At 40.8% G+C, this 288,358-nt stretch overlaps 1 protein-coding gene and 2 non-coding genes across 3 annotated transcripts; 1 reads left to right on the forward strand and 2 right to left on the reverse strand.

The window, feature by feature from the left end:
* Positions 1-20,214: 20,214 nt before the first annotated feature.
* Positions 20,215-20,321, reverse strand: LOC112999857 (small nucleolar RNA R71). Its single transcript, XR_003265075.1, has one exon. It is a non-coding gene; the product is annotated as a small nucleolar RNA R71 (small nucleolar RNA).
* A 21,672-nt stretch (positions 20,322-41,993) lies between these two features.
* On the forward strand, positions 41,994-46,178 carry LOC100791739 (ER lumen protein-retaining receptor B). The gene is made up of 6 exons (XR_005888977.1): positions 41,994-42,222; positions 43,408-43,582; positions 44,790-44,931; positions 45,029-45,107; positions 45,781-45,907; positions 46,139-46,178. It is a non-coding gene; the product is annotated as an ER lumen protein-retaining receptor B (transcript).
* A 66,758-nt stretch (positions 46,179-112,936) lies between these two features.
* Positions 112,937-199,690, reverse strand: LOC121173677 (uncharacterized). Its single transcript, XM_041010343.1, has 6 exons — positions 199,448-199,690; positions 115,841-115,970; positions 113,458-113,504; positions 113,199-113,276; positions 113,046-113,116; positions 112,937-112,940 (listed from the first exon to the last, which is right to left on the reverse strand). Exons 1-6 carry the CDS (start codon positions 199,688-199,690, stop codon positions 112,937-112,939), a joined length of 573 nt encoding a protein of 190 aa, XP_040866277.1.
* Positions 199,691-288,358: the final 88,668 nt, after the last annotated feature.

Raw genomic sequence — 288,358 nt, forward strand, 5'->3', positions numbered from 1 at the left:
TCTTTGCAGCAATCTGGAGTCAATGAGCAATCTGAAGCTTATGCTGCAAAAATTTATAATAGACCCTCTCAACAGCAAAACCAACAACATCAGAATAATTATGATCTTTCAAGCAACAGATACAATCCAGGTTGGAGGAATCATCCAAATCTGAGATAGGCAAGTCCTCTACAACAACAACAACAACATGTCCCTCCTTTCCAGAATGTTGCTGGTCAAAGCAAGCCATATGTTCCTCCTCCAATGCAGCAACAATAGCAACAACAACAAAGACAACAAGCAACTAAGGCCCCTCCTCAACTTTCCTTAGAAGTGTAGTGAGGCAAATGACCATCCAAAATATGCAATTTCAGCAAGAGACCAGAGTCTTTATTCAGAGTCTAAAAAATCAGATGGGGCAGATGGATACTCAGTTGAACCAAGCTCAGTCCCAAAATTCTGACAAATTGCCTTCACAAACTGTGCAGAATCCGAAAAATGTGAGTGCCATCATCTTGAGGTCCGACAAACAATTTGAAGTGCCTCCATCAGTAGCAGCACCTGCACCTGAACCTGTCAAGCTTCATTCTACACCTGAAAAAGAGGATGAGATAGTTGCACAAAAGAGAAAGCTTCCTGATTATGAGGGAGCTAACAAAAATTTTCATGCAGGTGGACCTTCTTCTAGTAATTCTGACTTGAGGCCATTAAAGGCTGGTCGTTCCTCAAGGAGAGGCAAGTCCAACTAAGAGACAGAGAGTATGCTGAGTTTCAAGAGGAAATTGCCCGAAGGCAACAGACTTATCTTGTGTCACCCCTAGCTAAGTATGACCCAAACATAGTCATGGAGTTCTATGCCAAGGCCTGCCCCATGGAGGAGGGAGTCAGACACAAGTGCTCCTGGGTGAGGGGCCAATGGATCCCCTTCAATGAGGATGTCATTAACAAGTTTCTGGGGCATCCATTGGTCCTAGAGGAAGGCCAACGTTGTGAGTTTAGCCAGATGAGGAGTCAGGCCTTAGGCTTCGACAAGGAGGCCATCAACCAACTGCTGTGCGTTCCGAGGTAGGACTTTTCCCGAAGCGTAGCGGGGAGACGGGTGTGGATCATGCGCACTAGCATGACCACCCTTACACAGATTTGGATGATGTTGCTGCTCAGCAACATTTTCCCTAGCGACCATAATTCAAACCTCCCCCTGTCGAAGTGTCACCTAGTCTATGTCATCCTGACTCATGTGAGTATACATGTTGCCCAGCTGATCTTAGATGCTATGTATTAGTTTGTAGGGATCACACCTCTTAGACACTGAGTGGACCTAGAGAAGTCCAAAAGGGCACTGGGGTTTCCTACTTTGATCATGGGCCTGTGCCAATTCTATGGAGTGCCGGTCACTCCCACCAAGCTCATCTAGCCTCCCATCAACAGAGCCTTCATAGAGAAATACTGCATGCCCAAACAAGCACAACAGTAGAAGGAGGGTTAGCAACAGCTAGCCGCAGGCGCACCGCCGTTGCCTCTACAGGAGACACCATCCTTAGAGTCCATATCCGCTCACCTGAGGAGGATGGGGCTCTAGATGCATACGTACATGCAGCATGTGGCTAGCCAATAGGCGGCTAATCACAGGGGTCAGGTGCAACTAAATGAGAGCTTCTACCGGTACACCCAACACCAACAGATCCAGGACCCTAGTCCTTTCCCATGGCCTACCCTCGAGACGTTTGGGGCCATGGTTGCATGGCCCGGAGATGAGCCCGATTTTGACACAGGGGCAAGACCCGTAGGGGCCCCTGGGGACGACGATGGAGCTCAGGAGGATGATGACATGGCTGATGTGCTGGATTTTTTCACTTGACGAGGCGGCATTGCATGGCTGAGATCACCCAAAAATTGTGATTTCTTTGTTATTTTGTTATTGCTTTATATTTTTATCTGTTATCTCATTTTGATAAAACTGTACTCTATGTTATCGCTTTTAGTTTTTATCCGTTATCTCATTTCGATAAATTTGTACTCTATGTTATCGCTTTTAGTTTTGTGTTATCTCATTGTGATAAACTTTATCGCTTCTAGTGTATTGTCGTACTGTTGCATTGTTATGGTTTGTCTGAATAAAAAAAAAACTAAGTAGAAAAAAAATAGGGCCTTGTGTATTGTTTTCATTTACACGCCTTTTTTTCCTCAGATTACAAACTCTTTCTAAAAATTAAAAAAGAAAACAAAAAAGAAAACTAAAAAGCCAACACACTTTTGAAAAAGAATGACTTTCTGTTTTCTTTGGGAAATTCACGGATCATGACATAAAAAAGGTTTTTGAAAAACAAAATGTGTGCGCCTGAAGGGTGAACGCAATGAAAGATTTTCCCGAATGCCTAAATAGACTTGGATGTATGCGTGACATGATAAAGGAGCATTCTTTTGGAAACACTGGGTTGATTGAATGGGGGAAACAAACACTAAGCCTTAGTGTTTGCATGGCCACAAAAGCTTTATGTTTGAGTGTCCACATGGATGTGTGCTATGATTAGTTTTTCATGAATTTCTAATCGTCATCATCATATGCGTGTCATGTAAATGATTTGGGGCATTCTGTTTATTCTTAAGCCACTTGCTAAACAAACATCCCGACATGTGTCATGTCCCACCATTTGCCGGCCTTTTGAGCCAAACGTTCATTTTTTGGCCAGAACCTTGACCTAGGATGGAAATTTCCAACCTTATCCTTGGAAGAGAGAACATAAGGATCTTCCAAGAGAAGCTTCCTTTACATTGGGTTACAAATGTGTGTCAAGAGAAAAGAAAAGAAAAATCAATCAATCAAAGATTGAAGAAAAGCAAAAGAAAATATAAAAGAAAGAAAGAAAAGGAAAAAAGAGAGGTTCTTTGGACTAGACAATGTCTGAACAATGTGCAAAATTTCCAAAAAGCAAAAAAAAAAAAAGAAAAGAATGGTAACAGTAGCTTGGTTTACAACCTGAGGGATGTGCAAAGCAATCACTTGCTTAGTTATAAAGCAAATCTTTGTGTCCGATTTTGTTCCGCGCTGAACCAAAGAGAAAAGGAAACAAATGGGGAAAAGTCTAAACTACCAAAGCCTAATTTCCCGCCAAGAATCCAACTTCCTAAAAGTCCTATTAATCCATGATTATGCATGTTATCTTTGATTTGATGGGAAATGATTTACAAAGTCAAATAATGCCATATCTATGGTTTGGAATTAGGATGAAACACTTGCCTGTGTGAGGTTTTATACACTTTGAGCGGTTTTCTCTATTCAATTGGACCTAGTGCTTTCTTTTAATGCTTTTTTAGAAGTGAAATGTGAATGTCCCAAATCTCATTTTGTGGTTATGAGAAATTCTATCAGCATGCCTTCATTCCCCAGTAGTCACATTATTTTTCTTCAAAAATATATGTTGTGCTGATCGGTTTGGCGGTTTTATTTCTTTGCTAAGCATGTTCGCATTTTAGTAAATGACATTCAAGACTATCAAAGTCTCCTTTACTTTTCAAAGACTATCAGAGTCTTTTGCCTCGCAATGACAATCATGGTCATCTTCCCCCCCATAGTGACAATCAAGGTCATCTACACCCGCAGTGACAATCATGGTCATTTGCCCCCCGTAGTGACAATCAAGGTCATCTACACCCGCAGTGACAATCATGGTCATCTACCCCCCTATAGTGACAATCAAGGTCATCTACACTCGTTGTGACAATCATGGTCATCTACCCCCTGTAGTGACAATCAAGGTCATTTACACCCGCAGTGACAATCATGGTCATCTACCCCCCGTAGTGACAATCAAGGTCATCTACACTCGTAGTGACAATCAAGGTCATCTACCCCCGCAGTGACAAACATGGTCATCTGCTCCCCGTAGTGACAATCAAGGTCATCTACACCCGCAGTGACAATCATGGTCATCTGCTTCTCGCAAAGACAATCATGGTCATCTGCCTCTTTATTTTTCAAAGACTTCAATGTCTTTTGTCAAGACTATCACAATTTTATTTATGTTTTCAAGACTATCAAAGTCTATTGTCATGTGGAGACAATCATGGTCCTCCCATTTTCTTTATTTTTCCAAGACTACCAAAATCTGTCGTCATGTAGAGACAATCATTGTCATCCATTTTTCTTTACTTTCTCAAGACTATCAGAGTTTATTGTTTTGCGGAGACAATCATCGTCATCTGCTTTTCTTTACTTTTCCAAGACTATCAAAGTCTATTGCCTTGCGGAGACTATCAATGTCTTCTGCTTTTTATCTTTTCAAAGACCATCAGAGTCTTTTGTTTCAAAGTCTATCAGAGTCTTTTGTTTCAAAGACTATCAGAGTCTTTTGTTTCAAAGACTATCAGAGTCTTTTGTTTCAAAGACTATTAGAGTCTTTCATCGAGACTTCAATGTCTCCTTTGCTTTGCAAGACCTCGAGGTCTTTTGTTGATATACCTGATGCCTCTTATGCTCTTTCTTTTGACAGGTTTCACTGCTTGGGCTTCCACTAGTGGTTGGTTGGATGGTAAGATCGCTCGAACAAAATTAGTGTCTTTATCTTTACTTCCCTTTTATCTCCAATAAAATATAAGTAAAGAGGGACAATTGTCATACCCTAATTTCGTCCGAGGACGATCGTTTGCCAACATTTGGATTCTTGCCAGCCGAATTGAGCTGCTTAACACTAATTGTCGCGCAATCAGTAAGATTTTGTGACATTTCAGAAGAAAATGTGCAAAATATTCAAAAGGTGGGCAAAATGGTCACTTTTGTGGCATTTTTCAGTCTTTGGGCCCAATAGGAAGCTTAGGGCTGAAGTAACCAGCTCGCCTGGGTGAGCTGCTGTGCAACCTCCTCCCCTTATTTCCTATAAATAGGCTTAAGAGGGGTTAAGGAAAAGGGCCAGCATCATACATTGAGAGATTTTCACTAAAATTAGTGAGAAGAAGGAGAAAGAAGAAGAAAAAACAAGGTTGAAGCACTTCTGTAACGTTTCCATGATCATTTTTCATCGTTCTTCATCCATTCTTCAACGTTCTTCGTTCATCGACTGATTAGTTTTTAATTGCAGAAGTTGTGAATTCATTTTATGCACCCTTAAGGGTCCACTCTTGTTTTTCGCATCTTCATCTTCATTCTTCTACCATCAGTAATTTTATTTCATTGTAAAGCAAGTTTCGACTGATTAATTGTGCCGTAATCTCCTTTTTATCATTGTAAAGCGAGTTTCCACTGATTAATTGTGTCTCAATCTCACTTAATCAATGTAAAATAAAAGTTCAACCGATCGTTTGTGATATAACCTTGGTTAACCATAGAAAAATAAATTTTCAACTGGTCATTTACTTTGCAAGTCCTCTTTTAATGAGTTCAAAAATAAAGAAGTGAAACCAAAGATAAAATCAACACATAATCAAGCTTTTATCCACAAAAATCACTTGAATCTGTTCAAGGTCTAATGCCTTAACGGTCTCTGTTACTTTTATTGGTCAAAATGAACCTTTCAAAAATCTAAAATCAACCCTACGTGTAACTTTCTTGCTTTCGAAGAACTACATAGGTATGAGTTCCTCATCACAATTGAGGATACATAGGAGCAAAAGCCCCACTCTTGTCGACCCCAAAAAGATAAAAGCATAAAAAAGGGAGAATAAAATAAAGATTGAAGTCATGATTTTGCGCATTTGGATTAAAGGCTGTCGTCCCATGTGACAGACGTGTGGGGTGCTAATACCTTCCCCGCACATAAACAACTCCCGAACCTTTTATCCTCTAAATTCGTAGACCGCTTTTTGGTTTTTCTAACATTTTCCTCAAATAAGCATTGGTGGCGAGTCTGCATGTTTTCCTTCATTGGAAGACGCACACGTGAGTCTCGTGTCGCCCTCCCGCTGAAGGGTAGGTTGCGACACCTGGAAGAAATGCATCAACAATTTTTCATTTTTTGAGTATGCCCCTATTTTCCTGCTGTACATTTTTAGGTGATTCTTGGGGCAAGTAGTCCCCTTGTACTTATCGAAATCCAACACCTTGAACCTTGCAGGGATAACGATGTCGGGCACTGGACATAGTTCTGCCATGTCAGTAAAAGCATAATCTCCGCCTCCTTCAATAGCCCTTAGCCTTTCCTCTATATGATTAAATTTCTCTCTTTCCACTACGGCAGGAGGCAATCTTTCCAACGCAAACGCAAAATGCAACATTGTGGTTGTGGGTGATACTGTGGTCCCCCCCAAAGTGTTTGGCAGGGGTATGCCACCAAATGCTTGCCCTTCAGTGGCACATCCGAGGTGAGGCTCAAAGTCGGCTAGAGTGCAGTCTCGGGGCACTTCATGTGTCCCCCCATGGGTTGAGAGACATGTGCATGATCAAATTGGGGTTGTTGGCTCTCAATGGGTATGGGTACGGAGTTGTCGACATTTTCATTGGGAGCGTGTGCAACATTGGGTGGTGTATAGTTGGGAGGCAAGCCATACGGTGGGAACGAATGCTTGTTCAGAACTTACACAACATGGGGGCCGCCCATACTTCCTAACGCTTCGCCTCCCTTACCTACCATATCTGAGGCTAGACGACTTGCTTGATTGATGCCAGACGAGTGAATCGGGTCCACCTCAGTGGTGGTACATGTAGTAATGACTGTATTCGTGTTGACCTCTATCATTTTTTTCATACTCATCATGGCTTCAATCATTGTGGCCATTTTCTCTTTCATGGCCTCCATGTCGGCCTTCATCTGCTCTTGCACCTCCTCTATCTCACTCCTTACTCTAGCTCTGGCATGCATTCGATAAAGGTGTTGTAGAGTGCATTCTTTCCTTTTGATTACAATGATTACAGTTCTGATTTCATGGAAAAATGCCATGAGCAATGCCACCAATGTGAAAAGAAAAATAAGCATGGTTGTATGTGAATGATGCATTGTTGAAGTATTGCGAATTTTACACAGGACATTGGGTCGAATCAATTTAGATTTTCATTAAAACAACATGGTTCATCATATATTGCCAAGGTGAATCTGGAAATAAAATATGGATGTAAACAGTCCTTAATTTTGTAAATTATTTAGCTCAATCATGTGTTGGCAGTAGACAAAGAAGCGATGTAACTCGATCCATCTTCTGCCCCAACTTTTGCAAGCTGGTTACTTCCATACTTGACCTTGACTTGATGAACCTTTCCTTAAAAACATGTTCTTGGTTCAACCCCATAATCCAAGGAATAGAAATTTTGATTGTCAATACTTCAACAACATATCATAGAGATGAATGACTAGGGCATACTTATGCTATGCATGGCAAATGTAGTTATGAGATTGACATGAGATGCCCGAAGAATCATCATTTCCTAGTTAACCACGCATTAGGTACCATGTTCACATGATTTTAAATCATTTTTTAAGAGAAATGAGTGTATAATCCCAACATGGTTGGTTTATAGCCATCATCATGGTACTCGACACACGTAACTAAGAATGTGGTGTAAACTTTCATGCCTTATTGTGACTTTCTTTTGTTTGTTTTTTTTTTTTTGCAGAGGAAAATGCAAGGATCATGCATGAGTGAACATAACATGCGAACTGTGAAAATAGAATGTATGCAATTGGCAGAACAAAAGCATGCTAAATGAAGATGTATGATAATGCAATGAATTATGCTAAATGCAATGCATGATTATGATAAATGATAAATGCAGGAATGATATGTCCATTATGATGCCATGAAGAGATGCATGATGCAATCAAGGAACATGCCAGAGTGAGTTTGCTATGTGTCCCCTAATTCAGGAACCTAATGGAAACGATCCAAAAGTCCACTTCTAGTGATAATTCCCAAGGGTGGTTTCATGTAACTTTACTAGCTTCTAGAGATATCATCCTCTTAGGTAATACAATGTGGCGATAGGGACTATTAGCGGCAATGTATCACCAAAAGAGGAAACTCTAGATGAGGCTTCACTGTTATCAAGCGAGTCAGAGATGCAACATGACCACAGATCGACCTCCACTCCTTATGGCTCACATAGACCCGGGTATAGGGCCTAATATCTCAATGTGTATGCGAGGTATAGGTGTCATGTGTGCGTTGAAAAGATAAAAGGGAAAAGGGAACATAAATAAAGACGAAGTCATGATAAAAACACATTGCACACTGACTAAATGGCCTAACTCTCTAATAGTCCCCAGTGGAATCGCCAACTGTCGCAACCTACCCTTCAACGGCATTAGGGGTTTTGAAATTTGAATTTAAAAGCTGTAATCGATTACCATTGGTGTGTAATCGATTACCAGTAATGGAACTTCTGAAATTCAAATTTAAAAGTCATGACCCTTCAAATTATAACTGTGTAATTGATTACCAAAAACCTGTAATCGATTACCAGTGAGAAAATTTCAGAAAAAACTTTTTGAAAAGACACATCTCTTCAAACCATTTTGAAAAGGCTTGATGGGCCTATATATATGTGTGTCTGACTCCAAAAAGTAAGAGAGAGATACTCTAAGAGAACTTAATTGCCAAATGCTCTCTCAACAACTCTTGGGCAAACACTTGCAAATCTATTGAGAATTCATCTAGGAACTTCAAATTGTATTATCATCTCTAAAAGAAATAAATTCCTTTAGGAACTTCAATTTGTATCATCCACTCTAAAGGAGAGAAATCTTTATGTTTATCTCAGAAAGTCAGTTGTAATCAAGAGACTGGTTGTCTTTTGGATTGTGAGAATTGTAATCAAGAGACGGGTTGTCTCTTGGATAATCTTTGAACACAAGGGTGAAGGATCCCAAGGTGTGTTCAAAGTTTGTAAAGGATTTACAGAGATAGTGGAAAATCTCAAGTGGGTTGCTTGAGGACTGGACGTAGGCACGAGAAGTGGCCGATTTAAATCTCAAGTGCATTTGACCTTTTAAGTTATCTTTAAAAAAAGATTGAAGGTTAATAAGAAAAACCAAAATAAAATCATCTCATAAATTTCTTCATTTCATCAAATATCGCTTGAGATGTTTCAAGGTCCAATGCCTTAAATGACATTCTCCTCTTTATCAAATATCACTTGAGATTGTTTCAAGGTCCAATGCCATAAACGACTCTTGCTCGCAATTAAAAATCAATCTTTCAAAAAACATAAAATCAATTTAACACATAAACTTTCAGACATAAAGAACTATGTTGGTCTGAATTCCTCATCGCACTTGAGGATACGTAGGAGCAAGGGCAACACCCCTTGTCGACCCCAAAAAGTAAATAAACATAAAAAGGGAAAATAAATAAATATTGAAGTCACGTTCTTGCACACTCGATAAAAGGCTGCCATCCCTCGTGACAGACGCGTGGGGTGCTATTACCTTCCCCGCACGTAAACAACTCCTGAACCCTTATTCTTAAAATTCGCAGATCCCTTTTTGGTTTTTCTAATGTTTTCCTCAAATAAACATTGGTGGAGACTCCACGCGTCTTCTTCATGAGAGGACACACTTTTTTTAGTTCGCCTCACCCTCCTGTTGAAGGGTAGGTTGCGACACCAATGAATATACTGATCATATTCATGAAGCTTCATTAGTTGTTGCATTTTAGTATTACTACCTCTTACGGAAGAGCGGTATGCATTTCTTGCATTATATACTTGCTTGATTGTTGTATAACTATTGCCATTGTGCTCCTTTAATGTTAGAAGAATATTTCTTAGTTTCACCATTGACTTTGTCATATCAACAATAATAATCTTTTCATCCTTAATCAATCGACCAGCATATGGATGTCCAACTAATGACTTGGCCAATTCATGATTGTGGCTCCCACTCATTAACTTCACCATCCATCCTTCGCCTCCAACCACTGGTTTCACATGTGGCTTAAAGGGACACCCACATTTTCTATTGCTAGTAATTGTTCTTACTAAATCTTTCATCCTTCCCATTTATTTGTATATCTAGTGATTTTTTAATTAAATTGATTGACATCATATATTGTCAAAGTAATCCCTATTGTGAAAATTGATTTAATTAAAATTACATAGATTTTTGTATAGAATTATTTATGCAAATTGTGTTTGGCCCAAAGGAAGACGCAATTTGGCTAAATAATATTTTTTACTTGTGATGATAAATGTGTGACAATTATAAGGTGTTTTCATGTGAATAATAGTCGGTCCAAAGAAAGGCTATTATTTGACAAAATTTATTGTCAATATTTGATCATTGTGTTGAGAGTACCAATTGCAAATTAATTTCTCTAGGAATTAATGTTGTGCTAGGTATCTTGTGATGGGTCTGTTCTGCAAAATATTTGCATGTTCTGTTATATATATTTTTATATAACTAAATTATATGTGAAAGTTGTGTAATTTTAAGACCTCCCATTTATTATATTAAATTGTCTTGTATTTTTTGGTTAAATTGATTGAAACAACATGTTGTCAAAGTAACCTCTGTTGCATAAGTTGATTTGATTGGATTTACAATTATGTTGCATGGAATTATTCATGCGAATTATGCTCGGCCCAAAGGCAGACACAATTTGGCAGAATAATTAAATGTTTGCGATGGTAAACCTGTGTAATTATAAATAGTGGGATTTTCCATGTGAAAAATGAAATGTTCAAACACAATCATTATTTGACCAGAGTAATCATCATATAAGTTTTCCATGTGAACAGTGGAGTGTCCAAAGACAACCTTTTTTTAAAGGATTTATTACCAATGCTTGACCAATGCGTTGAGAGTACCCCTTACAGTTAGTCTTTTTCAATCCAAAGATTGAGGATTAATGGTGCGCTAGGTATCTTGTTTGGGTCTTGAAATTTACCATAAAGATTATTTGTGCATTGTGTGTTTATTGTTCTCTTCTTTAATTGTTGTTGTTGTTACTACTATGGTTTAAATTACTCATATTATTGGAATCCCAAATCTGCATGTATAAAATTTAGAGTTTGAAAAGGGAGTGATGTGTCATTATTTTCTCCTATTTCTTAACCATTTTTGCCACCATTTTAATTATTGATTAGCCTTAATTGTCAAATTAATTGTGCAGTTTTATCATTTGGGCCTACTTGACTAATTTTGTTTTTTTAATTAAATTTTAGGAGAATTATAAGCAATTGGGCTTGAATCCAGAATTGGGCTTGGACTTGAAGAGAGCAGACAATTTTATTTTATCAAATCTTATCTCATCCAGATTTTATTTCATCTAGATTTTATTTCGTCCAGATTTTATTTCATCCAATCTTATCTTATGTTGTCCAGATTTTATTTTATTTTATTTATGGGCTTGGACTTAAAACAAATTTGTAAGCTTTGGGGCTGAGGACCTATATAACAGTACCAGGGTTTTAGTTTAGGGGGATTTTTGAGAGGAGAATAATTTTAGGGTTTTACTATTCTAGTTTTTACTGTTCATGCGCACTGTTCACGTAGCAATAGAATTCGTTTTCTGCTATTTTGTTTTATGCTTCAATCTGCAATTTCGTTTTCTGCTTCCAATTGCAATTTCGTTTTCTACTGATTAATTGAAGGCTAAGTCTCCAACGTTGTTTTCTTTTGAGGATCAAGCACAACTCTCTTTGAGGTTTTGTTATTACTATTGAATTCTGATCAGTTTTTCCTCTTCACCAATTGCTCTGTATTTGTTGCTATTAATCCATGCTTGATTAATTGTCTCTGCACTTAATTTACGTTCATGCATAATGATCAGTTTCATTCATGATTAATTGCTGTATGTGTTGCTTAATCTCATAATGACAGCCTTATGTTGATTTTCGCTTAGTAATTTAATTTAGGGTTGGATTAAGTGGTTGAACTGATTAGGGATAAATCCTCGTAACCTAGGGCAAGAGACTTGCTTGTGAATCAAGGGGAAATAACTTGTTTTAATTCTGTTATTTCTTTAATTAGAATTTGCTTGCGGTTTAATTTACAAAAACAAACAACCCCCCCCCAATTCGTTACTGTTTTATTACTACCTGTTATGAACATTTGGTTGACCATTGCTCGTTGAGAGACGACCTAGGATCACTTCCTAGATACTGCATTTTTAATGTTTATTTGATTCGCGTACGACCTCGATCAAATTTGGCGCCATTGCCGAGGAGCAGTTGGCCAAAGTTTCATAATAGTGTTTAGTTTTTTGTGTGTTGCTCTGTTGTTTAGGTTGTGAGTATATGTTGTTTTATTTTGTGTAGCGCTCTGTTTTGCATTTTAGTCGCGTCACTTGTTTAGCGACTATTTCAGCTTTTTGTTTTGGTGTGAACAGTGATTAGCGACTGGGAACTAGCGACTGATTTTGCAATTTAATTAGCGATTTTTGTTTTGATAGTTAGAGTTGTTATTTTTGGCTGATGTTTTGTGTGGTAGTTTCTTTTGATCCATATGTTGTGTGAAAAATACCAAGAGCACTTGGTGTGGCAGTATTTGAGAGAGACAAAAATTTTGGGAACTTGTTTTTAGCAAAACTTAAAACGGCCATAACTTTTGCTACGGGTATCAGAATGACTATTATTATAGATGCATTAGGGGTAGAAAAAAATTTCCCATGTTGTGACAATCCGCTTTAGCTGGTTGGGGTCTCCCAAAATCGAAAAATCATCTGTTTACTAAGTTTTTTTTTTTTCAAGTATTATTGTCCTATTTTTCTAAACTTTTGCTAGGTAGTTTTCATAGTTAGACTTTGAATTTTTTTTTGAAATATTTTGTGCTATCTTTTCATGATTTTAGGGTGTTGCTCACAAAATTTCAACTCATTTGGATTTCATTTAACTATAGCTGTAGTTTTAACCCTCCCCTGGTGCTTGTTTAAGAAACACATGATTTGCTGTATACAGTGCATGACTAGGGGCAATCCAGGTGATTTGCAACCCTTTGATCCTGAAATAGATAGAACCTTTCATAGATTAGTTAGGAATATTGTGCATCCTGGTCATTCTGTGCATCTTGAGCATTTTGAACATTCTGAGTATCCTGGTGCTAGTGATTCTGAATATTCTGATTTTGAGCATTCGACTGTTAATTTTCATACTGAGAACATGGCTCAACCTCCACCTCGTGAGAGAACTCTTAGGGAGATGGCTACACCTGATTTCACTTATGAAAGCTTGAGCATTCAATATCCTGATGAGGGTGTTCCATATGTTCTCATGACTGGACTAATACATTTGCTTCCCAAGTATCATGGTCTTGCAGGTGAAGATCCTCATAAGCATCTTAAGGAGTTCCATATTGTTTGTTCCACCATGAAGCCCCCTTATGTCCAGGAAGATCATATCTTTCTAAAGGCTTTTCCTCATTCTCTAGAGGTAGTGGCAAAAGATTGGTTGTACTACCTTGCTCCCAGATCCATCTCTAGCTGGGATGACCTTAAGAGGGTGTTCATGGAGAAATTCTTTCCTGCATCTAGGACCACTGCCATCAGAAAAGACATTTTAGGCATCAGGCAACTTAGTGGAGAGAGCTTGTATGAGTACTGGGAAAGATTCAAGAAATTGTGTGTAAGCTGTCCTCACCACCAGATTTCTGAGCAACTCCTTCTACAGTATTTCTATGAGGGACTTAGCAACATGGAGAGGAGTTTGATTGATGCTGCCAGTGATGGAGCCCTTGGTGATATGACTCATGCTGAGGCTAGGAATTTGATTGAGAAGATGGCTTCCAACTCCTAACAATTCAGTGCAAGAAATGATGCTATTGTCCTTAGAGGAGTCCATGAGGTGGCCACAGATTCATCTTCATCTGCTGAAAATAAAAAGCTTGAGGGAAAACTTGATGCCTTGGTCAACCTCGTAACTCAACTTGCCGTGAATCAGAAATCTGCATCTGCACCTGTTGCAAGAGTCTGTGGTCTATGTTCTTCTGCAGATCACCATACAGATCTATGTCCTTCTATGCAGCAATCTGAAGCTTATGCTGCAAACATTTATAATAGACCCCCTCAGCAGCAAAATCAACAACAACAGAATAATTATGATCTTTCAAGCAACAAATACAATCCAGGTTGGAGGAATCATCCAAATCTGAGATGGACAAATCCTCCACAACAACAACTATTTGTCCCTCCTTTCCAGAATGATGCTGGTCCAAGCAAGCCATATGTTCCTCCTCCAATGCAGCAAGAGCAGCAGCAACAACAAAGACAACAAGCAACTAAGGCCCCTCCTCAACCTTCCTTAGATGAGTTAGTGAGGCAAATGACCATCCAGAGTATGCAATTTCAGCATGAGACAAGAGCCTCCATTCAGAGTCTAACAAATCAGATGAGGCAGATGGCTACTCAGTTGAACCAAGCTCAGTCCCAAAATTCTGACAAATTGTCTTCACAAACTGTGCAGAATTTGAAAAATGTGAGTGCCATCACCTTGAGGTCCAGCAAGCAATTTGAAGTGCCTCCACCAGTAGCAGCACCTGAACCTGTCAAGCTTCATTCTACACCTAAAAAAGAGGATGAGATAGTTGCACAGAAGAGAAAGCTTCCTAAAAAAAAATTTCATGCGGGTGGACCTTCTTCTAGTAATTCTGACTTACAGCAGCCTTCTATCCCTCTTCCATTCCCACCTAGAGCAATTCCTAACAAAAAGATGGAAGAAGTGGAAAAGGAGATCTTGGAGACCTTCAGGAAAGTAGAGGTGAACATACCTCTGCTAGATGCCATCAAGCAGATTCCAAGATATGCCAAGTTTCTAAAGGAGTTATGCACCCACAAAAGGAAGCTCAAAGGCAATGAAAGGATTAGCATGGGCAGAAACGTGTCAACATTGATAGGTAAATTTGTTCCTCACATTCCTGAGAAATGTAAGGACACAGGTACTTTCTGTATACCTTGCATTATTGGGAACAGTAAATTTGAGAATACCATGTTAGATCTAGGAGCATCAGTTAGTGTCATGCTTCTGTCCATTTTCAATTCTTTATCTCTTGGACCTTTGCAATCTACAGATGAGGTAATTCATTTGGCAAATAGAAGTGTGGCTTACCCCGCAGGTTTCATAGAGGATGTGTTGGTTCGGGTTGGTGAACTTATTTTTCCTGTTGATTTTTATGTTCTTAATATGGAAGAGGGATTTTCCCATGGCTCAGTTCCAATTATTTTAGGTAGGCCATTTATGAAAACAGCCCGAACCAAGATAGATGTTTATGTTGGCACATTGTCTATGGAATTTGGTGATATTGTTGTTCATTTTAACATTCTTGATGCCATGAAACATCCATCTGAGGATCATTTTGTTTTTCGTGCTGAGATAATTGATCAGATTGTTGATGATTATATGTTTGATTTTGATTTTGTTCTTCATGGTAGGAAGCATCCATTTTTATCTGATCTACATACTTGTCATTCCTTATGCATTGAATCTGAATCTGAGTTTGAATTTGATCTTGTATCTGATTTTTATGCGGAGAGTGAATTTGAATTTGAGTCTCGTTCTAATTTTCTAGGTGTTGTACCTTTTGATGTTGATTTTTTAGAGTCAGAATGCACTAACCATGTTGCAGGAAGTACATACAGTCCTGACTTGCTTTATCAGGTACAGGCTGACGAACCTTCTTCTTCTCCTACCCTGGTTCCTCCCACTATTCAGCCACCACCCACACCAAAGTTGAAGCGCTTACCAGCAACCCTCAAGTATGCTTACTTGGAGGACAAGGAAAAATTTCCAGTGATCATCTTTGCCTCCCTTGCTGCTGAGTAAGAGGAGAAGTTGTTGCTAGTTCTCAAGAAGAACAAGAAATCCATTGGATGGATTTTAGCAGACATTCTTGGTATTGGCCCATCTACCTGCATGCATAGGATACTTTTAGAGGATGGAGCTAAGCCAATGAGGCAGCCACAACGATGACTCAACCCCGTCATTCTAGATGTGGTGAAAAAGGAAGTGACCAAGCTCTTACAAGCTGGAATCATCTACCCCATTTCTGACAGTCAGTGGGTGAGTCCAGTCCAAGTGGTTCCAAAGAAGACAGGCCTCACAATGATTAAGAATGAAAGGGATGAGCTTATTCCCACAAGAGTGCAGAACAGCTGGCGAGTCTGCATTGATTATAGGAGGCTGAACCAGGAGACCAAAAAAGATCATTTTCCCCTACCATTCATTGATCAAATGCTTGAGCACTTGGTAGGTAAGTCTCATTACTGTTTTCTTGATGGTTTTTCTGGTTATTTACAAATTCATATTGCTCTTGAGGATCAAGAAAAGACCACATTCACCTGTCCCTTTGGCACTTTTGCCTATAGGAGGATGCCTTTTGGCCTATGCAACGTCCCTGGTACCTTCCAACTGTGTATGCTTAGCATTTTTAGTGAATTTTTAGAGAGTTGCATAGAGGTGTTTTTGGATGATTTTACTGTTTATGGATCCTCTTTTGATGCATGTTTGGATAGTCTGGATAAAGTTCTTAATAGGTGCATTGAGACTAACCTTGTGCTGAATTTTGAAAAATGTCACTTCATGGTAGAACAAGGTATAGTTTCAGGGCATATCATTTCCAATAGGGGCATAGAGGTAGACCCTACAAAAATAGCTGTTATTTCACAATTGCCTTACCCCTCTTGCGTGCGAGAGGTTCGTTCTTTTCTTGGTCATGCAGGGTTTTATAGGCGCTTTATCAAGGATTTTAGCAAAGTGGCACTTCCACTATCCAATCTACTGCAAAAGGAGGTGGATTTTGATTTTGATGACCGGTGCAAAGAGGCTTTTGATTGCCTCAAGCGTGTAGTGACTACCACCCCTATCATTCAGGCACCTGATTGGAGAGCCCCATTTGAGCTACTGTGCGATGCATCCAATTACGCATTGGGGGTTGTCCTTGCTCAAAAGATTGATAAGCTACCTCGGGTGATCTACTACGCTTTAAGAACTTTGGATGTTGCTCAAGAAAATTACACTACCATAGAGAAGGAGCTATTAGCGATAGTTTTTGCTCTTGAGAAATTTCGTTCATATTTACTTGGTACTTGTGTTATTGTTTATACTGAGCATGCAGCTCTGAAGTACCTGTTGAAGAAGGCTGAATCAAAGCCTAGATTGATCAGGTGGGTGCTTTGGCTCCAAAAGTTTGATTTGGAGATCCGTGATCAGAGTGGTGCACAGAACCTCGTGGCTGACCACCTGAGTAGGATTGAGCGTGCGTCTAAGGACTCACCCATTCGGGATGATTTTCTGGATGACCATTTGTACATTCTGTATAGTATTTCTAATTCCATCCCCACTCCTTGGTTTGCTAATATTGTGAATTATTTAGTTGCTTCTGTTTTTCCTCCCTTAGCATCAAAAGCTCAAACTGATAAAATTAAGAGTGATGCTAAGCATTATATTTGGGATAACCCCTATTTATGGAAGTTGTGCAATGACCAAGTTATTAGGAGATGCATTCTAGACCATGAGATCGAGTCGGTCCTGCAATTCTGACATTCTTCCGCACCAGGTGGCCATCTTGGCATACAAAGGATAGCTCGCAAGGTGCTTGATTGTGGTTTCTATTGGCCCACCATCTTCAAGGATGCGTGGAGAATCTGTAGTACTTGTGAGCCTTGTCAGAGAGCAGGCGGCTCACTTTCAAGGAGACAGCAAATGCCTCAACAACCCATGTTGTTCTGTGAGGTGTTTGATGTCTGGGGTATAGATTTTATGGAGCCTTTCCCTGTCTCTTTTGGTTTCGTTTATGATGTGCCATCATTTTCTTCTATTTTCTAAACCCTTTTTGCACCATTTTAATTACTGATTGGTCTTAATTGTCAATTAATCAGGCAGTTTTATTATTTGGGCTCATTTAGCTAATTTGATGTTTTTAATCTAATTTCAGGAATTAATGAAACATTGGGCTTAATCCGAATTTTGGTTATGGACTTGAAGAGGGCAAATAAAGCAGCGCTTACCTTAGTTAATTTCTAATTAGGAAATTTCACAATTTTATTTTATGTTGTTCAGTGTTTATTTCGTTTTGGGCCAGAGTATTGTAATAGGGCCCAGTGACTTTGAGTGACTCTTTTTAAATAGCAGCCTTGGGATTCGTGCAAGGCTATTCTATTATGCTATTTTATTATTCAGAGCTTTTGTTTTAGGTTTTTACGTTTTTCTGTTCTAAGGCTACTGTTTTCGTTCTTAATGCAATTTTCCGTTTTCTGCTTCTAATTACAATTTCGTTCTTGCTTCTTCTTCTACCTTCATTCACGTTTTGTTTCATTTACATTTATGTTCATTTACGTTTCTGCTTCATGTTTCATTTGCGTTTTCTGTTTGAATCTATGGAAGGCTAGTTTTTCTGGTGTTGTCTCCTTTTGAGGATGAAGCCCAACTCTCTTTGAGGTTTCGTTTGTAATGTGGTTTCCTGGCAGTTTTCCCTTCACCAGTTATCCCAAATTCGTGAACATTAATCAGTGCACGCTTCATGTTCGATTAATTGCCTCTGAGCCTAACTTGCGTTCATGCTTAATGGACAAAGGGCTAACTGGTGTATGTGGTGCCTAATCACGTATTGACAACCCTAAGTTGATTTTCGCTTAGTAAATTGAAATAGGCTTGGATTAAGTGGTTGACTGTTAGGGGCGAATTCTCCATAACCTAGGATAAGAGAATGGCTTATGAATCAGAGGAAACAACTCATTTTTAATATTAGTAGTTTTATATTCCAGTTTACTTGTTCTTCTCTTTAATCACAAAACAAACAACCCCCCCAATCGTTACTGTTACTGCGCAAGTATATTATGAACATTTGGTTTGTCATTGCTCGTTGGGAAACGACCTAGGATCACTTCCTAGTTACTGCATTTCCATGTTTATTTGATTCGGGTACGGCCTCAATCAAATTTGGCGTCGTTGCCGGGGAGCAGTGTCCAAAGGTTCATAATAACTAGCTAGTGTTGTGTGTTTAATTCTTTCGTGTTTTAAGTTTAATTGTTAGTATTGTGTTAGTATGTGTGTTAGTGTTGTTTAGTGTCCTGGTATTTTGTTTAGTGTGTGTTCTGTTTCAGTTTTCCTATTAAGCGCTTTCCCTGTTTCAGTTTTGGGTGTTTTGCTGTGAATAGTGTTTTGCGACGGACTTAGCGACCACTTTTGCTTGCGGCAAAACAGAGTAGTGCTAGAAATCAAGTAGAGACGGATTTTAGCGACCACCCATACTGAATTATTTGAGATTTTTTGTTTTAGTAGCTAGGGTTGTTATTTTTGGCTGAATTTGTTTGTGGTAACTTCTTTTAATCTATATTTTGTGGGAAAAATAGCTAGAGCCTTTAGTTTGGTCAGATTTGAAAGTTCCAAAAAAGTAGCAAATTTTGTGTTTGTCGAAACTTCAAAAGACCATAACTTTTGCTCCGGTTATCAGAATCGCAATTATTATATATGTATTTGGGGTAGAAAAAAATTTCCTACGCCTTGGCAGCCCCCGTAGGCCGGTTGAGGTCTCCATCGTCCAAAAATAGTGATTCTGTCAAAAGTTTTTTATTTTTCAAGTTTTATTCACTTATTTTTCTTAACCTACCATTTTTAGCTTCCATAGTTAGACATTGAATTTTTGCCTGAAATTTTTTGTGCAATCTTCTCATCATTTTATAAGGTTGATCACAAAATTTCAAGTCATTTGGATATCATTTGAGGGTAGCTGTAGTTCAAACCTGCACCTTTATTTACATGACAAAGCAACTAGTTGTGCATGCTGAATGTAGTGTATGACTAGAGGCAATCCATCTGACTTACAACCCTTTGATCCTGAGATAGATAGGACATTTCATAGATTAGTTAGGCATCATTTTATACCTTTTGATCATCCTGAGCATTCCATTACTGGTGAATCTGGGCATTCTGTTATTGGTGATTTTGAACATCCTGATTTTGAGCATTACAATTTTGAGCATTCTGATTTTGAACATTCTGAGAACATGGCACAACCTCCACCCTGTGAGAGGACTCTGGGGGAAATGGTTGCACCTGATTTCACCTACGAAAGCTTGTGCATCCCATACCCTGATGAGGATGTCCTATATGTTCTTAAAACTGGACTGATTCATTTGCTTCCAAAGTTTCATGGCCTTGCAGGTGAAGACCCGCACAAACATTTGAAGGAATTTCATATTTTCTGCTCCACCATGAAACCCCCAGATGTCCAAGAGGATCATATATTTCTGAAGGCTTTTCCTCATTCTTTAGAGGGAGTGGCAAAGGACTGGTTGTATTACCTTGCTCCACGGTCCATCACGAGCTGGGATGACCTGAAGAGAGTATTTTTAGAAAAAAAATTCCCTGCTTCCAGGACCACAGCCATCAGGAAGGATATCTCAGGTATTAGACAACTCAGTGGAGAGAGCCTGTATGAATACTGGGAGAGATTTAAAAAACTATATGCCAGTTGCCCTCACCATCAGATTTCAGAGCAGCTGCTTCTCCAATATTTTTATGAAGGACTCAGTAATATGGAGAGAAGTATGATAGATGCTGCCAGTGGTGGAGCCCTTGGAGACATGATTCCTGCTGAAGCCAGAAATTTAATTGAGAAGATGGCTTCCAACTCCCAGCAGTTTTGCACCAGAAATGATGCTATAGTCATTAGAGGAGTGCATGAGGTAGCTACAAACTCAGTTGCATCATCTGAAACTAAGAAGCTTGAAGGAAAATTGGATGCATTGGTCAACTTGGTAACCCAGCTGGCCTTGAACCAGAAATCTGTACCTGTTGCAAGGGTCTGTGGTTTGTGCTCCTCTGATGACCACCATACAAACCTTTGCCCTTCCATGCAGCAACCTGGAGCAATTGAGGAGCCCGAAGCTTATGCTGCTAATATTTACAATAGACTTCCTCAACCTCAGCAGCAAAATCAACCACAGCAGAACAATTATGACCTCTCCAGCAACAAATACAACCCTGGATGGAGGAATCACCCTAATCTCAGATGGTCTAGCCCTCAGCAATAACAACAGCAGCCTGCTCCTTCCTTCCAAAATGTTGCTGGCCCAAGCAGACCATACATTCCTCCACCAATCCAACAACAGCAACAGCCCCTGAAACAGCCAACAGTTGAGGCTCCTCCACAACCTTCCCTCGAAGAACTTGTGAGGCAAATGACTATGCAGAACATGCAGTTTCAACAAGAGACCAGAGCTTCCATTTAGAGCTTGACTAATCAGATGGGACAATTAGCTACACAATTGAATCAACAACAGTCCCAGAATTCTGACAAGCTACCTTCTCAAGCTGTCCAAAATCCCAAAAATGTCAGTGCCATTTCATTGAGGTCGGGAAGGCAGTGTCAAGGACCTCAACCCGTAGCACCTTCCTCATCTGCAAATGAACCTGCCAAACTTCACTCTACTCCAGAAAAAGGTGATGACAAAAATTTACCTAACAATTTCTGTGCAGGTGAATCTTCCACTGGTAATTCTGATTTGTAGAAGCAACACATTCCTCCTCTTCCATTCCCTCCAAGAGCAGTTTCCAACAAAAAAATGGAAGAGGCAGAGAAAGAGATCTTGGAAACATTCAAAAAAGTAGAGGTAAACATACCTCTACTGGATGCAATAAAGAAAATTCCAAGATATGCCAAATTCTTGAAGGAGTTGTGCACTAATAAGAGGAAGCTTAAAGGAAGTGAACGAATTAGCATGGGCAGAAATGTCTCCGCACTAATTGGTAAATCTGTTCCCCAAATTCCTGAAAAATGTAAAGATCCAGGTACATTCAGCATACCTTGTATTATAGGGAATAATAAGTTTGACAATGCCATGCTAGATTTAGGAGCTTCTGTTAGTGTTATGCCTCTGTCTATTTTTAATTCTCTATCTCTAGGTCCCTTGCAGTCAACTGATGTGGTAATTCATTTAGCTAATAGAAGTGTTGCCTACCCTGTTGGTTTCATAGAAGATGTCTTAGTTAGAGTTGGTGAACTGATTTTCCCTGTTGATTTTTATATTTTGAATATGGAAGATGGATTTTCTCAAGGATCAGTTCCCATCATTCTAGGCAGACCCTTTATGAAAACTGCTAGAACTAAGATAGATGTTTGTGCAAGCACACTATCCATGGAGTTTGGTGATATAACTGTTCATTTTAATATTCTGGATGCTATGAAATACCCATCTGAAGATCTTTCTGTATTTCGTGCTGAAATAATTGACCATGTTGTTGATGAATACATGACTGATCTTTACTCTAATCTGCATACCTCTCACTCTTCATGCATTGAGTCTGAAATTGTACTTGATCATATGTCTGAATTTGATGCTGAAAGTGATATTGATTGCATGTCTGGTGGTGGTGTTTAACCTCTTGAGATTGATTTTATAGAGTCAGATAGGACTAACCATGTTTCAGGAAGTACACATACCTCTGACTTTCTTTATGAGGTATAGGCTGAGAAACCATCTCCTTCTACCACTACCCAGCCAACCACACCAGAATTGAAGCCTTTGCCATCAAATTTAAAATATGCTTACTTGGATGATAGCAAAAGTTTTCCAGTGATTATATCTGCCTCCCTTACTGACGAGCAAGAGGAGAAGTTGTTGTCTATTCTCAAGAAGCATAAGAAGGCTATAGGCTGGACCCTGGCGGACATTCCTGGTATTAGCCCATCCACATGTATGCATCGAATAAATTTAGAGGATGGAGCTAAACCAGTAAGACAGCCACAGAGGAGACTCAACCCGGTGATTCTTGATGTAGTGAAGAAGGAGATAACCAAGCTTTTGCAAGCTGGAATCATTTATCCTATCTCCGACAGCCAATGGGTAGTCCCGTCCAGGTAGTCCCGAAGAAGACCGGCCTCACAGTGATCAAAAATGAGAAGGAGGAGTTGATTCCTACTCGGATGCAGAACAGTTGGAGAGTCTGCATTGACTATAGGAGGCTGAACCAGGTTACCAAAAAGGACCATTTTCCCCTGCCATTCATTGACCAGATGCTTGAACGCCTGGCAGGTAAATCCCACTATTGTTTCCTTGATGGTTTTTCTAGTTATATGCAAATTACTATTGCTCCTAAGGATCAGGAAAAGACCATATTCACCTGCCCCTTCAGCACTTTTGCCTATACGAGGATGCCTTTCGGCCTGTGCAATGCCCCTGGTACCTTCCAGCGGTGCATGATTAGTATTTTCAGTGATTTTTTAGAAAATTGCATAGAGGTGTCTATGGATGATTTCACTGTATATGGATCCTCTTTTGATGGTTGCTTGGATAGTTTGGAAAAAGTTTTGAATAGATGCATTGAAACTAACCTTGTTCTAAATTTTGAAAAATGTCATTTTATGGTTGAGCAAGGTATAGTTTTAGGCCACATTATTTCCAATAAGGGTATTGAAGTTGATCCTGCAAAAATTTCTATTATTTCACAATTGCCTTACCCGTCTTGTGTGCGAGAGGTGCGATCTTTTCTTGGTCATGCAGGATTCTACAGGCACTTTATCAGGGATTTTAGCAAAGTAGCCCTTCCACTGTCCAACTTGTTGCAAAAGGAGGTGGAGTTTGACTTTAATGACAGATGCAAAGAGGCTTTTGATTGCCTCAAAAGAGCACTGACTACCACCCCCATCATCCAGGCACCCGATTGGACAGCCCCTTTTGAGCTTATGTGTGATGCATCAAATTATGCATTGGGGGCTGTCCTTACTCAGAAAATTGATAAATTACCCAGGGTGATATACTATGCTTCTAGGACTTTAGATGCTGCCCAAGCTAATTATACTACAACTGAGAAAGAGCTTCTAGCCATAGTTTTTGCTCTTGAAAAATTCCGATCTTATTTGCTCTTATACTGACCATGCAGCTCTAAAGTACTTGTTGAAGAAGGCTGATTCTAAGCCTAGGTTGATCCGATGGATGCTCTGGCTCCAAGAGTTTGACTTGGAGATCCGCGATAGGAGCGGAGCACAAAATCTAGTTGCTGATCATTTGAGTCGGATCGAACGTGTATCAGATGCGGATTCACCCATTCGGGATTATTTCCCGGATGATCATTTGTATATACTGTATAGTATTTCTGACTCTCTTTCTACTCCCTGGTTTGCTAACATTGTCAATTATTTAGTTGCTTCTGTTTTTCCTCCCTTAGCATCTAAAGCCCAAAAAGATAAAATTAAAAGTGATGCTAAGCATTTTATTTGGGATGACCCCTACTTGTGGAAATTGTGCAGTGATCAGGTCATTAGACGATGCATTCCAGATCATGAGACTGACTCAGTCCTGCAATTCTGTCATTCTTCCGCACCGGGAGGTCATCTGGGTGTTCAAAGGACAGGTCGCAAAGTGCTTGATTGTGGTTTTTATTGGCCCACCATCTTTAAACATGCGTGGAAGATCTGCAGCACTTGTGAGCAGTGTCAGAAAGCAGGAAATACACTTACATGGCGACAACAAATGCCTCAGCAACCTATGCTATTCTGTGAGGTGTTTGATGTCTGGGGTATAGATTTCATGGGCCCTTTTCCTGTCTCTTTTGGTTATGTTTACATTCTCCTTGCAGTTGACTATGTTTCAAAATGGGTGGAAGCCAAGGCCACTAGAACTAATGATGCTAAAGTTGTTGCAGATTTTCTCAGGTCTAATCTGTTTTGCAGGTTTGGAGTACCTCAAGCAATTGTTAGTGATCAAGGAACCCATTTTTGCAACAGAACAATGCATGCCCTGCTTAAAATGTACGGGGTGGTACACAGGGTATCCACACCATACCACCCCCAGACCAATGGACAGGCAGAAATTTCTAATAGGGAGATCAAGAGAATTTTAGAGAAGATTGTGCAGCCAAGCAAGAAAGATTGGAGTACCAGGCTTGATGATGCTCTCTGGGCACATCGGACTGCCTACAAAGCACCCATAGGAATGTCTCCTTATCGGGTTGTCTTTGGAAAGGCATGTCATCTTCCAGTGGAAATTGAGCACAAAGCATACTGGGCAGTGAAGACTTGCAACTTCTCTATGGATCAAGCTGGTGAGGAAAGAAAGTTGCAACTGAGTGAGTTAGATGAAATCCGCCTAGAAGCCTACGAGAATGCCAAGTTCTACAAAGAAAAGACCAAGAAGTTCCATGATAGCATGATAGTTAAGAAGGACTTCATGGTGGGGCAAAAAGTGCTATTGTATAATTCTAGGCTTGGACTCATGAGTGGTAAGTTGAGGTCTAAGTGGATTGGTCCTTTTGTTGTTACTAATGTTTTTCCTTATGGTACAGTTGAGATCAAAAGCGACTCCACAAACAAGAGCTTCAAGGTCAACGGACATCGACTTAAGTCATTCCTCACGAACCCTTCTTTAGTGGACGTAGTGGTGGAAGAGACTTCCTTACTCCACCCTACTCTTCCTCCACCATGACTTAGGGAGTTCTTCTTTTCCTATCTCCTTCTTTGCTTTTATTACACTTGTCCAATTCTATTTGATGGTTTAATTGTTTTAATCTCTTAATTGTGCTACATTGAGGACAATGTGTTGTTTAAGTATGGGGGGGGAGTGCTCTTTGGTTTTTGTTAGTTTTGTTGGTTTTGTTAATTTGTTAGTTGTGTTAATTTGTTAATGTTGATTAGTTTCGTCGGATTTCTAGTTTAATATTTTGGGTCAATTCTGTGTGCATGTAGGACTTTGCATGTTTTTCTTTGAATCATAGGATATGTTCAAGAAATGGGTAATTTTTTTTAAAAATAAAAGTTTTTGACATTTCGTGACTTGAAATCCTTGATTCTCCTCTACATGTCATGATAGTTTTGAAAGCTCAATTTGAAAGTGATGAGTTTACCTTTGTGAGAATTTGAGCCATCCATCATCATAATCATTTGGTGTGTTTTGCCCCATTGATTGCTTGCACAATAACCTTGGCTTGATTCTTATTGATGCTTCCTAATTCACATGCATATTTGGAAATGATTGAGGCAATTTTGTTCTTATAAGCTTCTAGCCAAATGGACTTACCTTGACTTAATTCCTTTGATAGCCCTTTTGAGCCTTGTTTCCCTTTCCTTGTTTTGAAGCTCACTACAAGCCTTAAGTGAAAAACCATGATATCACCATATCCTTAAGGAATTTTGGAGCTTTGGAATTGTTTTGGGAATAAGTGTGGGGGTTTTTGTTTCATTGGATAACATATTTTGTTGGCCATGCTTCATGATATATTTTGAGCCATACTTGATGTACATTGCATATTGGTTAAATGTTGGACATGCTGAATATGATGTTGTTTCTCAAAGGCTACAGAGTAAATATATATATATATTATTAAAAAAAATCAAAAAAGAAAAAGAAAAGCAAAGCAGTAAAGTTGTGTGAATAAGATAATAACTGACAAAAGAATGATGAGACTCTTAGTTCTACTCTTTATGTTTAAATTTTATCTTTACTTCTTTTTATTTTCTTATGTTTTCTTAATATGCACTTATTCCCCATTGCTCCTCTATTCCTTTGGGATTCAGCCACTTATTCCATATTTTTCCATACCTTGTCCTTGGCCCCATTACAACCTTAAAAGACCTTTTGATCCTTATGTGCTTGTGTTTATGGGTTGATTGTCAATTTTAGAATCTTGCCAAGTTTATGTGGTGTTTGTTTTCATGGGTGCTTTGAGGGTAAATAGTAGCCTAGACACTTGAGAGATAGAGTGTATATCTTGTGAGGCTTTATCACTTTTCATTCTTGAGCTGATTAACTATTTTGCCATGATTGGGTTGCTTTGATGATTTTCATGAATGTCTTGACTTTCTGGATCTCCTTATGTTAGATGTTACCCATTCCTTTCATTCCTTGATGTTCATTGAGAAATATGTGAATGTTTTTGTTTGTCTCTCTTTGATATCCTTGGATTTTGTTCTTTGTTTCATTTTGCCCAGGAGTGCAAAAGGCTAAGTATGGGGGGTTTTGATGTGCCATCATTTTCTTCTATTTTCTAAACCCTTTTTCCACCATTTTAATTACTGATTGGTCTTAATTGTCAATTAATCAGGCAGTTTTATTATTTGGGCTCATTTAGCTAATTTGATGTTTTTAATCTAATTTCAGGAATTAATGAAACATTGGGCTTAATCCGGATTTTGGTTATGGACTTGAAGAGGGCAAATAAAGCAGCGCTTACCTTAGTTAATTTCTAATTAGGAAATTTCGCAATTTTATTTTATGTTGTTCAGTGTTTATTTCGTTTTGGGCCAGAGTATTGTAATAGGGCCCAGTGACTTTGAGTGACTCTTTTTAAATAGCAGCCTTGGGATTCGTGCAAGGCTATTCTGTTATGCTATTTTATTATTCAGAGCTTTTGTTTTAGGTTTTTACGTTTTTCTGTTCTAAGGCTACTGTTTTCGTTCTTAATGCAATTTTCCGTTTTCTGCTTCTAATTACAATTTCGTTCTTGCTTCTTCTTCTACCTTCATTTACGTTTCTGTCTCATTTACGTTTTTGTTTCATTTACATTTCTGCTTCATGTTTCATTTGCGTTTTCTGTTTGAATCTATGGAAGGCTAGTTTTTCTGGTGTTGTTTCCTTTTGAGGACGAAGCCCAACTCTCTTTGAGGTTTCGCTTGTAATGTGGTTTCCTGGCAGTTTTCCCTTCACCAGTTATCCCAAATTCGTGAACATTAATCAATGCACGCTTCGTGTTCGATTAATTGCCTCTGAGCCTAACTTGCGTTCATGCTTAATGGACGAAGGTGTATGTGGTGCCTAATCACGTATTGACAACCCTAAGTTGATTTTCGCTTAGTAAATTAAAATAGGCTTGGATTAAGTGGTTGACTGTTAGGGGCGAATTCTCCATAACCTAGGATAAGAGAATGGCTTCTAAATCAGAGGAAACAACCCGTTTTTATATTAGTAGTTTCATATTCCAGTTTACTTGTTCTGCTCTTTAATCACAAAACAAACAAACCCCCCCCCCCCCAATTGTTACTGTTACTGCGCAAGTATATTATGAACATCTGGTATGTCATTGCTCGTTGGGAAACGACCTAGGATCACTTCCTAGTTACTGCATTTTCATGTTTATTTGATTCGGGTACGGCCTCGATCAGTTTATATTCTCCTTGCTGTTGATTATATTTCAAAATGGGTGGAAGCCAAACCCACCAGAACTAATGATGCTAAGGTTGTTGTGGATTTTGTTAGATTTAATCTGTTTTGCAGGTTTGGAGTCCCTAGAGCCATCGTTAGTGATCAAGGCACCCATTTTTGTAATAGATCCATGTATGCCTTGCTCAGAAAGTATGGGGTCATGCACAGAATTTCCACACCTTACCACCCCCAAACTAATGGGCAGGCTGAGATTTCAAACAGGGAGATAAAAATGATCTTGGAGAAGATTATGCAGCCGAACAGAAAGGATTGGAACACCAGGCTGGATGATGCTCTTTGGGCGCATAGGACTGTCTAAAAAGCACCCATAGGAATGTCTCCTTATCAGGTTATCTTTGGCAAGGCATGTCATCTTCTTGTAGAGAAAGAGCACAAAACCTACTAGGTTGTAAAGACCTGCAACTTCTCTATTGATCAGGCTGGAGAGGAAAGGAAGTTGCAACTAAGTGAGCTAGATGAGATCCGTTTAGAAGCCTATGAGAATTCCAAATTCTACAAGGAGAAGACCAAGAAGTTCCATGACAGCTTGATAGCTAATAAGGACTTCGTGGTTGGACAGAAAGTTCTATTTTATAACTCTAGGCTCGGACTCATGAGTGGTAAGTTGAGGTCAAAGTGGATTGGTCCTTTTGTGGTGACTAATGTTTTTCCTTATTGTACAGTTGAGATCAAAATGGAATCCACAGATAAGAGCTTCAAGGTCAATGGACACCGGCTAAAACCATTCCTCACAAATCCCTCCTTAATGGATGTAGTGGTGGAGGAGACCTCCTTACTTCACCCTACTTCTCTTCCGTCATGACTTAGGGCGTTTTCTTTTTCTATCTCCTTCTTTACTTTTATTGCACTTGTCCAAATTTATTGATTGTTTTGATTGCTCTTGATCTTATGATTGTGCTACATTGAGGATAATGTGATGCAAGCTCCATTGGAGCTTGTAGGCCTAGGATCTTCTTCATCAATGGATTCCTTTGCTTCTTGGAAGATGAATGGCAATGGAATGGAGAAAGGGAGAGAGAGAGAGGAGACGCCACTTCAAGGAGAAGATGAGTCTAGAAGAAGCTCACCACCATAGGATGCCATGGATAAGAGCTTGGAGGAAGAAGGAGATGAATGAAGGGAGAGGAAGAGAAGAGCACGAAATTTTGTGCTCTAAATGAGCTTTGAAATCTGAAGTTTAATATTCAAATCATCAAAGTTGAAAAAAATGCACACACGTGACCTCTATTTATAGCCTAAGTGTCACACAAAATTGGAGGGAAATTCAAATTTCACTTGAATTTGAAATTGAATTTGTGGAGCCAAACTTTGGAGCCAAAATTTCACTAATTATGATTAGTGAATTTTAGTTATGGTTCAGCCCACTAATCCAAGATCAATTCTAAGATTCTCCACTAAGTGTGCTTAGGTGTCATGAGGCATGAAAAGCATGAAGGACATGCACAAAGTGTGACTATATGATGTGGCAATGGGGTGTAGTAAGCAAATGCTCACCTCCCCCTCTAAAATTTAATTGGATTGGGCTTCTACCAATTCAATTAAATTTATTTCCAACCACACACATCAAATATCCACTTAGTGCATGTGAAATTACAAAACTACCCCTAATACAAAAACTAGTCTAGGTGCCCAAAAATACAAGGGCTAAAAATCCTATATTTCAAGGGTACCCTACCTACAATATGGAGCCCTAAATACAAGGACCAAATATAATGACATCCTAGTCTAATATGTACAAAGATAATTGGACCCAACCTTGGCCCATGGGCTCAGAAATCTACCCTAAGGTTCATGAGAACCCTAGGGCCTTCTTCAGCAGCTCTAGCCCAATCTTCTTGGAGCCTCTTGCTCATGGTTCTAGTGATTGGTCCCTTCCTAGGGAGGATTGCATCATAATGTGTGGTTTACGTGTGAGGGGGGAGATTGTTCTTTATTTGGGGTTTTCTAGGTTAATTTTGTTATTTTGGTTTTATGTTTTGTGTACAACATTGCATGTTTCTCTTTGAATTATAGGTTATGTATAGGTAATGGGTAATTGTTTTTGAAATAGGAGTTTCTTGGCATTTTGTGAATTGAAATCCTTGTTTTTCTCTACATGTCAAGTTAGTTTTGAAAGTTCGAATTGAAAGTGATAGATTTACCCTTGGTGAGAATTTGAGCCATCATCATCTATTTTATTCAGTGTGTTTTGCCCCATTGATTGCTTGCACAATAGCCTTGGCTTGACTCTTGTTGATACTTCTTGCTTCACATGCATGTTGGGAGATGATTTAGGCATTTTGTTCTTATAAGCCTCTAGCCAAATAAGCCTACCTTGAATTAATTCCTTTGATAGCCCCTTTGAGCTTATGTTCCCCTTTCTTTGTTTTGAAGCTCATTACAAGCCTTAAGTGAAAAACCATGATCTCACCCTACCCTTAAGGAATTTTGGAGCTTTGGAATTGTTTTGGGAATAAGTGGGGGGGGGGGGGGGGTATGTTTCATTGGATGATATGTTTTTGTTGGCCATGCTTGATGATGTATTTTGGCCATGCTTGATGTATATACATATATTGCCTAATTGTTGTTTTATTTTAAAATGCTACTATTCACGTTCAAAAAAAAAGAGAAAACAAAAAAAGAATGAAGTGGAATAAATGAGATATTGGATTGAAGATTTTGATTGGTTTGAGGACTTGTTTGATTTTGTTTTAGGCATATGCACATTTGGGGATGTCCAACCGAAGCAATGCCTTATAGGCTACATGAAGGTAAGTTGGACTTAAAGATAATTAGTTACAATTATTTTTGTTACATTTAAAGCTCTCACATGTATAAGTTTTAAAATCCCACTTTAAGATCATGTTTGAGACGTGCAAGACTCCTTGAGGAAATCGAGTTTGGAGGGGAAGGAAACATAAGGAGTGTTGTCTTTAAAGAATAACCTATTATTGACAAAAGAAAATCTTTGTACTTACCATTGTTCAATAAACAGATATAATAATTAAATAATGATGTTACTCCTAACATTATTAAAAGAAAAGACAACACTGAGATTCTCTCTCAAGCACCATCTAAAGTTCAAACTCAATAGCCTCAAGAAGTGTCATTAAGAAGATCCACTAGAGAAAGGGAACATGTAATTTGATATGATTATGCCATATTTCTTGAAGAACATGAATATGACATTAGGTTGGCTGGGAAAGTCTAATTGATCTTAGTCAAGTAATGTTGTGATCTAACTCTCAAGTGGATTGATGCCATAAATGATGTAATAAAATAGATGGTTGCACATGAAATTTGAGATATCATCAAATTACTTGAAAGTGAAACCCATAAGTTGTAAATAAATATCTATAGTTGAAAGGGATTCAATGGGTAATATTGAGATATATAAAGTTTGTCTTGTCGCCAAAAGTTTTACAAGAAGGACGGCATTGATCACAAAGAGACTTTCTCTCTGATTTCTTAGAAAGACTTTGTTAGGACTATAATGACACTGTAGATCATTTTGATAATTGTTTTTCATAAATGGATGTAAAGATTATGCTTGTAAATAGAAACATTGATGAAACACTTTATACGATGCAATCAAAAAACCTTGTTTAAGATGATCTAAAGTATACGGTATGCAAACTAAAGAAATCCATTTATGCTTTTAAACAAGTCTCTCGTTTATGGTATTACAAAATTCATCAAGATTATCTCTTATGGTGTTGAGGTAAATTTTGGTTGATGATTGTGTTTGCTAAAAGTTCAGTCGGAGTAAATTTATTATTTTGGTATTATATGTTGATGACATCCTACTATCATCATACGGTTTATTGTTGCAAAACAATTATATTACAATTTATCATGTATTTTTTATTGTTCTGAAATAATATTTTGTGGGAGTCCTAAGGTGATACATGAGTAATCTTGGTATGCAACACTATAAAGTAGTAAAGTGCATTATGTGTTAATTGAAGAGAACAAGAAACTACATGTTTTTACATCGAAAGTCTAGAAGTTTAGATTAGAGATCATTGGATTTATGACTTCGATTTTTTCGGAATATCTTAATAGCAATCACTCCACATAAGGATCCACTTAACCATGTTGGTGGAGTTAATATTTTGCTTTGAGACATCATACTAGAATTTATGATTGCTAAATTAATGTATCTGGCTTGCCTGTTGTCGCCAACATTAAGTAGCCATCGAGTGTTTATTGGGACAATATCTTAGCGGTCTTATTAAGGATTCAACAAAGTAAACGTTTGTTGACAAAAAGTATTTGGTTGTTAAATAAAGAATTTAGAAAATACATATTTCTATAGAACATATAAGAACTCATTCCATGCTAGCTGATCCACTTACTATAGGTATGACACTTAAAGCTTTTCATGAGCAGACTACTCATATGGGTGTAATTCCTGATAGTACCTTAGTTTAGTGGGAGTCTTACTTATGTTCTATATCTAATGGTTTACAAACATTTTTTTGTTTGGATTTTCTGTAGAAATAAAGTTGAAGTTTATCATTTCATTATCAACTTGTTTTGTTAGCAATATTTATGTTGTGTTTGGATAGATCTTTATAAAGAATAAAGTTTGGATGAGTTGGAAATATGCATGACTAAGATCACATTGCACGTAATTTCCATGTTACTTATCCATATTGACCTATGTCATTGAGTGTATTGATGTGGTGGTCATTGGGGTTTAGTTACATTTGTTGTAGTGATGAAAGCTGCAATGATTCCATTATTGATATATGAGATGGACCAGGTTATTAAGTTAGAAGTCTAAAGGTAAAAAGCATACAGATGTGCGCTTAAGGATTTTTTTATATAATTGTTACAATATGTTGCCCAAGTGGGAGATTTTTGGATTTTTCTATTCCAATAATTAATGTGGGCTAATATTATAAGACAATTATATTAGCTATTTATCATTAGTGGGTTTTAAATTATGTGATCAAATTAAGTGAGCTCGTTAGCTACATCTAATCCTCATCCTTTAAGATTAGATTTCACTAACACAATCATCCATAGTTGGATCAACTACTACTAGATTTCAACAACCTGCCAATACTCCTGCATGACTTCATATCTAGCCACAACTAGAGCAACACCACTGGTTACAACCTTTGCCAGCCACTACTGAACTTTCAACAGTAAAGAGGTTTCTATGTTTTTGGATTTCACATATATAGATATCTTCTTATAAGGGGGTTTCTACTTAGGAAATTATAATCTTTCACTTCTATCTTAGATCTATTACAAATTTCAAGTTTCTTTTATAGAAGTGGGTTACTCTAAAAAAAAGGTTGAAGCAAAAATATAAATTTCTCACACAGAGACTGCTAGAGTAGCTCTTAAGTCAACTTTTAAAGCTCCAAATTAGATTGTTAAAATGGAGACCACAAGACTAGCAAGTTTCTAGAGAAACTAGGCAGACTTGACAACTGTTATGAAATAACAACTAATATGATAATTCTAAGGAGGTCATTGTGAGGTCCCCATTCTAAGGAACCTTTATAATGAGCATTTTGAAGTAACATCAAAATCACCATTCTAATCTTAGCTAAGAAAGGATTCATACTTAAAGTCGATCCTTTTGATGAAGATCAAATGATATGTCTTTCTAAAGTAACACAACTTCATCAACCTTAACACATCTTCACAGCACATAACATTATGAAGTAGATTGCTTCATGAAAACAAAGTGAAGGTATAATTTTTGGTGTACTAGTGTTTTGTCCATAGTTAGGTTAAGTAGTGTCTTTAGTCTTCCGTTTTGATGATCTTCTTAGGTGAATTTTGAACCATTTTGAAGTTTAGTCTTTTGAGTCAAGTTCTTCATCATTCTGATGTTGACTGTTAATACAACTTCATTATGGCGGTGGATGCTCTGTTTGTAGCCATTTATAAGTCTTCTATGTAAGGCCTTCTTGTTTAGTTGTTTGCTAACAACAGGTACTTAGAGGGAAGCATTCATCATCATGCAGATGTGCTTCAAGGAATCTTTTGAGTTCTTCATTCATGGCGAATGTTTTAAGGCAACCTTTCTGAGCATCATTTTGAGCACCTTAGAATGAGAGACCATGTGTGTTTCTTAATAGATATAACACTTTAACACCTGAGTAGAATGTTAGTCATCACATAAACCTATCATTCCTTACAATTTTTTTGCTAATGATTTGTCATAATAAAAACTAGGGATGTGGATTCAACAATCTTCCTCTTTTTTATGATGAAAAACCCTTACAAGAAAATTAAAAGGATGACAGTACCTATCTTAGGTTTTTAATTTTTAACTCCCGTTGGGAGTGTGCATCAGTTCTATTTCATATTAATTAAAAGGAATCTTCCCCTCAATTCATGCATTATTAACCCAAGTTAACATATTTTTCAAAGCACAAAAAAATGTAGAGATACAAATAGAAGACACAAAAAGGAGTAAACATTTAATCAAGATCAGTTTCATTAGTAAATAGGATTATACAAAAGATATCAGTAATAAAAGAAAAGCCATAGATCATGATCCTACAAAAACTAATCTCCTTCATATACCAATCTCTCGTAATCTTCTCCCTCTTTGTCATCAAGCAAAAAATAGAAGGGAGGAACAAAAGGTACAGACAATCATGCTTGTTAGGATAGGAGTTTTCTGAAGATGAAGAAAATGAAGGCATGGTGGTAGCTCATGGTTGTGGTAGAGGCTCATGTTGCATAAAGGAAACTTCAAAGATCAAGGCAGGTTTGCCTTGTTAAAGATTAACTCTTCAAGACAAAGGAATCGCTTAAAGAACTCATTCATAGTCCTTTGAAGTTGTTCAATGCTGGAGAACAACAGCTTCTAACCAGAATGAATCTTCTTAACTTGCTTCTTTGTAGAGTTCAGTCTACTCTCTACTGACCTTGAAGGAGGTTCAGTAGAAAGTGGAGGAGAGGGAATGTGAACAAGTGGAACCTCCTCTTGATCTTAGAAGGTTCAACAGTGGCTAACTCAAAAGGAAAGCCCATAAAGGGAATGAATAAGGTTGAGGGTTCACAAATGTAAGAGGAATTTTAACACAAGTGTTAAAGATAGGAGGGTTGAAGAGATTATGCATATTTTCAGTGTTGAAGAGAGAATCTTTCACATACCTAACAAGGGTTCTCTCGCCAGTTGCAGCTTCTAGTGCATACTAAGAAGTTTATATAGCAACTTCAACCTTTTATGCCTTCTCAACAGGCTCTTATTTTCTTTCTTCTTCTTTCTTAGTTGTTTTCTTTTCAAGCCACAATCAACAGTTCTTAGCTTGGCCAAAACATTAGAATGATCTTCACATTTGCATCCTCTTGTATAGGTTCAGAACCCATAGTCTTATGAGCTTTAACAGCCTTTACACCCTCATAGGGGTGAATGTATTCATTCTAATATCTAGCATTTTAAGCTCTTGTGTTATGATCTTCAACTTCTTAATTCTGAGCAGATTGACCACCTTCATCGACTGATAGTACCTCATTTTGAGGCTCAAAATGGTATTCCTCATCCTTCTTCTCTTTCATAGAAAAGTGTTTTGAGGTTTCATAAAAAGAGCCATAGTCCAGTGGCTTCTTAAAAGGGACCGCTTTCGACACTTGTTCCTCACCTTGAGGGGATTGTTCCTTTTCTTCCTCATCCTGAGCTCCCTCAAAATGGCCTTCAGAAGGTTTTTCTTCTTCAGAGTTTTGAACTTCCTCAAAGCTTACCTTATCTTCATCACCAAATTTTTCATTTTGTTCAGAGACCTCTTTTTCTGGGATGGAAACTTTAGTAGCAAAAACAAGAGAGGAAAATAGCCTTGTCCTCCTCATCTTTTTCTGAGGCCTCATTTACCTCCTCAGAATTGGACTGAGGGCTTATTCTAGCCCTAACCTTCAACCTCTTCCCACTTCTGATAAGCTCAATGAAAAGGGGTGAGGATCTCTTGGTAGACACATTGTCCTTCTTTTCTTTCTTCTCCTTTGCCTTTTTCTTCTTCTTCTTCTCCTTTTCCTTATTTTCAGCATCTTCCTCATCAAAACATGTCTGGGCCTTCTTCATTTCAGGATGAGGGTTCAGCTTCAAAGTTGCAACATTCTTCTCCCCCAAGTCAGTACCTCATCATCCTTGGTCTCATCCTCCAAGAATACACCAAAATGCCTCAAAACTAGGGTCATTAGCATCCTACAAGGTACACTAGAGGTTTCCTTGATCATCTGATTGATGATCAAATGGGATAGGCTAAGAGGAATCTTTCTCCATAGATAGTAAATGACTAAAAAATCATGGTAATTTACTTCTTGATATGTTCCAGCTCAAGGTTGCACATAATGTATAAAAATCCAGTGGGCAATCTTTCCAAAGGATGTTAGAGATGTGGACTTGAAGTCATTGTCCTTATCCTTCAAAAATATCTTTATGATCTTGGTCTTTCTAAGGCCCATGATTTCACACCAACCATCATAGATCCTAGAGCTATCAGTAGGAACTCCCAAAAGATCAGTAAGGAGTTGTTTTGAGATTAGAATCTCAGTTCCTTTCAAGGTGGTCTTCAGTGTGAAGTTGTTGCTATCCACCACAACTGCTACAAAGAAAGCTCTTACCAACCTTGGATAAAAACAACTTCATGCACTTCAAGGAACTTTGTCCATTTTTTATTCTTTACAAACAAGAGAATGTCCCAACAACACTATTTAATCTCTAAAAGATCAATATATCTACCATAAACAACCTTCTTGTTTGTCTAACTCTTGCAAAACTTCTCCTTCAGCTTCCTATTATTGAATAAGGTAGCAACCTCGTATTCTGACTTTCTCCTTTTCTTCCCAAACTAACAACAACACCATTGTAATGAGTGGGTGTGATAGTTGTGGAAGCAATGCCTTCCAAGATTTTTTTGATGTTGCCAAAGGGGGAGGAGAAAAATGGGTATTTTAAGAAATCAAGATGTTATATTTTTCAAGACTTAAAATTAAGCATAAATTCAAAACCAAAGGGGGAGAATATGGAGAATTAGGTGAGTGATCGACTAGGAAAAAGAATGTGTATGTGTTTCTTGATTTCAGGGTTGTCATCATCAAAAAGGGGGAGATTGTGGAAGCAATGCCTTCCAAGGTTATTTTGAGGATGCCAAAGAATCAAGAGTTAAGCAAAGTTTCAAGCAGAGATTCAAGAATCAAGTTTCAAGTTTCAAGATTCAAGATTCAAGATTCAAGAATCAAGTTTCAAGAATCAAGAATCAAGAATAATCAAGATCAAGATTCAAGACTCAAGATTCAAGAATCAAGAGAAGACTCAATCAAGATAAGTATTAAAAAGTTTTTCAAAACATTGAGTAGCACATGAAGTTTTCACAAAATCATTACCGAAGAGTTTTACTCTCTGGTAATCGATTACCAGATTATAGTAATCGATTACCAGTGGTTTTAAATCGTTAAGATTTTCAAAATTCAAAATGAAGAGTCACATCTGTTGATGTGTAATCGATTACACCTTTATGGTAATCGATTACCAGTGACTGTTTTCGAAAAATTCATTTCCAAAAGTCACATTTCTTCAAGTGACTTGTTTCTAAAGATTCTTTCAAAAGTCATAACTTTTTAAGTAATTAGTTTTAAAGGAATTTCCAAGAGTTACAAGTTTTGACTTGAGTCATCAAGAAACTATAAACATGTGACCTTGGCATGAAACATTGTAATTATCTCATTCAGATCTATCTTCTCTTTCAACCATTCTATCTTTCAATCTATCTTTCAGTATCTTCTTTCATTTCTTTTAGAACTTTCTGGTTTCATCTTATCTTCATCTTTCTAAAAGTTTTTGTTCAAAACTTTCTCTTCCAAGAAAAGTTCTTTGTTCAAAAACTTGTGTTATTCATCTTTTCATTCCCTTTTTCCTTTCCCAAAAAGAATTCGCCAAGGACTAACCGCCTGAATTCTTTTTGTGTCTCTCTTCTCCCTTTTCCAAAAGAACGAAGGACTAACCGCCTGAATTCTTTTGTGTCTCCCTTCTCCCTTGTCAAAGAATTCAAAACGACACATTCTGAGAATTCTTTTGATTCTTCCCTTTCCTATATACAAAAGATTTCAAAGGATTAACCGCCTGGGAATTCTTTTGTATCCCCATTCACAAAGTTTCAAAGGTTTAACCGCCTGAGAACTTTGTCTTAACACATTGGAGGGTACATCCTTTGTGGTACAAGTAGACGGTACATCTACTTGGGTTGTTGACTGAGAACAAGAGAGGGTACATCTCTTATGGATCAGTTTTAGTGAAAGGTACATCCACTAGGTTGTTCAAAGAGAACAAGGGAGGGTACATCCCTTATGGATCCTTGCTTGTAAAAGGAGTTTTACAAGGTTGAAAAGAAATATCAAGGACCGCAGGTCGCTTGGGGACTGGATGTAGGCACGGGTTGTTGCCGAACCAGTGTAAAAACTCTTGTGTGTTTGTCTCCTTCTTCCCTACTCTTTTAATTTCTGCTGTGCACTTTAATTCTTGCTTTTACTTTTGGTTAAGTTTCTTTTCTATTCTTTATTTTCTTAACAACATAGTAAAAGCCTAAGAAGGGTAATTTTTAAGTAGTAAAGGTCTAGTAATAATTAGTTCAACCCCCCCCCCCCCTTTTTAATTATTCTGAGACCACTTGATCCAACAATAGTCATAGTGGCCTCTGAATTGGACCCTGAGGATGCTTCTATAGCCTTGCCTTTTCCCTTATCTTGGTGGGTTATAGGAAAGGGTGAGTGAGAAGATTACCATTTAATAACCATGTACCAAGAATCAACAACAACATCCAATATAGTTAATTAAACACAAGGCACATCAAATTCATCAAATATGAACACCAAAACATGGTATTCAAAATATAAACACATATTAACATGCCTAATAAGAGATTGGTCAAACATTTGACATTAATTAAAGATTTAATAAATTTAAACTTGTCTATAGTCAAAGGTTTGGTGAGAATATAAAGAAACTAAAGCTTGGTTTCAATGAATTTCAGCTCAGTATTCCCTTTATGAGCATGATCTCTCTTAAAGTGGCGTTTGATGCCAGTGTACTTGGATCTTAAATGTTGGATAGGATTTTTTAATAGATTTATAGCGCTCGTATTGTCACACTAAATACAAATCTTTGTATATTTCACTGAGCAATCCAACATTTGTTGCTTGATCCAAATGATCTGAGAACAACAAGTAGTTGTTGAGACATACTCAACTTCTGAGGTTGATAAGACAATTGTAATTTGTTTCTTTGAAGACCATGACAAGCTTAAAAGTATTTTTTATTTATAAAATTAGTAGTTATAAGAATACCTACAAGATAAATATATTTAAATGCATTATTTTTATCGACTCAAAATGGAGACATATTCATAAAAATGTTACAACTTTATAACATATATGAGATTTGTTTCATTAGATTTTTGCTTTCAGATATTAATCTAGGCATTATTTAATCATCGCAAAAAAAGAAAGAAATTATAGATGAAATTTTTTCTTCTAAAACTCTTAATATATAAAATTCATAAAAAAGTTAATTTCGAAATATATGTTAATCATTTCTTTAAGAATATATAATTAATATTATATTTAAAAATATTTAAAATTGCTTTTATTATATTTGTTCCTATATATAACGAAAAAATGGTAAATTTTGTTGTTCCTAATTACAAGAAATATTGTGTCAAAAAAATTTTACAATAAAATATGATCACTTACAAATGTATTGATTTTTAATTTCCTTTAATACTACTAATTTATTGTGAAGTCTATTAATGATATGTTGTCTTTTTTTTTATGAAAGTAGATACATTTATTAAACTTTTACAATATAACTCATATTCATTGGTTGAAAAAAATTATTCCTTGAATTATGAGTAGTGAAATTATATCTAACAACTACTTGAACCAATTAATTCTTTGGTTATCTTTGCAATAAAATTTAAATTTATGACAATATTAATTAAAATGAACTAATTTAACTAATTTTATTCGTCTTGATAAATTAAGTATTTATTTCTTTTATATATGCAAATTGGGATAGTATTGTTAATTTCTAATACACATAATATTTAACTTAATCATTTTAATAATATTATTAATGTTATTTGGCTTATTGTCGGCAAGAAGTCTATGTCTATTTATATGATTGCGCAAATCATGCCGGATACTAAAGAAAATTCATATAAACATGCTCACACACTTCGTTTACACTCGTTATCAATTGTCTATGCCTATTTTCACAACCGAGCAAATCACATTGGGTAAATAGTACATGTTAAATACAATGTTTGACATTAATCATAACAGATTTTGCATATTTCAAAAAGTATTCTTAATAAATGTTTCTCAACAATTTATTTCCATTAAATAAAGACAGTAAAATTTAAGAAAAAGTCGTAGTGTTAATTGGATAAAAAAAATCACATTAAAATTTGTCACACTTTTTTATAATTATTTATGCTTATTTTTATGCTTGAGATAATAAAATTGAGTAAATACCAAATGATAAATAAATAGTTTGATCGTATTGTGTGTGTTAATTCACAGGTTAGATACTACATTTGATACATTAATTCGAATACATTTCAAATATTTTCTCAGTAAATATATAGTAGTATTGCTCAATTGCTCAATTTCGTTAACTAAAGATAAATTCATTTAAGATAAAATTGTACCATTAGTTAAATACAAAAATATAAAAAAAATTATTGTATTTTTTGTTAGATGTTTATGCTCATTTTTACAGTTAAGTAAAAAAAAAAATAGAATCTAAATAAAAACACTCAAACCTTTTGTTTACTGATCTGTGCATCATACGGATGAAAAATCTAGTGATAAATAAGAGAGAAAAGAAGGTATCGTATATAATTATTTTCATTTAAATAAATAAGTCATATATTATAATTAAATTCAAATAACATTATATATATTTATTAAATATATATTAAATGTTTTTTAGGGAAAATATTTGTTAAATGTTTGGAAATACTACTAGCTAATATCTGGTATAAGTTTCAATTGATAAAAAACAATTTTAATTAATGGAGAGAGAGTTAATGCCAAACATCATAATAGAGAGAGAAAAAGTTTCTAATATAATAAAGAAATAATAATTTGACGTGTTATAAGAATTTCTTACTAGAATAAACGTTATATTTTGTTCTATAAATTTCTTACCAAACTCCATCTCCCTTTAAAAGAATTCTAATGGTATCTCATCTCCTTCCTTGAATATTAATATTTTTATTATTATTAGCTATATATATAAAGAATTTTTTTAGATAATAATATTTGAAAATTATTATTGGAGTAAATGATTTTCTTTATTATCGAGATTGAGATCATCTCCTTAGTTTTTTGTTATTAAATAAAAATTTTAAATCACATACAATTTATTTTTTTACCTCTAAACACCCTGAATTCGTTTTCCTATTGTCCTTATTCATTAAAAAAATAAACTTTACTTATTACTTTTTTTTCTTAATCGTATGTCATTCAATTTGATTGAGTAAATCATATGCATCATAATTTATTTATTTTTTAAATATTTTTTTTACTTGATTTATATTTTCTATAAATTCAAAAATAATCATATAGGAAGTACAAAGAATTCTCGATATTAAAATAATAAAAATTCGAATTACCATAAAAAAATATATTAGAAAAAGAAGTCAACATATTATTAAACTTTCAAGCATCTGACTGAATCTTTTCCATTGTTTAAAAAATGGAAAATAATAAATTTTCTGCCAAAATAGCACCAATATTGGGATCGTCCTTTTTTGACTCTTTGGACTTTTCCATAACTGCCTAGTGCCATGGTCCCAATTCAACGCAAGAAATTTATTGCCACATATATACCAAACCGCACCATATTGCATACTCTCTTGGTGATTCCTTAATTCGGCTCCGTTATCTACTATTAATCCCTCTATGATCTAAATCACTCTAACAAAAATTGAGTGCACAAAACAAATTAATAGAACATACCTATATCTTGATTTGTGAATTTTTGCTATACATAAATGGGATCAAAGATGGGTAATTCCCCAGTGAATATTTCGTTCGAAAAGTTGAGGAAATTGTCAATGAAAGTGAAGATCTTTTTGGGGGTATTGTTTGCTTTATGTGCTTTGCTGTCCTTAAAGTTAGTCGTCAAAAGGCACTACTATTTCTTCATAGCCTCTGAAGTAGCTCATGCTGCAGGGACAATTGCCCTCGTATACAAGCCTTTCTCCCTGAAGACCTGCGCTGGTAAATTTTATTTTCCTCATTGAGGGGTATATATGTAATTAATTTATAAATTGTCTTAATGGTTAATTGCTATTGTTAATTGTTAGCAAGAAATCGTATACTATCATTTCAATCTTTGGACTTATGAAAAATGTGGGCCTTTTAATGTAAATTGAGGAAGGGACTGGCTGGTTATGGTTTTCTTAATTTACTCTAATTTTCAGGATTTGTCTGTGGTAGTGAATGTGTTTGTATTCTAAAGTATGAAGGTTTGGTATAATGATATCAAAATCTATAATCATTCATTCAGATTCTTTTTCACCTCGTTATCACCTTTTTCTTTTATTTGTCTCTCTCATTTTTATCATATTAATTTATCAATTATTCTATTTGTTTTTCTTTTTCTATTGACACATCCAATCAATCCACTTCATTTTTGTGATGGATATAGTGATATTTGAAGAATAGTCATTCTTCATCAAATATTAGGAAGTTATATGTGTGCCCTGTATGATTCTTTTATTTGTTTGACCAGCATATCTGAACTCAGTTTTGATTTCTCGTTAATGTTTTATTTGTTTGGGCTGGGAAAATGTATTTTTAACCAACATGATCAAAGTTTCTATATATTTAAAAAACATTTGGATTTTATATCTTCTCTCTAAGAATGCATCATGTTTTTTAAAGTTAGGAAAAATTAAATTCTCTTAGTTTTTAGAACATGAGACCTAAGTTTTTTGGCATGAAAGTATAGAAATCTTAATCACATTTTACAGAAAGCATATGCATACTAAAACATATTGTTTCTCTATGTTTTATTATGGATACATAAAAACATGTTGCAGTGGTAGTATTGAAGCTACTAATTAAAATGTGCCGCGAGATGAAAAGCTGGTGAAATTAGAAGTATTAAGACTGTTAACTATTGACAAAGAATATATAATATTGATGTTATATATCCCAATTGCACCGAGATTCCAAAGTTGTTTTGAGCAAAACAAACTAAACCAATAATCCAAATATGTGTGTGTTCTGTTTTATTCTATCTCAAGGAATTGAAAACAAGTATTAAGGAGTTTACAATAATCCAAATACTTTGCTTTATCCAGTCACGTGTTATGTTTTTAAACATACAACAATCACAATCTTTTCTTGATGGAAAGCAAGAGAAGGTTAAAAATAACAAGTTTCTTACTCCATTTTCAGGTGTATCGCTCATAACCCAAGAGATAACAGCTTTATTCCTAGCAGCAAGAATATGTTGTAGCAACTTCGCAGTGGCTAGCATGCACACCTGACTAGATAATATATATGGATGATAAGATTCAAGTTAAAGTCATCCTATATCAAGGAGCTTGATAATATGCGACTATACTTTGTGGTAAAATATACTTGTTCACTCTATTAGTTAATCTAGAGCATAATTTGAAGCCCTGCTTGCTTGCATTCAATGAATATGGTATGTCCAATTTGAATATGTTTCATTTACTTAGAATTAGAAATTCAAAGTTTTATTTATTTTATCTCGAAATTAAAATGTTGGAAAAAGAAGACTCGAGAAGGAGGGATGGATCAATTATCCCTTTAAGCATGCATGAAATTGATAAAGTTGGGAGAGACTATAGCTTGCACAATTAGTTTTATAATAGTTCAATCTCCAATTTGGAGTTTACATCTGTTATCTAGTTATCGGAAAAGCAACCGGAATTTTAAATAGATAAATACGTACACACATAAATTTAACAAGGTTAGGCAAGTGTGGATAGGTCAATTGAGGGTGGAACAATTGTTTCTATTTAATGAGGTTCATTTTACTCATGTGAAAATATGAGAATAATTAATAATAATTATTAAATTAAGATTAAAAATAATAATCAGTTGAGATTAAAATATGTAATATTATATATCATCTAATATGTAAAATATTCACTAAACAAATCACATCCTAAAATTTTTAACTATCGTTAATTCGTCACCATCACCATGACTGCTACCACCTTCATTACCATGACTGTCATTGACATTGTTACCACCACCCTTATGGCTGACGACGATGGTGGTGATGACAACAATGATCATGACGAAAGTTGTGACGGTTGACGATTGTGGTGATGGTAGCAGGATGATCATGATGGTTGCTGTAGTAGTGATCATGGTAATGGTAGCGACAATCATGACAGTGATGGTGATGAGTTAATTTCGATATTTTAGGAAATGATAATTGAGATCTTTAAATATTTATTTGTTATTTGATTAATCTTTTAGAGATTTGATAATATATTATATTTTAATTTAAAATTTTAAATATTTTAATCTTAACCATTTTTTTATTCTTAATCCGATACTTATTATTAATCATTCTCATATTTTGAAAGGAATCGTAATATATATATATATATATATATATATATATATATATATATATATATATTATGATTCTTGTTTATATCCAAATAAGCCAAAAGAAAAATGATCACTTCTTTAGCATTTTGTGTTGATTTTGTCCTATGGTGACATCGTGATTTTCATTTGGCAATGGATATGCATAGACCAATATAAAGCAATAACATCTTCTAATTGTGTGCTAGGTGGTGCCTTCTGCAATCCTTGCGATATTAATCCACCCTTATACAACTCACCGGAGTTTCACTCGAATTGTTTTCGCATTCAGTATGTATTTGGAAGCTGGTTTCTGTTCTCCCTCAACTTCGTTTTTTGCAGAATGCAAAGGTTGGTTCTTTAGACATTAATTTTTCTATTATTGTTGTTAATTACTTTTAGAGTGCATGCATGTTGTAATTCTGCTTTGTTTCTCCTATGTTTCTAGATGATTGAAACATTTACAGGGTATTATGTAATCGCTCTCGGTGTTTCAAGATTCTTGGCAGTGGCTCATTGGATAATTCTGGTGAGGTCATTTTTTACTCGGTTCGGTTAATTTCCTAGAACTTTAATATGAAAGTTTTAATTAGAAACACACATTGCCCAAATATAATAGTCTTTGGTATTTTTGAGGAAAAACTACAACATTCATGTGTATGAATAATTTCATAAAATTTTATTTGTAATGATCGATTAGCCTAATAATTTTTTTATAAGAAATTTTTAAAAAATGATATACGAAATTAACTAAGTAACCTAAAATTTGAGAATGCAATTCGAGGAGTTCTAAAATAATTGACTTATGGTTCTATTCATTGAGATTGCTGAAGAATTATCCATAATTATCAATGTAGCGCAATTCTTGTGATAAGTATGCATTGCAAAAAGTGGATTGATCGACTAGGTTGTCTTTCCATCCCAAATTTACAACCAAACCCTACTCCATATAAGAAATAAAAAGAATGTTGCCCGGTTATTAATATCTTACGAGTAGTTTCAAAATATTATTTGCCATGGTAGTGTAGTGTGTACGTGGCTGTGTATCTTGTGCAAATTTACATATATGTATCTTGTTCTGCAAACTAAACAGTGTACATATCTATCTTCTTTTTTTCGTAAAAACAATGATTGAACATTTTTGGTCAATTTTCTAAGTCTATTTAAATTAAGATACGCATTGTGTGTTTTTAACGCATTAAATAATGCATAATGTCAATTTTCTATTTTTGGCTGGGAGTGGCTATTTCTGGTTCTTGGCAGCTTTTATTGCAGAGATGGTTCAATCGTTCATCTTAGCTGACTTCTGTTACTATTACATAAAGAGGTAGGTCAAGTAATTTCCTCTTCCAGATGTCATTTTCTCTTAAAATTCGGAATTTATATTTGACTTATAATATTGGTTTTGGAATGAAAATTACACACAGAAAATTTTAAAATTCGAGATTGAAACAAAGGAATAACAGTAAATAGTTATGATACGATTTTTAAAAGATGGAAGCAACTTTTTGACTGTGTCATTACTTACGTATATTTTCCCTTCTTATTTTGCTTCCAGCTTCATGCAAGGACAACTTTTGAGGAAAATGCCTGTTTAGGGATCATGAGATTATATTGATGTACAATGTTTTGATTAAGATTTTTTTTAGTTAAGCATACACCATAAAGTAACTTTGTTCGCACTACTAAAAAAAGGACTTTTTACGACACCAAATTTACGTCGATTATGTAGGAACCGCTCTTAAAAGTTGATCGGTGGCATTTTTGTAATTTTTGTGAAATAATTTGCATTTTACGACTTGCAATCTAAGGCGGTTAACCGCCTTAGAATGTTACAGGCTATAACATTTACGCCGGTTTTCATTAAAAACCGTCGTAGAGTTAAACAAAAAAAAAATCAAAATTAAACCGCTTGCCCTCAACGTATTGTCTTTTCTTTGAACCCCTGTAGACAACACTGAGACCTAGCATTGAACCCTTCAGCATTGAACCCTGTAGACAGCCTTGTGACCTTCGATTGAACCCTTCACCATTCTCGCTTGCCCTCAACGTATTTGCTGTTTCAGTTTCAAGCATTGAACCCTGTAGACAGCCTTGTGACCTTGGATTGAACCCTTCACCATTCTCGCTTGCCCTCAACGTATTTGCTGTTTCAATTTCAAGCATTGAACCCTATTGACGAAGAAGCCCTGTACATTGAAGTAGACGAGGTTCAAAGTTCTCGGCTTGAACTGCCAGTTCGTGAAGAAAAACATTGATCTCACTTCGAAGAAACCAGGTTACGTTAATAAGGTTGTTAGGTTAAGCTTCTTTTAGGTTAAGCTTCGAAGATATGGGGTGGTTCGTGAAGCAAGGTCGCGGCTTTGATAAAAAAATTTTAACGTTGATGTTTGCTTATGGTGGTTGCAGGGAAGACGCGTGCAGCTCATCGAGTTGTTGTTGAAGAAGCTGGAACCTTGTTTACTGGGCTGCAAATGGGTCAGTGGCCATTTCTAATTTTTTGTGTGGTTCATGGTTGTTGGAATTATTTTTTATCAGTAAAATATATCTATTGGATCGAGTGGCCTCAGAATAATTAAGAAGGGGGGTTGAATTAATTATTCCTAACCCTTTACTAATTAAAAAATTACTCTTTTAAGGCTTTTACTAAATTGTTAAGAGAATGAGGAGTAGAAGAGAAACTTAACAAAAAGTAAAAGCGAAAATTAAATGCACAACGGAAAGTAAAAGAGTAGGGAAGAAGGAAACAAACACACAAGAGTTTTTATACTGGTTCGGCAACAACCCGTGCCTACCTCCAGTCCCCAAGCGACCTGCGGTCCTTGAGATTTTCTTTCAACCTTGTAAAAAATCTTTTACAAGCAAAGATCCACAAGGGATGTACCCTCCCTTGTTCTCTTTGAACCTAGTGGATGTATCCTCCACTAGAACTGATCCACAAGAGATGTACCCTCTCTTGTTCTCAGTCAAACCCAAGTAGATGTGCCCTCTACTTGTACCACAAAGGATGTACCCTCCAATGTGTTAAGACAAAGATCTCAGGCTGTTAAACCTTTGATACTTTGTGAATGGGGATACAAAAGAATTCTCAGGCAGTTTAACCTTTGAACGCTTTTGTATTAGGGAATGGGAAGAATCAAAAGAATTCTCAGACTGTGTCGTTTTGAATTCTTTGACAAGGGAGAAGGGAGACACAAAAGAATTCAGGCGGTTAATCCTTTGTTCTTTTGGAAAAGGGAGAAGAGAGACACAAAAAGAATTCAGACGATTAGTCCTTGGCGAATTCTTTTTGGCAAAGGGAGAAGAGAATGAAAAGGATGAATAACACAAGTTTTCAAGGTTTAGAAAACCAGAAAACTTCAGAAAGCTTTTGGTACAAAGAAGAAGAAGAAGTTCAAAGAGATTCAAAGAGATTCAAGGCTTTTAAAGGATTGATTAGAAAAGTGTTCAAGATTATTTTTGAAATGCAAAACAAAGCCTTGCTTTTATAGACTCTCCATCTCTGGTCAAGAAGACCATTCAGAAGAGTTATAACTTTTAGAAAAACTTAAAACCCATTTGAAAAAGTCAAAACCTTTTTGAAGAGGTACATCTTTAGATTTTTCAGAAACAAACACTGGTAATCGATTACCAAATAAGTGTAATCGATTACACAAAGCTTTTGAGTGAAACAATGTGACTCTTCACTTTTAAATTTGAATTTCAACGTTCAAGGACACTGGTAATCGATTACCAAAACATTGTAATCGATTACAACCTTTTGAAAATATTTGGAACGTTGTAAATTCAGTTTGAAAACTTTTTCAAACTCATTTTGCTACTGGTAATCGATTACAACAATATAGTAATCGATTACCAGAGAGTAAAAACTCTTTGGTAAAGGTTTTGTCAAAAACTCATGTGCTATTCAAAGTTTTGAAAAAAAAAAATTAATACTTATCTTGATTGAGTCTTTTCTTCATTCTTGAATCTTGAGTCTTGAATCTTGATCTTGATTCTTGAGATCTTGAATCCTGAATCTTGATTATTGATTGTAGACTTTCTTCTTGAGTCTTGAATCTTGAATTCTTCTTGATTCTTGAACTCTTGACTTGTTCTTGATTCACTTGAGATGTTCTTTGATCTTTTGAGCTTTTTGTTCATCACCTTTGTCATCATCTTTTTTTATCATCATTGTTATCATCAAAACACCTTTGAATCATTGTTGATTCATCATGAAGCTTTGCTTCCACAATATCTATATTGATATATTGGTTAGAATGTTAGCTTCACATGATAAAACTTGCACTATCTCCTTCATAGCTGATTTCACCTATTTCATTTAACTTAAAGCTCCCATTGCTGTGCTTTAGTAGTTGGCGGCATTGCCTGTGGAGTTTCTCATACTCTTTTATGCATTTATGGATTTAGCATAAAAGCAACATTATTTAAACTCAACAAACAGAAGAGGGAAGTACACACAAATTAAGTTTTAAATGCTGGAGAAACATGATGAATCGAGCATGAATTTGGGGATCCAGTATATATGTTTACCTATTTTGAGTTCTTATAGCATCTCTTTGTTCTTTTGTACTGTCCAAGTCATAGCTGTATAATTTGAAGCTTTGCAAATTTATGATCAGTTGAGTTTAGTACAAGTTAGAAATAAGAGTGAAAATGTATTCACAAATATAGTGTTTTCCACCAGAAGAACAAACCCTATTAGAGTAAACTAGAACAAATAAAATGTTCAAATTTCAGAATAGAATTAAATATCAAATATTAGAAGCATTAGGCAATAGACATTAAGAACATCTTTTGTATCAGTAATGTATTTGCATTTGAACAAAAAACTGCAAAAATATAATTTATAATGATTTTACTTTTCTATTTTGGCCTTCGAACTACAGTTAAGATATTTACAATCAAACAAGAATCAAACATAACAAAAATATACTCTAATCAAGTAGACCTAGGATCACTGCTTATCTGTAACTACTATATTTACTATATTCATAACTAAAAGTGATGCTAATGCAATGCTTACTGGTGTAGACATAATTTCAAGTTTGTCAGACAACCTCCTCTCCAAATAGGAAGTCTGTTGCTATCTGTTTTCTTCAAGATGCTCATATCCAGTGTTAACACTCTCCTTGTCATCTAAAACTATCGATTGAGAATCATCTTTGACAGGGCTTTCTTTTGCAATCTCAATATTACCAGATGGAACATTCATAGATTCAGTGGTAAGTAGTTTACTCTCATCAAATTTCTTTCCCACAAAAAACTTATCCACATTATTTGAAGAATTCATTTTAGACTCATATTCTAGCTCCAGAACGATTTCCCGGATAACAAAATAACTGCCACCAACTTGTTTCTGGGTATGTGATATTTTTGGGAATTTCCCAGCATTCTCTGCTCTATACCTATGTCATACCCTAATTTCGTTCGGGGACCTTTGCTTGATGACATGCAACTTTTGTTTGGTCCTTGTGAGGTGCTTGGCACCCATCATTAGGCAGTTTGTGAAGTTCCGGGATATGCTGGAAATCAAAAGAAAGTATTGATGCACAATCCGTAAGGTTCCGTGACACACCGGAAATCAAAATGGAAGCATCGTTGCACAATTAGTGAGGTTCCGTAACATTCCGTAAGTCAAAAAGGGGATGATTATGTAATCCGCAAGGTTCCGTAACATTACGGAAAGAAAACAAGTATCGTTACGAAATTCGTAAGTTTCCGTAACTTTACGAAAAAAAGAATCACCAAAAAAAAGGTAGGGGGGTGTACTTAGTAAAAATGGGGGTGCAAATAGCAACCAGGCCAACTTGGGCCCTCCAGAAGATTCCTCCAAAAGGTTGTTGCTTCTGGAGAAAGCAACCCTGCTCGCCTGGGCGAGCTGAGCTCGCCTGGGCGAGCTGGGTGGCAAGCTTCTCCCCCAATTTTCTATAAATAGGGGGAGAAGTGAAGTGAAAAAAGGTTCAGCCCCTTAGGCACTTCTCTCTCTTTCGAATTTGCTTGGAAAAATTGTTTCCGTGAAGAAAATCCAAGCCGAGGCGCTTCTGAAACGTTTCCGTAACGTTTCCGTGAGGAATTTCGCGAAGGTTTCGACCGTTCTTCGACGTTCTTCATTCGTTCTTCATCGTTCTTCGATCTTCAACGGGTAAGTACCTTGAACCAAGCTTTTTCGATTCATTCTATGTACCCATGGTGATCCACATTGTGTTTCGTGTATTTTTATTCTCGTTTCTTTTACTTTTTATACCCCCTTTTGACGTGCTTAAGCCATTTTATTTAAGTCATTTCTCGCTTAACCTAAAAATAAAATAAATTTCCACCGATTGTTTGAATCGTATTATCCGTTAACTTCGGTTAAAATGAATTCCGACCATTCGGTCGTACCGTAACCACGTTGGAAATAAAAAAAGAGGTAAAATAATAATATAATAATCAAAAAACGTCTTTTAGTAAAATAAAGCGAAAAATCAATCGGACGTTTTCTCTTTGGGATTTCTCATTCTTAATTGAATTGACTAATAACTAAAGTGAAACTAAAGCTAAAATCAACTCGCCTAGTCAAGCTCGTCCATAAAAATAGGTTTTTGAAGTTTATCATTTCAATTTCTTACTAAGTAAAATGGATCATTTTCAAGGTCCAACGCCTTAAAATGATCACCTTTTAAGTAAAAAAGAATCACTTGATAAAAAAGAACTACGTAGGTCTGATTTTCTCATCCCAATTGAGGAATACGTAGGAGCAAAGGGAAACACCCTTGTCGACCACAAAAAGAGAAAAAAATATAAAAAGGGTATAAAGGATATAAGGACATAAAAGGGAACGTAAAAATCAAAGTCATGTTTGCACATTCGATTAAAGGCTGCCGTCCCTTGTGACGGACGTGTAGGGTGCTAATACCTTCCCCGCGCGTAAATACAACTCCCGAGCCTTTCACTTAAAAGTTCGTAGATCGCGTCTTTTCCTGTTTTTCCGACGTTTTCCTCAAATAAACGTTGGTTGCGACTCCGCGCGTATTCCTTTCGTGGAACACGCATCCCGCGAGTCACGCGTCGCCCTCCCGCCGAAGGGTAGGTTGCGACAGTTGGCGACTCCACTGGGGAGTGTTTTTAGAGAGTTAGGCCATTTAATCTTGTGCAATGTTTTACCGTGACTTACCCCTTTGTTGGTTTCCCTTCATTACGTTCTTGTGTATATAAACTCTTTATTGCTTTTAGTGCGTTTTAAAATGTATGCATGAGGTAAATATTTATTCATTTGATGCACACAAACACCAACACTATTTGCACACACTGTGAGTTGAAAAAGGGCCATATACCCGGGTTCATAGGAACATAAGGAGTGGAGGTGAATCTGTAATCATGCTAGGTCTCCGACATGCTTGATTACAGTGAACCCTCATCTAGAGTTTTCCTCTTTGAAAACATATTGTTGCTAGTAGTCCCTACTGCTGCTGTATGTTCTTCGAAGGGGATAATACCTCTAGAAACCATCAAGAGAGATATGACTACCTTGGGGGGTTATCACTAAATGCCTAGTTAGTTCTCTCCCTTATAGGTCCCTTAAATAGGGGCACGGAGCAAATACGCTGCGTGCCATTTTTCACACTGCCATGCATAAGTATCATATACCCTTTTGCTTATGTTCAGTGAATATTGTCATACTATGTACATTCCCGCATTGCGTCTTTTGCATATGCATCGCATATGGGTTCTGTCTTGATCCCCTCTGTAAACAAACCAACGGAGGGTCCGTGTCGCCTTCTTAAAAACATACGTTGGGGCACTTTGTTACCCCTAGACGTTGTATCTAAGAAGGAGACAATTCCTCGGGCCCTCGCATTCCTAGATTGCATCTGTGTCATATGCATTCCTTCATGCATTCATCCATTCCACCCATGAGATATCGGAGTTTTGATTTGCACCAGCTTTTTGTCTCACCTTAGTAAGCATGGGAACAAATCAAACCGGCAAGAGGTTTTACCAAGTCAAGGTTAAAGGCCTAGATACCACCAACATCAAGGAATTAGGGTGGTTGATGGAACCTCTCTAAATGCAAGCCTTCCGCAAGACTTACGGAAAGATCTTAGAGTTGACCATAGCAGAGGTATCCATAGAAGCCATTGCATCACTCACCCAATACTACGACCAGCCTTTGAGATGCTTCACGTTCGGAGACTTCCAATTGGTACCAACCATTGAAGAATTTGAGGAAATTCTAGGATGTCCTCTCGGGGGAAGAAAACCATATCTTTCCTCCGGGTGTCTCCCCTCTTTGAGCAGAATTGCAACTATGGTCAAGGATTCAGCAAGAGGTTTGGACCGCATAAAACAGACTCGAAACGGCATAGCGGGCCTACCACGGAAGTACCTAGAAGACAAGGTGAGGGGTATGGCCAATCAAGGAGATTGGGTCCCGTTTATGGATGTGTTAGCTTTGCTAATTTTTGGGGTCGTCCTCTTTCCAAACGTAGATGGTTTGGTGGACCTAGCAGCAATCGACGCTTTCCTTGCATACCAACATAGCAAGGAAAGTCCGGTGGTAGCTGTCTTGGTAGATTTATTTGACACATTTGACCGAAGGTGCGAGAAGAGTAGCGCACGGATTATCTGTTGCTTGCCCGCTCTCTGTGTTTGGTTGGTTTCGCACCTGTTCTTGGAAGACACTAGGCATCCATGTCCGCTCCAGAGCCATCGCTCGTGTACTGAAAAGAGAAGAATAGATTGGGACCAGCTTTTGGCTGGGATAGGAGGTAGAACAATCAATTGGTTCCCCCGATGGAAGGAAGGAAAGGAGGGAGTCTTTTTCTCATGTGGAGGGTACCCAAACATTCTGCTGATAGGAACGAGGGGTTGTATTAACTACAATCCCGCGCTCGCTATAAGACAACTAGGGTACCCCATGAGGGGAGCACCGACGGAAGAAAGCATGTCTCCTTTCCTTGTGAGGGATTTTGGCGCGCAAAATTTCAAGGCTATACAAAGAATCCATAAGGCATGGGAAACCCCATTAAGAAAAGATCAAGAACTTAGGGGCATTCGTAATGGCATCATTGGTGGTTACCATGAATGGCTGAAAGTTCATATACGAGGTTTAGATTGGCTCGCCAAGTTAAAAGTCGTCAGCGAAGAGAGTTTTGAAGCACCGGAAGAGGACGAAGAAGTCCAAGCTCTCAAAAGCGAGTTAGGAAAGGCGAAACTTGCCAAGGAGAAGTTCAAGTTGGCCGCTACACACATCCGGAAGGAGTGTGCCGGATTACGGGAAGAGAATGCAACTACCGCAAGAGCCCTTGAACAAGAGACCAAGAGGGCTCGCAAGGAAGAGTATGGCCGTAACAAATTTCGCGGAGCTCTGTGGGGTAGCAACAGTGAACTCAAGCTGCGAAGGAAAGAGAGGGACCAGTCGCGAGCACATAGCATGGTCTTGAAAGAGGAGTTAGTTGCCTGTTCAAGGTCCAAAAGGAGCTTGTCTCAGCGTTTATGCGAGACGGAGATCAACATGCTAGCTATCATCGCCAAGTACCAAGAAGAGTTAGGTCTAGCCACGGCCCACGAGCATAGGGTCGCGGACGAGTATGCCCAAGTATACGCGGAAAAAGAGGCTAGAGGAAGGGTGATCGACTCTTTACACCAAGAGGCAACCATGTGGATGGATCGGTTTGCTCTTACCTTGAACGGGAGTCAAGAACTTCCCCGATTGTTAGCCAAGGCCAAGACGATGGCGGACACCTACTCCGCCCCCGAAGAAATTCATGGGCTTCTCAGCTATTGTCAGCATATGATAGACTTAATGACCCACATAATTAGAAATTGCTAGGAAACTTGTATGGTCTCTCAGACCTTAACTAGGTACAACTTTTTGAAATAAAATGAGTTGGTCCCATTTTTCTACCCCAAAAAGCTTGTGCGAATCAAATCACTCCCGCATCTTATCTCTAGCATGCATTCTTTCGTTCTTTACCCACTCCTCACGTTTGGTTTTTAGGGAAAAACACCATAACTAAACGCGCCACAAGGCATCCCTATCGCACCAGATCCAAATCTAGAACGATGGGTGATCAAGAGGTGACACAGGAACAGATGAAAGCCGACATGTCGGCTCTGAAAGAACAGATGGCTTCCATGATGGAGGCCATGTTAGGAATGAGGCAGCTCATGGAGAAAAATGTGGCCACCGCTGCCGCTGTCAGTTCGGCTGCCGAAGCAGACCCAACTCTCTTGGCAACTACGCACCATCCTCCCTCAAACATAGTAGGACGGGGAAGGGACACACTGGGGCACGATGGCAACCCTCACCTGGGATACAACCGAGCGGCTTACCCTTATGGATTGCCGCCCAACTACTCACCACCCGTCCTGCAAGACGATCCGGGCCATCTTGCTTCTCCCATCCTTGAAAGAGAACCGCCTCAACAGCCCGACGAGGTCCACAAAGACCCTCAAGACTATGCTCGAAGGGATGTCGAGTTGTATCCCCCGATCCCCGAAGGGCTGGCACCCAGCACGTTGCCTCAGCCCAACATCACGAAACAACCAATAGTTTTGTCCACGGAAGGACCGCCCCCGGCAACTGAAGAAAGGAGGAAGCTCGATCTCCTCGAGGAAAGATTGAGAGCCGTGGAAGGATTTGGGGACTATCCGTTCGCAGACATGACGGATCTTTGCTTAGTACCCGATGTTGTTATCCCCCCGAAGTTCAAAGTGCCGGACTTTGACAAGTATAAAGGGACGACTTGTCCTAAAAACCATCTCAAGATGTACTGTCACAAGATGGGCGCACACTCTAAGGATGAGAAGCTATTAATACACTTCTTTCAAGATAGCTTGGCCGGAGCCGGGGTAGTTTGGTACACTAATTTGGAAGCTTCCCGTATCCGTACTTGGAAGGATCTGATTACTGCCTTCCTAAGGCAATATCAGTATAATTCCGATATGGCTCCCGATCGCACTCAGCTGCAGAATATGTTCAAGAAAGAGGGCGAAACCTTTAAAGAATACGCACAGTGGTGGAGAGACCTGGCGGCACAAGTGGCTCCTCCCATGGTCGAGAGAGAGATGATCACCATGATGGTAGACACTCTGCCAGTGTTCTACTATGAGAAGCTAGTAGGTTACATGCCGTCTAGCTTCGCGGATCTAGTGTTCGCCGGGGAAAGAATCGAGGTAGGGTTGAAAAGAGGAAAGTTCGATTACGTTTCCTCCACGAGTGCGAATGCCAAAAGAATCGGGGCAACAAGGGCAAAAAGGAAAGAACAAGATGCCCATGCCGTCTCTTCAACGCCCCCGTGGGTCAAACCCCCGCAGACACCTCATGGTACCCATCAGTACGCGCAACATCACCCGAGCTTCTCGGCTCATATTGGGAATGCCTCTAGTTCAGCGCCTGTGCAGCCTAAGGCACCCACCCAGAGGGAAGCTCCCCAAGTTCCAACTCCGAACACGACTCGCCCGGCCGGTAATTCCAACGCAACAAGGAACTTCCCTCCGAGGCCATTTCAAGAATTCACCCCACTCCCAATGACGTACGAAGACCTCTTGCCGTCCCTCATCGCCAACCATTTGGCCGTGGTAACTCCCGGAAAGGTCCTCCAACCCCCTTTCCCAAAGTGGTATGACCCTAACGCAACTTGCAAGTACCGTGGGGGTGTCCCGGGGCATTCCATTGAAAAATGCTTGGCCCTTAAATACAAGGTCCAACATTTGATAGATGCTGGATGGCTGACTTTCCAAGAGGATCGGCCCAATGTGAGAACCAACCCGCTCGCCAATCATGGAGGGGGAGCGGTTAACGCCGTTGAGTCCGATAGGCCGCGCAGGTCTAAACCTTTAAAGGATGTGGCAACCCCTAGGAGGTTTATCTTTGAGGCCCTACAAAAGGGAGGTGTGATTCCCCATAGTGGGCGTAAGGAGGATTCCTGTTTGCTGCATTCCGGCGAGCTGCATGACATGGAAACGTGTTTGGGAGTAGAGGAATTGTTACAACGGATGATAGATCAAGGTCGACTGGAAGTTGGCAGTGAAGGAATAGAAGAGTAGCATATATGCATGCAGTCCACGGATGGGAGCAGTGTTGCGAAGCCCAAACCCTTGGTGATATACTTCACCAAGGGCACAGCTTCGCAAAAGCCCGGACACCCCTTAGTAGCTAAACCTATTCCTTTCCCGTACCAAAATAGCCACGCAGTCCCATGGAGATATACACCTCCGAGGGGGAAGGAAGAAGATGCCACCGACGTCAGCTCGTTGTCGGCTAAGGTAACAAATATCACGGGACTGAGTGGTGTGACCCGTAGCGGTCGTGTGTTTGTGCCTCCGGACCTACTAGTCCAACCCGCGAACGTCAAGGGGAAAGGAAAAGTGGTGGAGGAACAAGATGGTGAAGCGCCCCACGCTTCGAATAAAGATATTCCGGCGAAAGGTCTTCCGGAGAAAAAGGATGGTAAAAAGGAGGTGTCGCTAGAGGAAGCCAGCGAGTTCCTCCGTATAATTCAGCAGAGGGAATTCAAGGTTATCGAACAGCTCAACAAAACTCCGGCCAGGGTCTCGCTGTTGGAGTTACTCATGAGCTCCAAGCCTCATCGGGCTCTGCTAGTAAAAGTTCTGAACGAGGCCCATGTGGCCCAAGACATCTCGGTAGAAGGTTTCGGAGGGCTGGTCAATAATATCACTGCCAACAACTATCTTGCCTTCGCTGAAGAAGAAATCCCTGCCGAGGGGAGAGGGCATAATAAAGCTTTGCACGTATCAGTCAAGTGTATGGACCATGTTGTAGCCAAAGTGCTCATCGATAATGGTTCTAGTTTAAACGTGATGCCTAAGAGCACTTTGGAGAAATTACCATTCAATGCTTCCCACTTAAAGCCGAGTTCAATGGTGGTTCGTGCCTTCGACGGCACCCGCCGAGAGGTTAGGGGAGAGATCGATCTCCCAGTACAGATAGGCCCTCACACCTGTCAAGTCACCTTCCAAATAATGGATATTAACCCCCCCTACAACTGTCTGTTGGGGCGCTCGTGGATCCACTCAGTGGGAGTTGTTCCCTCTACACTCCACCAAAAGTTGAAATTCGTAGTGGAGGGGCATTTGGTCATTGTGTCAGGCGAGGAAGACATCTTGGTGAGCTGCCCATCCTCTATGCCTTATGTGGAGGCCGCAGAGGAGTCATTAGAAACCGCTTTCCAGTCTTTTGAGGTGGTAAGCATTTCCTCTGTGGATTTCTTCTCTGGGCAGCCTTGCTTGTCCGATGCAGCAGTAATGATGGCCCGAGTTATGTTGGGGAACGGTTACGAACCTGGAATGGGTTTAGGCAAAGACAACGGCGGCATAACTAGCCTGATAAATGCCAAAGGAAATCGTGGGAAGTATGCTTTAGGCTATAAGCCCACTCAGGCAGATATAAAGAGAAGCATCGCGGGAAGGAAGAGCGGTGGTCAAAGCTCGCGTTTGAGACAAGGAAGTGAAGGAAGCCCGCCCTGCCACATAAGTAGAAGCTTTATAAGCGCGGGTCTGGGAGACGAAGGTCAAGTGGTCGCGATATACGAAGATGATGTTCCGAGTACATTGGATTTGGTACGACCATGCCCTCCTGATTTCTAGCTGGGAAATTGGTGAGTGGAGGAACGCCCTGGCATTTACGCAACGAGCATAATGTAAACCTTTACGGTTTTAAAAGCTCTATAGTTGGGCCTAGGCCTTAGAGTTTTTCTTTTGTTAAAGCTTTGTGTCTTTTGTTTTTGAATTTATAATACAAGGATCTTTCTTCATCTATTCCTACGTCTCTACCCATTCTCATCCATTTGCATGTTTACTTCTTTATTTCTGAAATGGCAGATCCGATGACGAGTCCCCCGAAGGTACTAATACCTGGGACCCGTCTATCAACTTCGAGCAAGAAATGAATCAAACGGAAGATGAAGGAAACGAGGATATGGGACTTCCCCCAGAATTAGAAAGAATGGTCGCCCATGAGGACCAAGAAATGGGGCCTCATCAAGAAGAAACAGAACTAGTAGACTTGGGAATTGGCAGTGGAAAAAGGGAAGTAAAGATAGGCACAGGTATTACCGCACCTATCCGTGAAGAATTAATAATCCTGCTAAGAGACTACCAAGACATCTTTGCTTGGTCATACCAAGATATGCCCGGTTTGAGTTCTGACATTGTACAACACCGATTACCTCTAAATCCCGAGTGTTCCCCGGTAAAGCAGAAACTGAGAAGGATGAAGCCCGAAACATCCTTGAAGATAAAAGAAGAAGTGAAGAAGCAATTTGACGCTGGTTTTCTGGCCGTCGCTCGGTATCCAGAATGGGTTGCCAACATCGTACCGGTCCCTAAGAAAGATGGGAAAGTACGAATGTGTGTGGATTATCGGGACCTGAATCGGGCCAGTCCCAAGGACAATTTTCCTTTACCACACTTCGATATCCTCGTAGATAACACGGCCAATTTCGCTTTATTTTCCTTCATGGACGGTTTCTCCGGTTACAATCAGATAAAGATGGCGCCAGAGGATATGGAAAAGACTACTTTCGTCACCCTGTGGGGGACGTTCTGTTACAAGGTGATGTCCTTTGGACTCAAGAATGCCGGGGCAACTTATCAACGGGCCATGGTAGCTTTGTTCCATGATATGATGCATCAAGAGATCGAGGTCTACGTGGACGACATAATTGCTAAATCTAAATCTGAGGAAGAACACCTTGTCAACCTGCGGAAGTTGTTCGAAAGGCTTAAGAAATATCAATTAAGGTTGAACCCCACCAAGTGTACCTTTGGGGTCAAATCAGGGAAATTGCTTAGTTTCATTGTAAGCCAGAAAGGGATAGAGGTAGACCCCGAAAAGGTGAAGGCTATCCTTGAGATGCCGGAACCCCGTACAGAGAGACAAGTCCGAGGTTTCCTGGGACGCTTGAATTATATTTCCAGATTCATATCGCAGCTCACCGCCATTTGTGAGCCGTTGTTCAAGCTCTTACGCAAAAACCAAACTGATCGTTGGAATGAGGGTTGCCAAGAGGCTTTTGGAAGGATCAAGAAGTGTCTTATGAATCCCCCTGTGCTTATGCCACCAGTACCTGGAAGGCCTCTCATTTTGTACATGACAATCTTGGACGAGTCAATGGGGTGTATGCTGGGGCAACATGACGAATCCGGAAAGAAAGAGCGCACTGTTTACTACCTAAGTAAGAAGTTCACGACCTGTGAAATGAATTACTCCTTGCTCGAAAGAACGTGTTGTGCTTTAGTATGGGCATCCCATCGCCTAAGGCAGTACATGCTGAGCCATACTACCTGGTTGATATCCAAGATGGACCCGGTTAAGTACATCTTTGAAAAGCCAGCTGTCATGGGACGAATCGCCCGGTGGCAAGTCCTGCTATCCGAGTTTGATATAGTTTACGTCACCCAAAAGGCGATAAAAGGAAGCGCCTTAGCAGATTATTTGGCTCAATAGCCTCTTAACGACTATCAGCCCATGCATCCTGAATTCCCGGATGAGGACATCATGGCCTTGTTTGAGGAAAAATTGGACGAAGATCGGGACAAATGGACCGTATGGTTTGACGGAGCGTCAAACATTCTAGGCCATGGCGTTGGGGCAGTATTGGTCTCTCCGGACAATCAATGTGTACCTTTCACAGCCAGGCTAGGATTCGACTGCACCAACAACATGGCCGAATATGAAGCATGTGCCCTGGCCGTCCAGGCAGCGATTGACTCCAATGTCAAACTACTCAAGGTGTACGGCGACTCAGCGTTGGTAATCCATCAGCTGAGAGGGGAATGGGAAACTAGAGATCCCAAGCTGATACCCTACAAAGCCTATATCAAGGAATTGGCTAAAACCTTTGATGAGATCTCTTTCCATCATGTTCCCCGCGAGGAAAATCAAATGGCGGATGCGGTTGCTACTTTGGCGTCTATGTTCCAGCTAACGCCGCACGGGGATCTACCCTACATTGAATTTTGGTGTCGTGGAAAACCCGCGCATTGCTGCCAAGTAGAAGAGGAACGGGACGGTAAGCCTTGGTATTTCGACATCAAGCGATATGTCGTAAGCAAAGAATACCCGCTAGAGATTGCCGACAATGATAAGAGGACATTGAGAAGGTTGGCGGCCGATTTCTTCATGAGCGGAAGCATACTGTATAAGAGAAACCACGACATGAGACTCCTGCGGTGTGTGGATGCCAGGGAGGCAAATCACATGATCGCGGAAGTCCATGAGGGCTCGTTTGGAACGCACGCCAACGAGCATGCTATGGCCAGGAAGATCCTAAGAGCAGGTTATTACTGGCTTACCATGGAAAGTGATTGTTGTGTCCATGTAAGGAAATGCCACAAATGTCAAGCGTTCGCAGATAATGTCAATGCTTCACCGCATCCTCTGAATGTCATGTCCGCCCCTTGGCCTTTCTCCATGTGGGGAATAGATGTCATCGGGGCCATTGAGCCCAAGGCCTCGAATGGTCATCGCTTCATCCTCGTAGCGATAGATTATTTTACCAAGTGGGTCGAGGCGGCCTCCTACACCAATGTCACGAGGGGTGTGGTGGTCAGGTTCATTAAGAAAGAGATCATCTGCCGATATGGTTTGCCAAGGAAGATTATCACGGACAACGACACCAACCTAAATAACAAGATGATGGGGGAAATATGCGAGGAGTTTAAAATCCAGCATCACAATTCCACACCCTACCGGCCAAAGATGAATGGAGCCGTGGAAGCGGCCAATAAGAATATCAAAAAGATTATCCAAAAGATGACCGTGTCATACAGAGATTGGCACGAAATGCTCCCATTCGCGTTACACGGTTATCGAACTTCAGTGCGAACATCAACTGGGGCAACGCCGTTCTCATTGGTATATGGGATGGAGGCTGTGTTACCGTTTGAGGTAGAAGTCCTGTCATTAAGGATCTTGGCAGAATCCGGATTAAAGGAGTCAGAGTGGGCTCAAACGCGCTATGACCAGCTCAACCTCATTGAGGGTAAGCGCTTAACGGCCATGAGTCATGGGCGCTTGTACCAGCAAAGAATGAAGAATGCATTCGACAAGAAGGTACGCTTGCGCAGGTTCCATGAGGGAGACCTTGTGCTAAAGAAAATGTCCCATGCTGTCAAGGACAATCGAGGGAAATGGGCCCCGAACTATGAAGGGCCTTTTGTTGTGAAGAGGGCTTTTTCCGGAGAAGCCCTGGTGCTTACCAACATGGATGGCGAAGAGCTACCTTCACCCGTGAATTCTGATGTCGTCAAGCGATATTATGCTTAGAATCTGGGGCAATTAAGGATGTCACTGCATGTTCTTTATCTTTATGTGTTTTCTGGATTTCCCCCAGGGATTCCCCGTCTACTGTATCTCTCGTTACAATCTTTCAAAGAAATGAACGTGGATTCGAGGCTTTAGTCCTCACGTTGGTTTCAAACCTTGCGTTAATTTGTGATCACCTAAGCCCTTCCACTCAGTTCATGGGATGCCCCAAGCACTTAATTAAAATTGAACCTAAACCAACTTTCGCTAAAATTTGCTGCGTTTGAAAACATTCATGCATACGCATACGCATGCATATTGTTGTGGTAAAACAGGGGCAGGATCATCTTGAGCTACCTTCTGGGGTGGGGACAAAACATGAATAACAGAAACCAATCAAGGTAAGACAACGACACGGTCAAGATTGGCCATACCTGGTTGTTTATTACTTGCAGGTACTTAGGAACGGCTGCAAGTGGGGATGGGGTCACGACCGACTGATCGTTGCCCCTTCTCTACGCTAAACAAGCAGAGAATGTCGCTGCAAGGCAGCCCCGTATCCTTTGTATTTGCGGTTTTCTTTTACTATTTGTTTGTTTTAAAAAAAAATAAAATAAGTAATCGACGCCTAAATTCTAACTTAAGTAAGTTCAAGTTAGGCAAAACGCTAACCCATAAGGAAGGAGGGGACATGGTTAATGTTCCTCTCAAAAAAAAAATGCAGGTTAGCTCGCCTGGGCGAGCAACCCCTGCACCAAAATATAAAAGTGACGAAAGGGGGGACGTTTTTGCATTCAAAAACTTCTTTTCCCCCTTTTCAAAAGCCATACCCACAGAATTTACGAGTTTGCAGCCCTAGGATCTCTACTTTTCGCATTCTTCGATTCCGTTTTGCGCTTTTATTCATCACCAACAAGTAAGTATTCCCTCCTTAAGCTTTCTAGCTTTTCATTGGTGTATTTTGATCTCCTTTTGGTGCTCTAAATTGTGGGAATGTGTTCAAATATGTGGGGCAATTTTGGTTTGTTTTCTTGCTTGATTGGGTTGAATTGGGGGTTTGTATGAGATGGCCCTAGGCCTATAATGCATTTTGAAGCCATGGGACATGCCACATTGTCCCCGTTCTCTTGCTTTTGATGCCTAAACGCGCGCCCACCAAGTGTTCGGTGAAATGCCTCAATGGCATTAGCGCGTGAGTTTCGTAGGGAAACAACCCATGGGGCATTTTTGTTTGCACATATTTTCTATTTTTTGGGACATGCATTCAGTTCCGAAAGGGCTAGAGTAATTGCCCCACATATATCCTAGGCCTAGGAACCAAAGTTTTTATGCAAGAGAACACAAGAGGGGGTGCATATTGGGTAAAGTTACCCTTTTTGGCCAGCAATCAGCTATGAGCCACGCTACAATAATTTCCCTACGCCTAGATGTTTAGGAATTTTGCTCATCATAAATGTGTAGGTTTAGAATAGGTAGTAAAATACCTTTGGCAATTTACACTTTGGGTGTGGTAGCAAAATACTTGGATGTATGTACATGTAATTTTTGGTAGTCAAAATGCCTCACAAAAAATATATATGTTGCATTTTTTTCAGCAAAAGAAAATATACTTGAATTTGCATGCGGCTTTAGGTAGCAAAAACACTTGAGTAAAGCATGAAATGTAGCACCTTATTGTGTAGGTAGCCAAGATTCATCACAAAGTTTGTATATGTATAGGTATTAGAAATACCAGAATGTGCACGTGTGCAATTTTTGGTAGCCAAAATGCTTTGAGTATGCATGTATGTAAATTTAGCAAAGGAAGGGCATGTGATGTAGATAGCAAATACACCTTGGAAGTACATATAAATAATCTAGGTAACGAAGGTGCCTTGATTGTGCATTTCTCTTAGTTAGAAGAATATCTTGTGCGAGTGAATGTTCGTAAAGAAGTATGTGCATGAGTTTGCTCTAAATTTACATTGATGTTTGTGTTTATTGGAGGAGGTTGTATGCCATTTTTGTTTTAAGAGTAGCATTTCTTGGTAAAACTAACTTTCCAAATGTTTGCCTTCGCAGGAAATGGCCCCGAGGAAGCTTGCCTCAAAGAGGTCCAGGAAGGATAAGGCGGCCGAAGGAACTAGTTCCGCTCCTGAGTATGATAGTCACTGCTTTAGGAGTGCTGTACACCAGCAGCGCTTCGAGGCCATCAAGGGATGGTCATTTCTCCGGGAGCGACGCGTCCAGCTCAGGGACGACGAGTATACTGATTTCCAGGAGGAAATAGGTCACCGGCGGTGGGCATCACTGGTTACCCCCATGGCCAAGTTCGATCTAGAAATAGTCCTCGAATTTTATGCCAATGCTTGGCCAACAGAGGAGGGCGTGCGTGACATGAGGTCCTGGGTAAGGGGTCAGTGGATCCCGTTCGATGCAGATGCTATCGGCCAGCTCCTGGGATATCCGTTAGTGCTGGAAGAGGGCCAGGAGTGCGAGTATGGCCAGAGGAGGAACCGGTCTGATGGGTTCGATGAGGAGGCCATCGCCCAGTTGCTATGTATACCGGGGCAGGATTTTGCCCGGACCTCCGCAAGGAGGCGAGTGCGAATTATGCGCACCAACATGACCACCCTGACTCAGATATGGATGACTTTGCTGCTCAGCAACATCCTGCCCACCGACCATAATTCCGACCTCCCCCTGCCGAAGTGTCAGCTGGTGTACGCCATCCTGACGCAGATGAGCATCCATGTGGCTCGGTTAATCGCTGATGCCATTTATATTTTTGCAGGTATGGCGCCTACCAGGCACCCTTTGGATCCAGATAAGTCCAACAGGGCCCTAGGATTTCCCGTGCTGATCACAGGACTCTGCCAGTCGTTCGGAGTCCCCGTGGCACCTACCAAGGTGATTCGGCCGCCCATCACCTGGGCTTTTATTGAAAAGTACTGCACCCAGAGGCAGGCTCAGGGGGATGCTCCACAGGCCGCGGGCGCGCCACCACCACCTCATCAGGCTGGCCCGGCTGGGTCATTTGACATGGAGCAGTATTTACGGCATTTGGTTCACCAGCAGGCGGCCAACCACCGGGCACATGTACAGACCCATGATTGTCTGTACCAGCTGAGCCTCAGCATGCAGAGCCAGGGCTTAGCTTCTTTTTCATGCCCTACTCCAGACCAGTTCAGGGCAGAGGTCGGATGGCCCGGGGATTGGCCTGAGGCCCAAGTAGGAGAGGCACCCCCAGAGGCTCCCGGTGATGGAGAAGAGGCCCACGAGGACGAGGAGATGGCCGATTTGCTTGACTTCTTGGGAGGGAGTGGAGCTACATGACTGGGAGATCCCCAGATTCATGTTTTCTTTCATATTTCTTTTATCATTTTTATGTTGTGTTATTTTTTGACTTGAGAGACTAATGTTTGTTTTTGTTGTTTCGATTGTCATTTGTACAGCGCATACATTTTGGTTTGGATTGTTGCGTTAGTGTTATATCATTACTATCAATGATGTTTGAAATTCTGGAACCGTGTAGAGTTCTTTGTTTAGGAACATCGTCCAAGAAAATGATGATAAAACAAACAAAAAAAAAACAAGAGATAAAAAATAATAATAAAAAAATAATAAGAAAAAAAGAGAGCAAGTAATGAAACAAGAGAGCAAGTAAGAAAGAAAGAGAGGAAAGAAAAGAAAAATAAGTTGTTTAGCTGAAAAACCGACATGCTTTTGAAAAGAGATGACTTCCAACTTTTCTTTGAAAAAAATTCACTGATCATAACTAGTTTTTGAAAAAAATATGTATACACCAGAGGGGTGAATGCTGTGAAAATTTTCCCAGACTCCCAAAATGGACTCGGATGAATGCACAAATTGATAAAAGAACATATTTTGGAAACATTGGGTTGATTTAAAATAGAGGAAATGAATCCTGAGCCCTAGCATCACATGACCATAAAATTTGACACTTGAGTGTCCACATAGGTGCATGCATGACCAGTTTTGCATAAAATTTCCAAATCATCATTTTTGCATTTGTGTCATGGAAATAATGTGGGGCATCCCTTTTATCCTTGAACCAAACCAAACCCTGACATGTATCATGTCTAGCCATTCTACAAGCCTTGAGCCAAAATCCTGACTCACCATAAACCTTGACCCAGGGTGAGAATGTCAATCCTTACCCTCGGAAGCAAAAAAAAGAAAAGAAGGAAAATTTTCAATCAAAGAGAAAGCAAAAAAAAGAAAGAAGGAAAATTTCCAATCAAAGAGAAAGCAAAAAAGAAAAGAAAGGAGATTCCCAATCAAAGAGTGGGAGAAAGCAAAAAGAAAAGAAAGAAAATTCCCAAACAAAGAATGGGAGAAAGTAAAAAAAAAATAAAAAAAAAAAGAAGAAGAAGAAGAAGGAAAGAAAGCTCCTGATCAAGGATCGAAAGAAAAAAGAAGAAATGTGCAGAAAGGTCTTTAGACTGGACAATATCTGAACAATACAGAATTTTCACCAAATGAACAAAAAGAAGGAAGGGAAACCACAACCTAAAGTGGTCTTCTCCCTTTAATTGCCAACCAAAATCTTGTGTGCTAGCGACTTTTTCGCCCCGCACTAAACCAAAACAGAAAAGGAAAAAAGCCAAAAAAGGGCCAAAAAAAAGAAGAGGTCAAAAGCCGAAAAACCCACCAAAAGAACCCGTTTCCAAGGGAAGTCCTATTGATCCATGATCAAGCATGTAATCTTTGATTTGATAGAAAATGATTTGTAAAATCAAGTCATGACATATCTATGGTTCGGAATTAGGATAAAACACTTACCTGTGCGAGATTGATACACTTTGAGTGGATTTCTTCTATTTTTGTCGAACCCAGTGTTTCCTCTAAATGGTCATTTAGAAATGAAATGCTAAACATCCAAAATCTCATTTATGGTTATGAGAAAATTTCATCAGCATACTCTCCTTCCCCGGTAGACACATTGTTTTTCACTCAAAAAAGCATATGCTGCTCTAATCAGTTGGAATATTTGTCTCTTTGCTAAAGCATGTTTGCATTTTAGTTTGCATTTTAGTGGAGAAAATACCGAGACTTTTTTAAGTCTCATAAGTTATCAAGAACTACGTAGGTCTGAGTTCCTCGTTTGAGGATACGTAGGAGCAAAAGTCTCGCTTTTGTCGACCACACTGCTTTTTGTTACCATGACCCAAGAGCTGGTAGCCCGCGGAGACACCTTACGATTATCCGCACCTCGTCATTCAGTGATCCCAAGTGTGATTGATGAGCAGAGGCCAATGTGGTCATCTGTGCCCTTTCCGGAGATGTCAGCATCTTCCGGTGGAGACTTTTTCAAGTCTCACAAGTTATCTAGAACTACGTAGGTCTGAGTTCCTCATTGGAGGATACATAGGAGCAAGAGCCTCGCTTTTGTCGGCCGCCCCACAATCTCTGTCATACTGACCCTGAGGTCATGTGACATGCGGAGACAAAATATGGTCATTCCGCACACCTTTTGCCATTCAGACACAGTCGTGTCCGATGGCACGCAGAGACAAATTATGGTCATTTTGCACCCTTTTGTCATCCAGAGGCGGCGGGCCCGATGACATACGGAGACAAATTATGGTCCTACGTATCAGTAATGTATTTGCATTTGAACAAAAACCTGCAAAAATATAATTTATAATGATTTTACTTTTCTATTTTGGCCTTTGAACTACAGTTAAGATATTTACAATCAAACAAGAATCAAACAAAACAAAAATATACTCTAATCAAGTAGACCTAGGATCACTGCTTATCTGTAACTACTATATTTACTATATTCATAACTAAAAGTGATGCTTATGCAATGCTTACTGGTGTAGACATAATTTCAAGTTTGTCAGACAACCTCCTCTCCAAATAGGAAGTCTGTTGCTATCTGTTTTCTTCAAGATGCTCATATCCAGTGTTAACACTCTCCTTGTCATCTAAAACTACCAATTGAGAATCATCTTTGACAGGGCTTTCTTTTGCAATCTCAATATTACCAGATGGAACATTCATAGATTCAGTGGTAAGTAGTTTACTCTCATCAAATTTCTTTCCCACAAAAAACTTATCCACACTATTTGAAGAATTCATTTTAGACTCATATTCTAGCTCCAGAACGATTTCCCGGATAACATAATAACTGCCACCAACTTGTTTCTGGGTATGTGATATTTTTGGGAATTTCCCAGCATTCTCTGCTCTATACCTGTGTCATACCCTAATTTCGTCCGGGGACCTTTGCTTGATGACATGCAACTTTTGTTTGGTCCTTGTGAGGTGCTTGGCACCCATCATTAGGCAGTTTGTGAAGTTTCGGGATATGCCGGAAATCAAAAGAAAGTATTGATGCACAATCCGTAAGGTTCCGTGACACACCGGAAATCAAAATGGAAACATCGTTGCACAATTAGTGAGGTTCCGTAACATTCCGTAAGTCAAAAAGGGGATGATTATGTAATCCGCAAGGTTCCGTAACATTACGGAAAGAAAACAAGTATCGTTACGAAATTCGTAAGTTTCCGTAACTTTACGAAAAAAGAATCACCAAAAAAAAGGTAGGGGGGTGTACTTAGTAAAAATGGGGGTGCAAATAGCAACCAGGCCCACTTGGGCCCTCCAGAAGATTCCTCCAGAAGGCTGTTGCTTCTGGAGGAAGCAACCCTGCTCGCCTGGGCGAGCTAGGTGGCAAGCTTCTCCCCCAATTTTCTATAAATAGGGGGAGAAGTGAAGTGAAAAAAGGTTCAGCCCCTTAGGCACTTCTCTCTCTTTCGAATTTGTTTGGAAAAATTGTTTCCGTGAAGAAAATCCAAGCCGAGGCGCTTCCGAAACGTTTCCGTAACGTTTCCGTGAGGAATTTCGCGAAGGTTTCGACCGTTCTTCGACGTTCTTCATCGTTCTTCGATCTTCAACGGGTAAGTACCTCGAACCAAGCTTTTTTGATTCATTCTATGTACCCGTGGTGATCCACATTGTGTTTCGTGTATTTTTATTCTCGTTTCGTTTACATTTTATACCCCCTTTTGACGTGCTTAAGCCATTTTATTTAAGTCATTTCTCGCTTAACCTAAAAATAAAACAAATTTCCACCGATCGTTTGAATCGTATTATCCGTTAACTTCGGTTAAAATGAATTCCGACCGTTCGGTCGTGCCGTAACCACGTTGGAAATAAAAAAAGAGGTAAAATAATAATATAATAATCAAAAAACGTCTTTTAGTAAAATAAAGCGGAAAATGAATCGGACGTTTTCTCTTTGGGATTTCTCATTCTTAATTGAATTGACTAATAACTAAAGTGAAACTAAAGCTAAAATCAACTCGCCTAGTCAAGCTCGTCCATAAAAATAGGTTTTTGAAGTTTATCATTTCAATTTCTTACTAAGTAAAATGGATCATTTTCAAGGTCCAACGCCTTAAAATGATCACCTTTTAAGTAAAAAAGAATCACTTGATAAAAAAGAACTACGTAGGTCTGATTTTCTCATCCCAATTGAGGAATACGTAGGAGAAAAGGGAAACACCCTTGTCGACCACAAAAAGAGAAAAAAATATAAAAAGGGTATAAAGGATATAAGGACATAAAAGGGAACGTAAAAATCAAAGTCATGTTTGCACATTCGATTAAAGGCTGCCGTCCCTTGTGACGGACGTGTGGGGTGCTAATACCTTCCCCGCGCGTAAATACAACTCCCGAGCCTTTCACTTAAAAGTTCGTAGATCGCGTCTTTTCCGGTTTTTCCGACGTTTTCCTCAAATAAACGTTGGTGGCGACTCCGCGCGTATTCCTTTCGTGGAACACGCATCCCGCGAGTCATGCGTCGCCCTCCCGCCGAAGGGTAGGTTGCGAAAACCTGCAGAGAGATACGATATATGTTCACTAACAAGTAATAAGACACAGTTATGTGATTGAGAAATAATATTTGCTTTGCACATATCACTTGCTTTATAAATTATAATTAAACTATCTAATTGAATGTGTTTTGTTTCAGCAGATGTAAGTTGTGAGAAGATTTCTTGATTGAATGTAATGATCAGTATATTGTTGAGGCTTTTATTTGAATTAGGAGCTGCTGCAATTTTTCCTTCTCAAGTTGAGGAATATTTCATATTAAAAATTCATGGTGTTATTTATTTGTTATTGCTCTTCGTAAACCACTTATAAAGATAACTCTTTGGTACTTGAGTTCAATTCTTATGAATAAAAAAAGATATTATCACACTATGATTCAAGACAGAATATAATTGAGATACTTGTGTTTAAGATATGTTAAAATTTACTTAAGAAAATGACTTTTGTTGGAAGCTGATGATGGAGAGAATCAATTTTATTGCAAACATTTGCACATACATATTACACACTAGAAACAATAAGCAAAGAGGAGATATTGACAAAGAATAAGAGCTCCTAACTGAACAAAAATAACTATGTATGATTTTGATCTTCATTGAATGAAGCTTGTTTGACCACATATATTAACCTATAACCTATAGGGATTTGTCTAAATATGTATATATAATAACTAAAAAGTATAGAATAAGTCCTGATGATTTTGTAGAAAAATACACCAATCGTTGTATGGTATCTCCCTAGGTGTTTCAACAAATGATGGCTGATGATGCATCACTCTCTTGCTACTCTTAGAAGAGCTAGTTCGACTGTTTCTGTGTTCAGCTTCAACAGTTACATATATAGTGTCTGTGGCGTCCCCAAAATAATGACTGGTTTAATAGTAATAATTTAAATAACATAAACCATGGTAAATTTTTTTTCTTCTTTTTTCTTTTTCATTTCTTTCTCTTTTCACAATAATTAAGTTCAGAAGGAAAATCATCACTATAGAGTCCTGAATGGCTAGTTCACAACTCTATTCGGAGTCATTTCTTTCTTATTCACTCATAACCTCTAGATATTTTGCTTTTTCAAAAAGAAAGGTATGCCAACCATTACTTTAGGTTGTCACGTGAAAATAATAAAATAAAATACGATCGATAAACTCTTTTGCAACTAAGTTTGCTAATGCTTTCTTTTCAAATAACCAGATTAAACATAAGTACATTCATCATTTAAAGCTGTCCAAAATATGGGAGTTTTGCAAAATACATAGTGTCATCCAGAGCAAAGGTGTCCACTGTGGTGGCTTCAGCCACATGTATACAATCATCAAATTTCTATACAATAGGTCTACCCATACAAAAACAAAAGAGTAAACCTAACAGTCAGTCCTAGATACACCCACCCTCAAAAGTATATAAAACTAATCCAATCAGCTGTCTACTATGATGAAGAGCCTCCACTGATCGCCATCTCTCCAGGGGCACTATCCTCCGTAGAGTCTGCCTCAGATGCCGACATGACGTCCTCGGGAGAATCCACCTCAGGGAGTGGGTCCTCATCGCCCTCTAGAAAGTCAAGAGCATCCACAGCAGGCTTAGGAGGTAGCTCCTCAGGATCCTCCTCAGGGTCTTCCTCGGATGACGTCACCTCGATCACTTGGATTGGCTCCACTAGACGGTATGGTGTAGGCGTGGGTAGTATCCACTCCACAGTACGCTGAAGTGTGCGCGCGGGTTCATCTGGATGCACCAATGAAGTAGCCGTGAATCGAATCGTGCCCCGAAATCGGCACCTCGCGTTGCCTTCGAGGGTCTCCCAAGCTCCCTCTAAGCATTCCATCTCCACTCGATCATGGATTAGTTGCGCCGCCATCACGATCTACAATAAATAAAAGAAAGGGGTAGACTCTTTCACGTGACATCTAACTACGGAGCAACACAATGCGTCTCATAACCACTACATGTAAGTAAAAGGGGTATCTCAAGGCTTTTCATCTCTGGTAATCGATTACACAGCCTTGGTAATCGATTACCAGAGGCTAAACTCGAATTATACAGCCTCAGGACATGAAACCTGCAAAAATGCACTATGTAATTGATTACACGTAGTTGGTAATCGATTACTAGTGGCATGTTCCTCTGTGTAATCGATTACACAGCCTGGTAATCGATTACCAGAGGCCTCCAAAACATGCTGCCTTCATTTCTAAACCTGGTAATCGATTACACTCCTTGGTAATCGATTACCAGAAGCCCTCTTAGCTTCCTGATCTCGTTTTTAAGCCTGGTAATCCATCAAGAATTGGTGGTCTGTTCACTGGTCCTCCTTCTTTCTCCATGTTCATCAGAATTTATCTCCCCAGATCTCACTCTGTGATTTCGAGTGTTGGCTCTGATACCAATTGAAATTCTGATACCAGGGGACAGATGTCGTACAGGATGTCACGACATCACGCTTCAGAACATGCAGTTTATGTGTGTCCGTATGAACAGATTAAACAAGTAATAACACAAGAGAATTGTTTACCCAGTTCGGTGCAACCTCACCTACATCTGGGGGCTACCAAGCCAGGGAGGAAATCCACTCTCAATAGTGTTAGTTCAAGGTCTAACAACCCCTGTTTACAACCTTCTCACCTAACCACTACCCGTGCGATCTCTACCTAAGAACCACTTCTTAGATATGAGAACCTCTGCTCACTCCCTCTCACTCACACTCCCGTGTTTACAATTAATTCAAAGACACACCAGAGATCAACTCTGAACAAATGGGATCAACCCTACACAATAGAGATCAACTCTACACACAAGAGATCAACTCTACACACATAGGTCCAACACTTGATGTAAGGGTACCATCAAGGTGGCTCACAAAAGACTCAAGTCCCAAAAACTCACAAATTAACTCTTCAATCCCGGACTTGGTACAGAACTCGTGCAGCCTCCATGATTATATAGCCGTGTACGATTCTGGGCTGCAAGTTCTTGATGCTGGAGGAGATCTATCTTCTTCTGAAAAATCTGCAGTTAAAGAACTAAAAGATAACTTTTGATCTTTTAGTTTGAATCTTTAATCTTTAATCTTTAATCCCTGAACGAACTCTTCTACTTTGAAATTCGAACTTTAATGATCTTTTAATTCGTTCCTAAAGATAGATCTTCTAATCTCTCGCTAACTGCACAATAATCTGTTAAAGATATAACAGATTTATATGTCCAGTATTATCGGGCCAGATGTCAGGACATCGTATCCGACATCTTGGATCCTGCAGCTTCAATGCTTCACTTGACTTTTATCTTGCATTGTACAGCACTTCCAGTATTATCGAGCAAGATGTCAGGACATTGTATCCGACATCGTGGATCCTTCAACTTCAATTCATCACTTGACACTTTATCTTGCCTTGTGCATTATGCAGCCCGATCTTATTCCTTGACATAACGTTGGACATCATGTGCAGCAACTCCAGCTTTCCTTCATTGTCTAAGTGCTTATGTTTTAACAAAATCTTAGCCAACCTTTTTAAACTCAGTAGTGCTAAGCACTAACACATATCACAGATATCACTCAAGATTCACAGCTGGCCAGCCACCACACAAGCCTCCTTGCTTTGTGGTCTTTGTTCCTTTTATCTGTTGACTGTCAGGAGCTTGCCTGCTTAGGTACATCACTGGTTCTCACTGACTGACTATGCCCGGGTTGGGTCGGGATTGGTCAAGCTTGTTTTTGGGCAATAGCACCCCACCTGACGTCCCCAAGGTCTTCTGATCCCCGCAACATATCTCCAGGTACCACTCTGTGGTCAACGAATAAAAGCAGGAAGTTTCACCCTTCTACACTTCTTCATTTCAAGCTTGTAGGATTATGGGGTACCCATCACATGTGGTACTAGGTGGTGGTCGGGCGATGGTGCAAAACAAGATCTCCACATCCACAAATCACGTACAAACCCACCATCCCCTGTTGCCCACCTCCAACTGAGCTCACGTACTCCCACGTAGCCCTTATCCTCGTTCCTCTCAACGCCGAGTCCCCATCACTCCTCCCAAGCTTCCACAACATCCAAGTAATTCAACATCCACTCATCACAAACTAACAAAACCAAGCAAAACAGGGCAAAGGCAGAAAACTCTGCCTAAAACTCAAACCAAACATCACAGCTTTTTCTCACTTAAAGACCCCAGTAACATTTCCTTCGTTCCAATTTGTTCACCGTTGGATCGACTTGAAAATTTTACTGGAAGTCCCTAGTACATAAGTCTACATTTTGACCGTTGGGATCTGCTAGGAAATATCGAGAACCCCATATGTACTACCCTTTTCACAACCAGCCATACACAAGCATTTTTCTGCACTTATACAAAATTCTGCTGCACATTTCAACAACAAAATTCTGCATAAAGTGCAGATTTCGAAAACCTCTCTTGCCTTCATCCAATTTTGGCCAAATCGAATCCTACAAGTCCCAAATCATGTATCAGTCATGTCTAAACCAAGGACAAGCTTCAGACTAAAGCAACACAAAATCTAGGTATCCAAAACCCCTCAATTTGATGGATTTTCAAGGTTTGAGAAGTGAAATTGAGAATGGGGTAAATTTGGAGCAAACTCTCACCTTACACAAGTCTATAACATCAATTTAAACTTGTTCAAACTGGATTTACACCTAAAATTTCACCGAACCAAAATTTGACTCCTCAACACCCAATTTTACCCTAGAAATGGCTCTTTGTTCACTTTGGTCATTTGTTTTTCTCTCTAGCACAACCCAAACTTTCTCATAAGTCCTAAATGACATTTCAAGCTAGGATTAACTCACTTTAACCTCCAAATACCACTAAATCCAGATTTGGCCTTCCAACTCTCAAAACCTCACTCTTTTTCCACTCATAACACCATATTCTCACTTTCTAACCCTAGGTTAACTCTACCCTTCATCTCTAACAGTTTTCCATAAGCAATTTCAGCACATAAACATCACAAGCATCATCATAAAAACCCTAAAACTGAATGGGTAAGCTTAACTCATCCAAACATGGCAAGTTCAACATGCTTTCAACAAATTTCTTCACAAATAACTATCATGAAGCAGAAACCTAGCAAAACTACCCATCATATCTCCCAAAACCCAATACCCACGAAAATCAAGTGAGAAAGAAGTCTACCCAAACCTGAAATTTCGAGGTCCCACACGTAGAGATGCGCTTCACGACTCCGAAAATGCCTTCCTTTCGCGATTTGGAGCAGAAATGATGACCAAAGGTTGGAGCTTTGTTGGAGCTTCAATGGAGGATGAGAGGGGAGAAGAAAGCTACGTGAGAGAGAGGGAGAGAGCTTCTTAAATTTTTGGGGCTGAGTGAGGAGAGAGAGAGTTGCTTTTTTTGGTTTTTTTTTTAAAAAACTTTTCTCTTTTCCTATTATTTTATTTAAGCTATGCCACATGTCTCCATTTGAGTGGAGCAAAAAAGGGCCCACTTTTTCATCTTGATGTGACTCATACTCAGTCACAAAATGGGAAAAATCTGACCTTTGCAACGCTAAAAAAAAATTCCGCCTCAGTTTGCGTGCCATTTCTTTGGTTCCCGTTCCTCGCGTTCCTCTGCGTTCGTCGGGGCTAGTTTTTGAAAGTAGGCAATATATATATATCAAAACGCTCAGAATGAAACCCTGAGCATGGTTCAGAGGTTGGTTTTGTTAAATTTTAAGTTACACGCAAAACGATGATTTTTAGACTAATTAATTGAGAGTTAACCTATAACCTTCCAGTTATGGATTTCTCTTCCTTAATCAGCCTAACCCACGTATCTTGCCCCCACTATTGCTACTTCTACCAGGAAACATATATGCATATACACTGAATAATACTTATATATATATAATCATACGAAATGCACCGTTTACAAAAATTCCGGGTAGAAATTTCCAGGATGTCACAGTGTCTCCTGTGGCTGTGACAAATTTGGAATTGGAACTAGTATGATTGCTAGTGGTAGTAGCAATTTCCTTTCTAGTAGCAATTTTTTGGATATTTGATGCTTATCCGTTGATGCAATATCTCTATTCATGTAGGTTCCTGAGGTTTTTAATCGTGTGATGCAACCAAGTACAACGCAGTTCCCCAGTATTTCAGAAGCATCAAGCAAAGATGTAAGTCACAAACAAAAACATAAATATTTGCCATTTGAAAATTGAACTGAGATAAGTGAATATATTTCCCAACGTGTTAATATCTTACTTTTATATTGGAACAGGGCCTCACTATCATTTGTTCAAAAAGAGGAGGGGATGTGATCAGAATTGAAGTTTTATGTTGGTAATCTTTTTCAACCTTTAATGGAAACCCTTACGATGGGAACAATCCCAAAAGCACCTGAAGAACTTTAACTAATCACAATTGAAGTTTTGTCTTTTTTTCTGGTGAAAGGGGGGACTGAGTTGGGAATATAGCTTTATTTGGTTTAATAAAATGTGACTGGATTTGTATTATTTGAGGGTAGATTTTATGCATTTTAGCTTCTTCGTGTTATATATTTCTTATATGATTTTGTTTTTCAACTTGCATACCATTAGTGACCTTGAGGTGGCCTGAGAATGTATATCAATCATATCATTGCTATGTTGCCACAAGGCATTAACATAACTCTGTTTTCTTTACTAAGGTGTATACTTTTATGTTTTAAGCGCCTATCGCCTCAAGGCATTGAAATCCCTTTGTGATGTTACATTAATTCTAAAAATAAAAGATTATGATGTGTGCAACTCACTGTATGCTAAGTTCCTTGCTGCTAAGAGTCCCAAAAAATAGTTATTCTTTTAATATGATAACTATTATACACCCTTTAGTATCTCAGTGTAAAGTTAGTTGGCTAGGCTTTTTCTAATGTTATGATTTATGAATAAGATGTAAAGGTATTTCTATTTCTCTTTTGAACCAGAAAGATACTCCTATGGTCCCAATAGGCGATGACACCTCTTCAGACACCTTACCTTGGGGCCTTAGGCATTCATTTGGCTACTCTGACTCTTAGATTTAGCCGGATTCATGATGTAGGTATTATGTTATTATATATTTCCAGGTATTAGTATTTTATATCATTGATTTATTTAATGGATCCTGCTAGGTTGGTTTATGATAGGTTCTTGGTGCAATTTTGGCTTTATTAATTCAAAGAATAATAAAGTAAGGAAATCCTGACCATAGGTCCTGAAGTATATGCATAATATTGTAAGGATTATTAAGTGATGATTTGGTGGATGATATGCTAACAAAATATACTTTGGATTATACGGATAGAATGAGACATCACTCCCTCTCAAATTAGGTGCAATTTTGGACTGTAATGTTAATGGTGTATATTTGGAATTATGCTACAAATTATACCTTCTGATCAACAAAATTAATTAATATGAACTTCTTTTATTATTTTTTTAATAACTTTATTTTAATTTGAGTTGCAGGAGATTTAGGGATAAAAAATAGGTTGCAGAACCTAAGGCAGACCCCGAAAGGGATCAGAGAACTGTTTTTGCCTACCAGGTTTATTGGAAGTTCCTATTTTTGTTTGTTTTAAATTATATGAATTCATAAGTTCTACATATTTGGATATTTTGTGTCTTGTTCTGATGATTGGCTATTTGTCCGGTGATGATCTCAGATGCCGCTAAAAGCAACAGAGACAGATGTGTATGAGTTCTTTTCAAAAGCTGGCAAGGTCAGTTGCTTTTAAATTTGATATACTTTTGCCATTGGAACTTTGATGACTTGCCTATTGAACTATTTTTTCTCCATTGGAACTTTATTGACTTATGTTGTCATTTAAACTATTATTTTATGTTTTATCACAAATCACAACTATCAGTTCTATGTCAGTATTTGATTATTAAAGAAAAAGAGAACAAGTGGGCATTCAGGTTACGGAATGCTTTATTTGATATTAAAGCCTAAAACAGATAGATAACTCAATAGGAATTGTTTTTGGACCGAAAAGTTGAACATCATTATTAAGAACAACAAAATGCATCATGATTACTTTGGACAAATTTCAAAGGAAATATAAATAAGCCTCATTCTTCTCTCTAATCCGCCAGCCAGTGTCATTTTCCACCTTAACGTGCCCACATAGAATTGAATACGCAGTTCAGCTCCCGCCACCTCCACATGCACAACATGATGATGTGTCTTCGCTTCGCTAATGCTTCATTTGTCTGAAAAGACAACACTCACTTACATATCTTAAATGATATATACTGGTTTCTGACTAGATTAAAAGACAATTCACTTCCTTCAGGTACTGCCGTACTAGTTTCTTAATGATATATATAAGCTACAAAAACCTGTTATTTGATTTAATTAGTGAAACAAACTGACAGTATCTTCTTGTATGTTTTTAGATCTAGCTTAACACAGTTTATCTTCATTTTTCCACCTAATTTCTTTTGTGCTGCGGGTGGAGATGAGCTCTGTATAACCACTGTGTCAGGCGTGTAGTTGTGCAATGTTCCAAAATGTCGAATGTAAGCTGGGGTTCACAAAGTTCTGTGGAATCAATGCTGTTGGATTAAGCCGTGGTCGTAAAAGCTTGTTGAAGCCGATTATGGCTAAGGAAGATCACAGCGCGTCTTTGATCGATGACGGTAATCCTAAATGCCAGGGACATCAATTCAATAAGCCTAATGGCATCAATCAATCTACTGCATTATCTGGTACTATCTTTTTATTTTATTTTCAGATTCTATCAACATCAGCAATCTGGATTTTCTCTTATTCTCTCTTGATTGAATTGTCAATTTAATGATTAATACATGCTTTAGCTTTTAATGTTTATTATGACAGGCTAACATTTACTTTACAAGTCAGATACATCAAATGAAACTCAGCCTAATCTGTCTGCACTATAGTTTTTGTTTCCTTACATCTCTTTGATGTATGCTTTGTAAGTTTTGATTGTAACTTTGTTTATTAGTTCTGAAAACTTGATGCAAGTTCTTGATGAGGATGCAGGTATATTGAATTTTATGATGCGATGTTAGTGCCAATGGCTATTGCTCTCTCTGGCCAACTTCTTCTTGGACAACCTATAATGGTGAAACCTTCTGAAGCTGAAAAGAACCTTGTTCAATCTAATGCTTCTGGTGGAGCAGCTGGTGTAACTGGCCCCTATGGAGCTGTGGACCGAAAATTGTATGTGGGGAATCTTCACTTCAACATGACTGAGAGTCAGCTGCGGGAGGTATTTTACTTTTGTTGCTATCCTATTGGCTGTTGTGGTGAGGATGCAGAGTTTTGGCATGTTTCTTGGTCTTTGCTACATTTATTAGGAATATGAATGCACATGATTATATTGAATACCAATAACTTGACAAATCATATCTCCTTAGAAATATTCAATTAAGTTTCTCTTATCCGGATCTAGTATAATTTAAAGATAGTATAAAAAGATACTTTGTCCTAAAAAAAACTTCTTTTCGATAAAAAATTAAAAGCAGTCTCTGAGGGCGGAAGACATTTTCAATCTTGTATTTTCTTCAGTTATGTTTGGTTACATTTTATATGATTTGAATTTGACTAGTAACTTACATAATTCTAAATGCCATTATTGTAGATTTTCCTAAATTATACTTTTACGACTTAATATATACTTTTTTGTTTCCTTTCTTGCTCTTTTGGGGTATGAATCATATGATCATGTGTTATCGAGCTATTTGTTGAGTTCGATTTTTTACGTGTTTTGTTCCATTTGTTGGTGGAGTGGAATGAGAGAAAATGGAAAGTTCTATTAGGCAAGGTTCGTCGCTTAGTCTTATCCATTATAATACAAATAAATGAATATATATATATATATATATATATATATATATATATATATATATATATATATATATATGTATGTGTGTGTGTGTGTGTGTGTGTGTGTGTGTGTGTGTGCGTGTTTATTTTACAATTTAACGGAATTAATGCACAAGCGGTGGAATGATACCTTCTTTGCTAATAATTAAATCTCACAAGTGAGAAGAACTTGTGGTCTTGTTTGGATTAACTTTTCTATAATGGAAGTAAGAAGAATATGCATAAGTGAATTTGTAAAACTTTTCTCATTTTAGTTTCTCCAGAAGCTGATTTTTAACTTGTGCATAAACTCGGTTTTTCTTCTTATTTATTTCTCGCATAAGTGCTTATGGAGATTTGTTCACCATTTGATCGTGTTGGTTTTTGGTTTGCATGTTTAACACTCACGATTCTTGGTTTCCAATGATTGAGTTGGTGTTTAATTAATTATTGGTCTGCAATGCGAGATAAATTAATTGCTCCCAACAACGACTTTGTTTTGAGTGCTATTTATCACCTTGTTTTTCATTTGGAAACGTTGTTGTTTGGTCGTTATGACTAATTGTAAGCATTGTTTCATGTATTTGTTTGGGATTCTTTCCTAAGTTTATTAATGATTGATGATCTAAATTATTTATTTAGTTTGGATGATTTATGATTTTTTATTCTTTAGTTGACATCAAAATTAAATTATATCATTCAAGAACATATTAAATCAATTTCCCCCAAAATTGACTTCAATTTCGTGTCATGGCTTTAATAGTGTTAGTTAGGTGTCATTTATTTTATTGTTTGCCAAGTCATGGAGTGATTCCATGGGGAATTCAGATACCGAATTATCTAAAAATAGCAATTATATCATTGAAGACACTGCATTCAAAGTCGGTTATTACATAATAACCGTCTTTGAATGTCGAAGCAGACAAAGAATTTAAAGACTGTTATTATCTAACGACCGTCTTTGAATGTCAAAGTAGACACGACATTCAAAGACGATTATTATGAAATGACCAACTTTGAATGTCGAAGCAGACGCAGCATTCAAAGACGGTTATTATCTAATGACCGTCTTTGAATGTCCAAGCAGATGCAACATTTAAAGACGGTTATTATCTAATAACCGTCTTTGAATGTCAAAGTATACACAACATTCAAAGACGGTTATTATGTAATGACCATCTTTGAATGCCGAAGCAGATGCAACATTCATAGACGGTTATTATCTAATGACCGTCTTTGAATGCCCAAGCAGACGCAGCATTCAAAGACGGTTATTAAGTAATAACCATATTTAAATGTCTAAGCAGACATACTATTCAAAGACGGTTTTTCGATAATAACCGTCTTTGAATTGTTCTAACTTTCAAAGATGGTTATTATAATAACCATCGTAAAAAACACTTTCCTTTCAACGACATTATATACAACGACGGTTTACAACCGTCGTTAAAAACACTTAACAACCGTCGTAAAAAGTCATTTTTCTAGTAGTGTCGAGGCCAGTTATCTTAATTACTCTAGGCTGTTCCTCCTTTTCGTTGATCAACATGTATTCTATACAGTTCAAACGTTACAACAAATTTTAAACATGCATGTAATATCTTCATTATTATAGCTACATTTCTAAATTGAATATTGGCAGTCCTATACTTCTAGCCTTTATTTAAATCTTATATCATTCAAGTTTTTGTGAGTTTGTCTTGCTTTTTTATTTGGATGAATTTTTCGTTAGCAATTTTGATCTAACTTAAAGCTTAACTCATCATTTTGAATGATTCTAGTTACAAAACTTTAAAAATGTTCTCGAGATATATATAGCCAAATAGCACTCTGTTTACGAGAGATATATATATTGATATTTCACTCTTGATTCTAACCAATCACGAATACACTATTAGAAATTACACTTTCAACATCGGTTATTTAGGGCATTTTACATCAGTTCTAAAACCAGTGTTGAAAGTGTCGATGTTGAATGTATCATTGTTAACATCGGTTTTGGAAAACCGATATTAACATAAATATGATAACATCGGTTTTCTAAATATCTGATGTTAAACACAATGAACTACAACAAAAAAAGTGTATGCATGATGAACATTGACATCGATTTTGTAGTAAAACCGATGTTAATATTGTATATTGACATCGGTTTTCTAGAAAAACCGATGTCAATGTAATTTATTAACATCGGTTTTCTACAAAAATCGATGTTAATGTAATTTATTAACATCGGTTTTCTACCAAAATCGATGTTAATGTATTACATTAACATTAGTTTAAGTTGAAAACTGATGTCAACGTTGATGATGCATACACTTATTTGGTGTAGTTCTTTGTATATAACATCGGTTATTTACAAATAACCGATGTTAAGGTGCATGTGGACATCGGTTTTCGTAAATAACCGATGTTGTTTACTATATTAACATCGGTTTTTGTTAATAACCGATGTTGTTTTCAAGTTTTTTTTATATAAACTTTCTATTTTTACAATAAACCCAAAATTGTACCTGTAAAATACAATTTCAAACTCAATTCACAGTAAATAAATATTTTATTCTGCTTTCAAGCAGTTTTAATCATAATAAACATCGAATAATTTATTTATCATAAAGAACAATCAACAAATGAATTCAATGTTCAAATTACATAGGAAATGTCAAAAATGTTAAACCAAAGTAAACTAAGCTAAAGTTAATGTCAGTAAATTCTAGGTCTGATCTCTAACTCGGAGATAATACTGTGCTCACTCGATCCGCAACGCCTTTAATCTCTCTGGCTCCAACGGTCTAGGATCGTTAAAATACTGCATGAAGAAATAAATCATAATAAGTTAATAATGTAATACAAATTATAAAAAAATCGAATTTGTTTGAAATAAATGTACCGCTTCCAGTTATTCCTAAAAGTTCCTAAAATGATGGTGGACATCCAGTGCATGACATAGTAGCCGCACTCAGTACTTCCTTTTTGTCTATTACACTAAATACATAATGAAATTTGGATATTAATTAAACAACTAGTGTACAGACACATAAGAAATATATATAAGTGGAAGTTTTATGTAAATGAAGTACCTTGACGACAATACACCTAGCAGGAGCCTTTGATTTAGGCTGAGGAGCATCATCAAGACCTTTTAAAGCACTGTTCCATGCGAGTAACAATTAAAAACTAGTGTTGTACGTTGAGGTATTTCAATGCAAATGTATTGAAAAGAACACTAACCTGCTAATAATCCCCTTAAGGTAGTTGTCTGGCTTGTTATGCAATGAACAAAACCAGACAACTAGGTGTTCCTTGGGCAGGATGACCACCATCTGCCAGTGTCCGCTGCAGTGGAGACGAATATGGGTTAGTATATTAGTAAACATTAATTAAATTCAGTTATTTTGTGTGACTTACCTATTTAGGTAGGCTCCAAGATAGACATCACATTTTGAATTTTGCATCCAAGTCTTTATGTAACTTTCAGACTCAAACTGCGATTGCCCAGACCTCTGAATGGACTGTGGCTCGAGGAATCCATAGATATCAGAATTCCCCGCTCGCATACTTGTATCAGTGAGATGCCTGTTTATGTTAAGTCAAAGTTAAATATTTATGAATTCAAACCAATAACTTAGGCAATTAAAAGTAATATAAAATGACTTAGAGAATCCACAACTGTAACACTGAAATGCTGAGACATTGTTATGAACAACAGTGGATCCCTTATAAACTCTCCCCAGGGCAACCAGGCGGGCAGGATGTGCTTCGATGTACAAGCCGCACCTATCTAAGTCACCCGTTTTAGGATTGTTTCGTGAGGGATCAACAAAACTCCCCTTTGTGCTTACTCGAGGACCGGAGGGACCAACTAGAGGCTCGGGAGGTAGTGCAAGTCCTTGAGATTGCATCTGGGACTGAATCTGGGACTGCATCTGGCTGAAGGATGCCATGAGCTGCCGTGTCACTTTTTCTGTGATGGACTCCTCTAGCAGGTCCCTGATTTGCTGAGTCAGTTGCAGCAATTCTTCAGGAGGCAGAGAGGAAGAGCTGCGGGACGTCCGTGGAGCCGATCCAAAGTATTGCTTGATCGTGACACCGACTCCAGCAGCACAGACACGTCCAGGGTGCTCTAGACGTCCAGTAGCAGCGGTGAGAACATCCTGACGTCCATGGGGGACGAAGGATCCCTGTGTCATCTGCTCCTCAAAGGAATCCTGCACAGAAAACATAGTTGTACATGGCATTCACAAGATATTGAAATATGTTAGTGCTTAGCTCTACTGAGCTTTAAAAGATTGGCTAAGATTTTGTTAAAACATAAGCACTTAGACAATGTAGGAAAACTGGAGTTGCTGCACATGATGTCCAACGTTATGTCAAGGAATAAGATCGGGCTGCACAATGTACAAGGCAAGATAAAATGGCAAATGAAGAATTGAAGTTGCAGGATCCACGATGTCGGATACAATGTCCTGACATCCTGCCCGAGAATACTGGAGTTGCTGTACAATGCAAGATAAAAGTCAAGTGCAGAAGTGAAGCTGCAGGATCCACGATGTCGGACACGATGTCCTGACATCCGGCCCGAAAATACTGGACATATAAATCTGTTATATCTTTAACAGATTATTGTGCAGTTAGCAAGAGATTAGAAGATCTATCTTTAAGAACGAATTAAAAGATCATTACAGTTCGAATTTCAAAGTAGAAGAGTTCGTTCAGGGATTAAAGATTAAAGATTAAAGATTCAAACTAAAAGATCAAAAGTTATCTTTTAGTTCTTTAACTGCAGATTTTCAGGAAAGAAGATAGATCTCCTCCAGCACAAGCCGTTGCAGCCCAGAAACGCAGAGTGCTATATAATCATGAAGGCTGCACGAGTTCTGTACCAAGTCCGGGATTGAAGAGTTAGTTTGTGAGTTTTTGGGACTTGAGTCTTTTGTGAGCCACCTTGATGGTACCTTAGCATCAAGTGTTGGACCTATGTGTGTAGAGTTGATCTCTTGTGTCTAGAGTTGATCTCTATTGTGTAGGGTTGATCTCTTTTGTACAGAGTTGATCTCTGGAGTGTCTTTGAATTAATTGTAAACACGGGAGTGTGAGTGAGAGGGAGTGAGCAGAGGTTCTCATATCTAAGATTGGGTCTTAGGTAGAGATCGCACGGGTAGTGGTTAGGTGAGAAGGTTGTAAACAGGGGTTGTTAGACCTTGAACTAACACTATTGAGAGTGGATTTCCTCCCTGGCTTGGTAGCCCCCAGATGTAGGTGAGGTGCACCGAACTGGGTTAACAATTCTCTTGTGTTATTTACTTGTTTAATCTGTTCATACGGACACATACAATCTGCATGTTCTGAAGCGTGATGTCGTGACATCCTGTACGACATCTGTCCCCTGGTATCAGAATTTCAATTGGTATCAGAGCAAACACTCGAAATCACAGAGTGAGATCTGGGGAGATAAATTCTGATGAACATGGAGAAAGAAGGAGGACCAGTGAACAGACCACCAATTCTTGATGGAAGCAACTATGAATACTGGAAAGCAAGAATGGTGGCCTTCCTCAAATCACTGGATAGCAGAACCTGGAAAGCTGTCATCAAAGGCTGGGAACATCCCAAGATGCTGGACACAGAAGGAAAGCCCACTGATGAATTGAAGCCAGAAGAAGACTGGACTAAAGAAGAGGACGAATTGGCACTTGGAAACTCCAAAGCTTTGAATGCACTATTCAATGGAGTTGACAAGAACATCTTCAGACTGATCAACACTTGCACAGTGGCCAAAGATGCATGGGAGATCCTGAAAATCACTCATGAAGGAACCTCCAAAGTGAAGATTTCCAGATTGCAACTCTTGGCTACAAAATTCGAAAATCTGAAGATGAAGGAGGAAGAGTGTATTCATGACTTCCACATGAACATTCTTGAAATTGCCAATGCTTGCACTGCCTTGGGAGAGAGGATAACAGATGAAAAGCTGGTGAGAAAGATCCTCAGATCCTTGCCTAAGAGGTTTGACATGAAAGTCACTGCAATAGAGGAGGCCCAAGACATTTGCAACATGAGAGTAGATGAACTCATTGGTTCTCTTCAAACCTTTGAGCTAGGACTCTCGGATAGGGCTGAAAAGAAGAGCAAGAGTCTTGCTTTCGTGTCCAATGATGAAGGAGAAGAAGATGAGTATGACCTGGATACTGATGAAGGTCTGACAAATGCAGTTGTGCTCCTTGGAAAGCAGTTCAACAAAGTGCTGAACAGAATGGACAAGAGGCAGAAACCACATGTCCAGAACATCCCTTTCGACATCAGGAAAGGCAGTAAATACCAGAAAAAATCAGATGTAAAGCCCAGTCACAGCAAAGGAATTCAATGCCATGGGTGTGAAGGCTATGGACACATCATAGCTGAATGTCCCACTCATCTCAAGAAGCACAGGAAAGGACTCTCTGTATGTCAATCTGATACAGAGAGTGAACAAGAAAGTGATTCTGACAGAGATGTGAATGCACTCACTGGGATATTTGAAACTGCTGAAGATTCAAGTGATACAGACAGTGAAATCACTTTTGATGAGCTTGCTACATCCTATAGAGAACTATGCATCAGAAGTGAGAAGATTCTTCAGCAAGAAGCACAACTAAAGAAGGTCATTGCAGATCTGGAGGCTGATAAGGAGGCACATAAAGAGGAGATCTTTGAGCTTAAAGGAGAAGTCGGTTTTCTGAACTCTAAATTGGAAAACATGACCAAATCAATAAAGATGCTGAATAAAGGCTCAGATACGCTTGATGAGGTGCTGCTGCTTGGAAAGAATGCTGGAAACCAGAGAGGACTTGGATTTAATCCTAAGTCTGCTGGCAGAACGACCATGACAGAATTTGTTCCTGCCAAAAACAGGACTGGAGCCACGATGTCACAACATCGGTCTCGACATCATGGAACGCAGCAGAAAAAGAGCAAAAGAAAGAAGTGGAGGTGTCACTACTGTGGCAAGTATGGTCACATAAAGCCCTTTTGCTATCATCTACATCCACATCATGGAACTCAAAGCAGCAACAGCAGAAAGAAGATGATGTGGGTTCCAAAACACAAGGCTGTCAGTCTTGTTGTTCATACTTCACTTAGAGCATCAGCTAAGGAAGATTGGTACCTAGATAGCGGCTGTTCCCGACACATGACAGGAGTCAAAGAATTCCTGCTGAACATTGAGCCCTGCTCCACTAGTTATGTGACATTTGGAGATGGCTCTAAAGGAAAGATCATTGGAATGGGAAAGCTAGTTCATGATGGACTTCCTAGTCTGAACAAAGTACTGCTGGTGAAGGGACTGACTGCAAACTTGATCAGCATCAGTCAGCTGTGTGATGAAGGATTCAATGTAAACTTCACAAAGTCAGAATGCTTGGTGACAAATGAGAAGAGTGAAGTTCTAATGAAGGGCAGCAGGTCAAAGGACAATTGTTACCTATGGACACCCCAAGAAACCAGCTACTCCTCCACATGTCTATCCTCCAAAGAAGATGAAGTCAGAATATGGCATCAAAGGTTTGGACATCTGCACTTAAGAGGCATGAAGAAAATCCTTGACAAAAGTGCTGTTAGAGGCATTCCCAATCTGAAAATAGAAGAAGGCAGAATCTGTGGTGAATGTCAGATTGGAAAGCAAGTCAAGATGTCCCACCAGAAGCTTCAACATCAGACCACTTCCAGGGTGCTGGAACTACTTCACATGGATTTGATGGGGCCTATGCAAGTTGAAAGCCTTGGAGGAAAGAGGTATGCCTATGTTGTTGTGGATGATTTCTCCAGATTTACCTGGGTAAACTTTATCAGAGAGAAATCAGAAACCTTTGAAGTATTCAAAGAGTTGAGTCTAAGACTTCAAAGAGAGAAAGACTGTGTCATCAAGAGAATCAGGAGTGACCATGGCAGAGAATTTGAAAACAGCAGGTTCACTGAATTCTGCACATCTGAAGGCATCACTCATGAGTTCTCTGCAGCCATTACACCACAACAGAATGGGATAGTTGAGAGGAAAAACAGGACCTTGCAAGAGGCTGCTCGGGTCATGCTTCATGCCAAAGAACTTCCCTATAATCTCTGGGCTGAAGCCATGAACACAGCATGTTACATCCACAACAGAGTCACACTGAGAAGAGGGACTCCAACCACCCTGTATGAAATCTGGAAAGGGAGGAAGCCATCTGTCAAGCACTTCCACATCTTTGGAAGTCCATGTTACATCTTGGCAGATAGAGAGCAAAGGAGAAAGATGGATCCCAAGAGTGATGCAGGAATATTCCTGGGATACTCTACAAACAGCAGAGCATATAGAGTATTCAATTCCAGAACCAGAACAGTGATGGAATCCATCAATGTGGTTGTTGATGATCTGTCTCCAGCAAGAAAGAAGGATGTCGAAGAAGATGTCAGAACATCGGGAGACAATGTAGCAGATGCAGCTAAAAGTGGAGAAAATGCAGAAAACTCTGATTCTGCTACAGATGAATCAAACATCAACCAACCTGACAAGAGACCCTCCATTAGAATCCAGAAGATGCACCCCAAGGAGCTGATTATAGGAGATCCAAACAGAGGGGTCACTACAAGATCAAGGGAGGTTGAGATCGTCTCAAACTCATGTTTTGTCTCCAAAATTGAGCCCAAGAATGTGAAAGAGGCACTGACTGATGAGTTCTGGATCAATGCTATGCAAGAAGAATTGGAGCAATTCAAAAGGAATGAAGTCTGGGAGCTAGTTCCGAGGCCCGAGGGAACTAATGTGATTGGCACCAAGTGGATCTTCAAGAACAAAACCAATGAAGAAGGTGTCATAACCAGAAACAAGGCCAGACTGGTTGCTCAAGGCTACACTCAGATTGAAGGTGTAGACTTTGATGAGACTTTTGCCCCAGTTGCTAGACTTGAGTCCATCAGATTATTACTTGGTGTAGCTTGTATCCTCAAATTCAAGCTGTACCAGATGGATGTGAAGAGCGCATTTCTGAATGGATACCTGAATGAAGAAGTCTATGTGGAGCAGCCAAAGGGATTTGCAGACCCGACTCATCCAGATCATGTATACAGGCTCAAGAAGGCTCTCTATGGATTGAAGCAAGCTCCAAGAGCTTGGTATGAAAGGCTAACAGAGTTCCTTACTCAGCAAGGGTATAGGAAGGGAGGAATTGACAAGACTCTCTTTGTCAAGCAAGATGCTGAAAACTTGATGATTGCACAGATATATGTTGATGACATTGTGTTTGGAGGGATGTCGAATGAGATGCTTCGACATTTTGTTCAACAGATGCAATCTGAATTTGAGATGAGTCTTGTTGGAGAGCTGACTTATTTTCTGGGACTTCAAGTGAAGCAGATGGAGGACTCCATATTCCTCTCACAAAGCAGGTATGCAAAGAACATTGTCAAGAAGTTTGGGATGGAGAATGCCAGCCATAAAAGAACACCTGCACCTACTCACTTGAAGCTGTCAAAGGATGAAGCTGGCACCAGTGTTGATCAAAGCCTGTACAGAAGCATGATAGGGAGCTTACTATATTTAACAGCTAGCAGACCCGACATCACCTATGCAGTGGGTGTTTGTGCAAGATATCAAGCCAATCCCAAGATAAGTCACTTGAATCAAGTAAAGAGAATTCTGAAATATGTAAATGGCACTAGTGACTATGGGATTATGTACTGTCATTGTTCAAGTTCAATGCTGGTTGGGTATTGTGATGCTGATTGGGCTGGGAGTGCAGATGACAGAAAAAGCACTTCTGGTGGATGCTTCTATTTGGGAAACAATCTTATTTCATGGTTCAGCAAGAAGCAGAACTGTGTGTCCCTATCTACAGCAGAAGCCGAGTATATTGCAGCAGGAAGCAGCTGTTCACAGCTAGTTTGGATGAGGCAGATGCTGAAGGAGTACAATGTCGAACAAGATGTCATGACATTGTACTGTGACAACATGAGTGCTATTAATATTTCTAAAAATCCTGTTCAACACAGCAGAACCAAGCACATTGACATTAGACATCACTATATCAGAGATCTTGTTGATGATAAAGTGATCACACTGAAGCATGTTGACACTGAGGAAAAAATAGCAGATATTTTCACAAAGGCTTTGGATGCAAATCAGTTTGAAAAACTGAGGGGCAAGCTGGGCATTTGTGTGCTAGAGGAATTATAGCAACTACAGCAATCTGAACGTGCCCAAACGAATCACTTAACATTAATAGCACGTTCACTACTGAACCAAGGAAAATTCGACCGTTGCTTCACACGACCCTCTACATTCCTCATTCAAATCTATATCTGCTTGGCATTCGTGTTTTTACCAGCATTTCCCAATAGCCTTCTGAGATTTACGAAATCATTCCAAACGCTCTGTTTTTCCATGGCTACCTCACCAAAAGAAACTGCAGCTTCTGGTTCACCATCTGTCCCGTCATCTCCACACCAGGAACAACCTGAATTCAACATCCAACCCATCCAAATTATTCCTGGTCAAGCCTCTGTCCCTGAGAAACTGGTTCCCAGAAGACCACAGGGAGTGAAGATTGCTGAAAACCCTAGCCCTGCAACGAGTCCTAGGGAAGTAGACACGGAGATGGACAAGAAAATACGTAGCATTGTGAGTAGCATCTTGAAAGACGCCTCTGTTCCTGAAGCTGATGAAGATGTCCCAACATCGTCCAACCCAAATGTTTCTGTGCCTGATGTCAAGAAAGATGTTCCAACATCTTCCGCTCCAAATGCTGAAGCACTCCCTTCACCCAGTGAAGAGGGATCAACTGAGGAAGATGATCAAGCCGCAGAGGAGACTCCTGCACCAAGGGCACCAGAACCTGCTCCAGGTAACCTCATTGACCTTGAAGAAGTAGAATCTGATGAAGAACCCATTGCCAACAGGTTGGCACCGGGCATTGCAGAAAGGTTACAAAGCAGAAAGGGAAAAACTCCCCTTAAGAGGTCTGGACGAATCAAGACTATGGCCCAGAAGAAGAGTACTCCAATCACTCCTGCCACATCCAGAAGAAGCAAGGTTGCTATCCCCTCCAAGAAGAGGAAAGAAATTTCCTCATCCGATTCTGATGAGGATGTCGAACTAGATGTCTCGACATCTAAGAAGGCCAAGACTTCAGGGAAGAAGGTGCCTGGAAATGTTCCTGATGCACCATTGGACAACATTTCATTCCACTCCATTGGCAATGCTGAAAGGTGGAAATTCGTGTATCAACGAAGACTGGCCTTGGAAAGAGAACTGGGAAGAGCTGCCTTGGATTGCAAGGAGATCATGGACCTCATCAAGGCTGCTGGACTGCTGAAGACTGTCAGCAAGTTGGGAGATTGCTATGAAGGCTTAGTCAGGGAATTCATTGTCAACATTCCCTCTGACATATCAAACAGAAAAAGTGATGATTATCAAAGAGTGTTTGTCAGAGGAAAGTGTGTTAGATTCTCCCCTGCTGTGATTAACAAATATCTGGGCAGACCTACTGATGGAGTGATAGATATTGATGTTTCTGAGCATCAAATTGCCAAGGAAATCACTGCCAAACGAGTCCAGCATTGGCCAAAGAAAGGGAAGCTTTCAGCAGGAAAGCTAAGTGTGAAGTATGCCATTCTGCACAGGATTGGAGCTGCAAACTGGGTTCCCACCAATCATACTTCCACTGTTGCCACAGGTTTGGGTAAATTTCTGTATGCTGTTGGAACCAAATCCAAATTTAACTTTGGAAACTATATCTTTGATCAAACTGTTAAGCATTCAGAATCTTTTGCTATCAAATTACCCATTGCCTTCCCTACTGTATTGTGTGGCATTATGTTGAGTCAGCATCCCAATATGTTAAACTACACTGACTCTGTGATGAAGAGAGAATCTCCTCTATCCCTGCATTACAAACTGTTTGAAGGGACACATGTCCCAGACATTGTCTCGACATCTGTCTCGACATCAGGGAAAGCTGCTGCTTCAGGTGCTGTGTCCAAGGATGCTCTGATTGCTGAACTCAAGGACACATGCAAGGTGCTGGAAGCAACCATCAAAGCCACCACAGAGAAGAAGATGGAGCTAGAACTGCTGATCAAAAGGCTCTCAGAGAGTGGCATTGATGATGAAGAAGCAGCTGAGGAAGAAGGAGAAGCAGCTGAAGAAGAAGAAGAAGCTGCTGAGGAAGAGGAAGATGCAGCAGAAGAGACAGAATCAGATGATGATTCTGAAGCCACCCCATGATCATCAGACCTTTATGTTTGCTTTTACTGTTATTAGTTAAAGGGGCATGTCCCTTTGAACAATTGTTTACTATGGGTCTGTAATATTTGCACATTAATTTCATGCATCCTACTTTTGCCAAATTTATGTCTAAAAAGGGGGAGTAATAGTATTATGCTTGCTATTATGCATGATTATGTTGAATGTATGATGTATGGCAGTAGGATAGTAGGATACGGTGTATGCATGATTCATGATCTTGAGGGGGAGTTGTATGAATATGAGTTTGAGGGGGAGACTGCTGCTGATGATGACAGATGTAAGCTACTAGAAGCTGATAGAAGATGCTGCATGAAGACAGGGGGAGCAGATAGCGGATGTCACATGAGATGTCTCGACATCCTGGAAAAGACTAGTAGCTGATAGAAGATGCTGCAGTAAGCATGGAGACAGGGGGAGCAGAAGCAGAAAGCTGATGTCACGAGAGATGTCTTGACATCCTGGAGAAGACTTGTAGATTTGCAACTTGAAGAATTTCCGCTGTGCTTGATTACTCTGATAATGGAAGTTGCTGATCCTACTTGCATAACTGCTCGTACCTGCTCAGGAAGTGTCTAAGTATGTTTTAGACAAAATTTGCCAAAGGGGGAGATTGTTAGTGCTTAGCTCTACTGAGCTTTAAAAGATTGGCTAAGATTTTGTTAAAACATAAGCACTTAGACAATGTAGGAAAGCTGGAGTTGCTGCACATGATGTCCAACGTTATGTCAAGGAATAAGATCGGGCTGCACAATGTACAAGGCAAGATAAAATGGCAAATGAAGAATTGAAGTTGCAGGATCCACGATGTCGGATACAATGTCCTGACATCCTGCCCGAGAATACTGGAGTTGCTGTACAATGCAAGATAAAAGTCAAGTGCAGAAGTGAAGCTGCAGGATCCACGATGTCGGACACGATGTCCTGACATCCGGCCCGAAAATACTGGACATATAAATCTGTTATATCTTTAACAGATTATTGTGCAGTTAGCAAGAGATTAGAAGATCTATCTTTAAGAACGAATTAAAAGATCATTACAGTTCGAATTTCAAAGTAGAAGAGTTCGTTCAGGGATTAAAGATTAAAGATTAAAGATTCAAACTAAAAGATCAAAAGTTATCTTTTAGTTCTTTAACTGCAGATTTTCAGGAAAGAAGATAGATCTCCTCCAGCACAAGCCGTTGCAGCCCAGAAACGCAGAGTGCTATATAATCATGAAGGCTGCACGAGTTCTGTACCAAGTCCGGGATTGAAGAGTTAGTTTGTGAGTTTTTGGGACTTGAGTCTTTTGTGAGCCACCTTGATGGTACCTTAGCATCAAGTGTTGGACCTATGTGTGTAGAGTTGATCTCTTGTGTCTAGAGTTGATCTCTATTGTGTAGGGTTGATCTCTTTTGTACAGAGTTGATCTCTGGAGTGTCTTTGAATTAATTGTAAACACGGGAGTGTGAGTGAGAGGGAGTGAGCAGAGGTTCTCATATCTAAGATTGGGTCTTAGGTAGAGATCGCACGGGTAGTGGTTAGGTGAGAAGGTTGTAAACAGGGGTTGTTAGACCTTGAACTAACACTATTGAGAGTGGATTTCCTCCCTGGCTTGGTAGCCCCCAGATGTAGGTGAGGTGCACCGAACTGGGTTAACAATTCTCTTGTGTTATTTACTTGTTTAATCTGTTCATACGGACACATACAATCTGCATGTTCTGAAGCGTGATGTCGTGACATCCTGTACGACATCTGTCCCCTGGTATCAGAATTTCAAAATATAATTCTAATGGTTAGTTGAAAATGACTTACGATCTTCTCAGCAATTTCCTTTGCGACCTCGGTCGTCATCTCCCTTGTTTTCTTCGTGCGGGCCATCTTCCACTTCACGTGGCGTCTGACCGGGGATGGAGGGTCGATGATGCCATCAACACTTTCTGACTGTGCAACTTCCTGCAGCTTCTTCTTGGTCTTCTCAGCCAGGAGCTTCTGCTCCAAATAGTCATAACCCCTACGAGACAGAACGTGGGGGGCAATGTTCTGCTTCTGGATGGGCTGTGCCTTTTTGCGCACATCCTGCAAAAAAAAAATAATAATGTTTCAAATTGTTAGAATGAAGTATAACAAGTTAATGTTTTTTGGAAAACAACTTAAATGGCAAGGAACATACCTCCCAAGAAGGGTGTCTGTGAGTCTGGCAAAACTGGGCCCATTTTTCCTTGCTAATGTCATATTTCTCACAGACAGTGTCCTCCACACCGTCCTGATCGGTTGCAAGAGCTCATTTCCTCGTGAGGTCTGGTTTAAACTGCCTCCATCTCTCCCCCATAGTCTGAAGTAACTTCCTTTTCGTCCTACTGTCAGAAGCCTCTAGGATATCAAATTCCGCTTGACAACATCAAATAAAGTTTATTTGTTACAATAATGTATATTTTGGCTTTTAATTAAACAAAATCAAATAAGAAAAGGAAAATACCTGAATATCCTCCCAAATCAGGTCCTTCTGAGCAGTAGGGACCTCCTTCCAGTTCTCGTAGGTGACGTCCACCTTATCACATGCCACAATCCCCAAATATGTTCTTAATTTCTTCTTGTAGGGACCGTCGGCCTTGCCGGTAGCAGGATCTACATGGACCACTGGTCTCTCAGCACCAGGTGGTCTAGTAGATAACGATCATAGACGTGAGGCTTTGCGTGTCCGCTTCACGGCAAATGGCGAAGCCGATGCGTCCGAAGGAGTAGAAGGAGGAGGAGGAGGAGGAGGGGAGGCAGGTGGAGAAGCCATGATCCTTTATACAATAACATACAAAACATACAAAATGTTAATTTTGATTACAGACAATTATCAACATCAACAGTTCTTTATGTAAGTAATCTGGAATAGTGGGGTTTGGGGGTGGTCATGCTTTATTATTGTAGGTGTGTGTATGTGTCTTTCTCTGTGTATGTGTGTGTGTGTGTGTGTGTGCTTTCAAAAAAGGATTAATCAAAAGAGGATAAGTCATAAGTGATTTACTTGTGGTTTTTAATTGTGATTCAAAACAGGGTAAGATGTAATAGTAGTGAAAATGTCTGATAAATGAAAAGTCTGATAAATTCAAGTTGATGATGCGTTGTGATACTTGTGCTTTAAATTTGTTTCAAGACATGAAAGAAAATTACTGTGTAGCACAAATAACAATAATCGTAGACAGGTGAAGATTACATAGTGTGCACTGAAAGCTACATTTCCATGGGATTTAAAGGATGTCAAAGTGGGGTCAATGCCAGCAAACTTTTCTTAGATTTTTGGAATTGAACACAAATCATTCAGAACAGTACTTCAAACTCTCAAGGAAGGAATGACATGAAGACGTTGAATGATGAAGGAATGACATGAAGACCTTAAAAAATACACATGTAGATGGCATCGTTAGGACTTCAAACAGCTCATGTTTGTCGCCAGTTTCATCATCCACCACCCTTACCTTCTCTGGCTTCTCACGTTTATTGTTGTTAAACCCATATTTATGCTCTCCTCACTTCATGTCTTGTTTTATCACAACTTTAGCCGAATCTTATATCTTCAGCACAGTTGAATCTCTTGTCTTATTCTCCAATGGCACACTTTGATGGCCTGTATCTCTTTTCTTCATATGTTCTAGTGCTTCAGCTTCAAAATGCATAGACCAATCTGAACTTTCCAGTGATCACCAAAGGCTTCTGCATCGGCATTGACACTCTCCACCCTCTTTGGTTTATGCTTCTGTGCTGCATTCCCTGCTTCCTCCTTATAAATCTCAGATTTATTAAAGGTTGGACTAGAACAATCAGCACCAATCTGTGGCTCTTCCTTCTCTACTAGTTCAATATCTTTCCTTTCACCTTTGCTATTGTAAACTACACTGTAATTTACAAAACAAAAGTTGAAAGGAAATATATTGAGCTGGTAGACGAGGAAGAACCACAGATTGGTGCTGATTGTTCTAGTGTAACCTCTAATAAATCTGAGATTTATAACGAGGAAGTAGGGAATGCAGCACAGAAGCATAAACCAAAGAGGGTGGAGAGTGTCAATGCTGATGCAGAAGCCTTTGGTGATCACTGGAAAGTTCAGATTGGTCTATGCATTCTGAAGCTGAAGCACTAGAACATATGAAGAAAAGAGATACAGGCCATCAAAGTGTGTCATTGGAGAATAAGACAGGAGATTCAACTATGCTGAAGATAGGAGATTCGGCTAAAGTTGTGATAAAACAAGACATGAAGGGAGAAGAGCATAAATATGGGTTTAACAACGATAAACGTGAGAAGCCAGAGAAGGTAAGGGTGGTGGATGATGAAACTGGCGACAAACATGAGTTGTATGATTGTTCTTACATAGAATTGTACAAGTATTGGGTGTCGGGGTTTCTCTAATCTGATGAACGACTTAATTGTTAATCATAATGTGTCTGTTGTAAAGTCATGCAAATGTGAGTAAAATGGAATTCATTATCAAAAGGATGCAGTTTAAAACTACACACAACAGTCTGTGGAAGTCATGTTCCTTCTATGAGATCTAATCTTCGGAATTAAAATCTATGAGAAGCATAAAAGGAGTATTGTAGGGCTTCTTGGTAAGGTTTTCTCCTTCATAATAGTTTCCACTCCTCACGGAGAGCCTAATAACGTGGCTGAGACAGTGGTAAAGAAGGAGAACAAACACTCATATTGGCTGATAATTTGCAAACAAAAGTCCCACAGTTATGGAAACTTTCTCAACAACAAAAAATATATTGTTAGAAAAGCATCGATATTCCACATAAAAGCTGCAGGGGCACGCACATATAAGAAAGGAGGAACTAAATTTATTTTAGAAAAAGAAATACATGAAAGAACATGGGATTCAAAGTAAGGTTTGAGGTGCCTTTTTGCTAAAATTTGCCATTAAATGGTCTAGGATGTTCCTAATTATGCTCAGCATACCATGCCTATTTTCTGTTTGCCACAAGAGTGGCTATGGTGTGAATCATTGTGTGGTAATGCTACAAAATACAAGGCAAAAACTATTGATCTGTGCAACAATCCCATGACAATAGAACCCAAACTGCAGGTAAATGTTTTGCTATTTTATGTTGTGTTCATGGAAACTTGTTTCACATTGCAGCTTATGTTTTTGCACTCCTCTTTGTCTTCTATGTCCATTTTTTAACTACTTTTACTCTCAGCTTATGTTATATACCAACAATCAACCCCTCACCTTTTTTTTCAGGATAATTGTTTAATACAATGGGGAAGAATGCTGGATTTTGTGAATGTCAAATATTACAGTTCAGATTGGGTTAACTTGTTACAAGTTTTCATTCAGCATCAACATAATTTTTGGTGATTATTCATGTGTCTCTCACACTGTCGGTGCTTCAACTTGCTGGTAATAGACTGGAACATCAGAAAACCACATTACTTTTATGAGAAATTTTGAGAAGTAAATTTTGCTAAGCTGGTGAAACTAATGTGCAAATTAGTGGGTGTTTAATTTTGACTTGCGGCTTCATTTTGTAAAATTTCGCTACCACCAGCAATGCATGGGCCAAATTCGTGCCACTTTGGTGTCAAAATATATATAAAGCACAAAGCCAATAAGGAAAAGCATAAAGCCAACAAACAAGCCATATATTGAGTCCAAAGATCTCTATATATTGAACAATTTTCCTTGCTAGGTGGTCACTCAGAGGTAGCACAGAAAATGAAGAGTTTTTTGTTGTGGCGTGTGGCCATTGTGGAAAAAAATAGACCCTATGTTGCAATGTTGTTCATTCAGTTTGTGTATGCTGGAATGGCCTTGCTTTCCAAGGCTGCAATTTCCAAGGGAATGAGCCCTTATGTGTTTGTTGTTTATAGACAAGCCTTAGCATCAGTTGCTCTATCTCCATTTGCTTTCTTTGACAGGTTCTAAAGAGTTTATATTTTACACTTTACACTCATCCCTTGTTAATCCTTTCCATAAGTATGCTTAAAAAATTATTTTGTTTGTTAATTTTTTGCAATTCATTGATTTTGCAGCAAGCAATCAGCTCCTTTGTCATGCAACATGTTGTGCAAATTGTTTCTAGTTTCCCTTGTTGGGTATGATATGTCCCTTTCCTGACCCCATTACTTGCTTAACATTGTCAATTCAAAGATTTAAGTTGAAATTTCTAAATGATATACTCCTTGATAGTGACGTGATATCCTAAGTTTTTTGTTTTTTGTATGTGCTTTGATGGATAGGTTAACTGCAAGTTCAAACCTTTACTATGTTTCAATCAACTACACCACTGCAACATTTGCTGCAGCCGCCACAAATACTGTCCCTGCCATTACTTTCATCATGGCTGTTTTGATTAGGTAAAATTAAAAATAACCATCCATTTATTTTTCTGAAGCAGGGTCAACACCTATAGAGAGAAATCAAAGTTTTGATATGGTGAAAACTGAAATTGGTTTTGGAAATTTCAGGATGGAAAGCATTTCCATAAAACGTGTGCATGGATTGGCCAAGATTTTGGGGTCCGTTCTAAGCCTTGCTGGGGAAATAACATTTGCTTTAGTTAAAGGACCTCACCTGGGTTTCATGAAATGGTATCATGAAAATCAGAACCATAGTTCTCACTCTTTAACAATTGTGCACTCCAAAGGTGATACTATTAGAGGCTCTCTTTTGATGCTCTCAGCTAACACTGCATGGTCCTTGTGGTTTATCTTGCAGGTAGGTACCTCATTACTCTTTCCCTCATATTATATTAGTATAGAGTAAATTACAGTAATTACTCTTGGGATTTTATGAAATTATACAAGCTTCTCCTATTTTTATCTAATCTTTCGTTGATTTTATGAAATTATACAGTAATATATTTTTCATATTGGTGTTTTCAGGATTCCTAGTGAGGATGCAGAGTCTCAACTCTTAAAAGGCAGAAAAAAGTGCAGTGGAAGCTTTTGAGACAGCCCAGGTTATGGGTGTTATTATGTTTGACTTGCCAAATTGCCCTAAGAAACATTGTCAACTAGAGACATCCACTGTTAATGGAGAAGGATCATCTACCCATACTGTTACTGCATCTTTTGAAACTACCTTGAGGTGGGCAGAGAAGTAGTTGTTGCAGTCAAAACTGCATTTATAAGGCTTGCAAATTGTCCTTCTTTTAGTAACGGTGAATTCAAGGAACTACTAAGAAAAAATAGTGAAAATCCAGATACAGTGGAAGGTAATATGGACTTGTCTGAGTTCTCTTCAGAGTGTGAATCTGAGTCTAGCTCAGAGTTTGATTTAGTCTCTCAGAAGAGTGACTTAAACTGCCTAGACTTGGATTCCAAAATATCATCTCTGGGGGCAAGTCAGAGGAAAAACAGGAGGATAAAGTCTCTTGAGAATAGAATAAAACTTTTGGATATGATGATTGAGAGGTTAAAAAATGTTTGCAAGAAGATGAACTCTCTTCTCTTGCCACTATAATTGCAATTTATGGTTTGAATGCTGCCTTGGCTAAAGTATAGAATTCCAAACCACACACAATCCAGACTCTACTACTGAGAATTTGTCCTCTTTGGCAACTAATTTTCCAGCTAGAAGAATGTCATCTTGGGATTGGGAAAGTCAGCCTTGGATGTGATGAGAAAGAAGCAAGTTGAGCCAGAATTGCCAAGCCTTGATAAGTTCTTAGTTAGGCACATGACAAAACTTGAAAGAGAGGTTTGGTAAGCCAAAAAAAACCCGAAAGAATAAGACAGAATCAGTCAGTGATAGCTCTCATAAATTTGTTGATGAAACTCCGCCGGAGATGGTACATGAATTAGAGAAAGACATCAAGGAGGCAAAAATTAAGTCAGGAAAGGAAACGCCAGCAGAGATAAATTCTGATCAGGTGCATTGGACCCAACTTTCTATTCTGATGAAGCAATGGACAAGAAAGAAAACATAAATTCAAATACAGAGATCAATTCAGGGGAAACAAAGATGGGCTGGAGAAAATACTGATTGGAATGGCTATAAGCCATGTTGAAAACTATAAGCCTTTCTCAAATTTTTTAATATAACTTTATGGGTATTTGTCAGATGAGGCTTATGATGTACTCCTTTTTCTTTTTTGAAAAATCAATCTTGAAAATGCTTTTGGGGATCTCTTTTTTAAAAATTGGGGCACGTTTTTGTTCTGTACTAGACACAAAAAAACCCAGTTGCTCCTTAGAAACCCAACTAGAAAACGAAAAGAGAACCGCTTGCTCCTTAGATTCCAGTAAATTGGACTTCCTGGTGCCATGTTTTTGCATTCTAAGTTAAGGATGAAAAATTATTTGTTCAACATTACATACCTTAATGATGGAATGGCTTTCCTTTATAATTCTCAAGCTTTCTTTATGACAATAGAAATTACCAACAAAGAAAAGGACATGCAAGAAAGAAAAATACATTTCTCTGTACATCATTTATATTTTTTTATATTCTGAAAATGAATAAACACACACTGGAAGGCTTAGAAATTTATCAACTATTTTATTTTATTTTTTCTAATTTATTTCTCAAATTAAACATAGAGTTAGGTTTACATGTTTCATTATGAATTTTAAAATACTTAGAATCTCTCCCCCTCATACACTAGAAGAGTCAATTGAAGTCAAATAAGATCTGGATGGAAATAGAAGATAACTATTCTATCACCACTCTTATTATTCTACCTAAACTAAGAGAGAAGATAAAATCAATTTAGATATTTTCATTGATGATAATAACCAAATGAGGGATACATTTATGTTGAGTAAGATTTGTGTTGAGTAACCTGAGTGCAAAAGCAGTGTGGACAACAAGGTCAATGTTTGGAGCTAACAACAAGATGATTGAGGCAGTAGCTGCTACGAAGAACGAACAGTATCTGAAGAAGGAAGACTACCTGCAACAATTTAAGATGAACTGCCATGAGTTCCATTTTCAAAGGTTTCATCCAATATATGCATGTTTTCAATAATGCAATTAGTAAACCAATGACACAAACCAATGTAGTATTGATTGATTCTAAATAGAAATGTAGTATTGATTTGCTCCATTTTATGGACTCATATTAAATGTCCATTAAATATTAATGAATTTGAATTATCTGAATGAGTTATGTAAATGAATCTAGCAAAATCAAATATATAAATAGAAAATTACATTAGATGATGTTAATTAATTCTCCTTCATCATGATCATTACTATTAGCATGAACGTCGTCAGCTTCTTCTCCGACAACGTTAGGAGTCATTTGTGCGGTCAAAGGACTAACATAGGTGTCCATGTATGAATCATCATCCTCTACATTGACACCAATTGTTTTGCCCTGGAGAACCACACACCACCTTTCATCATAGGGGTCTTGCACGTAAAATACTTGTCTAGCTTGTTCTGCCATGATGAAAGGGTCATTGTGGTAACCAAGTTTCTTTAGGACTACCAATGTAAATCCTATATCATTGGTGCACACACCGGTGTTGCTGTCAACCCACTTACATTTGAAAACACATACAATAAATTTCACATAGTTAAGCTCCCAAATTTCATCAATGAACCCAAAGTAAGGGATGGATGCTACATTGGGATTGGCGTCATTCACACTTGCAAAGTGTTGAGATTCTGCCCTTAGGGTGACCCCGTTGTTCTGCATTGTACTTTTGTCATCTTGTGCTTTTGTGTAAAATGAATACTTGCTTATGTCGTATCCTTGCCAAGTTATAACATTTCTTTTAGGCCCATCTGCTAGCTTTCTTAATGTTTCTGAAGCATTCTCATATGCAAAGATTGTATCTTTAAACCAATCACAGAAAGTCTTGTTATGCTTTTTCAACACCCAATTCTTTGACATTTTTGGATTATTCTATTCGACTAAAGCTTCATGCTTATGTATGTATGGCAAAACTTCATTATTGTTGTTCAAGACATACAAGTGAGCTTGTAAAAAATCTTCTACACTTGAAGTGATCACATGCAATCCTCTTGAACCCTTACCACCCACTCTGTCATCATGCCGAGACTTAGGAAGGCCAACAGGTTTAGCCTTCTCAATTTATTCTGAACAAAATTCAATGGCTTCTTCAGCAATGTACCTCTCAACAATAGATGCTTCTGGATGATAAAGATTCTTTGTATACCCTTTCAAGATCATCATGTATCGCTCAACCGGGTACATCCACCATAGATAAACAGGACCACAACATTTGATTTCTCTGACTAGATGCACAATCAAGTGAATCATGATGTCAAAGAAAGCAGGGGGAAAATACATCTCCAACTGACACAGTATAATTGCGGCCTCATTTTCCAACTCATCAAACTTGACAGGATCAATGACTTTGCTACATATAGCATGGAAGAAAAAGCACAGCCGAGTTATGGCTAACCTGACTTTGTTTGGCAAGATGTCTCGTGACAATCGTGAGACTTTAACCCTACAAGCTTAAGCTCCTTCAACTGCACAAGGCTCTTAATGTTTGAAGAGTATCCTTGTGGAACCTTCACCCGACGAAGACACTGACAAAAACTTATCTTCTCCTTTTTGGACAAGGTATGGCAAGCTAGGGGCAAGTAAATTTTCTTCCCATTAGACCTTGGATGCAACTGTGATCGTATGCCCATATCAGCTAGATCTTGACAGGTATTGAAGCCATCCTTCATCTTGCCTTGAATGTTAAGGAGAGTCCCAATCACACTATCACAAACATTTTTCTCCACATGCATAACATCAATACAATGTCTAACATCAAGATCAGATCAGTACGAAAGATCAAAGAAAATGGACCTCTTCTTCCATATGCAACTCTTACTTTTATCCTTCTTTTGGGTCTTTCCAAATACATTATTCAGGTGTTCAACCCGCTGATATACTTGCTCACCAGTCAACGGTATCGGCACAATATCATGCTCTTGACTTCCATTAAAAGCTTTTTTCAGTCGTCTGTAAGGATGATTGGGTGTTAGAAAGTGGCGATGCCTACTGTAGACTATTTTTCTCCCATGTTTTAGTTGTATGTAGCTTGTGTTTTCTTCACAGATGGGGCATGCATGATGACCCTTAACATTGTAACCGTTGAGATTCCCATATGCTGGAAAGTCATTAATGGTACAAAAAAGCATTGCACACATTTCAAACGTCTCCTTGCGAAACGCATCAAACACTACAACCCCCTCGTCCCACAATTTTCTTAGATCTTCAACCAATGGACTTAGATAAACATCAATTTCATTTCCTAGCTGTCTTGAGCCCGATATCATCATAGACAACATCATGTATTTTCGCTTCATGCACAACCAAGGAGGCAAATTGTAAATTACTAGAAGAACTGGCCATGAACTGTGTTGCGTGCTTAAGGTGCCATATGGATTCATTCCATCACTAGCGAGGCCAAGTTTAAGATTTCTTGGCTCTTTCCCAAAATCCGGATACAAACCATCAATCTTCTTCCACTGTGAGTAATCAGCTGGATGACGGACCAGTCCATCAGAAATCCTTCCATTTGCATGCCATGTAAGGTCTTTTGCGTCATCCTCATTAGCAAAAAGACGCTTAAACCTTGGAATGATTGGATGATACCACAAAACCTTCGCTGGCGGGCCCTTGTTTGAGTTTTCATCATAACTGCTTTCCTCTTCATCCTTGATTTTGTACCATGAAGTCCCACAGATAGGGCATTTGGACATTTCTTAGAATTGATGCTTGTAGAGTATGCAATCATTGGGGCAAGCATGAATCTTTTGATACTCCAAACCCATGGGACATAGTATCTTTTTTGCCTTATAGTAAGTTTTAGGCAGCGTGTTGTCCTCTGGAAGCAGATTGTGCACTACCTCAAGCAGTGAGGTGAAGCTTTTGTCACTCCACCCATACCTAGCCTTCACATTAACCAGACTTAACACCGCAGACAACAGGGTTAAGGAATTTTTGCACCCCATATACAAAGGCTTCTTTGAATCACTCTGCAATCCTTCATACACAGGGGCGTGTGCTTCCTGAAAAGACTCTTGTCCAAGGTCACGAATCATGTCCTCCAAGCGATCTCCCATTTCTACATCAAACGGTTCTGATTGGGACCCACTCTGCATGTCAGTCACTTCACCATGCCATATCCACGTCGTGTAATTCTTCTTGACCCCATCACACAATAGAAGGTCTCGTATGTCGTCCAGTAGTTGTTGTCTTCCGTTCAAACAATTGATGCAAGGACAATAATATTTTCCTTCTTCATTCGGTCGACCTCTTTCTAAAGCAAATTGCAAGAACTGCTCCACGCCATCCTCATATTTTGGGCTCATGCGACTTTGATTGATCCAACTTCGGTCCATCTAAGCAATTCCATGCATGAAAGTCTCATTTTTTTTATTTATAGGTGTGGCCCTATCCCATTTAGGAAGACTGTGTTTTATGTTAGCCTCAAACATCATGGTTAGCATTACTTTGAAGAATTTGACTAAATTTCGGCAGCATTTCGCATTGGTCTCCAAGTACACGACATCACATCGGTGACATTAATTTCCCGATAATCAAGTATGCACTCAGAGAACAACTTGAAATGCATTGTACCGAAATTTCATCAAATTAATCAAAATAATAATAACCTTAATGAATGAATCTAAAATAAAAATAGCAGTCTCCCCAAACTGTCCTAACAGACAATTCAAGAATAAATACAATGACTAATGCAAACTATCCGCAAGAATCATTGTATTCAGTCTCAAACGGGAATCTAAGGTTCACTCAGCATGAACAACAATTATTTATATAGCAAATTACATTGATGACATACAAGAACATACAAAAGGTAAATTTCAATTATAGACAAATATAGACATCACCAGTTCTTTATGTAACTAATTTCAAATTCTAGGTTTGGAGGGTGCTTATGCTTTATTATTGTAGTTGGGTATATGTGTGTGTGTGTGTGTATCATGAGGGTGTAAGTGTGTGTGTATGTGTCTTTGTGTGTGATGAGGGTGTGTGTGTGTGTGTCTTTGTGTGTGATGAGGGTGTGTCTCTGTGTGTGTATCATGAGGGTGTGAGTGTATCTTTAGGATGTCTGTAGTTGTGATGCTAGTAAAATTTTAGGGCAAACTAGTGATCCATGTTGTTTTGTGTGATTACAGATTATGGAAATCTATCCACTATTGCTTTAAGTGTGAAGGACCTTGTTAGTGTGAAAGAGAGAAGGGAACGTTTTCTGCAGGGTTTAGGCTTAGTTGATTCTTCTGCCAAGGTTTGTTCACAAGAAAAAATGAGCTTAGATGAGTCATCTATCAGCTTGGGATTGGAGAGGATCAGGGAGTGCAGTGGGGCATTCTCAAATGCTTGCATTTTGCTTACTGATGAAGTAGTATTTGAGAAGTTGATTCTCTCTGGAGGCAAAGCAGGTTCTAAAGAAAAAATCTCTTTGGATGAATTCAAAGGGTGTCCTCAAGATGAAGCACAAGCAAACATTCAAGGAAAAGAGCATGAGTTGTTTTATACACCTCAAGAGCACAGACCCAGCGAAGGTGTTTCACAAGAAGAATTTCAGGATTTTTATATCAGTAAAAGAAAGAGGAAAAACTGGTGGAAGCGGTTTGTCAACATCAGGAAAATTCGTGATGGAAATGTAAGGTCCAAATTGAATGCAGGGACAAATAAAACTTGAAGAATAAAGGTGAAGCTCAATAAAAAGAGGTGTCTGGAGGGTGTGTGTAAGGGCCGTATTTATTTATTTATTGTAATAATCGTATTAGCAGTTCTTAATTATTTTTTTAATTTTAAATGAAGTTTATCAAAATAATTTATTTATTTGTTTATTTCAATAAATCTTATTATTAAAATTTTATTAAATGATCAATTAATTCTTATTCAAGTACATCCTTAAAAGGTTTTGTTGTAACTTTTTCATATTTTTATTAAATATTGTAATTTTTTTCAAGCATAGAAAGTCAACATCTGTATCATCCAAACATGTATGATATTAAGCTATATCCCATTTTCTCATCTTCATTCCCTCTCAACATCTTCCACAACAACGAAACAAAGCACAATAAAATCAAATGCTATGAAGGATTGTGCAATTGCAGATTTGTGCTACATAAACTCCAGAGATGAAGCTTCACCTATTACAGGACTGCGTGAAACAGGCATATCCCTCAAACTCTTGTTTCTTTAGAGCAAGTGCTTATCAACTTCTAAAAGTAACTTTTTCAACTTAAATTGGCAAATTTAAGCTTTAACTATCACTCGTACTATGGAACATTTCTGTACCATGAGGTCTTTCGAAGTTTTAAAAGTGTGATCAAGGAGGGGGCAATGCTAAAATAACTAATGATATATGAACAAAATATTTTTGAAAACAACAAAAAAGGAACCACTGGGAAAGAAGGGAAACCATGAACCTTAAATTAAAAATTATTAATGATAGCTAAGGCACAAATCATTCACGTTGCAACTACCATTTATCATTAATGATTATTATCCTAAGACACACGAACATATGTATGCAAGGCCAACCAGAACAAATAGTCACTAGATTGATTCTCATATCAATAGACGATGTCCCTCCCCATGCGTAGAAAAATAAAAGATGGGTAATAAGGATTTTTCTTAAGCAATATCCAAGGAAAGAATACAAACAAAATTGGAAATTCAAAAGGGAAAAAAAATTAATACTAACAAGAGGGCTGCCACCAAAAGCCACAGAATTTGAAGCAATAACCAAGGTTGAAGTTAGGCGCCACAAGAAGCTACACAAAGTTGATAGAAGCGAAGAAACATAAGAGAAAACGGGCATTTACTCCTATTTGCTATTTATGGAGGGTGTGTGTGTGTGTGGGTGTGTGGGTGTGTGTGTGTGTGTGTGTGTGTGTCTGTGGTGTATGGGTGTGTGTGTGTGTGTGTGTCTGTGGGTGTATGGGGGTGTGTGTGTGTGTGTGTGTGTGTGTGTGTACGGGTGTGTGTGTGGCTGTGTGTGTGGTTGTGTGTGTGTGTGTGTGTATGGCTGTGTGTGTGTGTGGGTGTGTGTGTGTGTGTGAGAGAGTGTGTGTGTGGCTATGTGGGTGTGTGTGTGTGTGGGGGTGTGTGTGTGTGGGATTTTGTGTGTGTGTGTGTGTGTATGTGGGTGTGTGTGTGTGTGTCTATGTGTGTGTGTGTGGCTGTGTGTGTGTGTGTGTGTGTGTGTGGTTGTGTGTGTGTATGTGTGTGTGTGTGTGTGTGACTGTGTCTGTGTGTGTGTCAATAGCAGTGTGTGTGTATGTGTGTGTGTGTGTGTGTGACTGTGTCTGTGTGTGTGTCAATAGCACAAGCTGGATTTCAAGGATAACAGGTCAGTAGACCCACAGAGATACACTTTCAGCCTAACAGCAACAAAGCCTATTAGTTTGGAAGACAAAAGGAAGCTTGGTGAAGGGTATAGTCCATTGCTGCAAACCTCTATACCAGAGAAAATGGAGACAGTTACATCACATTTTCATTACGATGAAATGAAACTTTAGGGGAGGAGTATTGGCAAATACTCATTAGATGTTAGATAAGTTAGTCAAACAAATACAACAATTTATCTACCAAAGAATGGTATTGGGCTTGCAAATTGATTATTTGTTATTTACTTTCCAAAATATTCAACAAAAACTACTTTCATGGCATTGCAAGTTATCCTGTACTCAGCAACAAGTGGTGCGTATAAATCAAACAGTTCTACAACTATACCAGTAATGCATACAAAAACAATTTCAGAGTAGTTTTCGAATCAAAGATATAAATACCTCAGTTCGAGGCTTCATCACAATTGACTTTCCAGCAATGACCGCAACACTTTTAATTTCGAAACAACAATGACCACAGGATCAACAATGGCTAAAATCGCTCCTGATGGAATCTGAAAATAGTATGGCAGCATAATTTAGTGTTTAGCAAATTTAAAAAAATAAAGGTCATGCAATTACTCAGCATGACATACTACAGATTTACAGACCAAAAACCAAGATAACACTTTACCAAAATGAACTCTAATGGTGCTTATACAGGGCAGGCAATTACTCAGCATGACATGCTACATATTTATAGTAATCTAAAGGTCAGACCATCAATACTTACATTGTGCTAAAAATCTCAGCTAGTTAAAATCATGCACAGGTTTCTCATTAACAATACCACCTAAAAACAGACAAGGACATACATTTGTAAGTACGTTTGGACGAGCCTAAAGTGATTTATACAATTGTAGTAGACATAACTCAATAATAAGTCAGGTTCAAATCAAGCTTTAATTATGTATTGCTAAGGTCACATTAATAACTACATCACCTAGTAAAAAGGATGAAGCAATACAACATCTTGGAGCTGTTTTTTTTTTTTTTTGGACAGCAAAGGTAGATTTTATTAGATAAAAGTACCAGAGGTACTAAACATACATTCAAGTTATACATAGGCTACTGGATATAGGAATCAGGCTATGTATCAGTTTGATCAAATCCAGAATTCTGAACAACAAATACAATACCTTGCCCCACAGGTTTTTTGTCTGTAAATAGGCTACGCATCAGTCTTATACATAGGCTACGCATGAACAACAAATATAATTGAAATGAATGATGATGGATAAATAAAATTAAGAAAAAATTATAAAAATTAATACCAAAATAAATTTTTGAAAAATTACTATAACTCTTTCTTTTATTTACTCGTTTATTTTATAAAAAAAATAGACTATATAAAGAAATTTGGGAAGAAACTTACTGCAGTAGGAAGCATATTAATTTCTTATTTCTCCAGCAATCCTACTAGAGTCTAGAAGTCTAGATTCTATAGTTCCAATTGAAAAAATCTATTAAGTTTCCAATTGAAAAAATCTAGTAAGTGGTGTATAGAGATTGGGTGTGACATAGACATTCGTGTTACTGTTACCTGAACTAACTATACAAGAATTAAATAGGAGAGATAAAGAGTGGTGGGGCCAGGGAAAAGCTGAGAAGCAATGATAGCCGTTGATTATGGTGATGAGAGGGGAATGGAGAAAAGTGAAACATTTTGCGGAAGTCTATAAAGATTGAAAGCGTATGAGAGGGAGACACGTATAGCGCAAAAGTGGGGGTGTCTGTTGTTGTCTCTTAGGTTGGAAAATATTTATTCATTATTATTATTCCCTTGATTAATTTAGAATTATCTGAATTTTCATATTTTGGTAGAAAATTTTAGTACTCAACCAAATTAAGCAAAATATACATGACTAAATCCGCGTTCTGTGGGCATTTAATTTTTTCATTTTTATTAAGCCCGATGCTGACATGGCGTGTTGTCATGTCTTGGAGGCTTACTTGCACTTGGTGGATGGGTTCTTGGCCTCCAATTGTCCTTTCAAATACAATGCTAAGAGAAGCTTGGCTAGGTTAATGCAAGACCAAAGGGCCAATGTAAAGAAGTTGTATACTAGCAAGGCAAAATCCCTCACTGTGAATCTTAGTAGGCAGGGATCTATGTCTATGTCTAATTGTTTGCCAAGTCCATCTTAATCAAAACTCCTATGCTTCCCTTTTACTTTGGTTATTATTTATTTTCTTGCCCATAATTTTGACCTGATATAGAATAGGAAAATAATACTCACACCCGAAATACTTATTAAAACACATGGTAAGAGAGACAAACGAAAAAACGTATAAATATTATAAGTAATATAATGTGATAACAAAAATCACTAAGAAATTATGAGTATCAGATAGATGTTTCAAAAAAATACGTGTCTCCAAATATCATAATTTCACAAGGAAAAAAATATCAAGTTTTGTCTTCCCATACAACTTACGTGAATAGAAAGTTGGATTGTACCAGATGGTTGTGATTGTTCTAGTAATTGTATATAACATTTTTGAATATCACACACAAATCAATTATACTCTACAAAATTACATTAATACCATAAAAAATTATTTATTGTTTACATTCACTTGAAAATTATTAATTATTTCTCACTATAAAAACTAAACTAAACACATTTTAAATGAATAAAAAAATCCAAACACACACTAATAATTGCCAAGTTAAAAACTGATCTAGCATAGTGGCCACATTGAGATACAATTCCCCCCCAACCACTGCATGCCACAGCTTGGCCCTACTGTTTTAAATAGCTCATATCCATTGAAGTAGGTGAATTAGAATATTGATCCCACTTAAAGCGTTCTGCGCATGATCCTGAACTACTACTATTAAAGCCTTTTCAGGTTGTGGACTGGTGGCTCAATCAAAAAGGGTATCAAAGAATGGTGAGGGAGGCTTGGATCAATGATCAACAGGGTGGTTGGGGGGGAATTGCTCTTAAAAACAAACTGAGGAATCTAAAATATACTATAAAACAATGGAGTATAGTCAATGGGGATATTAATGCTAGTAAAATTCAGAATTTGAGGCAGCAACTAAATGACTTGGAAACCATAGCTGGTGATAGAACCTTGTCTGAAGATGAGGTTAAGGCCAAGAAATCCATTCAACAACATTTATGGGATGCTTCAAATGCATATGAATCCCTGTTGAGACAGAAATCTACGGCTAACTGGATCAAGGAAGGTGATAGCAACTCAGCCTATTTTCGCAAAGTTATAAATTTCAGAAGAAACTACAATGCTTTTCAGGGACTCTTCATTGATGGTGTTTGGGTTCAGCAGGCTAGTTTAGTCAAGAATAAAGTTCTGAATTTCTTTTTCCATAGATTTACGGAAGATAACTTGCTTAGACCTTCTCTGGATGGGGTATATTTCCCTTCGATTGATCAGAGACAAAGGGAGGGGATGACTGCCCCTTTTTCAGACCAAGAGCTTTAAGATGCTGTTTGGAGTTGTGGTGGGGACAAATGTCCGGGGCCAGATGACTTTAATTTCAATTTTATTAAGGCTTTTTGGAGGGTTTTGAAACCTGAATTCAGGAGATTTGTGGATGAATTCAATATTCATGGCAGCTTCCCTAGAGGCAACAATGCCTCCTTCTTGGCTCTTATTCCTAAAACAATCCATCCTCAATCTTTAAATGACTATAGACCTATTTCTCTCATTGGATGCATGTATAAAGTAATAGCCAAACTCTTGGCAAATAGGCTGAGGAGTGTGATATCTGGGATAATTGATGAAAGGCAGTCAGCTTTCATAAAGGACAGACATATCCTACATGGAGTTCTGATCCTTAATGAGGTGGTTGAGGAAGCTTTGAAGAGAAAGAAGCCAGTTATGGTTTTCAAAGTGGATTTCAAAAAGGCCTATGATTCTGTATCTTGGTCTTTTTTGGACTACATGTTGATAAGGTTAGGTTTCTATCCTAAATGGAGAAAATGGATTGCTGCTTGCCTCCAATCAGCAACCATTTCAATCCTAGTTAATGGAAGCCCTACAAAGGAATTGGCCCCCACTAGAGGTTTGAGGCAAGGGGACCCTTTAGCTCCTTTGCTTTTTAATATAGTGGGTGAAGGTCTCACTGGTATGATGAGAGAGGCCCTTCATAAAAACCTTTATAGAAGCTATCCGGTTGGGAAGCAAAAGGAGCCTATTAATATCCTCCAATATGTTGATCATATAGTCTTTGTTGGTGAGGCTTCTTGGGAGAATGTTCTTGTCTTGAAGGCCATGCTCAGAGGTTTTGAAATTGCCTCTGGTCTGAAGATTAATTTTGCTAAAAGCCAATTTGGGATTTTTGGGGATGAAGTCAATTGGGCTCATGATGCTGCCCAATTTTTGAATTGTAAGCAGATGGATACACCTTTTCATTACTTGGGTATTCCTATTGGAGTCAAACCTTCAAGTCAGGTGGTTTGGGAGCCTTTGATCAGTAAATTTGAAGCTAAACTTTCTAAATGGAACTAGAAAAATTTATCCATGGGTGGCAAGGTCACTTTCATAAACTCTGTTCTGAAAGCACTATCAATCTATCAAAGGAACTTCATGTGGGAGGGGGGGGGGGATCAAGATCAAAAGAAAATTTCTTGGGTCAAGTGGGATGTCATCTGCCTTCCCAAAAAGGAGGGGGGCCTGGGAATCAAGGATCTGTCCAAATTTAATGCAGCTCTGATGGGTAGATGGATTTGGGACTTATCTTCAAATCAGAATCAACTTTGGGTCAGGGTTCTAAATTCCAAACATGGAGGGTGGTCAGCTTTACAAAATGGTAGAGTCCATTGCTGGGATTCTAAATGGTGGAGGGATCTTAGAAAGTTAAATCAGCACAATGACTTCAGTACTATCCATCAAAATATGGGATGGAAGGTTGGATGTGGGGAAAAAATTAGGTTTTGGAAAGATAATTGGCTGGGGGAGGACTGCAACCTTCAGCAGACATATAATCAGCTTTTTCTGATTAGCAAGCAGCAAAATGATCTTATTTCCAGGATGGGCAGCTTTTCTCAGAATACTTGGAGCTGGGATCTGAAGTGGAGGAGGCACCTATTTGACTATGAGGATGGAGTAGCAGTGGCTTTCATGGAAGAGATTAGTGCTATTCCTATTCAAAGCCATATGAAAGACACATTGCTGTGAAAACAAGCTTATAGAGAAGAACAATGATGACATTGCAGGCCTTTAAGAACAATGGGTTGTAGGCAGACATTCCATACTTTGCTAGAATAAGTGACCCTAAAGAAGGGACAAATAAGAGCAATCACACCTTCCACTGTAAAGTCTAGTAATAGTTTCATGCCAATAGAAAACCAAAAAGTTTTTTCAAGCATTGTGTTTTTACAAATTACAAATAAATTATTAGGGATGAGAGGGGTATTCTATAATACCTGTAACCACTTAATTTTAGACACTGGAAGAAAAAGATATCACAATCTTTTCCAGTGAAAGCAAATCATTCAATTAATATGAACATCACTATATTTTTATAGAAAAAAATGAAGAAAAGTATACTAATTCATTTTCAGTCTATGCTAGAAATCTACCAAAACATGCAGACAAAATTTGGTTCAAAACAAAAATCCAGGCCTCCAAACAAGAAAAACTAGATACAAACTTAAACCAACCCAACACACAGTATCTCACAGCCGCAGTAAGTTCCAAGTTCAACAAGTTAGAGTGAAGAGAATATGTTATTTCCACACAACATTTCTCACATTCTCCCACATAGCTCTCTTATAGTCATACTTCATATCATGAAACGAAAATTTATATAGTAGCAGGATTTGTTTCTTCACATTCCCTATAAAATAAACTATTGTTACTGTAGTTTCTCCCATTAAAAACAAACACAATCCACAATCAACTACAGACACAGCATAATTGAGCAAAAGAGACCAAAATCACACGATAGCAGAACAGTCAATAAACAAATTCTCAGATGGCAAAATAGAAAGAACATTGTACTTACCTAGGATCAGCTCCAGACAAGGATAGATAAACCCACCCAGTTGGCTTCACGAGTTCCACGGTCTTAATCTCCTAAAAATGTTCCCAAAGTCAACACCAAATAATTAACCATAATCATCTCAATCAAACCCAAACCAATAAAATAAAAATTTACCTTCAAGTTGTGAAAACCATCACTGGCACGGATGGAAACTTTGCTTGGCGTGTAACTCTCGTCAAGCTTGAAAACGACCTAAAGCACAATCAACTACCACAACAAAATGAAACCCCACATTACAATTCTTATTGATACTTTTATATGGTTAGCCAAGTGGACAAAATGACCCAATAATTTGATAAGAACCTTCCAACAATCCCACTGCACTGATTAAGAACTTACTAAGAAGAGCAACAAACTAAGGTAGAGCTCATACCTTGTTAACTGGCAGCGTAGAAAGCTTTGACCTTTGAGCACCCACGACTGTTCCAAGAGCAGTGTAGGGTTTTCTTCGACCCACAGTTCCAATAGCAGTCTAGGCTTTTCTTTGACTTTTCTTCAATAGGGGGTTCTGTGGGTTCCAGCGAGCGGTTTCCGACAGTATTGAAATCAATGTGGGGCAATGTGGGTGTCGACCGGGCGGTTTCCGACAGATTTCAGGTGGGAGGAGAAAGAGAAGAGAGAGTGCAGTAGGGTTTTCGAGCGCGCGAGTTGTGAAATTTCAACACATTTTAACTTATTAACATAACAACATCGGTTTCTTAAGGATAACCGATGTTAAGATGAATCTGTTAACATCGGTTTTCTAGAAACCGATGTTAACATCAACAAGGTAACATTGGTTTCTCAAAAAAAGTGAGGTTCACTTCAACTCCTTAACATCGGTTTTGTCAAAACCAATGTTAACACTATGAAGTTAACATCGGTTTTGACAAAATCGATGTTAACATATTCATCTTAACATCATGTTAACATCGGTTATTTAAATAACCGATGCTAACATTAAGTAGTTAACATCGGTTTTTATAAAACCGATGTTAAGTAACTCCAATTATTTACAAAAATGCCACCGCGCTTTCATTAACATCGGTTTTTGCAATAACCGATGTTAATTGAGCGATGTAGAAAACCTTTTTTTAGTAGTGATAATTTATTTTATTCACTAATATCGAATCACAATTATGAGTTCTTTTAGGTTAAACTAGTAATTAATCAATATGACATTCAACTAAAGGAATTATAAGATTAATCAAATTGATATGGAAATTCAACACAGTCACAAATTATCGTATTATCATCGAAAGTATTCATATTGATAATTAAACTTTATAAAATCAATGTTTTTTTTAATAAGTATTGATCAAATACGATGTAATTTGAAAGTATATCTTTATTTGAATTAAATTTATGATCTTCTTATAATTTTGTAGTTTTAATAACAAAACAATATTTATATAGGTCGAAATAGGCAAATTGATTGATGAAATAGAACAAGAAATCAAAGAAAATAATGAACTTATAATGTAATAGAGTTTAACAAAAAAAAAATCAAAAAACAAACAAGGTTTAAATTGATAGAATTGCAAAATGTTCAAAATGTAAACTGAAAGCAAAGTACGAAATAAGATAAAAGTTGCAGAAAAATAAATAACAAAAAAGTAATTGAGTCTAAGTTTAGAGAAGAAATGGAGATTTGAAAGAGTATAAAGTTTGGAGAAGAAATGTAGTAAAAAAGAATTGAGTGAAATGTAAATTGAATCAAAAGAAAGTAATTATAGGAATTGTATATTGCACATAAATGAATGGGTTCGAACATATACATAATCCTTGTAACTAGTAGTAATTTTCCTTGTACGATAAAAGTTGCAAAAAAATAAATAACAAAAAAGTAATTGAGTCTGAGTTTAGAGAAGAAATGGAGATTCGAAAGAGTATAAAGTTTGGAGAAGAAATGTAGTAAAAAATAATTGCATGAAATGTAAATTGAATCAAAAGAAAACAATTACAGGAATTGTAAATTTCATAAATTAATGGGTTCAAACATACACATAATACTTGTAACTAGTAGTAATTTTCCTTGTAGGACGTGTTGGTGTAGAGGTTTTTTCTAATCAAGGAAAAATGACTATTGTGCCTATTAGTAGCCTAATTCGACTCAACGGTTGACTTACATGATTCGTACACGTGTACAACTTATTCAAACCAATTGCCCATGATGTTGACATCTGTATCTTCACCCTTTCTACCAAAAACTATTGATAATTGCCTTCGAGCAATGGACTGAAACAACATACCTTCAATGAATGATTTTCTTCAGCTTTTCGAGCAACATACAACTTCACTAACTTGTCCTTAAAGATAATCTTCATTTTCTAAGTCCTTTGTCTTCAATTCATAATTGAATTGAACCCTTCCAAGTCTTTTTTGATTGCTATCTTGAACATAACCTCAGTATCATATTCTCCCAATCCATTTGATTTCTATACTTAAGAAAATTTTATAACACCCTTAACAAATGCCCCTTAAAAAATGCATGTTCGAACTATTGAGAACATCAATTTTTTGTACCTATTCGAACAACTTTCTTTCAAATATCTTAGTATAAACGAAAAAGTGTTTATTCATGTATAAGAATAACTATGTAAATTGCCTTCACCCACATACCACTAACATTTCAAACATGAAGTAACTGACCAATCATGGGCAGGAATTTCGCTTCCCCAACTGAAATAATATGTTTTAGGTCCAAATACTTGTCAAAAGGCATAATGTCAAGCTCTTGAAAAAATTAAAGAATCTAAGCAATTCATTTTTGCTACCTTGATCCAATTCGACGAGTTGTTCCTGAGGAGGGACTTCCTCTTCCATAGCTTCAACTTCAACTTCTTTTCTTACCTCAATTTCTTCAAGGACAATATCAATAGGGGTCTTGGAAGTCACATTGGGATCCTACATGTAGAAATCAAATTTGAGAAAATGATAGTTATTGAAAACTAGATGTCTCTTTATTTGAAGAATAAGTTATGAACATACCCCATCTTGATCACTATCAACTTCTTGCTCTTGGAAAAATAAGATATCTACTACGCCTGTATCTTGAAAGGAAAAACATCATTAAGGGATGGCAATCGAAAATAAAACTTACTAAGCCAATGTGCCATGCAAAATACATCTAATGGTGATGGGTTTGATGGTTTATCAGGAAATTGAGAATGAGGAAGGTACTTTTGGATTGTGATGCAATCCTATCCCACAAGGGCATTTGATAGAAGACTCCAAGAAGATTGGGCCAGAGATGCAAGAAAAGGCCATAGGGTTCTCATGAGCCTTAGGGTAGATTTCGGGCCCATGGGCTAAGTATGAGCCCACTTATCTTTGTACATATTAGATTAAGGTTTCATTATTTTTGGGCCTTGTATTTTTAGGGAACCTAGACTAGTTTTTTGTATTAGGGGTAGTTTTGTAATTTCACATGCATTAAGTGAATATTTGATGTGTGTGGTTGGAAATAAATTTAATTGAATTGGGAGAAGCCCAATCCAATTAAATTTTAGAGGGGGAGGTGAGCATTTTCTTGCTACACCCATTGCCACATCATATAGTAACACTTTGTGCATGTACTTCATGTTTTACATGCCTCATGACACCTAAGCACACTTGGTGGAGAATCTTGGACATGATCTTGGATTAGTGGGTTGAACCATAGCTAAAATTCACTAATCATAATTAGTGAAATTTTGGCTCCAAAAGTTGTCTCCACAAATTCAATTTCAAATTCAAGTGAAATTTGAATAGAAATTCAAATTTCCCTCCAATTTTGTTTGACACTTAGAGCACAAAATTTCATGCTCTTCTCTTCCTCTCCCTTCATTTATCTCCTTCTTCCTCCAAGCTCTTATCCATGGCCTCATATGGTGGTGAGCTTCTTCTAGACTCATCTTCTCCTTGAAGTGGCGTCTCCTCTCTCTCTTCCTTCTCCATTCCGTTGCCATTCATCTTCTAAGAAGCAAAGGAATCCATTGATGAAGAAGATCCTAGGCCGACAAGCTCCAATGGAGCTTACATCACTATGGTGGTGAACTTGTTCTTGACTCATCTTCTCCTTGAGGTGGCGTCTCCAATCATCTTTCTTCCTTCTCCATTCCACTACCATTGATCTTCAAGAAGCAATGGACTCCATTGATGAAGAAGATCCTAGGCCTTCAAGCTCCAATGGAGCTTACATCAGATTGGGACATACTAATACATAGAAAATATTCATTTGAGAAACCAAGAAGTATGTCAAAAAATATATAGAAGGTAGTGAAGAAATATAACTATTTCCTCTATTTCTTTCTGAAGAACTAGAACCTTGGAGAGACTAGCTACAGTTTCAAAAGCCTTCTCCGTATTGACTTTGATGGTCGAAGCTTTTCGTCTCCTGCTTTGTCTAGACTTTGAAGGAACTTTGCTTACTTGAATGCCACAAATAAATCAGTGTCGATTCACATGTAGAAAAATGAATAATTTGTTGGATCAAGTGGCCTTGGAATGATTAAGAAGGGGGGATTGAATTAATTATGAACGTGTCTTGACTAATTAAAAATTTATCCTTCTTAATATTACTAGATTCAATTAGGCTTTACTACTAAGTTATGAGAAAGTAGAGAACAAAAACAATAACTTAGACAAAAGTAAAGCAGAAATAAAAAGTACACAGCGGAAAGATAAAGAGTGTAGGGAAGAAGAAGACAAACACAAGATTTATACTGGTTCGGCCACATCCCGTGCCTACGTCCAGTCCCCAAGCAACCACCGGTTCTTGAGATTTCCAATAACCTTGTGTCACAACCTACCCTTTTGCGGGCGAGCGAGGCAAGGCTCACGGGTGCGTCTCCCAAAAGAGGAAAATGCGCGGAGTCGCCACCAACGTTTATTTGTGGAAAATGTCAGAAAAACTGAAGGAAACCGGTCATGAAGAATATTCCAGATTCGGGAGTTGTATTTACGTTTGAGGAAGGTATTAGCACCTCTCACGTTTATCCCAAAGGATAACAACCTTAAATTAGAATTGTGTGAAATTATGTATTTAAACTTTTATTTCTTTTTAATTTTTGAGGTCGACAAAAGCAGGGCTCTTGCTCCTACGTAACCTCCATCGAAGAGGAAATCAGACCTACGTAGTTCTTTCAAAAGAGCGAATCAAGCAATTCTTTTTACTTGGAATGAGGTCCTTTTAAGGCGTTGGACCTTAAAATGACCCATTTTCACTTGGTGAGAAAAACTGAGGTATCGAACCTTAAAATCTTTTTTAGTGATTTTTTGCGGATGAGCTTGACTTTGCGAGTTGATTTTAGCCTTAGTTTCACTTTAGTTATTAGTCAATTCAATTAAGAAAGAGAAATCCCAAAGAGAAACGTCCGATTTGATTTTTTTGGTTTATTTTACTAAAATATATTTTTTGATTATTATATTATTATTTTACCTCTTTTTGGTTTCCACCGTGGTTACGGCATGACCAAACGGTCAGATTTCATTTTAACCGAAATTAACGAATATTACAAATCAAATGATCGGTGAAAATTTATTTTATTTTTTTATTAGGCAAGAAAATGACTTAAGTAAATGACTAAAGCACGTCAAAAGGGGGTACGAAAAGTAAATGAAACAAGAATAAAATTACGCGAAACAAATGGGCACCACCAAGGGTACATAGAATGAATTGAAAAGTTCGATTTCGGGAACTTACCGGTTGAAGACCGAAGAACGACGAAGAACGACGAAGAACGGTTGAAAATCATCGCGAAATCACCCACGGAAACGTTATGGAAGCGCCTCGACTTGGATTTTCTTCACGGAAACTATTTTTCTCACTAATTTTAAGTGATCCCAAAGTACCAGAAGGGCTGAACCCCTTTCACCTTCACTCCTCCCTCTATTTATAGGAAAATAGGGGAGGAGCTTGCCACCCAGCTCGCCCAAGCGAGCCAGGTTGCTTTCTCCAGAAGCGTTGCCTTCTGGAGGAACATCCTCGAAGGCCCAAGTTGGCCTGGTTGCTATTTGCACCCTTGTTTTACTAAATACACCCCTTTGCTTTTTTGGTGATTCTTTTTCCGTAACATTACGAAACTTTACGAATTTCGTAACGATACTTGTTTTCTTTCCGTAAGGTTACGGAACCTTACGGGTCATGTAATTACTTCTTTTTTAGCTTTCGGAATGTTACGGAAACTCACGGATTGCGTAACAATACTTCCCTTTGATTTCCGGTATGTTACGGAATTTCACGAATTGCGTAACAATGCTTCCTTTTGATTTCCGGCATGTCTTGGAACTTCACGTATTGTGCAACAAAGGGTGCCAAATACCTCGAAGTGGTCAACAAAAGGTTGCATGCCATCAAACAATAGTCCCCGGACGAAATTAGGGTATGACAGTTGCCCCTCTTTACTTACCTTTTATCGGAGATAAAGCAAAGATAAAACACTGATTTCGTCCGTCTTCGCCCTTTCCGTGATTACTCTATGACGACTTCCGTCTCTCCTTTTCTTTCTCTGCACAACACAAAACAAACACACACAACAAAAACACCAATAACATAATATACACATATACACATGTTTGGCGAAGGAACCAATCGGGAAAATAACAAAAAACCATATTTCCCAGTCACAGGAGGCTTTGTGCTTGATGACGGAGGACGCATGAACAGCGCTAGGCAATCAATTCAAGGGGCTCTGAATAGGATGCTGGAGGATACACAAAATGCGCAAGGCAATCAATTCGTGGGGCTCCAAACTCGATGGTGGAAGATGCATGAATGACAATCAATTCATGGGGCTCCGGTTAAGATTTGAGGGTGGAGCATAGACAAACAGCGCTAGGCAATCAATTCGTGGGGCTCCAGACTCGATGGTGGAGGATGCACGAATGACAATCAATTCATGGGGCTTCGAATAAGATTTGAGGGTGGAGGATAGACGAACAGCGCTAGGCAATCAATTCGTGGGGCTCCAGACTCGATGGTGGAGGATGCATGAACAACGATAGGAAATCAATTCATGGGTCTCCAAATAAGATTTGAGGGTGGAGGATAGACGAAAAGCGCTAGGAAATCAATTCGTGGGAATCCAGACTCGATAGTGGAGGATGCATGAATGACAATAAATTCATGGGGCTCCAAATAAGATTTGAGGGTGGAGCATAAAAGAACAGAGCTAGGCAATCAATTCGTGGGGCTCCAGACTCGATGGTGGAGGATGCATGAATGACAAGCAATTCATGGGGCTCCGGATAAGATTTGAGGGTGGAGGATAGACGAACAACGTTAGGCAATCAATTCGTGGGGCTCCAGACTCGATGGTGGAGGATGCATGAAGAACAATCAATTCATGGGGCTCTGAAAAAGATTTGAGGGTGGATTATAGACGAACATCACTAGGCAATCAATTCGTGGGGCTCCAGACTCGATGGCGGAGGATGCATGAACAACGCTAGGCAATCAATTCATGGGTCTCCAAATAAGATTTGAGGGTGGAGGATAGACGAACTGGGCTAGGCAATCAATCCGTGGGGCTCCAGACTCGATGGTGGAGGATGCATGAATAACAATCAATTCATGGGGCTCTGAAAAAGATTTGAGGGTGGAGTATAGACGAACATCACTAGGCAATCAATTCGTGGGGCTACAGACTCGATGGTGGAGGACGCATGAACAGCGCTAGGCAATCAGTTCATGGGTCTCCGAATAAGATTTGAGGGTGGAGGATAGATGAACAGCGCTAGGCAATCAATTCGTGGGGCTCCAGACTCGATCGTGGAGGATGCATGAATGACAATCAATTCATGGGGCTCCGAATAAGATTTGAGGGTGGCGGATAGACGAAAAGTGATAGGAAATCAATTCGTTGGGCTCCATACTCGATGGTGGAGGATGCATGAACAACGCTAGGCAATCATTTTTGGGTCTCCAAATAAGATTTGAGGGTGGAGGATAGACGAACAGTGCTAGGAAATCAATTCGTGGGGCTGCAGACTCGATGGTGGAGTATGCACGAATGACAATCAATTCATGGGGCTCCGAATAAGATTTGAGGGTGGAGGATAGACGAACAGCGCTAGGCAATCAATTCGTGGGGCTCCAGGTTCGATGGTGGAAGATGCATGAACAACACTAGGCAATCAATTCATTTGTCTCCAAATAAGATTTGAGGGTTGAGGATAGACGAAAAGCGCTAGGAAATCAATTCATGGGAATCCAGACTCGATAGTGGAGGATGCATGAATGACAATAAATTCATGGGGCTCCAAATAAGAATTGAGGGTCGAGGATAAAAGAACAGAGCTAGGTAATCAATTCGTGGGGCTCCAGACTCGATGGTGGAGGACGCATGAACAGCGCTAGGCAATCAATTCATGGGTCTACAAATAAGATTTGAGGGTGGAGGATAGACGAACAGCGCTAGGCAATCAATTCGTGGGGCTCCAAACTCGATAATGGAGGATGCATGAATGACAATCAATTCATGGGGCTCCGAATAAGATTTGAGGGTGGAGGATACACGAACAGTGCCAGGGAATCAATTCGTGGGGCTCCAGACTCGATGGTGGAGGATGCATGAACAACGCTAGGCAATAAATTCATGGGTCTCCGAATAAGATTTGAGGGTGGAGGATAGACAAACAGTGCTAGGCAATCAATTCGTGGGGCTCCAGAATCGATGGTGGAGGATGCATGAATGACAAGCAATTCATGGGGCTACGGATAAGATTTGAGGGTGGAGGATAGACGAACAACGCTAGGCAATCAATTCGTGGGGCTCCCGACTCGATGGTGGAGGATGCATGAATGACAATCAATTCATGGGACTCTGAATAAGATTTGAGGGTGGAGGATAGACGAACAGTGCTAGGCAATCAATTCGTGGGGCTCCAGACTCGATGGCGGAGGATGCATGAACAATGCTAGGCAATCAATTCATGGGTCTCCAAATAAGATTTGAGGGTGGAGGATAGACGAACAGCGCTAGGCAATCAACTCGTGAAGCTCCAGACTCGATGGTGGAGGATGCATGAACGACAATCAATTCATAGGCTTCTGAAAAAGATTTGAGGGTGGAGAATAGACGAATAGCACTAGGCAATCAATTCATGGGTCTCCAGACTCGATGGTGGAGGACGCATGAACAGCGCTAGGCAATCAGCTCGTGGGTCTCCGAATAAGAATTGAGGGTGGAGGATAGACGAACAGCGCTAGGCAATCAATTCGTGGGGCTCCAGACTCGATGGTGGAGGATGCATGAATGACAATCAATTCATGGGGCTCCGAATAAGATTTGAGGGTGGCGGATAGACGAACAGTGATAGGCAATCAATTCGTGGGGCTTCAGACTCGATGGTGGAGGATGCACGAACAACGCTAGGCAATCAATTCATGGGTCTCTAAATAAGATTTGAGGGTGGAGGATAGACGAACAGTGCTAGGAAATCAATTCGGGGGGATCATGACTCGATGGTGGAGGATGCATGAATGACAATCAATTCATGGGGCTCCAAATAAGATTTGAGGGTGGAGGATAGAAGAACAGCGCTAGGCAATGAATTCGTGGGGTTCCAGACTCGATGGTGTAGGACACATGAACAGCGCTAGGCAATCAATTCATGGGTCTCCGAATAAGATTTGAGGGTGGCAGATAAACGAACAGTGCTAGGCAATCAATTCGTGGGGCTCCAGACTCGATGGTGGAGGACGCATGAATAGTGCTAGGCAATCAGTTCATGGGTCTCCGAATAAGATTTGAGGGTGGAGGATAGACGAACAGCGCTAGGCAAACAATTCGTGGGGCTCCTGACTCGATGGTGGAGGATGCATGAACAGCGCTAGGCAATTAATTCATGGGTCTCCAAATTAGATTTGAGGGTGGAGGATAGACGAACAGTGCTAGGAAATCAATTCGTGGGGCTCCAGACTCGATGGTTGAGGATGCATGAATGACAATCAATTCATGGGGCTCCGAATAAGATTTGAGGGTGGAGGATAGACGAACAACGCTAGGCAATCAATTCGTGGGGCTCCAGACCCGATGGTGGAGGATGCATGAACAACGCTAGGCAATCAATTCATGGGTCTCCAAATAAGATTTGGGGGTGGAGGATAGACGAACAGCGCTAGGAAATCAATTCATGGGGATCCAGACTCGATGGTGGAGGATGCATGAATGACAATCAATTCATGGGCTCCAAATAACATTTGAGGGTGGAGGATAGAAGAACAGCGCTAGGCAATCAATTCGTGGGGCTCCAGACTCGATGGTGGAGGACGCATGAACAGCGCTAGGCAATCAGCTCATGGGTCTCCGAATAAGATTTGAGGGTGGAGGATAGACGAACAGCGCTAGGCAAACAATTCGTGGGGCTCCTGACTCGATGGTGGAGGATGCATGAACAGCGCTAGGCAATTAATTCATGGGTCTCCGAATTTGATTTGAGGGTGGAGGATAGACGAACAGTGCTAGGAAATCAATTCGTGGGGCTCCAGACTCGATGGTGGAGGATGCATGAACAACGCTAGGCAATCAATTCGTGGGTCTCCAAATAAGATTTGAGGGTGGAGGATAGACGAACAACGCTAGGAAATCAATTCGTGGGGATCCAGACTCGATGGTGGAGGATGCATGAATGACAATCAATTCATGGGGCTCCAAATAAGATTTGAGGGTGGAGGATAGAAGAACAGCGCTAGGCAATCAAGTCGTGGGGCTCCAGACTCGATGGTGGAGGACGCATGAACAGCGCTAGGCAATCAATTCATGGGTCTCCGAATAAGATTTGAGGGTGGAGGATAGACGAACAGCGCTAGGCAATCAATTCGTGGGGCTCTAGACTCGATGGTGGAGGATGCATGAATGACAATCAATTCATGGGGCTCCGAATAAGATATGATGGTGGAGGATAGACTAACAGTGCTAGGGAATCAATTCGTTGGGCTCCAGACTCAATGGGGGAGGATGCATGAACAGCGCTAGGCAATTAATTCATGGGTCTCCGAATAAGATTTGAGGGTGGAGAATAGACGAACAGTGCTAGCCAATCAATTCGTGGGGCTCCGGATAAGATTTGAGGGTGGATGATAGACGAACAGCGCTAGGCAATCAATTCGTGGGGCTCTAAACTCGATGGTGGAGGATGCATGAACAACGCTAGGTAATCAATTCATGTGTCTCTGTCATACCCTAATTTCGTCCGGGGATTATTACTTGATAATATGCAACCTTTGATCGGCCGCTTTGAGATACTTGGCATCCTTTGTTTCACAATATGTGAAGTCCCGAGACATGCCGGATATCAAAAGGAAGCAGGCTTACGCGATCCGTGAAATTCCGTAATGTGGCGGAAACCAAAAGGAGGTGTTGTTACGCAATCCGTGAGTTTCACTAACTTCTTCGAAAGCTAAAAAAAAGTAAATACATGATCCATAAGGATCCGTAACCTTACGGAAAGAAAATAAGTATCGTTACGAAATTCGTAAAGTTTTGTAACGTTACGGAAAAAGAATCACCAAAATAGGTAAAGGGGGTGAACTTACCAAGATAGGGGTGTAAATAGCAATTCAAATCTAGGCCCTTCCGGAACATTTTGAAAGTTGGGTTGCTTAAGGAGGAAGCAACTGGGCGGCAAGCTCCTCCACGTTTTTGAAAAATGGTTTCCGGGGCTTCCGTGGCTTTCGTAATACTTCGGTAAAATTTCCGAAAACCTTGGGTAAGCATATTCCCCTTAACATTGGTGAAAAGGAAGAGAAAAAAGATGAAAATCAAATTCGAAAACACTTCTGTAAGGCTTCCGTAACTTTTCCGTAAAATACGAAAAGGGGGGTGAACTTAGTAATTCGGGTGCGCTTAGAAATCTTCTTCATTAAGTCTCTGGGCGGCAAGCACCTCCCTTTGTTTCTATAAATAGGGGAGGGGGGGAGCTGTTTCAAAAGGTTCAAGACCCCTTTGGCTATGCATTTCGGCTATTTTGGGATAAAACACGTTTTCGTGAAGAAAAATCGAGTCGAAGTGCTTCCGTAACGCTTCCGTAAGCGATTCTATGGAAATTCTTCATCGTTCTTCGTCGTTCTTCATCGTTCTTCATCCGTTCTTCGTTCGTTCTTCGTTCTTCAACGGGTTAGTTTTCGAATCCGAGACTTTCAATTCATTTCTTGTTTTGTGTACTTTCACTTTAATTTCATTTACTTTCAGTTTTCTTTTCTTTCGTTTTTAACGTGCTTTAACCGTTTATTTAAGCCGTTTTCTCGCCTAATCTAAAAATAAAATAAATTTCCACCGATCGTTTGAATTGTATCATCCGTTAATTTCGGTTAAGATGAATTCCGACCGTTCGGTCGTGCCGTAACCATGTTGGAAATAAAAAAAGAGGTAAAATAAGAATATAATAATCCAAAAAATACCTTTTAGTAAAATGAAGTGAAAAAATCAATCGGACGTTTTCTCTTTGGGATTTTTCATTCTTAATCGAATTGACTAATAACTAAAGTGAAACTAAGGCTAAAATCAACTCGCCTAGTCAAGCTCGTCCACAAAAAAGTCACTAAAAAAGGGTTTGAAAGTTTATCATCTCAGTTTTCCTTATCAAGTAAATGGATCATTTTTTAAGGTCCAACACCTTTAAATGATCACCTTTCAAGTAAAAATAATTTGTGTGATTCACCCTTAAGAAAGAACTACGTAGGTCTGATTTCCTCTTCGATGGAGGGTACGTAGGAGCAAGAGCCCCGCTTTTGTCGACCTCAAAAAATAAAAAGAACTAAAAGTAAAGATAACACAATTTCCACAATTCTGAAAAATAGGCTGTTGTCCTTTGAGACAAATGTAAGAGGTGCTAATACCTTCCTCAAACGTAAATACAACTCCCGAACTTAGAATTTTCATTTTCGACTGGTTTCCTTCGGTTTTCCCGATGTTTTCCACAAATAAACGTTGGTGGCGACTCCGCGCATCTTTCCTCCTTTGGAAAGCGCACCCGTGAGCCTCGCCTTCGCTCGCCTGCGAAGGGCACGTTGCGACAGTTGGCGACTCCACTGGGGACTATTTTTGTGAGTTAGGCCTATTTTAAGGAATTGTGGATTTGTGAAACTTCGTGTGTGCATTTGTTGAACTGTGTAAAATGTAAATAACTGTTGTCTATTTCGCATTCTTTGCACTGCATTCTAAGCACCCACGGGTTTGAGTAAAAAAGGGGCCCTATACCCGGGTTCATGGGAATTTAAGGAGTGGAGGTGAATCTATCATCATGCTAGGTCTCCGACTTGCTTGATAATAGTGAAACTTTGTCTAGAGCTTTCTCTCTTTATAATGTGTTGTCGCTGGTATTCCATACCGCCACAATATTATTATCTTGAGTGATGATACCTCTAGAAAACAGTCGTGTGAGTTATGAATTGTTGGGGAGTAGTTATTAGAGACCCCTAGATATTGTCATATAGGTTCCCAAATAGGGGCAAAGAGCAAACACGCTCCGTGCCATTCGTTCTCATGCATTTTTTGGTAAATAGCACTAGTTTATAGTTTTGCTAGTGATGTTTGGTTTCTTTAGAGTAATACGTAACCTTTTTAATACTACGTTGAGGCGCCATCATGCCCAAAACGTAGCATTAAAGTTGGATCTCTGCAGTCTCGTATGTGTGAATTACCCCTTTGTGTTGTTTTCTTTCCATTTCATGCATGCGCATCTGCATCATACTGTCACACATCCGTTGTATGTGGGTCTCGTCTTTTGTCATGGGAAGCCGGAAGATCCATATCGTCTTCTTAACTGCACACATGGGGCACTGCGCCCCAAAATGCGCAAGTAAGGAGAGATGATTTTTCGGGCTCTCGTGTTCGTAAATGCATTCATATCATGCATCGCATAAGCATCTCTTCATGGCATCATAATGAACATATCGTTCCTACATTTGTTCGTTATCATATTCCAGCGTCACATTTTATGAGTCTTTGCGTCATCATGCATATGTGTTCAACAGACTTTTTTGATCTACAAATTGCATACTAATTGTTTTCATGTTTGCTCATGCGTGACCCTGGCGTTTTCCCTTGCAAGACAAAAACAAAAAGAAAGCGCGAAAATTCACGCTGCATTGCATGTGTTAGGTACCATGAGCCAACCATGTTGGGATCATAAACCCATTTCTAAAATTAAAAAAAAAAACACACAAACAACAAAACAAAATGATTGAGCATGGTACCTAATGCGTGGTTAATTAAGAAAGGATGTCTCTTCGGGCATCTCAATCTCATAATTACATTTTCCATGCGTAGCATGCGTATTCTCGAGTCTTTCATCCCTATGAATTTTTGATGAAGTATTGACGATCAAAATTGCCATTTCCTGGGTTATGGGGTTGAACCAAGCTCGTGCTTTTACGAAAAAGTTCATCAAATGAAGTTGAAGCATGGAAGTAACCATCTTGCAAAAAATTGGGGCAGAAGATGGATCGGGTTCATCGCTGCTTCGTCTACTGCCAAACACATTTAGGACTGTTAATGTCCTTGTTTCTTCCAGTTTCAACTTGACGAAGATGTCATTGGACCATGTTGAAAATCTAAATTGATTCAACCCCATATCCTGCGTAAAATTCGCAATACTTCAACTGTGCATCATTCGCATACATCCATGTTATTCATTGGTTGCATTGCTCATTGCATTCTTTCCTTGAAAAAGAAAAACTTAATCTTTGTTATAAAAAAGAAAATAAAAACATGCTTTATGGTGCCCTCACCGAACCTCAACTGAGCTAGAGTAATGGGTGAAGTAGAGGAGGTACAAGAGAAGATGAAGGCCGACATGGAGGCCATGAAAGAGCAAATGGCCGCAATGATGGAGGCCATGATGAGCATGAAGAAGATAATGGAAGCCAATGCGGTTGCAGTTGCCGCTACCAGCATTGTTGCTAAGGTGAACCCGAAGTCCCTATCGGGCCTCAAGCAAATGAATCATCCAACCTCAGCTATGGTAGGCAAAGATTTGGGAAGTACGGGCGGCCCCCATTATGCGCAAAGTCAAAACAAGCATGCCTTCCCGCCATATGGCTTGCCTATCAACTATACGCCACCCAATGTGGCGTACACTCCCGATAAGAATGTCAATAACTCCACTCCTATACCCATTGAGAGCCAGCAACCCCAAACTGATCATGCACATGTCTCTTAAACCGTGGGGGAGACACATGAAATTCCCCATCACAATCTAGCCGACTTCGAGCCTTGGCTCGGATATGCCACTGAAGGGCAAGCAGTTGGTGGTATACCCCTACAAAACACTTTGGAGGGCCCTCAGTATCACCCACAACTACACCTCTTGCATTCCACGACAAGTAAAAACCCTCATGATATGGCAGAAATGGGAAAGCTGGATCATCTAGAGGAAAGGCTCAGGGCCATTGAAGGAGGTTGTCGCAACCTACCCTTCGGCGGGAGGGCGACGCGTGACTCGCGGGATGCGTGTTCCACGAAAGGAATACGCGCGGAGTCACCACCAACGTTTATTTGAGGAAAACGTCGGAAAAACTGGAAAAGACGCGATCTACAAACTTTTAAGTGAAAGGCTCGGGAGTTGTATTTACGCACGGGGAAGGTGTTAGCACCCCACACGTCCGTCCCAAGGGACGGCAACCTTTAATCGAATGTGCAAACATGACTTTAATTTTTACGTTCCCTTTTTATGTCTTTATATCCTTTATACCCTTTTTATATATTTTTTTCTCTTTTTGTGGTCGACAAGGGTGTTTCCCTTTGCTCCTACGTATTCCTCAATTGGGATGAGAAAATCAGACCTACGTAGTTCTTTCATATCGAGTGATTCTTTTTTTATCTAAAAGGTGATCATTTTAAGGCGTTGGACCTTGAAAATGATCCATTTTACTTAGTAAGAAATTGAAATGATAAACTTCAAAAACCTATTTTTATGGACGAGCTTGACTAGGCGAGTTGATTTTAGCCTTAGTTTCACTTTAGTTATTAGTCAATTCAATCAAGAATGAGAAATCCCAAAGAGAAAACGTCCAATTGATTTTTCGCTTTATTTTACTAAAAGGTATTTTTTTATTATTATTATATCATTTTTTACCTCTTTTTTGATTTCCAACGTGGTTACGGCACGACCGAACGGTCGGAATTCATTTTAACCGAAGTTAACGGATAATACAATTCAAACGATCGGTGGAAATTTATTTTATTTTTAGGTTAAGCGAGAAATGACTTAAATAAAATGGCTTAAGCACGTCAAAAGGGGGTATAAAAAGTAAACGAAACGAGAATAAAAATACACGAAACACAATGTGGACCACCACGGGTACATAGAATGAATCGAAAAAGCTTGGTTCGAGGTACTTACCCGTTGAAGATCGAAGAACGATGAAGAATGAATGAAGAACGTCGAAGAACGGTCGAAACCTTCGTGAAATTCCTTACGGAAACGTTACGAAAACGTTTCGGAAGCGCCTCGGCTTGGATTTTCTTCACGGAAACAATTTTTCCAAGCAAATTCGAAAGAGAGAGAAGTGCCTAAGGGGCTGAACCTTTTTTCACTTCACTTCTCCCCGTATTTATAGAAAATTGGGGGAAAAGCTTGCCACCCAGCTCGCCCAGGCGAGCAGGGTTGCTTCCTCCAGAAGCAACAACCTTCTGGAGGAATCTTCTGAAGGGCCCAAGTGGGCCTGGTTTCTATTTGCACCCCCATTTTTACTAAGTACACCCCTTGCCTTTTTTTTGGTGATTCTTTTTTTCGTAAAGTTACGGAAACTTACAAATTTCGTAACGATACTTGTTTTCTTTCCGTAATGTTGCGGAACCTTGCGGATTACATAATCATCCCCTTTTTGGCTTACGGAATGTTACGGAACCTCACTAATTGTGCAACGATGCTTCCATTTTTATTTCCGGTGTGTCACGGAACCTTACAGATTGTGCATCAATACTTTCTTTTGATTTCCGGCATATCCCGGAACTTCACAAACTGCCTAATGATGGGTGCCAAGCACCTCACAAGGACCAAACAAAAGTAGCATGTCATCAAGCAAAGGTCCCCGGACGAAATTAAGGTATGACAGAGGTGAAGATTATTCCTTTGCTAACCTAAAAGAGTTGTTCCCAATACCCAATATCATCACCCCTCTCAAGTTCAAGGTGCTGGACTTTGACAAGTACAAGGGGATTACTTGCCCCAAGAACCATCTAAAGATGTATTGTCGGAAGATGGGGGCATACGCAAAAGATGAGGAATTGTTGATACAGTCCTTTCGAGAAAGTCTTACTGGGGTAGTTGTTACCTGGTACACTAACTTGGAACCTTCCCGAGTCCATTCCTGGGAGGACCTAATGGTTGCCTTCGTTAGGCAGTGTCGGTATAATGGATTTGGATAGGATGCAACTACAAAATATGTGCAAAAAAGGGGGCATGGATGTTTCAAAGAATGCGCCCAAAGGTGAAGAACCTGGCAGCTCAACTGGCACCTCAATGACGGAGAAAAAATGATAATGATAGTAGACACATTACCAGTATTCTACAATGAAAAGATGGTGGACTACGCACCTTCAAAGCTTTGCGGATTTGGTCTTTGCCAGTGAAAGGATCGATGTGGGTCTGAAAAAAGGCAAATTTAGTCATCCTGCTTGGACGAATGAGAAAACTGGGGCAAATGAAGAGGGTGAGGATGAAGGAGAAGCCTGTGCTGTGACTGCCATTCCAATACAGCCAAGTTTCCCACCAACCCAACAATGTCATTACTCAGCCAATAACAAACCTTCTCCTTACCCACCGCCCAGTTATCCACAAAGGCCATCCCTAAAATCAACCACAAAGCCTACCTACCGCACTTCCAATGACAAACACCACCTTTAGCGTAAACCAAAACACCAACCAAGAAATGAATTTTGCAGCTAGAAAGCCTTAGAATTCACCCCAATTCTAGTGTCCTATGCTGACTTGCTCCCATATCTACTTGATAATTCAATGGTAGCCATAACCCCAACCAAGGTTCATCAACCTTCATTTCTCCGAGAATACGACTCCAACGCAACGTGTGCTTGTCATGGAGAATCCCCGGGGCATTCCATTGAGCATTGTAGGGGCCTGAAGCGTAAGGTGCAAGGTCTAATTGATGCGGGCTGGCTGAAATTTGAGGAGAATCGCGTGTAAATCCCGACATTGACAAGAGATGCCACACATGGGGCAATTTTGAAAGCTGTTGTTAGATGTCTCTAATGACTCATCAGGATTTTCAACTTTCACCGAAATTGGGTGCAAGCCATTGGTCTATTTGCTCAAGCGACCTGTGACCATTCAATCAGAGATTACTCGTCTTGCACGTTGGTGGGGCTGCCATAAAACAACGTGTAAAGTTCAAAACAAATAAGTTTCAAAATAATAAAAAAAAGCGTTTGATTGACTGTGTTTTCAAGACGTTCATGTGACCTCATTTTATCATTCTGGAAAGTCTGTCTTTTAAAGAGAAGTGAGTTATCAAGAATAGGATGTTGGACAAATGGCCTCAGTTACCTTATGAAAAAGGGGGTTGAATTAAGATACAAAGAATATGCCCCAATTAAACTTTCACTCTCTCTTTTCGGATTAACAATGCACACAGGAACAACCCTTCCCTTGTGTTCAGGAATCCTCTACAACAAGAGACCCACGGTCTCTTAATCCCTTTTCAGAAATAAGAAGAAGAGAAGAAGAAATCTCTCTTAAAAGAGATAGATTGTACAATGAAGATCAATCAAAATTCCTTATTGAATATGCAAGTGGTTGACCAAGGAATCTTTTTGAGGGGATAAGACATTTCAGTTCAAAAAAACTCTCTTAATCTTTTGAGAGGATGAAACTTTTTGGGCAATAAAAGCTCTCTTTAAATTCGTGTTTCCAAGTCACATATAAATAGACCTTTGATGGCCATTCATAAACCATTTGAACATATGTGACTCTTGGAAATTATATTCTGAAAATCCCCTCTGGTAATCAATTACAAGACTTATGTAATTGATTACAGGTTTTAAAAATTTGAATTAAAACGTTCAATAAACTGCTGGTAATCAATTACCGTCCATGTGTAATCAATTACACGTTATAAATTTTGAATTCAAATATCTAGTGACTGTTATAAACATTTTTCAGTTGCTGGTAATCAATTACCATAGAGCAAATCTCAATTTGAAATGATAGAATTCTTTGGTCAAACCTTTTGTTTTTTCAATTTGGAAACTTCTTCCTAAAGATTCTAGAAATCAACTTGATCATATATCTTGATTTTCTTGGATTCTTGTCTTGAATAAAACTTAGAAGCACTTGATCCTTTAGCATCATCAAGACATCAAAACATCTTGCTTCTACATAGGAGTCATTTGACTTAAATCCATCAACTGAAAAATCCTTCAACTATTTCTCGTCCTTGGAAAATTCTTTTTGCAAGAATCAATTGCTTCTTTCATTCTTCCTCACTACGAGGTTGTGAAAACAAGACAACAATTGGTACCTCTAAGCCCTACACTGGGGCAATGAAAGGCACCATGCATAAACCTCAAACGAACCTAGGGGCAAATTAGAAGTTCTCACCCAATAGGTTCCCAACTACAAGGTCATGACGAAAGACAACAATTGGTACCTCAAAGCCTTACACTGGGGCAATGAAAGGTACCATGCAAAAACCTCAAGCGAACCTAGGGGTAGATTAGAAGTTTTTACCCAATAGGTTCCCAGCTACAAGGCCATGACGAAAGATAACAATTGGTACCTCAAAGCCTTACACTGGGGCAATGAGTGACATCGTGCAGGAGCCTCAAGTGAACATAGGGGCAGATCAAAAGTTCTCACCCGTCAATGTTTTTAAACAAGAAAAAAAAGGGAGACAAGCCCTGGAATTTAAATAGATTGATTAAATGTCAAACGATTCCATTCCCGTCACTCCAAAATGGTCAAGTGACTAAATCAAACAGAACATACACTCTGAGGGAGTTCCCGGAGAGATTTACAAAAGATAGGATAAGGTTGCATGAATTATCACCTTTTTCAAAAGGATAGTCAATCTGTGTTTTCCAAAAAGATTAAATCAAAATCAAAATCACAAAATAGGGAAAGAATGTCATGAACATTGTACAACTTTCCATTGCATTGCATTGTTTCATATGAGGTCAGCGTTACCAAATTTCACAACAAAGGTTGCATGCGTCTGCATCCCTAAATATCATGTTAACTGCATAGATTTCCTACATCTCGTGTCCAATCTTGTTTGATGACCGGCCCCCTCGATGGGCCGATCGCTTGTTTTCTCATAAAGGTGGACCCTTGGGTACTAGTACCTATCACCTTTAGAGGACCATATGCCCTCGCCATCAGAGTACTGCACATCCTCGCCTGCAGAGGGCTGCACGCCCTGGCCTTTAGAGGGCTATGCGTCCTCATTTTCAGTGTGCTCCATACCCACACCTTAAAAGAATATAAGGTCCTTTGCCCTTAGATGCTTAACCGAGACTTGCGCTCCCGGTTACGGGGGCCACGGTTTCCTTTCAACGGTTCCTGGGCTACCCCCTGATATTGGAGGGCGACCAACTGTGCGAGCACATCCAGAGAGGGAGGCTATCACGCATCTACTATGCATACCGGGGCAAGATTTCACCCGTGCCGCTGCAAAAAGATGAGTGTGGATCATGCGCACCAACATGACCACTTTTACATGGATATGGATGACGTTGCTATTTAGTAACATTCTGCCCGACGACCACAATGCCAATCTCCCCCTGCAGATGTATCGGTTGGTCTGTGCCATCATGACATAGGTAAGTATGCACATGGTTCAATTGATTTTTGATGTCATCTATTGTTTGCAGGGATCGCGCCTACAAGACGCCCAGTGGGCCCGAAGAAGTCCAACAGGGCCCTGGGGTTTCCAGCTCTGGTTACGGGCCTCTGTCAGTCCTATAGGGTGCCCGTTCCCCCAGCGAGGTCATGTCATCGTGACATAGGTAAGTATACATATGGTTCAACTGATTTCTGATACCATCTATTGTTTGCAGGAATCGCACCCACAAAGACACCCAGTGGACCCGGAGAAGTCCAACCGGGCCCTGGGGTTTCCAGCTATGGTTACGGGCCTCTGTAGTCCTACAGGGTGCCCGTTCCCCCCGGCAAGGTCACATCATCATAGGTAAGTATGCACATCGCTCAACTGATTTCTGATTTCATCTATTATTTGCAGGGATCGCGCCTGCAAGACACCCAGTGGACCCGAAGAAGTCCAATAGGGTCTTGGAGTTGTCAAGCTCTAATTACATGTCTCTGTCAGTTCTACAGAGTACCTGTCACCTCCAGCAAGGGCATCAGGCCCCCTACTAATCGAGCTTTCATCAAGAAGTACTGCGTCTCCAGGCAGGCGCAAGGCGAAACACCACAGCAGCCTGGGGATGGCCAGCAGCGGGCAACAGACGCACCGCTATCACCTCTAGAGTTCACCTCAGATCATCCACAAAAAGGTTAGAGCATTGCTTACGACCCATGGCTGAGCAATAGGCGACCAAGTCCAGAGCCAAAGGTAAGCAAAGTACTAGGTCCGTGATCGACAAGCCATCAAGCGTCCAGCTCAAGACGTTAAAGAAGCGCTACTAGGAGGCAACCTAGTAACTTTTAAATCTCTGCTTGTTTGATCACCTTTGTTTCTCAAGTAATAGTAGGACACACCTAGTTGCTCATGATCCTAGGAATTTAAATAAAACAAGAACAAGCTCGGAAGGTAGTCATACCTCACAAAAAAAACTATATATATATATATATATATATGTTTAGGTAGAAAGATACCTTGGATATGCATGTATGTAGCAAAAAATACTTCACAAAATATATATATGTATGTTTAGGTAGAAGGATACCTTGGATATGCATGTATGTAGCAAAAAATACTTCACAAAATATATATATGTATGTTTAGGTAGCAAGATACCTTGGATATGCATGTATATAGCAAAAATATCTCACAAAACATATATATGTATGTTCAGGTAGCAAGATACCTTGGACACGCATGTATGTAGCAAAATACCTCACAAAAATATACGTATGTTTAGGTAGCAAAATACCTCATGAAAAAAGAGAGAGAGCAAGCAAGAAAAGAATAAGAAAAAAATAGAAAGAAAAATAATAATAATAAAAAGTTGTCTAGCTAAAAAACAACATGCTTTTGAAAAGAGACGACTTCCAACTTTTCTTTGAAAAAATTTGCTGATCATAACTAGTTTTTGAAAGAATGTGTATACACCTGAAGGGTGAATGCTGTGAAAATTTTCCCGGACGCCCAAAATGGACTCGAATGAATGCACAAATTGATAAAAGAACGTATTTTGGAAACACCAGGTTTACTTAAATAGGGAAAATGAATCCTGAGCCCTAGTGTCACATGACCATAAAAAACTTGATGCTTGAGTATCCACATAGGTGCATGCATGACCAGTTTTGCATAAAATTTCCTAATCATCATTGTTGCATGTGTATCACGGAAATAATGTGGGACGTCCCCTTTATCCCCGAACTGCAGGCCAAACCCTGACATATATCGTGACCAGCCGTTCTACAAGCCTTGAGCCAAAATCCCAACTTATCATAAACCTTGACCCAGGGTGAGAATGTCAATCCTTGCCCTCGGAAGAAAACACAAAGAGAAGGAAAATTCCCAATCCAAGAAAGGGAGAAGACACAAAAAAAAAGAAAGGAAAATTCTCGATCAAGGATCGGAAGAAAACAGAAGAAATATGCAGAAAGGTCTTTGGACCAGACAATATCTGAACAATACAGAATTGTCACCAAGTAAACCAAAAAGAAAGGAAACCACGACCCAAAGTGGCCCTCTCCCTTTGATTGCCAACCAAAATCCTATGCGCTAGCGACTTTCTCGCCATGCACTAAACAAAAAAGGAAAAGGCAAAAACACTCAAAGCCAAATTCCCCACCTAAAAACCATTCCCAAAATAAGTCCTATTGATCCATGATCACGCATGTAATCTTTGATTTGATAGGAAATGATTTGCAAAATCAAGTCATGACATATCTATGGTTCGGAATTAGGATAAAACACTTACCTGTGTGAGATTGATACACTTTGAGTGATTTTCTCCTATCTTTATTGGACCCAGTGTTTCCTCTAAATGGTCATTTAGAAATGAAATGCTAACATCCAAAATCTCATTTACGGTTATGAGAAAATTTCATCGGCATACTCTCCTTCCCCGATAGACACATTGTTTTTCATCCAAAAAGCATATGTTGCTCTGATCAGTTGGAAGTTTTGTCTCTTTACTAAAGCATGTTCGCATTTTGGTGAAGAAAACACCGAGACTATTTTTAGTCTCACAGTTGTCAAGAACTATGTAGGTCTGAGTTCCTCATCACAAATTGAGGATACGTAGGAACAAAAGCCCTGCTTTTGTCGACCACCCCACCTTTTGTTACCATGACCCAAGAGTCTGGGGGCATGCGGAGCCACATGATCGTGGGATCCCCAAATTCGTATGTTCCATCATTTATCATTTGTATGCTATCTTTTGTTTAGCTGAGGGACTAACGTTTGTTTTGTTTTGACTGACTTTTGTTTTGTACATACATATCATTTGAGTTGTTATGTCAGTACTTGTTTCGTTGTTGTCAATAGTGTTTGTAGAAATTCCGGAATCGCGTAGAATTTTTTTTCATTTAGGAACGTTGTCCTAAAAATAAAATGAACCAAAATCATGATAAAAAAGAGAGAAGTGTAGTGAATAAAATGTCTGCGTATATAAAGAAAAAGGAAAATGTGCATAGAAGGGTTTTTATAAAAAATTCGTGTAGAGGGATTCTTTTGTGTGTGAACGAGTATATATAAAGAAACTTTTGTATGAACCATAAGTGTGCGTTGGAGAAAAATGAAAAAGATCTTTGAATGTAAATAGGGTTTGACCGTGCGACGTAAAGAGAGAGAGTTCCAATGCATATACAGAAAGAGTTTGTTATGTACAAGAGTGTAGATATACAAAGAAAATTTCTTCATAGAGGACCATAGGTGTATAATTTTGTGACAATATAAAAATGAAACAAAAAGGAAAAGGAAAGAAAGACCGCGAAGGTCGACATGTTATAGTTAAGAAGTATAAATCATTCGTAAAGAGCAAACGTATCTTCTGGAAACAAGGGACTAATGCTAAGAGTTTATTTTCCAGAATAACCGAGATAAGAATGGATGAATTCATTGAACTGATAAAAGAACATAATTGGGAAACGTTGGGTCTGTTTGTGTAAATTCCCAACCGTAGTATCACAATGCCATAAACGGGATGCTTGAGTGCCCACCTGGTTGTAGCCATGACTAATTTTGCACGTTGTTTTCAAATCATCATTGTCACGCGTGCCTTATGGAATAATATGGAAGTTCGGCCCAAAATTGACACCTTGACACCCAGATTTGTTTTGCCCCAGATATCAAGATTGGGGTTCCCACGACAAGGTAAGTGACTGCCGGCAAAGGAAAACCCATTTTTGGTGTCTCTTCCTTTCAGATTGCCATTCTCGACTAGTGATATCCCACCCCACATGAACAAAGAGGAAAAGACCGAAACACCCAGCTTCCTCTCCAAAAAACACTACCCTTGAGAAAATCCTATTGGTCCGTGATCGTACGTTTGATCTTTGATTCGATAGGAAGTCGTGTGCAAAATAGAGTCATGGTGCAGTTATGGTTTGGGAATAGGATAAAACACTTGCCTGTGTGAGTTTTATACACTATGAGTGATTTATTTTTAGCTTAGCCCGATGTTTCCCCTGCATGTTCATTTAAAAGCTAAAAGTTGACATCCTGCCCTTCATTCTCGGTTACAAGGAAGATTACCCTTGGCACAAGTATATTGTTTCTCTAAGATATGGTGCTCTCGCGAATGATTTATTTTTCTTTGCAAAAAGCATGTTTGCCTTTTAGGCGGAAAAAACCGGTGGACCGTTCGGTCCTGCCAACAAACTTTTTTCGGAGCCCCATGAATGTCATTGCCTAGCGCTGTTCATGTGTCCTCCACCAACGAGTCTGGAGCCCCGCGAATGTCATTGCCTAGCGCTGTTCGCCAATTCTCCATTCTCCACTTTTATTCGGAGACCCATGAATGTCATTGCCTAGCGCTGTTCATGTGTCCTCCACCTTCGAGTTTGGAGCCCCGCGAATGTCATTGCCTAGCGCTGTTCGCCAATTCTCCATTCTCCCCTTTTTTCGGAGCCCCATGAATTTCATTGCCTAGTGCTGTTCATGTGTCCTCCACCTTCGAGTCTGGAGCCCCGCGAATGTCATTGCCTAGCGCTGTTCGCCAATTCTCCATTCTCCCCTTTTTTTGGAGCCCCATGAATGTCATTGCCTAGCGCTGTTCATGTATCCTCCACCTTCGAGTTTGGAGCTATGCTTCATGATTGCCTATGTGTGGACCCTCAAGTGCAATCCTCCATTCTCCCCTTTTTTTCGGTCCACCTTCGAGTTTGGAGCTATGCTTCATGATTGCCTAAGTGTGGACCCTCAAGTGCAATCCTCCATTCTCCATTTTTTTCGGAGCCCCATGAATGTCATTGCCTAGCGCTGTTCATGTGTCCTCCACCTTCGAGTTTGGAGCAATGCTTCATGATTGCCTAAGTGTGGACCCTCAAGTGCAATCCTCCATTCTCCCCTTTTTTTCAGAGCCCCATGAGTGTCATTGCCTAGCGCTGTTCATGTGTCCTCCACCTTCGAGTTTGGAGCTATGCTTCATGATTGCCTAAGTGTGGACCCTCAAGTGCAATCCTCCATTCTCCCTTTTTTTTCGGAGCCCCATGAATGTTATTGCCTAGCGCTATTCATGTATCCTCCACCTTCGAGTTTGGAGCTATGCTTCATGATTGCCTAAGTGTGGACCCTCAAGTGCAATCCTCCATTCTCCCCTTTTTTTCGGAGCCCCATGAATGTCATTGCCTAGCGCTGTTCATGTGTCCTCCACCTTTGAGTTTGGAGCTATGCTTCGTGATTGCCTAAGTGTGGACCCTCAGGTGCAATCCTCCATTTTCCAGGGTTTTTCATCGTCAAGTGCGGATCCTCTTGACTGGGAAATGTGATCTTTATTATTTTCCCGATTGATTTCTTTGCCAAACGTGTATATGTATATTATGATATTGTTGTTTTTGTTGTTGTTTGTATTTTGTTTTGTGTTGTGCAGAAAAAGAAGGAGTAGAGATGAGAGTCGTCATAGACTAGTCACGGAAAGGGCAAGATGGACGAAATCAGTGTCTTATCTTTGCTTTCCTCTTATCTCCGATAAAAGGTAAGTAAAGAGGGGCAACTGTCATACCCTAATTTCGTCCGGGGATTATTACTTGATAATATGCAACCTTTGATCGGCCGCTTTGAGATACTTGGCATCCTTTGTTTCACAATATGTGAACTCCCGAGACATGCCGGAAATCAAAAGGATGTAGGCTTACGCGATCCGTGAAATTCCGTAATGTGGCGGAAACCAAAAGGAGGTGTTGTTACGCAATCCGTGAGTTTCCGTAACTTCTTCGAAAGCTAAAAAAGAGTAAATACATGATCCGTAAGGATCCGTAACCTTACGAAAAGAAAATAAGTATCGTTACGAAATTCGTAAAGTTTCGTAACGTTACGGAAAAAGAATCACCAAAAAGAATCACCAAAGTAGAAACATGGGACCAACTCATTTTATTTCAGAAAGTCGTATCTAGTCAAGATCTGAGAGACCATACAAGTTTCCTAGCGGTTTCTAATTATATGGGCCATTAAGTCTATCATATGCTGACAATAGCTGAGAAGCCCATGAATTTCTTCGGGGGCGGAGTAGGTGTCCGCCATTGCCTTGGCTTTGGCTAACAATCGGGGAAGTTCTTGACTCCCGTTCAAGGTAAGAGCAAACCGATCCATCCACATGGTTGCCTCTTGGTGTAAAGAGTCGGTCACCCTTCCTCTAGCCTCTTTTTCCGCGTATATTTGGGCATACTCGTCCGCGACCCTATGCTCGTGGGCCGTGGCTAGACTTAACTCTTCTTCGTACTTGGCGATGATAGCTAGCATGTTGGTCTCCGTCTCGCATAAACGCTGAGACAAGCTCCTTTTGGACCTCGAACAGGCAACTAACTCCTCTTTCAAGACCATGCTATGTGCCCGCGACTGGTCCCTCTCTTCCCTTCGCAGCTTGAGTTCACTGTTGCTACCCCACAGAGCTCCGTGAAATTTGTTACAGCCATACTCTTCCTTGCGAGCCCTCTTGGTCTCTTGTTCAAGGGCTTTTGCGGTAGTTGCATTCTCTTCCCGTAATCTGGCACATTCCTTCCGGATGTGTGTAGCGGCTAACTTGAACTTCTCCTTGGAAAGATCCGCCTTTCCTAACTCATTTTTGAGAGCTTGGACTTCTTCGTCTTCTTCCGGTGCTTCGAAACTGTCTTCGCTGACGACTTTTAACTTGGCGAGCCAATCTAAACCTCGTACATGAACTTTCAGCCATTCATGATAACCACCAATGACGCCGTTACGAATGCCCCTAAGTTCTTGATCTTTCCTTAACGGGGTTTCCCATGCCTTATGGATTCTTTGTATAGCCTTGAAATTTTGTGCGCCGAAATCCCTTACAAGGAAATGAGACATGCTTTCTTCCATCGGTGCTCCCCTCATGGGGTACCCTAGTTGTCTTATAGCGAGCGCGGGATTGTAGTTAATACAACCCCTCGTTCCTATCAGCGGAATGTTTGGGTACCCTTTACACGAGAAAAGGACTCCCTCCTTTCCTTCCTTCCATCGGGGGAACCAATTGATTGTTCTACCTCCTACACCAGCCAAAAGTTGGTCCCAATCTATTCTTCTTTTTTCAGAACACGAGCGATGGCTTTGGAGCGGACATGGATGCCTAGTGTGTTGCAGGAACAGGTGCGAAACCAACCAAACACAGAGAGCGGGCAAACAACAGATGATCCGTGCGCTACTCTTCTCGCACCTTCGGTCAAATGTGTCAAATAAATCTGCCAAGACAGCTACCACCGGACTTTCCTTGCTATGGTGGTATGCAAGGAAAGCGTCGATTGCTGCTAGGTCCACCAAACCATCTACGTTTGGAAAGAGGACGACCCCAAATATTAGCAATGCTAACACATCCATAAACGGGACCCAATCTCCTTGACTGGCCATATCCCTCGCCTTGTCTTCTAGGTACTTCCGTGGTAGGCCTGCTATGCCGTTTCGAGTCTGATTTACGCGGTCCAAACCTCTTGCTGAATCCTTGACCACAGTTGCAATTCTGCTCAAAGAGGGGAGACACCCGGAGGAAAGGTATGGTTTTCTTCCCCCGAGAGGACATCCTAGAATCTCCTCAAATTCTTCAATGGTTGGTACCAATTGGAAGTCTCCGAACGTGAAGCATCTCAAAGGCTGGTCGTAGTATTGGGTGAGTGACGCAATGGCCTCTATGGATACCTCTGCTATGGTCAAATCTAAGATCTTTCCGTAAGTCTTGCGGAAGGCTTGCATTTGGAGAGGTTCCATCAACCACCCTAATTCCTTGATGCTGGTGGTATCTAGGCCTTTAACCTTGACTTGGTAAAACCTCTTGCTGGTTTGATTTGTCCCCATGCTTACTAAAGTGAGACAAAAAGTTGGTGCAAATCAAAACTCCGACATCTCATGGGTGGAATGGATGAATGCATGAAGGAATGCATATGACACAGATGTATTTTAGGAATGCGGGAGCCCGGGGAACTGTCCCCTTCTTAGACACAACGTCTAGGGGTAGCAAAGTGCCCCAACGCATGTATTTAAGACGGTGACCTGGACCCTCGGTTGATTTGTCTATAGAGGGGATCAAGACAGAACCCGTGTGCGATGCATATGCAAAAAGGTGCAATACGGGAATGTACACAGTATGACAATACTTACTGAATATAAGCAAAAGGGTATATGATACTTATGCATGGCAGTGAAAAAATGGCACGCAGCGTGTTTGCTCCGTGCCCTTATTTAAGGGACCTATAAGGGAGAGAGCTAACTAGGCTTTTAGTGATAACCCCCAAAGTAGTCATATCTCTCTTGATGGTTTCTAGAGGTATCATCCCCTTCGAAGAACATACAACAGCAATAGGGACTACTAGCAACAGTATGTTTTCAAAGAGAAAAACTCTAGATGAGGGTTCACTGTAATCAAGCAAGTCGGAGACCTAGCATGATCACAGATTCACCTCCACTCCTTATGTTCCCATGAACCCGGGTATAGGGCCCTTTTTCAACTCACAGTGTGTGCAAATAGCATTTGGTGTTTGTGTGCATCAAATGAATAAATATTTACCTCATGCATACATTTAAAAAATGCACTAAAAGCAACAAAGAGTTTATATACACAAGAACATAAGACAAATAAAGGGAAACCAATCAAAGGAGAAAGTCATGATAAAACATTGCACAAGATTAAATGGCCTAACTCTCTAAATATGTCCCCAGTGGAGTCGCCAACTGTCGCAACGTGCCCTCTTGCAGGCGGGCGACGCGTGACTCGCGGGATGCGTGTTCCACGAAAGGAATACGCGCGGAGTCGCCACAACGTTTATTTGAGGAAAACGTCGGAAAAACCGAAGGAAAACCGGTCAAAAAGAAAATTCTAAGTTCGGGAGTTGTATTTACGCTTGAGGAAGGTATTAGCACCTCTCACATTTGTCTCAAAGGACAACAGCCTTTAATCGAATGTGCAAACATGACTTTGATTTTTTATATTCCTTTTTATGTCTTTATACCCTTTATATTTTTTTCTTTTATGTGGTCGACAAGGGTGTTCCCCTTTGCTCCTACGTATTCCTCAATTATGATGGGGAAATCAGACCTACGTAGTTCTTGCTTATGCGTGAATCAAGTGATTCTTTTTTACTTGAAAGGTGATCATTTTAAGGCGTTGGACCTTGAAAATGATCCATTTTACTTAGTAAGAAACAAAAATGATAAACTTTCAAAATCCTATTTTTGTGGACGAGCTTGACTAGGCGAGTCGATTTTAGCCTTAGTTTCACTTTAGTTATTTAGTCAATTCAATTAAGAATGAGAAATCCCCAAAGAGAAAATGTCCGATTGATTTTTCGCTTTATTTTACTAAAAGGTGTTTTTTATTATTATATTATTATTTACCTCTTTTTTTTTATTTCCAACGTGGTTGCGGCACGACCGATCGGTCGGAATTCATTTCAACCAAAGTTAACGGATGGTACAATTCAAACGATCGGTGGAAATTTATTTTATTTTTAGGTTAAGCGAGAAATGACTTAAATAAATGGCTTAAGCACGTCAAAAGGGGGTATAAAAAGTAAATGAAAACGAGAATAAAAATACATGAAACCAAATGTGGACCACCACGGGTACATAGAATGAATTGAAAGGCTTGGTTTGAGGTACTTACCCGTTGAAGACTGAAGAACGATGAAGAACGAATGAAGAACGTCGAAGAACGGTCGAAAACCTTCGCGAAATCACTCACAGAAACGTTACGGAAACATTACGGAAGCGTCTCGGCTTGAATTTTCTTCACGGAAACAATTTTCCTAAGCAAATTCGAAAGAGAGAGAAGTCCCTAAGGTGCTGAACCCTTTTCTACTTCACTTCTCCCCCTATTTATAGAAAATTGGGGGAGAAGCTTGCCACCCAGCTCGCCCAGGCGAGCAAGGTTGCTTCCTCCAGAAGCAACAGCCTTCTGGAGGAATATTTTGGAGGGCCCAAGTGGGCCTGGTTGCTATTTGCACCCCCATTTTATATAAATACACCCCTCTGCCTTTTTTTTGGTGATTCTTTTTTTGTAAAGTTACGGAAACTCACGGATTTCGCAACGATACTTGTTTTCTTTCCGTAATGTTACGGAACCTTACGGAAACTCACGGATTCCCTTTTTTTACTTACGAAATGTTACGGAACCTCACCAATTGTGCAATGATGCTTCCTTTTGAATTCCGGTGTGTCACGGAACCTTATGGATTATGCATCAATACCTTCTTTTGATTTCCGGCATATCCCGGAACTTCACAAATTGCGTAATGATGGGTGCCAAGCACCTCACAAGGACCAAACAAAAGTTGCATGCCAGCAAACAAAGGTCCCCGGACGAAATTAAGGTATGACACTAGGCAATCAATTCGTGGGGCTCCAGACTCGATGGTGGAGGATGCATGAATGACAAGCAATTCATGGGGCTCGGGATAAGATTTGAGGGTGGAGGATAGACGAACAGTGTTAGGCAATCAATTCGTGGGGCTCCAGACTCGATGGTGGAGGATGCATGAATGACAATCTATTCATGGGGCTCCAAATAAGATTTGAGGGTGGAGGATAGACGAACAGCGCTAGGCAATCAATTCGTGGGGTTCCAGACTCGATGGTGGGTGATGCATGAAAAACGCTAGGCAATCAATTCATGGGTCTCCAAATAAGAATTTAGGGTGGAGGATAGACGAACAACGCTAGGCAATCAATTTGTGGGGCTCCAGACTCGATGGTGGAGGATGCATGAATGACAATCAATTCATGGGGCTCCGAATAAGATTTGAGGGTGGAGGATAGACGAACAGCGCTAGGCAATCAATTCGTGGGGCTCCAGACTCGATGGTGAACGATGCATGAAAAACGCTAGGCAATCAATTCATGGGTCACCAAATAAGATTTTAGGGTGGAGGATAGACGAACAGTGCTAGGCAATCAATTCGTGGGGCTCCAGACTCAATGGTGGAGGATGCATGAATGACAAGCAATTCATAGGGCTCTGGATAGGATTTGAGGGTGGAGGATAGACGAGCAGCGCTAAGAAATCAATTCGAGGGGCTCCAGACTCGATGGTGGAGGATTGATGAATGACAATTAATTCATGGGGCTCCGAATAAGATTTGAGGGTGGAGGATAGACGAACAGCGCTAGGCAATCAATTCGTGGGGTTCCAGACTCGATGGTGGACGATGCATGAACAACGCTAGGCAATCAATACATGGGTCACCAAATAAGATTTTAGGGTGGAGGATAGAGGAACAGCGCTAGGCAATCAATTCGAGGGGCTCCAGAGTCGATGGTGGAGGATGGATGAATGACAATCAATTCATGGGGCTCCGAATAAGATTTGAGGGTGGAGGATAGACGAACAGCGCTAGGCAATCAATTCGTGGGGCTCCAGACTCGATGGTGGAGGATGCATGAACAGCGCTAGGCAATTAATTCGTGGGTCTCCGAATGAGATTTGAGGGTTGAGGATAGACGAACAGTGCTAGGCAATCAATTCGTCGGGCTCCAGACTGGGTGGATGATGCATGATGACGCTAGACAATCAATTCATGGGTCTCCAAATAAGATTTGAGGGTGGAGGATAGACGAACAGCGCTAGGCAATCAATTCGAGGGGCTCCAGACTCGATGGTGGAGGATGGATGAATGACAATCAATTCATGGGGCTCCGAATAAGATTTGAGGGTGGAGGATAGACGAACAGCGCTAGGCAATCAATTCGTGGGGCTCCAGACTCGATGGTGGAGGATGCATGAACAACGCTAGGCAATCAATTTATGGGTCACCTAATAAGATTTTAGGGTTGAGGATAGACGAACAGTGCTAGGCAATCAATTCGTCGGGCTCCAGACTCGATGGTGGAGGATGGATGAATGACAATCAATTCATGGGGCTCCGAATAAGATTTGAGGGTGCAGGATAAACGAACAGCGCTAGGCAATCAATTCATGGGGCTCCAGACTCGATGGTGGAGGATGCATGAACAGAGCTAGGCAATTAATTCGTGGGTCTCCGAATAAGATTTGGAGGTTGAGGATAGACGAACAGTGCTAGGGAATCAATTCGTGGGGCTCCAGACTCGATGGTGGAGGATGCATGAATGACAAGCAATTCATGGGGCTCTGGATAAGATTTGAGGGTGCAGGATAAACGAACAGCGCTAGGCAATCAATTCGTGGGGCTCCAGACTCGATGGTGGAGGATGCATGAACAACGCTAGGCAATCAATTCATGGGTCTCCAAATAAGATTTGAGGGTGGAGGATAGACGAACAGCGCTAGGCAATCTATTCGTGGGGCTCCAGACTCGATGGTGGAGGATGCATGAATGACAATCAATTCATGGGGCTCCGAAAAAGATTTGAGGGTGGAGGATAGACGAACAGCACTAGGCAATCAATTCGTGGGGCTCCAGGCTCGATGGTGGAGGATGCATGAATGACAATCAATTCATGGGGCTCCGAATACGATTTGAGGGTGGAGGATAGACGAACAGCGCTAGGCAATCAATTCGTGGGGCTCCAGACTTGATGGTGGAGGATGGATGAATGACAATAATTTCATGGGGCTCCGAATAAGATTTGAGGGTGGAGGATAGACGAACAGCGCTAGGCAATCAATTCGTGGGGTTCCAGACTCGATGGTGGACGATGCATGAACAACACTAGGCAATTAATTCATGGGTCACCAAATAATATTTTAGGGTGGAGGATAGACGAACAGCGCTAGGCAATCAATTCGAGGGGCTCCAGAGTCGATGGTGGAGGATGGATGAATGACAATCAATTCATGGGGCTCCGAATAAGATTTGAGGGTGGAGGATAGACGAACAGCGCTAGGCAATCAATTCGTGGGGTTCCAGACTCGATGGTGGATGATGCATGAACAACGCTAGGCAATCAATTCATGGGTCAGCAAATAAGATTTTAGGGTGGAGGATAGACAAACAGCGCTAGGCAATCAATTCGTGGGGCTCCAGACTCGATGGTGGAGGATGCATCAATGACAATCAATTCATGGGGCTCCGAATAAGATTTCAGGGTGGAGGATAGACAAACAGCACTAGGCAATCAATTCGTGGGGCTCCAGAGTCGATTGTGGAGGACGCATGAACTCGCTAGGCAATCAATTCATGGGTCTCCGTATAAGATTTGAGGGTGGAGGATAGACGAATAGCGCTAGGCAATCAATTCGTGGGGCTCCAGACTCGATGGTAGGGGATGCATGAATGACAAGCAATTCATGGGGCTCCGGATAAGATTTGAGGGTGGAGGAAAGACGAACAACACTAGGCAATCAATTCGTTGGGCTCCAGACTCGATGGTGGAGGATGCAAGACTGACAATAAATTCATGGGGTTCCGAATTAGATTTGAGGGTGGAGGATAGACGAACAGCGCTAGGAAATCAATTAGTTGGGCTCCAGACTCGATTGTGGAGGATGTGTAGATGCAATTGGCTTTGATGTTTTGATGATGATGATGATGATGTGTTGCAATTGATGCAAATGGGGTTTTCAAGATTAAAATTCAAGACAATACTTCAAGATTACAAGTCACAACATCAAGATGATCCCTAGAATATTAGGAAGGGAATTCCTAATTGAATTAGCAAAGGTTTGGCCAAGTGATTTAAATTAAAACGTATTTCTCAAAGGTTTTACTCTCTGGTAATCGATTACCAGAGGATGTAATCGATTACCAGTGGCCAAATACGTTTTATAACAACTACAAAAATTTGAATTCAAAATTTTAGACTGTGTAATCGATTACACAATTTTGGTAATCGATTACCAGTAGTTAGTAAACGTTTTAATTCAAATTTTAAAAGCTGTAATCGATTACACAATTACTGTAATCGATTACCAGACAGGATTTTCAGAAAAATAATTTCAAGAGTCACAACTTTTCAAAGGCTTTATTCATGACCACCAATGGTCTATATATATGTGACTTAAACACGAAATTGCTCAGAGATTTTCAGAACAACAAAGTGTTTATCCTCTCAAAGAGCAAATTCATTTTATCCTCTTAAGAATTCCTTGGCCAATTCAATTGCAATTCATTAAGGAATTATTTGAGTGCTCAATCTGTAAAATCCATCTCTTTCTAGAGAGATTTGTTCTTCTTCTTCTTCTCATTCTCTAAGGGATTAAGAGACTGTGAGTCTCTTGTTGTAAAGGATCTCTAAACACAAAGGAAGGATTGTCCTTGTGTGTTTAGAACTTGTAAAAGGAATTTACAAGATAGTGGAACTCTCAAGCGGGTTGCTTGGGGACTGGACGTAGGCACAAGGGTGTGGCCGAACCAGTATAAAACTGAGTTTAAATTTTCTCTTCCCTTAATCTCCTTTATTTATTATTGCTTTATATTCATATTCAAATTGTTTCATTTGAATTAATATTTAAGAAGATTGTCATTAAGGGAATTCATAACTTGAGTAAAAAGTGAAATAGATTTTTAATTAGGGGAAACAGTTTGGAATATCTTAATTCAACCCCCCCTTCTTAAGATATCTGAGGCCACTTGTCTAACAAGTGGTATCAGAGCTTCATTCTTGTATAAAGTTTAGAAGCTTCAAGAAAAAGATGGCCTCAGCAAATTCCTTATTTCCGAAAGGGAATTCTATCAATAGACCTCCAATCTTTAATGGAGAGGGTTACCACTACTGGAAAACCCGAATGAAAATTTTTATCGAGGCAATAGATCTAAATATCTGGGAAGCCATAGAAATAGGGCCTTATATACCCACCACAGTAGAAAGAGTTTCAATAGATGGTAGTTCATCAAGTGAAAGCATGACCATAGAAAAACCTAGAGATAGATGGTCTGAAGAGGATAGAAAACGAGTACAATACAACTTAAAAGCCAAAAACATAATAACATCTGCCCTAGGAATGGATGAATATTTCAGGGTTTCAAATTGTAAGAGTGCTAAGGAAATGTGGGACACTCTTCGATTAACACATGAAGGAACTACAAATGTTAAAAGATCTAGGATAAATGCACTAACTCATGAGTATGAATTATTTAGAATGAATGCAAATGAAAATATTCAGAGTATGCAAAAGAGATTTACACATATAGTAAATCATCTAGCAGCCTTAGGCAAAGAATTTCAAAATGAGGATCTTATAAACAAGGTGTTAAGATGTTTAAGTAGAGAATGGCAACCCAAAGTAACGGCCATTTCTGAATCAAGAGATTTGTCTAACATGTCTCTTGCCACTTTATTTGGTAAGTTGCAGGAACACGAGATGGAACTATTGAGATTGCACCAAAATGAAGAAAATGACAAGAAAAAGAAAGGAATTGCTCTTAAAGCATCATCCTCAATTCAAGAAGAAAGTGATCAGGATAATGATCCAGATGATGATGATGATGATATAAGTCTCTTTGTAAAAAGATTCAACAAGTTTCTTAAAGTAAGAGGAAATCAGAGGCGACCAAATTTTAAATCAAAGAGAAGGATAGAAAATTCATCCTCTATTCTAAAATGCTTTGAATGCAATCAACCTGGACATCTGAGGGTTGATTGTCCCATCTTCAAGAAAAAGATGGAAAAATCTGAAAAGAAAAATCATAGTGAAAAGAAACTGAAGAAAGCATACATCACATGGGATGAAAATGATTTGAAATCCTCTGAAGATTCTGAAAATGAAGAGATAAATCTCTGCCTTATGGCCAAAAGTTACGAAAGTGATGAAGAGGTAACATCTTCAAACAACTTATCTATTTCTTTTGATGAATTGCAAGATGCATTTGCTGATTTGCATAAAGAATCAATTAAACTTGCAAAATTAGTTTCATCATCAAAGAAAACAATTTCAAATTTAGAAAATGATATTTCGAAATTAAACAAAGAATTAGATCTTCTTAGAAATGAAGTCTCAATCTCTAAAACAAATGAAAAAGTTAATATCTCCACTATTAATGACAAGAAAATAACAGATTCTTGTAGTTGTTGTGATAAATATGTAAAAGAAATTAAAGAGTTCAAAAATTCACTTGCAAAATTTTCATATAGTAGAAATAATTTAGATGTTATATTAAGTAAACAAAGATATGTGTCTAATAAAAATGGACTAGGGTATAAATCTGAAAAACAACAAAAGGTTCATAAAAACTTTTCCACTTCCACACAAAAATGTAATTCTAATTCTATCACTTGTTTTTACTGTGGAAGAAGAGGACATGGCATATCAACTTGCTACTTCAAGAAAAATTACAGTAACATTAAAATGATATGGGTCCCAAAAGGATCCTCAGTTTATACTAACATGCAAGGACCCAATAAAATTTGGGTACCTAAGTCAAAAACTTGATTATGCAGGTGTCTTTGAGAAAGAAGTGGTACATAGATAGCGGATGCTCAAAACATATGACTGGAGATGCATCAAATTTTACATATATATCTCCAAAGAAAAGCGGGCATGTAACATATGGTGACAACAACAAAGGTAGAATTCTTGGAGTGGGTAAAATAGGTACAAATTCTTCAAACTCCATTTAAAATGTTCTACTTGTTGAAGGCCTTAAGCACAGCCTGCTTAGCGTTAGTCAACTATGTGACAAAGGCTATCTAGTATCATTTGATTCTCAGAAATGTCTTATAGAACATAAGCATGACATTAATATAAAGCATGTAGGACATAGAGTCAATAATGTTTACATGATAGACTTAAGCATAAAACAAGAAAACAATCATTGCTTTCTTAGTAAAGATGATGATCCATGGTTATGGCATAAAAGAATTGCTCACATAAACATGGATCACTTAAATAAGTTAATTTCAAAAGATTTAGTAGTTGGTTTGCCTAAATTGAAATTTGAAAAAGATAAACTATGCGATGCATGTCAAAAGGGCAAACAAATAAGAGTCTCATTCAAACCTAAAAATGTTGTTTCAACCACTCGACCATTACAGTTATTGCATATGGATCTATTTGGTCCATCTAGAACCATGAGTTTTGGAGGAAATTACTATGCTCTAGTTATAGTTGATGATTTCTCTAGATATACTTGGACACTATTTATTACACATAAAAGTCATTCATTCCAAGCATTTAGGAAACTTGCTAAGGTCATACAAAACAAGAAAAATCTCAAGATTGCATCCATTAGAAGTGATCATGGGGGTGAATTTGAAAATAAAGATTTTGAATTATTTTGTGATGAACATGGTATTGAACATAATTTTTCTGCACCAAGAACCCCTCAACAAAATGGAGTTGTTGAGAGGAAAAATAGGTCATTGGAAGAAATTGCAAGAACTTTATTAAATGATACTTCTCTTCCAAAGTATTTTTGGGCTGAAGCTGTCAATACTGCATGTTACATCATGAATAGGGCCTTGATAAGACCTATTTTAAAGAAAACCCCATATGAGTTATTTAATGGTAGAAAACCTAATATTTCTCATCTACATGTTTTTGGTTGCAAGTGCTTTGTACTTAATAATGGTAAAGATAATCTAGGAAAATTCGATGCAAAATCTGATGAAGGCATTTTTCTTGGATATTCATTACAAAGCAAAGCATATAGAATATATAATAAGAGAACTATGAATATAGAGGAATCCATTCATGTTACCTTTGATGAATCTAATGCTACATTGTCAAGAAAGAATATGCTAGATGACATTGCAGATTCTTTAGAACATATGAACATTCATGAACAAGATTCCAAAGGAAATGACAAAGGAAACAATGAAGATCCTCCAGAAGAAGTCAAATCCAATGATGCACTCCCAAGAGAATGGAAAACTTCAAGAGATCATCCCCTCGACAACATTATTGGTGATATCTCAAAAGGGGTAACAACTAGACACTCTCTTAAAGATTTATGCAATAATATGGCTTTTGTATCCATGATTGAACCTAAAAATATAAAAGAAGCCGTAATAGATGATAATTGGATCATTGCCATGCAAGAAGAATTAAACCAATTTGAAAGAAATAATGTGTGGAAATTAGTAGAAAAACCTGAAAATTATCCTATCATAGGAACAAAATGGGTTTTTAGAAATAAATTAGATGAACATGGTATAATTATTAGAAATAAAGCCAGGTTAGTAGCAAAAGGGTATAATCAAGAAGAAGGAATAGACTATGAAGAAACATATGCTCCTGTTGCAAGATTATAAGCCATTAGAATGCTATTGGCATATGCATCCATAATGAATTTTAAACTTTATCAAATGGATGTTAAGAGTGCCTTTCTAAATGGCTTAATTCAAGAAGAGGTATATGTTGAACAACCCCCTGGTTTTGAAATTCCTGATAAACCAAACCATGTTTATAAATTACAAAAGGCTCTTTATGGTTTGAAACAAGCCCCAAGGGCATGGTATGAACGATTAAGCAATTTTCTTCTAGAAAAAGATTTCTCCAGAGGTAAAGTGGATACCACATTGTTCATAAAGAGAAAGCATAATGATATTTTGTTGGTTCAAATATATGTTGATGATATAATTTTTGGATCCACTAATGATTCATTGTGCAAGGAGTTTTCCCTTGATATGCAAAGTGAATTTGAAATGTCAATGATGGGAGAACTAAAGTACTTTCTGGGATTACAAATCAAGCAAACTCAAGAAGGTATATTTATCAATCAATCCAAATACTGCAAGGAATTGATCAAAAGATTTGGGATGGATAGTGCAAAACACATGTCTACACCGATGAGCACTAATTGTTACTTAGATAAAGATGAATCTGGTCAGTCTATAGACATAAAACAATATCGAGGTATGATCAGATCTCTTCTTTATTTATCTGCTAGTAGACCTGATATTATGTTTAGTGTATGCATGTGTGCTAGGTTTCAATCCAACCCCAAACAATCACATTTAAGTGCAGTAAAGAGAATCATGAGATATCTATTAGGAACAATCAATTTAGGATTATGGTATCCTAAGAATTCAACATGTAACTTAATAGGATATTCTGATTCTGATTTTGCCGGATCTAAAACTAATAGAAAAAAGTATAAGTGGAACTTGTCAATTTATTGGATCGGCTCTTGTCTCATGGCATAGTAAGAAACAAAACAGTGTTGCTTTATCTACTGCTGAAGCGGAGTATATCTCTGCCGGTAGTTGTTGTGCACAGATTTTATGGATGAAGCAACAATTATCTGACTATGGCATCATTCTTGATCGCATACCTATTAAGTGTGATAATACTAGTGCCATAAATCTATCCAAAAACCCAGTTCAACATTCTAGAACTAAACATATAGAGATTAGACACCACTTTCTTAGAGATCATGTCCTAAAGGGAGATTGTGTATTAGAATTTGTTGATACTAAGAATCAACTTGCTGATATTTTCACTAAACCTCTCCCCAAGGAAGTGTTCTTCTCTATTAGAAGAGAATTAGGTCTCTTAGATGTAAGAGATTTAGAAGAATAGGGATTGATTGGTTGATTGAATGGTTGATTGATTGGTTGATTTACTCTTACCTTTTGATTATAGATGGTTTTGTTTGATCTTGTTTAAATTCTTGTTTTTATGATAGAATTTATGATTTCTTGTGTATATAATAATTGAATGATTGAGTTTAGTGTATTAGTAGTGAAAATTAGTCATATAGGATGTATTTGAGCATAAATATAGATATTCTCTTAAGAAACTAGCCTAGGATAGGCTCTGGTAATCGATTACCATCCAGTGTAATCGATTACACATGAACAGGCAGCCTGTAATCGATTACAACATCCTGTAATCGATTACCAGAAGGCTTATTGGGCCTGTAATCGATTACCAATACCTGTAATCGATTACAATGCGTCATCTTCTATAAATACTCACGAAATCAGAGCTGCTGCGCAGCCAAAGCATCCTCCACGTTTTCCTCCATACCTAGAACTTCAAACCTTCGATTCTCACTCAATTCTTCACCAAATCACGTCCCGTAAAGCCCAATCTTCCTCTTTTTCACTCCTCTTTCACTTCCACCGATCAAAATCCAGAAAAACTTCATCAAATGGCAGAGCCATCAAAGAAGAGAAAGGGATCATCCTCCACCGCTACCGCTGCTGCCCATCGCCGTCACGGCCCATCCGGAGCACCCACAACACCTATTCCTCCTTCTTTGTCATCTCCAATATCATCAACATTGTTTTCATCCGATGATCAACGTCTACGGTACCTTTCTCAGTTTTCTTCTAGAATAATCTTAGATCCTAAGTACCTAGACGTAGAGTTCTTTAATGATGAAACGTTTGATTGCTATCAAGTGTTTCAAAATTCTGGTCTTGTTGATTTCATGTCATTAAAATTGCCATATTATCCTGAACTTGTTAAGGTCTTCTACTGCAATTTAAAAATTCAGGATGGTATTATTATGTCTGAGGTGCATGGTACTTCTATGGTCATTGATCAGTCACTTTTCTTTTATTTGACTCATTTACCCAGTCAAGGTGCACCTTTTGAGGGCACCATTGTTGATGACTGGAAATTCGATTATTCAAGTCATGATGCTCGTCGCATGGTCTGCAATGATCAAGCTGAAATGACCGGTAGATTGCTGGCCGGGTCATTAACTTTTGATAATCGCATCATGCATTATATCATTTAGAATTTTGCTTCCTCGATCTTCAAATTTAGCACAAGCCTCTGAGGAGGATTTGATTCTTATGTGGGCTTTTCTTACCGGTTGTCAGATCGACTGGGCCCATTTGGTTCGGTACCGAATGCATAAGGCATTACGGGCCAATGCACCTCTTCCTTATCCACATTTGATTACTCTGTTTTTGCGTCATTTTCAAATTCCGCTTGATGATGAACCCTTTGTTCAAGTCAAGCGTTCCTTTGCAATTGGTGCTGGTGCAGTGACCTCCTTTGGGTATCGTAAAGATCGGAATGGACAATGGCTGAAGAAGGATGCACTCCCTACTCAAGATGAACGTACTCCTTCACCTCTACCTCAACGTGAAGATTCCGCACTCATGAATGAAGTCCTCTCCGAATTACGGGGTCTTCGTTCTTATGTTGGTGACCGCTTCGACTCATTAGATTCACGCTTTGCCGGTATGGACATTCGCCTTACACAGCTTGAAGAGGATGTCGGATACATTCGTCAGAGTTTTGATCTTCCTCCACCACCTCCATCTTCTTAGATTTTAGTTTCTGACTATATGTCTTTTTATAAGCCGTGCATTTTGGCTTTTCGTTTCTTAGAATTTACATTATTATGCTAAGTACTTTGCTTATTTATCTTTTGGTTTTTAAATTTCAGTCTTGGATGTTTTGTGGTTGTTGACATTTTCAGTTATTTGAATTCTGGTTTGATTATTTCTTGTTTGTGAGTTTGGCTTATTGTGTTTAATACTCTGATATTTATATCTTGCTACTCCATTCTTATATCTGTGTTGATTTCCGAGTTCTTTGGCTTTTTGATGTTGCCAAAGGGGGAGAAAAGGTTGCTTAACAAACTTAGAAATCAAGTGATCATGTATTCCGAAATATAGGGGGAGTAAACGCATGCACATTTTATCTATATACAATTGTTTGTTGCTTGCTTGAATCTTGATTTCAGGTATTGTATTGTCATCATCAAAAAGGGGGAGATTGTAGATGCAATTGGCTTTGATGTTTTGATGATGATCATGATGACGTGTTGCAATTGATGCAAATGGGCTTTTCAAGATTAAAATTCAAGACAATACTTCAAGATTACAAGTCACAACATCAAGATGATCACTAGAATATTAGGAAGGGAATTCCTAATTGAATTAGCAAAGGTTTGGCCAAGTGATTTAAATTAAAAAGTGTTTCTCAAAGGTTTTACTCTCTGGTAATCGATTACCAGAGGATGTAATCGATTACCAGTGGCCAAATACGTTTTATAACAGCTACAAAAATTTGAATTCAAAATTTTAGACTGTGTAATCGATTACACAATTTTGGTAATCGATTACCAGCAGTTAGTAAACGTTTTAATTCAAATTTTAAAAGCTGTAATCGATTACACAATTACTGTAATCGATTACCAGACAGGATTTTCAGAAAAATAATTTCAAGAGTCACAACTTTTCAAAGGCTTTATTCATGACCACCAATGGTCTATATATATGTGACTTAAACACAAAATTGCTCAGAGATTTTCAGAACAACAAAGTGTTTATCCTCTCAAAGAGCAAATTCATTTTATCCTCTTAAGAATTCCTTGGCCAATTCAATTGCAATTCATTAAGGAATTATTTGAGTGCACAATCTGTAAAATCCATCTCTTTCTAGAGAGATTTGTTCTTCTTCTTCTTCTCATTCTCTAAGGGATTAAGAGACTGTGAGTCTCTTGTTGTAAAGGATCTCTAAACACAAAGGAAGGATTGTCCTTGTGTGTTTAGAACTTGTAAAAGGAATTTACAAGATAGTGGAACTCTAGAGCGGGTTGCTTGGGGACTGGACGTAGGCACAAGGGTGTGGCCGAACCAGTATAAAACTGAGTTTGAATTTTCTCTTCCCTTAATCTCCTTTATTTATTATTGCTTTATATTCATATTCAAATTGTTTCATTTGAATTAATATTTAAGAAGATTGTCATTAAGGGAATTCATAACTTGAGTAAAAAGTGAAATAGATTTTTAATTAGGGGAAACAGTTTGGAATATCTTAATTCAACCCCCCCTTCTTAAGATATCTGAGGCCACTTGTCTAACAGGATGGATGAATGACAATCAATTCATGGGGCTCCGAATAAGATTTGAGGGTGGAGGATAGACGAACAGCGCTAGGCAATCAATTCGTGGGGTTCCAGACTCGATGGTGGACGATGCATGAACAACGCTAGGCAATCAATTCATGGGTCACCAAATAAGATTTTAGGGTGGAGGATAGACGAACAGCGATAGGCAATCAATTCGTGGGGCTCCAGACTCGATGGTGGAGGATGCATCAATGACAATCAATTCATGGGGCTCCGAATAAGATTTGAGGGTGGAGGATAGACGAACAGCACTAGGCAATCAATTCGTGGGGCTCCAGACTCGATGGTGGAGGACGCATGATCTCGCTAGGCAATCAATTCATGGGTCTCCGAATAAGATTTGAGGGTGGAGGATAGACGAATAGCACTAGGCAATTAATTCGTGGGGCTCCATACTCGATGGTGGGGAATGCATGAATGACAAGCAATTCATGGGGCTCCGGATAAGATTTGAGGGTGGAGGAAAGACGAACAGCGCTAGGCAATCAATTCGTGGGGCTCCAGACTCGATGGTGGAGGATGCAAGACTGACAATCAATTCATGGGGCTCCGAATTAGATTTGAGGGTGGAGGATAGACGAACAGCGCTAGGAAATCAATTAGTTGGGCTCCAGACTCGATTGTGGAGGATGCATGAACAACGCTAGACAATCAAATCATGGGTCTCCAAATAAGATTTGAGGGTGGAGGATAGACGAGCAGCGCTAGGCAATCAATTCGTGGGGCTCCAAACTCGATGGTGGAGGATGCATGAATGACAATCAATTCATGGGGCTCCGAAAAAGATTTGAGGGTGGAGGATAGACGAACAACACTAGGCAATCAATTCGTGGGGCTCCAGACTCGATGGTTGAGGATGCATGAATGACAATCAATTCATGGGGCTCCGAAAAAGATTTAAGGGTGGAGGATAGACGAACAGCGCTAGGCAATCAATTCGTGGGACTCCAGACTCGATGGTGGAGGATGCATGAACAACGCTAGGCAATCAATTCATGGGTCTCCAAATAAGATTTGAGGGTGGCGGATAGACGAACAGCGCTAGGCAATCTATTCGTGGGGCTCCAGACTCGATGGTGGAGGATGCATGAATGACAATCCATTCATGGGGCTCCGAATAAGATTTGAGGGTGGAGGATAGACGAACAGCGCTAGGCAATCAATTCGTGGGACTCCAGACTCGATGGTGGAGGATGCATGAACAACGCTAGGCAATCATTTCATGGGTCTCCAAATAAGATTTGAGGGTGGAGGATAGATGAACAGCGCTAGGCAATCAATTCGTGGGGCTCCAGACTCGATGGTGGAGGATTCATGAATGACAATCAATTCATGGGGCTCCGAATAAGATTTGAGGGTGGAGGATAGACGAACAGCGCTAGGCAATCAATTCCTGGGGCTCCAGACTCGATGGTGGAGGATTCATGAATGACAATCAATTCATGGGGCTCCGAATAAGATTTGAGGGTGGAGGATAGACGAACAGCACTAGGCAATCAATTCGTGGGGCTCTAGACTCAATGGTGGAGGACGTATGAACAGTGCAAAGCAATCAATTCATGGGTCTCCGAATAATATTTGAGGGTGTAGGATAGACGAACAGCGCTAGGCAATCAATTCGTGGGGCTCCAGACTCGATGGTGGAGGATGCATGAATGACAATCAATTCATGGGGCTCCGAATAAGATTTGAGGGTGGAGGATAGACGAACATCGCTAGGCAATCAATTCATGGGGCTCCAGACTCGATGGTGGAGGGTGCATGAATGACAATCAATTCATGGGTCTCCGAATAAGATTTGAGGGTGGAGGATAGACGAACAGCGCTAGGCAATCAATTCGTGGGGCTCCAGACTTGATGGTGGAGGTCGCATGAATGACAATCAATTCATGGGACTCCGGATAAGATTTGTTGGCAGGACCGAATGGTCCACCTGGTTTTTTCACCTAAAAAGGCGAACATGCTTTAGCAAGGAAAAATAAATCATTCACGAGAGCACCATATTTTAGAGAAACAATATACTCATGCCAAAAGTCATTTTCCTTGTTACCGAAAATGAGGGGCAGGATGTCAACATTTAGCTTTTAAATGAACATTCAGGGGAAACGTCGGGTCAAACTGAAACTGGGAATAAAATCACTCATAGTGTATCAAAACTCCCACAGGTAAGTGTTTTATCCTAATCCCAAACCATAGCTGCACCATGACTTTATTCTGCACATGATTTCCTATCGAACCAAAAGATCACACAAACGATCACGGATCAATAGGATTTTCTCGAGGGTAGTGTTTTTGGAGAGGAAGCTGGGTGTTTCGGTCTTTTCCTCTTTGTTTAGGTGGGGCAGGACATCACTAGTCGAGAGCGACTTCAAATGGCAATCCCAAATGAAGAACCACTTTAAAAATGGGTTTTCCCTTTGCCGGCGGTTATTTACCTCGCCGAAAATTTATCTGGTCCGAAGATCTCCTGTTCTCTTTCTTGCTTTCCATTATTGATTGGGAATTATTCTGTTTTCCTCCAATCTTTTCCTTTTTACTTTCTTCCGATCATCGATCGGGAATCCTTCTTTTCCTTTTCTTTTCTTTCTTTTCATTTCTTCCTTTCCGATCTTTGTTTAGGAATTCGGGTTTTAGCATTCGTTATTCGCTCTCCCTTGAGGAGATTCTGCTGTCCTTTTCTTCTGGGGAAAGGATGAGGATTCTTTTCATGGGCCAAGGTTCAAAGTAGCTTAAGGTTATGTCTCAACATGGTCTTTTCATCGTGTGAGCCCAATTTTGATATCTGGGGAAAAACAAATTCGTGTGTCAAGGTGTCGGTCTCGGGTTGAATTTCCATATTATTTCCACAAGGCACGCATACCAATGATGATTTGGAAACAACGTGCAAAATTAGTCATGGCTACAGCTAGGTGGATACTCAACCATCCAAATTAAGGCATTGTGATACTAAGGCTTGGGATTTACACAAGTAGACCCAATATTTCCAAATTATGTTCTTTCATCGGTTCAATGAATCCATCCATTCTTTTCTCGGTTATTCTGGAAAATAAACTCTTAGCGTTAGTCCCTTGTTTCCAAAAGATATGTTTGCTCTCTATGAATGATTTATGCTTCCTATGACCATAGCATGCCGACCTTCGAGGTCTTTCTTTCTTTTTCTTTTGTTTCATGTTTTATGTTTGCAAAAACTATACATCCATCACCAACTATGAGAAAAGCTTTTCTTTGTACACCTACATTCCTATATGCGACAAACTTTTTCTGTATACACACGCATTAAAAACTCTTTCTCTTCATATCAACACGGTCTATATAAAAACTCTATTCCTGTTCAAAGATTTCTTTTTCGTTTTTCAACATACACTCGTGGTTTATACAAAAATTTCTTTATATACACTCATTACTCACACACAAGAATTTCTTTTCACACCTTATTTGCACACACACACAAAATCTTTCCATACATTTTTTTTCTTTTACATATAAAAAAATCTTTTCTTTTCTTTATATATAGACATGACATTTGTTCACAACGCCTCTTTCTTTTTTCTATTCTTGGTGTTATCATGATTTTTGTTCATTTTATTTTTAGGACAACGTTCCTAAAGGAAAAACTCTACAAGGTTCTGGAATTTCAACAAACATTATCGACGATAACGAAGTAAGCACTAACGCAACAGTCCAAACAAAATGTATACACAAAACAAAAGACGATCGAAAAAAACAAAACAAACATTAGTCCCTCAAGTCATAGAAACAAGATAACATACAAATGATAAATAATGGAACATACAAATTTGGGGATCCCACTGTCATGTGGCTCCGCATGCCACCGGACTCTTGGGTCACGGTAACAAAAGGTGGGGTGGTCGACAAAAGCAGGGCTTTAGCTCCTACGTATCCTCAATTTGTGATGAGGAACTCATACCAACGTAGTTCTTTATAACTGTGAGACTAAAAATAGTCTCAGTGTTTTCTTCACTAAAATGCGAACATGCTTTAGTAAAGAGACAAAACTTCCAACTGATCAGAGCAACATATGCTTTTTGGATGAATAACAATGTGTCTATCGGGGAAGGAGAGTATGCTGATGAAATTTCTCATAACCATAAATGAGATTTTGGATGTTAGCATTTCATTTCTAAACGACCATTTAGAGGAAACACTGGGTCCAACAAAAATAGAAGAAAATCACTCAAAGTGTATCAATCTCACACATATAAGTGTTTTATCCTTATTCCGAACCATAGATATGTTATGACTTGATTTTGCAAATTATTTCCTATCAAATCAAAGATTGCATGCGTGATCAAGGATCGATAGGACATTTTCTTGGGAGTGGTTTGTTTCTTTGTGGGAATTTTGGCTTTGAGTGTTCTTGGCCTTTTCCTTTTCTATTTTTGTTCAGTGTGAGGTGAACAAGCCACCGACGCATAGGATTTTGGTTGGCAATCAAAGGGAGAGGACCACTTTAGGTCGTGGTTTCCTTTCTTTTTTGTTTACTTGGGGACAATTCTGTATTGTTCAGATATTGTCTGGTCCAAAGACCTTTCTGCATATTTCTTCTGTTTTCTTCCGATCTTTGATCGGGAACTTACTTTCTTTTTTGCTTTCTCCCACTCTTTGATTGGGAATTTTCCTTTTTTTTTTTTTCTTCCGAGGGCAGGGATTGACATTCTCACCCTGGGTCAAGGTTTATGGTGAGTTGGGATTTTGGTTCAAGCCTTGTAGAACGGATAAAGGAGATGTCCCACATTATTTCCATGATGCACATGCAACAATGATGATTAGGAAATTTTATGCAAAACTGGTCATGCATGCACCCATGTGGACACTCAAGCATCAAGTTTTTATGGTCATGTGACACTAGGGCTCAGGATTCATTTTCCCTATTTAAGTCAACCCAGTGTTTCCAAAATATGTTCTTTTATCAAATCATGCATTCATCCGATTCCATTTTGGGCGTTAGGGAAAATTTTCACATTATTAACCCTTCAGGTGTATACAAATTTTTTCAAAAACTGGTTATGATCAGTGAAATTTTTTTCAAAGAAAAGCTAGAAGTTATTTCTGTTCAAAAGCATGTTGGCTTTTCATCCAAAAGAGATATTTTTTTGTTCTTTTTCTTGTTTGTTTTTGTTTTTTTTCTCTCTTTTTTCATGAGGTATTTTGCTACCTAAACATATGTATATTTTTGTGAGGTATTTTTGCTATATACATACGTATCCAAGGTATCTTGCTACCTAAACATACATACATATATTTTGTGAGGTATGACTAACCTCCGAGCTTGTGCTTGTTTTATTTAAATTCCTAGGATCATGAGCAACTAGGTGTGTCCTACTATGACTTGAGAAACAAAAGTGATCAAATAGCAAGCAGGGATTTAAAAGGTACTAGGTTGCCTCCTAGTAGCGCTTCTTTAACTTCTTGAGCTGGACGCGTTATGACTTGTCGGTCACGGACCTAGTACTTTGCTTACCTTTGGCTTTGGACTTGGTCGCCTATTGGTCGGCCATGTGTCGTAGGCAACGCTCTAACCTTTTTGTGGATGAGCTGAGGTGAACTCTAGAGGTGGTGGCAGTGCGTTTGTTGCCCGCTGCTGGCCATCCCTAGGATGTTGTGGTGTCTCGCCCTGTGCTTGCCTGGGGGCGGAGTACTTCTTGATGAAAGCCCGATTAATAGGGGACCTGATGAACTTGCTGCGGGCGACAGGCACTTTGTAGAACTGACAGAGGCACGTAATCAGAGCTGGAAATCCTAGGACCCTGTTGGACTTCTTCGGGTCCACTGGGTGTCTTGCGGGCGCGATCCCTCCATACAATAGATGACATCAAAAATCAGTTGAGCGATATGCGTACTTACCTATGTCATGATGGCATGACCTTGCTGGGGGCGACGGGCACTCCGTAAAACTGACAAAGGCCCGTAATCAGAGCTGGAAACCCCAGGGCCCTGTTGGACTTCTTCAGGTCCATTGGGTGTCTTGTGGGCGCGATCCTTGCAAACAATAGATGACATCAGAAATCAATTGAGCCACGTGCATACTTACCTATGTCATGATGGCATGACCTTACTGGGGGGAACGAGCACCCTGTAGGACTAACAAAGGCCCGTAACTAGAGCTGGAAACCCTAGGGCCCTGTTGGACTTCTCCGGGTCCACTAGGTGTCTTGTGGGCATGATCCCTGCAAATAGTGGATGGCATCAGAAATCAGTTTAGCCACATGCATACTTATCTATGTCGGAACGACATAGACCAACTGATACTTCCATAGGGGGAGATCGGCATTGCGGTCGTTGGGCAGAATGTTGCTAAGTAGAAATGTCATCTATATCTGTGTAAGAGTGGTCATGTTGGCGCGCATGATCCGCACTCGTCTCTTTGTAGCGGCACGGATGAAATCTTGCCCTGGTATGCATAGTAGCTGCGTGATAGCCTCCCTCTTTGGTTGTGCTCGCACAGTTGGTCGGCCTCCAATATCAGGGGGTGGCCTAGGAACTAATAAAAGGAAACTACTGGCCCCTTAACTAGGAGCACAAGTCTCGGTTAAGAATTTAAGGGAAGAGGACCTTAAATTCTCTTAAGGTGTGGATATCGAGCACACTGAAAATGAGGACGCATAGCCCTCTAAAGGCGAGGGCGTGCAACCCTCTGAAGTTGAGGACGTCTTGCCCTTTGAAGGCGAGGGCGTGCAGCCCTCTGAAGGTGAAGACGTGCAGTCCTCTGAAGGTGAGGACGTGTAGTATTCTGATGGCGAAGGGGTACAGCCCTTTGAAGGTGAAGGCGTACAGTCCTCTAAAGGTGAGGACATGTAGTCCTTTGAAGGCGAGGACATGTAGTCCTCTGAAGGTGAGGACGTGTAGTCCTCTAAAGGTGAGGACGTGTAGTCCTCTGAAGGTGAGGACATGTAGTCCTCTGACGGTGAGGGCGTGCAACCCTCTGATGGCGAGGACGTGTAGTCCTCTAAAGGTGATAGGTACTAGTACCCAAGGGTCCACCTTTATGAGAAAGCAAGAGATCGACTCATCGAGAGGGCCGGTCATCCCAAATTCAAAAGATTGGACATTAGATATAGGAAATCTATGCAGTTAACATGAATTTTAGGGATGCAGATGCATGCAACCTTTGTCGTGAAATTCGGTAAATGCGAACTTTGAAATTCTGATACCAGGGGACAGATGTCGTACCGGATGTCACGACATCACGCTTCAGAACATGCAGATTATATGTGTCCGTATGAACAGATTAAACAAGTAAATAACACAAGAGAATTGTTTACCCAGTTCGGTGCAACCTCACCTACATCTGGGGGCTACCAAGCCAGGGAGGAAATCCACTCTCAATAGTGTTAGTTCAAGGTCTAACAGCCCCTGTTTACAACCTTCTCACCTAACCACTACCCGTGCGATCTCTACCTAAGAGCCACTCTTAGATATGAGAACCTCCGCTCACTCCCTCTCACTCACACTCCCGTGTTTACAATTAAGTCAAAGACACACCAGAGATCAACTCTGAACAAAAGAGATCAACTCTACACACTAGAGATCAACTCTAGACACATAGGTCCAACACTTGATGTTAGGGTACCATCAAGGTGGCTCACAAAAGACTCAAGTCCCAAAACTCACAAAATAACTCTTCAATCCCGGACTTGGTACAGAACTCGTGCAGCCTCCATGATTATATAGCCGTGTACGATTCTGGGCTGCAAGTTCTTGATGCTGGAGGAGATCTATCTTCTTCTGAAAAATCTGCAGTTAAAGAACTAAAAGATAACTTTTGATCTTTTAGTTTGAATCTTTAATCTTTAATCTTTAATCCCTGAACGAACTCTTCTACTTTGAAATTCGAACTTTAATGATCTTTTAATTCGTTCCTAAAGATAGATCTTCTAATCTCTTGCTAACTGCACAATAATCTGTTAAAGATATAACAGATTTATATGTCCAGTATTATCGGGCCGGATGTCAGGACATCGTGTCCGACATCGTGGATCCTGCAGCTTCACTTCTGCACTTGACTTTTATCTTGCATTGTATAGCAACTCCAGTATTCTCGGGCAGGATGTCAGGACATTGTATCCGACATCGTGGATCCTGCAACTTCACTTCTGCACTTGACTTTTATCTTGCATTGTACATTGTGCAGCCCGATCTTATTCCTTGACATAACGTTGGACATCATGTGCAGCAACTCCAGCTTTCCTTCATTGTCTAAGTGCTTATGTTTTAACAAAATCTTAGCCAATCTTTTAAAGCTCAGTAGAGCTAAACACTAACAATCTCCCCCTTTGGCAAATTTTGTCTAAAACATACTTAGACACTTCCTGTGCAGGTACGAGCAGTTATGCAAGTGGGATCAGCAACTTTCATTATCAGAGTAATCAAGCACAGCGGAAATTCTTCAAGTTGCAAATCTACAAGTCTTCTCCAGGATGTCAAGACATCTCACGTGACATCAGCTTTCTGCTTCTGCTCCCCCTGTCTTCATGCTTACTGCAACATCTTCTATCAGCTACTAGTCTTTTCCAGGATGTCGAGACATCTCATGTGACATCCGCTATCTGCTCCCCCTGTCTTCATGCTCTTACTGCAGCATCTTCTAGTAGCTTACAACAGTCATCATCAGCAGCAGTCTCCCCCTCAAAATCATATTCATACAACTCCCCCTCAAGATCATGAATCATGCATACATCGTATCCTACTATCCTACTGCCATACATCATACATTCAACATAATCATGCATAATAGCAAGCATAATACTATTACTCCCCCTTTTTAGACATAAATTTGGCAAAAGTAGGATGCATGAAATGAATGTGCAAATATTACAGACCCATAGTAAACAATCAATTGTTCAAAGGGACATGCCCCTTTAGCTAATAACAGTAAAAGCAAAAAAACATAAAGGTCTGATGATCATGGGGTGGCTTCAGAATCATCATCTGATTCTGTCTCTTCTGCTGCATCTTCCTCTTCCTCAGCAGCTTCTTCTTCTTCCTCGGCTGCTTCTTCCTCTTCTTCAGCAGCTTCTTCTTCTACTTCAGCTGCTTCACTATCTTCCTCAGCTGCTTCACCATCAATGCCACTTTCTGAGAGCCTTTTGATCAGTCGTTCCAGCTCCATCTTCTTCTCTGTGTTGGCTTTGATGGTTGCTTCCAGCACCTTGCATGTGTCCTTGAGTTCTGCAATCAAGGCATCCTTGGACACAGCACCTGAAGCAGCAGCTTTCCCTGATGTCGAGACAATGTCTGGGACATGTGTCCCCTCAAACAGTTTATAGTGCAGGGATAGAGGAGATTCTCTCTTCATCACAGAGTCAGTGTAGTTTAACATATTGGGATGCTGACTCAACATAATGCCACATAATACAGTAGGGAAGGCAATGGGTAATTTGACAGCAAATGATTCTGAATGCTTAACAGTTTGATCAAAGATATAGTTTCCAAAATTAAATTTGGATTTGGTTCCAACAGCATACAGAAATTTACCCAAACCTGTGGCAACAGTGGAAGTATGATTGGTGGGAACCCAGTTTGCAGCTCCAATCCTGTGCAGAATGGCATACTTCACACTTAGCTTTCCTGCTGAAAGCTTCCCTTTCTTTGGCCAATGCTGGACTCGTTTGGCAGTGATTTCCTTGGCAATTTGATGCTCAGAAACATCAATATCTATCACTCCATCAGTAGGTCTGCCCAGATATTTGTTAATCACAGCAGGGGAGAATTTAACACACTTTCCTCTGACAAACACCTTTTGATACTCATCACTTTTTCTGTTAGATATGTCAGAGGGAATGTTGACAATGAATTCCCTGACTAAGCCTTCATAGCAATCTCCCAACTTGCTGACAGTCTTCAGCAGTCCAGCAGCCTTGATGAGGTCCATGATCTCCTTGCAATCCAAGGCATCTCTTCCCAGTTCTCTCTCAACCGCAAGTCTGCGTTGATACACATATTTCCACTTTTCAACATTGCCAATGGGTGGAAAGAGATGTTGTCCAATGGTGCATCAGGGACATTTCCAGGCACCTTTTTCCCTGAAGTCTTGGCCTTCTTAGATGTCGAGACATCTAGTTCGACATCCTTATCAGAATCGGATGACGAAATTTCTTTCCTCTTCTTGGAGGGGATAGCAACCTTGCTTCTTCTGGATGTGGCAGGAGTGATTGGAGTACTCTTCTTCTGGGCCATTGTTTTGATTCGTCCAGACCTCTTAATGGGGGTCTTCCCTTTTCTGCTTTGTAACCTTTCTGCAATGCCAGGTGCCAACCGGTTGGCAATGGGTTCTTCATCAGATTCGACTTCTTCTAAGTCAATGAGATCACCTGGAGCAGGTTCTGGTGCCCGTGGTGCAGGAGTCTCCTCTGCGGCTTGATCATCTTCCTCAGTTGATCCCTCTTCACTGGGTGAAGGGAGTGCTTCAGCATTTGGAGCGGAAGATGTTGGAACATCTTTCTTGACATCAGGCACAGAAACATTTGGGTTGGACGATGTTGGGACATCTTCATCAGCTTCAGGCACAGAGGCGTCTTTCAAAATGCTACTCACAATGCTGCGTATTTTCTTGTCCATCTCCGTGTCTACTTCCCTAGGACTCGTTGCAGGGCTAGGGTTTTCAGCAATCTTCACTCCCTGTGGTCTTCTGGGAACCAGTTTCTCAGGGACAGAGGCTTGACCAGGAATAATTTGGATGGGTTGGATGTTGAATTCAGGTTGTTCCTGGTGTGGAGATGACGGGACAGATGGTGAACCAGAAGCTGCAGTTTCTTTTGGTGAGGTAGCCATGGAAAAACAGAGCGTTTGGAATGATTTCGTAAATCTCAGAGAATTATTGGAAAATGCTGGTGAAAACACGAATGCCAAGCAGATATAAATTTGAATGAAGAATGTAGAGGGGCGTGTGAGGCAACGGTCGAATTTGCTTCGTGGTGAACGTGCTATTAATGTTAAGTGATTCGTTTGGGCACGTTCAGATTGCTGTAGTTGCTATAATTCTTCTAGCAAACAAATGCCCAGCTTGCCCCTCAGTTTTTCAAACTGATTTGCATCCAAAGCCTTTGTGAAAATATCTGCTATTTGTTCCTCAGTGTCAACATGCTTCAGTGTGATCACTTTATCGTCAACAAGATCTCTGATATAGTGATGTCTAATGTCAATGTGCTTGGTTCTGCTGTGTTGAACAGGATTTTTAGAAATATTAATAGCACTCATGTTGTCACAGTACAATGTCATGACATCTTGTTCGACATTGTACTCCTTCAGCATCTGCTTCATCCAAACTAGCTGTGAACAGCTGCTTCCTGCTGCAATATACTCGGCTTCTGCTGTAGATAGGGACACACAGTTCTGCTTCTTGCTGAACCATGAAATAAGGTTGTTTTCCAAATAGAAGCATCCACCAGAAGTGCTTTTTCTGTCATCTGCACTTCCAGCCCAATCAGCATCACAATACCCAACCAGCATTGGATTTGAACAATGACAGTACATAATCCCATAGTCACTAGTGCCATTTACATATTTCAGAATTCTCTTTACTTGAGTCAAGTGACTTATCTTAGGATTGGCTTGATATCTTGCACAAACACCTACTGCATAGGTGATGTCGGGTCTGCTAGCTGTTAAATATAGTAAGCTCCCAATCATGCTTCTGTACAAACTTTGATCAACACTGGTGCCTGCTTCATCCTTTGACAGCTTCAAGTGAGTAGGTGCAGGTGTCCTTTTATGACTGGCATTCTCCATCCCAAACTTCTTGACAATGTTCTTTGCATACTTGCTTTGAGAGAGGAATATGGAGTCTTCCATCTGCTTCACTTGAAGTCCCAGAAAATAAGTCAGCTCTCCAACAAGACTCATCTCAAATTCAGATTGCATCTGTTGGGCAAAATGTCGAAGCATCTCATTTGACATCCCTCCAAACACAATGTCATCAACATATATCTGTGCAATCATCAAGTTTTCAGCATCTTGTTTGACAAAGAGAGTCTTGTCAATTCCTTCCTTCCTATACCCTTGCTGAGTAAGGAATTCTGTTGGCCTTTCATACCAAGCTCTTGGAGCTTGCTTCAATCCATAGAGAGCCTTCTTGAGCCTGTATACATGATCTGGATGAGTCGGGTCTGCAAATCCCTTTGGCTGCTCCACATAGACTTCTTCATGCATAGCATTGATCCAGAACTCATCAGTCAGTGCCTCTTTCACATTCTTGGGCTCAATTCTGGAGACAAAGCATGAGTTGGAGACAATTTCAATCTCCCTTGATCTTGTAGTGACTCCTCTGTTTGGATCCCCTATAATCAGCTCCTTGGGATGCATTTTCTGGATTCTAATGGAGGGTCTCTTGTCAGGTTGGTTGATGTTTGATTCATCTGTAGCAGAATCAGAGTTTTCTGCATTTTCTCCACTTTTAGCTGCATCTGCTACATTGTCTCCCGATGTTCTGACATCTTCTTCGACATCCTTCTTTCTTGCTGGAGACAGATCATCAACAACCACATTGATGGATTCCATTACTGTTCTGGTTCTGGAATTGAATACTCTATATACTCTGCTGTTTGTAGAGTATCCCAGGAATATTCCTGCATCACTCTTGGGATCCATCTTTCTCCTTTGCTCTCTATCTGCCAAAATGTAACATGGACTTCCAAAGATGTGGAAGTGCTTGACAGTTGGCTTCCTCCCTTTCCAGATTTCATACAGAGTGGTTGGAGTCCCTCTTCTAAGTGTGACTCTGTTGTGGATGACATGCTGTGTTCATGGCTTCAGCCCAGAGATTATAGGCATGGAGCATGACCCTAGCAGCCTCTTGCAAGGTCCAGATCATCAACAACCACATTGATGGATTCCATTACTGTTCTGGTTCTGGAATTGAATACTCTATATACTCTGCTGTTTGTAGAGTATCCCAGGAATATTCCTGCATCACTCTTGGGATCCATCTTTCTCCTTTGCTCTCTATCTGCCAAAATGTAACATGGACTTCCAAAGATGTGGAAGTGCTTGACAGTTGGCTTCCTCCCTTTCCAGATTTCATACAGAGTGGTTGGAGTCCCTCTTCTAAGTGTGACTCTGTTGTGGATGACATAGGCATACCTCTTTCCTCCAAGGCTTTCAACTTGCATAGGCCCCATCAAGTCCATGTGAAGTAGTTCCAGCACCCTGGAGGTGGTCTGATGTTGAAGCTTCTGGTGGGACATCTTGACTTGCTTTCCAATCTGACATTCATCACAAATTCTGCCTTCTTCTATTTTCAGATTGGGAATGCCTCTAACAGCACTTTTGTCAAGGATTTTCTTCATGCCTCTTAAGTGCAGATGTTCGAACCTTTGATGCCATAATTTGACTTCATCTTCTTTGGAGGATAGACATGTGGAGGAGTAGCTGGTTTCTTGGGGTGTCCATAGGTAACAATTGTCCTTTGATCTGCTGCCCTTCATTAGAACTTCACTCTTCTCATTTGTCACCAAGCATTCTGACTTTGTGAAGTTTACATTGAATCCTTCATCACACAGCTGACTGATGCTGATCAAGTTTGCAGTCAGTCCCTTCACCAGCAGTACTTTGTTCAGACTAGGAAGTCCATCATGAACTAGCTTTCCCATTCCAATGATCTTTCCTTTAGAGCCATCTCCAAATGTCACATAACTAGTGGAGCAGGGCTCAATGTTCAGCAGGAATTCTTTGACTCCTGTCATGTGTCGGGAACAGCCGCTATCTAGGTACCAATCTTCCTTAGCTGATGCTCTAAGTGAAGTATGAACAACAAGACTGACAGCCTTGTGTTTTGGAACCCACATCATCTTCTTTCTGCTGTTGCTGCTTTGAGTTCCATGATGTGGATGGCCATGTAGATGATAGCAAAAGGGCTTTATGTGACCATACTTGCCACAGTAGTGACACCTCCACTTCTTTCTTTTGCTCTTTTTCTGCTGCGTTCCATGATGTCGAGACCGATGTTGTGACATCGTGGCTCCAGTCCTGTTTTTGGCAGGAACAAATTCTGTCATGGTCGTTCTGCCAGCAGACTTAGGATTAAATCCAAGTCCTCTCTGGTTTCCAGCATTCTTTCCAAGCAGCAGCACCTCATCAAGCGTATCTGAGCCTTTATTCAGCATCTTTATTGATTTGGTCATGTTTTCCAATTTAGAGTTCAGAAAACCGACTTCTCCTTTAAGCTCAGAGATCTCCTCTTTATGTGCCTCCTTATCAGCCTCCAGATCTGCAATGACCTTCTTCAGTTGTGCTTCTTGCTGAAGAATCTTCTCACTTTTGATGCATAGTTCTCTATAGGATGTAGCAAGCTCATCAAAAGTGATTTCACTGTCTGTATCACTTGAATCTTCAGCAGATTCAAATCTCCCAGTGAGTGCATTCACATCTCTGTCAGAGTCACTTTCTTGTTCACTCTCTGTATCAGAATGACCTACAGAAAGTCCTTTCCTCTGCTTCTTGAGATGAGTGGGACATTCAGCTATGATGTGTCCATAGCCTTCACACCCATGACATTGAATTCCTTTGCTGTGACTGGGCTTTACATCTGATCTTTTCTGGTTTTTACTGCCTTTCCTGATGTCGAAAGGGATGTTCTGGACATGTGGCTTCTGCCTTCTGTCCATTCTGTTCTGCACTTTGTTGAACTGCTTTCCAAGGAGCACAACTGCATTAGTCAGACCTTCATCAGTATCCAGGTCATGCTCATCTTCTTCTCCTTCATCATTGGACACGAACGCCAAGTTCTTGCTCTTCTTTTCAGCCCTATCCGAGAGTCCTAGCTCAAAGGTTTGAAGGGAACCAATGAGTTCATCCACTCTCATGTTGCAAATGTCTTGGGCCTCCTCTATTGCAGTGACTTTCATGTCAAATCTCTTAGGCAAGGATCTGAGGATCTTTCTCACCAGCTTTTCATCTGTCATCTTCTCTCCCAAGGCAGTGCAAGCATTGGCAATTTCAAGAATGTTCATGTGGAAGTCATGAATACACTCTTCCTCCTTCATCTTCAGATTTTCGAATTTTGTAGCCAATAGTTGCAGTCTGGACATCTTTACCTTGGAGGTTCCTTCATGAGTGGTTTTCAGGATCTCCCACGCATCCTTGGCCACTGTGCAAGTGTTGATCAGTCTGAAGATATTCTTGTCAACTCCATTGAATAGAGCATTCAAAGCTTTGGAGTTTCCAAGTGCCAATTCGTCTTCTTCTTTAGTCCAGTCTTCTTCTGGCTTCAATTCTTCAGTGGGCTTTCCTTCTGTGTCCAGCATCTTGGGATGTTCCCAGCCTTTGATTACAGCTTTCCAGGTTCTGCTATCCAGTGATTTGAGGAAGGCCACCATTCTTGCTTTCCAGTATTCATAGTTGGTTCCATCAAGAATTGGTGGTCTGTTCACTGGCCCTCCTTCTTTCTCCATGTTCATCAGAATTTATCTCCCTAGATCTCACTCTGTGATTTCGAGTGTTGGCTCTGATACCAATTGAAATTCTGATACCAGGGGACAGATGTCGTACCGGATGTCACGACATCACGCTTCAGAACATGCAGATTATATGTGTCCGTATGAACAGATTAAACAAGTAAATAACACAAGAGAATTGTTAACCCAGTTCGGTGCAACCTCACCTACATCTGGGGGCTACCAAGCCAGGGAGGAAATCCACTCTCAATAGTGTTAGTTCAAGGTCTAACAGCCCCTGTTTACAACCTTCTCACCTAACCACTACCCGTGCGATCTCTACCTAAGAGCCACTCTTAGATATGAGAACCTCCGCTCACTCCCTCTCACTCACACTCCCGTGTTTACAATTAAGTCAAAGACACACCAGAGATCAACTCTGAACAAAAGAGATCAACTCTACACACTAGAGATCAACTCTAGACACAAGAGATCAACTCTACACACAAGAGATCAACTCTACACACATAGGTCCAACAAGGTGGCTCACAAAAGACTCAAGTCCCAAAACTCACAAAATAACTCTTCAATCCCGGACTTGGTACAGAACTCGTGCAGCCTCCATGATTATATAGCCGTGTACGATTCTGGGCTGCAACTCCTTGATGCTGGAGGAGATCTATCTTCTTCTGAAAAATCTGCAGTTAAAGAACTAAAAGATAACTTTTGATCTTTTAGTTTGAATCTTTAATCTTTAATCTTTAATCCCTGAACGAACTCTTCTACTTTGAAATTCGAACTTTAATGATCTTTTAATTCGTTCCTAAAGATAGATCTTCTAATCTCTTGCTAACTGCACAATAATCTGTTAAAGATATAACAGATTTATATGTCCAGTATTATCGGGCCGGATGTCAGGACATCGTGTCCGACATCGTGGATCCTGCAGCTTCACTTCTGCACTTGACTTTTATCTTGCATTGTATAGCAACTCCAGTATTCTCGGGCAGGATGTCAGGACATTGTATCCGACATCGTGGATCCTGCAACTTCACTTCTGCACTTGACTTTTATCTTGCATTGTACATTGTGCAGCCCGATCTTATTCCTTGACATAACGTTGGACATCATGTGCAGCAACTCCAGCTTTCCTTCATTGTCTAAGTGCTTATGTTTTAACAAAATCTTAGCCAATCTTTTAAAGCTCAGTAGAGCTAAACACTAACAAACTTCATATGAAACAATGCAATGTAATGGAAAGTTGTACAATGTTCATGACATTCTTTCCCTATTTTATGATTTTGATTTTGATTTAATTTTTTTGGAAAACACAGATTGACTGTCCTTTTGAAAAAGGTGATAATTCATGCAACCTTATCCTATCTTTTGCAAATCTCTCTGGGAACTCCCTCTGAGTGTATGTTCTGTTTGATTTAGTCACTTGACCATCTTGGAGCGACGGCGATGGAGCCATTTGACGTTTAATCAATCCATTGAAATTCCAGGGTTTGTCCCCCCCCCCCTTTTTTTTGTTTAAAAACATCGACGGGTGAGAACTTTTGATCTGCCCCTATGTTCACTTGAGGCCCATGCACGATGCCCCTCATAGCCCCAGTGTAAGGCTTTGAGGTACCAATTGTTATCTTTTGTCATGACCTTGTAGCTGGGAACCTATTGGGTGAGAACTTCTAATCTGTCCCTAGGTTCGCTTGAGGTTCATGCACAGTGCCCCTCATTGCCCCAGTGTAAGGCTTTGAGGTACCAATCGTTGTCTTTCGTCATGATCTTATAGCATGGAACCTATTGGATGAGAACTTCTAATCTGCCCCTAGGTTCGCTTGAGGTTTATGCATGGTGCCTTTCATTGGCCCAGTGTAGGGCTATGAGGTAACTATCGTTGTCTTGTTTTCACAACCTCGTAGTGAGGAAGAATGAAAGAAGCAGTTGATTCTTGCAAAAAGAATTTTCCAAGGACAAGAAATAGTTGAAGGATTTTTTTTCAGTTGATGGATTAAGTCAAATGACTCCTATGTAGAAGCAAGATGTTTTGATGTTTAGTTGATGCCAAAGGATCAAGTGCTTCTAAGTTTTATTCAAGACAAGAATCCAAGAATCCAAGAAAATCAAGATATATAATCAAGTTGATCTCTAGAATCTTAGGAAGAAGTTTCCAAATTGAAAAAGCAAAAGGTTTGGCCAAAGAATTCTATCTAAATCATTTCAAATTGAGATTTACTCTCTGGTAATCAATTACCAGCAGCTGAAAATGTTTATAACAGTCACTAGAAATTTGAATTCAAAATTTATAATGTGTAATTGATTACACATGGATGGTAATTGATTACCAGTAGTTTATTGAGCGTTTAATTCAAATTTTAAAGCCTGTAATCGATTACACAAGTCTTATAATCGATTACCAGAGGAGATTTTCAGAAAATAATTTCCAAGTGTCACATCTATTCAAATGGTTTATGAATGGCCATCAAGGGTCTATTTATATGTGACTTGGAAACACGAATTTAAAGAGAGTTTTCATTGCCCAAAAAGTTTTATCCTCTCAAAAGGATTCCTTGGTCAACCACTTGTATATTCAATAAGGAATTTTGATTGATCTTCATTGTACAATCTATCTCTTTTAAGGATTAAGAGACTATGGGTCTCTTGTTGTAGAGGATTCTTGAACACAAGGGAAGGGTTGTCCCTATGTGGTTCAGACTTTGTAGAAGGAGTTTTACAAAGAGAGTGGAAAATCTCAAGTGGGTTGCTTGAGGACTGTACGTAGGCACAAGAAGTGGCCGAACCAATATAAATCAAGTTTGCATTCCTCTCTTCCCTTAAACTTCTTTTATTTATTGCTATTTATCTTTTGCTTTAAAGAAGTTTATTTTGAATTATCTCTTGAGTAATTCATGTTAAGGGTGCATTGTTAATCCAAAAAAAGAGAGTGAAAGTTTAATTGGGGAATAGTCTTTGTATCTTAATTCAACCCCCCCCCCCTTCTTAAGATAACTGAGGCCATTTTTCCCACATCCTATTCTTGATAACTCACTTCTCTCTAAAAAGACAAACTTTCTGGAATGATAAAATGAGGTCACATGAACGTTTTGAAAACACAGTCAATCAAATGCTTTTTTTCTTTTTCTTTTTGAACCCCTTCTTTTTCTTTATTTTGAAACTTATTTGTTTTGAACTTTACTCGTTGTTTTACGGCACCCCCACAAACGTGCAAGACGAGTAATCTCTGATTGAACGGTCTTGGAAGTCAACACTCAGGAGCGCATGTCGCTCGAGCAAACAAACCAATGGCTTGCACCCACATTCCAGTGGAAGCAAAGATGTAATTACGAGAGGATGAGGGACAAAGATGTCAGATTTATCCATTTTATTTAGCATTGTAACTATGGTTTACAATAATGGCATAAACTTGAAGATCCTGATGAGTCATTAGAGACATCTAACAACAGCTTTCAAAATTGCCCCATGTGTGGTGTCGCTTGTTAGTGTTAGGATTCAACAAGCGATTCTCCTCAAATTTCAGCCAGCCCACATCATTTAGACTTTGCACCTTATGCTTTAGGGTCATACAACGCTCAATGGAATGCCCTAGGGCTGCTCCAAGATATGCACATGCTGCGTACAAGTCATATCCTCGGAAAAATGGAGGTTGAGGAAACCTAGCAGGGGTTATGGCTACCATTGAATTATCGAGTAGATATGACACCAGAATTTGGGGTGAATCCTACAGGCTTTTTGCTGCAAAATTCCTTTTTGGTTGGTGTTTTGGTCCATGCTAAAGGTGGTGTTTACATTGGTTGTGTGGTAGACAGGCTTTGTGGTTGATTTAGGGATGGCCTTTGTGGATAACTGGGTGGTGGGTAAGGAGAAGGTTTATTATTGGCTGAGTAATGACATTGTTGGGTTGGTGGGGAACTTGGCTATATAGGAATGGCAGTCACAGCATGGGTTTCTCCCACATTCTCACCCTCTTCACTTGCCCCAGATTTTTCATTTGTCCAAGCAGAATGATTAAATTTGCCTCTTTTCATACCTACTTTGATCCTTTCGTCGGTGAAAACTAAATCAGCGAAGCTTGAAGGTGTGTAACCCACCATTTTCCATAATAGAACACAGTAGTATGTCTACTATCATTGTTATTACTTCTTCCTTCGTCATTGAGAGAAACACTTGGGCTGCCAGTTCCCTCCACCTTAGGGCGTACTTTTTGAAAGATCCGTGCCCCCTTCTTGCACATATTATGTAGTTGCATCCTATCCGAAGCCATTATACTGACGCTGCCTAACGAAGGCAACCATTAGGTCCTTCCAAAAATGGGCTCGGGAAGGCTCCAAGTTAGTGTACCAGGTAACAGCTACCCCAGTAAGACTTTCTTGGAAGAAATGTATCAGCAGTTCCTCATCTTTTGTGTATGCCCCCATCTTCCGACGATACATCTTTAGATGGTTCTTGGGGAAAGTAGTTCCCTTGTACTTGTCAAAGTCCAGCACCTTGAACTTGGGAGAGGTGATGATATTGGGTACTAGGAACAACTAGCAAAGGCATAATCTTCACCTCCTTCAATGGCCCTGAGCCTTTCCTCTAGATGGTCCAACTTTCCCATTTCTGCCATAGCATGAGGGTTTTTACTTGTTGTGAAATGCAAGAGGTGTAGTTGTGGGTGATACTGAGGGCCCTCCAAAGTGTTTTGCAGGGGTATACTACCAACTACTTGCCCTTTAGTGGCATATCCGAGGCAAGGCTCGAGGTCGGCTAGATTGTGGTGGGGAATTTCATGTGTCTCCCCCACGGTTTAAGAGACATGTGCATGATCAGTTTGGGGTTGTTGGCTCTCAATGGGTATAGGAGTGGAGTTATTGACATTCTCATTGGGAGTGTGCGCCACATTGGGTGGCGTATAGTTGGGAGGCAAGCCATATGGCGGGAAGGCATGCTCGTTTTGAATTTTCACATCATGGGGTTGTCCGTACTTCCCAAATCTTTGCCCACCATATCTGAGGTTGGATGGTTCATTTGGTTGAGATCAGATGGGGGCATCGGGTTCACCTTAGCAACAGCCCTGGTAGCGGCAACTGCAACCGTATTATCTTCTTCATGCTCATCATGGCCTCCATCATTGTGGTCATTTGCTCTCTCATGGCCTCCATGTCGGCCTTCATCTGCTCTTGCACCTCCTCTACTTCACCTATTACTCTTGCTCTAGCACAGGTTCGGTAAGGGCGCCGTAAAGCGTGTTCTTTTTCTTTTTTATAACAATGATTAAGTTCCTTTTTTTATCTCAAGGAAAGAATGCACTGAACAATGCAACCAATGAAAAGCATGGATGTATGCGAATGATGCACAGTTGAAGTATTACGAATTTTTACACAGGACATGGGGTTGAATCAATTTAGATTTTTAACATGGTCCATGACATCTTTGTCAAGGTGAAACTGGAAGTAACAAGGACATCAATAGTCCTAAATGTGTTTGGCAGTAGATGAAGTAGCGATGTAACTCGATCCATCTTTTGCCCCAATTTTGCAAGATGGTTACTTCCATGCTTCAGCTTGACTTGATGAACCTTTTCGTAAAAGTATGAGCTTGGTTCAACCCTATAATCCAAGGAATGGCAATTCTGATCGCCAATTCTTCGACAACATTTCATAGAGATGAAAGACTCGGGAATACGTATGCTATGCATGGAAAATGTAATTATGAAATTGAGATGCCCGAAGAAATATCTTTTCTTAGTTAACCACACATTAGGTACCATGCTCAATCATTTTGTTTTGTTGTTTGTTTTTTTATTTATTTTAGAAATGGGTTTATGACCCCAACATGGTTGGCTCATGGTACCGAATATATGCAACTAAGAATGCAACATGAATTTTAATGCTTTTTTTTTTTTTGCAGAGGAAAACGCAAGGATCACGCATGAGCAAACATGAAAACAATTGGTATGCAATTTGTAGATCAAAAAAGTTTGTTGAACGCATATGCATGATGATGCAATGACTCATGCAAAATGTGAGGCTGGAATATGATAACGGACAAATGCAGGAACGATATGTTCATTATGATGCCATGAAGAGATTCTTATGCGATGCATGATATGAATGCATTTACGGACACGAGAGCCCCGAAAACTTATCTCTTCTTACTTGCGCACTTGGGGGTGCAGTGCCCCATGTGTGTAGTTAAGAAGGTGATATGGATCTTTCGACTTCCCATGACAAAAGATGAGACCAACATGAACCGCGTGCGTGACGACATGATGTAGATGCGCAAAAGCATAACACGGGGATGCATAGAGTACGACAATATCCACAAATAATTACAAGCAACGACATACATGACATTTAGGACTACATGCATGGCAGTGTTTAAAACGGCACGCAGCGTGTTTGCTTCGTGCCCCTATTTTAGGGACCTATAGGATAATATCTGGGGGTTTCTAATAACTACTCCCAACGATCCATATCTCACATGGTTGTTTTCTAGAGATATCATCACTCAAGATAATAATATTGCGGCGGTATGGAATACCAGCGACAACACATTATAAAGAGAGAAAGCTCTAGACGAGGTTTCACTATTATCAAGCAAGTCGGAGACCTAGCATGACCATAGATCCACCTCCACTCCTTAGATTTCCATGAACCCGGGTATAGGGCCCCTTTTTTACTTAAACCCGTGGGTGCTTAGAATGCAGTGTAAAAATGTGGAAAAGACAGCATTTATTATTTTTACACAGTTCAAGAAAAAAAATGCACACACAAAAGTTTCACAATTCCACACTTTCCTAAAATAGGCCTAACTCACAAAAACAGTCGCCAACTGTCGCAACCTACCTTTTTGCGGGCGAGCGAGGCAAGGCTCACGGGTGCGTCTCCCAAAGGAGGAAAATGTGTGGAGTCGCCACCAACGTTTATTTGTGGAAAACGTCGAAAAAACCGAAGGAAACCAGTCATGAAGAATATTCCATATTCGGGAGTTGTATTTACGTTTGAGGAAGGTATTAGCGCCTCTCACGTTTATCCCAAAGGATAACAGCCTTAAATTAGAATTGTGTGAAATTATGTATTTAAACTTTTATTTCTTTTTAATTTTTGAGGTCGATAAAAGTGGGGCTCTTGCTCCTACGTACCCTCCATCGAAGAGGAAATCAGACCTACGTAGTTATTCCAAAGGAGCGAATCAAGCGATTCTTTTTACTTGGAAGGAGGTCCTTTCAAGGCGTTGGACCTTAAAATGACCCATTTTCACTTGGTGAGAAAAAACTGAGGTATCGAACCTTAAAATCCTTTTTAGTGATTTTTTGCGGACGAGCTTGACTTTGCGAGTTCATTTTAGCCTTAGTTTCACTTTAGTTATTAGTCAATTCTATTAAGAAAGAGAAATCCCAAAGAGAAACGTCCGATTCGATTTCTTTGGTTTATTTTACTAAAAGATATTTTTTTGATTATTATATTATTATTTTACCTCTTTTTGGTTTCCAACGTGGTTACGGCATGACCGAACGGTCGAATTTCATTTTAACCGAAATTAACGGATATTACAAATCAAATGATCGGTGGAAATTTATTTTATTTTTTGATTAGGCGAGAAAATGACTTAAATAAATGATTAAAGCACGTCAAAAGGGGGTATGGAAAGTAAATGAAACAAGAATAAAAGTACGCGAAACAAATGGGGACCACCAAGGGTACATAGAATGAATTGAAAAGTTCGATTTCAGGAACTTACCGGTTGGAGCCCGAAGAACGATGAAGAACGAACGACGAACGACGAAGAATGGTTGAAAATCTTCGCGAAATCACCCACAGAAACGTTACGGAAGCGCCTCGACTTAGATTTTCTTCACGGAAACAATTTTTCTCACTAATTTTAAGTGATCCCGAAGTACCAGAACGGCTGAACCACTTTCACCTTCACTCCTCCCTCTATTTATAGGAAAATAGGGGAGGAGCTTGCCACCCAGCTCGCCCAGGCGAGCCAGGTTGCTTCCTCCAGAAGCAACCGCCTTCTGGAGGAACATCCTCGAAGGTCCAAGTGGGTCTGGTTGCTATTTGCACCCCCTTTTTACTAAATACACCCCCTTTGCTTTTTTGTGATTCTTTTTCTGTAACGTTATGAAACTTTACGAATTTCGAAACGATACTTGTTTTCTTTCCGTAAGGTTACATAAACTCACAAATTTCGAAACGATACTTGTTTCCTTACAGGTCATGTAATTACTCCTTTTTTAGCTTTCGGAATGTTACGAAAACTCACGGATTGCGTAGCAATACTTCCCTTTGATTTTCGGCATGTTACAAAATTTCACGGAGTGCGTAACAATGCTTCCTTTTGATTCCTGGCATGTCTCGGAACTTCACGTATTGTGCAACAAAGGGTGCCAAGTACCTCGAAGCGGTCAACCAAAGGTTGCATGCCATCAAACAATAGTCCCCAGACGAAATTAGGGTATGACACCTTGTAAAATCCTTTACAAGCAAAGATCCACAAGGGATGTACCCTCCCTTGTTCTCTTTGAACAACCAAGTGGATGTACCCTCCACTTGAACTGATCCACAAGAGATGTACCCTCTCTTGTTCTCAGTGTTACAACCCAAGTAGATGTACCCTCTACTTGTACCGCAAAGGATGTACCCTCCAATGTGTTAAGTCAAAGAATTCTTAGGCGGTTAGTCCCTTGAATCTTTGTAAGGGGAAACAAAAGATATCTCAGGCGGTTAGTCCTTTGAAATCTTTTGTTTATAGGGAAGAGGACTAATCAAAAGAATTCTCAGGCGGTTAGTCCTTTGAATCTTTTGGCAAGAGGGAGAAGGAAGAAAGAAAAGAATTCTCAGGCGGTTAGTCCTTTGAATCTTTTGGCAAGAGGGAGAAGGAATGAAGAAGAAGAATAGCACAAGTTTTTGGCCAATGAACTTTTCTTGAATAAAGAAAGTATTGAACAAAAACTCCTAGAAGAATGCTTTGAATGAAAGAAAGAAATCTGAAAGTTGTCTTCTTTAAAATGAAAGGAATCTCTCTTTTTTAAATTCATGCCATGGTCACATATTTATAATCATTTAATGACTCAAGTTAAAGTTTGTGACTCTTGGCAATTTCTTTAAAACTAGTCACTTTAAAAGTTGTGACTCTTTTGAAAAACTAGTCACTTTCAAAGTTATGACTCTTTTTGAAAACTAGTCACTTAAAGGTTGTGACTTTTGAAAAAATCTTCATAAACAAGTCACTTTAAGAATTGTGACTCTTGGTAATTTATTTTTTCAAAGTAAGTCACTGGTAATCGATTACCATCATAGTGTAATCGATTACACATCAACAAATGTGGCTCTTCATGTTTAAATTTGAAAATCAAAACATTTAGAAACACTGGTAATCGATTACAAGTATAGTGTAATCGATTACAAAAGTTTGAAATGATTTGAACATGTTTTATCACAAGTTGTGACTCTTGAAATTTGAAATCTAACGTTTTAAAACATTGATAATTGATTACATGCTCATGGTAATCAATTACTGCTTTGTAAAACAGTTTGAAAAGATTGTTGGCTACTGGTAATCGATTACTACCTTCTGGTAATCGATTACCAAAGAGTAAAACTCTTGGTAAAATATTTTTCTTTGAAAAATTCTCTTGAACAAAATTATGCTATTCAATATTTTGAAAAACACTTTTAATACTTATCTTAATTGAGTCTTCTCTTGAATCTTCACTTTAATCTTGATTCTTGAAACTTGCTTTGATTGAACAACTCTTTGATTCTTGAAACTTGCTTGACTCTTGATTCTTGACTTGAGTCTTTGGCATCATCAAAATAATCTTGGAAAGCATTGCTTCGACATAAGTGACTTAAAATTCACAACTTACTATTTTTTCAGAAGAAGTTGTTTCCTTTAATTTTTGGGTATCTTTTGATGAAAGATTGGAATCTGAAATGTTTTGTTTTGAACCAAAAACAAAAGAAGCAGATTTTTTGGGCAATGAGGTTTTCTAATCTTAGTCAAAACCTTCTTTGATTTCACCATAGAAGGTGTTGTCTTAGTAGACTGAGTAAAACAAATTGTTGCCTAAGTCAAATGAGTTTGACAAAAATTATTAAAGACATTCACTAAAATAATTGAAAGTTATATGTACCTTATTAGCAGTACCACTTGTGGGTTTGGTGGAAGCTTTCATTTTGGTACCTTTACTTTGGTGAGATTCAACTTCATCATTTTTCTCTTGTTCATCATCCTTTGGAATCTTTCGAGGAACTACTAGAGATAAAGAACAACAAAGATTCAATGAAGTACAAATATAATTGAAAAATAATAAAGAATAATCAAATGAAGGCATCCGATGAACCTTACCCCAAGGAATTTCAATGAGCAATCTTACTTTGTGGATACTAATAAGCCAAGGGGGAAGTTCATCATCATCAAGGTAAAGTTAAGGGTCATAAAAAAGTTTGGTTGAAAATATCTTATGATGCATATGAGGCTTAGGTTTCTTTAAGGCAACAAAGGACCAAGTTTCTTGAACCCACTTAGGTTTTCTAAGAGATTTCATTGGGCCAATTTGGTGGTAGGGAAAATAAGAAGATTATTTGGGTAGTACTTATTGAAATCGTTCAAGGCTTGAGGATTGATTATTTTTTTATTAAGTCTATTTTGCCTAATGTTTTCCTTAAGGGAAAAAGCTGCTAACTTTACTGTTAAACTTATATCCCCAGGACTATGAAACTGCTTGTAAAAGTTCTCCATTTTGTTAATTGGACAACAATGTTTGACTTTACCTTTCTTCTTCTTTGTTGTTTCTTATAAGAAAGATGGACATGAAGTCAAATTTTTGAAGTAGTCTTCAAGTGAAATGGTCCTTTTCGAATAAAAGGTGTTCCAATAATTATTGAATTCCTTGGTGTAGCAAAAACTTCTTTTGAATGAGAAAGGTTGGAATTATAGTTTTCTATTGAGCAAAAGCTTCTTAAGTTCCTTAAGCAATGTCTTTTCAGTAACCACAAAATCCTCAGGATCTGGGAGTTTCTTCACCATCATATATGGTTTCAATTGGATAAAGCCAAATTCACAAGAGAAAAGTTGAGGCTGATAAGGATAAAAGCTACATCTTTGATATTGAGACTGTCGCAACGTGCCCTTCGCAGGCGAGCGAGGGCGAGGCTCACGGGTGCGCTTTCCAAAGGAGGAAAGATGCGCGGAGTCGCCACCAACGTTTATTTGTGGAAAACGTCGGGAAAACCGAAGGAAAGCGGTCAAAATGAAAATTCTAAGTCCGGGAGTTGTATTTACGCTTGAGGAAGGTATTAGCACCTCTCACGTTTGTCTCAAAGGACAACAGCCTATTTTTCAGAATTGTGGAATTGTGTTATCTTAACTTTTATTTCTTTTTATTTTTTGAGGTCGACAAAAGCGGGGCTTTTGCTCCTACGTACCCTCCTTTGGAGAGGAAATCAGACCTACGTAGTTCTTCCTTATGCATGGATCAAGTGATTCTTTTACTTTGAAGGATGATCATTTTAAGGCGTTGGACCTTAAAAATGATCCTTTTTACTTAGTAAGAAACTGACATGGTAAACTTTCAAAAAACCTATTTTTGTGGACGAGCTTGACTAGGCGAGTTGATTTTAGCCTTGGTTTCACTTTAGTTATTAGTCAATTCAATTAAGAATGAGAAATCCCAAAGAGAAAACGTCCGATTGATCTTACGCTTTTATTTTACTAAAAGGTATTTTTTGTTTATTATATTATTATTTTACCTCTTTTTTTATTTCCAACGTGGTTACGGCACGACCGAACGGTCGAAATTCATTTTAACCAAAGTTAACGGATAATACAATTCAAATGTTCGGTGGAAATTTATTTTATTTTTAGGTTAAGCGAGAAATGACTTAAATAAAATGGCTTAAGCACGTCAAAAGGGGGTATAAAAAGTAAATGAAAATGAGAATAAAAATACACGAAACACAATGTGGACCACCACGGGTACATAGAATGAATCGAAAAGCTTGGTTTGAGGTACTTACCCATTGAAGATCGAAGAACAATGAAGAACGAATGAAGAACGTCGAAGAACGGTTGAAACCTTTTGCGAAATTCTTCACGGAAACGTTACGGAAACGTTTCGGAAGCGCCTCAGCTTAGATTTTCTTCACGGAAACAATTTTTCCAAGCAAATTCGAAAGAGAGAGAAGTGCCTAAGGGGCTGAACCCTTTTCTTCTTCACTTCCTCCCCTATTTATAGCAAAATAGGGGAGATGTTTGCCGCCCAACTCGCCCAGGCGAGCTCAGCTCGCCCAGGCGAGTCAGGTTGCTTCCTCCAGAAGCAACAGCCTTCTGGAGGAATCTTCTGGAAGGCCCAAGTGGGCCTGATTGCTATTTACACCCCCCTTTTTACTAAATGCACCCCCCCTTTTTCTATTTTTTTGTAATTCTTTTTCCTTAACGTTATGAAACTTTACGAATTTCGTAACGATACTTATTTTCCTTCCGTAAGGTTACGAATCCTTACGGATTATGTATTTACTCCTTTTTTACCTTTCGAAGAAGTCACGAAAACTTACGGATTGCGCAAAAACACCTCTTTTCGACTTCCGCCACATTACGGAATTTCACGGATTGCGCAAGCCTGCTTCCTTTAGATTTCTGAGACGTCTTGGGACTTCATTTATTGCATGTCATCAAGTAATAATCCCCGGACGAAATTAGGGTATGACAGTTGCCCCTCTTTACTTACCTCTCATCGGAGATAAGAGGAAAGCAAAGATAGGACACTGATTTCGTCCGCCCTGCCCTTTCCATGATGACGACTCTCGTCTCTACTTCTTCTTCTTTCTTTTTCACAAAACAAAATACAAACAACAACCAGAACAACGAATATAATACAGATATACACATATACACATACTTAGCGAAAGAACCGATCTGGAAAACAACAGAATAACGTGCTTCTCAGTCACCAGGAGCTTCGCACTTAATAATGGAGAACACATGAACAGCGCTAGGCAATGACATTCATGGTGCTCTGAACAAAGGGGGAGTATGGAGGATTGCCTTGAGGGTCCGCACTTAGGCAATCATGAAACTCAGCTCCAAACTCGAAAGTGGAGGACACATGAACAGCCTTAAGCAATAACATTCATGTGGCTCCGGAAAAGGACGAGAATGGAGGATTGCCTTGAGGGTCCTCTCTTAGGCAATCATGGAATACAACTCCAGACTCAAAAGTGGAGAACACATGAACAGCCCTAAGCAATAACATTCATGTGGCTCCGGAAAAGGACGAGAATGGAGGATTGCCTTGAGGGTCCTCTCTTAGGCAATCATGGAATACAGCTCCAGACTCCAAAGTGGAGAACACATGAACAGCCCTAAGCAATAACATTCATGTGGCTCCGGAAAAGGACGAGAATGGAGGATTGCCTTGAGGGTCCTCTCTTAGGCAATCATGAAACACAACTCCAAACTCGAAAGTAGAGGACACATGAACAGCCCTAAGCAATAACATTCATGTGGCTCCGGAAAAGGACGAGAATGGAGGATTGCCTTGAGGGTCCTCTCTTAGGCAATCATGGAATACAGCTCCAGACTCATAAGTGGAGAACACATGAACAGCCCTAAGCAATAACATTCATGTGGCTCCGGAAAAGGACGAGAATGGAGGATTGCCTTGAGGGTCCTCTCTTAGGCAATCATGGAATACAGCTCCAAACTCGAAAATGGAGGACACGTGAATGACAACGCAATTCACTCACGTGGCTCCGGAAAAGGATGAGAATGGAGGATTGCCTTGAGGGTCCTCTCTTAGGCAATCATGGAATACAACTCCAAACTCGAAAATGGAGGACACGTGAATGACAGCGCAATTCACTCACGTGGCTCCGGAAAAGGAGGTTTGGCAGGACCGAACGGTCCACCGGGTTTTTCCACCTAAAGGATAACATGCTTTTTGCAAAGAAAAATAAATCATTCGCGAGAGCACCACATCTTAGAGAAACAATATACTTGTGCCAAGGGTAATCTTCCTTGTAACCGAGAATGAAGGGTAGGACGTCAACTTCTAGCTTTCAAACGAACACGCAGGGGAAACATGGGGCTAATCTGAAAATAAATCACTCATGGTGTATAAAACTCACAAGGCAAGTGTCTTGGCCTATCCCTAACCAATAACTGCACCATGACTCTATTTTGCACGCGACTTCCTATCGAATCATAGATCAAACGTATGATCACGGACCAATAGGATTTTCCCGAGATCAGGTTTTTTGAGAGTGGGCTGGGCGTTTCGGTCTTTTCCTCTTCATTCATATGGGGTGGGATATTGCCAGTCAAGAATGATTCTGAGTGGCAATCTGGCTTTTGGAGGCTTTCTATCCTCTTTCTTCATTGATCGAGAATTGCTTCTTTTCTTTTTACTCCCTCTCGCTCTTTGATCGGGAATCCTTCTTTCCTTTCTTTTGTTCTTTTCTTGATTTTCATTTTTCTCTTTTTCTTTCTTTCTTTTCATTTCTTCCTTCTCTTTCTTTTCACTTTTCCTTCCCCATCCCTTTCTTTGGGAAATCGAGTTTAGCATTCTATTTGCTCTCCCTTGAGGAGATTTTACTGTCCTTTGCTTTGGGGGAAAGAATGAGGAATCCCTTTTGATAGGCCAAGGTTCAAAGAGGTCTAAGGTTGTGTCTCAATGGGATCTTTTATCGTGGGAAACCCCAATCTTGATATCTGGGGCGAAACAAATCTGGGTGTCAAGGCATCGATTTCGGGCCGAACTTTCATATTATTCCATAAGGCACGCGTGACAATGATGATTTGAAAACAACGTGCAAAATTAGTCATGGCTACAACCAGGTGGGCACTCAAGCATCCTGTTTATGGCATTGTGATACTACGGTTGGGAATTTACACAGATAGACCCAACGTTTCCAAATTATGTTCTTTCATCAGTTTAATGCATTCATCCATCCTTATCTCGGCTCATTCCGGAAAATAAACTCTTAGCATCAGTCCCTTGTTTCCAGAAGATGCGTTTGCTCTTTACGAATGATTTATACTTCTTAACTAAATCATGTCGATCTTTGTGGTCTTTCCCTTTTTTTTTTTTTTTAAACATGTTCACTAAAACTATACACTTGTGGTCCTTTATGAGGAAAACTTTTCTTTGTACATCTATATGACAAACTGTTTCTGTACACACATTAGAATTCTTCCTTTTCACGTCACACGGTCTATATACAATCCCTATTTACATTCAAAGATTTTTTTATTTCTCACAACACACACTTATACACAAAAGTACACTCGTTGCTCACACGCACAAGAATTCCTTTCCACGCATCATTTACACACAGGAATCCTTCTGTACACATTTTCCTTCTACATACATGTATAGATAAAAACCTTTTTCTTTTCTTTACGATTTTTGTTCACAACGCTTTTTTTTTTCTTTTTATTAGGGTTTTGGTTCATTTTATTTTTTAGAACGACGTTCCTAAATGAAAAATTCTACGCGATTCCGGAATTTTAACAAACATTATTGACAACAACAAAACAAGTACTAACGTAACAGTTCAAATGATATGTATGTGCAAAACAAAAGTCAACACATGAAACAAACGTTAGTCCCTTAGTCGAACAAAAGTAAGATGATATATACCAAGAAAAAATGGAAACAAAAACAAATATGGATCAAAGAATCTCCCAATCATGCGGCTCCGCTCCCTCCTAAGAAATCAAGTAAATCGGTCATCTCTTCGTCCTCTGCTGGTGCCCCTGCTGGTGCCTCTCCTGCCTGGGCCTCAGGCCAATCCCCAGGCCACGCGACCTCTGCCCTGAACTGGTCCGGAGTAGGGCATGGGAAAGAAGTAAAGCCCTGACTCTGCAGGCTGAGACTCATCTAATACAGACAATCATGAGTCTGTACATGTGCCCGATGGTTGGCCGCCTGCTGGCGAACCAAATGCCGCAAATACTGCTCTGTGTCGAACAATCCGGCTGGACCATCCTGATGAGGTGGCGGCGCGTCCGCGGCCTGTGGTGCGTCACCCTGGACCTGTCTCTGCGTGCAGTACTTCTCGATAAAAGCTCGGGTGATGGGCGGCCGAATCACCTTGCTAGGTGTGACGGGGACGCCGAACGACTGGCAGAGTCCTGTGATCAAGGCGGGAAATCCCAGGGCCCTGTTGGACTTATCTGGGTCCAGAAGGTGCCTGGTAGGCGCCATACCTGCAAAAATATAGATGGCATCAGCAATTAACTGAGCCACATGGATGCTCATCCGCATCAGGATGGCGTACACCAGCTGACACTTCGGTAGGGGAAGGTCGGAATTATGATCGGTGGGCAGGATGTTGCTGAGCAGCAAAGTCATCCATATCTGAGTGAGGATGGTCATGTTGGTGCGCATGATCCGCACCCGTCTCCCGGCAGCAGTCCGGGCAAAACCTTGCCCCGGTATACATAGTAACTGGGTGATGGCCTCCTCGTCGAACCCATCAGACCGGTTCCTCCTCTGGCCATACTCGCACTCCTGGCCCTCTTCCAGCACTAAAGGATATCCCAGGAGTTGGCCGATAGCATCTGTATCGAACGGAATCCACTGACTCCTCACCCAGGACCTCATATCACGCACGCCCTCCTCTGTTGGCCAAGCATTGGCATAAAATTCGAGGACTATTTCTGGATCGAACTTGGCCATGGGGGTAACCAGCGATGCCCACCGCCGGCGACCTATCTCCTCCTGGAAATCAGTGTACTCGTCATCCCTGAGCTGGACGCGTCGCTCCCGGAGAAATGACCATCCCTTGATGGCCTCGAAGCGCTGCTGGTGTACAGCGCTCCTAAAACGGTGACTGTCATACTCAGGAGCAGAACTAGTTCCTTCGACCGCCTTATCCTTCCTGGATCTCTTTGAGGGGAGCTTCCTCGGGGCCATTTCCTGCAAGAACAAACATTTAAAAGTTAGTCTTACAAGATAACACTTATCTTAACACAAAAAGGTCGTGCTAATCCTTCTGATGGAGAACGGACTCATGTAATCCATTTATGCACACATGTACGCGTAGAAAATATATCCTATTATCAACATACAAGGATATTCAAAACATTCTATCCACCACACATATACATTTTTTTTTTTTTTTGAAAGAATACTCACATACATGCTCAAGGTATTGTATCAAAATTACATATGTTCATATCCTAACCATTTGCTACCACAAACTACCCATACATGTTTGAAATGTATATCACACAAATTTTTATTGTTTCTCTCATATTCATCTATATGCATGTCAGAAAGCTAATTACATTATGCACACACTTCGCAACACATTTTTATGCCATATATATTTACACATATATCTACACACCATTGAAAAGCATCTTCTACGTCACTTAGGTGTAAAAATAACAATCATGGGGCAGCCCACACTCTTACCAACAAGTCCCTATCCTCATGCTTTTTTACATTCAAAACCAAAATTTAAATCCCTAGGCATAAGTCATGCTTCCTTATATTGAAATTAAAAACTTGGGTTCCTAGGCCTAAGATGACATTTGGACTCTTATTTTAAATCTTTCATGCTGTCCCTATGTATATAAAACAGCCCCATCACCCCAATTTTGCAAAATCATATTCATTCATCATTGGGGCATTTCACCGAGCACTTGGTGGGCGCATGTTTGGACATAAATTGCAAGAGAATGGGAGCAATGTGGCATGCCCCATTGCTTCAGAATACAACCTAGGCCTAAGGCCTTTTCATTCAAATCCTCAATTCAAGAAAACAAGCACCAAAACAAACCAAAAACTGCCTCACAATTATAAGCATGTTCTCACAATTTAAGGCACCAAAAGATGAAGAAAACACATCAATGGGAAGCAAAAATCTCAAGGATGGAACACTTACTTGTTGGAGTGAATTGAAACACCAAAAACGAAAACAAAACGCGATCAAAAGGCTTAGGGGAGCAAGAAACCGCAAGCCTTCGTGTTCTCTCTTTTCTTGAATGAGGGGGGAGGTTTTTGGATGCCCAAAACGTTCCCTCCCTCGTTTTTTATAATTTGGGTGCAGGGGTTGCTCGTCCAGGCGAGCTAAACTTTTTTTTTTTTTTTTGAGGGGAACATTAACCATGTCCCCTCCTCCCTTACGGGCCAGCGTTTACCTAACTTGAACCTACTTAAGTCAGAATTAGGCGTTGATTACTTATTTAAAACAAACAAATAATAAAAGAAAATGCGAACACAAAGGATACTGGGCTGCCTTGCAGCGACGTTCTCTGCTTGTTTCGCGCGGGGAAGGGGCAACGATTGGTTGGTCGTGACCCCATCCCCACTTGCATCCGTCCCTATGTACCTGCAAGTAGGAAACAAAAATACGCGGCCAATCGTGACCGGTCATCGTCTTACCTTGGTTGATTTCTGCCATTGATTGGTCTTGACTTCTGACCATGGCCTGAGACGATTCTACTCTTTGCAATGACAAGGTATGTATGTGTATGTATGAATGTATGAATGTTTCTAATGCGATGATTTTATTTTAGTGAAGACTAGTTAGGTTCAATAAGCATTTAGGGCACCCCATACACCGAGCGAAGAGGGCTCAAGTTATAACAAATCTAAGACACAAAGTTTGAAACACCAAAGGGAGGACTAAAACCTCGCCCATCTTTTCTTTCCAAAGAAACGAGACAAATACAGTGAAAGGGAATCCCTAGAGGAAACCAAAAGGAATGAGAAAAACTCAGAAATAAAAACGTGCAACGGTCCTCTCGATTGCCCCAGACTTTAAGCGTAATATCATTTAACTACATCGGAGTTCACGGGCGCAGGCAATTCCTCGCCATCCATGTGGGTGAGTATCAGAGCACCCCCAAAAAAAGCTCTTTTCACAACGAAAGGTCCTTCATAATTCGGGGCCCACTTGCCTCGATTATCTTTAACAGCGTGGGACATCTTCTTCAACACGAGGTCCCCCTCGTTGAACTTGCGCGGGCGTACCTTCTTGTCGAATGCGTTCTTTATCCTTCGTTGATACAAACGCCCATGGCTCATGGCGGCCAAACGCTTACCTTCAACAAGGTTAAGTTGGTCGTAGCGTGCTTGAGCCCACTCTGACTCTTCTAGGCCCGACTCCGCCATTATCCTCTGAGAAGGAACTTCTACCTCAAATGGGAGTACTGCCTCCATCCCATAAACCAAAGAATACGGCGTTGCCCCAGTAGAAGTTCGTACCGAGGTTCTGTATCCGTGTAGGGCGAAAGGCAACATCTCATGCCAATCTTTGTATGACACCGTCATCTTTTGAACAATCTTCTTAATATTCTTATTTGCAGCCTCTACAACCCCATTCATTTTTGGCCGATAAGGGGTGGAGTTATGATGCTGGATCTTGAAGTCTTCGCACATCTCCTGCATCATCTTATTGTTCAGATTGGTGCCATTATCAGTAATGATCTTCCTGGGGAGTCCGTATCGACAAATCAAATCCTTCTTTATGAATCTAACTACCACATTCCTTGTGACATTAGTATAAGACACTGCTTCAACCCATTTGGTGAAGTAATCTATCACCACAAGAATGAAGCGGTGACCATTCGACACTTTGGGTTCTATGGCCCCAATGACATCTATTCCCCACATAGAAAAAGGCCAAGGGGCGGACATAACATTCAGAGGATGTGGCGGAACATTGACGATGTCCGCGTATGCCTGACATTTATGACATTTCCTGACATGAGCGCAGCAATCGCTTTCCATGGTGAGCCAATAATAGCCGGCCCTGAGGATTTTTCTGGCCATAGCATGCCCATTGACATGTGTCCCAAAGGAACCTTCGTGGATCTCCTCAATCATGAAATTCGCCTCTTTGGCATCTACACATCGTAGGAGGGTCATGTCGTGGTTTCGTTTGTACAGGATGGTACCACTTACAAAGAAACCAGTAGCCAATCTCCTCAACGTCCTCTTGTCATTGTCAGAAATCCCTGGTGGGTATTCCTTATTCTCGACATACTGCTTGATGTCGAAATACCACGGTTTCCCATCCCGCTCTTCCTCTATTGCATAACAATATGTCGGCCTGCCTTGAGATTTGAATTCGATGTATGGCAGATCCCCGTGTGGGGCAAGTTGAAACATGGATGCCAGGGTGGCTAGTGCGTCAGCCATCTGATTCTCTTCCCGAGGTATGTGGTGGAAGGAAATGTCGTCAAAGTACTTGGCTAACCTCAAGATATGAGTTTGATAGGGTATCAACTTCGAATCCCTAGTTTCCCATTCTCCTTTCAACTGGCGTATCACCAAAGCTGAGTCTCCATACACCTTGAGTAGTTTTACATCAAAATCAATGGCCGCCTGAACCCCGAGGGCGCATGCTTCGTACTCGGCCATATTGTTGGTACAATCAAAACCTAGCCTAGCTGTGAAAGGAATGCACTGATCCTCCGGGGATACAAGGACTGCCCCCACTCCGTGGCCCAAAGCATTTGATGCCCCATCGAAGCAAACAATCCATTTGTCTAGGTCTTCATGCGTCCGCTTCTCTTCAAACAGGGCCATGATATCTTCATCTGGGAACTCGGGGTGCATTGGCCGATAATCCTGGAGGGGTTGCTGGGCCAAATTATCCGCTAAGGCACTTCCCTTTACCGCCTTTTGGGTGACGTAAACGATATCGAATTCAGACAATAGTACCTGCCACCTGGCGATTCGTCCCGTGAGGGCCAGTTTTTCAAAGATGTATTTTACGGGATCCATTTTGGAAATAAGCCACGTGGTATGGCTGAGCATGTACTGCCTGAGCCGATGTGATGCCCATACCAGAGCACAACATGTCCTTTCCAGCATTGAGTAATTCATCTCACATGCGGTAAACTTCTTGCTCAGATAGTAGATGGCTTGCTCCTTCTTCCCAGAATCATAATGTTGACCCAATACGCACCCCATAGATTCGTCCAACACGGTCATGTACAGGAAAAGAGGCCTTCCTGTTACAGGTGGCATGAGCACCGGGGGATTTGCGAGACTCTGTTTGATCTTCTCGAAAGCCTCTTGGCAGTCATTGTTCCATAGGACCGCTTGATTCTTACGTAACAGCTTAAAAATGGGCTCACAGGTAGGGGTGAGTTGCGAGATAAATCTCGCGATATAATTCAACCTGCCTAAAAACCCCCGAACCTGCTTCTCTGTGCGTGGCTCCGGCATTTCAAGGATGGCCTTCACTTTCTCGGGATCTATCTCTATCCCTTTCTGACTTACGATAAATCCTAGCAGCTTGCCCAACTTTACCCCAAAGGTGCACTTGGTTGGGTTCAGTTTTAATTGGTATTTCCGCAACCTTCCAAACAGCTTACGCAGATTGACAAGGTGTTCGTCCTCAGTCCGAGACTTAGCAATCATGTCATCTACATAGACCTCTATTTCCTTATGAATCATGTCATGGAACAACGCTACCATGGCACGTTGATAGGTTGCCCCAGCGTTTTTCAAATCGAAGGCCATCACTTTATAGTAGAATGTCCCCCATAGGGTGACAAAAGTGGTCTTCTCTACATCTTCGGGTGCCATCTTTATTTGATTATACCCCGAGAACCCATCCATAAACGAGAAAAGGGCGAACTTGGCTGTATTATCTACCAATATGTCAATGTGTGGCAGGGGAAAGTTGTCTTTAGGACTGGCTCGGTTCAAGTCCCGGTAGTCTACACACATTCGAACCTTGCCGTCCTTTTTCGGGACTGGGACAATATTGGCCACCCACTCCGGGTACCGTGCCACAGCTAAGAAACCTGCATCAAACTGCTTCCTTACTTCTTCTTTAATTTTTAAGGACATCTCGAGTCTCATTCTTCGTAACTTTTGCTTAACCGGAGAAGACCCAGGATTCAAAGGCAACTTATGCTGCACAATGTCGGAATCCAGACCGGGCATGTCTTGATACGACCAAGCAAAGACATCTTGATACTCTTTAAGAAGGGTTATCAAGCCTTGGCGGATAAGCGCGGTCATGCCGGTTCCTACCTTTACTTCCTTCTTTTCCTCCGTGGTCCCCAAGTTTACCAATTCGGTTTCTTCTTGGTGGGGCTTCATTTCACGTTTTTCCTGAGCGACCAACCTCTCCAATTCTGGTGACAGGACGTCCTCTTCCTCTTCCTCGTTTATCGTTTGGCTTATATCTCGATCGAAATCGATTGAGAAACCCTCGTTGTTAGGTTCCTCAAAGAATCGACCCTCACATCTAAACAAGATAAAAGAAACAAAAACATGCAAAATGATATGAGAAAGGGTGGTACTGCAAGAACAGATGAACAAGATCTCTTTGTTTATTTAATAAGGTAGGTTTCACAAAACAAAAGAGAAAGGAAATCTATAGGCTCTAATTACATTGAGTCCGCGGTATAGACTTCTGACTGGCTTATCACGCGCCAGTTCCCTACTTGGGAATCGGGGTGGCATGGTTGCACAAAACTTAGTGGGTCTTGAGGGAACTCCTCTTCTATTGCAGCCACCTCCTCCTCGGACAACATTCCAGCATTGGTGAAACACTGGCTAATACGGCCAGGCCATACCCTATCTGCCCGAAATCTTGACGGCACGTTCCTCCTCCCCGGCACCCCGGGTTCGTACCCTAATCCATACTTGTATGGATTTCCTTTGATATCGACCACGTCGGCATTCCCGAGGCAGTCTTTGCCTAGACCCATTCCGGGCTCAAATCCGTTCCTGAGCATAACACGTGCCACCATTATGGCCGCATTGGAGAGAGAAGGTAGCGATGGACTTGGTTCCACAGAGGCGCAGCTCACAACCTCAAAGGATTGAAAAGCCGTTTCCAACGATTCTTCCGCTGCTTCTACGTATGGTGCGGAGGAAGGGCAGCTCACTAACATGTCCTCTTCACCCGACACTATTACTAAAAGCCCACCTACTGCGAACTTCAATTTTTGGTGAAGCGTTGAGGGGACCACTCCCAAGGCATGAATCCACGGTCTTCCCAAGAGGCAGCTATAGGCGGGGTTTATATCCATTACTTGAAACACCACATTGCAAGTGTGGGGGCCTATCTGAATGGGAATGTCGATTTCCCCCATCACCTCCCGCCGAGTACCATCAAAGGCTTGCACCACCATCGAGCTCGGCTTTAAATGTGACGCACTAAAAGGAAGCTTTTCCAAAGTGGTCTTCGGCATTACATTTAGACTTGATCCATTGTCGATAAGCACCTTTGCGACAACGTGGTCCATACATCTCACCGACACATGTAGAGCCTTGTTGTGTCCTCTCCCCTCAACGGGAATCTCTTCTTCCGCAAACGCGATGTAGTTGTTGGTGGCTATATGATTAACGATGCCTTCGAAACCCTCTACTGAGATATCATGTGCTACATGGGCATTGTTAAGGACCTTCATCAACAGTGCATGATGAGGCTTGGAGTTTATGAGTAGTTCAAGCAAGGAGATCCTTGCCGGAGTTTTATTTAGTTGCTCGACTACCTTAAACTCGCTTTGTTGGATGAGGCGGAGGAACTCATGGGCCTCTTCCAAAGTCACTGTTTTTCCTTGAAGTCCCTCTTTCTTTTCAGTTCCTCTTGACACGGGAGGATCTACTTCTTTCGAGGGGGTGGCTATGTCCATGGGCTCTTGGACCATGGGCGCCTTCCCTTTAGAGGGCAATTCCGCCGGGTGAGGAGAAGCGAACACTCGACCACTGCGGGTCACGCCACTGAGGCCGGTGATGTTGGTTACCTTAGCTGATAGGGAGTCAACTTCGGTTACAACTCTTTCGCTGGACGTGGGAGGGGTATACTTCCACGGAACGGCCTTATTACTTTGATATGCAAATGGCGTCGGCTTGGGTGCCGCCCGTGGGTATGTGGGTGTAGAGCCGGTCCCTTTCCTAGTAAAACATATCACTAGGGCCTTGGGGGTTAGAGGAACCCTCTTCTCTTCCGATTGCATGCAGATTTGTGGTTCTTCCTTCCCTCCTATGAATATTTCAAGCTGCCCGCAATCCATGAGCCGCTGAAGCAATTCTTCGACCATGGGACAGGTTTCCATGTCATGCGACTCCCCGAGGTGAAACAAACATTCATCCCTTTCATCCCCACCTCAGGGGACCATGCACGCCGCTTGCAGTGATTGATAGATGAAACGTCTAGAAGTAGCCACGTCTCCTAACCTCTTTGTCCGTGATGGCCCATCCTCTTTGACGGCGTTCACGCTAGCCCCTCCATGACTAGCTAGCGGGTTGGTTTTGACATTCGGGCCTTCCTCTTGAAACGCTAGCCAGCCGGCACTAAGCAGGAGCTGCACCTTATATTTGAACGGGATGCAGGAGTCAATATTGTGTCCGGGAACTCCACTATGATGCACACACTTGGCACCCGGATCATACCACTTGGGGTAAGGTGGCTGAAGAACCTTCCCTGGTATGGCCACCACCAAGTGATTCTCTAATAGTGAAGGCCATAACTCGGAGTATGCCATGGGAATAGGAGGGAAGTTGTCTTTCGGGTGCTGTGCATATTTATAGGTCGCGCCGGGGGCTGTATTATTAACTGGCCGGGGTGCGATTGGAGCTGTGCGTTGGGCCGGCGCTCTTTCTGCTGCGGGTGGTCCTTTTACTTGAGTCGGGAGGGAATTCCCGGCTCGGATCAAGAAATTTGGGGGATTGGGCTGGTATGAGCTTTGGATATTTTGGGGTGCTGTCATCCATGTTGGGGTGGTGGTGACAGCGTGGGCGTCTCCTTCCTTTTTCCTCGCGCCCACTAGTGGGGCTCTTCTATTGTTGTTGGGGGCCATATTGGCAGCATATTCGAACTTGCCTTTTCGTAGCCCAGATTCAATCCTTTCTCCGGCGATGACGAGGTCCGCAAAGTTAGCTGGCATGTAGCCTATCAGCTTTTCATAGTAGAACGTGGGTAACGTATCTACCATAATTGTGATCATCTCCCTTTCCATCATGGGCGGCACGACTTGGGCTGCGAGATCTCTCCATCTCTGGGCATACTCCTTAATGGACTCATGTTCTCGTTTAGTCATACCCTGAAGCTGGTTCCGATCGGGAGCCATGTCCGTATTGTACTGGTACTGCCTAATGAAGGCAGTTGCCAGGTCCTTCCACGAGCGGATCTGGGAAGCTTCCAGATTGGTATACCATGCTACAGCTGCCCCGGCCAAGCTGTCTTGAAAGAAATGGACCAACAACTTTTCGTCCGCAGAATACGCCCCCATCTTCCGGCAATACATCCGGAGATGCCCTTTTGGACATGTCGTCCCTTTGTACTTATCAAAGTCTGGTACTTTGAATTTGGGAGGGATGACGATGTTGGGCACAAGACATAAATTTGCCAAATCTGAGAATGGGTAATTACCGAGGCCCTCGACTGCTCTTAACCTCTCTTCAAGTGCTTCAATCTTTCCCTTATCTTCCGCAAAGGGAATAGATTCTTTTACGGGTGCGGGTGAGGCCGGGATATGGCGGACTATGTTCGGCTGGGGTAATTCATGCGGGGATGGATCTTTGAGGTGGAGTAGGGGGCCAAGATGGGTATCTCCTTCCCCATCGTCTTGCCCAGGATAGTCTTCATAAGGTGGGAGTTGCCCCTCAAAAGTAGGGGCTTGGCTTAAATCTTCCGGGGTGGCACGGGGGGTGAAGTCCGGAGGCAGGCCATAAGGATAAGCTTGCGGACTATACCTTCGACCGAACACGGCCGTGTTTCTGTCTAGGCCCGGATTCAAGGCGGGCTACAGCATCGGCTCCGCTTCCCTAACTGTACTGGAGGCGGTTGCGGTGGCTTTATCCTCTATGGTTTTCTGGAGTTTTAACATGACCTCCGAGATGGAAGCCATTTGATCTTTCAAGGCCGATAGATCGGCCTTCATCTGTTCCTGCACGCCCTCTTCATTATCCATTTTTCTGGATTGAGTGTTATAGGGGTGCCTTAGTGTTTTCTTAGTTATGATGAAATTCCTAAAGAAATAAACAACGGTGAGTATGCCACCAAAACATGAGTATGCAAATGGATGATCGGAACACTTGGATCCACCCCAAGATTTTTAGATAACGTAATGAGTCCAGAACTTTCTCGTTTTATAAAAAGAACAAAGCTTTCATCTAGCCAAGATTATACAAAGGTGTTACAAAAGAAACTAACGATTCCTAATTATATGGGCCATCAAATCTATCATGTGTTGACAGTAATTGATTAGCCCATGAATCTCCTCGGGGGCAGTACACACTTCGGCCATGGCTTTTGCTTTGGCTAACAGACGCGGGAGGTCTTGACTCCCATTCAAGGTCAAGGCGAATCTATCTATCCACATAGTCGCTTCTTGATGTAGCGCATCAATCACCCTCCCTCTTGCCTCTTTTTCGGCATACACTTGTGCAAAATCCTCCACTAACTTTTGTTCATGGGCCGTGGACTGGTTCAATTCTTCCTTGTATTGCCCTATGATGGCTAGCATGCTTTGCTCCGTAGCTTCCAAGTGTTGAGCCAAACTCCTTTTGGACCTCGCGCAAGCAACTAACTCTTCTTTTAAGATCATGCCATGCACCTGTGACCGATCTCTCTCTTCTCTTCGGAGCTTGAGCTCATTATTGCTACCCCACAATGCTCCTCGGAATTTCTCTCGGCCATGTTCCTCCTTGCGGGCCCTTTTGGTTTCTTGTTCAAGAGCTCTTGCAGTGGCCGCGTTTTCCTCTTGTAACTCGGTGCACTCCTTCCGGATGTGTGTAGCAGCTGATTTGAATTTTTCCTTGGCGAGCCTCGCCTTCCTTAGCTCTACTTTTAGAGCTCGGACTTCTTCATCTTCCTCAGGAGCTTCGAACTTTTCCTCATCGATAACTTTCAATTTGGAGAGCCAACCTAAGCCCCGCGGGTGAATTCTTAGCCATCCATGATAACCTCCAATGATGCCGTTTCGGATGCCCCTAAGCTCCTTGTCTTTCCTCAACGGACTCCTCCACGCCTTGTGGATTCTTTGTATAACCTTGAGACCTTGCACGCCTAGATCCCTCACAAGGAAAAGCGAGAGACTTTCTTCGGTTGGCGCTCCCCTCATGGGATAACCTAACTGTCTTATGGCGAATGCGGGATTATAATTAATACAACCCCTAGTCCCTACCAGTGGAACATTAGGATAGTCCCCACACGAGAAAAGAACTCCTTCCTTGCCTTCCTTCCAACGAGGAAACCAATTGATCGCGCTGCCCCCTATCCCAGCCAAATGTTGGTCCCAAACGACTCTTCCTTTTTCGGCGTACGAGCGATAGCTTTGGAGCGGACACGGGTGTCTCGTGTCTTGTTGGAATAGGTGTGAAACCAACCATACACAGAGAGCAGGTAAACAACAGACAATCCGTGCGCTGTTTTTCTCACACCTCCGATCAAAGGTGTCAAACAAATCTGCCAAGATAGCCACCACTGGACTTTCCTTGCTATGGTGATATGCGAGGAAAGCATCAATGGCGGCTAAGTCTACCAAACCGTCAACATTCGGAAAGAGGACAACCCCAAAAATCAGCAAAGGTAAAACATCGGCAAACGGGCCCCACTTCTCTTGGCTCGCCATATCCCTTGCCTTGTCTTCCAAGTATTTTCGAGGCAGGCCCACTATGTCGTTCCGAACTTGCTTTATGCAATCCAACTCTTTTGCTGAATCTTCAATCACAGCCGCAACCTTGCTCAAAGAAGGAAGAAAGCCGGAGAAAAGATACGGTTTTCTCCCCCCGAGAGGGCATCCCAATATCTCTTCAAACTCCTCAATAGTTGGCACCATTTGGAAGTCCCCAAACGTGAAACACCTCAATGGCTGGTCATAGTATTGGGCGAGGGATACGACAGCTTCCGTAACTACTTCCGCGGCGGTCAAATCTAGAATCTTCCCGTACACATTGCGGAAGGCTTGCTTTTGGAGAGGTCCCATCAATCGTCCCAATTCCTTGAGGCTAGTGACATCTAGACTTTTAACCTTGACTTGATAAAACTTTTTGCCGTTTTGATTTGTCCCCATCATTTACCTAAAAAAGGGGTGGATCAAGACTCCGACATGAATGATGCGATGCGTATGCATGAAACGGTAAAGAAAACAAGACAAAGGGATAATTCATACATACGAGACCGCAGAGACCAAATTTTAATGCTACGTTTTGGGCATGATGGCGCCTCAACGTAGCATTAAAAAGGTTACGTATTACTCTAAAGAGTCCAAACATTACTAGCAAAAACCAAAACATGCATAAGAAAGAATGGTACAGGAGCGTGTTTGCTCTTTGCCCCTATTTGGGAACCTATGGGATAATAACTATGGGTCTCTAATAACTACTTCCCAACCATTTATAACTCACATGGCTGTTTTCTAGAGGTATCATCACTCAAGATAATAATATTGTGGCGGTATGGAATACCAGCGACAACACATTATAAAGAGAGAAAGCTCTAGACGAGGTTTCACTATTATCAAGCAAGTCGGAGTCCTAGCATGATGATAGATTCACCTCCACTCCTTAAATTCCGATGAACCCGGGTGTAGGCCCCCTTTTTACTCAAACCCGTGGGTGCTTAGAATGCAGTGTAAAGAATGCGAAATAGACAACAGTTATTTAAATTTTACACAGTTCAATAAAAGCACACCCAAAGTTCACAATTCCACAATTCCTAAAATAGGCCTAACTCACAAAAATAGTCCCCAGTGGAGTCGCCAACTGTCGCAACGTGCCCTTCGCGGGCGAGCGAGGGCGAGGCTCACGGGTGCGCTTTCCAAAGGAGGAAAGATGCGCGGAGTCGCCACCAACGTTTATTTGTGGAAAACGTCGGGAAAACCGAAGGAAACCAGTCAAAATGAAAATTCTAAGTCCGGGAGTTGTATTTACGCTTGAGGAAGGTATTAGCACCTCTCACGTTTGTCTCAAAGGACAACAGCCTATTTTTCAGAATTGTGGAATTGTGTTATCTTAACTTTTATTTCTTTTTATTTTTTGAGGTCGACAAAAGCGGAGCTTTTGCTCCTACGTACCCTCCTCTGGAGAGGAAATCAGACCTACGTAGTTCTTCCTTATGCATGGATCAAGTGATTCTTTTACTTTGAAGGATGATCATTTTAAGGCGTTGGACCTTAAAAATGATCCTTTTTACTTAGTAAGAAACTGACATGGTAAACTTTCAAAAAACCTATTTTTGTGGACGAGCTTGACTAGGCGAGTTGATTTTAGCCTTGGTTTCACTTTAGTTATTAGTCAATTCAATTAAGAATGAGAAATCCCAAAGAGAAAACGTCTGATTGATCTTACGCTTTTATTTTACTAAAAGGTATTTTTTGTTTATTATATTATTATTTTACCTCTTTTTTTATTTCCAACGTGGTTACGGCACGACCGAACGGTCGGAATTCATTTTAACCAAAGTTAACGGATAATACAATTCAAACGTTCGGTGGAAATTTATTTTATTTTTAGGTTAAGCGAAAAATGACTTAAATAAAATGGCTTAAGCACGTCAAAAGGGGGTATAAAAAGTAAATGAAAATGAGAATAAAAATACACGAAACACAATGTGGACCACCACGGGTACATAGAATGAATCGAAAAGCTTGGTTTGAGGTACTTACCCGTTGAAGATCGAAGAACAATGAAGAACGAATGAAGAACGTCGAAGAACGGTTGAAACCTTTTGCGAAATTCTTCACGGAAACGTTTCGGAAGCGCCTCGGCTTAGATTTTCTTCACGGAAACAATTTTTCCAAGCAAATTCGAAAAAGAGAGAAGTGCCTAAGGGGCTGAACCCTTTTCTTCTTCACTTCCTCCCCTATTTATAGCAAAATAGGGGAGATGCTTGCCGCCCAGCTCGCCCAGGCGAGCCAGGTTGCTTCCTCCAGAAGCAACAGCCTTCTGGAGGAATCTTCTGGAAGGCCCAAGTGGGCCTGATTGCTATTTACACCCCCCTTTTTACTAAATGCACCCCCCTTTTCTATTTTTTTGTAATTCTTTTTCCGTAACGTTACGAAACTTTACGAATTTCGTAAAGATACTTATTTTCCTTTCGTAAGGTTACGAATCCTTACGGATTATGTATTTACTCCTTTTTTACCTTTCGAAGAAGTCACGGAAACTTATGGATTGCGCAAAAACACCTCTTTTCGACTTCCGCCACATTACGGAATTTCATGGATTGCGCAAGCCTGCTTCCTTTAGATTTCTGAGATGTCTCTGGACTTCATTTATTGCATGTCATCAAGTAATAATCCCCGGACGAAATTAGGGTATGACAGAGACCAACAACAAAAATATACAAAGTCAAAAAGCTTGTTGATAAGTGCCATGCTTTAGTTATTTTTGGGATTTGAATGTTAGCACATATCTTTCGATTGCAATAGTTTTCTTATAAACTTCCCTTAATTTTGGTTGTCTTATATATTGTATATTTATTAATGTTTTTGTTTAAATATAGAAGATTCATCCATGCATTCCTTATGTTTTGATGGTTGTTTGTTGGATTTAGACAACATGCAAAGATGAAAGGAAAAAGGGTCATTTTTGAAATATTTCAGAGTACCACTTGTGCATGTCCTTCATGCATCACACTTTGTGCATCTTAAGGTATCATGAGGCATATAAAGTATGAAGGACATGCACAGAGTGTGACTATATGATGCGGCAATGGGGTGTAGCAAGAAAATACTCACCTCCCCCTTAAGATGATCCAAAATTTAATTGGATTGGGCTTCTCCCAATTCAATTAAATTTATCTCCCAACACACACATCAAATAGTGCACTTAATGCATGTGAAATTACAAAACTACCCCTAATACAAATCTTCTTGGAGTCTTATATCCAATGCCCTTGGGGGGTAGGATTGCATCATTCCCTCCCCCTTGAAAAGGATTTGACCTCAAATCCAGAGGTTCTTGAAGCTCTGGGCTTCTTCCCTCAACACCTGTAAAAAGAATAAAAACATATATATTAGTGGTGTTTGGTATGTTGGAGTAGGGTAAGGTCTGAAAACTACTTTCCTGGGCATCTTCCCATAAGGGAACATGGTTCCTCACCAACTCAATGAGTGGTGCTACAAGTACAGAAAAATATGGGACAAACCTTTTGTAAAAGTTTGTTAAGTCATGGAAGCCCTAAATTTTCCTTATACTTGGTAGAGTGGGCCACCCAGGAATGACCTTTATTCTCTTAGGGTCCATGAGTACCCCTTGATCTTTATTTAAAAAATTAAGGAAAGTAATGCAATAAAACATACATTTTTTTTTTATTTTCATGTTGATTATTCCTACCAAAAAGTACGACAAACCTAAGACATCCCATATGAGCACCTAAGTTTGTATTGAAACTAAAAATAAGAACAAACCTACCTAATGAGTCCCTATGTGTGTGAATCATGAAGATGTTGGATGCATGGGTGATTTTACAAAAGAGGGTTGCACCACTCAACACATTCATCATATCACTTATCATAGGGATTTGGTGCCTCATAATACCTATTTTGGGCACCAACAAAGCACAAGGTTTTAAGCTCTTATGAACCAAACCCTCATCCAAAAACTCCTTTGCTTGAGGAATAACCTCAACCTCAAGAGGTATGGCAGTGCTAAGGGATGTTTCCCTTGATAGGAGAAGGTAGAAGGATTGTTTAAGAAGGAGTGCTCTTTTGATATCACCCTTTGTTGCAAAATGATTTTCCTTCTTAACAATCTTCTTGGAGGAATCCTTTTACTCTTTTTTCTTCCCCTTGGCCTTTGAAGACAAGGCCTTACTATCCTTCTTTTTCTTTTGTTTTTCTAGTTTTTCTTCCTCATCCCTCTTATCTTTCATAGTTAGTTGATCTTTGGCCACTCGTGAAGGTGTTTGAGGATGTAACACAAACTTTGTTCCAAGGTGGGTGAGGGTTATCTCATTAGTTAGGCCATTATAGATTATTTTCCTATCATATTTCCATGGCCTACCTAAGAGAAGGTGTCGTGCCTCCATTGGAACTACATCACAAATCCCTTCATCCTTGTATGTTCCAATGAAGAAGGGCACTTTTACTCGTTGATTGACTATCATCTCCCCTTGTTCATTGAGCCATTGAGGTTTGTAAGGCTTTAGATGGGAAGTGATAGCAAGGCTCAACTTAGAGACTAATCTTTTGCTGCAACAATTGCATTGTGAACCACTATCTACAATGAGAGAGCATGTGTTATAACAAGTTTTATACCTTGTGTGAAAAATATTCTCTCTTTGAGATTGGGTCACATTGTTTCCGAATGCCCCACCAAGAAAACCATGATTATGAGAGGCCAAGACATTTATAGTAGCTAAGTTGAGGTTACTACTTTAGCTTCCTCTAGTGAAAGTGAAGAAGCAAAAGGGGAAGAATCTAGTGAAGAAATATACCCCCAATAAGAATGGGACCTTTTAATGGTAGATAGTGGTTGCTTTTCTATTGTCTTCCCCTTATCATCTATGGGCTTAGAAGGTGCAGCCTCTAAAATGCCTTGACCTTGGTCTTTCTTGGGATAAGAGTGAGATCCATAAGATTTTGAAGTAGGCTTCCTTTTAAGTTGTTTCTCTACCCTTATGAAAAGTTGGACTAGGTCATCTAGGTCCCTATATGGAAGGACCTCAACCTTGTCCCTCACTTCCAAATTAAGCCCACTAAGGAACCTAGCAATACTTGTTCTTTCCTCCTCCCTAAGCCCAGCTCTCAAGAGGAGTAGTTCCATTTGTTTCCTATACTCTTCAACACTCATACTCCCTTGTCTAAGCCTTTGGAGCTTGTCCATAAGCTCCTTTTCATAGTAGGAGGGGATGTGCCTCTTCCTAAGGGCACTTTTCTAGTCATTCCAATACTCTACTGGAGAATCCCCATGAATTCTTCTTTCCCTAACAAGAGAAGTCCACCAATAAAATGCATACCCATGGATGCTAAGGGTAGCCAAAGGAACCTTCCTTTCCTCACATGTATGATGGTAAGCAAAGGGTTGCTCAACCTTAATTTCCCAATCTAAATAAGCCTCTACACTGTCATTTGTTGGATCAAGTGGCCTCAAAATAATTAAGAAGGGGGGGTTGAATTAATTATGACCGTGTCTGGACTAATTAAAAAATTTATCCTTTTTAATGTTACAAGAGTCAATTAGGTTTTACTACAAATTTATGTAATTTTAACAAAAGTAAAGCGTAAAAGAAAAGTACACAGCGGAAATTAAAGAGTGTAGGGAAGAAGAAGACAAACACAAGAATTATACTGGTTCAGCCACAAACCGTGCCTACATCCAATCCCGAAGATACCTCCGGTTCTTGAGATTTTTTTCAACCTTGTAAAATCCTTTACAAGCCAAAGATCCACAAGGGATGTGCCCTCCCTTGTTCTCTTTGAAAACCCAAGTGGATGTACCCTCCACTTGAACTGATCCACAAGAGATGTACCCTCTCTTGTTCTCAGTAAACAATCCCCAAGTAGATGTACCCTCTACTTGTACCACAAAGGATATACCCTCCAATGTGTTGGGACAAAGAATTCTCAGGCGGTTAGTCCTTTGAATCTTTGTAAGGGGAAACAAAAGATATCTCAGATGGCTAGTCCTTTGAAATCTTTTGCTTAAGGGAAAGGGAAGAACCAAAAAAATTCTCAGGCGATTAGTCCTTTGTTCTTTTGGCAAAGGGAGAAGAGAATGAAAAAGATGAATAGCACAAGTTTTTGAACAAAATTTATTGGAAGAGAAAGTTTTGAACAAAAACTTTTAGAAAGATGGAAAGAAAAAGAATCAGAAAATTTTGTAGAAAGAGTTGAAAGATATTGAATGATGTTTGAGAGAAGATTGAAAGATAGATGATTGATATCATCTTAAAATTCATTCCATGGTCACATATTTATAATCTTTTGATGACTCATGTCAAAGCTTGTGACTCTTGGCAATTTCTTTAAAAAACTAGTCATTTAAAAAGTTATGAGTTTTGAAAGAATCTTAAGAAACAAGTCACTTGAAGAATTGTGACTTTTGGAAATGTATTTTTCGAAATCAATCACTGGTAATCGATTACCATTAAGGTGTAATCGATTACACATCAACAGATGTGACTCTTCATTTTGAATTTTGAAAGTCTTAACGTTTTAAAACACTGGTAATCGATTACCTGAGAGTAAAACTATGTGGTAATGATTTTGAGAAAACTTCTTGTGCTACTCAATGTTTTGAAAAAAAAATTTAATACTTATCTTGATTGAGTCTTCTCTTGATTCTTGAATCTTGAGTCTTGAATCTTGATCTTGATTATTCTTGAATCATGATTCTTGAATCTTGAATCTTGAATCTTGGAACTTGATTTCTTGAATCTTTGCTTGAAACTTTGCTTAACTCTTGATTCTTTGGCATCATCAAAATAACCTTGGAAGACATTGCTTCCACAATCTCCCCTTTTTTTATGATGACAATCCTGAAATCAAGAGAATGCATACAATTTTTGTTCTACCGTTCACTCATCCCTTTCTCCCCCTTTCTTTTTGAATTTATGCTTGATTTTAAAGTTTTGAAAATATAATATCTTGATTTCTTAAAATGCCCATTTTTCTCTCCCCCTCTGTGATGCAAGCTCCATTGGAGCTTGTAGACCTAGGATCTTCTTCATCAATGGATTCCTTTGCTTTTTGGAAGATGAATGGCAGTGGAATGGAGAAGGAAGAGAGAGAGGAGACGCCACTTCAAGGAGAAGATGAGTCTAGAAGAAGCTCACCACCACAGGAGGCCATGGATAAGAGCTTGGAGGAAGAAGGAGATGAATGAAGGGAGAGGAAGAGAGGAGCATGAAATTTTGTGCTCTAAAAGAGCTTTGAAATCTGAAGTTTAATATTCAAATGATCAAATTTTAAAACAATTCAAATTTTACTTGAATTTGTGGAGCCAAAATTTCACTAATTATGATTAGTGAATTTTAGTTATGGTTCAGCCCACTAATCCAAGATCAATTCCAAGATTCTCCACTAAGTGTGCTTAGGTGTCATGAGGCATGTAAAGCCTGAAGGACATTGATGTGCCATCATTTTCTTCTATTTCTTAATCCCTTTTTGCACCATTTTAATTACTGATTAGTCTTAATTGTCAAATTAATTAGGCAGTTTTATTATTTGGGCTCATTTAGCTAATTTGATGTTTTTAATCTAATTTCAGGAATTAATGAAACATTGGGCTTAATCTGGATTTTGGTTGTGGACTTGAAGAGGGCAAATTAAGCAGCGCTTACCTTAGTTAATTTCTAATTAGGAGATTGCAATTTTATTTTATGTGGTTCAGTGTTTATTTCATTTTGGGCCTGAATATTGTAATAGGGCCCAGTGACTTTGAGTGACTCTTTTTAAATAGCAGCCTTGGGATTTGTGCAAGGCAATTCTGTTAGACTATTATTCAGAGCATAGGGTTTATGGTTTTTACGTTTTTCTGTTCTAATGCTACTGTTCATGTAATACAATTTTCCATTTTCTGCTTCTAATTACAATTTCGTTCTTGTTTCTTCTTCTGCCTTCATTTACGTTTCTGCTTCGTTTACGTCTCTGCTTTTAGTTTCATTTACATTTTCTGTTTGAATCTATGGAAGGCTAAATATTCTGGTGTTGTTTCCTTTTGAGGACGAAGCTCAACTCTCTTTGAGGTTTTGTTTATAATGTGGCTTCCTGGTAGTTTTCCCTTCACCAGTTAACCCAAATTCGTTAACATTAATCTGTGCACGCTTCGTGTTTGATTAATTGCCTCTAAGCCTAACTTGCGTTCATGCTTAATGGACGAAGGGCTAACTGGTGTATGTGTTGCCTAATCACATATTGACAACCCTAAGTTGATTTTTGCTTAGTAAATTGAAATAGGGTTGGATTAAGTGGTTAACTGTTAGGGACAAATTCTCCATAACCCAGGACAAGAGAATGGATTCTGAATCAGAGGAAACAACCCGTTTTTAATATTATTAGTTTCGTATTCCAGTTTACTTGTTCTGTTCTTTAAATCACAAAACAAACAAACCCCCCCTCCCCAATCGTTACTGTTACTGCAACTATATTATGAACATTTAGTTTATCATTGCTCGTTGGAAAACGACCTAGGATCACTTCCTAGTTACTGCATTTTCATGTTTATTTGATTCGGGTACGACCTCGATCAGACATGCACAAAGTGTGACTATATGATGTGGCAATGGGGTGTAGTAAGCAAATGCTCACCTCCCCCTCTAAAATTTAATTGGATTGGGCATCTACCAATTCAATTAAATTTATTTCCAACCACACACATCAAATATTCACTCAGTGCATGTGAAATTACAAAACTACCCCTAATACAAAAACTTGTCTAGGTGCCCTAAAATACAAGGGCTGAAAAATGCTATATTTCTAGGGTACCCTACCTACATTATGGAGCCCTAAATACAAGACCCAAAATTAATGAAACCTTAATCTAATATGTACAAAGATAAGTGGGCTCATACTTAGCCCATGAGCCCGAAATCTACCCTAAGGCTCATGAGAACCCTAGGGCCTTCTCTTGCATCTTTGGCCCAATCTTCTTGGAGTCTTCTATCCAATGCCCTTGGGGGGTAGGATTACATCATTCCCTCCCCCTTGAAAAGGATTTGACCTCAAATCCAGAGGTTCTTGAAACTCATTAATTCTTTCCTCAACGCCTGTAAAAAGAATAAAAACATATGTATTAGTGATGTTGGGTATGTTAGAGTACGGTAAGGACTGAAAACCCCTTTCCTGGCCATCTTCACATAGGAGAATATAGTTCCTCACCAACTCAATGAGTGATGCTACAAGTATTGAAAAATATGGGACAAACCTTTTGTAAAAGTTTGTTAAGATATTGAAGCCCCAAATTTCCCTTATACTTGGTGGAGTAGGCCACTCAGGAATGACCTTTATTCTCTTAGGGTTCATGGGAAGCCCTTGATAACTATTTAAAAAGTTAAGGAAAGTAATGGAATAAAACATACATTTTTCTTTATTTTCATGTTGATTATTCCTACAAAAAATTACGACAAACCTAAGGTGTCCTACATGAGCACCTAGGTTTGCATTGAAACAAAAAATAAGAACAAACCTACCTAATGAGTCCCTATGTACACAAATCATGAAGATGTTAGGTGCATGAGTGATTTTACAAAAGAGTGTTGCACCAGTCAACACATTCATCATACCACCTGTCATAGGGATTTGGTGCCTAATAATACTTATTTAAGCTCTTGTGAACCAAACCCTCATCCAACAACTCCTTTACTTGAGGAATAACCTCAAGCTCAAGAGGTATGGCGGTGCTAAGGGATGTTTCCCTTGATAGGAGAAGGTAGAAAGATTGTTTAAGAAGGAGTTCTCTTTTAATATCACCTTTTGTTGCAAAATGATTTTCCCTCTTAACAATCTTCTTGGAGGAATCCTTTTCCTCCTTTTCCTTCCCCTTGGCCTTTGAAGACAAGGCCTTACTATCCTTCTTTTTCTTTTGTTTTTCTAGTTTTTCTTCCTCATCCCTCTTATCTTTCACAGTTAGTTGATCTTTGGCCTCCTGTGAAGGTGTTTGAGGATGCAACACAAATTTAGTGCCAAGATGGGTGAGGGTAATTTCATTAGTTAGGCCATTGTAAATGATCTTCCTATCAAATTGCCATGGCCTTCCTAAAAGAATATGTCCTGCCTCCATGGGAACTATATCGCAATTAACTTCATCCTTATATGTCCCAATGGAGAAAGGTACCTTCACTTGTTGGTTAACTATCATTTCCCCTTGCTCATTGAGCCATTGAAGTTTATAAGGTTTTGGGTGGGGAATGATAGTGAGGTTCAACTTGGAAACTAATCTTGTGCTAAAACAATTGCAACAAGATCCACTATCCACAATGAGAGAACAAGTTTTATCTAAAATTTTGCATCTTGTATGAAAGATGTTCTCTCTTTGGGATTGAGATAGATCACAAGATTGACCTCCAAGGAGCCTTCTAACCATTAAGAGGTCGCCTTCTTCATGGGTGTAGACTTCCTCACTAGAATCTTCACCCCTTACTTCATCTTCACTTCCACTAGAGGAAGGGCAAGAAGTAGTCTCCTCTTGACTACTATAAATGTCTTGACCCCTCATGATCATGTTTTTCTTTGTGGGGTATTGAGAGGCAATGTGACCTCACCCAAGACATTTGAAGCATTTAATGTTGCTGGTCCTTTCTTGGGAACTAGTCTTAGGCGTGTATTTCTCTATGGTCTTACCCTTATCTTGCTTGGGTTTTGTAGGTGCCCCCCAAAATTCCATGGGCTTGATCCTTCCTTGGATAAGAGTGAGAGCCATAACATTTTGAAGAAGGCTTTCTTTTAAGTTGTTGCTCCACTCTTATACAAAGTTGGACTAGCTCATCTAGGTCCCTATATGGAAGGAGTTCAACCTTGTCCCTTACTTCCATATTAAGCCCCCAAAGGAACCTAGCTATGCTTGTTCTTTCCTCCTCCCTAAGTCCAGCTCTTAAAAGGAGTAGTTCCATTTGTTGTCTATATTCTTCAACACTCATACTCCCTTGTCTAAGCCTTTGGAGCTTATCCATAAGCTCCCTTTCATAGTAGGAGGGAATGTGCCTCTTCCTAAGAGCACTCTTAAGATCATTCCAATACTCTACTGGAGGATCCCCATGAATCATTCATTCCATAACAAGGGAAGTCCACCAATAGAGGGCATACCCTTGAAAGCTAAGGGTAGCCAATGGAACTTTTCTCTCTTCGCTAATATGATGGCAAGCAAAGAGTTGTTCAACCTTCATTTTCCAATCTAAGTAGGCCTCAACATTATCTTTTCCATGGAAATATAGGAGGCTAATGTTAACCTCTTGAGGCCTTCTATCCTTTTCTTTTCTTTGGGAGTGATGTTTAATATGTAAACTATGGCGCCCTCTATAATAGTCACTAATTTCTTCACTTAAACTCTTGCAAGAGTCATGACTACTATAGGAGGCATGTTTTTCTCTTTTCATTTCTTTCATTATTTTTCTTCTTTCTTCCTCTCTTATTTTCTCTCTTTCATCTTGACTTATTTCTTCCACTCTTTTTTTACCTTTTTCTTTTCTCTCTTGTTTTTCTTTCCACAACGTAAGGGATCTCAACTAGATGGAGAACCCTCACCATTTACAAGGGGTCCTTAGGAGTAGAACCCTCACCATTAACACTAGATGAAGAATGAAGACTCATGTTGGTTCCTAAGTTATGGTTCTTTCTTGTTGGGGGTTTGAAAACAAAAGGTAAAAGAAACTATGGTTGAAACTAGCCAAAATAAACACTAAAATAGGTGTGAAAGATAAGGTCAAAACTAATTGGTAAAAGGCAAGCTATCTAGGCGGTTTGACAATGGAGGGTAAAGGAAATAAGCTATGAAAGTAAGCAAGAAATTAAAGTGCAAGAAATGCAAACTAGGCGGATCCTAAGAGTGTTTGGATGACCTCATTTAAGGTTCCCAACAAAACACTAACTATCCTAAGGGAAAATTGCCTAAAATTATTACACACAAATGGAAGTAGGGTGACCTAGCGGAGGCTCCCAACTTACTTCCAATGAAAGGCCTTTTTGTTACAAAATTTGAAAGCAAAGAAAATTGCCAATTACAAAATTACATAGAAAAAAGTCCTCAATTGTGGTGGCTATTCTCTCTTTAGTGTTTCACTCAATTTGGAGTGCTTCTTATTCCAATAGCTCTTAAGGTGGTTGGCCCCTTGCTTCTTGACTTAAATTCTTCAAGATATGGCACCAATCCTCCTTCCCAATTTCTCATATGGCAACTCACAAGCAAGGAAACAAAGAGACAAGCAATAACCAAAGACCAAAAAAAATGAAATGAAAGATAAACCAATAGAGTTTTAACAAGAAAAATTTTGAAGGATTATTCAACAATTAAAGCAATAAAAACCACAAAAAAGCAAGCTAGGACTCAAAGAGAAACCTCTAGTTTTGGCACTTGTTTTCACAATAATTTTCAATTGAAATTTCAGAACTAGGATTGGTATAAAATAGGCACCAATTATAGAACAAATTTTGAGCCAAAACAACAAGCACACTTTCCTTTCACTTTTTTTTTCCTGGACACTGATTTTTCTGCCAACTTGTGTGATTTTTCTTATTTTTCCTTTAATCCAAATCGCTTGGTTCTTTTTTTATAATTTTGGTCCAGATGTCTAGAAAATTCAGTAAACCTTTCAGCTCAAAAAACGTAGTGACCAATTCCCAGTAATTTATACAAGTTCGTATGTTCAAGCTGCCAGCACCAGCGATTTCAACCTAGAAATCAAGAGTAGTGTTTATGTTGCTTAAGGCTTGGATAGTTACAATTTGTGTTTGCTTATGCTCAATTATCTTGAATAACACAATTCAAGAGAGCTTAAGACTTATTTGATTCACAAATCCAACCACAACTCAACTTCATCATAGGCATCATGTAGGAATCTTAGAAAACAAAAAAGAGTTCAACAAGACTACTTCTATGAATTGATTTAGAACATGTTATGAACTAAATAACCTGCATGAATTAGACTCAAAATTCAAAAGATAGGCTAAGAATGACAAGAATACATGAAAAAATGTATCTAGAATTCAATAAACAAAATAAAAATTCAACACAAACTTAGAGCATAATGTGACAATTACTATGACTAAACATGACTCTAAGACAACATGGATTAAGTGATTTACACTTAGATTTTTGTGTTTTTTTTTATAATCAATATTCAGGAAGAAAATTTAGATCTAAAGGTTCAGCACAAAAATATTATGAATGAAAATTGATAGAACCTAAAATCAACACAAAAACAAGATTCAAGAGTAGATCTACAAAATTTGAACCATAGAAATGCAAGAACTAATGTAGATCTAAGATTTAATCGGTTAGTTTTTTTGAATCTACTCTAAACAGCACCAAACCATAAGACAATGGAGGATATACATGGAGAATAAGATGAAGAATAAGGAATTAAAAAGAATTCACCAAACAAAAAGATAGAGGAAGCAAAAGAACATCACCTAGATGAAGATGCTCTTGATACCACATGATGTAAGCTCCATTTGAGCTTGTAGGCCCAGGATGTTCTTCATCAATGGATTTCTTTGCTTCTTGGAAGATGAATGGCAACAGAATGGAGAAGGAAGAGAGAGAGGAGATGCCACTTCATGGAGAAGATGAGTCTAGAAGAAGCTCACAAACATAGGAGGCCATGGATAAGAGCTTTGAGGAAGAAGAAGATGAATGAAGGGAGAGAAAGAGAGGAGCACGAAATTTTGTGCTCTTAAAGAGCTCTGAAATCTGAAGTTTAATATTCAAATGATCAAAGTTAAAAACGTTGGATCAAGTGGCCTCAGAATAATTAAGAAGGGCGGGTTGAATTAATTATTCCTAAACCTTTACAAAATTAAAAATTTACTCTTCTAAGGCTTTTACTATGTTGTTAAGTAAATAAAGAATAGAAAAGAAACTTAACCAAAAGTAAAAGCAGGAATTAAAGTGCACAGTGGAAATTAAAAAAGTAGGGAAGAAGGAGATAAACACACAAGAGTTTTTATACTGATTCGGCAATAACCTGTGCCTACATCCAGTTCCCAAGCGACCTGCGGTCCTTGAGATTTCTTTTCAACCTTGTAAAAATCCTTTTACAAGAAAAGATCCACAAGGGATGTACCCTCCCTTGTTCTCTTTAAACAACCTAGTGGATGTACCCTCCACTAGAACTGATCCACAAGAGATGTACTCTCTCTTGTTCTCTGTCAACAACCCAAGTAGATGTACCCTCTACTTGTACCACAAAGGATGTACCCTCCATTGTGTTAAGACAAAGTTCTCAGGCGGTTAGTCCTTCGAAACTTTGTGAAGGGGGAAACAAAAGAATTCTGAGGCGGTTAGTCCTTTGAAATCTTTTGTTTATGGGAAAGGGAAGAATCAAAAGAATTCTTAGACTGTGTCTTATTGAATTCTTTGACAAGGGAGAAGGGAGACACAAAAGAATTCAGGCGGTTAGTCCTTCGTTCTTTTGGAAAAGGGAGAAGAGAGACACAAAAAGAATTCAGGCGGTTAGTCCTTGGTGAATTCTTTTTGGCAAAGGGAGAAGGGAATGAAAAAGAAGAATAGCACAAGTTTTTGAACAAAGAACTTTTCTTGGAAGAGAAAGTTTTGAACAAAAACTTTTAGAAAGATGAAGAGAAGATGAAACCAGAAAGTTCTGAAAGAAATAAAAGAAGATGTTGAAAGATAGATTGAAAGATAGAATGATTGAAAGAGATGATGGATATGAATGAGATTGTTGTAATGTTTTATGCCAAGGTCATATATTTATAGTTTCTTGATGACTCAAGTCAAAACTTGTAACTCTTAGAAATTCCTTTAAAACTAATCACTTAAAAAGATATGACTTTTGAAAGAATCTTCAGAAACAAGTCACTTGAAGAAATATGACTTTTGGAAATGAATTTTTCGAAAACAGTCACTGGTAATCGATTACCATAAAGGTGTAATCGATTACACATCAACAGATGTGACTCTTCATTTTGAATTTTGAAAATCTTAACATTTTAAAACCACTGGTAATCGATTACTATAATCTGGTAATCGATTACCTGAGAGTAAAACTCTTTGGTAATGATTTTGTGAAAACTTCATGTGCTACTCAATGTTTTGAAAAAATTTTTAATACTTATCTTGATTAAGTATTCTCTTGATTCTTGAATCTTGATCTTGATTATTCTTGAATCTTGAATCTTGATTCTTGAAATCAAATTTACTCTTGATCTTTGAAGTGTTATTGACTCAATCTTAAACTCATTCTTGAATGTCATCATCTTTGTTAGTATAAAGTGATCTTGACTTTTGAGCTTTATGTCATCATCTTTGTTATTATCAAAACTCCTTGAATCAATCTTGATTCATCATGAAGCTTGCTTCTACAAAAAAAATGCACACACATGAACTCTATTTGGAGAGAAATTTGAATTTCAATTCAAATTTTACTTGAATTTTTGGAGCCAAAATTTCACTAATTATGATTAGTGAATTTTAGTTATCGTTTAGCCCACTAATCCAAGATCAATTCCAAGATTCTCCACTAAGTGTGCTTAGGTGTCATGAGGCATGCAAAGCATGAAGGACATGCACAAAGTGTGACTATATGATGTGGCAATGGGGTGTAGTAAGCAAATGCTCACCTCCCCCTTTAAAATTTAATTGGATTGGGCTTCTACCAATTCAATTAAATTTATTTCCAACCACACACATCAAATATTCACTTAGTACATGTGAAATTACAAAACTACCCCTAATACAAAAACTAGTCTAGGTGGCCTTCTTCAACGGACATCGACTTAAGCCATTCCTCACAAACCCTTCTTTAGTGGACGTAGTGGTGGAAGAGACTTCCTTACTCCACCCTACTCTTCCTCCACCATGACTTAGGGAGTTTTTCTTTTCCTATCTCCTTCTTTGCTTTTATTACACTTGTCCGATTCTCTTTGATGATTTAATTGTTTTTAATCTTTTAATTGTGCTACATTGAGGACAATGTGTTGTTTAAGTATGGGGGGGGGAGTGTTCTTTGGTTTTGCTAGTTTTGTTGGTTTTGTTAATTTGTTAGTTGTGTTAATTTGTTAATGTTGTTAGTTTCGTCGGATTTTCAGTTTAATATTTTGGGTCAATTTCGTGTGCACGTACGACTTTGCATGTTTTTCTTTGAATTATAGGATATGTTCAAAAAATGGGAAATTGTTTTGAAAATAAAAGTTCTTGACATTTTGTGACTTGAAATCCTTGATTCTTCTCTACATGTCATGATAGTTTTGAAAGCTCGATTTGAAAGTGATGATTTTACCTTTGTGAGAATTTGAGCCATCCATCATTATAATCATTTGGTATGTTTTGCCCCATTGATTGCTTGCACAATAGCCTTGGCTTGATTCTTGTTGATGCGTCCTAATTCACATGCATATTTGGAAATGATTAAGGCAATTTTGTTCTTATAAGCTTCTAGCCAAATGGACTTACCTTGAATTAATTCCTTTGATAGCCCTTTTGAGCCTTGTTTCCCTTTCCTTGTTTTGAAGCTCACTACAAGCCTTAAGTGAAAAACCATGATATTACCATATCCTTAAGGAATTTTGGAGCTTTGGAATTGTTTTGGGAATAAGTGTGGGGGGTTTTTGTTTCATTGGACAACTTGTTTTGTTGGCTATGCTTCATGATGTATTTTGGGCCATACTTGATGTACATTGTATATTGGTTAAATGTTGGACATGCTGAATGAAATGTTGTTTCTCAAAGGCTAAAGAGTTCAAAAAAAAAAAAACAAAACAAAACAAAAAAAAAATTCAAAAAAAGAAAAAGAAAAGCAATAAAGTTGAGTGAATAAGATCTTAAATGGCACAAGAATGATGAAACTCTTGGTTCTACTCTTCACGTTTAATTTTTATCTTTACTTCTTTTTATTTTCTTATTTTTTTCCTTAATATGCACTTATTCCCCTTTGCTCCTCTATTCCTTTGGGATTTAGCCACTTATTCCATATTTCTCCATACCTTGTCCTTGGCCCCATTACAACCTTAAAAGACCTTTTGATCCTCATGTGCTTGTGTTTATGGGTTGATTGTCAATTTTAGAATCTTGCCAAGTTTATGTGGTGTTTGCTTTCATGGGTGCTTTGAGGTTAAATAGTAGCCTAGACACTTGAGAGATAGAGTGTATATCTTGTGAGGCTTTATCACTTTTCATTCTTGAGCTGATTAACTATTTTGCCATGATTGGGTTGCTTGGATGATTTTCATGAATGTCTTGACTTTTTGGATCTGCTTATGTTAGATGTTACCCATTCCTTTCATTCCTTGATGTTCATTGAGAAATATGTGAATGTTTTTGTTTGTCTCCCTTTGATATCCTTGGATTTTGTTCTTTGTTTCATTTTGCCCAGGAGTGCAAAAGGCTAAGTATGGGGGGTTTTGATGTTCCATCATTTTCTTCTATTTTCTAAACCCTTTTTGCACCATTTTAATTATTGATTGGTCTTAATTGACAATTAATTAGGCAGTTTTATTATTTGGGCCCAATTAGCTAATTTGATGTTTTTAATCTAATTTCAGGAATTAATGAAACATTGGGCTTAATCCGGATTTTGGTTGTGAACTTGAAGAGGGCAAATAAAGCAGTGCTTACCTTAGTTAATTTCTAATTAGGAAATTTCGCAATTTTATTTTATGTTGTTCAGTGTTTATTTCGTTTTGGGCCAGAGTATTGTAATAGGGCCCAGTGACTTTGAGTGACTCTTTTTAAATAGCTGCCTTGGGATTCGTGCAGGGCATTCTATTCTGTTATGCTATTCATTATTCAGAGCTTTGTTTTAGGGTTTTCGTTTTTCTGTTTTGACGTTTCTGAGTTCGTAATGCAATTTTACGTTTTCTGCTTCTAATTACAATTTCGTTCTTGCTTCTTCTTCTACTCTCATTTACGTTTCTATTCCATTTTACATTTCTGTTCGTTTACATTTCTGTTCATTTACGTTTCCGTTCATTTACGTTTCTGCTTCATGTTTCAATTGCGTTTTCTGTTTGAATCCATGGAAGGCTAGATTTTCTGGTGTTGTTTCCTTTTGAGGACGAAGCCCAACTCTCTTTGAGGTTTCGCTTGTAATCTGGTTTCCTGGCAGTTCTCCCTTCACCAGTATCCCAAATTCGTGAATATTAATCAGTGCACGCTTCGTGTTCGATTAATTGCCTCTGAGCCTAACTTGCGTTCATGCTTAATGGACGAAGGGCTAACTGGTGTATGTGGTGCCTAATCACGTATTGAAAACCCTAAGTTGATTTTCGCTTAGTAAATTGAAATAGGGTTGGATTAAGTGGTTGACTGTTAGGGACGAATTCTCTAACCCAGGATAAGAGAATGGCTTCTGAATCAGAGGAAACAACCCATTTTTAATATTAGTAGTTTCGAATTTCAGTTTACTTGTTCTGCTCTTTAATCACAAAACAAACAACCCCCCCCCCCAATCGTTACTGTTACTGCAAGTATATTATGAACATTTGGTTTGTCACTGCTCGTTGGGAAATGACCTAGGATCACTTCCTAGTTACTGCATTTTCATGTTTATTTGATTCGGGTACGGCCTCGATCAAATTTGGCGCCGTTGCCGGGGAGCAGTGTCCAAAGGTTCATAATAGCTAGCTAGTGTTGTGTGTTTAATCCTTTCATGTTTTATGTTTAATTGTTAGTATTGTGTTAGTATGTGTGTTAGTGTTGTTTAGTGTCCTGGTATTTTGTTTAATGTGTGTTATGTTTCAGTTTTTCCATTAAGCGTTTCCCCTGTTTCAATCTTGGTTGTTTTGCTGTGAAGATTGTGCTTGAAAACAGAGTAGTAGTAGAAATCAGCTTGCGGAAAAACAGAGTAGTAGTAGAAATCAATTAGAGACGGATTTTAGCGACCACCCATGCTGAATTATTTGAGATTTTTTGTTTTAGTAGCTAGGGTTGTTATTTTTGGCTGAATTTTTTTGTGGTAACTTCTTTTAATCCATATTGTGTGGGAAAAATAGCTAGAGCCTTTAGTTTGGTCATATTTGAAAGTTCCAAAAAACTAGCAAATTTTGTGTTTGTCAAAACTTCAAACGGCCATAACTTTTGCTCCGGTTATCAGAATCGCAATTATTATATATGCATTTGGGGTAGAAAAAAATTTCCTACGCCATGGCAGCCCGCCTGTGGTTCTTGAGATTTCTTTCAAGGGATGTACCCTCCCTTGTTCTCTTTGAAAACCCAAGTGGATGTACCCTCCACTTGAACTGATCCACAAGAGATGTACCCTCTCTTGTTCTCAGTATAACAATCCCCAAGTAGATGTACCCTCTACTTGTACCACAAAGGATGTACCCTCCAATGTGTTGGGACAAAGAATTCTCAGGCGGTTAGTCCTTTGAATCTTTGTAAGAGGAAACAAAAGATATCTCAGGCGGTTAGTCCTTTGAAATCTTTTGCTTAAGGGAAAGGGAAGAACCAAAAGAATTCTCAGGCGGTTAGTCCTTTGACTCTTTTGTAAGGGAGAAGAGAGACACAAAAGAATTCAGGCGGTTAGTCCTTTGTTCTTTTAGCAAAGGGAGCAGAGAATGAAAAAGATGAATAACACAAGTTTTTGAACAAAGAACTTTTCTTTGAAGAGAAAGTTTTGAACAAAAACTTTTAGAAAGATGGAAAGAAAAAAAATTAGAAATTTCTGTAGAAAGAGTTGAAAGATATTGAATGATGTTTGAGACAAGATTGAAAGATAGATGATTGATCTCATCTTAAAATTCATGCCATGGTCACATATTTATAATCTTTTGATGTCTCAAGTCAAAGCTTGTGACTCTTGGCAATTTCTTTAAAAAACTAGTCAGTTAAAAAGTTATGACTTTTGAAAGAATCTTCGGAAACAAGTCACTTGAAGAATTGTGACTTTTGGAAATGTATTTTTCGAAATCAGTCACTGGTAATCGATTACCATTAAGGTGTAATCGATTACACATCAACAGATGTGACTCTTTGTGATACCCTAATTTCGTCCGGGGATTATTACTTGATGATATGCAACCTTTGATTGGCCGCTTCAAAATACTTGGCACCCTTTGTTGCACGATATGTAAGTCCCGAGACACGCCGGAAATCAAAGGGAAGCAGGTTTACGCGATCCGTGAAATTCCGTAATGAGGCGGAAACCAAAAGGAGGTGTTGTCGCACAATCCGTGAGTTTCCGTAACTTCTTCGAAAGCTAAAAAAGGAGTAAATACATGATCCGTAAGGATTCATAACCTTACGGAAAGAAAATAAGTATCGTTACGAAATTCGTAAAGTTTCGTAACGTTACGGAAAAAGAATTACCAAAAAAGGTAAAAGGGGGTGCATTTAGTAAAAAGGGGGTTACAAATAGCAATCAGTCCCACTTGGGCCTTCCAGATTCTTCCTCCAGAAGGTTGTTGCTTCTGGAGGAAGCAACCTTGCTTACCTGGGCGAGCTGGGTGGCAAGCTCCTCCCCTATTTTGCTATAAATAGGGGGAGGAGTGAAGAGGGAAGGGGTTCAGCCTTCTTGGCACTTCGTATTCTCTTAAATTTGCTGAGGAAAATTGTTTTCGTGAAGAAAATCGAAGCTGAGGCGCTTCCGTAACGTTTCCGTGAGTAATTACACGAATGTTTTCAAGCGTTCTTCGACATCCCTCGTTCGTTCTTCGTTTTCTTCGGTCTTCAACTGGTAAGTACCCCAAACCAAGCTTTTCAATTCATTCTATGTTCCCGTGGTGGTCCCTATTTTGTTTCATGTATTTTTATTCTTGTTTTCATTTACTTTCCGTACCCCTTTTTGACGTTCTTCAGTCATTTATTTAAGTCATTTATCGCCTAATCAAAAAATAAAATAAATTTCCACCGATCATTTGATTTGTAATATCCGTTAATTTCTGTTAAAATAAATTCCGACCGTTCGGTCGTGCCGTAACCACGTTGGAAATAAAAAAATAGGTAAAATAACAATATAATAATAAAAAATACCTTTTAATAAAATGAAGCGAAAAAAAATCAATCGGACGTTTTCTCTTTGGGATTTTTCATTCTTAATCGAATTGACTAATAACTAAAGTGAAACTAAGGCTAAAATCAACTCGCCTAGTCAAGCTCGTCCACAAAAAAGTCACTAAAAAGGGTTTTTGAAAGTTTATCATTTCAGTTTTCCTTATCAAGTAAATGGATCATTTTTAAGGTCCAACGCCTTAAAATAAGCACCTTTCAAGTAAAAAGAATCGCTTGATTCACTCTTAAGAAAGAACTACGTAGGTCTGATTTCCTCTTCGATGGAGGATACGTAGGAGCAAGAGCTCCGCTTTTGTCGACCTCAAGAAATAAAAAGTAAGATAATGCAATTTTACAATTCTGAAAAATAGGCTGTTGTCCTCTGAGACAAACGTGAGAGGTGCTAATACCTTCCTCAAACTTAAATACAACTCCCGAGCTTAGAATTTTCATTTTTGATCTGTTTCCTTCGGTTTTTCTGACATTTTCCACAAATAAACGTTGGTGGCGACTCTGCACATCTTTCCTCCTTTGGAAAGCGCACCCGTGAGCCTCGCCTTCACTCGCCCGTAAAAGGGCATGTTGCGACAGTTGGCGACTCCACTGGGGACTTTTTGTAAGTTAGGCCTATTTTAAAGAATTGTGGAATTGTGAAACTTTGTGTGTGCACTTGTTGAACTGTATAAAATGTAAATAACTGTTGTCTATTTCGCATTTTTTACACTACATTCTAAGCACCCACAGGTTTGAGTAAAAAAGGGGCCCTATACCCGGGTTCATGGGAATCTAAGGAGTGGGGGTGAATCTATCATCATGCTAGGTCTCCGATTTGCTTGATAATAGTGAAACCCCATCTAGAGCTTTCTCTCTTTATAATATGTTGTCGCTGGTATTCCATACCGCCACAATATTATTATTTTGAATGATGATACCTCTAGAAAACAGCCGTGTGAGTTATGAATTGTTGGGGGTAGTGATTAGAGACCCCTAGATATTGTCCTATAGGTTCCCAATTAGGGGCATGGAGCAAACACGCTCTGTGCCATTTGTTCTCATGCATTTCTTTGCAAATAGCACTAAACATAGTTTTGCTAGTTTCTTTAAGTGTAATGTGTAACCTTTTAATACTTACGTTGAGGCGCCGTGATGCCTAAAACGTAGCATTAAAAAGGTGGATCTTTGCGGTCTCGTATATGTAAATTCCCCTTTGTTTTATTTTCTTTCTGTTTCATGCATACGCATTACATCTTTCATATCGAAGTCTTGATCCACCCCTTTTTTAGGTAAATGATGGGGACAAATCAAAACGGCAAAAGGTTTTATCAAGTCAAGGTTAAGGGTCTAGATGTCACCAGCCTCAAGGAATTGGGACGATTGATGGGACATCTCCGAAGGAAAGCCTTCCGCAAAGTGTACGGAAAGATTCAAGATTTGACCGCAGCGGAGGTATTTACAGAAGTTGTCGTATCCCTCACCCAATACTATGATCAGCCGTTGAGGTGCTTCACGTTTGGGGATTTCCAAAATGGTACCAACTGTTGAAGAGTTTGAGGAAATATTAGAATGCCCTCTTGGGGGAAGAAAACCATATCTTTTCTCCGGGTTTCTTCCTTCCTTGAGTAAGATTGCAGCTGTGGTCGGAGATTCGTCAAAAGAGTTGGACCGCATGAAGCAAACTCGAAACGGCGTAGTGGGCCTGCCGCAGAAATACTTGGAAGGCAAGGCAAGGGATATGGCGAGCCAAGAGAAGTGGGGCCCGTTTGCGGATATACTAGCTCTGTTGATCTTTGGGGTTGTCCTCTTTTCGAATGTGGACGGTTTGGTGGACTTGGCCGCAATTGATGCTTTCCTTGCATATCACCATAGCAAGGAGAGTCCAGTGGTGGCTATCTTGGCGGACTTATTTGATACCTTTGGCCGAAGGTGCGAGAAAAATAGCGCACGGATTGTATGTTGCTTACCCGCTCTTTGTGTGTGGTTGGTTTTGCACCTATTCCAACAAGACATAAGACACCCATGTCCGCTTCAAAGTTATCGCTCGTGTGTCGAAAAAAGAAGAGTCGATTGGGACCAACACTTGGCTGGGATAGGAGGCAGCACAATCAATTGGTTTCCTCAATGGAAGGATGGCAAGGAGGGAGTTCTTTTCTCATGTGGGGACTACCCTAATGTTTCGTTGATAGGGACGAGGGGTTGTATCAACTATAATCCCGCACTTGCCATAAGACAGCTAGGGTACCCCATGAGGGGAGCGCCAACAAAAGAAAGTCTCTCGCCTTTCCTTGTGAGGGATTTTGGCGCGCAAAGTCTCAAGGTGATACAAAGAGTCCACAAGGCGTGGAGAAGTCCGTTGAGGAAAGACAAGGAGCTTAGAGGCATCCGTAATGGTGTCGTCGGTGGTTATCATGGATAGCTAAGAGTTCACACGCGAGGGTTAGATTGGCTCTCTAAATTGAAAGTTATCGATGAGGAGAACTTCGAAGCTCCCGAGGAAGATGAGGAAGTCCAAGCTCTAAAATTAGAGCTAGGGAAGGCGAGACTTGCCAAAGAAAAATTCAAATCAGCTGCTACACACATCCGGAATGAGTGCACCGAGTTACGAGAGGAAAACGCAGCCACTGCAAGAGCCCTTGAACAAGAAACCAAAAGGGCCTGCAAGGAGGAACATGGCCGAGAGAAATTCCGAGGGGCTTTGTGGGGTAGCAACAATGAGCTCAAGCTCCGAAGAGAGGAAAAAGACCGGTCACGGGTGCACGACATGATCTTAAAAGAAGAGTTAGTTGCTTGCGCAAGGTCCAAGAGGAGTTTGGCTCAACACTTGGAAGCCATGGAACAAAGCATGCTAGCTATCATAGGGCAGTACAAGGAAGAGTTGAACCAGTCTGTGACCCATGAACAAAAGCTAGTGGAGGATTTTGCACAAGTGTACGCCGAAAAAGAAGCAAGAGGGAGGGTGATTGACGCATTGCATCAAGAAGCGACTATGTGGATGGATAGGTTCGCCTTGACCTTGAATGGAAGTCAAGATCTCCCGCGACTATTAGCCAAAGCAAAAGCCATTGCCGAAGTGTGTACAGCCCCCGAGGAGATTCATGGGCTAATCAATTACTGTCAACACATGATAGATTTGATGGCCCATATAATTAGAAACTGTTAGGTTCTCTTGTAACACTTTTGTATAAATCTTGTCTAGATGAAAGCTTTGTTCTTTTTATAAAACGAAAAGTTCTGAACTCATCATGTTATCTAAAAAACTTTGGGGTGGATCCAAGTGCTCCGATCATTCATTTGCATATTCATGTTTTGGTGGCATACTCACCGTTGTTTGTTTCTTTAGGGAATTCACCATAACTAAGAAAGCACAAAGGCACCCCTATACCACTCGATCCAGAAAAATGGATAATGAAGAGGGCGTGCAAGAGCAGATGAAGGCCGATCTATCGGCCTTAAAAGATCAAATGGCTTCTATCACGGAGGCCATGTTAAAACTCCAGAAAACTCTAGAGGATAATGCCATGGCAACCGCCTCCAATGCAGTTAGGGAAGCGGAACCAGTGTGATCGAGGCCGTACCCGAATCAAATAAACATGAAAATGCAGTAACTAGGAAGTGATCATAGGTCGTTTCCCAACGAGCAGTGACACACCAATTGTTCATAATATACTTGCAGTAACAGTAACGATTGGGGGGGGGGGGTTTGTTTGTTTCGTGATTAAAGAGCAGAACAAGTAAACTGGAATACGAAATTACTAATATTAAAAACGGGTTGTTTCCTTTGATTCAAAAGCCATTCTCTTATCCTGGGTTATGGAGAATTCGTCCCTAACAGTCAACCACTTAATCCAACCCTATTTCAATTTACTAAGCGAAAATCAACTTAGGGTTGTCAATACGTGATTAGGCACCACCTACACCAGTTAGCCCTTCGTCCATTAAGCATGAACGCAAGTTAGGCTCAGAGGCAATTAATCGAACACGAAGCGTGCACTGATTAATATTCACGAATTTGGGATAACTGGTGAAGGGAAAACTGCCAGGGAACCACATTACAAGCGAAACCTCAAAGAGAGTTGGGCTTCATCCTCAAAAGGAAACAACACCAGAAAATCTAGCCTTCCATGGATTCAAACAGAAAACGCAAATGAAACATGAAGCAGAAACGTAAATGAACAGAAATGTAAATGAACAGAAACGTAAATGAGGCGGAAACGTAAATGAAAGTAGAAGAAGAAGCAAGAATGAACTCGTAATTAGAAGCAGAAAACGGAAATTTGCATTAAGAACGAAAACTGTAACAAGGGAACAGAAAAACGCAAAAACCTAAAACCAAAGCTCTAAATAATGAAAATAGCATAACAGAATGCCCTGCACGAATCCCAAGGCAGCTATTTAAAAAGAGATACTCAAAGTCTCTGGGCCCTATTACAATACTCTGGCCCAAAATGAAATAAACACTGAACAACATAAAATAAAATTGCGAAATTTCCTAATTAGAAATTAACTAAGGTAAGCGCTGCTTTATTTGCCCTCTTCAAGTCCACAACCAAAATCCGGATTAAGCCCAATGTTTCATTAATTCCTGAAATTAGATTAAAAACATCAAATTAGCTAAATGAGCCCAAATAATAAAATTGCCTAATTAATTGACAATTAAGACCAATCAATAATTAAAATGGTGTAAAAAGGGTTTAGAAAATAGAAGAAAATGATGGCACATCAAAACCCCCCATACTTAGCCTTTTGCACTCCTGGGCAAAATGAAACAAAGAACAAAATCCAAGGATATCAAAGAGAGACAAACAAAAACATTCATATATTTCTCAATGAACATCAAGGAATGAAAGGAATTGGTAACATCTAACATAAGGAGATCGAAAAGGTCAAGACATTCATGAAAATCATCCAAGCAACCCAATCATGGCAAAATAGTTAATCAGCTCAAGAATAAAAAGTGATAAAGCCTCACAAGATATACACTCTATCTCTCAAGTGTCTAGGCTACTATTTACCCTCAAAGCACCCATGAAAGCAAACACCACATAGACTTGGCAAGATTCTAAAATTGACAATCAACCCACAAACACAAGCACATGAGGATCAAAAGGTGTTTTAAGGTTGTAATGGGGCCAAGGACAAGGTATGGAGAAATATGGAATAAGTGGCTAAATCCCAAAGGAATAGAGGAGCAATAGGGAATAAGTGCATATTAAGAAAAAAAAATAAGAAAATAAAAAGAAGTAAAGATAAAATTTAAACATGAAGAGTAGAACCAAGAGTTTCATCATTCTTGTGCCATTTAAGATCTTATTCACTCAACTTTATTGCTTTTCTTTTTCTTCTTTCGAATTTTTTTTTTCAATTTTTTTTTATTCTTTAGCCTTTGAGAAACAACATTTCATTCAGCATGTCCAACATTTAACCAATATACAATGTACATCAAGTATGGCCCAAAATACGTCATGAAGCATAGCCAACAAAACAAGTTGTCCAATGAAACAAAAACCCCCCACACTTATTCCCAAAACAATTCCAAAGCTCCAAAATTCCTTAAGGATATGGTGATATCATGGTTTTTCACTTAAGGTTTGTAGTGAGCTTCAAAACAAGGAAAGGGAAACAAGGCTCAAAAAGGCTATCAAAGGAATTAATTCAAGGTAAGTCCATTTGGCTAGAAGCTTATAAGAACAAAATTGCCTCAATCATTTCCAAATATGAATGTGAATTAGGACGCATCAACAAGAATCAAGCCAAGGCTATTGTGCAAGCAATCAATGGGGCAAAACACACCAAATGATTATGATGATGGATGGCTCAAATTCTCACAAAGGTAAACTCATCACTTTCAAATTGAGCTTTCAAAACTATCATGACATGTAGAGAAGAATCAAGGATTTCAAGTCACAAAATGTCAAGAACTTTTATTTTCAAAACAATTACCCATTTCTTGAACATATCCTATAATTCAAAGAAAAACATGCAAATTCGAGCGTGCACACTAAATTGACCCAAAATATTAAACTAAAAATCCGACGAAACTAACAACATTAACAAATTAACACAACTAACAAATTAACAAAACCAACAAAACTAGCAAAACCAAAGAACACTCCCCCCCCCCCATACTTAAACAACACATTGTCCTCAATGTAGCACAATTAAAAGATTAAAAACAATTAAATCATCAAAGAAAATCGGACAAGTGTAATAAAAGCAAAGAAGGAGATAGGAAAAGAAAAACTCCCTAAGTCATGGTGGAGGAAGAGTAGGGTGGAGTAAGGAAGTCTCTTCCACCACTACGTCCACTAGAGAAGGGTTTGTGAGGAATGGCTTAAGTCGATGTCCGTTGACCTTGAAGCTCTTGTTTGTGGAGTCGCTTTTGATCTCAACTGTACCATAAGGAAAAACATTAGTAACAACAAAAGGACCAATCCACTTAGACCTCAACTTACCACTCATGAGTCCAAGCCTAGAATTATACAATAACACTTTTTGCCCAACCACGAAGTCTTTTTTAACTATCATGCTATCATGGAACTTCTTAGTCTTTTCTTTGTAGAACTTGGCATTCTCGTAGGCTTCTAGGCGGATTTCATCTAACTCACTCAGTTGCAACTTTCTTTCCTCACCAGCTTGATCCATAGAGAAGTTGCAAGTCTTCACTGCCCAGTAAGCTTTGTGCTCAATTTGCACTGGAAGATGACATGCCTTTCCAAAGACAACCCGATAAAGAGACATTCCTATGGGTGCTTTGTAGGCAGTCCGATGTGCCCAGAGAGCATCATCAAGCCTGGTACTCCAATCTTTTATGCTTGGCTGCACAATCTTCTCTAAAATTCGCTTGATTTCCCGGTTAGAAATTTATGCCTGTCCATTGGTCTGGGGGTGGTATGGTGTGGATACCCTGTGTACCACCCCGTACTTTTTAAGCAGGGCATGCATTGTCCTGTTGCAAAAATGGGTTCCTTGATCACTAACAATTGCTTTAGGTACTCCAAACCTGCAAAACAGATTAGACCTGACAAAGTCTGCAACAACTTTAGCATCATTAGTTCTAGTGGGCTTGGCTTCCACCCATTTTGAAACATAGTCAACTGCAAGGAGAATGTAAACATAACCAAAAGAGACAGGAAAAGGGCCCATGAAATCTATACCCCAAACATCAAACACCTCACAGAATAGCATAGGTTGCTGAGGCATTTGTTGTCGCTATGTAAGTGTATTTCCTGCTCTCTGACACTGTTCACAAGTGCTGCAGATCTTCCACGCATCTTTAAAGATGGTGGGCCAATAAAAACCACAATCAAGCACTTTGCGAGCTGTCCTTTAAACACCTAGATGACCTCCCGGTGCGGAAGAATGACAGAACTGCAGGACTGAGTCAGTCTCATGATCTGGAATGCATCGTCTAATTACCTGATCACTGCACAATTTCCACAAGTAGGGGTCATCCCAAATAAAATGCTTAACATCACTTTTAATTTTATCTTTTTCGGCCTTAGATGCTAAGGGAGGAAAAACAGAGGCAACTAAATAATTGACAATGTTAGCAAACCAGGGAGTAGAAAGAGAGTCAGAAATACTATACAGTATATACAAATGATCATCCAGGAAATCATCCCGAATAGGTGAATCTGCATCAGATACACGTTCGATCCGACTCAAATGATCAGCAACAAGATTTTGTGCTCCGCTCCTATCACGGATCTCCAAGTCAAACTCTTGGAGCTAGAGCATCCATCGGATCAACCTAGGCTTAGAATCAGCCTTCTTCAACAAGTACTTTAGAGCTGCATGGTCAGTATAAACAATAATGTGAGTACCAAGCAAATAAGATCGAAATTTTTCAAGAGCAAAAACTATGGCTAGAAGCTCTTTCTCAGTATAAACAATAATTCGCTTGGGCAGCATCTAAAGTCCTAGAAGCATAATATATCACCCTGGGCAATTTATCAATTTTCTGAGCAAGGACAACCCCCAATGCATAATTTGATGCATCACACATAAGCTCAAAAGGGGCTGTCCAATCGGGTGCTTGGATGATGGGGGTGGTAGTCAACGCTCTTTTGAGGCAATCAAAAGCCTCTTTGCATCTGTCATTAAAATCAAACTCCACCTCCTTTTGCAACAAGTTGGACAGTGGAAGGGCTACTTTGCTAAAATCCCTTATAAAGCGCCTGTAGAATCCTGCATGACCAAGAAAAGATTGCACCTCTCGCACACAAGAGGGGTAAGGCAATTGTGAAATAACAGAAATTTTTGCAGGATCTACTTCAATACCCTTATTGGAAATAATGTGGCCTAAAACTATACCTTGCTCAACCATAAAATGACATTTTTCAAAATTTAGAACAAGGTTAGTTTCAATGCATCTATTCAAAACTTTTTCCAAACTATTCAAACAACCATCAAAAGAGGATCCATATACAGTGAAATCATCCATAAACACCTCTATGCAATTTTCTAAAAAATCACTGAAAATACTAATCATGCACCGCTGGAAGGTACCAGGGGCATTGCATAGGCCAAAAGGCATCCTCCTATAGGCAAAAGTGCCGAAGGGGCAGGTGAATGTGGTCTTTTCCTGATCCTCAGGATCAATAGTAATTTGCATATAACCAGAAAATCCATTAAGGAAACAGTAGTGGGATTTACCTGCCAGGCATTCAAGCATCTGGTCAATGAATGGCAGGGGAAAATGGTCCTTTTTGGTAACCTGGTTCAGCCTCCTATAGTCAATGCAGACTCTCCAACTGTTCTGCACCCGAGTAGGAATTAGCTCCTCCTTCTCATTTTTTATCACTGTGAGGCCGGTCTTCTTCAGGACTACCTGGACGGGACTCACCCATTGGCTATCGGAGATAGGATAAATGATTCCAACTTGCAAAATCTTGGTTATCTTCTTCTTCACTACATCAAGAATCACCGAGTTGAGTCTTCTCTGTGGTTGTCTTACTGGTTTAGCTCCATCCTCTAAATTTATTCGATGCATACATGTGGATGGGCTAATACCAGGAATGTCCGCCAGGGTCCAGCCTATAGCCTTCTTATGCTTCTTGAGAACTGACAACAACTTCTCCTCTTGCTCATCAGCAAGGGAGGCAGATATAATCACTGGAAAACTCTTGCTATCATCCAAGTAAGCGTATTTTAAATTTGATGGCAGAGGCTTCAATTCTGGTGTGGTCGGCTAGACAGTGGTAGAAGGAGATGGTTTCTCAGCCTTTACCTCATAAAGAAAGTCAGAGGTATGTGTACTTCCTGAAACATGGTTAGTCCTATCTGACTCTATAAAATCAATCTCAAGAGGTAAAACACCACCACCAGACATGCAATCAATATCACTCTCAAATTCACTCTCAGATTCACTCTCAGCATCAAATTCAGACATATGATCAAGTACAATTTCAGACTCAATGCATGAAGAGTGAGAGGCATGCATATTAGAATAAAGATCAGTCATGTATTCATCAATAACATGGTCAATTATTTCAGCATGAAATACAGAAAGATCTTCAGATGGGTATTTCATAGCATCCAGAATATTAAAATGAACAGTTATATCACCAAACTCCATGGATAGTGTGTCTGCATAAACATCTATCTTAGTTCTAGCAGTTTTCATAAAGGGTCTGCCTAGAATGATGGGAACTGAACCTTGAGAGAATCCATCTTCCATATTCAAAATATAAAAATCAACAGGGAAAATCAGTTCACCAACTCTAACTAAGACATCTTCTATGAAACCAACAGGGTAGGCAACACTTCTATTAGCTAAATGAATTACCACATCAGTTGACTGCAAGGGACCTAGAGATAGAGAATTAAAAATAGACAGAGGCATAACACTAACAGAAGCTCCTAAATCTAGCATGGCATTGTCAAACTTACTATTCCCTATAATACAAGGTATGCTGAATGTACCTGGATCTTTGCATTTTTTAGGAATTTGAGGAACAAATTTACCAATCAATGCGGAGACATTTCTGCCCATGCTAATCCGTTCACTTCCTTTAAGCGTCCGCTTATTAGTGCACAGCTCCTTCAAGAATTTGGCATATCTTGGAATTTGCTTTATTGCATCCAACAGAGGTATGTTTACCTCTACTTTTCTAAACGTGTCCAAGATCTCTTTCTCTGCCTCTTCCATTTTTTTGTTGGAAACTGCTCTTGGAGGGAATGGAAGAGGGGGAATGTGCTGCTTCTGCAAATCAGAATTACCTGTGGAAGAAGATTCACCTGCACAGAAATTGTTAGGTAAATTTTTGTCATCACCTTTTTTTGGAGTAGAGTGGAGTTTGGCAGGTTCATTTGCAGATGAGGAAGGTGCTACGGGTTGAGGTCCTTGACACTGCTTTCCCGACCTCAATGAAATGGCACTGGCATTTTTGGGATTTTGGACAGCTTGAGAAGGCAACTTGTCAGAATTCTGGGACTGTTGTTGATTCAATTGGGTAGCCAATTGTCCCATCTGATTGGTTAAGCTCTAAATTGAGACTCTGGTCTCTTGCTAAAACTGCATGTTCTGCATAGTCATTTGCCTCACAAGTTCTTCGAGGGAAGTTTGTGGAGGGGCCTCAACTGTTGGCTGTTTTTGGGGTTGTTGTTGTTGTTGGATTGGTGGAGGAATGTATGGTCTGCTTGGGCCAGCAGCATTTTGGAAGGAAGGAGCAGGCTGCTGTTGTTGTTGCTGAGGGCTGGACCATCTGAGGTTAGGGTGATTCCTCCATCCAGGGTTGTATCTGTTGCTGGAGAGGTCATAATTGTTCTGCTGTGGTTGATTTTGCTGCTGAGGTTGAGGAGGTCTATTGTAAATATTTGCAGCATAAGCTTCAGGCTGCTCGATTGCTCCAGGTTGCTGCATGGAAGGGCAAAGGTCTGTGTGGTGGTCAGCAGAGGAGCACAAACCCAAAAATATGTGATCCAGAGAATGAGGAAAAGCCTTCAGAAATATGTGATCCTCCTAGACATTTGGGGGTTTCATGGTAGAGCAGACAATATGAAATTCCTTCAAATTTTTGTGCGGGTCTTCACCTACAAGGCCATGAAACATTGGAAGCAAATGAATCAGTCCAGTTTTAAGAACATATGGGACATCCTCATCAGGGTATTGGATGCACAAGCTATCGTAGGTGAAATCAGGTGCAGCCATTTCCCTTAGAGTCCTCTCACGGGGTGGAGGTTGTGCCATGTTCTCAGAATGTGCAAAATCAGAATGCTCAGAATCAGAATGCTCAAAATTATAATGCTCCAAATCAGGATGTTCAAAATCACCAATAACAGAATACACAGATTCACCAGTGATGGAATGCTCAGGATGATCAAAAGGTATAAAATGATGCCTAACTAATCTATGAAATGTCCTATCTATCTCAGGGTCAAAGGGTTGTAAGTCAGATGGATTGCCTCTAGTCATACACTACATTCAGCATGCACAACTAGTTGCCTTGTCATGTAAATAAAGGTGCAGGTTTGAACTACAGCTACCCTCAAATGATATCCAAATGACTTGAAATTTTGTGAGCAACCTTATAAAATGATGAGAAGATAGCACAAAAAATTTCAGACAAAAATTCAAAGTCTAACTATGAAAGCTAAAATTGGTGGGTTAAGAAAAATAAGTGAATAAAACTTGAAAAATAAAAAACTTTTGACAGAATCGCTTTTTTTGGACGATGGAGACCTCAGCTGGCCAACGGCAGGCTGCCACGGCGTAGGAAATTTTTTTCTACCCAAATGCTTATATAATAATTGCGATTCTGATAACCGGAGCAAAAGTTATGGCCGTTTGAAGTTTTGACAAACACAAAATTTGCTAGTTTTTTAGAACTTTCAAATCTGACCAAACTAAAGGCTCTAGCTATTTTTCCCACAAAATATGGATTAAAAGAAGTTACCACAAAAAAATTCAGCCAAAAATAACAACCCTAGCTACTAAACCAAAAAATCACAAATAATTCAGCATGGGTGGTCGCTAAAATCCGTCTCTAATTGATTTCTACTACTACTCTGTTTTGCCGCAAGCAAAAGTGGTCGCTAAGTCCGTCGCAAAACACTATTCACAGCAAAACACCCAAGACTGAAATAGGGGAAACGCTTAATGGGAAAACTGAAACAGAACACACACTAAACAAAATACCAGGACACTAAACAACACTAACACAATACTAACAATTAAACATAAAACACGAAAGGATTAAACACACAACACTAGCTAGCTATTATGAACCTTTGGACACTGCTCCCTGGCAACGGCGCCAAATTTGATCGAGGCCGTACCCGAATCAAATAAACATGAAAATGCAGTAACTAGGAAGTGATCCTAGGTCGTTTCCCAACGAGCAGTGACACACCAATTGTTCATAATATACTTGCAGTAATAGTAACGATTGGGGGGGGGGGTTTGTTTGTTTCGTGATTAAAGAGCAGAACAAGTAAACTGGAATACGAAATTACTAATATTAAAAACGAGTTGTTTCCTTTGATTCAGAAGCCATTCTCTTATCCTAGGTTATGGAGAATTCGTCCCTAACAGTCAACCACTTAATCCAACCCTATTTCAATTTACTAAGCGAAAATCAACTTAGGGTTATCAATACGTGATTAGGCACCACATACACCAGTTAGCCCTTCGTCCATTAAGCATGAACGCAAGTTAGGCTCAGAGGCAATTAATCGAACATGAAGCGTGCACTGATTAATATTCACGAATTTGGGATAACTGGTGAAGGGAAAACTGCCAGGGAACCACATTACAAGCGAAACCTCAAAGAGAGTTGGGCTTCATCCTCAAAAGGAAACAACACCAGAAAATCTAGCCTTCCATGGATTCAAACAGAAAACGCAAATGAAACATGAAGCATAAACGTAAATGAACAGAAACGTAAATGAGGCGGAAACGTAAATGAAAGTAGAAGAAGAAGCAAGAATGAACTCGTAATTAGAAGCAGAAAACGGAAATTTGCATTAAGAACGAAAACTGTAACAAGGGAACAGAAAAACGTGAAAACCTAAAACCAAAGCTCTGAATAATGAAAATAGCATAACAGAATGCCCTGCATGAATCCCAAGGCAGCTATTTAAAAAGAGATACTCAAAAACTCTGGGCCCTATGACAATACTCTGGCCCAAAACGAAATAAACACTGAACAACATAAAATAAAATTGAGAATGTTTATACGGATAGCAAAAGAATACTCTGGCCCTTCGTCAATCTCTGCATGCTATCAAGCGTTCTGTCTTACAGATAGCAAAAGAATGTTTATACGGATAACCACTCGGGTATTTCCGCCCGTCAGCGTGACTCAAAAGTCAGTATGACAGATCTTGTGAGCGCGGAAGATGATGTAAATCTCTGCGTGTCAACAGACTTGTCGGCCGCGATTGACGAAGGGCGCAAAATGACCATAATTTCTCTCTGCGTGCCATCGGACACGACTGTGTCTGAATGGCAAAAGGTGTGCGGAATGACCATAATTTGTCTCCGCATGTCATCGGGCCCGCCGCCTCTGGATGACAAAAGGGCGCAGAATGACCATAATTTGTCTCTGCGTGCCATCAGACACAAGTGTGTCTGAATGGCAAAAGGGGTGCGGAATGACCATAATTTGTCTCCGCATGTCATCGGGCCCGCCGCCTCTGGATGACAAAAGGGCGCAGAATGACCATAATTTGTCTCTGCGTGCCATCGGACACAACTGTGTCTGAATGGCAAAAGGTGTGCGGAATGACCATAATTTGTCTCTACATGTCATCGGGCCCGCCGCCTCTGGATGATAAAATGGCGAACAATGACCATAATTTGTCTCTGCGTGCCATCGGACACAACTGTGTCTGAATGGAAAAAGGTGTGTGGAATGACCATAATTTGTCTCCGCATGTCATCAGGCCCGCCGCCTCTGGATGACAAAAGGGCGCAGAATGACCATAATTTGTCTCTGCGTGCCATCGGACACAACTGTGTCTGAATGGCAAAAGGTGTGCGGAATGACCATAATTTGTCTCCGCATGTCATCGGGCCCGCCGCCTCTGGATGACAAAAGAGTGTAGAATGACCATAATTTGTCTCTGCGTGCCATCGGACGCGACTGTGGCTGAATGGCAAAAGGGGTGCGGAATGACCATAATTTGTCTCCGCATGTCATCGGGCCCGCCGCCTCTGGATGACAAAAGGGAGCAGAATGACCATAATTTGTCTCTGCGTGCCATCGAACATGACTGTGTCTGAATGGCAAAAGGGCGCAGATGACCACATTGGCCTCTGCTCATCAATCACACTTGGGGTCACTGAATGACGAGGTGCGGATAACCGTAAGGCGTTTCTGCGGGCTACTAGCTCTTGGGTCATGGTAACAAAAAGCGGTGTGGTCGACATAAGCAAGGCTTTTGCTCCTACGTATCCTCAAATGAGGAACTCAGACCTATGTAGTTCTGGATAACTTGTGAGACTTGAAAAAGTCTCGGTGTTTTCTCCACTAAAATGCAAACATGCTTTAGCAAAGAGACAAATATTCCAACTGATTAGAGCAGCATATGCTTTTTTGAGTGAAAAACAATGCGTCTACCGGGGAAGGAGAGTCTGCTGATGAAACCCCCCCATAACCATAAATGAGATTTTGGATGTTAGCATTTCGTTTCTAAATGACCATTTAGAGGAAACACTGGGTTCGACAAAAATAGAAGAAAATCACTCAAAGTGTATCAATCTCGCACAGGTAAGTGTTTCATCCTAATTCCGAACCATAGATATGTCATGACTTGACTTTGCAAATCATTTCCTATCAAATCAAAGATTACATGCGTGATCATGGATCAATAGGACTTCCCTTGGAAATGGGTTCTTTTGGTGGGTTTTTCGGCTTTTTCCTTTTCTGTTTTGGTTTAGTGCGGGGCGAAAAAGTCGCCGACGCACAGGATTTTGGTTGGTAATCAAAGGGAGAAGACCACTTTAGGTCATGGTTTCTTTTCCTTCTTTTTGTTCATTTGGTGACAATTCTGTATTGTTCAGATATTGTCTGGTCAAAAGACCTTTCTGCACATTTCTTCTGCTTTCTTGATCAGGAACTTTCTCTCCTTCCTTTTCCTTCTTCCTTTTTTACTTTCTCCCATTCTTTGGTTGGGAATTTTCTTTCTTTTCTTTTTGCTTTCTCCCACTCTTTGATTGGGAATTTCCTTTCTTATCTTTTTGCTCTCTCCCACTCTTTGATTGGGAATTTCCTTTCTTTTCTTTTTTGCTTCCGAGGGTAAGGATTGACATTCTCAGCCTGGGTCAAGGTTTATGGTGAGTTAGGATTTTGGCTCAAGGCTTGTAGAATAGCTAGACATGATACATGTCAAGGTTTGGTTTGGTTCAAGGATAAAAAGGGATGCCCCACATTATTTCCATGACACAAATGCAAAAATGATGATTTAGAAATTTTATGCAAAACTGGTCATGCATGCACCTATGCGGACACTCAAGTGTCAAATTTTTATGGTCATGTGATGCTAGGGCTCAGGATTCATTTCCTCTATTTTAAATCAACCCAATGTTTCCAAAATATGTTCTTTTATCAATTTGTGCATTCATCCGAGTCCATTTTGGGCGTCCGGGGAAATTTCACAGCGTTCACCCTTCGGGTGTACACACATTTTTTCCAAAAACCAGCTATGATCGGCGAATTTCCCAAAGAAGAGTTGGAAGTCATCTCTTTTCAAAAGCATGTCGGTTTTTCAGCTAAACAACTTATTTTTCCTCTCTCTTTTTTCTTCCTTACTCGCTCTCTTTTTTCTTTACTTGCTCTCTTCTTTTTTTATTTGCTCTCTTTTTCATTTTTTTTTATTTTTATTTTTATCATGATTTTTGTTTGTTTTATTATATTTTTTGGACGATGTTCCTAAACGAAGAACTCTACACGGTTCCAGAATTTCAAACATCATTGATAGTAATGATATAAACACTAACGCAACAATCCAAACAAAAATGTATGCGCTGTACAAATGACAATCGAAACAACAAAAACATACATTAGTCTCTCAAGTCAAAACATAACATAAAAATGATAAAAGAAATATGAAAGAAAACATGAATCTGGGGATCTCCCAGTCATGTAGCTCCACTCCCTCCCAAGAAGTCAAGCAAATCGGCCATCTCCTCGTCCTCGTGGGCCTCCTCTCCATCGCCGGGAACTTCTGGGGGCGCCTCTCCTGCTTGGGCCTCGGACCAATCCCTGGGCCATGCGACCTCTGCCCTGAACTGGTCTGGAGTAGGGCATGAAAAAGAAGCGAAGCCCTGGCTCTGCATGCTGAGGCTCAGCTGGTACAGACAATCATGGGTCTGTACATGTGCCCGGTGGTTGGCTGCCTGCTGGCGAACCAAATGCCGTAAATACTGCTCCATGTCAAATGACCCAGCCGGGCCAGCCTGATGAGGTGGTGGTGGCGCACCCGCGGCCTGTGGAGCATCCCCCTGAGCCTGTCTCTGGGTGCAGTACTTCTCAATAAAAGCCTGAGTGATGGGCGGCCGAATCACCTTGGTAGGTGCCACGGGGACTCCGAACGACTGGCAGAGTCCTGTGATCAGTGCGGGAAATCCCAGGGCCCTGTTGGACTTATCTGGATCCAAAGGGTGCCTGGTAGGCGCCATACCTACAAAAATATAGATGGCATCAGCGATTAACTAAGCCACATGGATGCTCATCCGCGTCAGGATGACATACACCAGCTGACACTTCGGCAGGGGGAGGTCGGAATTATGGTCGGTGCGCAGGATGTTGCTGAGCAGCAAAGTCATCCATATCTGAGTCAGGGTGGTCATGTTGGTGCACATAATTCGCACTCGCCTCCCTGCAGCAGTCCTGGCAAAATCCTGCCCCAGTATACATAGCAACTGGGCGATGGCCTCCTCATCGAACCCATCAGACTGGTTCCTCCTCTGGCCATACTCGCACTCTTGGCCCTCTTCCAGCACCAACGGATATCCCAGGAGCTAGCCGATAGCATCTGCATCAAACGGGATCCACTGACCCCTCACCCAGGACCTCATGTCACGCACGCCCTCCTCTGTTGGCCAAGCATTGGCATAAAATTCGAGGACTATGTCTGGATCAAATTTGGCCATGGGGGTAACTAGTGATGCCCACCGCCGGCGACCTATCTCCTCCTGGAAATCAGTATACTCGTCGTCCCTGAGCTGGACGCGTCGCTCCCAGAGAAATGACCATCCCTTGATGGCTTCGAAGCGCTGCTGATGTACAGCGCTCCTAAAGCGGTGACTGTCATACTCGGGAGCGGAACTAGTTCCTTCGGCCGCCTTATCCTTCCTGGACCTCTTTGAGGCAAGCTTCCTCGAGGCCATTCCCTGCGAAGGCAAACATTTGGAAAGTTAGTTTTACCAAGAAATGCTACTCTTAAAACAAAAATGGCATACAACCTCCTCCAATAAACACAAACATCAATGTAAATTTAGAACAAACTCATGCAATACTTCCTTATGAACATTCACTCGCACAAGATATTCTCCTACCTAAGAAAAATGCACCCATGCACAATCGAGGCACCTTCGTTACCTAGATTATTTATATGTACTTCCAAGGTGTATTTGCTACCTACATCACATGCACTTCCTTGGCTAAATTTACATACATGCATACTCAAAGCATTTTGGCTACCAAAAATTGCACACGTGCACATTCTGGTATTGCATATACCTATGCATATGCAAACTTTGTGATGAATCTTGGCTATCTACACAATAAGGTGCTACATTTCATGCTTTATTCAAGTGTTTTTGCTACCTAAAGCCACATGCAAATTCAAATATATTTTCTTTTGCTGACTAAAATTGTATTCAAATTAAAAGGTATTTTTGTAAGGTATTTTCTTTGCATAACATGCAACATATATATATTTTTTGTGAGACATTTTGACTACCAAAAATTACATGTACATACATCCAAGTATTTTGCTACCACACCCAAAGTGTAAATTGCCAAAGGTATTTTGCTACCTATTCTAAACCTACACATTTATGATGAGCAAAATTCCTATACATCTAGGCGTAGGGAAATTATTGTAGCGTGGCTCATAGCTGATTGCTGGCCAAAAAGGGTAACTTTACCCAATATGCACCTCCTCTTGTGTTCCTTTGCATAAAAACTTTGGTTCCTAGGCCTAGGACATATGTGGGGCAATTACTCTAGCCCTTTCGAAACTGAATGCATGTCCCAAAAAATAGAAAATATGTGCAAACCAAATTGCCCCATGGGTTGTTTCCCTACGAAAATCATGCGCTAATGCCATTAAGGCATTTCACCGAACACTTGGTGGGCGCGCATTTAGGCATCAATAGCAAGAGAACGGGGACAATGTGGCATGTCCCATTGCTTCAAAATGCATTATAGGCCTAGGGCCATCTCATACAAACCCCCAATTCAACCCAATCAAGCAAGAAAACAAACCAAAATTGCCCCACAAATTTGAGCACATTCCCACAATTTAGAGCAACAAAAGGAGATCAAAATACACCAATGAAAAGCTAGAGAGCTTAAGGATGGAATACTTACTTGTTGGTGATGAATAAAAGCGCAAAACGGAATCGAAGAATGCGAAAAGTAGAGATCCTAGGGCTGCAAACTCGTAAATTCCGTGGGTATGGCTTTTGAAAGGGGGAAAAAGAAGTTGTTGAATGCAAAAACGTCCCCCCTTTCGTCACTTTTATATTTTGGTGCAGGGGTTGCTCGCCCAGGCGAGCTAACTTGCACTTTTTTTTTTAAGAGGAACATTAACCATGTCCCCTCTTTCCTTATGGGTTAGCGTTTTGCCTATTTGAGCCTACTTAAGTTAGAATTAGGCGTTAATTACTAAAAAACAAACAATGGTAGTAAAATACTGCGAATTGAAAGGATACTGGGCTGCCTTGCGCGACGTTCTCTGCTTGTTTAGCGCAGAGAAAGGGGCAACGATCGGTCGGTCGTGACCCCATCCCCACTTGCATCCGTTCCTAAGTACCTGCAAGTAATAAACAACCAGGTATGGCCAATCTTGACCGCGTCGTTGTCTTACCTTGATTGGTTTCTGCTGTTCATGTTTTGTCCCTACCCCAGAAGGTAGCTCAAGATGATCCTGCCCTTGTTTTACCACAACAATATGCATGCGTATGCGTATGCATGAATGTTTTCAAACGCAGAAAATTTTAGTGAAAGTTGGTTTAGGTTCAATTTTAATTAAGCGCTTGGGGCATCCCATGCACTGAGCGGAAGGGCTCAGGTGATCACAAATTAACGCAAGGTTTGAAACCAACGTGAGGACTAAAGCCTCAAATCCACGTTCATTTCTTTAAAAGATTGTAACGAAAGATACTGTAGATGGGGAATCCCTGGGGGAAATCCAGAAAACACATAAAGATAAAGAACATGCAACGACATCCTTAATTGCCCCAGATTCTAAGCATAATATCGCTTGACGACATCAGAATTCACGGGTGAAGGTAGCTCTTCGCCATCCATGTTGGTAAGCACCAGGGCTCCTCCGGAAAAAGCCCTCTTCACAACAAAAGGCCCTTCGTAGTTTGGGGCCCGTTTTCCTCGATTGTCCTTGACAGCATGGGACATTTTCTTTAGCACAAGGTCTCCCTCATGGAACTTGCGCAAGCGTACCTTCTTGTCGAATGCACTCTTCATTCTTTGCTAGTACAAGCGCCCATGACTCATGGCCATTAAGCGCTTACCCTCAATGAGGTTGAGCTGGTCATAGCGCGTTTGAGCCCACTCTGATTCCTTTAATCCGGATTCCGCCAAGATACTTAATGACGGGACTTCTACCTCAAACGGTAGCACAGCCTCCATTCCATATACCAATGAGAACGGCGTTGCCCCAGTTGACGTTCGTACTGAAGTTCAGTAACCGTGTAACGCGAATGGGAGCATCTCGTGCCAATCTTTGTACGACACGGTCATCTTTTGGATAATCTTTTTGATATTCTTATTGGCCGCTTCCACGGCTCCATTCATCTTTGGCCGGTAGGGTGTGGAATTGTGATGCTGGATTTTAAACTCCTTGCACATTTCCCCCATCATCTTGTTATTCAGGTTGGTGCCGTTGTCCGTGATAATCTTCCTTGGCAAACGATATCGGCAGATGATCTCTTTCTTAATGAACCTGACCACCACACCCATCGTGACATTGGTATAGGAGGCCGCCTCGACCCACTTGGTAAAATAATCTATCGCTACGAGGATGAAGTGATGACCATTCGAGGCCTTGGGCTCAATGGCCCCGATGACATCTATTCCCCACATGGAGAAAGGCCAAGGGGCGGACATGACATTCAGAGGATGCGGTGGAGCGTTGACATTGTTTGCGAACGCTTGACATTTGTGGCATTTCTTCACATGGACACAAAAATCATTTTTCATGGTAAGCCAGTAATAACCTGCTCTTAGGATCTTCCTGGCCATAGCATGCCCGTTGGCGTGCGTTCCAAACGAGCCCTCATGGACTTCCTCGATCATGAGATTTGCCTCCCTGGCATCCACACACCGCATGAGTGTCATGTCGTGGTTTCTCTTATACAGTATGCTTCCGCTCATGAAGAAACCGGCTGCCAACCTTCTCAATGTCCTCTTGTCATTGTCGGCAATCTCTGGCGGGTATTCTTTGCTTACGACATATCGCTTGATGTCGAAATACCAAGGCTTACCGTCCCGTTCCTCTTCTACTTGGCAACAATGCGCGGGTTTGCCACGACACCAAAATTCAATGTATGGTAGATCCCCGTGCGGCGTTAGCTGGAACATAGACGCCAAAGTAGCAAGCGCATCCGTCATTTGATTTTCCTCGCGGGGAACATGATGGAAGGAGATCTCATCAAAGGTCTTAGCCAATTCCTTGATATAGGCTTCGTAGGGTATCAGCTTGGGATCTCTAGTTTCCAATTCCCCTCTTAGCTGATGGATTACCAACGCTGAGTCGCCGTACACCTTGAGTAGTTTGACATTGGAGTCAATCGCTGCCTGGACGGCCAGGGCACATGCTTCATATTCGGCCATGTTGTTGGTGCAGTCGAATCCTAGCCTGGTTGTGAAAGGTACACATTGATTGTCCGGAGAGACCAATACTGCCCCAACGCCATGGCCTAGAATGTTTGGCGCTCCGTCAAACCATACGGTCCATTTGTCCCGATCTTCGTCCAATTTTTCCTCAAACAAGGCCATGATGTCCTCATCCGGGAATTCAGGATGCATGGGCTGATAGTCGTTAAGAGGCTGTTGAGCCAAATAATCTGCTAAGGCGCTTCCTTTTATCGCCTTTTGGGTGACGTAAACTATATCAAACTCGGATAGCAGGACTTGCCACCGGGCGATTTGTCCCGTGAGAGCTGGCTTTTCAAAGATCTACTTAACCGGGTCCATCTTGGATATCAACCAGGTAGTATGGCTCAGCATGTACTGCCTTAGGCGATGGGATGCCCATACTAAAGCACAACACGTTCTTTCGAGCAAGGAGTAATTCATTTCACAGGTCGTGAACTTCTTACCTAGGTAGTAAACAACGCGCTCTTTCTTTTCGGATTCGTCATGTTGCCCCAGCATACACCCCATTGACTCGTCTAAGATTGTCATGAATAAGATGAGAGGCCTTCCAGGTACTGGTGGCATAAGCACGGGAGGATTCATAAGGCACTTCTTGATCCTTCCAAAAGCCTCTTGGCAATCCTCATATCAGCGATCAGTTTGGTTTTTGCGTAAGAGCTTGAACAACGGCTCACAAATGGCGGTGAGCTGCAATATGAATCTGGCAATATAATTCAAGCGTCCCAGGAAACCTCGGACTTGCCTCTCTGTACGGGGTTCCGGCATCTCAAGGATAGCCTTCACCTTTTCGGGGTCTACCTCTATCCCTTTCTGGCTTACGATGAAACCAAGCAATTTCCCTGATTTGACCCCAAAGGTACACTTGGCGGGGTTCAACCTTAATTGATATTTCTTAAGCCTTCCGAACAACTTCCGCAGGTTGACAAGGTGTTCTTCCTCGGATTTAGATTTAGCAATTATGTCATCCACGTAGACCTCGATCTCTTGATGCATCATATCATGGAACAAAGCTACCATGGCCCGTTGATAAGTTGCCCCGGCATTCTTGAGTCCAAAGGACATCACCTTGTAACAGAACGTCCCCCACAGGGTGACGAAGGTAGTCTTTTCCATATCCTCTGGCGCCATCTTTATCTGATTGTAACCGGAGAAACCGTCCATGAAGGAAAATAAAGCGAAATTGGTCGTGTTATCCACGAGGATATCGATGTGTGGCAAAGGAAAATTGTCCTTGGGACTGGCCCGATTCAGGTCCCGATAATCCACACACATTCGTACTTTCCCATCTTTCTTAGGGACCGATACAATGTTGGCAACCCATTCTGGATACCGAGCGACGGCCAGAAAACCAGCGTCAAATTGCTTCTTCACTTCTTCTTTTATCTTTAAGGATGTTTCGGGCTTCATCCTTCTCAATTTCTGCTTTACCGGGGAACACTCGGGATTTAGAGGTAATCGGTGCTGTACAATGTCAGAACTCAAACCGGGCATATCTTGGTATGACCAAGCAAAGATGTCTTGGTAGTCTCTTAGCAGGATTATTAATTCTTCACGGATAGGTGCGGTAATACCTGTGCCTATCTTTACTTCCCTTTTTCCACTGCCAATTCCCAAGTCTACTAGTTCTGTTTCTTCTTGATGAGACCCCATTTCTTGGTCCTCATGGGCGACCATCCTTTCTAATTTTGGGGGAAGTCCTACATCCTCGTTCCCTTCATCTTCCGTTTGATTCGTTTCTTGCTCGAAGTTGATAGGCGGGTCCCAGGTATTAGTACCTTCGGGGGACTCGTCATCGGATCTGCCGTTTCAGAAATAAAGAAGTAAACATGCAAATGGATGAGAATGGGTAGAGACGTAGGAACAGATGAAGAAAGATCCTTGTATTATAAATTAAAAAAAACAAAATATACAAAGCCTTAACCAAAAGAAAAACTCTAAAGCTTCGTCCCCCAGACCCGCGCTTATAAAGCTTCTACTTATGTGGCAGGGCGGGCTTCCTTCACCTTCTTGTCTCAACCGCGAGCTTTGACTACCGTTCTTCCTTCCCGCGATGCTTCTCTTTATATCTGCCTGAGTGGGCTTATAGCCTAACCCATACTTCCCACGATTTCCTTTGGCATTTACCAGGCTAGTTATGCCGCCGCTGTCTTTGCCTAAACCCATTCCGGGTTCGTAACCGTTCCCCAACATAACTCGGGCCATCATTACGGCTGCATCGGACAGACAAGCTTGCCCCGAGAAGGAATCCACGGAAGAAATGCTTACCACCTCAAAAGACTGGAAAGCGGTTTCTAATGAATCCTCTGCGGCCTCCACATACGGCATAAAGGATGGGCAGCTCACCAAGATGTCTTCCTCGCCTGATATGATGACCAGATGCCCATCCACTACGAATTTCAACTTTTGGTGGAGTGTAGAGGAAACAACTCCCACTGAGTGGATCCACGGACGCCCCAACAGACAGCTGTAGGGGGGGTTAATGTCCATTATTTGGAAGGTAACTTGGCATGTGTGAGGGCCTATCTGTACTGGGAGATCGATCTCTCCCCTAACCTCTCGGCGGGTGCCGTCGAAGGCACGAACCACCATTGAACTCGGCTTTAAGTGGGAGGCATTGAATGGTAATTTCTCCAAAGTGCTCTTAGGCATCACGCTTAAACTGGAACCATTATCGATGAGCACTTTGGCTACGATATGGTCCATACACTTGACTGATACGTGCAAAGCTTTATTATGCCCTCTCCCCTCGGCGGGGATTTCTTCTTCGGCGAAGGCGAGATAGTTATTGGCAGTGATATTATTGACCAGCCCTCCGAAACCTTCTACCGAGATGTCTTGGGCCACATGGGCCTCGTTTAGAACTTTTACTAGCAGAGCCCGATGAGGCTCGGAGCTCATGAGTAACTCCAACAGCGAGACCCTGGCCGGAGTTTTGTTGAGCTGTTCAATAACCTTGAATTCGCTCTGCTGAATTATACGGAGGAACTCACTGGCTTCCTCTAGCGACACCTCCTTTTTACCATCCCTTTTCTCCGGAAGACCTTTCGCCGGAATATCTTTATCCGAAGTGAGGGGTGCTTCGTCATCTTGTTCCTCCACCACTTTTCCTTTCCCCTTGACGTTCGCGGGTTGGACTGGTAGGTCCGGAGGCGCGAACACACGACCGCTACGGGTCACACCACTCAGTCCCGTGATATTTGTTACCTTAGCCGACAACGAGCTGACGTTGGTGGCTTCTTCTTCCTTCTCCCTCGGAGGTGTATATCTCCATGGGACTGCGTGGCTATTTTGGTATGGGAAAGGAACAGGTTTAGCTGCTAAGGGGTGTCCGGGCTTTTGCGAAGCTGTGCCCTTGGTGAAGTATATCACCAAGGGTTTGGGCCTCGCAACACCGCTCCCATCCGTGGACTGCATGCATATATGCTGCTCCTCTCTTCCTTCACTGCTAACTTCCAGTCGACCTTGATCTATCATTTGCTGTAACAATTCCTCCACTCCCAAACACATTTCCATGTCATGCAGCTCGCCGGAATGCAGCAAACAGGAATCCTCCTTACGCCCACTATGAGGAATCACACCTCCCTTTTGTAGGGCCTCAAAGATAAACCTCCTAGGGGTTGCCACATCTCTTAAAGGTTTAGACCTGCGCGGCCTATCGGACTCAACGGCGTTAACCGCTCCCCCTCCATGATTGGCGAGCGGGTTGGTTCTCACATTGGGTCGATCCTCTTGGAAAGTCAGCCATCCAGCATCTATCAAATGTTGGACCATGTATTTAAGGGCCAAGCATTTTTCAATGGAATGCCCCGGGACACCCCCATGGTACTTGCAAGTTGCGTTAGGGTCATACCACTTTGGGAAAGGGGGTTGGAGGACCTTTCCGGGAGTTACCACGGCCAAATGGTTGGCGATGAGGGACGGCAAGAGGTCTTCGTACGTCATTGGGAGTGGGGTGAATTTTTGAAATGGCCTCAGAGGGAAGTTCCTTGTTGTGTTGGAATTACCGGGCGGGCGAATTGTGTTCGGAGTTGGAACTTAGGGAGCTTCCCTCTGGGTGGGTTCCTTAGGCTACACAGGTGCTGAACTAGAGGCGTTCCCGGTATGAGCCGAGAAACTCGGGTGATGTTGCATGTACTGATGGGTACCATGAGGTGTCTGCGGGGGTTTGACCCACGGGGGTGTTGAAGAGACGGCATGGGCATCTCCTTCCTTCCTTTTTGCCCCCGTTGTCCCGATTCTTTTGGCATTCGCACTTGTGGAGGAAACGTAATCGAACTTTCCTCTTTTCAACCCTACCTCAATTCTTTCCCCAGCGAACACTAGGTCCGCGAAGCTGGATGGCATGTAACCTACTAGCTTCTCATAGTAGAACACTGGCAGAGTGTCTACCATCATGGTGATCATCTATCTCTCAACCATGGTGTCGCAACCTACCCTTCGGCGGGAGGGCGACGCGAGACTCGCGGGATGCGTGTTCCACGAAAGGAATACGCGCGGAGTCGCCACCAACGTTTATTTGAGGAAAACGTCGGAAAAACCGGAAAAGACGCGATCTACGAACTTTTTAGTGAAAGGTTCGGGAGTTGTATTTACGCACGGGGAAGGTGTTAGCACCCCACACGCCCGTCTCAAGGGACGGCAGCCTTTAATCGAATGTGCAAACATGACTTTGATTTTTATGTTCCCTTTTATGTTCTTATATCCTTTATACCCTTTTTTATATTTTTCCTTTTTTGGAGGTCGACAAGGGTGTTTCCCTTTGCTCCTACGTATTCCTCAATTTGGGATGAGAAAATCAGACCTACGTAGTTCTTTTTTATCAAGTGATTCTTTTTTACTTTAAGAGGTGATCATTTTAAGGTGTTGGACCTTAAAAATGATCCATTTTACTTAGTGAGAAAATGAAATGACAAACTTCAAAAGCCTATTTTTATGGACGAGCTTGACTAGGCGAATTGATTTTAGCCTTTAGTTTCACTTTAGTTATTAATCAATTCGATTAAGAATGAGAAATCCCAAAGAGAAAACGTCCGATTGATTTTCCGCTTTATTTTACTAAAAGATGTCTTTTTGATTATTATATTATTTTTTACCTCTTTTTGATTTCCAACGTGGTTACGGCATGACCGAACGGTCGGAATTTATTTTGACCGAAGTTAATGGATAATGCAATTCAAACGTTCGGTGGAAATTTATTTTATTTTTAAGTTAAGCGAGAAATGACTTAAGTAAAATGGCTTAAGCACGTCAACAGGGGGTATAAAAAGTAAACAAAACGAGAATAAAAATGCACGAAACACAATGTGGACCACTACGGGTACATAGAATGAATCGAAAAGCCTTGGTTCGAGGTACTTACCCGTTGAAGATCGAAGAACGATGAAGAACGAATGAAGAACGGTCGAAGAACGATCGAAACCTTTGCGAGATTCCTCACGAAAAACGTTACGGAAACGTTTCGGAAGCGCCTCGGCTTAGATTTTCTTCACGGAAACGATTTTTCCAAGCAAATTCGAAAGAGAGAGAAGTGCCAAAGGGGGCTGAACCCCTTCCTTCTTGCCTTCCTCCCCTATTTATAGCAAAATAGGGGAGGTGGTTGCCGCCCAGCTCGCCCAGGCGAGCAGGGTTGCTTCCTCCAGAAGCAACCGCCTTCTGGAGGAATATTCCAGAGGGCCCAAGTGGGCCTGGGTGCTATTTGCACCCCCATTTTTACTAAGTACACCCCCCTCTGTTGTTTTTTGGTGATTCTTTTTTCGTAAAGTTACGGAAACTTACGAATTTCGTAACGATACTTGTTTTCTTTCCGTAATGTTACGGAACCTTGCGGATTACATAATCATCCCCTTTTTGACTTACGGAATGTTACGGAACCTCACTTAATTATGCAACGATGCTTCCATTTGATTTCCGGTGTGTCACGGAAACTTACGGATTGTGCATCAATATTTTTTTGGTTTTTCGGCATGTCCTGGAATTTCACAAATTGCCTAATGATGGGTGCCAAGCACCTCACGAGGACCAAAGAATGGTCGCACGTCATCGAGCAAAGGTCCCCGGACGAAATTAGGGTATGACAGTTGCCCCTCTTTACTTGTCTTTTATTGGAGATAAAAGGAAAGTAAAGATAAGACACTAATTTCGTTCCTCTCGATTTGGCGAGAGTCGCGGGTGACCATAAAATCTCCACATGCAAATGACTTGTTGTTCCCAAAATTTCACAAATTGCCTAATGATGGGTGCCAAGCACCTCACAAGGACCAAAGAATGGTCGCATGTCATCAAGCAAAGGTCCCCGAAAATCAGTGTATGACACTAATTTCGTTCCTCTCGGTTGACGAGAGTCGCGGGCGACCATGAAATTTCCGCATGTATGACTTGTTGTTCCCAAAATTTCACAAATTGCCTAATGATGGGTGCCAAGCACCTCACAAGGACCAAAGAATGGTCGCATGTCATCAACAAAGGTCCCCGAAAATCAGTGTATGACACTAATTTCGTTCCTCTCGGTTGACGAGAGTCGCGGGCGACCATGAAATTTCCGCATGTATGACTTGTTGTTCCCGGAGGAACAAAAGGTGCAGAAGACTATGTCAGCCTCTGCATGCTATCAAGCGTTCTGTCTTACAGATAGCAAAAGAATGTTTATACGGATAACCACTCGGGTATTTCCGCGTATCATCGGGCCCGCCGCCTCTGGATGATACAAGGGTGCAGAATGACCAAACTTGGTCTCTGCTTGTCATCGGGCCCGCCGCCTCTGGATGACAAAAAGGGTGCGGATAACCGTAAGGTATCTCCGCGTATCATGGGTGCAGAATGACCAAACTTGGTCTCTGCTTGTCATCGGGCCCGCCGCCTCTGGATGACAAAAGGGTGCGGATAACCGTAAGGTATCTCCGCGTATCATGGGTGCAGAATGACCAAACTTGGTCTCTGCTTGTCATCGGGCCCGCCGCCTCTGGATGACAAAAGGGTGCGGATAACCGTAAGGTATCTCCGCGTATCATGGGTGCAGAATGACCAAACTTGGTCTCTGCTTGTCATCGGGCCCGCCGCCTCTGGATGACAAAAAGGTGCGGATAACCGTAAGGTATCTCCGCGTATCATGGGTGCAGAATGACCAAACTTGGTCTCTGCTTGTCATCGGGCCCGCCGCCTCTGGATGACAAAAGGGTGCGGATAACCGTAAGGTATCTCCGCGTATCATGGGTGCAGAATGACCAAACTTGGTCTCTGCTTGTCATCGGGCCCGCCGCCTCTGGATGACAAAAGGGTGCGAATAACCATAAGGTATCTCCGCGTATCATGGGTGCAGAATGACCAAACTTGGTCTCTGCTTGTCATCGGGCCCGCCGCCTCTGGATGACAAAAAGGTGCGGATAACCGTAAGGTATCTCCGCGTATCATGGGTGCAGAATGACCAAACTTGGTCTCTGCTTGTCATCGGGCCCGCCGCCTCTGGATGACAAAAAGGGTGCGGATAACCGTAAGGTATCTCCGCGGGCTACCAGCTCTTGAGTCATGGCAACAAAAGGCGGTGTGGTCGACAAAAGCGAGGCTCTTGCTCCTACGTATCCTCCCATGAGGAATTCAGACCTACGTAGTTCTGGATAACTTGTAAGACTTGAAAAAGTCTCGGTGTTTTCTCCACTAAAATGCAAACATGCTTTAGCAAAGAGACAAATATTCCAACCGATTTAGAGCAGCATATGCTTTCTTTGAGTGAAAAACAATGCGTCTACCGGGGAAGGAGAGTCTGCTGATGAAATCTCCAATAACCATAAATGAGATTTTGGATGTTAGCATTTCATTTCTAAATGACCATTTAGAGGAAACACTGGGTTCGACAAAAATAGAAGAAATCCACTCAAAGTGTATCAATCTCGCACAGGTAAGTGTTTCATCCTAATTCCGAACCATAGATATGTCATGACTTGACTTTGCAAATTATTTCCTATCAAATCAAAAATTACATGCGTGATCATGGATCAAATAGGACTTCCCTTGGGAATGGGTTCTTTTGGTGGTTTCTTCTTTCGGCTTTTGTGTATTTTTGGCTTTTGATCTTCCTGGCTTTTTCTTTTTCTGTTTTTTTTTGTTTAGTGCGGGGCGAGAAAAAAAAGGGTCGCTAGCGCACGGGATTTTGGTTGGTAATTAAAGGGAGAAGACCATTTTAGGTCGTGGTTTCCTTTCCTTCCTTTTTTGTTCATTTGGTGACAATTCTGTATTGTTCAGATATTGTCCGGTCCAAAGACCTCTCTGCACATTTCTTCTGTTTTCTTTCGATCCTTGATCAGGAGCTTTCTTTCCTTCTTTTCTCTTTTTTCTTTCTCCCATTCTTTGATTGGGAATTTTCTTTCTTTTCTTTTTGCTTTCTCCCACTCTTTGATTGGGGAATTTTCCTTCTTTTCTTTTTGCTTTCTCTTTGATTGGAAATTTTCCTTCTTTTCCTTCTAGCTTTCTCTTTGATTGGAAATTTTCCTTCTTTTCCTTTTTGCTTCCGAGGGTAAGGATTATGGTGAGTCAGGATTTTGGCTCAAGGTTTGTAGAATGGCCAGACATGATACATGTCGGGGTTTGGTTTGGCTCAAGGATAAAAGGGATGCCCCACATTATTTCCATGACACAAATGCAAAAATGATGATTTGGAAACTTTATGCAAAACTGGTCATGCATGCATCTACGCGGACACTCAAATGTCAACTTTTTATGGCCATGTGATGCTAGGGCTCAGGATTCATTTCCTCTATATTTAATCAACCCAATGTTTCCAAAATATATTCTTTTATCAATTTGTGCATTCATCCGAGTCCATTTCGGGCGTCCGGGAAATTTCACAGCATTCACCCTTCAGGCGTAGACACATTTCCCAAAAAATTGGTTATGATCAATGAATTTTTCAAAGAAAGGTTGGAAGTCATCTCTTTTCAAAAACATGTTGGTTTTTCAGCTTAACAACTTATATATCTCTTTTTCCACCTTTTTCCTTACTTGCCTTCTTCTTTTTTCTTATTTGCTCTCTTTTCCATTTCATTTTCTTTTCTTTTCTATTTTTATTTTTATCATGATTTTTTTGTTTATTTTACATATATACTTTTGGACGATGTTCCTAAACGAAGAACTCTACACGGTTCCAGAATTTCCAACATCATCGGTAGTAATGATATATAAATACTAACGCAACCATCTAAACAAAAATGTATGCGCTGTACAAATGACAATCGAAACAACAAAAACAAACATTAGTCTCTCGAGTCAAAACAATAACATAGAATAAAAATGACAAAAGAAACATGAAAGAAAACATGAATCTGGGGATCTCCCAGTCACGTGTCTCCACTCCCTCCCAAGAAGTCAAGCAAATCGGCCATCTCCTCATCCTCGTGGGCTTCTTCTCCATCGCCGGGAGCTTCTGGGGGTGCCTCTCCTGCTTGGGCCTCGGGCCAATCTCCGGGCCATGCTACCTCTGCCCTGAACTGGTCTGGAGTAGGGCATGAAAAAGAAGCGAAGCCCTGGCTCTGCATGCTAAGGCTCATCTGGTACAGACAGTCATGGGTCCGTACATGCGCTCGGTGGTTGGCCGCCTGCTGGCGAACCAAATGCCGTAAATACTGCTCCATGTCAAATGCCCCAGCCTGGCCAGCCTGATGAGGTGGTGGGGGCGCGCCTGCGGCCTGTGGAGCATCACCCTGAGCCTGTCTCTGGGTACAGTACTTCTCAATAAAAGCCCGGGTGATGGGCGGCCGAATCACCTTGGTAGGTGCAACGGGGACTCCGAACGACTGGCAGAGTCCTGTGATCAGTGCGGGGAATCCCAGAGCCCTGTTGGACTTATCTGGGTCCAAAGGGTGCCTAGTGGGCGTCATACCTGCAAAGATATAGATGGCATCAGCGATCAACTGAGCCACATGGATGCTCATCCGTGTCAGGATGGCGTACACCAGCTGGCACTTAGGCATGGGGAGGTCGGAATTATGATCGGTGGGCAGGATGTTGCTGAGGAGCAACGTCATCCATATCTAGGTCAGGGTGGTCATGTTGGTGCGCATGATTCGCACTCGCCTCCCTGCAGCAGTCCGGGCAAAATCCTGCCCCGGTATACACAGCAGCTGGGCGATGGCCTCCTCATCGAACCCATCAGACCGGTTCCTCCTCTGGCCATACTCGCATTCCTGGCCCTCTTCCAACACCATCGGATATCCCAGGAACTGGCTGATAGCGTCGGCATCGAACGGGATCCACTGACCCCTAACCCAGGACCTCATGTCACGCACGCCCTCCTCTGTTGGCCAAGCATTGGCATAAAACTCAAGGACTATTTCTGGATCAAACTTGGCCATAGGAGTAACCAGTGGTGCCCACCGCCGGCGCCCTATTTCCTCCTGAAAATCAGTATACTCGTCGTCCCTGAGCTGGACGCGTCGCTCCCGGAGAAACGACCATCCCTTGATGGCTTCGAAGCGCTGCTGGTGTACAGCGCTCCTAAAGCGGTGACTGTCGTACTCCGGGGCGGAACTAGTTCCTTCGGCCGCCTTGTCCTTCCTGGACCTCTTTGAGGCAAGCTTCCTCGGGGCCATTCCTGCGAAGGCAAACATTTGGAAAGTTAGTTTTAGTGGGACATTACTCTTAAAGCAAAAATGGCATATAACCTCCTCCCATAAATACAAACATCAATGTAAATTTAGAGCAAGCTTATGCGCATATTTCCTTACAAACGTTCTCTTGCACAAGACATTTAACCGAAAAAAAATGCACCCATATACAATCAAGGGAGCTTCGTTACCTAGATTATTTACACGTACCTCCAAGGTGTATTTGTTACTTACATCACACACATCTCCTTGGCTAAATTCACATACATGCATACTCAAAGCATTTTGGGGTACCAAAAATTGCACACGTGCACATCTTAGCATTTCTAATACCTATACATACGCAAACTTCATGATGAATCTTGACTATCTACACAATAAGGTGCTACATTTCATGCTCTTTTTTTCAAGTTTTTGCTGCCTAAAGCCGCATGCAAATTCAAGCATATTTTCCTTTGCTGACTAAAATTGTATTCAAATTAAAAGGTATATCTTTTGTAATATGTTTTCTTCACATAACATGCAACATATTTATGTATATATTTTTTTGTGAGACATTTTGACTACCAAAAATTATATGTACATACATCCAAGTATTTTGCTATCATACCCAAAGTGTAAATTGCCAAAGGTATTTTGCTACCTATTCTAAACCTACACATTTATGATGAGCAACATTCCTAACCCTCTAGGCATAGGGAAAATATCGTAGCGTGGCCCATAGCTGATTGCTGGCCAAAAAGGGTAACTTTACCCAATATGCACCTCCTTTTGTATTCTTTTTGCATAAAATTTTAGTTTCTAGGCCTAGGACATATGCGGGGCAATTACTCTAGCTCTTTCGAAAATGAATGCATGTCCCAAAAATATGTGCAAACCAAATTGCCCCATGGGTTGTTTCCCTACAACAATCACGCGCTAATGCCGTTGAGGCATTTCACCGAACACTTGGTGGGCGCGCGTTTAGGCATCAATAGCAAGAGAACGGGGACAATGTGGCATGCCCCATTACTTCAAAATGCATTATAGGCCTAGGGCCATCTCATACAAACCCCCAATTCGACTTAATCAAGCGAGAAAACAAACCAAAATTGCCCCACATATTTGAGCACATTACCACAATTCAGAGCACCAAAAGGAGATCAAAATACACCAATGAAAAGCTAGAAAGCTTAGGGATGGAATACTTACTTGTTGGTGATGAACAAAAGCGCGAAACGGAATCAAAAAATGCGAAAAGTGATGACCCTAAGACTGCAAATGCGAAAAGTGATGACCCTAAGACTGCAAACTCGTGAATCCCGTGGGTATGGCTTTTGAAAGGGGGGAAAAGAAGTTTTTGAATGAAAAACGTCCCCCCTTTCGTCACTTTTATATTTTGGTGCAGAGGTGGCTCGCCCAGGCGAGCCCGGCTCGCCTTTTAGGGGAACATTAACCATGTCCCCTCCCTTCTCAGGGATTAGCATTTTGCCTAACTTGAACTTACTTAGGTCAGAATCAGGCGTTGATTACTTATTTTATTATTACTCTTTTCCTTTTCAAAACAAACAAATAGTAAAAGAAAGCTGCAAAATACAAAAATAGTAAAAGAAAGCTGCAAAATACAAAGGATACGGGGCTGCCTTGCAGCGACATTCCCTGCTTGCTTCGCACAGAGAAGGGCAACGATCGGTCGGTCGTGACCCCATCCCCGCTTGCGTTCATCCTTAAGTACCTGCAAGTAATAAACGACCAGGTATGGCCAATCTTGACCGCATCATTACCCTACCTTGATTGGTTTCTGCCGTTCATGTTTTGTCTCCACTCCAGAAGGTAGCCCAAGGTGATCCTGCCCCTGTTTTACCACAACAATATACATGCGTATGCGTATGCGTATGCATGGATGTTTTCAAACGCAGAAAATTTAGGGAAAGTTGATTCAGGTTCAATTCTAATTAAGCGCTTGGGGGATCCCATGAACTGAGCGGAAGGGCTCAGGTGATCACAAATTAACGCAAGGTGTGAAACTAACGTGAGGACTAAAAGCCTCAAATCCATGTTCATTTCTTTGAAAGACCGTAACAAGGGATACAGCAGACCGGAAATCCCTGGGGGGAAATCTAGAAAACACATAAAGATAGAGAACATGCAGCGACATCCTTAATTGCCCCAGCTTCTAAGCATAATATTGTTTGACGACATCCGAGTTCACGGGTGAAGGTAGCTCTTCGCCATTCATGTTGGTAAGCACCAGGGCTCCTCCGGAAAAAGCCCTCTTCACAACAAAAGGCCCTTCGTAGTTCGGGGCCCATTTCCCTCGATGGTCCTTGACAGCATGGGACATTTTCTTTAGCACAAGGTCTCCCTCATGGAACTTGCGTAAGCGTACTTTCTTGTCGAATGCACTCTTCATTCTTTGCTGGTATAAGCGCCCATGACTCATGGCCGTTAAGCGCTTACCCTCAATGAGGTTGAGCTGATCGTAGCGTGTTTGAGCCCACTCTGATTCCTTTAAGCCGGATTCTGCCAAGATCCTTAATGACGGGACTTCTATCTCAAACGGTAACACAGCCTCCATCCCATATACCAATGAGAACGGCGTTGCCCCAGTTGATGTTCGCACTGAAGTCCGGTAACCGTGTAACGCGAATGGGAGCATCTCGTGCCAATCCTTGTATGACACGGTCATCTTTTGGATAATCTTTTTGATATTCTTATTGGCTGCTTCCACGGCTCCATTCATCTTTGGCCGGTAGGGTGTGGAATTGTGATGCTGGATTTTAAACTCCTCGCACATTTCCCCCATCATCCTGTTATTCAGGTTGGTGCCGTTGTCCGTGATAATCTTTCTTGGCAAACCATATCGGCAGATGATCTCCTTCTTAATGAACCTGACCACCACATTCCTCGTAACATTGGTATATGAAGCCGCCTCGACCCACTTGGTGAAATAATCTATTGCTACAAGGATGAAGCGATGACCATTCGAGGCCTTGGGCTCAATGGCCCCAATGACATCTATTCCCCACATGGAGAAAGGCCAAGGGGCGGACATGACATTCAGGGGATGCGGTGGGGCATTGACATTATCTGCGAATGCTTGACATTTGTGGCACTTCCTCACATGGACACAGCAATCACTTTCCATGGTAAGCCAGTAATAACCTGCTCTTAGGATCTTCCTGGCCATAGCATGTCCGTTGGCGTGCGTTCCAAACGAGCCCTCATGGACTTCCTCGATCATGTGATTTGCCTCCTTGGCATCCACACATCGCAGGAGTGTCATGTCGTGATTTCTCTTATACAGTGTGCCTCCGCTCATGAAGAAACTGGCTGCCAACCTCCTCAATGTCCTTTTATCGTTGTCGGCAATCCCTGGCGGGTATTCTTTGCTTACGACATATCGCTTGATGTCGTAATACCAGGGCTTTCCGTCCCGTTCCTCTTCCACTTGGCAACAATGTGCGGGTTTGCCACGACACTGAAATTCAATGTAGGGTAGGTCCCCGTGCGGTGTTAGCTGGAACATAGATGCCAATGTAGCAAGTGCATCCGCCATTTGATTTTCCTCGCGGGGAATATGATGGAAGGAGATCTCATCGAAAGTCTTAGCCAATTCCTTGATGTAGGCCTTGTAGGGTATCAGCTTGGGATCTCTAGTTTCCCATTCCCCTCTCAGCTGATGGATTACCAACGCTGAGTCGCCGTACACCTTGAGTAGTTTGACATCGGAGTCAATTGCTGCCTGGACGGCTAGGGCACATGCTTCATATTCGGCCATGTTGTTGGTGCAGTCGAATCCTAGCCTGGCTGTGAAAGGTACACATTGATTGTCCGGAGAGATCAACACTGCCCCGACGCCATGACCTAGAATGTTTGACGTTCCGTCAAACCATACGGTCCATTTGTCCCGATCTTCGTCCAACTTTTCCTCGAACAAGGCCATGATGTCCTCATCCGGGAATTCCGGATGCATGGGCTGGTAGTCGTTAAGAGGCTGTTGGGCCAAATAATCTGCCAAAGCGCTTCCTTTTATCGCCTTTTGGGTGACGTAGACTATATCAAACTCAGATAGCAAGACTTGCCACCGGGCGATTCGTCCTGTGAGAGCTGGCTTTTCAAAGATGTACTTGACCGGGTCCATTTTGGATATCAACCAGGTAGTATGGCTCAGCATGTACTGCCTTAAGCGATGGGATGCCCATACTAAAGCACAACACGTTCTTTCGATCAAGGAGTAATTCATCTCACAGGTCGTGAACTTCTTACTTAGGTAGTAAACAGCGCGCTCTTTCTTCCCAGATTCGTCATGTTGCCCCAGCATACACCCCATTGACTCGTCCAAGATTGTCATGTACAAAATGAGAGGCCTTCCAGGTACCGGTGGCATAAGCACGGGAGGATTCATTAGGCACTTTTTGATCCTTCCAAAAGCCTCTTGGCAATCCTCATTCCACCGGTCAGTTTGGTTTTTACGCAAGAGTTTAAACAACGGCTCACAAATGGCGGTGAGCTGCGATATGAATCTGGCAATATAATTCAAGCGCCCCAGGAAACCTCGGACTTGCCTCTCTGTACGGGGTTCTGGCATCTCAAGGATAGCCTTCACTTTTTCGGGGTCTACCTCTATCCCTTTCTGGCTTACAACGAAACCAAGCAATTTCCCTGATTTGACCCCAAAGGTACACTTAGCGGGGTTCAACCTTAATTGATATTTCTTAAGCCTTTCGAACAATTTCCGCAGGTTGACAAGGTGTTCTTCCTCAGATTTAGATTTAGCAATTATGTCGTCCACGTAGACCTCGATCTCTTGATGCATCATGTCATGGAACAAAGCTACCATGGCCCGTTGATAAGTTGCCCCGGCATTCTTGAGTCCAAAGGACATCACCTTGTAACAGAACGTTCCCCACAGGGTGACGAAAGTAGTCTTCTCCATATCCTCGGGCGCCATCTTTATCTGATTGTAACCAGAGAAACCATCCATGAAGGAAAATAAAGCGAAATTGGCCGTGTTATCTACGAGGATATCGATGTGTGGTAACGGAAAATTGTCCTTGGGACTGGCCCGATTCAGGTCCCGGTAATCTACACACATTCGTACTTTCCCACCTTTTTTAGGAACTGGTACGATGTTGGCAACCCATTCTGGATACCGAGCGACGGCCAGAAATCCAGCGTCAAACTGCTTCTTCACTTCTTCTTTTATCTTCAAGGACGTTTCGGGCTTCATCCTCCTCAATTTCTGTTTTACTGGGGAACACCCGGGATTTAGAGGCAATCGGTGCTGCACAATGTCAGAACTCAAACCGGGCATATCTTGGTATGACCAAGCAAAGATGTCTTGGTAGTCTTTTAGCAGGATTATTAATTCTTCACGAATAGGTGCGGTAATGCCTGTACCTATCTTTACTTCCCTCTTTCCACTGCCAATTCCTAAGTCTACTAGCTCTGTTTCTTCTTGATGAGGCTCCATTTCTTGGTCCTCATGGGCGACCATTCTTTCTAGTTCCGAAGGAAGTCCCACATCCTCATCTCCTTCATCTTCCGTTTGGTTCATTTCTTGCTCGAAGTTGATAGACGGGTCCCAGGTATTAGTACCTTCGGGGGACTCGTCATCGAATCTGCCGTTTCAGAAAAAGAAGTAAACATGCAAATGAATGAGAATGGGTAGAGACCAGGAACAGATGAAGAAAGATCCTTGTATTATAAATTCAAAAACAAAAGACACAAAGCCTTAACAAAAAGGAAACTCTAAAGCCTAGGCCCAACTATAGAGCTTTTAAAACCGTAAAGGTTTACATTATGCTTGTTGCGTAAATGCCGGGGCGTTCCTCCACTCGCCAATTTCCCAGCTGGAAATCAGGAGGGCATGGTCGGACCAAATCCGAAGTACTTGGAACATCATCTTCACATATCGCGAACACTTGACCTTCGTCTCCCAGACCCGCACTTATAAAGCTTCTACTTATGTGGCAGGGCGGGCTTCCTTCACTTTCTTGTCTCCAACGCGAGCTCTGACCACTGTTCTTCCTTCCCGCGATGCTTCTTTTCATGTCCGCCTGAGTGGGCTTATAGCCTAAACCATACTTCCCACGATTTCCTTGGGTTTTTATCAGGCTAGTTATGCCGCCATTGTCTTTGCCTAAACCCATCCCGGGTTCATAACCGTTCCCCAACATAACTCGGGCCATCATTACCGCCGCATCGGACAGACAAGGTTGCCCACAGAGGGAGTCCACGGAGGAAATGCTGACCACCTCAAAAGACTGGAAAGCGGTTTCTAACGATTCTTCTGCGGCTTCCACATAAGGCATGGAGGATGGGCAGCTTACCAAGATATCTTCCTCGCCTGACACGATGACCAAGTGCCCCTCCACTACGAATTTCAGCTTTTGGTGGAGTGTAGAAGGCACAACTCCCACTGAGTGGATCCAAGGGCGCCCCAACAGGCAGCTGTAGGGGGGGTTAATATCCATTATTTGGAAGGTGACTTGACAGGTGTGAGGGCCTATTTGTACTGGGAGATCGATCTCTCCCCTAACCTCTCGGCGAGTGCCGTCGAAGGCCCGAACCACCATTGAACTTGGTTTTAAATGGGAAGCATTGAATGGTAACTTGTCCAAAGTGCTCTTAGGCGTCACGTTTAAACTGGAACCATTATCGATGAGTACCTTGGCCACGATATGGTCCATACACTTGACTGATACGTGTAAAGCCTTATTATGCCCTCTCCCCTCGGCGGGGATTTCTTCTTCTGCGAAGGCAAGATAGTTGTTGGCAGTGATATTGTTGACCAGCCCTCCGAAACCTTCTACCAAAATATCTTGGGCCACGTGAGCCTCGTTCAGCACTTTTACTAGCAGAGCCCGATGAGGCTCGGAGCTCATAAGTAACTCTAGCAGCGAGACCCTAGCCGGGGTTTTGTTGAGCTGTTCGATAACCTTGAATTCACTCTGCTGAATTATCCGAAGGAACTCGCTGGCTTCCTCTAGCGACACCTCCTTTCTACCATCCCTTTTCTCTGGGGGCCCCTTTGCTGGCATATCTTTATTCGAAGCGTGGGGTGCTTCGCCATCTTGTTCCTCCACCCCTTTTCCTTTTCCTTTGACGTCGGCGGGTTGGACTGGTAGGTCCGGAGGTGCGAACACACGACCACTACGGGTCACACCGCTCAGCCCCGTGATATTTGTTACTTTAGCTGACAGCGAGCTGACGTCAGTGACTTCTTCTTCCTTCTTCCCTGGAGGTGTATATCTCCACGGGACCGCGTGACTATTTTGGTACGGGAAAGGAACAGGTTTGGCCATTAAGGGGTGCCCGGGCTTTTGCGAGGCTGCACTTTTAGTGAAGTATATCACCAAGGGTTTGGGCTTCGCAACACCGCTCCCCTCCGTAGATTGCATGCATATATGCTGCTCTTCTTTTCCTTTAATGCCGACTTCTAGTCGACCTTGGTCTATCATCCGCTGTAACAATTCTTCTACTTCCAAACACGTCTCCATGTCATGCATCTCGCCGGAATGTAGCAGACAGGAATCCTCCTTACACCCACTATGGGGAATTACACCTCCCTTTTGTAGGGCCTCAAAGATAAACCTCCTAGGGGTTGCCACATCTCTTAAAGGTTTGGACCTGTGGGGCCTATCGGATTCAACTGCATAAACTGCTCCCCCTCCATGATTGGCGAGCGGGTTGGTCCTCACATTGGGCCGATCCTCTTGGAAAGTCTGCTCCCCCTCCATGATTGGCGAGCGGGTTGGTCCTCACATTGGGCCGATCCTCTTGGAAAGTCAGCCATCCGGCATCCATGGTACTTGCAAGTTGCATTAGGGTCATACCACTTCGGAAAAGGGGGTTCGAGGACCCTTCCGGGAGTTACCACGGCCAAATGATTGGCGATGAGGGATGGTAGAAGATCTTCGTACGTCATCGGGAGCGGGGTGAATTCCGGCAATGGCCTTGGAGGGAAGTTCCTTGTCGTGTTGGAATTACCGGCCGGTCGAGCCGTGTTCGGAGTTGGAACTTGGGAAGCTTCCCTCTGGGTGGGTGCCTTAGGCTGCACGGGTGTTGAACTAGAGGCGTTCCCAGCATGAGCCGAGAAGCTTGGGTGATGTTGCGCGTACTGATGGGTACCATGAGGTGTTTGCTGGGGTTTGACCCATGCGGTTGTTGAAGAGACGGCATGGGCATCTCCTTCCTTCCTTTTTGCCCCTGTTGCCCCGATTCTTTTGGCGTTCACGCTTGTGGAGGAAACGTAATCAAACTTTCCTCTCTTCAATCCAACCTCGATTCTTTCCCCGGCAAACACCAGATCCGCAAAGCTGGACGGCATGTAACCCACTAGCTTCTCATAGTAGAACACTGGCAGAGTGTCTACCATCATGGTGATCATCTCTCTCTCAACCATGGGAGGAGCTACTTGCGCCGCCAAATCCCTCCATCGCTGCGCATATTCTTTAAAGGTTTCACCCTCTTTCTTAAACATATTCTGCAGTTGAGTACGGTCAGGAGCCATATCAGAATTGTACTGATACTGCCTTAGGAAGGCGGTAATCAGATCCTTCCAAGTACGGATACGGGAAGCTTCCAAATTAGTGTACCACACTACCGCAGCTCCGGCCAAGCTATCCTGAAAGAAGTGTATCAACAGCTTTTCATCTTTAGAATGAGCGCCCATCTTACGGCAGTACATCTTGAGATGGTTTTTGGGACAAGTCGTCCCTTTATACTTGTCGAAGTCCGGCACTTTGAATTTCGGGGGAATAACAACATCGGGTACTAAGCAAAGATCCGTCATGTCTGCAAACGGATAGTCCCCAAATCCTTCTACAGCCCTCAATCTTTCCTCGAGGAGATCGAGCTTCCTCCTTTCTTCAGTTGCCGGGGGCGGCCCTTCCATAGACAAAACTATTGGCGATGCTGCGATGTTGGGTTGGGGCAACGTGCCTGGTGCCGGCCCTTCGGGGATCGGGGGATAAAACTCGACATCCCTCCGAGCATAAACTTGAGGGTCTTTATGGACCTCGTCGGGCTGCTGAGGAGGCTCTTTTTCATGGACGGGAGAAGCAATGTGGCCCGCATCTTCTTGCAAGATGGGTGGTGAATAGTTGGGCGGCAATCCATAAGGGTAAGCCGCTCGGTTGTATCCCAGGTGAGGGCTGCCATCGTGCCCCAGTGTGTCCCTTCCCCGTCCTACTATGTTTGAGGGAGGATGGTGCGTAGTTGCCAAGAGAGTCGGGTCTGCTTCGGCAGCCGAACTGACAGCGGCGGCAGTGGCCGCGTTCTTCTCCATGAGCTGTTTCATACCTAACATGGCCTCCATCATGGAGGCCATTTGTTCTTTCAGAGCCGACATGTCGGCTTTCATCTGTTCCTGCGTCTCCTCTTGATCACCCATCGTTCTAGATTTGGATCTGGTGCGATAGGGATCCCTTGCGGCGCGTTTAGTTATGGTGTTTTTCCCTAAAAAACCAAACGTGAGGAGTGGGTAAAGAAAGAAAATGCATGCTAGAGATGAGATGTAGGAGTGATTTGATTTGCACAAGTTTTTTTGGAGTAGAAACATGGGACCAACTCATTTTATTTCAAAAAGGAAGTCATATCTAGTCAAGGTCTAAGAGACCATACAAGTTTCCTAACGATTTCTAATTATGTGGGCCATTAAGTCTATCATATGCTGACAATAGCTGAGAAGCCCATGAATCTCTTCGGGGGCGGAGTAGGTGTCTGCCATCGCCTTGGCCTTGGCTAACAATCGGGGAAGTTCTTGACTCCCGTTCAAGGTAAGAGCAAACCGATCCATCCACATGGTTGCCTCTTGGTGTAAAGAGTCGATCACCCTTCCTCTAGCCTCTTTTTCCGCATATACTTGAGCATACTCATCCGCGATTCTATGCTCGTGGGCCGTGGCTAGACCTAACTCTTCTTCGTACTTGGCGATGATAGCTAACATGTTGGTCTCTGTCTCGCATAAACGCTGAGACAAGCTTCTTTTGGACCTTGAACAAGCAATCAACTCCTCTTTCAGAACCATGCTATGTGCTCGCGACTGGTCCCTTTCTTCCCTTCGCAACTTGAGTTCACTATTGCTACCCCATAGAGCTCCGCGAAATTTGTTCCGGTCATACTCTTCCTTGCGAGCCCTCTTGGTCTCTCGTTCAAGGGCTCTTGCGGTAATTGCATTCTCTTCCCGTAACCCGGCACACTCCTTCCGAACGTGTGTAGCAGCCAACTTGAACTTCTCCTTGGCGAGTTTTGCCTTTCCTAACTCGCTTTTGAGAGCTTGGACTTCCTCGTCCTCTTCCGGTGCTTCAAAATTCTCTTCGCTGACGACTTTTAACTTGGCGAGCCAATCTAAACCTCGTATGCGAACTTTCAGCCATTCGTGGTACCCACCAATGATGCCATTACGAATGCCTCTAAGCTCTTGATCTTTCCTTAACGGGGTTTCCCATGCCTTATGGATTCTTTGTATAGTCTTGGAATTTTGTGCGCCGAGATCCCTCACAAGGAAAGGAGACATGCTTTCTTCCGTCGGTGCTCCCCTCATGGGGTACCCTAGTTGTCTTATAGTGAGCGTGGGATTGTAATTAATACAACCCCTCGTTCCTACCAGCGGAATGTTTGGGTATCTTCCACATGAGAAAAGGACTCCTTCTTTTCCTTCCTTCCATCGGGGGAACCAACTGATTGTTCTACTTCCTATCCCGGCCAAGAGCTGGTCCCAATCCATTCTCCTCTTTTCAGTACACGAGCGATGGCTCAGGAGCGGACATGGATGTCTTGTGTCCTGTTGGAACAAGTGTGAAACCAACCAAACACAGAGGGCGGGTAAGCAACAGATGATCCGTGCGCTACTCTTCTCGCACCTTCGGTCAAATGTGTCAAATAGATCTGCCAAGACAGCTACCACCGGACTTTCCTTGCTATGGTGGTAGGCAAGGAAAGCGTCGATTGCTGCTAGGTCTACCAAACCATCCACGTTTGGAAAGAGGACGACCCCGAAAATTAGCAAAGCTAACACATCCATAAACGGGACCCATTCTCCTTGATTGGCCATACCCCTCGCTTTGTCTTCTAGGTACTTCTGTGGTAGGCCCGCTATGCCGTTCCGAGTCTGTTTTATGCGGTCCAACCCTCTTGCGGAATCCTTGACCACAGTTGCAATTCTGCTCAAGGAGGGGAGACATCCGGAGGAAAGATATGGTTTTCTTCCCCCGAGAGGACATCCTAAAATTTCTTCAAATTCTTCAATGGTTGGTACTAATTGGAAGTCTCCGAATGTGAAGCATCTCAAAGGATGGTCGTAGTATTGGGTGAGTGATGCAATGGCTTCTATGGACACCTCTGCTATGGTCAACTCTAAAATCTTTCCGTAAGTCTTGCGGAAGGCTTGCATTTGGAGGGGTTCCATCAACCGCCCTAATTCCTTGATGCTGGTGGTATCTAGGCTTTTGACCTTGACTTGGTAGAACCTCTTGCCGGTTTGATTTGTTCCCATGCTTACTAAAGTGAGACAAAAGCTGGTGCAAATCAAAACTCCGATATCTCATGGGTGGGATGGATGAATGCATGATGGAATGCATATGACACAGATGCAATCTAGGAATGCGGGGGTCCGGGGAATTTGTCCCCTTCTTAGATACGACGTCTAGGGGTAGCAAAATGCCCCAACGCACGTTTTTAAGAAGGCGACACGGACCCTCTGTTGGTTTGTTTACAGTAGGGATCAAGAAGAACCCATATGCAATGCCTATGCAAAAGACACAATGCGGGAATGTACACAGTATGACAATATTTACCGAACATAAGCAAAAGGGTATATGATACCCATGCATGGCAGTGTGAAAAATGGCACGCAGCGTGTTTGCTCCGTGCCCCTATTTAAGGGACCTATAAGGGAGAGAACTAACTAGGCTTTTAGCAATAAACCCCAAGGTAGTTATATCTCTCTTGATGGTTTCTAGAGGTATCATCCCCTTTGAAGAACATATTGCAGCAGTAGGGACTACTAGCAACAATAAGTTTTCAAAGAGAAAAGCTCTAGATGAGGGTTCACTGTAATCAAGCAAGTCGGAGACCTAGCATGATCACAGATTCACCTCCACTCCTTATGTTCCCATGAACCCGGGTATAGGGCCCTTTTTCACTCACAGTGTGTGCAAATAGTGTTAGTGTTTGGGTGCATCAAATGAATAAATATTTACCTCATGCATACATTCTAAAACACACTAAAAGCAACAAATAGTTTATATACACAAGAACATAATGAAAGGAAACCAACAAAGGGGTAAGTCACGGTAAAACATTGCACAAAATTAAATGGCCTAACTCTCTAAAAACAGTCCCCAGTGGAGTCGCCAACTGTCGCAACCTACCCTTCGGCGGGAGGGCGACGCGAGACTCGCGGGATGCGTGTTCCACGAAAGGAATACGCGCGGAGTCGCCACCAACGTTTATTTGAGGAAAACGTCGGAAAAACCGGAAAAGACGCGATCTACGAACTTTTTAGTGAAAGGTTCGGGAGTTGTATTTACGCACGGGGAAGGTGTTAGCACCCCACACGCCCGTCTCAAGGGACGGCAGCCTTTAATCGAATGTGCAAACATGACTTTGATTTTTATGTTCCCTTTTATGTTCTTATATCCTTTATACCCTTTTTTATATTTTTCCTTTTTTGGAGGTCGACAAGGGTGTTTCCCTTTGCTCCTACGTATTCCTCAATTTGGGATGAGAAAATCAGACCTACGTAGTTCTTTTAGAACAAAGTGTTTGGTTAAGTTGTTTTTGTCCTTTTTTGAAAAATATGTTTTTTATTGAACAAAAGGTCATTTAAGGTGTTGAACCATTAAACGGTCTTTTGATTTTGAAAGGGGAGAAACGTTAAGGCGTTGGACCATTAACGATTTCTTGTTTTTGAAAGGAGAGAAACGTTAATGATTTTTATGTTCCCTTTTATGTTGTTTTTGAAAGGAGAGAAACGTTAAGGCATTGGACCATTAACGATCTCTCGGGGTGGTCGACAAAAGCGGGGCTTTTGCTCCTCAATTTGGGATGAGAAAATCAGACCTACGTAGTTCTTTTTTATCAAGTGATTCTTTTTTACTTTAAGAGGTGATCATTTTAAGGTGTTGGACCTTAAAAATGATCCATTTTACTTAGTGAGAAAATGAAATGACAAACTTCAAAAGCCTATTTTTATGGACGAGCTTGACTAGGCGAATTGATTTTAGCCTTTAGTTTCACTTTAGTTATTAATCAATTCGATTAAGAATGAGAAATCCCAAAGAGAAAACGTCCGATTGATTTTCCGCTTTATTTTACTAAAAGATGTCTTTTTGATTATTATATTATTTTTTACCTCTTTTTGATTTCCAACGTGGTTACGGCATGACCGAACGGTCGGAATTTATTTTGACCGAAGTTAATGGATAATGCAATTCAAACGTTCGGTGGAAATTTATTTTATTTTTAAGTTAAGCGAGAAATGACTTAAGTAAAATGGCTTAAGCACGTCAACAGGGGGTATAAAAAGTAAACAAAACGAGAATAAAAATGCACGAAACACAATGTGGACCACTACGGGTACATAGAATGAATCGAAAAGCCTTGGTTCGAGGTACTTACCCGTTGAAGATCGAAGAACGATGAAGAACGAATGAAGAACGGTCGAAGAACGATCGAAACCTTTGCGAGATTCCTCACGGAAAACGTTACGGAAACGTTTCGGAAGCGCCTCGGCTTAGATTTTCTTCACGGAAACGATTTTTCCAAGCAAATTCGAAAGAGAGAGAAGTGCCAAAGGGGGCTGAACCCCTTCCTTCTTGCCTTCCTCCCCTATTTATAGCAAAATAGGGGAGGTGGTTGCCGCCCAGCTCGCCCAGGCGAGCTCAGCTCGCCCAGGCGAGCAGGGTTGCTTCCTCCAGAAGCAACCGCCTTCTGGAGGAATATTCCAGAGGGCCCAAGTGGGCCTGGGTGCTATTTGCACCCCCATTTTTACTAAGTACACCCCCCTCTGTTGTTTTTTGGTGATTCTTTTTTCGTAAAGTTACGGAAACTTACGAATTTCGTAACGATACTTGTTTTCTTTCCGTAATGTTACGGAACCTTGCGGATTACATAATCATCCCCTTTTTGACTTACGGAATGTTACGGAACCTCACTTAATTATGCAACGATGCTTCCATTTGATTTCCGGTGTGTCACGGAAACTTACGGATTGTGCATCAATATTTTTTTGGTTTTTCGGCATGTCCTGGAATTTCACAAATTGCCTAATGATGGGTGCCAAGCACCTCACGAGGACCAAAGAATGGTCGCACGTCATCGAGCAAAGGTCCCCGGACGAAATTAGGGTATGACACATGGGAGGAGCCACTTGTGCCGCAAGATCTCTCCACCGCTGTGCGTATTCTTTAAAGGTTTCGCCCTCTTTCTTGAACATATTCTGCAGCTAAGTGCGATCGGGAGCCATATCGGAATTGTACTGATATTGCCTTAGGAAGGCAGTAATCAGATCCTTCCAAGTACGGATACGGGAAGCTTCCAGATTAGTGTACCAAACTACCGCGGCTCCGGCCAAGCTATCTTGAAAAAAGTGTATTAATAGCTTCTCATCCTTAGAGTGTGCGCCCATCTTGCGACAGTACATCTTGAGATGGTTTTTGGGACAAGTTGTCCCTTTATACTTGTCGAAGTCCGGTACCTTGAACTTCGGGGGGATAACAACATCGGGTACTAAGCAAAGATCCGTCATGTCTGCGAACGGATAGTCCCCAAATCCTTCCACGGCTCTCAATCTCTCCTCGAGGAGATCGAGCTTCCTCCTTTCTTCAGTTGCCGGGGGCAGTCCTTCCGTGGACAAAACTATTGGTTGTGTCGTGATGTTGGGCTGAGGCAACGTGCTGGGTGCCGGCCCTTCGAGGATCGGGGGATAGAACTCGACATCCCTTCGAGCATAGTCTTGAGGGTCTTTGTGGACCTCGTCGGGCTGTTGAGGAGGTTCCCTTTCAAGGACGGGAGAAGCAATATGGCCCGCATCGTCTTGCAGGACGGGTGGTGAGTAGTTGGGCGGCAATCCATAAGGGTAAGCCGCTCGGTTGTATCCCAGATGAGGGTTGCCATTATGCCCCAGTGTGTCCCTTCCCCGTCCTACTATGTTTGAGGGAGGATGGTGCGCAGTTGCCAAGAGAGTTGGGTCTGCTTCGGCAGCCGAACTGACAGTGGCAGCGGTGGCCACGTTTTTCTCCATGAGCTGCCTCATTCCTAACATGGCCTTCATCATGGAAGCCATCTGTTCTTTCAGAGCCGACATGTCGGCTTTCATCTGTTCCTGTGTCTCCTCTTGATCACCCATCGTTCTAGATTTGGATCTGGTGCGATAGGGATGCCTTGTGGCGCGTTTAGTTATGGTGTTTTTCCTTAAAAAACCAAACGTGAGGAGTGGGTAAAGAAAGAAAGAATGCATGCTAGAGATAAAATGCGGGAGTGATTTGATTCGCACAAGCTTTTTTGGAGTAGAAACATGGGACCAACTCATTTTATTTCAAAAAGTCGTATCTAGTCAAGGTCTGAGAGACCATACAAGTTTCCTAGCGATTTCTAATTATGTGGGCCATTAAGTCTATCATATGCTGACAATAGCCGAGAAGCCCATGAATTTCTTCGGGGGCGGAGTAAGTGTCCGCCATTGCCTTGGCCTTGGCTAACAATCGGGGAAGTTCTTGACTCCCGTTCAAGGTAAGAGCAAACCGATCCATCCACATGGTTGCCTCTTGGTGTAAAGAGTCGATCACCCTTCCTCTAGCCTCTTTTTCCGTGTATACTTGGGCATACTCGTCCGCGACCCTATGCTCGTGGGCCGTGGCTAGACCTAACTCTTCTTGGTACTTGGCGATGATAGCTAGCATGTTGGTCTCCGTCTCGCATAAACGCTGAGACAAGCTCCTTTTGGACCTTGAACAAGCAACTAACTCCTCTTTTAAGACCATGCTATGTGCTCGCGACTGGTCCCTCTCTTCCTTTCACAGCTTGAGTTCATTGTTGCTACCCCACAGAGCTCCGCGAAATTTGTTACGGCCATACTCTTCCTTGCGAGCCCTCTTGGTCTCTTGTTCAAGGGCTCTTGCGGTAGTTGCATTCTCTTTCCGTAATCCGGCACACTCCTTCCGGATGTGTGTAGCAGCCAACTTGAACTTTTCCTTGGCAAGCTTCGCCTTTCCTAACTCGCTTTTGAGAGCTTGGACCTCTTCGTCCTCTTCCGGTGCTTCAAAACTCTCTTCGCTGACGACTTTTAACTTGGCGAGCCAATCTAAACCTCGTATATGAACTTTCAGCCATTCATGGTAACCACCAATGATGCCATTACGAATGCCCCTAAGTTCTTGATCTTTCCTTAACGGGGTTTCCCATGCCTTATGGATTCTTTGTATAGCCTTGAAATTTTGCGCGCCGAAATCCCTCACAAGGAAATGAGACATGCTTTCTTCCATCGGTGCTCCCCTCATGGGGTACCCTAGTTGTCTTATAGCGAGCGCGGGATTGTAGTTAATACAACCCCTCGTTCCTATCATCGGAATGTTTGGGTACCCTCCACATGAGAAAAGGACTCCCTCCTTTCCTTCCTTCCATCGGGGGAACCAATTGATTGTTCTACCTCCTATCCCAGCCAAAAGCTGGTCCCAATCTATTCTTCTCTTTTCAGTACACGAGCGATGGCTCTGGAGCGGACATGGATGCCTTGTGTCTTGCTGGAACAGGTGTGAAACCAACCAAACACAGAGGGCGGGCAAGCAACAGATGATCCGTGCGCTACTCTTTTCACACCTTCGGTTAAATGTGTCAAATAAATCTGCCAAGACAGCTACCACCGGACTTTCCTTGCTATGGTGGTATGCAAGGAAAGCGTCGATTGCTGCTAGGTCCACCAAACCATCTACGTTTGGAAAGAGGACGACCCCAAAAATTAGCAAAGCTAACACATCCATAAACGGGACCCAATCTCCTTGATTGGCCATACCCCTCGCCTTGTCTTCTAAGTACTTCCGTGGTAGGCCCGCTATGCCGTTTTGAGTCTGTTTTATGCGGTCCAAACCTCTTGCTGAATCCTTGACCACAGTCGCAATTCTGCTCAAAGAGGGGAGACACCCGGAGGAAAGGTATGGTTTTCTTCTCCCGAGAGGACATCCTAGAATTTCCTCAAATTCTTCAATGGTTGGTACCAATTGGAAGTCTCCGAACGTGAAGCATCTCAAAGGCTGGTCGTAGTATTGGGTGAGTGATGCAATGGCTTCTATGGATACCTCTGCTATGGTCAACTCTAAGATCTTTCCGTAAGTCTTGCGGAAGGCTTGCATTTGGAGAGGTTCCATCAACCGTCCTAACTCCTTGATGCTGGTGGTATCTAGGCCTTTAACCTTGACTTGGTAAAACCTCTTGTCGGTTGGATTTGTCCCCATGCTTACTAAAGTGAGACAAAAAGCTGATGCAAATCAAAACTCTGATATCTCATGGGTGGAATGGATGAATGCATGAAGGAATGCATATGACATAGATGTATTTTAAGAATGCGGGTGCCCGGGACATTGTCTCCTTCTTAGACACAACGTCTAGGGGTAGCAAAGTGCCCCAACGTATGTATTTAAGACGGTGACCCGGACCCTCCGTTGATTTGTCTATAGAGGGGATCAAGACAGAACCCATATGCGATGCATATGCAGAAGGCGCAATGCGGGAATGTACATAGTATGACAATATTCACTGAACATAAGCAAAAGGGTATATGATACTTATGCATGGCAGTGTGAAAAATGGCACGCAGCGTGTTTGCTCCGTGCCCCTATTTAAGGGACCTATAAGGGAGAAAGCTAACTAGGCATTTAGTGATAACCCCCAAGGTAGTCATATCTCTCTTGATGGTTTCTAGAGGTATTATCCCCTTCGAAGAACATACAGCAGCAGTAGGGACTACTAGCAACAATATGTTTTCAAAGAGGAAAACTCTAGATGAGGGTTCACTGTAATCAAGCAAGTCCGAGACCTAGCATGATCACAGATTCACCTCCACTCCTTATGTTCCTATGAACCCGGGTATAGGGCCCTTTTTCAACTCACAGTGTGTGCAAATAGTGTTGGTGTTTGTGTGCATCAAATGAATAAATTTTTACCTCATGCATACATTTTAAAACGCACTAAAAGCAACAAAGAGTTTATATACACAAGAACATAAGACAAATAAATGGAAACCAATCAAAGGAGAAAGTCATGATAAAACATTGCACAAGATTAAATGGCCTAACTCTCTAAAAATAGTCCCCAGTGGAGTCGCCAACTGTCGCAACCTACCCTTCGGCGGGAGGGCGACGCGTGACTCGCGGGATGCGTGTTCCATGAAAGGAATACGCGCGGAGTCGCCACCAATGTTTATTTGAGGAAAGCGTTGGAAAAACCGGAAAAGACGCGATCTACGAACTTTTAAGTGAAAGGCTCGGGAGTTGTATTTACGCACGGGGAAGGTATTAGCACCCCACACGTCCGTCACAAGGGACGACAGCCTTTAATCGAATGTGCAAACATGACTTTGATTTTTACGTTCCCTTTTATGTCCTTATATCCTTTATACCCTTTTTATAGTTTTTCTATTTTTGTGGTCGACAAGGGTGTTTCCCTTTGCTCCTACGTATTCCTCAATTGCGATGAGGAAATCAGACCTACGTAGTTCTTTTTTATGCGTGAATCAAGTGATTCTTTTTACTTGAAAGGTGATCATTTTAAGGCGTTGGACCTTAAAAATTACCCATTTTACTTAATAAGAAATTGAAGTGATAAACTTTCAAAAACCTATTTTTGTGGACGAGCTTGACTAGGCGAGTTTGATTTTAGCCTTAGTTTCACCTTAGTTATTAGTCAATTCAATCAAGAATGAGAAATCCCAAAGAGAAAACGTCCGATTGATTTTCCGCTTCATTTTACTAAAAGACATTTTTTTATTATTATATTATTATTTTACCTCTTTTTTGATTTCCAACGTGGTTACGGCACGACCGAACGGTCGGAATTCATTTTAACCGAAGTTAACGGATAATACAATTCAAACGATCGGTGGAAATTTATTTTATTTTTAGGTTAAGCGAGAAATGACATAAATAAAATGGCTTAAGCACGTCAAAAGGGGGTATAAAAAGTGAATGAAACGAGAATAAAAATACATGAAACCAAGTGTGGACCACCACGGGTACATAGAATGAATTGAAAAGCTTGGTTTGAGGTACTTACCCGTTGAAGACTGAAGAACGATGAAGAACGAATGAAGAACGTCGAAGAACGGTCGAAAACCTTCGCGAAATTCCTCACGGAAACGTTACGGAAGCGCCTCGGCTTGGATTTTCTTCACGGAAACAATTTTTCTAAGCAAATTCGAAAGAGAGAGAAGTGCCTAAGGGGCTGAACCCTTTTTCACTTCACTTCTCCCCCTATTTATAGAAAATTGTGGGAGAAGCTTGCCACCCAGCTCGCCCAGGCGAGCATGGTTGCTTGTTGCTTCTGGAGGAATCTTCTGGAGGGCCCAAGTGGGCCTGGTTGCTATTTGCACCCCCATTTTTACTAAGTACACCCCCTGCCCTTTTTTTTGGTGATTCTTTTTCGTAAAGTTACGGAAACTTACTAATTTCGTAACGATACTTGTTTTCTTTCCTTAATGTTACGGAACCTTGCGGATTACATAATCATCCCCTTTTTGACTTACGAAATGTTACGGAACCTCACTAATTGTGCAACGATGCTTCCATTTGATTTCCGGTGAGTCACGGAACCTTACAGATTGTGCATCAATATTTTCTTTTGTTTTCCGGCATGTCCCGGAATTTCACAAATTGCCTAATGATGGGTGCCAAGCACCTCACAAGGACCAAACAAAAGTTGCATGCCATCAAGCAAAGGTCCCCGGACGAAATTAGGGTATGACACATTCCCCCATGAATTACCTCAGCCAAACATAGTCCGCCATGTCCCATCTTCACCCGCACCCGTAAAAGAATCCATTCCCTTCACATAAGATATGGGAAAGATTGATGCGCTTGAAGAGAGGCTAATAGTAGTAGAGGGCCTCGACAATTACCCGTTCTCGGATTTAGCGGACCTATGTCTCGTGCCTGACATCGTCATCCCTCCCAAGTTCAAAGTACCGGATTTCGATAAGTACAAAGGGACGACATGTCCGAAAGGGCATCTTCGGATGTATTGCCGAAAGATGGGGGCGTATTCTGCAGACGAAAAGCTGTTGGTCCATTTCTTTCAAGACAGCTTGGTCGGAGTGGCTGTGTCATGGTATACCAATCTGGAAGCTTCCCAGATCCGATCATGGAAAGACTTGGCGACTGCCTTCATTAGGCAGTACCAATACAATACGGATATGGCCCCCGATCGGAACCAGCTTCAGAGTATGACCAAGCAAGAACATGAGTCTATTAAGGAGTATGCTCAAAGATGGAGAGATCTCGCAGCCCAAGTCATCCCGCCCATGATGGAGAGAGAGATGATCACAATTATGGTAGATACGTTGCCCACGTTCTACTATGAAAAGCTGATAGGCTACATGTAAGCTAACTTTGCGGATCTCGTCTTCGCCGGAGAAAGAATTGAATCCGGACTAAGAAAAGGCAAGTTCGAATATGCGTTCAACGTGGCCCCCAACAACAACAGAAGAGCCCCAGTGGTGGGCGCGAGGAAAAAGGAAGGAGATACCCACGCGGTCACCACCGCCCCGACGTGGATGAAAGCACCCCAAAATATCCAAAGCTCATACCAGCCTAACCCCCCGAACTTTTCAATCCGAGCCAAGAGTTCCCTCCCGACTCAAGTGAAAGGACCACCTGCGACAGAAAGAACGCCGGCCCAACGCACAACTCCAGCCACGCCCCGACCAGTCAATAATACAGCCCCCAACACGAGCTATAATAATGCACAGCACCCACACCCGAAAGATAACTTCTCTCCTATTCCTATGGCATACTCCAAGTTATGGCCTTCATTATTGGAGAATCATTTGGTGGTGGCCATACCCGGGAAGGTATTCCAGCCACCCTACCCCAAGTGGTACGACCCGGGTGCCAAGTGTGCGTACCATAGTGGAGCTCCCGGACACAACATTGACTCCTGCATCCCGTTCAATTATAAGGTGCAGCAATTGATTAGTGCTGGCTGGCTATCGTTTCAAGAGGAAGGCCTAAATGTTAAAACCAACCCACTAGCTAGACATAGAGGGGCTAGCGTGAAAGCCGTCGAAGAGGATGGGCCATCGTGGGCAAAGAGATTAGGAGAGGTGGCTACTTCTAGACGCTTCATCTACCAATCACTGCAAGCGGCGTGCATGGTCTCCTGTGGTGGAGACGAAAGGGACGAATGTTTGTTTCACCTCGGGGAGTCACACGACATGGAAACCTGTCCCGCGGTGGAAGAATTGCTTCAGCGGCTCATGGATTGGGGGCAACTTGAAGTGTCCAAAGGAGGGAAGGAGGAACCACATATTTGCATGCAGTCGGAAGAAAAGAAGGTTCCCCTAACCCCCAAGGCCCTAGTAATATGTTTTACTAGGAAAGGGACCGGCTCCACACCCATATACCCCCGGACAGCGCCTAAGCCGACGCCGTTTGCATATCAAAGCAATAAGGCCATTCCGTGGAAGTATACCCCTCCCGCGTTCGGGGAGAGAGTTACAACCGAAGTTGACTCCCTGTCAGCCAAGGTGACCAACATCACCGGCCTCAGTGGCGTAACCCGCAGTGGTCGGGTGTTCGCTTCCCCTCACTCGGCGGAGTTGCCCTCCAAGGGGAAAGCGCCCATGGTCCAATAGCCCATAGACGTAGCCACCTCCTCGAAAGAAGTGGATTCTCCGGTGGTAAAAGGGGCTGAAAAGAAGGAGGGTCTTCAAGGAAAGACAGTGACTCTGGAAGAGGCTCATGAGTTCCTTTGCCTCATCCAACAAAGCGAGTTTAAGGTAGTCGAGCAACTGAATAAAACTCCAGCAAGGATCTTGTTGCTTGAACTACTCATAAACTCCGAGCCTCATCGTGCGCTGTTGATAAAAGTCCTCAACGATGCCCATGTAGCCCACGATATCTCAGTGAAGGGTTTTGAAGGCATCGTTTCAGGTGATGGACATAAATCACGCCTATAGCTGTCTCTTGGGGAGACCTTAGATTCATGTTTCTTTTGTCTTGTTTGGTATAGATATGAGGGTTAATTCTTTGAGGATCCTAACAACGAGGGTTTGACGGTCAATTTCGACCGAGATGTAAGCCAATTGATGAACGAAGAAGAGGAAGAGGACGTCCTTTCACTAGGGTTGGAGAGGTTGATCGCTCAGGAAGAACGCGAAATGAAGCCTCACCAAGAAGAAATCGAACTGGTGAACTTAGGGACCGGGGAGGAAAAGAAAGAAGTAAAAGTGGGAACCAATATGACCGCACCTATCCACCAAGGCTTGATAACCCTTCTTGAAGAATATCAAGACGTCTTTGCGTGGTCATACCAAGACATGCCCGGTCTGGACTCCGACATTGTGCAGCATAAGTTGCCGTTGAATCCTAGGTCTCCCCCAGTTAAACAAAAGCTACGAAGGATGAGACCCAAGATGTCTTTGAAGATCAAAGAAGAAGTAATAAAGCAGTTCGATGCGGGTTTCTTAGCTGTGGCGCGATACCCGGAGTGGGTGGCCAACATTGTCCAAGTCCCGAAAAAGGAAGGCAAGGTGCGAATGTGTGTAGACTATCGGGACTTAAACCGAGCCAGTCCTAAAGACAATTTTCCTCTGCCACACATTGATGTATTGGTAGATAATACAGCTAAGTTCGCCCTTTTCTCGTTTATGGACGGTTTTTCGGGGTATTATCAAATAAAGATGGCACCCGAAGATGTAGAGAAGACCACTTTCGTCACCCTATGGGGGACGTTCTGCTATAAAGTGATGGCCTTCGGGCTCAAAAATGCTGGGGCAACCTATCAGCGTGCCATGGTGGCATTGTTCCATGACATGATGCATAAGGAAATAGAGGTCTACGTAGATGACATGATTGCCAAATCTCGGACTGAGGTCGAACACCTCGTCAGTCTACATAAGCTGTTCGGAAGGTTGCGGAAATACCAACTAAAGCTAAACCCAACCAAGTGTACCTTTGGGGTAAAGTCGGGGAAGTTGCTGGGATTTATAGTAAGTCAGAAAGGGATAGAGATAGATCCCGAGAAAGTGAAGGCCATCCTTGAAATGCCGGAACCATGCACGGAGAAGAAGGTTCGGGGGTTCTTGGGCAGGTTGAATTATATCGCAAGATTTATCTCGCAACTCACCCCTACATGTGAGCCCATTTTCAAGCTATTACGTAAGAACCAGGCGGTCCTGTGGAACAGTGACTGCCAAGAGGCCTTCGAGAAGATCAAACAAAGTCTCGCAAACCCCTCGGTGCTCATGCCACCTGTAACAGGAAGACCTCTTTTCCTGTACATGACCGTGTTGGACGAGTCTATGGGGTGCGTATTGGGTCAGCACGATGATTCGGGGAAAAAGGAGCAAGCCATTTACTATCTAAGCAAGAAGTTTACCGCATGTGAGATGAATTACTCAATGCTGGAAAGGACGTGTTGTGCTCTGGTATGGGCATCACATCGGGTTAGGCAGTACATGCTCAGCCATACCACGTGGCTTATTTCCAAAATGGATCCCGTGAAATACATCTTTGAGAAACCGGCCCTCACGGGACAAATCGCTAGGTGGCAGGTACTGCTATCTGAATTTGATATCGTTTACGTCACTAAAAAGGCAGTAAAGGGAAGCGCCTTGGCAGATTATTTGGCCCAGCAACCCCTCCAGGATTATCGCCCGATGCGCCCTGAGTTCCCAGATAAAGATATCATGGCCCTATTTGAAGAGAAACAGATGCACGAGGACATCGACAAATGGATTGTTTGCTTCAATGGGGCATCCAATGCTTTGGGCCATGGAGTAGGGGCAGTCCTTGTATCCCCGGATGATCAGTGTATTCCTTTCACGGCTAGGCTAGGTTTTGATTGTACCAACAATATGGCCGAGTACGAAGCATGCGCCCTCGGGGTTCAAGCGGCCATTGAGTTCGATGTGAAACTACTCAAAGTGTATGGAGACTCGGCTTTGGTGATATGCCAGTAGAAAGGAGAATGGGAAACTAGGGATCCGAAGTTGATACCCTATCAAACTCATATCTTGAGGTTAACCAAGTTCTTTGACGACATTTCTTTCCACCACATACCTCGGGAAGAGAATCAAATGGCTGATGCATTAGCTACCCTGGCATCCATGTTTCAACTTGCCCCACACGGGGATCTACCGTACATCGAATTCAGATCTCAGGGCAGGCCAGTGTATTGTTACGCAATAGAGGAAGAGTAGGATGGGAAACCGTGGTATTTCAACATCAAACAATATGTCGAGAACAAAGAATACCCACCAGGGATTTCTGACAATGAAAAAAGGATGTTGAGGAGATTGGCTACTGGTTTCTTTGTAAGTGGTACCATCCTATACAAACGAAACCACGACATGACCCTCCTACGATGCATAGATGCCAAAGAGGCGAACTTCATGATTGAGGAGATCCACGAGGGTTCATTTGGGACACATGCCAATGGGCATGCTATGGCCAGAAAGATCCTTAGGGCCGGTTATTACTGGCTCACCATGGAGAGTGATTGTTGCGCCCATGTAAGGAAGTGTCATAAATGTCAGGCATACGCGGACAATGTCAATGTTCCGCCACATCCTCTGAATGTTATGTTCGCCCCTTGGCCTTTTTCCATGTGGGGGATAGATGTCATTGGGGCCATCGAACCCAAGGCTTCGAATGGTCACCGCTTCATTCTTGTTGCGATAGACTACTTCACCAAATGGGTCAAAGCAGCTTCTTATACTAATGTCACGAGAAGTGTGGTAGTCAGATTCATCAAGAGGGAGTTGATTTGTCGATACGGACTCCCTAGGAAGATCATCACTGAAAATGGCACCAATCTGAACAACAAGATGATGCAGGAAATGTGCGAGGATTTCAAGATCCAACATCATAACTCCACCCCTTATCGGCCCTGCACGGATATAGAACCTCAGTACGAACTTCTAGTGGGGCGACGCCGTATTCCTTGGTTTATGGGATGGAAGCAATACTCCCATTTGAGGTAGAGGTTCCTTCTCAGAGGATAATAGCGGAATCAGGCCTAAAGGAGTCAGAATGGGCTCAAGCATGCTACGACCAGCTCAACCTTATTGAAGGGAAACGTTTGACAGCCATGAGCCATGGGCGCCTATATCAACGAAGAATAAAGAACACGTTCGATAAGAAGGTGCGCCCGCGCAAGTTCAACGAGGGGGACCTTGTGCTGAAGAAGATGTCCCACGCTGTTAAGGACAATCGAGGCAAGTGGGCCCCGAATTATGAAGGACCTTTCGTGGTGAAAAGAGCTTTTTCTGGGGGTGCTCTGATACTCACCAACATGGATGGCGAGGAGCTACCCTCGCCCGTAAACTCCGATGTCGTTAAGCAATATTACGCTTGAAGTCTGGGGCAATTGAGAGGACCGTTGCATGTTCTTTTACTTCCGAATTTTTGTTTTTCTTGGTTTCCTCCAGGGATTCCCTTTCACTGTAATTGTCTCGTTTCTTTAAAAGAAGAGGAGATGGGTTAGGCTTCAGTCCTCCCTTTGGTTTTAAACCTTGTGTTAGTTTATAATCACCTGAGCCCTATTCGCTTGGTTCATGGGGTGCCCCAAATGCTTAAATTAAAATTGAACCTAACCAACCTTCACTAAGAAAATCATTACATTAAAAAACATTCATGCATGCACGTACATATGCATATCTTGTGGTAACTGAGACAAAATTGTCTTAGACCACGGTCAGAAGTCAAGACGAGTTGACGGCAAAAATCAACCAGGGAAAGATGATGACCCGGTCACGCTTGGCCGCATATTGTTTGTTTCCTACTTGTAGGTACTTAGGAACGGACGCAAATGGAGGATAGGGTCACGACTGACCGATCGTCGTCCCTTCCCGGCGTTGGACAAGCAGAGAATGTCGTTGCGAGGCAGCCCAGTATCCTTTGAATTCACAGTGATTATTACTATTGTTTGTTTTAAAATAAATAATCGATGCCTAATTCTAACTTAAGTAGGTTCAAACAGGAAAACGTTAACCTGTAGAGAGAGGGGGCCATGGTTATGTTTCCCCCTAAAAAAAAATATAGCAGGTTAGCTCGCCTGGGCGAGCAACCCCTGCACCAAAAATATAAAAACGAGGGAGGGGAACGTTTTTGCATTCAAAAACTGCTTCCCCCCTCATTTCAAAAGCAATACTCACGGGATTTACGAGTTTGCAGCCCTAGGGTCATCATTTTTCGCATTTTTGATTCCGTTTTGCGCTTTATTTCGTCACCAACAAGTAAGTATTCCATCCTTAAGCTTTCTAGCTTTCCATTGGTGTATTTTGATCTTCCTTTGGTGCTCTAGATTATGGTAATGTACTCAAATACGTGGGGCAATTTTGGTTTGTTTCTTGCTTGATTGGGTTGAATTGAGGATTTGTATGAGATGACCCTAGGCCTATAATGCATTTTGGAGCAATGGGGCATGCCACATTGTCCCCATTCTCTTGCTATTAATTCCTAAACGTGCGCCCACCAAGTGTTCGGTGAAATGCCTCAATGGCATTTGCGCATGATTTTGTAGCGATACAACCTATGGGACAATTTGGTTTGCACGTGTTTGCTGTCTTTGGAGCATGTATTCAGTTTCATAAAGGCTAGAATGATTGCCCCACATACACCCTAGGCCTAGGAACCGAAGCTTGTTTTTGGATGCAAGAGAACGCAAGAGTGGGTGCATATTAGGTGAAGCTACCCTTTTTGGCCAGCAATCAGCTATGGGCTATGCCATAAATAGTTTCCTTACACCTAGATGTTTAGAAATTTTGTTCATCATGAACATGTAGGTGTAGAATAGGTAGCAAAATACCTTTAGCAATTTACACCTTTGGATATGGTAGCAAGATGCTTGGATTTGTGTACATATCTCATGAAAATATATATGTTGCATGTTATGTAAAGAAATACCTTACAAAGATACATTTTTGATTTGAATGCAATTTTAGTTAGCAAAAAATATACTTGAATTTGCATGTTGATTTAGGTAGCAAAAAACACTTGAATAAAGCATGAAATATAGCACCTTATTGTGTGGGTAGCCAAGATTCCTCACGAAATTTGTGTATGTATAGGTATTAGAAATACCCGAATGTGCATGTGTGCAATTTTCGGTAGCCAAAATACATTGAGTATGCATGTATGTAAATTTAGCAAAGGAAATGCATGTGATTTAGGTAGCAAATACGCCTTGGAAGTACATATACGTGATCTAGGTAACGAAGATGCCTTGATTGTGCATGAGTGCAATTTTTAGTTAGCAGAATATCTTGTGCGAATGTATGCTCGTGAGGAAATATGTGCACGAGTTTGCTTTAAATTTACATTGATGTTTGTGTTTATTGGAGGAGGTTGCATGCCGTTTTTGCTTTGAAGGTAGCATTTCTTGGTGAAACTAACTTCCCAAAATGTTTGTCTTTTTAGGAAATGGCCCGAAGAAAGCTTGCCTCAAAGAGATCCAGGAAAGACAAGGCGGTTGAAGGAACCAGTTCCGCTCCCGAATATGACAGCCATCGTTTTAGGAGCGCTGATAACCAGCAACGCTTCGAAGCCATCAAAGAATGGTCCTTCCTTCGGGAGAGACATGTCCAGCTCAGGGACGACAAGTATACTAACTTCTAGGAAGAGATAGTTCGCCAGCGGTGGGCATCGCTGGTTACCCCCATGGCCAAGTTCGACCCAGACGTAATCCTCGAGTTTTATGCTAATGCTTGGCCTACAGAGGAGGGTGTGCGAGATATGCGATCTTGGGTGAGGGGTCAGTGGATCCCTTTCGATGCGGATGCCCTTAGCCAGTTCTTGGGATACCCTTTAGTGCTGGAGGAGGGCCAGGAGTGCGAGTATGGCCAGAGGAGGAACCAGGCCGATGGGTTTGATGAGGAGGCCATCGCCCAGTTACTGTGTATACCGGGGCAGGATTTTGCCCGGACTGCTGCTGGGAGACGGGTGCGGATCATGCGCACCAACATGACCACCCTGACCCAGATCTAGATGACCTTGCTGCTCAGCAACATCCAGCCCAGCGATCATAATTCCGACCTCCCCCTGCCGAAGTGTCAGCTGGTGTACGCCATCCTGACACGGATGAGCATTCACGTGGCTCAGTTGATCGCTGATGCCATCTATCTATTTGCAGGTATGGCGCCTACCAGGCACCCTCTAGACCCGGATAAGTCCAATAGGGCCCTGGGATTTTCCGCTTTGATCACAGGACTCTGCCAGTCGTTCAGAGTTCCCGTCGCACCTAGCAAGGTGATTCGGCCGCCCATCACCCGGGCTTTTATTGAGAAGTATTGCACGCAGAGACAGTCCCAGGGTGATGCTCCACAGGCTGCAGATGCGCCGCCACCTCACCAGGCTGGCCCAGCTGGATCATTTGATACGGAGCAGTATTTACGGCATTTGGTTCGCCAGCAGGTGGCCAACCACCGGGCGCATGTACAGACCCATGACTGTCTTTACCAGTTGAGACTTAGCCTGCAGAGCCAGGGTTTTACTTCTTTTCCATGCCCTACTCCGGATCAGTTCAAGGCAGAGGTCGCATGGCCCGGAGATTGGCCTGAGGCCCGGGCAGGAGTGGCACCAGCAGAGGCACCCGCAGAGGCTCCCGACGAGGCAGATGAGGCCCGCGAGGACGAGGAGATGACCGATTTGCTTGATTTCTTGGGAGGGAGTGGAGCCACATGATTGGGAGATCCCTAGATCTGTATCTCTATTTTATGTTATGTTATGTTTATGTTTCCGTTTTTCCTGTTACGTATCATTTTATTTTTGTTTAACTAAGGGACTAACGTTTGTTTCATTTTGATTGACTTTTGTTTTGTACATACATATCGTTTGAACTATTATGTTAGTATTTACTTCGTTGTTGTCAATAGTGTTTGTTGAAGTTCCGAAATCGCGTAGAATTTTTCATTTAGGAACGTCGTCCAAAATAATTAAAAATGAACCAAAATCACAATATAAAGAAAGAAGCATTGTGAATAAATGTCTACGTATATAAAGAAAAAGAAAAATGTTTCTCATATATGAATGTAGAAGGAAAATGTGTATAGAAGGGTTTTTGCGTGTGTAAATAATGTGTGAAAAGAAATCCTTGTGTGTGTGAGCAACGAGTGTGTATAAAGAAACTTTTGTATGAACCATAGGTGTGTGTTGGGAAAAACGAAAAAAATCTTTGAACAAGAATAGAGTTTTTATGTAGACCGTGTGACGTAAAGAGAAAGAGTTCCATTGCGTGTACAGAAAAAGTTTGTCATGTATAAGAATGTAGATGTACAAAGAAAAGCTTTCTCACAAATAGCAATGGGTGTATATTTTTGTGAATATAAAAATGAAACAAAAAGGAAAAAGAAAGAAAGACCTCGAAGGTCGACATGTTATGGTTAGGAAGAATAAATCATTCGTAGAGAGCAAACATATCTTCTGGAAACAAGGGACTGACGCTAAGAGTTTATTTTCCTGAATAACCGAGATAAGAATGGATGAATTCATTGAACTGATGAAAGAACATAATTGGGAAACGTTGGGTCTATTTGTGTAAATTCCCGACCGTAGTATCACAATGCCGTAAATGGGATGCTTGAGTGCCCACCTGGCTGTGGCCATGACTAATTTTGCACGTTGTTTCCAAATCATCACTGTCGCGCGTGCCTTGTGGAATAATATGGAAGTTCGGCCCGAGACTGACACCTTGACACCCAAATTTGTTTTACCCCAGATATCAAGATCGGGCTCCCACGATAAAAGCCCCCATTGAGACACAACCTTAGAATTTTTTGAACCTTGGCCTATCAAAAGAATCCTCATCCTTTCCCCCAAAGCAAAGGACAGCGAAATCTCATCTCCTTGAGGGAGAGCGAATAGAATGCTAAAACCCGATTTCCCAAAGAAAGGAATGGAGAAAGAGAAGTGAAAAGAAAGAAAAGGAAGAAATGGAAAGAAAGAAAAAAGAAAAAGATGAAAACAAAGAAAAGAACAATAAAAAAGAAAGAAAAAGAAGGATTCCCGATCGAAGATCGAAAGGAAGTGAAAATGGAAAAGATCGAAGGAAAACAGAGTAATTCTCGATCAATGAAAGAAAAGGAACAGAAATTCTTCAAGCCAGATAAATTTTCGGCAAGGTAGGTGACTGCCGGCAAAGGAAAACCCATTTTTGGTGGTTCTTCCTTTCAGATTGCCACTCAAAATCATTCTCGACTGGCGATATCCCACCCCACATAAACAAAGAGGAAAAGACCGGAACACCCACTTTCCTCTCAAAAAACACTACCCTCGAGAAAATCCTATTGATCCGTGATCGTACGTGTGATCTTTGATTCGATAGGAAATCGTGTGCAAAATAAAGTCGTGGTGCAGTTATGGTTGGGGATTAGGGTAAAACACTTGCCTGTGTGTGTTTTTATACACTCTGAGTGATTTATTCCCAGTTTTAGCTTAACCTGATGTTTCCCCTGAATGTTCATTCAAAAGCTAAAAGTTGACATCCTGCCTTTCATTTTCGGGTACAAGAAAGATTACCCTTGGCATAAGTATATTGTTTTTCTAAGACATGGTGCTCTCGCGAATGATTTATTTTTCTTTGCAAAAAGCATGTTTGCCTTTTTAGGTGGACAAAACCCGGTGGACCATTCGGTCCTGCTACCCCTTTTTCGGAGCCCCATGAATTGCGTTTTCGTTCATGCATCCTCCACCCACGAGTTTGGAGCCATGCGTAGTGATTGCTTAGTGCAATTCTCCATTCTCTACCCCTTTTTCGGAGCCCCATGAATTGTATTTTCGTTCATGCATCCTCCACCCACGAGTTTGGAGCCATGCGTAGTGATTGCTTAGTGCAATTCTCCATTCTCTACCCCTTTTTCGGAGCCCCATGAATTGTATTTTCGTTCATGCATCCTCCACCCACGAGTTTGGAGCCATGCGTAGTGATTGCTTAGTGCAATTCTCCATTCTCTACCCCTTTTTCGGAGCCCCATGAATTGCGTTTTCGTTCATGCATCCTCCACCCACGAGTTTGGAGCCATGCGTAGTGATTGCTTAGTGCAATTCTCCATTCTCTACCCCTTTTTCGGAGCCCCATGAATTGTATTTTCGTTCATGCATCCTCCACCCATGAGTTTGGAGCCATGCGTAGTGATTGCTTAGTGCAATTCTCCATTCTCTACCCCTTTTTCGGAGCCCCATGAATTGCGTTTTCGTTCATGCATCCTCCACCCACGAGTTTGGAGCCATGCGTAGTGATTGCTTAGTGCAATTCTCCATTCTCTACCCTGTTTCGGAGCCCCATAAATTGCGTTTTCGTTCATGCGTCCTGCACCCACGAGTTTGGAGCCATGCGTAGTGATTGCTTAGTGCAATTCTCCATTCTCTACCCCGTTTTCGGAGCCCCATGAATTACGTTTTCGTTCATGCATCCTCCACCAATGAGTTTGGAGCCATTCTTCATGATTGCATAGTGTGGACCCTCTAGTGCAATCCTCCATTCTCCAATGTGTTCTTCATTGTGAAGTGCGGACCCTCTTGACTGGAAAATGTGACCTTTGTTATTTTCCCGATTGATTCCTTTGCCAAACGTGTATATTATATTATTGTTGTTTTTGTTGTTGTTTGTATTTTGTTTTGTGTTGTGCAGAAAAAAGAAGTAGTAGAGACGAGAGTCATCATGGGCTAATCACGGAAAGGGCAAGAAGGACGAAATCAGTGTCTTATCTTTGCTTTCCTCTTATCTCCGATAAAAGGTAAGTAAAGAGGGGCAACTGTCATACCCTAATTTCGTTCGGGGATTATTACTTGGCACCCTATGTTGCACGATATGTAAGTCCCGAGACACGCCGGAAATCAAAGGGAAGCAGGTTTACGTAAACCGTGAAATTCCGTAATGAGGCGGAAACCAAAAGGAGGTGTTGTCGCGCAATCCGTGAGTTTCCGTAATTTCTTCGAATGCTAAAAAAGGAGTAAATACATGATCCATAAGGATTTGTAACCTTACGGAAAGAAAATAAGTATCGTTACGAAATTCGTAAAGTTTCGTAACGTTACGAAAAAAGAATTAACAAAATAGGTAAAGGGGGTGCATTTAGTAAAAAAAGGGGTACAAATATTATTGTTTTCAACCGTTCTTCGACATCCCTCGTTCATTCTTCGTTTTCTTCGGTCTTCAACTGGTAAGTACCCCAAACCAAGCTTTTCAATTCATTCTATGTACCCGTGGTGGTCCCCATTTTGTTTCATGTATTTTTATTCTCGTTTTCATTTACTTTCCGTACCCCCTTTTGACGTGCTTCAGTCATTTATTTATGTCATTTCTCGCCTAATCAAAAAATAAAATAAATTTCCATCGATCGTTTGATTTGTAATATCCGTTAATTTCTGTTAAAATAAATTTTGATCGTTCGGTCGTGTGGTAACCACGTTGGAAATAAAAAAAGAGGTAAAATAATAATATAATAATAAAAAAATGCCTTTTAATAAAATGAATCGAAAAAAAATCAATCGGACGTTTTCTCTTTGGGATTTTTAATTCTTAATCGAATTGACTAATAACTAAAGTGAAACTAAGGCTAAAATCAACTCGCCTAGTCAAGCTCGTCCACAAAAAAGTCACTAAAAAGTGTTTTTGAAAGTTTATGATTTCAGTTTTCCTTATCAAGTAAATGGATCATTTTTAAGGTCCAACGCCTTAAAATAATCACCTTTCAAGTAAAAAGAATCGCTTGATTCACTCTTAAGAAAGAACTACGTAGGTCTGATTTCCTCTTCGATGGAGGATACGTAGGAGCAAGAGCCCCGCTTTTGTCAACCTCAAGAAATAAAAAGAAATAAAAAGTAAGATAATGCAATTTCACAATTCTGAAAAATAGGTTGTTGTCCTTTGAGACAAACGTGAGAGGTGCTAATACCTTCCTCAAACGTAAATACAACTCCCGAACTTAGAATTTTAATTTTTGACCGGTTTACTTTGGTTTTTCCGACGTTTTCCACAAATAAACGTTGGTGGCGACTCCGCGCATCTTTCCTCCTTTGGAAAGCGCACCCGTGAGCCTTGCCTTCGCTCGCCCGCAAAAGGGCATGTTGCGACACTCTTCATTTTGAATTTTGAAAATCTTAACGTTTTAAAACATTGGTAATCGATTACTACCTTCTGGTAATCGATTGCGAGAGAGTAAAACTCTTTGGTAATGATTTTGTGAAAACTTCTTGTGCTACTCAATGTTTTGAAAAACTTTTAATACTTATCTTGATTGAGTCTTCTCTTGATTCTTGAATCTCGAGTCTTGAATCTTGATCTTGATTATTCTTTAATCTTTGCTTAACTCTTGATTCTTTGGCATCATCAAAATAACCTTAGAAGACATTGCTTCCACATCCTTCCCATGGTAGTATGGGAGGTTAATGTTAGCCTCTTGAGGTTTTCTTTCCTTTTCTCTCATATGGGAGTGAGGTCTAGGATGTGACCTATGCCTTCCTCTATAATAGTCACTAAGTTCTTCACTTAGGCTCTTGCAAAAGTCATGACTACAATAGGAGACATGTTTTTCTTTTTCCATTTCTTTCATTATTTTTCTTCTTTCTTCCTCTCTTATTTGTTCTCTCTCATCTTGATTAATTTCTACCCTCTCTTTTCCTTTTTCTTTTCTTTCTAGTTTTTTTTTTCCATAGCTCTAGGGAACTCAACTCATCGAAGATTCTAGATAGAAGGTCCTTATGACTAGTACCCTCACCATTAACACTAGATGAATGATTACTTATGTTGGTTCCTAAGTTGTGGTTCTTTCTTGTTGGGGATTTGTAAAAGGTAAAAGCCAGGGTTCAAAAGAACTCAAGATAAGCGTGATAAGCAAGAAGAAATTATTATGTAATTACAAGATAAACTAGGCGTGACTAGTAAAGAAAATAAGCTATGAAAGTAAACAAGAAATTAAAGTGCAAGAAATGTAAACTAGGCGAATCCTAAGAGTGTTTGGATGACCACATTTAAGGTTCCCGACAAAACGCTCACTATGCTAAGGGAAAATTGCCTAAAATTAGTACACACAAATGGAAGTTTGGAGACCTATTGGAGGCTCCCAACACACTTCCAATGAAAGGCTTTTTTGTTACAAAATTTGAAAGCAATGAACGTAAGTAAATTGTCAATTACAAAACATTCCTTAATTTTGGTGGTTGTGCTCTCTTTGGTGATTCACTCAATCTGGAGTGCTTCTTAGTCCAATATCTCTTAAGGTGGTTGGCCCATTGCTTCTTGACTCAAATTCTTCAAGGGATGACACCAATCCTCCTTTCCAATTCCTTATATGGAAACTCACAAACAAGGAAACAAAGTGACAAGTAATAACCAAAGACCAAAAAATGAAATGAAAGCTAAATCAATAGAGTTTTAACAAGACAAGTTTTCAAGGATTATTCAACAATTAAAGCAATGAAAAGCACACAAAAGCAAGCTATGACTCAAAGAGAAACCTAGAATGGCTATAGAGTAGAGTAAAAAACACTAAAAAAATAAGACTCAAGAAACCTCTAGTTTTGGCACTTATTTTCACAATTTTCAATTGAAATTTCAGAACTCAGAATTGTATAAAATAGGCACCAATTTTATAACAAATTTCGAGCCAAAACAACAAGCACACTTCCATTTCACTTTTTTTTCCTGGACACTGATTTTCCTGCCAACTTGTGTGATTTTTTGTATTTTTTCCTTTTATCCAAATCACTTGGTTCTTTTTTTCTTCTTCTAATTTTGGTCCATATGTATAGAAAATTCAGTAAACATTTCAGCTCAAAATTTGCAGTGACCAATTATCAATAATTTTTACAAGTTCGTATGTTCAAGTTGCCAGCACCAGCGATTTCAACCTAGAAATCAAGAGTAGTGTTTATGTTGCTTAATGCTTGGATAAATACAATTTGTGTTTGCTTATGCTTAAATGTCTTGAATAACACAATTCAAGAGAGCTTAAGACTTATTTTGATTCACAAATCCAGACACAACTAAGCACCACAACTCAATTTCTTCATAGGCATCATATAGGAAACTTAGAAAATAACAAAGTTCAACAACAAAACTACTTCTAGGAATTGATTTAGAACATGTTATGAACTTGTCGCAACCTACCCTTCGGCGGGAGGGCGACGCGTGACTCGCGGGATGCGTGTTCCACGAAAGGAATACGCGAGAATAGAAATATACAAAACACAATGTGGACCACCATGGGTACATAGAATGAATCAAAAAAGCTTGGTTCGAGGTACTTACCCGTTGAAGATCGAAGAACGATGAAGAACGAATGAAGAACGTCGAAGAACGGTCGAAACCTTTGCGAAATTCTTCACGGAAAACGTTACGGAAACATTTCGGAAGCGCCTCGGCTTAGATTTTCTTCACGGAAACAATTTTTCCAAGCAAATTCGAAAGAGAGAGAAGTGCCTAAGGGGCTGAACCCTTTTCCTTCTCACTTCCTCCCCTATTTATAGCAAAATAGGGGAGATGGTTGCCGCCCAGCTCGCCCAGGCGAGCCAGGTTGCTTCCTCCAGAAGCAACAGCCTTCTGGAGAAATCTACTGGAGGGCCCAAGTGGGTCTGGTTGCTATTTGCACCCCCATTTTTACTAAGCACACCCCCCCCTTTGCTTTTTTTTGGTGATTCTTTTTTCGTAAAGTTACGGAAACTTATGAATTTCGTAACGATACTTGTTTTCTTTCCGTAATGTTACGGAACCTTGTGGATTACATAATCATCCCCTTTTTGACTTACGGAATGTTACAGAACCTCACTAATTATGCAACGATGCTTCCATTTGATTTCCGGTGTGTCACGGAACCTTTACGGATTGTGCATCAATATTTTCTTTTGTTTTTTTTCGGCATGTCCCGGAATTTCACAAATTGCCTAATGATGGGTGCCAAGCACCTTACAAGGACCAAATAAAAGTCGCTTGTCATCAAGCAAAGGTCCCCGGACGAAATTAGGGTATGACAGTTGCCCCTCTTTACTTGTCTTTTATTGGAGATAAAAGGAAAGTAAAGATAAGACACTAATTTCGTTCCTCTCGA

Source organism: Glycine max, chromosome 16 (assembly GCF_000004515.6).
Source record: "Glycine max cultivar Williams 82 chromosome 16, Glycine_max_v4.0, whole genome shotgun sequence".
In the NCBI taxonomy this organism is placed as follows: Eukaryota; Viridiplantae; Streptophyta; class Magnoliopsida; order Fabales; family Fabaceae; genus Glycine; species Glycine max.

What these genes read in the sequence shown, in the direction of transcription:
- LOC121173677 (XM_041010343.1), bottom strand. Translation starts at nt 199,690, where the DNA reads ATGGTGCCAACTATTGAGGAGTTTGAAGAGATATTGGGATGCCCTCTC. An exon ending in AGTGGGGCCCGTTTGCCGAT is followed by an intron (nt 115,971 to 199,447) that starts GTTTTACCTTTG and finishes TTCTACATGTAG; the next exon opens with GATCCCAATGTGACTTCCAA. An exon ending in ACTCGTCGAATTGGATCAAG is followed by an intron (nt 113,505 to 115,840) that starts GTAGCAAAAATG and finishes CTCTTGGAACAG; the next exon opens with TCGTGGGTGCTCAAAGGTCA.